The sequence below is a fragment of the Sceloporus occidentalis genome, unplaced genomic scaffold (assembly GCF_023333645.1).
Source record: "Sceloporus occidentalis isolate IW3139 unplaced genomic scaffold, rSceOcc1.0.p SCAF_6, whole genome shotgun sequence".
Taxonomy (NCBI): domain Eukaryota; kingdom Metazoa; phylum Chordata; class Lepidosauria; order Squamata; family Phrynosomatidae; genus Sceloporus; species Sceloporus occidentalis.
Window position 1 is genome coordinate 92,520,517 of NW_028316986.1, and position 280,586 is coordinate 92,801,102.

The 280,586-nt window shown below is 40.3% G+C and overlaps 2 protein-coding genes across 7 annotated transcripts; one reads left to right on the forward strand and one right to left on the reverse strand.

The window, feature by feature from the left end:
* Nucleotides 1-22,833: 22,833 nt before the first annotated feature.
* LOC149311109 (venom phosphodiesterase CdcPDE-like) lies at nucleotides 22,834-108,799 on the reverse strand. The gene is made up of 25 exons (XM_089530357.1): nucleotides 108,584-108,799; nucleotides 101,228-101,300; nucleotides 95,864-95,986; nucleotides 93,781-93,906; nucleotides 93,338-93,398; nucleotides 89,288-89,385; nucleotides 87,357-87,436; nucleotides 85,212-85,331; nucleotides 83,832-83,941; nucleotides 81,580-81,645; nucleotides 79,056-79,128; nucleotides 78,259-78,367; nucleotides 78,035-78,163; nucleotides 74,421-74,452; nucleotides 72,497-72,624; nucleotides 62,043-62,109; nucleotides 60,455-60,542; nucleotides 57,256-57,425; nucleotides 57,092-57,143; nucleotides 55,768-55,922; nucleotides 34,087-34,228; nucleotides 32,968-33,045; nucleotides 30,408-30,540; nucleotides 25,653-25,809; nucleotides 22,834-23,625 (listed from the first exon to the last, which is right to left on the reverse strand). Exons 1-25 carry the CDS (start codon nucleotides 108,656-108,658, stop codon nucleotides 23,452-23,454), a joined length of 2,619 nt encoding a protein of 872 aa, XP_089386483.1. The 5' UTR covers nucleotides 108,659-108,799; the 3' UTR covers nucleotides 22,834-23,451.
* An 11,413-nt stretch (nucleotides 108,800-120,212) lies between these two features.
* On the forward strand, nucleotides 120,213-180,341 carry LOC149311110 (mediator of RNA polymerase II transcription subunit 23-like). Of its 6 annotated transcripts, none has more exons than XM_089530363.1 (30): nucleotides 120,213-120,362; nucleotides 133,691-133,722; nucleotides 133,823-133,910; nucleotides 134,611-134,735; nucleotides 134,854-134,965; nucleotides 136,127-136,225; nucleotides 136,985-137,086; nucleotides 138,731-138,800; nucleotides 139,979-140,091; nucleotides 141,524-141,619; nucleotides 142,250-142,267; nucleotides 153,798-153,998; nucleotides 155,354-155,497; nucleotides 155,646-155,791; nucleotides 157,512-157,757; nucleotides 157,895-158,037; nucleotides 160,437-160,611; nucleotides 162,188-162,351; nucleotides 163,701-163,825; nucleotides 165,243-165,448; nucleotides 166,145-166,325; nucleotides 167,737-167,907; nucleotides 169,016-169,232; nucleotides 171,769-172,005; nucleotides 173,762-173,927; nucleotides 174,137-174,209; nucleotides 175,443-175,657; nucleotides 176,243-176,363; nucleotides 178,198-178,329; nucleotides 179,250-180,341. In XM_089530363.1, exons 3-30 carry the CDS (start codon nucleotides 133,824-133,826, stop codon nucleotides 179,418-179,420), a joined length of 4,056 nt encoding a protein of 1,351 aa, XP_089386489.1. In that variant the 5' UTR covers nucleotides 120,213-120,362; nucleotides 133,691-133,722; nucleotide 133,823; the 3' UTR covers nucleotides 179,421-180,341. The 6 variants fall into 6 exon arrangements, with proteins under 6 accessions (XP_089386489.1, XP_089386488.1, XP_089386484.1 ...); XM_089530362.1 differs by lacking the exon at nucleotides 120,213-120,362 and adding an exon at nucleotides 123,543-123,680; XM_089530358.1 differs by lacking the exon at nucleotides 120,213-120,362 and adding an exon at nucleotides 131,985-132,407.
* The last annotated feature ends 100,245 nt before the right edge of the window (nucleotides 180,342-280,586 follow it).

The following is a 280,586-nucleotide window of genomic DNA, read 5'->3' on the forward strand; positions in this document are numbered from 1 at the left end:
CTGGCCCTCGCCTTCTCCAGCCCAGGGCTCCCTGGGGACTGGACACCACAGACACAGACACACAAGCCTTAGTTTAAAAGACACACACACACACACACACACACATATATTACTCATAAATTGTCATTCCCATTGAGTCTAATGGTACCAGTTGTGTGCCATAAACAACTAGCACAATTAAAATTATCCTTTTAAATGGCAATACCACACACACAGCCTAAATGTATTTTGTGTGTGTGTGTGTGTCGTTTCATGTGCTCAAAGTGAAAATCTGGACAAATGTCAGGTACTGAAAGGTTTTTTTAAAAATATTATTATTATTATTATTAGTCAAAAATATTTTATTGAAATTTTAATTTTAAAAAATTAATACAAATTGATAAAAAATAAAACCCCAAGGCCTCTCCTTCCTCCTCCCACTGAGCCTCCCCCCTCTCACCCCATCTCTTCGGATGAAAGACAATAGCAAAAGCAATAGCATGGGCATTTCTAGGCCGCTTATCAGTGAAGTAGCACTCTCTAAGCCAGTGGTTCTCAACCTTCCTAATGCTGCAGTCTTTAAATACAGTTCCTCATGTTGTGGTGACCCCCCCCCCCACACACACACACACCATAAAATGGTGGTGTCTCAGTTCCTAAGACCATCGGAAACATGTGTTTTCCGACTGTCTTAGGCAACCCCTATGAAAGGGTCGTTCGACCCCCAACAGGGTCACGACCCACAGGTTGAGAACCACTGCTCTAAGCAAAGATGAAAGCTTTCATGGCCAGCATCCATAGTTTGTTGTGGGTTTTTTCAGGCTATGAGGCCGTGTTCGAAAAGAGTTTATTCCTGACGTTTTGCTGGCAGCTGGGACTGGCATCTTCAGCTGCTGGTGAGACGTCAAGAATAAACTCTTCTATATAGAACATTATATAGAAGAGAACATTATTACTATTATTATTATTAGTGATTATTTCAATACAGCAAAAATGCTAATAGTTTTATTTGAATGGGATAGCATCATCATCATCATCGTCATCATCATCATCGTCATCATCATCATCATCATCATCATCGCTGTTCTTGTTTGTCCAAAAAGGGCCATCATTGTTTTGAATGAAATTCTCAGTCAAGGTAGCCACAGTTCTCAGTTTGTAGAACCTGAACAGGATAGTTAATGATAGGGGGGCTTGGAGGTTTCTCATTCATGGGGTTACCATAAGTCAAAGTCTGCTTGACTGCAGTTAACAAAAAAAAATTGGTCTCAGCCAAGTGAGAAGGTCTGTTTACAAGGGCGAGGGAGGTTTCCTTTGGCGTGTTTTTCTTTGTGGGGCTGTGGGAAGGGAAAGGGTGGCTAGGGGCTGGGTGGGGGAGAGAGATCCTGCTTGACTCGCTGTTTACACAGCTTTTCTCAGAACTCCCGTCAAGCTCTCCAGGACAAATCGGAACAGGACACATTAAATGATGCCTGCATTAAAAGACATCACCATCCAAATATATTGGTTGTGGGAAGTATTGCTTTTCACAGACACTTAGGCAATCTTTCTGAGACTAAAACATTGGTGATGATGCCACATCATCTTCTTTCTTTGCATTCAGCTGGAATCAGTCTTGAAAGACAGACTTGCATTTCTGCCACAATCTTAACACAGAGTTATTGAACATTTATATATATATATATATATATATATACACACACACACACACACACACACACACACACACACACACACACTACTGAGGAAACAGGCTGTATGGGTAAGATAAGATCAAGCTATTCCCTTCTTAAATATGCATAGTACCCAGATCCCTACCAGCATGTCCAAAGATAGCTTATTTAAAATAGTTCAAGCCCAAAAGAGTTGTTGTTTTAAACAGATAAGGTTCTCATTTCATACTTGCTTTGGGTGTACACATCTAACAGGAAACTATTTAAACTGCCTTCCTCTTTACTTTCTGTTCTTTTACCTCTTTTAATTGACTTTGGCTGCAAGTCTGTATACACTGCTCTGGGAAGAAGTTCATTGAACTGAGGGAAGATTATGTATGGAGCAAACTCACATAAAATTGCACTGTTTCCCATTTACTTATTCAATAATTACAATATAATTATTACAAGGACATTGAGAAACTGGAGCGTGTCCAAAGGAGGGCAACTAAAATGGTGAAAGGTCTGGAAACCTTGCCCTATGAGGAACGACTCAGGGAGCTGGGGATGTTTAGCCTGGAGAAGAGAAGGTTAAGAGGTGATATGATAGCCCTGTTTAAATATGTGAAAGGATGTCATATTGAGGAGGGAGCAAGCTTGTTTTCTGCTGCTCCAGAGAACAGGACCCGGAATAATGGATGCAAGCTCCAGGAAAAGGGATTCCACCTCAACATTAGGAGGAACTTCCTGACAGTAAGGGCTGTTCGACAGTGGAACACACTCCATCGGAGTGTAGTGGAATCTCCTTCCTTGGAGGTCTTTAAACAGAGTCTGGATGGCCATCTGTTGGGGATGCTTTGATTTGGATTTCCTGCATGGCAGGGGGTTGGACTGGATGGCCCTTGAGGTCTCTTCCAACTCTATGATTCTATGATTCTAAGTAAGAAAAACTACTAAAAGTAAAGAGCAGTTCCCTTCTGCCTTCCAGTGTTCATATTTCTTCTATTCTTAAGCATCCCTGCTTACCATGCACAGTATTTTAGAGTCCTCTTCTTTTGACATCTCATATCTGAAGATAGCATATTTTTGAAATAGCTATGACCTTTCAGGAACACTAGGTCAGGTTCCCAGGAAAAAGGGATCTTTTCCTCCCCACCATCACCACCCCAAGCATGTCTACGTTCAGGGAAACAAAAACATCAAATCTAAATTACTCCTTCCTTCCCCTAAGTAATCCATATTTCCTCTTGAAACCTGAGACAAAGGATCTTTGCACATCCAAAGCAATAAACCAATCTCACTTTGTTATCACCTGTTGTATTCCCAGCCAAACATCTCCTCAGGGATATCCTGATCATTGTCTTTGTTAAAGTTTAAATCATCAACCAGTCCAGAATCCCCATTGTCAATTCCTGGGACAAGTTACTTGGCTAAATAGTGTATCACCTAAAGCTAGTTTTGTAATATAAATATGGTTTCGAAACCTAACCTCTGCACACACAGCCCAGCCCGCATACACACATGCACTCTGTGTATGTTTGGGTCACCTTCAGATCTCTCAATCTGAGCCATTCCAGCTCCCTATGGTCTTCTCATTGGACAAGTAATATAACTCCACTTCAGCCCCTAAAAATTCTACTATCCCCTTTCTATATTTCCATTTTGGTTAGTTCTGTATGCTGTGTTGGTGTGAATTGCCACCTTGTATGTGTGTGATTATACTCTGCATTTTTCTAAATAAAATTATTATTGTTGAGATGATGTACTGGATTTTATTGATTGTATTTGTATGTTTTTATTGGGTTGTAACCCCACCTCGATCCGCAGGGAGAGGCGAGGAAATATAAATTATTATTATTATTATTATTATTATTATTAAAACCTTCTTAATTCACCCAAAATCTGGAGTCCTCAACTGAGAGAACTCCAGATTTGGGATGAATCAAGAATGTTTTATTTAGAAAAATTCTGGTATATTTTGGTGCACACAGTCCAAAATCAGCATCTCCCAGCTCTTTCCTTTTTATACAGCTCTTCCCTTACATGGGGGATCCGTTTCAGACCCCTCCCCCCACATACACATAAGGGAAATTCCTTAAATGCTGTAGCCCCATTGAAAACAATGGGGCCTGTGCATGCGGCGTGGCACAGTGCGCATGCCATTGCCTTTTCCAGCTTGCAGCTTTCAGCAAAGCTGAAAGCCGAGTATTACATGCCCGCATATGAGTGCTCTATAAGTTTTGTATGTATTGTGCGTTCAGCTCTGGGAAGAGCCTGCTCAATTAATTGTTCCAATTCTTCTGGTTCTGTTTGAACTAGAAAACTGGAGCAAGAAGACAGACACCTATGTTAGCTACTACTAAATGACTAGATAGAAAGGATCTGGCATACTGTATTCTCTGTGTTTCTAACACAGTATCTGCAACCAGATACAGATATCCCTTTCCCACATGACTAAACTGATGCCAGAACGAAGCTGCCATTCTTTCTTTTCATTGCCTAATAATAGAAGCACAAGTGAACAATGGGATTTAGCCCTAACCCCAATGGTACATAGCTCTGCAAATGTCGCTGCACTGCAATTGTCTTTACCTTTTGCTGTGGCCTAATAGCATCTGGAAAACCACAAGTTGCTATCCTCTCCTTAGACATAAAACAATAGGGACTAATTAAAGAATGCCTCTATCTAATCACATTTAGTGCCATATGAGAATAAAATAATCCTAATTTATTAGCTAATAAGAAACAATTGTTTTGTTATAACATGAACAGAGGTAATGAGGAAAATGGAAGTATTGCTATGGATATATATGCTAGATCCAAAGATCCAAAAAGACTCTAGTTTGGCTGACTGCTTTGTCCCTAATCTGGAATGTTTTAAATCAGAGGTGGACATAATATTATGCACCCCTGCATACCCCACACTGTATTTTGGGGTCATCATATTTGATATCTCATATTTGGAGACAGCATATTTTTGAGAGATTAATGACCTTTCAAAAACACTAAAAAGGTCATAATCCCAGGAAAAGGGAATCACTTCCCTCAGACATGTAGACATCCAGGTACACAAGACCATTAAAACAAATGTGCTTTTTCCTTTCTCCAAATATTCTGTATTTCTTCTCAAAATCTGAGAAAAAGGATCTCCTCACACCTAAAGCAGCAAGCCAATTTTTTCTGCCTTCCTCCTGTTGTGGTCCCAGCCAAATTTCTCCATCCACCCATTCAGGGGATATCCTGATCCAATCACTGCTTTTGTAAAACCATCAACCAGTCTGGAATGCCAATGGCAATTTCCTGATCTTGGGTACGTCACATGTGGTAGGATCACCCTTAGGGTAGTTGTAGGTCAGTTATAACTTGAAGGCATACAACAGCAACAAAGTAGCACCTCAGGAGAGGAGGAAGTGTGCCAAATGGCAAACAAATAGGTGTAAAAAATTTATATGCAGCAGCAACAGCAGCAGCAGACTTTTAGTTTCAGTGATATATAAAAAAAAGAGGTTCTTGCCCCTCCAGGTTCCCTGTGAAACATTGTTCTGAGAATGGCAGAGAACATGGCTGAGCATCTAAATTCCAACAGATTCTTTCTAAGAAGAGACTGCATCTCAAGATGAATAAAAGTAGGTTTTATTCCTCATATAAAACCCTTTTTTGTACAGTCTGTCTTTCATATTGGATTTATTAGAAGCCTTCCTTCTGCTTTTGTTTTCTATTACCTGCAAAGTTTCTGCAGTTTCAGAAGGAGAGAACAGCAGTTTAGGTCAAAAGGAAATCCTAATTTTGGGGGGAGGCGGGAAGGAACTTATTACTCACTTCCTCTTCTCTCTGTGTTTTTTGCATGGTAAACTGTATGGAAAGTTGACATATCATGAACATTTCCCAAGGCAGAAAGACATGAGGTTTATTGGGGTGAATGTTTTATTTACAGTTGACTTTCTACATTTGTGGCTTTGACTTTTGTGAATTTCATTATTCACAGATTTTATTAATATGTTCTGAGAATCTGTAGGTCCTTGAACAAGATTCTGCCAGAGGCTGAACACAAAGTCACACTGGAGGACCTAGACATTCCTAGAGAAAACACTTCTTTAGACATTTGTAGATCCTCCAATGCAGTTCTATGGTCAAGTTCTGCCAGATGTTGTCAATAGAGTTGGACTGGAGGTCCTATAGATTCCTAGAGATGTGTTCTCTCACACAAAAAGGCCCACTGTATTTAACTTTTGTATGTTTTTAAACAATTTTATATTGTTTTAATTGTGACCATTTTCATTGTTTTTAAAGCTATTGGTAGATTTGAACTGATTTTCTTCTGTATGCCGCCTTGGGTCCCACTTCTGGAGTAAGGCTGCATATAATAAATAAATAAATAAATAAATAAATAAATAAATAAATAAATAAATAAATGGGTTTGAGAAAAATAGGTACAAGGGCCAGGGATGGACAGCTATAGAAGACCCAGGAGTAGCTGCCATTATTTTTTTCAGGGTTTGGGGAGGATTGGCAACTGTGGTAAGGAAGGTAAACCTCAGCATTTGTGGCCAGTTTTCAGTGGAGGTTTTTGGGGGGGAATTAGTTTTCAGGCAAAAATTAATGTGAAACAAAAGATCTGCTTGAGCCTGGGGGCTTTGAACAACTTGAGGGGGGGGCTTCATGTACCACACTTTGGTCCCACATGCAGTCCATGGGTCACACTTTGTCAATTTCTGGGCTGGTGAGATATAACACCTAAAAACCAGTTTGAATCTCTTTAATTAATGAAATGTGGTAGAACTATGGAAGAATGGCCTTCTCACAAGCCCATCCTTTCCCCACCTCATCTCATTTCCATTTGCCCAGCTGCCTAACTATTGTATTGCATCTACAGATCCACAAAGTAACACCAGTCTTGCAAGAGAAGAACTGACAGCATATATAACTACTTATGCTCAACGGGTTTTTACATACTGTATTTTTAGTTCAGCCAGACAACGTACTTCATGGGCTACTACAACTACTGCTTTATTTTTTTCCAAGAGGTATGCAAAAGTAGACATACTTTGTGTAACTTGAGTCATGGATTAGGAAAAGGCAACATGAAAAGGATGGCAGCAGAGATAGCCGCAATGAAAAATGTGTTACTATATAGATGGCCGCTGGCCAGAAGTTAGAGACAAGCAAATGTTGGGAGCAGAGGTGAGTAAAGAGTGGCCCTTGGACCACATCCATCTCTCAATGCTGTTTTTGTGGTCCTTTGACCCCATAGGATTTGACTGTCTTGTGGGGGCCAAGAAAGGGAGGAATTGCTTCACTTTCACCCAGAAGCTTCCAGTCATGAAGATTCAGCTTTTTACAGGGGATACCCACACTTTTTCACATTTTTATTAAAAAATCCCTCATTGTATGAACTTTCTGCCCTCTGGTTTTTATTTGATTTGTTAAGGGGCATTTAGTCAGCCCACTGGTATCCCAGGGACAGAAAACAAGTCCTAATTCACTCAAGTTGCCCATCTTTAGAATAGAAAAAGCAGATGAGGCTGGCTGGCAGCTACCCAACAGCTCTCCAGATGGGATAGAGCAGTCAGCAGACCAGTTGGAGGCAGAGTCTTCTACAACTGGCAGAAATGTTGTTCCACCAAACTCAGAAGCACAGGGCCACCCTTTCCAAGATTATTGCTCTTAAGGAATACTCAACATGCTGGTCATATCCTTCCCAACCCAGCCAGTCAGCGATGACTAGACGTACAAGGTGTCCCAACAATACCACGGAAACATTAACATTGCCCTCTGTTTCACAATGCTCTCAGTGTTTTGAAGAGCAAAAAAACCACTGTGACATAAGAAATCCTAGTTCTTCCAGATGTTGTTTTCCCCACTTCTCTAAAGTAAACCAAACACTGAATTTGTGGCATTCCTCCTGGCTCAAATTGTCTTTTAGAAGACCCAGCCACCATCACTTCACTTGTCCCTACCTCAGTAGTAAAGAATACAGAGGTGTTTGTTCAACATCAGTCTATAATTTCAATAGCAAACTTGTTCTCTCGGATCTGATGAACAGCAGGTGAGGTGAATAGGCCTAAATCCCACAAAATGTTTGTACACATCATAAAATTCCCTTCGCTTCTTTTCACTCCTTACAGCCAATGGAACTCTCCCCAAATAAAGTCTGGATGGTTTCCTAGAACTCTGGATCAGGTTTTCAGGATGTTTAGAGCACAGCAGCAGGAATGGAGATCCTCTTCACCCCCTCTTAAATTGGATACTGTTGTTGAACGTGTAGACACCCAGCATTGCATACAGCCCAAAATATACATGTCCATGCTACACATAAAGAGCATGGTAATATATTTAGATCCCACATGTCTATAATATTTTGCAATGCCAGTTGGAAGTGGATTTGATGGCTGCCATATCAGTAGGTTGATGAATCTTGACTGGGTATTAAACTACACTTAGGATGCATCTGCACTGTAGAAATAGTGCAGTTTGATGCCACTTTATGTGCTGTAACTGCATCCTATGGAATCTTCTGATTTGTAATTTGATAATGTCTTTAACCTTCTCTGTCAGAGAATGCTGGTGCCTCACAAAACCACAAATCCCAAGATTCTGTTAGAATCATAGAATCACAGAATCATAAAGTTGAAAGAGACTGCAAGGGCCATCCAGTCCAACCCCCTGCCATGCAGGAAATCCAAATCAAAGCATCCCCAACAGATGGCCATCCACCCTCTGTTTAAAGACCTCCAAGGAGGGAGATTCCACTACACTCCAAGGGAGTGTGTTCCACTGTCAAACAGCCCTTACTGTCAGGAAGTTCTTCGAGCCATGACAGTTAAAGTGGTGTCAAACTGCATTATTCCTACAATGTTGCTGCACCCTTAGAGGGAGCTATTGACAGGGTTCAAACAACTTTGAAGGTAACATTCAGTGCCTTGGACAGCTCCTTTAAATTTCAACATTGAAACACTGCCCACCCGATACGGAAACTACAGCAGTCACTACTGCTGGCAGGACTAATGGTAAGAGATGATGAGAAATAAAACCCAAAACATGTGAAGGGCATAGCATACCCATCTGAATTCCTTCTCTACCATTCATGCAATGCTTTTGTTCATGTAGACCAATTTGACTTGAGTTTTTAAAAATATGTTGACTTTTTAAATTATTTTATTTTTATTTTTATTTATTTTTTTGGCAAAAGCAACTATTTCTATTTTCTTGATCTGGTAGAGGTGGAAAATTATTTAGATGTCTATTACCAGTACATCCTAGGGTGACACATATGGATTTCAGTGAAAGTACATTCAATCTTTGACATCTTTATTTAGAAGTAAATCCTATTGTGGTTAATGAGACTTACTCCCAGGTAAGTGAGTAGCCCATTCCTACTGATGTAAACCAATCAGAGCTAATATTGTAAGGCTCAACACAGTACTGTAACCATTAGATGTATTTAGAGTGATTTTAAAATGTTCATACATTTCTAGAATATTAAATATTATTGAAGAGAATTATTAAATTCCTGGAGAATTTTATCCCATGATGCCAAGTTTAGAAACCTCATATTCATTCAAAGAAATTTCATAAGGAGGATTTCCATATGTATTACTTGGCCTTCGTACCAACAACTGTGGTTTTCCCCTTGGCCAGAAGTGCTCTTTTCTGAAACTAGCTAATTTAATTTTAGCTATGGCCAGTCAAATGGAACAACATCAGTTTTAAAAATACAGTTCAAAAGTTGAAAAGGACTCATGAAATGTCCAGTAGCTCACATTATCGTGAACACCTTGACAATTACATGGCTTTTGTTTTGTTTTGAAACAATATTGTGTTGATATAAACTTCTCCCAGATGTGGGCTTACTTTTGTATTATGCCACTGCTTTTCTACTTTTAGTTTTTTTATTGTTTTGTTTGCAGAGCTACAATGTAGCTAGGGCTGTGTCATTGGTTTGGCTGAATCCCATGTGACATCGTGAACTGGGCCGATTTAAACCTCTTTGTACCAGTTTCAGAGCATGTTACTGGCCCAGTTCCCTTTCAGCTCTGTTCTTTGAATAAATCTGGAAATCTGGACATCAAAACTGAATGAAAAGAAGCCAGACAGTATGCCTGGAATTCTGCACCAGCTATTTAGCATACTTAGTATGCAAAGGGATCTTGTAGCACCTTTAATACTAAATGGGGGGAAAGAAGTTAGTAGCATGAGCTTTCAGAGACTTGTGGCTAATTTCTTAGATGCATGTTTACTATACTTTAAGTGTACAGTATTTGAGAACCAGTGGAGTGTAGTGGTTTGAGCATTGGACTATGACTCTGGAGACTAAGATTTGGCATGGAAACCCACTGGATGACCTTGGGCAAGTTACATCCTCTCAGCAACCTCCTTCTGAACAAATCTTGCCACAAAAAAATAAAAATAAAAAACCCCAAACCCTGTGATAGATTCACCTTAGGATAACCTAAGTTAGAAACAATTTGAAAACATACAACAACGATGGCAACAACAACAACAACAACAACAACAACAACAACAGTACTTAACTAAGTAGAGATCCTGTATGGTGTAGTGGTTTGAACGTTAGACTATGACTCTGGAGACCAGGGTTCAGTTCACCACTCTGCCATGAAACCCACTGACTGGGTGAATCTGAGCAAGTCACAAGCTCTCAGCCTCAGGGGAAGACAAAGGCAAACCCCTTCTGAACAAATCTTGCCAAGAAAAACCCATGACAGGTTTGCCTTAGGGTTACCATAAGTCAGAAATGACTTGCAGGCACACATCATCAACAACAAACTTAACTAAGGGGCTATGCAAATGGGTGGCATGCAGCTGCCCCTTTAGTGGCTGGGTCGGGACAGTGGCAACCTCACCTCATGGTCCCGATGCAGCCTCTGGAGAGCACAAATCCCTTCCCTTTTCCAGCCCCCCAAAGCAAAGCATGAATCCTGCATCCTGGTTGCTGGAGTTTAAAAGCAAGGCCTCTTTCCCCTCTATCTGTCTGATTCCACACTGCAGAATGAACATAGTTTTACACTGTTTTAACAGTCATGGCTTCATTCTATTGAATCCTAGGATTTGTTGTTTATTGTGGCACCACAGCTTTCTGAAAGAGAAGGCTAAGTATCTGACAAAACTACAAATTCCAGAATCCATAGTATTGAGCCATGGCAGTGAAATTAGTGCCAAGCTATATTAATTCTGGAGTGTAGATGAAGCTTATGACTACTCCACAGCAGGTGAGTTCTCCAAACACTGTGTAGCTAACCTACTTCTAGAACTTGTGCTGCTTGTGAGCTGTGCTTACCTTTGCTGCCACGGGTTTGTCAGCTTCACCTTTTGCACATACATCCTCAAACTTCACCCTCCCACACATACACACTCTTGGCTGAGCTGTTTGTACAACATGCACACAATCGTTTCTGGAACCAGTTGAGGAAGTGGAATGGAGGGTCAGGCCCTACTGCCTGATCAGCACAGGAGCTGCACATTTTGCTCTGTATCTCACCTTCTATAAGCAGCTATAAAAAAAAAGAAAGAAAGAAAACATGGAATCTATGCCAACTTATGGTAAAAATGGGCACCAGGTGATATGCTTAGATTCCAGATAAAACCCGGTTTACAACATATTATGGCAACCCTAAACTACCACCACCTGGCTTTCTGAGCAAAACAAAAGCATAATATCTGTATTCAGTAACATTTAGCTGTACCTCATTTAGCTAGCCAGCTAGCCTGCCTGTTTGGCATTTCTCCAAACCTGGGCCTGACAGCAGCTTGCAAAACTAAAACAAATACAGATAAAGACAACTGCAGAAAGCACTCTCTCACACAGAGCATACACATACATGCACACAGAGAGACAATTATCATTTTAAAAAATCAGTTGAATTAAATTATTATTATTATTATTATTATTACACTAATGAATGAAAAAGCAGTTCAGCACAAGTCTGTTGAAAAGTCTTTCGTTAAAACAGTGTGATAGTGACACTGGGCTAATCACCCTCCCTCAACCTTAGAGTAAGGCTGCTGCCACACTGCAGAATTAATACAGTTTGACACTGCTTTAATTGTCAGGGCTCCATCCTATGGAATCTTGGGGTTTGTAGTTTGCTGTGTCACCAGACTGCTGTGACAGAAAAAGCTACAGATCCCAGAATCCCATAGCATTGAGCCATGGCAGTTAAAGTGGTGTCAAGCTGCATTAGTTCTGCAGTGTAGAGTCATGGCAAAACTCTGAATAAATCTTGACAAGAAAACCCTATGATAGGGTCATTATACATTGGAGATGACTTAAAGACACACAAACAAGTTTATTATGTATTTATTTATTTATTTATTTATTTATTTATTTCATTTATATGCTACCTTTCTCCCTGAAGGGATCGAAGGCAGCTCACAGATGTAAAAAGCATTACAATAAAATATAAAACACTTAAAATCACCTAAAATAATATAAAATTACATTAAAAATATAGTGGAAGTTAAAAGACAATACACATGTTCAATATAAAAACCATTGTGGCATGCTTATATTTTAAATGCTTGCTTAAATAAAAATGTCTTGGCCTGCCATTGAAAGTTCAGAAAGCAAAGTGGGAATGTGGTTAATAAACCTCTTCCTGCCATTAGCAGACCACAACCCAGCCACTAGAACAGCTTCATAAATTTGCCAGTCATCTGCAATTTGACTGAGGACTCAGACTTTCATCACTTGACATTGCAGAGGCATATTTCCAGCAAGTATTATGTAGAACATGAACAAAATGAACAAATGTTAGTAGACAGATACTTTGCGCAAATAGCTCCTTTGGGCACCATACCAGTCGATTCCAGATAACTGAAAGGGCAAATGAGTGAAATATAGTTTCTAAGTACTAACCTCCTTTGGGTGGGTGCCAGAGAGTACTGCACTGCACTTCTATCAGCCAAGAGTGTTGACAGAGGGGTGTGTCAGGCCCAAATAGGGACCCAATGCAAGCAGAAGAGCAGAAAGATGTCTGACCGAGGACCAATAAATAGCATTGCTTGTTACCTGCTGGGGTTTGGTTCCAGGACCCCCCATGGATACCAAAATCCATGGATGCTCAAGTCCCATTAAATACAATGGGTGTTCTTTATATGGCAAATAAAATGGTGTCCTTTATATGGCAAAACCAAAATGGTAATAGGAATGCCACAGTTTTTCACATTTCTAACATTCATTGCAATACTTCTTCTTGTTGTGTTCACTTTGATTTATGGTGACCCTTTAAATTTGATCCCAAGAACCCTGCTCAGGTCTTGCGAACTCAGGGCCATGGCTTAATTGAGTCTATCCACCTGTTTAATGCAGTCTTCCTCTTTTCATGCAGCCATTTTATTCTGCATATATTCAAAGTATGTTAGCTTCAGTTCAGTCATTTTAGTGTCCAGTGAAATTTAGTCTTGATTTGTTCACAGACCCATGTATTTGTCTTTTTTGGCAATCTGTGGCAATTTTGCAATTCTCCAGCACCACTTTGCATTTGAGTTTCCTTTTTTCCTGTCCGTTTTCTTCACCATCCAGTTTTTACATCCACACATAGGCCCGGTCCAGATAGTTGCGATAGGACACCCTCGTCATGTGCAAGGGGCGGTGCTTCTAGATGCCTCTCACCCCTCGCAGGTGACAAGGGCATCAAAATAGTGGCGCCCTGTACAGATGGGTGCTGTCATCATTATGTGATGGATGTCTAGCATCCTCACGTCGCGGCGCCATTACGATATCGCGAGTGCGCTATTGGCGCACTGCAACATCATAATCATGCCACAAGAAGAACCCACTTTTTGCACGTTCTTTTCGGTCCGTGGGGAAGTCCCACGGTCTGGAGGCTGTGGTTTCCCCACGGACCAAAGCTAAGCGCCGGGAGACCGTCCTTTTTGGACGGTCTGTCCTGTGCCATAGTAACTTGAAATATTACAGCACAGATTATTCTCAGTTTGATATTCATTGAGATATTTTATATTTGAGGATCCTATCTAGTTCTTTCATTGGCTTATGGTCCTTCCACACTACACAATTATAGAGCTATATTCCACTTTAACTGGTCTGGCAATATGGAATTCTGAGGTTTGGTGAGGCACTAGAACTCTTTGGCTGACAATTTTAAATACACAGTTGTATACTACAGTGCACACTTCCCTTAAACGGGGGATCTTTCCGGACCCACCCACCCCTGTGTAAGGCAAATACAGTGTATGCTGGAGCCCCATTGAAAACAATGGTGCTTGTGCCCATGGTGCGCATGCCATTACCTCTTCCAGTGCGTGGCTTTCAGCATAAACTGAAAGCTGCATATGGCGCACCTGCATATGACATGGGTGCACTGTATAATTGTGTAGTGTGAAAATGTCCTTAGTTTTCTGACATTTTGATTACATTCTCCATTCTGATTGATTAAATCATGGCTCCCTTTTATTTTGAAAACCCAAAGATGAGACATTCCAGAATGAAGCAATGTATCTGATTAGGGTTGTCATAATTTGCTAACACAAAACTGGGACAAAATGTAGAAAAAATGTAGGACATAATGTAGGACAAATGTAAAAGAAAAATATAGGACATACAAGAAAAATGGAGGACATAACCAGCTGAAAGTAAAAAACATTAAAAAAATTTTTAATTAATATAAATCCGTATTTACAGAAAGCATTCTTCCTAGACTGAGGGCACACAACAAGAAACATGGCAGTCTCCTCCTTGGGGCCCAGCCAGTCAGCTCAGGCCCTGTGTGGCTCTGCTGCCGCCAGAGGAGGAGGCCTTGCCATGGTGGTGTCCTCCTTGGGGCCCAGCCGGCCAGCTCAGGCCCCATGCAGCAGAGACAGCGATGGAGGAGAGGCCTTGCCATGGTGTCGGCCTCCCTCCCGGGGCCCAGCATGTGGCACTGTGGGCCCCGCCCTGAACTTCCCTCAAGGCCAGCAAGGCCTAGCATGGCAGCTAAAAGTGTGGCACAGGACTCAGGTGGCAGGAGCCGGGACGAGCTCCTAACGCTTCACAAATGGCTAAAAACCATGAATGTCCCAGGAGAATCCGGGATATGGCAACGCTATATCTGATAATGTACACATCAGTTTTATCAAAAGAGATTGTTCATCTTGCTATTTGTCTCAAAATATTTTATAGAGAAATAAAATAGCCATGCTAGAAGCAGAGGGCATAAAATGTAGGACACTCAACACACTATTCAACTTCACTTAAAGAGAGAGAAAGAGATTATAATTGAGCAGCTGCCAGCCAGCTACAGCAATTGCCATTAATACATTGTAAACAAAGAGATAAGCAGTTCCTGTTTATTCCAGCTATAGTGGTCTCTGAGGACACAGATGTTAATTAATGGAAAATATTATGAAGTCCTGTTTAAAAACCTACACAGTTTTTCTTTCTTTGGGCCACAGAACTGAATGCTCAGAAGCAAACTGTTTACTCCATTGCAAGACAGACAGTGTCCACCTTTTCTTCCAGACAGATGGCTGCTTGCTTGTTAGATTGCTTTTATTCCACATTATTATTGTGCATCACCTGAAAAATTACAGAACATTAATGTATAACTACATTTAACTGTATGGTGTCAAATTTGCATACTGTTGATTAGATTTTTTTAAAAAAAACTCTTCTTCTCTCACTTCAGTATTTTCTTATTCAAAAATGTATTTTGGTTTCACCAGGTTTCTACACTAGGTCTTATGAGGTGTGGATGAGAATGTTATTCAACAGGTATTTGCAGTGTAGAAATACCTGGCAAAAAATACAGAGCAAAACTGAGGCTATAAAATGATGCCTGCTTGTGTGTGTATATGTCTTCAAGTTGCCTCCTGACTAATGGTAACCCCATGAATTTCATAGGGTTTTCTTAGGCAAGAAATACTCAGAGGTGTCTTGACAATTCCTTCCTCTGAAAAACAGCCAGCAGCCCTGGTATTCCTTGGCAGTCTTCCAAGTACTGAGCAGGACTGACCTTAGTTTGTTGCAGTATTTTAAGTGGAGGCACCTTTTAAAATCTTTTAAAACTCATTTCCCCCCTAATCTGGGGCAATAAGGCCACATGACAGATGGTCCCATCAACCCCAGATTTGGGGATCTGTTAACTTTTTGTGACATTTTTACACTCCAAATTTTTCTCTGGAGGTTGATCTGACAGGCAGCACCATTTAAATGTACAAGCCAGTTCGAGGACATGAACATTGAGGTTCTTCTGCAGCACCAGTGCTGGTAGCTTGGAGCCACTTGCTTATTATTATTATTATTATTATTATTATTATTAATGTTATTTATACCCTGCCCTTCAGCCCTAATGGCTCTCAGAGCAGCTTACAATTATTATTTTTAATAAAACGGTTCCCTGCCCTCAGGCTTACAATCTAAAAGACACGACACAAAAGGAGAAGGGAATGGTGGAGGGAAAGGGGATGAGGTCCAGTGGTTCTTCTCTCCCTCTGATGCCTGGACCAAGGCAGATGGACTGGAGGGAGGGCTCTTCTTCTTCAGGCTAGCCCTGGTGGAGCTGGGCCAGCCTATTCACTCCCTCACAGGCTGGACGATGACAGTTGTGGAGGGAGGAGCCTCTATCTTCAGACTAGCCCTGGTGGAGCTGGGCCAAACTATTCCCTCCCTCCTAGGCCGAAGGATGACAGTTATGGAGGGAGGAGCTTCTGTCTTCAGGCTAGCCAGATAAGGTGCCCAGATCAGATGCCGAGTGCCTCATTTGCCTCAGAGCAAGTGACATGCATGCCACTGGAGATGGCAATGCTGAGGGAGCAGGAGGGGGAAACCACATCATTCAGGCTGGGAACTGGCTAAGACATTAAACGGTGACATCTGAAAGAGTAAAATGAGGCAAAAACTCCAGAGCATAAAAAATAGTGGCACCTGCCAGGATCAGAAGTGTGCAGAGGTAGCAGTGGCAGGAGCAGGGGTGGCAGATCCAAAACTCCACAGGAACAGTGGGGTAGTGTAGACAATCTACCCAATGTCCCTGCAGGCTGGCTCCAGGGTGGTTGCAGAGGCAGGAGGGGCAGAAGTCCATTTGGAGTTTTGCCCCTTGTGTAGACAAGTGCTCAATGTCCCAAGGTTGCCCTGTTTTTGCAGAACTGAGGCGGGATACAAACGGGCAGGGGAAGACGTCTTGGAGGTGTATTCTGCTGAATACGGAGCCTCCAGACCGCCCGCCCCGGGGGCGTGGCTCAGGTGATGGGGCTTCCACATGGGGGGCAGTGAAGACGCCTCACCTGGGGCCGTTTCTGACCCGCAGTTTCCAAACCGCCACCTCGGAGGACGCTGCAAAGAGAGAGGCAGCTTCCTCACGGGCGGCCAAAAACGGGGCTTTTTTTTTTTCCTTTACCGGCTGGCGGATGCGCAGCTGCGCAGCTGCAGCGCTAAGCAGCGGCGGCAGAAAGCCTATGGGCACATTTAAAGTGCCCAAGCCCCTTTAAAACTTTTCCCCGCTCTGCCCAAGAACAATGGTGGTCTCCTGCCAGCTGGTGATCAGCTGGTGTTGGCATCCTTGCCCGCTTGCACTTTGCCAGTGTCACCAGCATCATGGATGCCTCCTCTCCTTTGGTCCCCGCGCTCCTGCTGAATCTGCAATGCACAGCCACAGCTGTCGCCGCTGCCACCGCTGTCCCCCTGCCATCCCCCATCACCTCCCTTGTACATATGTAAATATTTACAGTTTTAGGGGTTTTTATTGTTAGGTGAAAATGGCACAGGAATGTGTGTAGGGGCTCACTTTAAAGTCCAAACTTTCCAAGCAGCGCATGCGTACATGTTGCTCTAGGGTTAGGGTTAGGGTTACGAGTCTTAAAATGCGCTGCAGCTGTGCTGCAGCTTCCACACCTGCATGGCAGCTGACGCTGCAATTAAAGCCTGACTGCAAACTGCGCATGTTCCAGGACCCCGACTCATTATGCGACGCAGCAGACACGGAGCTTTTAAATGGGCAACTTAAATTAGCGGCGTAGCAATTCTGGCGTACCAGTGCAGCAGCTTACAGATGGAGCTGCACAGCTGCGCATCAAACGGAAAAGAAGCGGAGAAAAGCAGCACCTTTTTAATGCCGCCTCTTCCCGCTTGGGGCGTGCGGGGGGCGTGTTCATGGCGGCATTCAGGTAAGGCCTGTCTGAAGGCTCTACCTTCATGACGTCATGAATACACCCCTTTTTGCCCATCTGTATCCCGCCCTAGTTAGTTTAGTGGACTGTGACTCCCAGAAACTTCCAGCCAGCATCAGATCCAGCATCAGAAATCCCCAACCAGCATCACTGGAATGAACAAAAAAATGAACGAATGAACGATAGATAGATAGATAGATAGATAGATAGATAGATAGATAGATAGATAGATAGATTATTGCTTAATCCAAAGACCATTGCAAACAAAACATCCAAGCTTTTATGCAATTACGATTACAGAATCAACATTAAAAATATCCAGATAAATAAAATACATACCTAAATGTAAGACATATGTCTTACTTTATAAAATAGATCACATTGTAATAACAAAGAAAGAGAGCTTATTAGCCATTGGTGTTATTACAAAAAGCATTTTATACATTCTTACCCTTAGATGGTCTCCATGAACTTTGCTCTAAACCTGGAAACCTTTGCCGCAAACACTGCTACCCTTTGGATCACATATTGATTTGTTGATTGTAACAAGTAACAAAGTTTCTCTTTCACACCCAGTATTTCATTTTCTTCACAGGAAAGGATTATTGATAATTGTAGTCTTAAAAAGCAGTTTTCTCAAGCTCTGAAACTGTGCAGCCAAGTTGGATTTGAATCCAATTTTCTCCAGTCAATACACAATAACATATTAGCTGTACAAAATTACAGACAGATATTAATCCCTTAATTCTGCTTTAGCTCAGAGGAGGTGAACAATTTATACAAGAATATAAACTCCATCCTGCTAAAGCTCTAGAATCCCTATTACATCACTTCATTTCCAAAAAATAAATTTTAAAAAATGTCCCCAAATATCAGCAAACACCCTATAGCAGGCATGGGCTGGATTTCTGGGCCTGATTTGGCTCCTCTGGACCATTTTAAGCACAGAAGAGTATTTTTAACAAAAGGAAGTGAATGGAAATCCCTACTAGTTCACTTTCTATTTAAAAAAAAAAAAGACCCTTTGTTATTCAAAGAACAAGTGGAGGCACTGGAAGGTCTGCACCAGCTGCTAGCAATACTTCAAATGGGAAAATTAGTTTTGCAAGAAGCTTGCATAGCTTTTGGACTGTGTATACCAATATATACCAGTACTAACTGGGAGGAGTCCAGGTTCTGGGTGAATTAAGGAGGTTTTATTTAAGGGGGAAAATACATTACTAAAGCTAAAAATTATTTAGTTTCACAATAGTTCCTGCCTTACCTGCTATTTTCAACTTCAGTAGAGCACAGTGGTATAATCAGTGCGTATCCATCATTTCCCCTACCTTCTTTCTTTTATGCCCCCTTTCAATTTCCTGTGTAAATTCACTGGAATAGTGGCATACCCCTTTGCTTTTGTTGTCTGTCAGTCATATACCTTAATCAGCCAACATTCATAGTGACTGCAAGGAGATTAAATATGCAGTTTTTGCAGTCTTCCTTCCTTTACATTTATCAGCTGCATTATGCCCCTCCCCCCTTGCTACACACATACATCTATTTAAGGGCTTTTCTCCTGGAATTCCAGACTAATGATGTATTGACATATTGCTCCTCGTGCCACAGCCAGGCCACCATAAGTGGCCTGGGGCAGCACAAAGACGTCACACATGGGCCGTGTCGTTTGGACACGGCGGGTGCATGACATCATAATGGCGGCACCCATGTACACAGGACACTGACATTATCGTGCCGCCAGCAAGTATTAGGGTTAGGGAGCATGTACATGGTGTGTGCTCCCTAACCCTAATACCAGTGCTGGTACGCTGCTTGTTGGTGGTCTGTACTGCACCTATATATCTTTTTGGTGCTGCCTAAGGAGCACAGCAATCACTGTCTAGAACAACATAGTGCCTTTTAGTGGCAGCTGGTGAATTCAATGTCAGTAGGGTAATGGATCCACTCCAGACTTTTCTCTTAACTCTAAAGAGCTATCCAAAGTTGAAGCATCCTATCCCCCATATAATTTCAATGGGTAAAACATGGAGTGGAGTCATTGACATGGGTGGAGCCCATTAGCTGCCATTGATGTCTTCAATTCTTCTTTATAATCAGCAGCATTCAATAGCAGAATATATGTTACTGTGTACATATATAGTCCAAAGATGAAAAGACTACAATTTTTCTAGCCTTCTGTACCCAATAAGCCTCCCTGCAAGACAACATATGGATTTTTAGATATCCCAGTTTCCACAGATTCTTTTGAGAAATGGGAACCTTTTGTGTCCCAATTTAGGTTATCCTTGTAGGAAGTTCTCCTCTTGCTCCCAGCCTAGTTATATACTACCCATGTCACTCTCCAAATCCCAGATACATGCTGAGGGCTACAGGGTAGAGAGAGAGGATTGCTTGTGGTAGTCAGAGAGACCATTCACAAAGTTTCCATCTAGCTCATCTGAAATGCAGACATGTCTAGAGTAATTCAGCATGACTAGACAGACTTGTGGAATTTAGTGGGAAGGGAATTTTGACATGATGGTCAGTGACTGTGAATGTAGGAAAGCCCATGGTTTTCAGAAAGCATATAGGCAACATTACCTGTGTCAGAATAGGACAACTGTGTTCTCTAGATCTTTCAGTATTAACTCTCCCAATTCCTATTTGCCATGCTGGATGGGGCTGCTGGTAGTCAAAGTCCAAAAATGTGGTGTTTCCCATCCCTTATATCTGTCTGTCTAGCTAGCTAGTTCAGGAAAGGGACGTTTTCTAGGGCAAAGTATCAACAGATTTTATAAACTGGGCTCTCTTACTGGACACAGGCACTGTCCTACTCTTGTCCTTCTGAAATACATGGCTTCTTCTGAAGTCCACTTGACATTCCACCAACAATGCTTTTAAAATCCACTGGTAAATGTTGATGGATGGTTTGGAAGAGACTTTGCTCCATGTTTGTTTGCTTTTAGGCCAGATGTTGGCCTGGAATATTTTTGTAGATCACATCACTGAACAGACATAACATTTTTGACCTTTAAAAAAAAGCAGGTGTGTTACTGTGGTTAGGACTGGGACTGGGATAACCATGTATGTGTGGTCTTACTGTAGGAAAGGCAAGACCTAAATGTAACTAATAAATATAATTGTGTTCAAAAAATACCAGAAATACTTACATGGGATTATGACTATTGGGAGGTTCATGTTTGGGCAATGGTCAGGTTGTCAAGGTTAATTAATATAATATTCGAAATGTCATTGGAAGGACTGATTCTATAGCCCACTGCTATTGCATAAGAAAATGCATATTGAATGAGGCATTTTCAGAAGGGAATTACAGTAATCCAAGTGTGTGAAGTTGTCAGTTGTTACCTAATTTTTCCTTTCTGGAAACTCAAATTTTATGAAAGATCCATATTCAATCACACTCCCAGAAAAAGGAGCCTTTTGCCAAACAGAATTCAGCCAAGTAGTTGGACAACTGTAGTCAAGTAAGGCAGTATTGCGTCCAGTTTTTGTGACTAAACAGTCCAGACTGAAACCTTATTAAGAAATTCCCAAATGTTTCCATTTGGGTTGGCAAGGTCAATCCAGCAACAAAATGTCAACTGCTGTTATAAAGAGTAACTTCACATGAACAAACATATATACAAAAAGACTGTCAACTGGAAATTCCCAGGTTTCAGTTTAAGGTTGCAACTCAGCCTGGAAGCAAGAACACAATGAAATTTACTTTTGAGTAGGAAAGCATAAGATTAAATTGTAAATTTAATTGTGAAATTTTTATACTTTGTGATGTTTTTATGATATGTATTTTAGATATGATTGCCTGTATGGAGATTTTTTTTATTGTAATCCCGCTTCAATCCGTTGGGAGAAGGTGGAAAATACAAATAAACTTATTATTATTATTATTATTATTATTATTCACCAAAATTAGTTTTTATGAGGGAGTTTTGTGTGTGTGTGTGTATACCTTGCAGACATTTCCAGTTTATAGTGACTATAAGGTGAACCTATAATGGCGTTTTCTTGCCAGTATTTGTTCAGAGGTGGGTTTGCTTTTGCATTCCTCTAAAGCTGAGAGAGTGTGATTGACCTATGGGTCACCCAGTGGGTTTCCATGGATGAGTAGGATTTGAACTCTGGTCTCCTGAGTTGTAATCCAATGCTGAAACCATTCCACCATGATGACTACAACAATATATATTCCAGTCACACACCAGCTATGCCATTCTTATTGTGAATTAAATTAAATATATTTGTTATTCAATGGCCATGAAGGTATTCAGGAAAATCAAACACTTTGTGATTACACAGGTACATAGTTTATTTATGAAAAGAGATTGCTTGTTTGTGAAATTAGGATATGGTCCAAGCAATGGGTGGCTTTTGCCCAGGGATGGGAACTGTGCAGTCTTCAGATGTTACAATTACTTTAGCAATCCACAAATCAGTGGAGCCAAAAGTGATCCACAAAACAGCAGACACCATAAACCAAAGTATTTTTTTTAAAAAAAACAACCTTAAATTATCTTACATGTGACAGGCAACCTAATTTACTGAATCCCTATTGATCCAGAATGCTTCAGTCACCACACATCCTTTTTAAAAATCAGATAAAGAAGAAATGGGTGGCTTTTGCCCAGGAATGGGAACTGTGCAACCTTCAGATGTTGGAGTACAATTGCTAGCTTTCCTTACTCTTGGCTTTGCTGGCTATGGCTGATTGGATCTGTAGTCTGAGAATATGTGGAGGGCTGCATGAATCCTATGCTTTTAGATTAAACAAAGAACAGGAGATTGGAGTTGAGATCCAATACGCATATTGACAAAATGCAAGTCTAAGTCACCACACTTACACCATTGCTTAGGAAGTGGAGGCTGCTTCTTTCTTTTTTTCCCAACTACTCCTTGGATGTGACAGAGCAGCTGGAGGGGGGCTCATGGGTACATTTCCTTCACAGCCAGTATTCAACTGCAAGGCTTTGCCTGGGCACATTCTAGTTGCCCTTACAAATCCCAGGAAGAGAAGAAGCTTCTTCCCCCAGTTTTCTCCTTACGTGTAACAACAACAACAATGCCAGAAGCTGTAAAAATTATACAAACATTTATTATTGTTTGTAATTCCAGCTGCCTTTATTATACATTATGCTTTTTTAAAAATGTACAACAGTCTTGCAATCTCTGTGTTATTTTGTATATGCTAATAGTTTCATGTGGTCAGAAGTCCTGGTCTTATGAAACATAAAGGGGAAGGAGGGGGAGGGGAAGGTGGGGGATGAGAGGAAACAAACTGGAGGATACATGCAGAAAATGGGACTTGGATGGTGAGGATTGGTGAACAATTTTTTTCCTCTGTACTTCTTTTTCTGTCCTAATAAACTAATGATCAGAAATTGATTTATGAGTCTAATGGATTCTTTGAGCTAACAAGAAGGTACTTATTTTAATTCAGTGTGTTTTCAAGATTACATTTTAATTGTGCAATTGCCTTGCACGTTCATTTCACAGATATCATTATCATCCACATGTAACCCTCCCATATCTGCTGACTACATCTTCCATCTTTTTTCTTTCCACAAAACACTATTAAAGAGGGAATGAAGGAATGGTTTAACAATGCCTTTGGACTGGTCCCACCAGGAGATGTTCATCTGTATGCACCCCAGATATTACTTTTCCTAGTAAATTCCACTTGCATGCACACCCATGCATACACACACATTCAGTAAATAAGAGTTTCAAAGGTGGGCAGAAATGTCTTCAGTTGCAGAATTTCAGGCAGAGGTTGATTTCTCCCTTGGTAAAAATCCAGACCTGTCAGAAGCTCTACATCACGGACCCGCGCTGCATGTGCCTGCATTCTCTCTTCTACCCACAGGTACTCAGGCAGGTTTTCCTGGTAAAACAAATAAACATGAAATTCAATGAAATAGTTTAAGAGTAGGAGTGTAAAGACGTTCAGCATATAGCTGCCTTTCATTTCTTTCCTAGGAAATTACTATAACTCTGTAATGCAGCATCTGAGCACCAGACATTCATTGGTTGTAGACTTTATTCCCAGAGCTTGCTCGCTACTTTACCCTCATGGCAATGGATCTCTCCAAAGTCCTGAATCTCATTTGGGCACAGGTTTCAGCACTTTGGACAGCTTCTTTAAAGTTAAAACTAAATTCTAGAGTAGATTTACCATCACAATGTCATCTAGCTGTGCAATGTGCTAGTTAATTTTTTCTTTCAATGAACAGGGATGGTCAATCCTAGTTTTTCCAAGATCCAGTATATATCAAGAACAATTCAACAGTTTTTCATCCCATACCTTGAAAAAGATGTGATAAGAAAATCAAAGAACACAATTTATATTTATCAGAAGAAGAGTTTTTAAATTGGCTACTTCAGAAGGCTTAAGGCTTTTTTATGTTATTTGCCACCAGACTTCATCTTATAGTAACCCTTTGAATGAGAGACCTCCATGACCTCCTAACCACCAGGTCTTCAAACTCAGGGCTATGACTTCCTTGATTGAATTAATCTTTCTGTAAAGTGGTCTTGCTCATCCTACTGCTGTCCACTTTGCCAAGCATTATATCCATGTATTAAGAATAATGTGTCAGGTGCTTTACAAACCCACAAAAACAGAATCCCAGATACATTTTCAAGGGCTTTCAGTGACCATTCAAGATGCTTTCTCAGGTTTGATGACTGAACACTAAAGCAATAAAAATTATTTTTGCCAGTCCAGCAATCACCATACCCACTCCAAGCAGCATGGCAGATAACATTTCCCCACACATACCCACATATCAGCATCTTATATTGTCCTGCAACCAAACCTAGAGGTGCATGATGTCAAGGAAGTGCTTAAGCTCCTCTTTGTGTTACCTGCCCATCCCCCTGCCATTTCCCCCCAACATCCTCCATAAAGATATGTAAAAGCTATTTAAACATCTATACCACTCTGGGCAGAACATGAGGCCTGGCATGCACCTCAGGTAAGATAAGACCTGTTAACAGGTAACACAAGTAACAAAGAAATGTTGATGTGTGTCTAATCTCACCATCTGTTCTTCCCTCATATTCATGAATGAAATTTAAAACCTGATTATGTGCGCACTGAAAATTATGTTTCTGACTTTCACACATCAACACTAATGCCAGGAGAGAATTTTGAACTGATGTATGCAGTGTAAATTAAATTGGCCTTATTGATAGTACTCAGTCCTTACAGCCATCTAGCAAGGTCAATATTATTAGTTGCAGATGGAGAGAAATGTCTAGGAAACTCTTTGCCAAAGGCTATTTGCTGGGTTCTGGCAAAGGTGAGATTTGAATCAGGGAATTCTGGTTTGTAACTTAGTATCTTGCTCACTATGTTACAACAGCTACCAATTGTTGTTGCTACATGCTTTCAAGTTATTTCTGACTTATGGCAATCCTAAGGTGATCCATAAATTATTTCTGGTTTATGGTGAACCTATCAAAGAGCTTTCTTGGCAAAATTTGTTCAGAGGGTTTTTTCTTTTGCCTCCTTCTGAGACTGAAAAAGTGTGACTTGCCCACAGTCATCCGGTGGGTTTCCATGGCTGGGTGGGGATTTGAACCCTGGTCTCCAGAGTTATAGTCCAGCACTCAAACCACTACACCACACTGGCTCTCAGCTACCAGTTACCGTCTTTTAAAATTAAAACTGAGTAATAGAATTCAATTCTATGGGAGCTTTTTCCCCATCACCATTCAAAATATCTCTCTTTCAAAGCACTTCAGCTAAATATAACAGGCCTTGAATTTAAAAAAAGTCATTAAGTGAAACAACCTATTGTGTGATCTAAATAATAATATTTCTGTGGCCTTTCTCAGTAGTCAGATGCGTAAAACTATATCATACGTAACAGATTGTTTTTCTAACAGAAATGATGCCATACTTACAGCACAGCTTTCAGAGTTGTCAGGACGATGAGGAAGAATAAAAGACAAGACTTTCAATGTGCCTGAGCAATTCAGTGGTGTGTTGGTTTGATTCTCACAGCTTGTCAACACAATAAAGTAATGGGTTGGGATGGGAATCTGCATGTCAGTCATGTGCCTGCAAAAGAATATTGTTGTGGATTTTAAAAAATTAAGTTCACTTAGGTCGGGTCAGCTCAATGAAATTACCAACTTCTACCCCATGGAAAGAATTCAAATTAGTAGATTGGATTCAAAGATTCCACCTAGGATTCTACTACTGGCAGGAGGGGGCAAGAAGACTTGCCTTCTTTCCCTGCTGTTCTCTATACCAACCCAAAAATGGATAGAAGGACAGATGGATGGACAAATGGGAAACAAGAAACGCCCCCATTAGCTTGAACTGAAAAAATATCATCAATATCCATGACAAAAGCATCCTATCCCATAATGCCCAGGGTCATTCCTCATTGAACTGTCCATTGGACAAGGTTATCTTGCCATGACTAAGCTTGTACAGATTTTGACATGTTTATAAAAGCTTGTAAACAACATATTGTGGTTAACAGGATATTAAAGCCCTGTGACTGGAAGGAAGCTCTAGTCTGTCATCTCATTCATCCTCCTACATTGTGGCAGAAATTCTTTCTCTCTGTCCAAACCATCCTTGAAAAATGTGGCATCAAGTCTGGCCAAGAAGACAACAAATCCAGGAATGCCAGTATCACAAACCTTTGAGCTTATTATTTTCATAGGCAAACTGTTCAAAACTCACAATGTTTCTTCCTTTCTTTATTGGATTTGTGTCTGCTACTTCTGTCTGTGATTAATTCACTGCCCACTTCATTTCTTCAGTCATCCCGGACAGTGTCATCAGTTCATTATTCATCATTCAAAACATACAGTAGATTATTTCTGTGAGGTTATAGATTTATTTCATTCATTTATTTTTATGTAGAAGACTGACACTATATAACATGGGGAGGGGGGTTAATATATCTTTAAGGATGATCTCGTTTTAATACACCTGAGGAATATTTAATAGACTGTGTTCCCCGGGTTGGTTAGACATCATCCATGATGCAATTGCTAGTGTTTGTTGTTGTTCAATAATATTACATATAAAACATTACAGGGAGGGAACATACGGCTCTTCAGGAGTCATACAGGAGTATACAAGCTTCTGTCCAAAACATATAGAGTCAAGGTTCTCCATCCTTGCTGTATCAGAACTTTCTGCCTATATTTCTCATGGCTCCTCTGCATGTCTACAAGAGGTACTGGAAGGTATAGTAAATCTTTTCAAGTTCAAGAAATTATTTATTTAATACAGTAACATTTGTATTGCACTTCTCTGCAATGACTTCAAAGCATTGTACAGTTGGCCCTCCATGTCCTTCTAATTCCTTCGCTGACAGTATGAATCTCATCAATCCAAAACACTTGCTTTAAAAACATGATAAGCATTTGCTGTTGTTGTTAACAGCCCTTGAGTTGACGAGTACAGGTTATGCATCAGGACAATCAGATGTTGTGACACTCCAATTTATCTAAGATCCACCAGCTTGAGAGGGAGTCAGTCCTGGAGTCCCCCCCCCCCCCCCGCCGCCACCCCAAGCACCAACAAGGGCCAGCTGTGTGACACCGAGGGAAGCCGAGGCCAGGTCTTAAAAGCCTTGGCTTTCTCCTCCGGACCATCCTCCACCAGCTTGAGAGGGAGTCAGACCTGGAGTTTTGCCCCCCCACCCCCCGGGCCCAGCACCAACAAGGGCCAGCTGCGTGAGGCTGAAGGACGCAGCCTCCCTGGAACTTGTTGAGAAGGAGGCAGAGGTGGAGAGCAGCGCTCTACAAATGCTAACTCCAATTACCATCGCTCCGGCACATCTACAGCTCCATGAAAGTCTACTGAGAAGGAGGCAGATGTGGAGACAGAGTGCGGCATCTGACTGGATTTTAAACTGTTTTAATCGTTTATTTTAAATTGAAAGGAATGTTATTATTTGTTAATGCTGGTGGAAGTATAAGGGACTAGTGTCCCATTACTATTGTATTATTGTTGTCCTGTGTTTTATATTGTATTGTATATTCTTTTTTGATTACCAGGGGAGAGTCAGAAATTGTTATTTAGATTAATATGTTATGTTATACTTTATTTATTATTAAGCTATGTATTTTGGATTTTGTGCTTTGCATTGCTATTCTTTGAATTTTGGATTATGTTTGCTGTATTTTTTTATATTTATTCTGTAATCTTGTATTTTATTTGACCTTTAATTGATTTGTATTGTATTGTAGTTTCCTATTGTTGTATTGCTTTATTGTTGCAACCCGCCCTGATTCTATGTGATTGGGTGGGCTATAAATTAATCCTTATTATTATTGTTGTTGTTGTTGTTATTTTCATGATCTATGCAAAGGCTTTGCTGTAGTGAATAAAGCATATGCAGATTTTCTTCTGAAATTCCCTCGTGCCCTCCATTATCCATCATATGTTTGCAATGTGATCCCTAGTACGTCTTCCTTTTCTGAAACCAGCTTGCACCTCTGGGATTTCACACTCCATATATGACAGGAGTCTTTGCTGCAGAATTTTGAGCAAGATTTTGCTTGCATGAGAAATTAGTGCAACAGTTCTATAATTACAGTAATTACAGTCTTTACCAGACCACCCACCCACCACCCTGCATAAGGCAAATTCCACCTATGATGAAGCCCCGTTCATTTGAATGGGGTGCGTCCCTGCAGCGTGTGGTGTGGGTGCATGCTCCATTCACCTTATTAGGGCTTGCTGTCCGCGTAACCTCAAATCCACATATGGCAAGCCCGCATACAACACGGGCATGCTGTACTGCAAATTTTTGTGTCTCCTTTTTTTGTGGATAGGAATGTATATCAGTTGCTTCCAATCTGGGCCACTGCTTTGTTTTCCCTATTTTTTTGACAGAACTAAATCTTTTGTTAGAACTAAACTTGATCCTGTCTCTGTGGATTGTAGCAGTTCTATTGGTATGTTGTTTCTTCCTGGTGATTTGTTCTTTCCAACTGAGTGTGACTTTCACTTCACTTTCCATAATTGGGGTTCATACGTTTCTTCTTTCCATGTGTCATTCAGCCTTTTGAATTTTTATATAGCTCTTCTGTGTATTGTCTCTATTTTTTAAAAAATTCATCATGACTATGTATTATGCTTCTATTCTGATCGTAGCACATCCCCACCCTTGGTTTAAATTTCTCTTTGAATCCCCAGATCTTGTGGAAGAGGTCTCTTGTTCTACCTTTTTGTTGTTGTCGGCTTCTACTTCTCTTTCGATAGTAACATTCATGGTTCTGATTGTAATGATTTATAAGCATTAGAACCCTATCATTTTACAACCCTTGAATTAACCTCTGTCACTGAAATTGGTCTGATATTAATACTACTTCTGCTCTACTCAATTGCCAACTGCAATTCCAGTGTTAACTGCAACTGCTCTGGATCACTGGTGATTTTGGTGGTGCAAGGAAAAAAAGGAAGCAAATTCTGGTATGTGTGTGCATGTATGTGTGCGTATTTGTGTTAACTCATACCTCTTCTCTTTTTCTGTTCCTATTGCCTTTCCCAACACCTATAAGACTGGAAAATTTCATTTTCCTATTGTGCCCAATGACAGCATAAACCATTGAGAAAGCTTTTCTGCCCAACATCCCAGTTACCAGGAACTGAGGAAGAAGTGGCAGACAGAGGGAAAAAGAAAATTCCTTACTACTGTAGCCATAGCAGTCTGTGTAAAGGAGAAAAAGGAGTGGGGAGACAGACATGCAGCAGCTATATCCACTGCAGCAGCCACAAGGTAATGTGAGAGCAAATTTTATATTAATGGGGATGGATTGATGTTCCAACCCCCAGTTAGTTTCCACATTTGCTCATAACTGTTGATCTGAATCAAGTCTGCCAGTGCCTAAATCAGTGTTTGAATATCCAATCTGGAAAGGGGGGCTAAGCAGAGAGATAAGAGTAAAATAGCTTTAAACAATAAATTAGCATTGGTCCTATAAACTGCCTAGAAGGGGCAGTGGCATCACTAGAATTAGTGTCATCTATTGTAGTAAGTCATGGTGTCACCTCCATGGACCTCCTCCCATACCATAAATGCTACATTTCTGACTTATGGTAACTTTAATGTGGACTTATCATTGAGTTTTCTTAGCAGAAATTGTTCAGAGGGCGTTTCCCCTTGCCTTCCTATGGGGCTGAGAGAGTGTGATTTGCCCAGAGATCACCCAGTGGATTTACATGGGCAAGCAGAGATTCAAACCCTGGTTTCCAGCTCAGACCACTACACCAGACAGGATTGCCTCAAAGGGCTGGTGCAGTAGCATGGGTTTGAGCACCTATTATGATTGAGGGGAGTGTCTGCCTGGCTAGTTAAAACAGTTATAATCTCAAATGAAGTAGATCTCGGCTTCTTCCCAAAAGAAGCTCAAATCACTTTGAAACCACTGCACAAAAAGATGGATATAGTGATTTTGGTGTCACTCCCTCTAATAGTGTCACCTGGTGCTATCCACACTGCCCGAGTGATGCCACTGGGAAGGGGGACTGATGGAGAATCATTTGGAAGTCACTCAGAGTTCACTGGCAGAAATGAAAAGAAACAAAATTAAGATACACATATTTTCTTGGGTCCCTTCTGGGAGAAAGGTGGCATACAAATGAAATAAATAAACAAACAAAATATTTCCCACCACCTTACTTACTGTGTAATAATATCCAATGAATCAAAGTGTCCATCAGAATCATAATCGAAAATAGGCCCACTGATCACATTCAGTCCATTCCTCTCCGTAATGTATTTTTGAAGAAGAGTATTATGGAAATAATCCCATATTCCTGTGGTTAAGAGAAAGGAGCAACACACAATCAGCTACAGGTGACCAGTTCCTGCTTGGTACATTGTCCAGTGATGAAAATATTACTCAGCATCTTTTTACAGAAAGAAAGTTTCTTCTTCTTCTTCTTTAACCCTTGAGCACCTTGAATAATACTTTGCAAATCTCTGATCTCCCCAGTGCAGACTGTAACTGTTCCATTTGTAACTACTGCAGCCAAATCATGACCAGTGACACACAGCCCCAACTCTCTAGTCACTTCATGTGGGAAGAGAAGCCCCTCTCCCCACTGGCCACATCTCTCTTCCCACTCATGGGCAAGGAACTGGCAAGAAGCCTGTTGACCAGAGAGAGGCTAAACTCCTACAGCCAGTTGGGCTCAGTCAGTTTCCTGCTGGCCAAAAGTTTCCAACTTTTTTATATTAAAAAAGAGCTGTTACTAAAGATTTTTTAAGGGTGCTTAGTACTAATCAAGCAGATAAAGGGAAATAATAATAATAATAATAATAATAATAATAATTCATTTATATCCCGCCTCTCCAATTGGATTGAGATCACACACTTTCTCCTACATGGCAGTTTTTTAAAGCATTTTTTTCTACCAATTCTAAAGGGCCCATGCATGTCAGCTAAAACAATGAGTCTCTAAGCAGCCACTCCTGTTCCTCCTCTTTCCTGCAAGTGAAGTTCTCAGTTTGAGAATTCAGCAGGCTTCATATTCTATTGCCAGGATTTTCTTTCTTTTTCTTTTCCTCTCCACTTGCCCCTCATCAGGTTATCTGGAAAGAGACCATTGTTGGGAAGGGCAATTTCCCCCTAAAGATAAGTAAGACAATGAGATCACTTTGGAAAGCAAGAATAGAGGCAGCCCTTTATTGAACAGAAAGTCAAAAGCTATTCCATAGGAAGATAGGGAGAAAGTGGCTTCCACCCTACTGGAAAAACCAGCTCTATGCAGAGTCAGCTCTGTGTTCAACACGTAGCTCTGAGGTGTCCTTAGAGTCAAGGCACTGTGGCACATAGCACAGGCAGTTTTCCTGGTCCCCCATCCAAGCTGACATGACTTGAAGTATTTCTCAGATCAAGCACTTATGAAATTGCCAATACTATATAGAGGTAGTGTCTGAAGAAACAGACAAAGTGTTTGCCCTGTCATATCTGTAATTCTACGTAAGCTCCATATGGGGTGCGGTGGAATGGGTAAGGAAGATGCAAATTTGCGAATCTCATCACAACACTGCCTGAAACCACTTCATGGTGACCCTCTTTATGGTGATGAGTACTTAGAGGTACTTAGATCTTGGATGACAGAGACGCACCACTTCCAGGAAAATACCTGAACCTCTTACCAGCCTGGTAGAAACTGCTAGAGCTTACTATCCACTGGAACAGCCTTTCAGAGTTCAGGGTCCACATCTCAATGACTTGGCAGAGTAGGACTTTGTGGACTTTTTTAACCAAAAGGTACTAGGCTTGATGACATCATCTAGCTCTTGTCCAGGGCCAGTCCTGCCATTAGGCAGAATGATGAAGAGGACAGCAATGACAGCCTCCTGGCTGTTCCTTGAGATCTCTCTAGTTGTTACCCTCTGCTGATGCAAAGAGCTGGGTCTGCTATCCAAATTGTCCTGGGTGTTAAGCTATTGTCTCAGATGTGGTGGAAAACGTTTTCCCATTGCCTGTGTTAATGTAATATTTGGCTGCTAGCTCAGTCAGCTTCTGGGAGTGGAATGGGGAGGCGGACATCATCTTGTCCTTTACTTTAGACAGTAAAATATGATGGCCAGGGAATTATTGGATTAACAGGAAGACCACAGAAAGGCTTATTTGTGTCTTTAACCCTTTAAAGGAGATTTCCTAACCCTGTCTCATGAAGGAATTGCCCCATTTATATTTTTTTTCCAAGTCAGAACAGGCTTCGGGGTGAAGGCAACACTTTCCCCTCATCCAAGACGTGCACCACCAGGGGAACAGGGTGGTCATATGTCTTCCCTTACAAAGACAGGCCAGCCAAGGGTGCCATTAAAGCCCAGATGGAGAACTAACTGTTCCTGCTATGGGTACACAGGTTTAAGGCTGATGGGAGTTGCAGTCCAGAAACATCTGGAGGGCCACATGTTCCCATGTCTTGAATTCTAGAAATGAAACAATGTGGTTTCTTTATCCCTTAGCCATATAGGTCAAAAGATGTGGATGCAACACCCTGATGGCTGGTGTCTGCTGTCTGCTGGCTTTCATATCATCTCCAAAATAGGTTCAGAATTTTGGATACCTCTTTCAGAATTCATACGAAAACTCAGAGTGGATTCACCACCCCAATCACATAGACGTCACTAGCCACCACAATCTCTATGCATGAGAAGAGAAAGCAAGAAATATTTCATTAACAATTCATATCAAAGTGTAGATCAACATGACCAGAACTTACTTCTGAATTCTTTATACATGGGGACAATATTGCTGGTAAGCAAAGCATCATATTGTTCAAAATCTGATGAATTCAAGTCTGTGATGAAAAAGAGATATTTTCAAATAACATTTTAATTTAAGTTGTGCTCCCATTCCAAACATCTTTTTCTCACCCCTGATGTACATTTTGTCCTGAACTCTCAATTTCTTACAGGTGTGGAATCTTGGGAAAGGTAACACATGTTTCAAACCAGAAAAATAGGTGCCACACTGGCATGAAACATGTGATGGCAAATCATGCCTTCTGTTTCCTTGGACCAGCTCCTGCAATTTTAGTCCACTAAAATGAGGTCACAGGAAGCTTCCTGGCTTCATCAAGATGGGAGATGGGAGCTTTGTATCACATGGTTCTGGTTCTGTGGACAAGCCATGATTATGAACAGTTTCTCTATCCTCCAATATGTCCCAGTTATGCCACAATGGCAAAACACTGGGATAAATATCCATTTAGCAAGATGGGCAAGATGGGCCCTAAGCACAACAGGACAGGCTTAGCACATGCTGTAGTAAATATAGTAATACACATTAATATAACAGGAGTCATGCAGAGGAGAATTGGGTCTAACTTCTAACTTTCCTAATGACAACACTAGCCAAATGAATCAAGAGGTAATGCTGAACCCTCCTAAAAATTAAATCAAAGTTTTGGAATATACTTTTTATGAAGTACAACTCTATTCCCCAAACTACATTTATATATATTTAATGATGGTTGGTTAAAGTAAATTGTACAATCTGTAAACTAAATATACCACTACCCAAGTTTTTGACTTGTGTCTTTTGTGTAGCATTTTCATATATCCCTACTCAATATACATCTAAATCTGACAAATAAAACTATTTGAGCATGGCCTCAAGGACCCCATGGTCTGGTGCTATAAAATGCAGCAACTGTTACAGAGCAATGCTGTTCTTTTCAGACAAGAAATACCATTGAAATCCTCTCTTCCCCCTTCCCTTGAATGCTGCCACACTTATCCCAAGTGGGCTGTTCTAGTGCTGTATATATGTTTAAACACTCGACCACATCCAGCTGATTGAAACATTATGCTCTTTCTATATAAAGAGTGCTACGAACTGGGAGGGTAGAGGAAACCGTGGGTGATGTTGTTCAGGTCTGGCTGGTAGTTGGAGCAGTTTTGGCTCTGAGCTGCAGGGATTCGAACATCAAGCCGCAGACAGTCTGGAGCAGTGGGAGGGAGAGAAGATGCATCTCCCGGCTAGAGGAGAAAAGGAGAGAAGAAACAGGGAGAGTAGCATTACGCCCACAGCTGTGGCTAACCTAACATTTTGCAACTTCCTAGTTGAGCTTTCACTGATTCTTTCTTTTCCTATTTTGATAATGAATCATTACGAGATCAAAAATAGAAATGGACATTGCCACCTCCACCCCCATCCCAGCCTGTTTATTCCTTCAGTCTTCAACATTTCTAAAATGCACAGCTAAACCGGGGGGGGGGGGGGGGGGGAATCTCACCCTGAAACAAGGTTACAGTGGCACGATCAAAGCAGCTTCCCTTGAGATCAAACAATACTTGCTCCTTCTGGTTTTCTCAAAATTAAACCATGTCAAAGGGTAACTAACAAGTTAAGATGTGTGACTCATGTCAGGACTTCACATAGATTACTCATTTTTGCAATGTATGTGTTTGTGTTATATGCCTTCAAGTAGTTTCCGATTTTATAGTGATCCTAAGCTGAATCTATCATTGGGTTTTCATAGCAAGACTTGTTCAGAGGGGGGCTTGCCAATGCTGTCCCAATGCTGAGAGACCGTGACTTGCCCAACGTCACCCAGTGGGTTTTATAGCCAAGCTGGGGATTGAACCCTGGTCTTCATAGTCATAGTCCAACACTCAAACCACTATGCCATGCTGGCTCTCTTTTGTAATGCATAGATGCACATTACTTTCTGAAGGAGGCTGATTCTATTAAGAAAGAAATGGAAGTGAATTATAGGGATGAATGACCGTACTGAGCCTCCCCTTTTCCTAGCAGTGTTTAAAAATGGAAGTGTTTCTGGAAATGGGAATAGGCCAGTGGCAGCTAGTATATCAGAAGGCTGGTGAATGCTCTCTGAGTTTCAATCTTAATTTTCAAACAGCTATCCAAGGTCCTGAACCCCATCAGAAGGTATGATTCAGCTACTTGGACAGTTCTTTTAAAGCCTGAACCAATATCCAAAATGGATTCACTATTCCATTGACACAGAAGCTATCAGCTGCCATTGGACTGGAGTAGAGAGTGGTTAAAAATCCAGATCAACCATTGGCATCACTGTGCAAGGAATGGATGCTTTTCAGATACAGCAGGTGCCACAGGCAGCCATGACATGGCACTTTCTTTTCAGCTTCTGACTGCTTTGATTGCTAGTCAACCGCACTCTCTAGACCAGAGGTAGGCAAATGTGGCCTGTGAGACCACTACAAGTGGTCCTTGGCACCCTCCAGATCTTTAAAAAAAAAACAGGTTGATTTTGGGGTGATACTTGCCCCCAAACCACCACAAATCCCCAGAAATCACCTTAAAAGACAAGTTTTATCCCTTAACCATTTGCTCCCCAAACCTCCCCAAAACATATCAAAAGAGAGAGAAAATGGCTGAAAATCACCTCAAATATGTCAAAATGTTGGTCAGAAGAAACATCATATTACCTCTAGTGCACTTAAATGCACTATTACAGACTGCCAGGTGGGCAAAGGAAGGGAAAATGGCCCATATCCTGGTTGCAGTTGCTCAACCCTGCTCTATGTAGTACTTTCAATTCTCCCCCACACACCAGCTCTGCATATAAGGATGGTTCAGTACACCCAGTAGTCCATATTAGCATATACACTACAGTGCTCTCACTGTCAAAGCACCTGTGTCAATATATCCTTTCAGTCTGTGTCCATGCATTCACAGTGTTTGCTAACTGATATCCTCTTTTTACCACTACCAGTTTGCACCAGTCATCATAAATAAGAGCCTTTTTCATCTTCCCTTTTGTTTGGTTTTCATGAAGTTGTTTTATATTTCTTTGGGACAATGATTAACCCTTTCACACTGGTGCATTAAAACAGTCTACACTGTATTATACCAGCATTGTCTGCGCGTGCACACACACGCACACACACACTACCACCAGCATCCGCACAGCTAAGATACAAAAAGAAATCAACAATGCAAGGGCCATACACAGCAATTAATTATTTAATCATGCTTTCTTCAGTTGGCAAGAGAGGTGTTTCCAGGTGGTTAAAAATGTATTTCAGGCAACAAACTAGTTATTTATCTTTTATCACTTATTGTTCTTATTGTCAAGATGACTGCATCTTATGGTAACCCTATACTGTGGTTTTCTTAGTAAGAATTCTTCAAATGAGGTTAATTATTGCCTTCCTCTGAAGCTGAGAGAGTGTGACTTGTCCAAGACCGCCCAGTGAGTTTGTATAACTAAGCTGGAAACTGAACAATTGTCTCCCAGAGCCATGGCCCAACACCATTACACTACACTGACTCTATAATTGTAATGTTTCTGCTCTATTTCAAACCAGGGATCTTTTGAATTTCGGGTGAACATCATAGCCTTCACACTACAGAAACTAACATTTTATCAGTTAGTAATATTTATAAACACCCTAAAGGTTAAGCAGGATCAGCCCAGGTTAGTACTTGGATGAGAGACTACTGACAAATACCAAGAGCTGTAGGTTGTATTTCAGAGGAAGGAACTGGAAAAAACACATTTGTGAATTCTTTGCTTAAGAAAACCCTATGAAATTCAGGGGGTCACCATAAGTTGATTGCAACTTGAAGGTGCATGTGCACACATTTATTGTTCCACGAGAGGAAGGAGATTTAAATGAGTCTTCCTACTACCAGCAACCCTCTGTGGCAATTCCAATGGTGAGGGCAAAGTAGCCAATAAGTTTCATAGCTCACTGCAAACTTGAAATAAGCTCGTCTAAATTCCAGACCAACGGTATAACACTATCCCACTAGCAAGGGATGAAGCCTCCTTGAACTCAGTGACACCTACTTTTGAATAGATATGTGTATACCATGCACAGGAACTGGGCTTCCGCTTGGCAGTGCTGCCAGACACACAGAACTGCTTCTGTTTTGTTTCTCCTCCTCAATCCCAAGCTTTTTTTTTTTAAACTCATATGTCATTAAAACTGGGGATTGGCTTTGCCTTGTCCGCCCTGCACAGCCAACAACTAATGCTAGGAGGCACAGATTGGCAAACTGAGCCAGACCCACAGCAGCTCAGTGTCTCTTATAATGTTTAGTTCAACCTGCAGAGTTGGTTAAGCTCAGAGGAAAACTGTAGTCACTGGCTGCTTTTGACAAGAAGAAGTTGCTTTAAAAGGGAAGCCATAATCAAAGTGTCAAGAGATATAATTTATTTGTGTTTTGTGGGGCCTTAACTACAGCATTTGGAAGGAGTTGCTTTGGTTTTTGGGGTCATCTCTTACCCACTTCCAGGGTTGTTGTTGATGGTAGTAGTATTTTAAAAAGTGATATAAGTAAATAAAATATATGTATATATAAATAGGCCATAAAAAGAAAAGGTCCCACAAACTCATTGAACCTGAAATGAGACAATTACATTTACAAATTCTATTAAAGCATCATGCCTTTCTCATCTTTGCACAACATTGACTACACTATTAGCAGCACCAGTTTCAATACCTCAGGCTCAATTGTTGAATACAGGTCCAGGCTTCATGCATAAATGACCCATCATATGAGTAGTTGCATTTATGAAAAACTATGCTTGCCTCACATGGGAATATGCCAATCAAGTGAAGAGTTGCATTTGCACAGCAGAGAAAATGCTCACTTCAGAACCAATGGCACATGCAGTGCATTTCCAATGCTCACTTCTCAGTTCCAGCTACCAGTTTTGAAGGAATGAGAACCCAGGCATAAGAAAGGGCATACATAACTGGGCCCTTGACAGCTCCAGTCTAGAGCTCTACTTGTGAACAGCAGACTGTGCATGGGAACAATTGGATCATCAATATTGTGGGATTGTCACAGGCACTCCCAATATATTGATGCAAAACCTTTCTGCCTCACATTACGCATGAGCTTACATATGAACAGAGCTCAGAGGGTAGCCTGTGTCTGAAAAGTGGTGTCTTCATATGGGTCACCCATCCTTTTGTGGGGTGACAGAGCATGAGGTTTCCTTATGTTTCAGCCTGATTTCTAGTCCAAACAAAATGTAGCAAATTTAGAAAAGCCAGCAGAATTTAAAACATATGGAAAGAAAGGAACCAATCACCAAGCAACATGCCTGAACTGAGCTTCACTGGGACCTTTCTGCATTTCTTCCTGCTAGTAACAGAGGGACAGGAAACAGCAAAAATCCAACTATGTGCCCTGCTGACTTTCATAACTGAGAATCTAGCACCTGGGTTTGCTCCTCCACTTCACCCCAGTTGTGTCAAGTCTTTTCAGCTGAAATCCTACAGGCAGGGTCTGTCCCATTTCTGATAGTTTGACATTTTTGTGACATTTCTTGCTGTTATCTGACATCAAGTCGACTTTGACTTGTAGCAACACTGTGAATGAGATCCTCGATGAGAGCTTACAAATTCAGAGCCACAGTCTTCCTTTTCTCCTACTCCTTTCCACTTTACCAAACATTATTGTCTTTTCCAATGAGTCATGCTGTCTCAAATGAGATTAAAAAATAAGTTAAATAAATGAACGGAATTAACTGCATACTGTTTGTGCGAAGAAATTCTGTTTTTCTTTCTGGACAGGACAATTTAATAGTGTAGCAGTACCAGCAGGAGAAGGCCAGGGCAAACATACATCTGGAAGGGTGAATATGTAAAGATCCAGCTTCCATGCCCTACTGAACCATAAATGCACTGGATGACCTTGGGCCAACCACTCTCTCTCAGATTAACCTACCTCACAGGGTTATTCTGAAAATAAAATGGGAAGAGGGAGCCATGAATACCACCTTGACCTTATTGGAGCAAAGGAAAGATTTACATAATAAACAAACTACAAAACTTCTTTTGGGAACAATCTGGAGCAGATAAATGATGAATGGGCAAACTGTGAGGTCCATCCCCTCTTGAGACAAACATCTCAACTCTCAATTTCCTTCCCCCAAAGTGGATTTTCATTATAAAGGGGGGGGGGAGTATATAGGTCCACAATTACAGTCAGTTCCTTACCATCCTAAGTTCCAGGATACTATAAAAATTCAGCAGTACAGTGACGTTAACGGTACAGATGTTTACATTGTTTTTCACCAGCAGCAGGATATGTTTCTATAAGTCTTGTGTGTGAAAGAGAGTGAGAGAGTGCAGGAGCATGTGTTGGTCTCTGTGTGGGAGGAATCAGTGGCTTTGTGCAACCAAATCCTTCCTCTCCAGGAGATGAGTGTTTTTCCTTATAAAATTTCCCCCACAGCCAGAGGTGTGATTTAGTTTTCCCTCTAAATCACAGTTGAATGCTTTAGGAAACTGGCTACTGTTGCTATGTTTCTTTCTGACTCATTTTACAGTGCTTGAGGCCATCCTTTTTTTTTTTTTTTAATTTTGAAGACTAATTCAAGTTATTTCTGATTTTACAAAATACAATTTTACAAAATACAAAATACACAGCAGACCACTTGACAATTTATTTATTTTTTCACCCATGCTAGATGTTTGGTGCCATTTTTGCTTAGATGATGAGCCAAACATGCTATGAAACCTGTCTAGGCAGCCACCTGTGGGTCACTCTGCTCAGTTTTCATATGTATAGAAGAATGTAATCCACAAAGTCCCACCCTGCCATTTTATGGTACCATGGAAGTGAACCTAGGCTCTCAAAACTGTTAAGGGTCTGAATGTAGCTCTGACAGCAGACTGTGCATCTCCCAGCTAACTAAATATGGAAAGGCCCGTTACCAAAAGTCTGACACCCTTCCACATTACACAACTGTAACATTGTGATTCCACTTTATCTGCCATGGCTGCATGCCACAGAATCCTGTGATCTACCAGTTGATGTGGAGCTGGAGGAGCTATTTGGCTGAGAATTCTAAATGCTCCCCAACCACAAATCCCAGGATTTCATAGGATGTTGCCATGGTATTTGAAACAGTATCATAGCATTGCAATTGTATAGTGTGAAGATGACTCACTTGGATCTCTAAAAACATCTGCAACTCTGACATGCCTTGCTAGTTGTTCCATGTTATTATTGTATGCCTTCAAGATTTGTTCAGGAGAGGATCTGCCTTAGCTTTCCTCTGCAGCTAAGAGAATGTGACTTGCCCAAGGTCACCAAGTTGGTTTCCATGGCTGAGCAGGGTTTCACACTCTGGTCTCCAGAACCATAATCCAGCACTCAAACCACTACACCACACTGGCTCTCAGGTGTCCCATAGGCTTCCTTTTTAAGTCAATATTAACTGAAAGCAGTATGCAGTCATATGGGAGGGAGAAAAATAGTTACCTTTATAACAGGGGTGAGGAAAGTGTGGCCTATGGGTCACATGCAGCCCCCAGGACCATTTTGTACCCCCGGGCCCATCAACACAGCCCCAAAAATGGAGGGGGAAATATGGGGAAATTCCCCAGAAATCACCATGAAGTGGCTGTTCCCTGTTATTCATCCACAGATCTTTTTTCTTATAAATTAGATGAGGGAATCTCCCTATCCCCCCTTTCATGTTCTGTGGGGGGAATTTGGCCATATTTTAAGTCCTCTGGGGTATCTTGAACCTGGAAGAGGTCTTTTTTTTTTAACTGGAGGTGACTTTCCAGTAATGTCCTGTTTGTAAAAAGTCCTCTCCTGGGCATAAAACAGTCTGGTGGGAATAATGTGGTGAAATTGCCCCTAAACCATCAAGAGGCAGTGGGGTGGGGATGGGGATTTGGAGGTGAAAACATTTTAAAAACCTTTTTTTCCAGGGGTGGGAAGTACAAGGCAAGGGCCAGCTCTGCTATATAAGAACAAGAAGTGACGTACAAATAACAGGGAAAGGCCGCCTTGTGTTGATCCCCCCCCCCCCAATACTAATAGATTGTAAAAATAACCATTAGATAGTTCAGCTTTGATCTATTACGAGCTCATTTGGGCCATCTGAATAGTTTTGACTGCCATATCAGGTGTAAGCCAAAATAAAGCTGCTTCGGGTCACTTCGGAGGTATGCTGTTTAAATGATGCATGTGTCCTAAGAGGCTGGACGCCACGCCAAAGCCATGCTCCAGTTGTAAGGACCGGAGCCCAGCTTCAGCTCAGCTTCTGGCCTCTTAAGATGCATGTGTCATTTAAACAGCATTCCTCTAAAGTGACCCAAAGCAGCTTTATTTTGGTCTGTCTCTTTGGGCCCATAGTCTCCTTTTAAGTATTTTAATCTCACTTCCTAAATAAATAAATAAAAATATAGCAGGAGCCACAAATATTAGCAGGTACCCCTCCATAATAATGAAAACTGATGCTATATCTGTATCAATCTTCTAAACTTAAAAAATGGTGAAGAGAAATAGCAGGCTTTCCAGCATCATACCAGCTGGATCAGCTCAAACATTTCTCTATCTTGCATTATGTTTCCACAATGACCAACAAGATTCCAACAGTAAGATAATAAGGAAAATGTAATCCCAGTCACAGCTTCCTGTTCATCTTTCCCAGGAACTGGTATTGAGAGACAGGAAAGATGTTCTTGTGCTGGGCTAGACTCACATGAGCCTGTATACAACAGGGCTCTTCTTATATTAACAGTTTGCTCAAATGATGCTGCCCGACTTTTTCTGCATCAGTTCAGCTTTTCCATTGAGTGTCTACATTCCCACTGTCATCTCCCTAGATTAAGACAATGGTTGCTTTATGCTGTAGTGCTGCTCTCCTGTCTGCACACTCCCTGACATCAGAAAAGCTTCTCTGAAATGAAATCATTCTCTTTGGGGATGAAAAAAAATACAGACTTCAAGAAATGCTACAGAGATGAGAAGCCACAGAAACTGACATAGCTTCAACCAGCTGGGCCATATGAAAAAATAATCAGAATAATTAAAACAATAAAAATAGTCTATTTTAAAATGACAAAGAAGGCATAACATGTAACAGTTATTCCCTTTATATAGGTTCTATAGAAACACACACTATCCCTGCTTGGGAGAGGGGGGGAGGAGGAGGAGAATCATGCCCCCTCATTCCACATGAGTGCTGTCATATTGTTAATGCAGCAGAAGGGGCCTATCACACCAAGAGTACCAACAGATTAGCAGTGATATTAGGACCCATTGATGGGTTTTACCTGTTGATGGAAAGGTATGCTCCACCAATGACTTAAATGCAAAGCACCAACAGGAGAGACATGAAGTTTCAATAAGTTCTGTCCACCGACATTTTTATACTGAAGTTCTGCTTTACTAGCATTGTATGATACAATCCTATGAGTCTATAATTCTGTGATTCTAGTATTCAGTGATATACACTGTATACCAGCCCTTCCCAGCCCTGACTTGTCCATTGCTTTACACTCTTAAAACAGGGCTTGGTTGTTTTTTTTTTTTTTTTTTTTTTTTTTATAAATTTATTTAGAATAAAACGTTACATATAAAGAATGCAGAAGAAGAAGACAAAAGCACCAAACAAACAAACAACCTAATAAACCAACAAACAGACAACTAACACAGACGCAACAAATTACATTACTTAACATTAGCTTCTAACCATAAACAAACAGACAACATATAAACTATTTACAGAAGATATTTGAATTCTTTATCTCTCTAGTCATACTTCCTTTACAATTGAGTATTCCCATGTCATGAATTATTTAATCGTTTACTCCTGATATTTATGCTTCTATATTTATCAGTTCCTGTGTTGATATAATTTTATCAAATAATATTCATTTATTATTTATCATTTATTATATGTCATCCCTTTCTTCATTAAGACATTTCCATTCTTCTTCTATCTGATTTTTGTCCTTTCCTCTTAATGAGGCAGATATTATGTCCATATTTTTTGCCTCATGTATTTTAATCAACCAATCTTCTATTGATGGGTTAGAAATACTTTTCCAGTACTGGGCATATAAAATTCTTGCGCATGTAATCATGTACAAAATAATTCTATTATTTTTTAAGGGTTTTATATTGTGTGTCATATTCAATAAGAATAGCTTTGCTTCAAATGGTATATTAATTCCTAAGATTTTTTGAATAGTTCCGTGAACTTTTTGCCAGAATTCTTTTGTTATATTACATGTCCACCACATGTGGAAAAAATCTCCTTCAGGTTTTCCACATTTCCAGCATTTAGTATCACCTGTTTTATATATATAATGTATTTTTTGAGGGGTTAGATACCATCTATATAGCATCTTGATGTAATTTTCTTTATAATTTTGACACAGGGTAAATTTATTTGTGTCTTTCCATGATTTTTCCCATTCTTCTGTTGTTATTATTTTCTTAATATCCTGTGCCCATCTTACCATACTACTTTTGATGGTTTCATCCTCAAGATCTCTTTCTTTTAATATTTTGTAGTATTTTGATATATGTTTACCTTTTTGATCCAACATTATTTTGTCGATCTCATTATTTTCCATTGTCAATCCAAGAGTTTTAATGTCTGCTTTAAAACGATTATTTATTTGATTATATAAAAACCAATCTTTGATTTTCCCTTTTTCTTTCAGTTCTTCTATAGTTTTCATGTTATATTTACCTTCTGGTGTTTTATGTATTATGTCTCCATATCTTAACCAAGGAGCTTCTTTATCTTTAGTTCTACTGTAATAAGCTTCTTGTATGGATACCCAAGGAGGAATATTCTTATAGTATTGAGATCTTATTTTATACCAGACTTTGAGCAAAGATTTTCTTATAACATGATGATTAAACAAGCTATTATTCTTGGGTTTCATGTACCACATATATGCGTGTATCCCCAAATTCAAATTATCCTTTTCAATGTTCAACACATTCTTATTCTCCAGTTTGAACCACTCCTCTAGCCACTTAAGACATACCGCATAATAATATAACTTAAAATTTGGCAAGTTACATCCCCCTCGTAGCTTATCTTCCGTCAAAAGTTTCCATTTAACCCTTGCTTTTTTACCTTCCCACAAGAATTTGCTTAGCTCCTTTTGCCATAAAACAAAACAGTTTTCATTAATAATAATTGGGATATTGGAAAACAAATACATAAATCTTGGAAGTATATTCATTTTAATTAAGGCAACTCTGCCTAAAAAGGATAATTTATATTTAGTCCATTTTTCTAAGTCTTTTTTAATCTCTGTCCATGTTTTTGTATAGTTATTTTGAAATAGTTCGGTGTTTCTTTTAGTAAAGTAAATACCCAAATATTTAACTTTGTTTACAATACTAAACCCTGATGTTTCTTTAAGTTCTTTTTCTTCATTCTTTGGAAGATTTTTTGTAAGGATCATAGTTTTTTCTGCGTTGATTTTAAATCCCGCTAAAATTCCATATTCCTTAATTGTCTGAATTAGCAAATTTATGCTTTTGTTTGGGTCATCTAGAAAAAGAATTATATCATCGGCAAATACTTTTAGTTTGTATTCAGTTTCTTTAATTTTAACCCCCCTAATTGATTCTTCTCCTTTTATTTTATTAATCAAAATTTCTAAAATCAAAATAAACAATAAGGGAGACAGAGGGCATCCTTGCCTTGTTCCCCTTTTAACCTTAAAACATTTAGATTTCTCCTCATTAATGAGTAAGTATGCTTTCTGTTCCATATATATCTTTTTTATCCATCTCCTAAACTCTTCTCCCAAATCAATCCTTTTCATAACTTTAAATAAAAATTTCCAATCTACTTGATCAAAAGCTTTCTCTGCGTCAAGCAGGATACATGCCAATTTTTTTTCACTATGGTGTTCATAGTGTTCCAAAATGTTTATAAATGTTCTAATATTATTCTGTCCATAACGTCCAGGTATAAATCCATTTTGGTCTTCTTGTATATATTCTATTAAGACATTTTTTAACCTGTTTGCCAATATAGATGAAAATATTTTATAGTCTACGTTAGTGAGTGAGATAGGTCTGTAATTCCTTATATCAGTGTGATCTTTTCCGCCTTTGGGGATGACTGTTATTAATGCTTCCTTCCAAGTTTCAGGTATGCCATGCTTATTTATTTCGTTGAATGTTTGTTTTAGTGGTTCTAATAGTTCCTCCTTTAATTTTTTATAGTAGATTGCTGATATCCCATCCGGACCCGCAGTTTTTCCCAATTTTTGCTTTTGTATTGCTTCCATAATTTCTTTGTCTGTGATTTCTGTATTCAAGTTTTGTTTTTGAATTTCGTTTATTGTTTTTAAGTTCAGTTTGTTTAAATACTGTTTAATTTTAATGTTTTTATTTTCCAAATCCGACTCATTATCATACAATTCTTCATAGTACTTTGTGAATTTCTCTATAATTTCATTTTGTGTAGTATATCTTTTATCATTGTATTTTATTTCGTTAATAATCTTTTTTCCTCTTATTTTTTTAATTTTTTGTGCCAATAGTTTCCCAGCTTTATTTCCAGATTCAAAATTTCTCTGCTTAATTGTTCTTAATTTAGCTGTAATTTCTTGAATAGACAATGCTTTTAATTTTTCTTGTAATATTTCCACTTCTACTTTTAATTTTTTGTCACCCTTTTCTTTCCATTCTTTTTCTTTTTGCTTTAATTTATTTTTTAAATGTGTCTCTTCCATTTTCTTTTTCTTTTTTTGTTCACTATTTATCTTAATAAAAATTCCTCGAGCTACAGCTTTACTTGCGTCCCATATAGTTTTCATTGGTATTTCATCTGTTATGTTTTCTTTAAAATACCATCTCATTTCTTCTTTTACACGTTTTGTCAGTTGTTCATCATTTAATAGATCTCCATTTAGTCTCCAAATGTAATTCAATTTTTTTTCTTGTAGAGTCAATATGATAGGATTATGGTCTGAAACTGGTTTTCCTAAAATTTCAGATGACTGAATATATGGAAGTAAAGTTTTTGACGCTAAAAATAAATCTATTCTAGCAAAAGAGTTATGCACTTCTGAAAAAAAGGTGAAATCTCTTGATTGACCATATTTATATCTCCACACATCCAAAAGATTTAAATCTTCTATCATTCGAAAAAAGGTCTTAGGTAGCTTGCCTTGATTCTTTTTAATATTTTTACCATCATTGGATTTTCTGTCGATATTCGGATTTATGACTCCATTAAAGTCTCCTAATATTATAATATTTTCATAATCAAACTCTTGAATTTTCTTATGTAATTTATCAAAATATTTCTCTTTGTTTTCATGTGGCGCGTAAATTCCTACAACCAACGTTGTACAATTCCTTAATTTCACTTCCGCTGCAATACATGATCCATTTTCATCATGAAATATTTCTTTGGAATTATATTTTTTACTGATATATAATGCTACTCCTTTTTTCTTCTTATCCAAAGTGGATGTATAACATTCCCCCAGTTTTGGATTTCTTAAATATTTTATTTCTTCCGTTTTGATTTTTGTCTCCTGTATACAAATAATATCACCTTTTAATTTTTCGAGCTGGTGGAAGATGATGCTCCTTTTATATTTAGAGTTTATTCCTTTCACATTCCACGAAATTAGTTTGGTTGTCATTGTTGTGTTGTGATTGTTCCACCCCTTCCACCCCTTTTATTTTGTGAATTTAATTACAGAGTGATATAAAGTATACTATTATTTTTCCAAAAAGATTTAGAATAACAGTTAGTAATCTTAACAATGTAGTTCTTCCTTATGATATCTCTTAATTTCAAGACAACAAGTCTATTTCTGTTCTTTCTAAAGGTGTAAATCTTTCTAGTTCTTTTTCTTCTGGTCCTTGTTTTCCTGTCTCTTTTTCCTTTTCGCTATGTTTCCTCGGTTTCCACTCTCTTGCTGGGTATTCTCTTCCTTGTTTTTTTCCTCCGTTCTCTTTATATTCTCTTTTCAATTTAATTTCTATTTCATTAGCTTTGTCCAATGTGTCAATTCTGTATCTTTTTTGTTGGTAGTAAAAGGACAGTCCTTCAATTCTTTCCCATCTGAAATCTATATCCAAATTTTTCAAGAGCTGTGTTAATGGTTTATATTTCTGTCTATTCAACATTATCTGTGGTGGAATGTCTTTAAATATTTTAATCTCTGTGTCCTCAATCTGTAGTTTTGTTTGATAATTTTGTTGAATAAATCTATCTCTGATTCTCGATCTTGTAAAACAAACCGCTATGTCTCTAGGAATATTTCTGTCTTTGTTTTGGTAAGAGTTTATTCTAAAGATTTTATCGATTTCTAACTCTAATTCTTCTGGTGTTATTTTAATGTATAAAGCCAGAGCGGGTATAAGTCTCTCATATAAATCTTCCTTGTTTCTTTCTGTTAATCCTCTTAGCTTCATACATTTTTCCCTATAACGCAACTCATTATTCCATTCCATGCGTTTTTGTTCTTCCTGTTGTTGATTGAGATCTTTGGAGGATTTTTCCAAGATCGTAGTCCTTTCCTTTATCTGTTCCACTTCTTTCTGAGTGTTGTTAAGATCAGTTGTTAATTTGTCTATCTTTTTCCCAAAGAGATCTAATTCTTTTTTAACATCTTTCCTTATTTCGGATCGTGTATCTTTTATTTCTTCTCTTAGTTCTGCACAAGCATTTCTTATGTCCTCTTTGGTCTCTAGTCTTGCGTCTTTTATCTCTTGCTGTAATTTCCGTATTTCATCCAGAATACGAATATTCGGATCAATAATCTTAATTGTGTCTTCCATAGATCCTCTTCTAGCTGTCGTTAATACCAACTGAGATTGTGTAGATCCTTTGTTTGTTTTTGCCATACTTTCCTTTTTATCTTCCTATTTAACAAGTATATCGCAAGTTATACCTATAGTTATGTTGAACTAAAGAGTCCTTTAAATAGTAACAGTTTTTACCAAATAATACATTAATGGGGGATAATACATTAATCAGCCTTATCTTAATATATTCTTAAACTATACTTCCTTTCTATTTTACCCCCTTTCTTCTCTTGCTTTAAATAGGATAAATTCAAAATAATGTCAATTAAACCCCTTAGAGACAAAAACAAACACAAACAGTAATAGACAGCTTTCTGGAAAATTTCAACCTCTATTACATCTCAATTCTTAATATTTTATATTCAGTAATATAGCAGTCCTCTTACTCTTTCCTTTTCCTTTTCCTTTTCTTTCCTTCTTGTAGATTCTCTTGTTTCCATATGAGTTTTTCAATTATAAGAAGTCTTCTTCCCAGTATGTTCTTATTCTTCCTTAATTTTGTTTAGTTTAAGTGTCTATTTTAAGCTTTAATTCCATTAAACTCTCCTTGTTGATCTCTTGGCTCCTCGTTTATCTCTTGTTAAATATTTCCTTCAAAACTTCTCTCCCCTGTGTGTCCTCTTAGCTCTTTTCCTCCTTGCGTCTTATTTGCTTCTTCTCAGCCTTTTTCTCTCTCTCCCTCAGTCTTCTTTGCTTCCTTTTAGTTCCCCCTTACACTTACTCTTTTCCACCTGTGTCTTCCTTCTCTTCCAACACCCCCTTCAGCTTTTTCTGTTCTCTATCACACGCGCCTTCTTTCCCCTCCTCCTCTGTCTCTCTCCCAGTGCGCGTTCCTGTCTGTTTCTGTCCTTCCTCTGCTCTCCGTCGTCCGTCGCGCGCACCTTCTTTCCCCTCCTCCTCTGTCTCTCTCCCAGTGCGCGTTCCCGTCTGTTTCTGTCCTTCCTCCTTCTCTGCTCTCCGTCGTCCGTCGCGTGCACCCTTTTTCGCCTCCTCTTCTGTCTCTCTCCTAACGCGCGTTCCCGTCTGTTTCTGTCCTTCCTCCTTCTCTGCTCTTCGTCGTCCGTCGCGCGCGCCCTTTTTCACCTCCTCTTTCTCTCTCCCAGCGCGCGTTCCTGTCTGTTTCTGTCCTTCCTCTGCTCTCCGTCGTCCGTCGCGCGCACCTTCTTTCCCCTCCTCCTCTGTCTCTCTCCCAGCGCGCGTTCCCGTCTGTTTCTGTCCTTCCTCCTTCTCTGCTCTCCGTCGTCCGTCGCGCGCACCCTTTTTCGCCTCCTCCTCTATCTCTCTCCTAACGCGCGTTCCCGTCTGTTTCTGTCCTTCCTCCTTCTCTACTCTTCGTCGTCCGTCGTGCGCGCCCTTTTTCACCTCCTCTTTCTCTCTCCCAGCGCGCGTTCCTGTCTGTTTCTGTCCTTCCTCCTCTATTCTTCGTTGTAAGTCGCGCGAGCCCTTTTTCGCCCTCTTTCTCCTCCGTTTCTTAGTCTCTTTCCCAGCGCGCGATCCTGTCTATTTTTATCATCCCCTCCTCTATTCTTCGTCGTCCGTCGCGCGCTCCCTCTTTCACCTCCGTCTCTCTCACCTTTCACTCTCTCTCAGCGCGCTCCCCGTCTGTTCAGTTTTTTTTTTTAAAAAAAAATTTCTCATTTTATCTTCTCTTGTCTTATTTATTTATTTGTCTTCGCCCCTATAGAATCCATTCCTCCTTATGCCAAATTCACTCCTTGTTTTCTTTCTATCTCTCTGCTCTCCCACCTCCAGTTTCTGTCTTTGCAGCTTTGCCTCTTTAAATGGAGGCTTCTGGGAGTTGTAGTTTTAACTTTAGTGTTTTTTTTTTTCCCTCTGTCTGTTTTTGTTTCAATGCTTTTAATTCAGCTTGCTGGCAACACAGGAATGCAGGAGCATTTATATAGGTGGGTAAACTCAAGTAACTGTTTGTTTATATAAGCAGCTTTGTTGTTGCTTTTTTATACACAGCAGACGTCTTCCCCCCCCGTAGAAACGGTTACAACAACAGGTGTCCACAACTCTTCGGTCCTTTGGGGTGGTATACCACCAGGTCTCCCCCTTGGACCCCCCTTCGAGTTGCCAGGCTATTCTTACCTCCCAGTAAGAATATGGACGGGTAGTTTGCAATCCCGTTCCCCCAAGTACTGTTGTTGTGAAGGCTAGGTTAGAGAGCTCTTCTAACCCGTGACCTTCTCCTTCGCCTGCTGTGCCGGAAGAACAGGGCTTGGTTGTTTTAAATGCATTCCCTTCCTACTGATGCATTTTGTAGTTTGGAGTTCAGTGAGGCTTAAAAGCTCACTGGCTGAATATTCTAAATGCCTCTTCTTAATCTACAAACCTCAAAATGCAACAGGAGGCAGAGACCACATTTAAAGTGACCTAGCCCCATTTTAAGAATGTAAAGCGATAAACTCACATGTCTGTATGGGGTGGGCTACAGCTTCCATCAACCCCAGGCAACTTGTTTTCTGTGGTGATAGGAGCTGTAGTTCAAGCCATCCAGACAGCTCCAGATTAGAGAAGGCCATTCCGTATCAATATCATTGCGAATGGTCCCCACTAGTCCCATTTTCCAGGAATTTCTAAAACCATCTAATCCTATGATCTTCAGCAAACAAGTTGCACACATTAAGTGCACACTGTGTGAGTGCATTCTTGTCCTTCCTAAATCTCCTGATGATTAGCGTCAGTAGAGATTTAAAACAGTTTGCCTTCTAGAAAAGCCACTTCTGTTCCCTGAGACCTTCAATCCTTTTTATTTCATTTGCAGCCCAGTCCCTCCAGACCATTACTACTGATTATCAGGGAAGCTGGCAAGTAGATTGGAGCAGAGTTATTTCTCTTCAGTATCTTCATATCTCAGTTTCAACCGTAATGGTAAAGCACTCCCTCTACTGGAACATAACCCAAAAGACAAAGACCACAGCATCATGAAGGTTCATGTAAGTTCATCGTCTAGAATGCTCACATGAAATCTGTTCTTTCCCTTGTCTGTACTTCTACTATAATGAATAAATTTGAGCTTTTCCCTAGCAGTGATATTTTGAAATACTAACTTATGATAACTTTAAAATCCCATCTCAAGCTTCCTGAAAGCTTAAAAAGTACTGGAAGAGAAGGTGACAGAATACCTATTACCCCCTACATTTTGCATCTAAGACCACTCCAGTGCATCCAACACAGTCGGTGTAAGAAGGAAGGCCAGGGGTGTGGGAAGAGCAACCCACATATACTGTATTGAGCTCTACAGAAGAAAGGAAGGATATAAATGTATCTTCAGAACTTAGGAAAGTTCCTTTCTATTGTTATTCTAACTCCTAGAATGCTCCAGTTAATATGGCCACTGGCTTTGTCCAATGAGGGTTCTGGGAAATGAGGACCAAAAAGAACTTTTCCAACCTAAGGGTAAGACAGATATAAATAAAAGTCTACATAAAAATTATTAGTGAACTACAGCCCTTATTCATCAATGATGTGAACTGGTAACAGCCTTGGCTGGTAGGCCAACCCTTACCCATGGATAGATGCAGATAATCTATAATAGTGACTTACCACAAACAACAGACCACATAATAAAAACAGAAATTGGGGACCAGACTCTGCACCCAAACCACTGCCAGGGTTGTCCCTATATTTATCTATGCAGGCAAGAGTTATGGTTATTTACAAGACTCACTCCCTCTCTCCATAAGTGATAAACTGCAGCTCCCACAACTCCCAGTCAGGCACGAGGTTAAGGGACTTCTAGTGCAACACATTTGAAGATATATACAGTCACTTGCCAAGAATAGCAATCTGTTGCCTATTTAGAACACACATTTCAGTCTCTGTCCAAAATAAATACGTGACAAGATAGATGTCACTTTACTTTTAAAAGGAGCATCCAGAAACTAGAGGGAGAGTTTTCCAGAATATTCCACTACTAATCTTAAAGTTCAGAAATATAGCTATGTAAATCTAGAACAGAAGTTCCCAACCTTTGCTCTGTGGAGCCATTAGGGGTCCGCATGCACTTCCCAGGTGCTCTGCGGCTGCTCCAGGAAAATGAAAGAAATAAAAATTTAATGAAATTAAAAAATAAGAACCAAAATTAACACTATTCCTAAATACTATTAACTTGTAAAACACAGGAGATTATTGCACAGGCAAATAAAGTGCCCTTTCTCCTACAGGATAAGGTCTTACAGGTTGCTAATTGGTGTTATCACATGCTAAAACGCTGACTTTGTTGCAGGGTGATTACAATCTATCCCCCAGCCATGCTTAGCCCACAGATTTTTAGAAATGGGGAGCTCCTCAAACGCCTACCTTTTGGCATTCATATGCTTCCCTTTTAAATGCTTTAAGAGATTATGAGAGTGGGGTGATGCTCAGTAGGAGGAGAAAGGAGAGGCCCCAGAATTTTTTTAAATTAAAATTTTGAATTTCAACATTTTATTTAAATATATACATATCGATATATAGGGTGGGAATATTTTCATAACTAAAATAGATAGGCAGGCAGGCAGGCAGGCAGGCAGGCAGGCAGGCAGGCAGGCAGGCATCTCTGTTGCTATTGGAAATGGTCACAGTGCAATCCTCCTATATAAATTTGGCAACCCTCACTGTCTTCCTCGAAGAACTCTTGATAATCTCCCAACAGACTAGGCTTCCCCCAACACAGTTTGAAAACACTTCAGAGAAGCAAAAAGTGACCTTTGCAATGTTCACCCATCAGTAGCCTGTATCTGTAAACACTCGCATATTTTTTTCCTTAGAAAGCTGGAGGCAGCACAGAAACTTCAGCCGAATAAACAGTGTCGAAGATTTGTGTATAAAGAATGGAACTAATGTTAACAGGAGAAAATAATGTGGCCTGGATCTCAAACCAGCACATGAAAGAGAACTATGTCTGCAGCTGGAGTTTCACTTCTGTTCTTTATCATAACAAAAATGTCAAAAAGGCAAACTGTTTCCTGGGTTTAAATTGAGGTTTGTATTGTCAGCAGTAGGAACTGAGGCAGCAAAAATAGCAACAAAGGGTACAGACTGCCTGCCCTACAAACTTTCCCTTTTTGGGAACCAAAAGCACCTTAATGAAATATTAAATTATGACATGATCATGGACACAGCTGCGGAAAGTTATTTTTGGATACAATCCCCAGAATCCCCCAACAGCATAGCCACTGACAATGCTAACTAGGACTGGTTGTGGACTTTAGGGAGTTGTAATCCAATTTTTTCCAAGGTCTGGTCACAGGGCTACTCAGAAAGAGGTTTTAGCCTGGCTGCACTGAGCCCTGACTATTAAACAACATTTCATTCAACAACATACTTGCAGCATTGCTTATCTCCTTAAACGTCTCCATGTCTAAACCCTTTGTTTAGTTTTGTTTTTAATTATTACATATATTGTTGTCTCTTCTGCATAATACAAAATAAAATTACTATTGCTAATGTTGTCATCTTCATTGCTTTTGGGTTCTGCACACAGAAACATCTTCATAGCAGTAAGAGCAATAACGTATGACATATTATCCCGAGATCACTTTAAAATCTCGTTAGAATCAAACCCATGTCAAAGCAGACTTTCAGGACAAGGCACAAACAAAATGCAATTATTATTTTTTATTTTATTTGGGAGGGGATAGGTTTTGTCATGATGGTACAGTGAATGATTTTGATAACAATCTAGGGTGCATTTGCCCTGTAGAAAAAATGCAGTTTGTCATGACCTTAAGTGCTGTAGCTGCATCCTATGGAATTCTGAAATCTGTAGTTTTACAAGGTTTGGGATTTTGTTTGTTTGTTTGTTTGTTTGTTTGTTTGTTTGCTTTCTCTGCCAAAGAGTGCTGGTATCTCTCAAAACTACAAACTCCAGGATTCTGTAGGATGGAGCCATGGCAATTAAAATGACGTAAAACTGCATTATTTCTACACCCCTAGATACAGGTTCTCCACTATGTTTGGATCATGTTCATCACATTCATTCATTCAGTTGTTACATGTCTTCCTTTGAGGAGATACATTGCAGCTCAGGTTAATCACCACTATTGTGTGCCTGCTCCTACCACATAGAAAACTGTATAAATGCCATGAGCAATATGTGAAGCTTCATATATCCATTTTCTGTGCCACAGCATCAAAATATTCTCACTTCTCATGGATCTGGCTGATGTAGTTCAAATCAGCTCATGCACAGAGACTCACTTGATTCCCCTTGGGGCATGAAATGTGCTCTAAACTTAACACTGGCCTGAATTCAAGTGACCAGAAGAAGCAAGACAGAGCAAAACTGAGGTCAGACGTCTGGCTATATAGAAGGAAGCACTTGCTAATGGCAAACACATGAAGAATAGTAGTCCAACACAGAGTTAACTGGGCAAAAATAAAATGTAATGAAAAGACCCAAAAAGGAAAGAGAAGGAAATGGCATTTTTATTTTTAAAGAGCTGTGGAGTTTAAGGGCATTCAAATTCTTTCTCCTCCTCTTCTTCCTGCCCCCCCCCCCCCCCCAGCCAGGGCTTCTTGAAACCACAGTGCAACATTCTGGTTAACTATAAAACTACTGTGGGACTATAAACAACTGATAAATAGGGCAAGCAGAGCTTGCATCTGGCCCTGAGCTTGCATCTCTAAGCAGACAAGAACGCAAATTCTCTAGTTTTGCTGGGCTGGGCTCTGTTTCAGGCAAGAGGGAAGGACTTTGTGCATACTTCCAACTCAGAGAGTAGAGCAGCGGCTTGCTACAACTGCCAAGGATTAACTGATTTGGTGCTGCAACATGCAACAACGCTCCAAAGAATGTCTATATATTTACTTAGGGTGAATCTACACTGTAGAAATAATGTAGTTTGACATCCTTTTAAGTGTCATACCTCCATCCTATGGAATCCTGGAATCTGTACTTTCATAAGCTCTTTGGCCTTCTCTACCAAAGAGCGCTGGTGTCTCACAAAACTACAAACCCCAGGATTCTGTAGGATGGAGCCATGGCAGTTAAAGTGGTGTCAAACTGCATTATTTCTACAATGTAAATGCACCCTAGCTAACATTATCCTTCCCTCCTAGCTGTCATGGTGTCATGGCACGCTCTCTGCTCTGCTCTGTATCCACCTTCTAGCTAGAAGCAAATAGTTGATATTAAAGGTTCCTTATCTCATGTCTCTCAGTAGGTGAGAAAGAATAATCACTCCATTTTACCTTGAACTAAGAGCAACTAGTATGGTTAAAAGATTTCTGTCTTAATTTCCAGTCAGAAACACAGGAACATAAGTCCTCTCTTTCTTGTGCACAATAATCAAAGACATCACCAAGATTGGCCCAGAAACCTCAATACCTGGGATGATCCTGAACTGGCACCCCTACAGGTAAATTCCCATGGCCAAAGCAGAGTATCAGTAGACTACAGAACCTAGGACCTTCTAGATGTGTTGGACCACAACTCCCATAATCCCTAATCAATGGCCATCTTGGGCATTCTGGATATTGAAGTCCAAGGGCTCCCAAATTCTTTAACAGACAATCCAGGATTTATAATTCTAATCACCACACATTGCTTCCAAATTTATGCAGTAGATCTGCACAAATTTTGGCTTGCTACATTGAAGAGAACCCATCAGTCAGTTATCATAGCCAACTATGGGCTTGATAAATCCCTGTTGTTTGGTATCTGATACATAGAGCAAAAAGGGTGAATGAAGTATAAGAGTGTGTTTAAGGTATGTTAAGTGAGAAACAGTGTGTGCATAAGCAATGGGCAGACTGAAATCTGTGGCTCAGAAATAGTGACATCAGATATACAGGCTATTTTTGTAAATGTCCTGCTTCCTCTTATGACTTTTTCAAGGATACACCTTTTCTGAATTTAGAGGCAATATAGAGAATGCAGTAGATACTGGAAAACATCACTTTTGCTTTTAAACAAAAACTCTGTGTAGCTTTTCATTCTAGAACAAAAAAGTAATTTATCCTAGAAACTTACCGATTTGCTAACAGTATATGAACTCCATAGTGGCATCAGGATATTTTGACTGTAGCCATTCACATATTTATGCTGGTAAAGGAGGCAATGGGTACTCTGTTGCTGTAGAACACGGGGTCTACCATAAGGCAAATTATAAGATTCTGAGTCTGTTTCTAGAATATAAATAAAACCATAATTAATGACTTTCACGTTCATATGATCACTTTGGGAAGAAGAGATGCAGTCACTGAACAGTATCTTTAACATTAAAAAATAAATAAATCTATGTACTTATTAAAGATTTTTTTGCTTCTAAACAATACATTAAAAAGAACAGAACAAGATTTTATACTGTAATGGCAAGATCTTCACCCATTTACTATGATGGTTTCTACAGAAACCCTTTGAAAGATTTCCTCAAATATAGGGCCAGCCCTGCAATTTGGCAAAGTGACACAGGTTTCTCAGCCAGGTGATGGAAGTCAGCAGAAGCCTCCATCTATCAGTGGTTCCCAAACTTTGGACTTCCAGATGTTTTGGACTTTAGCTCCCAGAATTCCTGGCTGTTGGCCAAGCTGGCTGGGGCTTCTGGGAGTTGAAGTCCAAACACCTAGAAGTCAAAAGTTTGGGAATCACTGCATCTAGATGTTCTTCCTGAGGTTCACTAGTATTTGCCACTATTTGAGGAAACTGTTATCTATGTCACGGCCTGATTTGACTTCCCCGAAACTAGACTTCTGTCCCAAGTATACCATAAACTCCAACTGCCTAGGTCTGGCAAGGAAAGTCCCAATTAATCCTCTGCTGTCCCACTTTTCCCATTGCTTTTATAATGTTCTAGTTTCTCTACCCCCTTTTCCCACTTTCCTTTTTTGTCTGCAGCTTATTTCATTTGCTTCAACTGAACTGAAAGTGCAAAAGAAGTTTGCACTCAATGAACACAGTGAAGGAAAGAAAGGAGGAAAGAGAGAAGAACCTTGCCCTATAGACTCTGGCAAAAGCAAACTGCCACAGCCTCGCTCAGCTTGTCCAATATTCTTCATTATTAATTTTGGCCAGCATGACCACACTCTGATGTTGCTTTTTCATCAGTAATGTTGGAGATTATGATATACCAGAGGATATATCCATCTCAGTGCTGAAGTGATCAAGCAAGCTTCTGCAGATGCAATGGGTAGGAGTATCATCTTGTACTTTGCTTCAAGTGAAAAAATGTCTTGATCCAGGGCTGCAGTAATTACACAAATATATTCAAATATTCTTCATATTTCCCACAAAATTGCTATTAAGGGTCTATTTTAAAGGGATTCTTATCCCTCTTCTTTTCATTTCCTATACTCACGTGCTTTATCGTCAAGGTTTAGTCTTTGATTCACTGCATCTAAATCTTGTATCTACAAGCAAATAGACAGAAGATAGACAAGAGAATGATCAGGCACAAATAATACAAATTGAAATAAATTGGATTTTTTTTAAAAAAAATATCTCTGAAGGTGCTGGGCTTACAGAGTCACAGCTGCATCCTGAAGCTTGTGAAGATGAAGAGGTGGCAAAAAGACACAAAGATGGAGGTGACAGCTCTTTTTCATGTGATGGATTATAGAAAGGAACTTTTAGAAGGTGGTTCAGGCTTCCATGTGTCCCATTGTTCGGGGCCGGTTTAATCTTAAGCAAATCTATGGGGATGGGAAAATAATTATTTTTCACAGTAAAGATTTATATGTAGTAAGTCCAAAGTTTAACTGGAAAGGCCTTTTCATGCTGATCTGGTAACTCGTTAAAGTATATACCATGCTTTTAGAAATTGATTGGGATGGGCTTTTAATGGTGTAATGTTCTGGTTTATGATTTGTATATGAATTAATGAATGTTTTTAACTTTATAAATAGTTTAATTTATAAATGTATACATTTAAATGTAATTGTTTAAAATAACTTTTATATGTATACTTTATTGAAGTTTTTGTGTACCTTGGGTGTGTCTACACTGCAGAATTAATGCAGTTTGACACCGCTATAATTGCCATTTCAAATGAGTTTATTTTCTTCCTATCAGCTTTTTTCACTGTCCATCTTTCCCAACATAAATAGAAACTGGAAATATGGTGGCATGGATCATCCTAAATTTATAATTGTATAGCCTTATATCCAGTGGTACAGCCTTATACACAAGGATCCTATCTAGTTCTTTCATAGAAGTTCTTCCAAGTCCTTGTCTTCTGATTTCTTGACTGCAGTCTCCATTCTGATTAATGATTAATTAACCATTAATGATTAATGGAAAATCTTAAAATATTTCAATTCGTAATCGTCTACTTTAAAGTTATGTAAATAATTTGTGGACATCGTTTTTCTTTTCTTAATGCTGAACTGTGAAAAACTTTCCCTACCTAGTTTGTCTCCCAAAAGCTAACATGGATACTCTGTTTCATGACTTAGGTAGAAGCATTGTCTCTATACATAGTATTGGCCGCCAGTGGTATAGTATGGTAGTTTCAGTTGTGTGGTAGCCTCCATGGCATAGATTCTACATGTCTCTTGCAATATAAGCTCCATCATGCTGCTGCTAACAAAAATCTAGCTCCAAGATAGTGGTAAAACTGGAACCTACAACAGCATAGGATATCATGCCTTATACATATTGCCTACATACTGTATTTGTTAAGTTTGTGGGCCTTAATACTAGCAATGTCCTGGCACCTTAGAGGTTGAGTGAGCATGGGAAGCCCTTAAAATATGTTTGTTAAATGAACTACAGCATAAATAAAGTAAATTCACTATGCTATAAGGGTGACATGATTGAACTCTTTAAAGACCTCAAAGGCTGTCACAGAGAGGAGATGACAGGCTTGTTCTCTACTACTCCAGAAGGTAGGACCAGATCTTATGGCCTGAAGTTACAGGAGAGTAGATTTCAATTGAACATTAGAAGGGATGTATTGACCGTCAGTGTGGTTTGGCAATGAAACCAACTCCCTAGAGTCATGGTGGCATCGTCCTCTCTAAACATCTTTAAAAAGAGGTTGGACGGCTACCTGCTGGGGATGCCTTATCTGGAGATCATGCACTGAGCAGAGGGTTGGATTCAATGGCCCATGAGGCTCATTCCAACTCTATGATGACTCAGTGGCTACATCTATGGCTACATCTACACTGCAGAATTAATGCAGTTTGTCACTGCTTTAACTGCCATTGCTCAAAATTCTGGGGTTTGTGAAATATTTAGCCTTCTCTGCCAGAGGGTTCTGGTGCCACAACAGAATACAAATCCCAGGATTCCATAAGATGGAACCATGACAGTTAAAGTGGTGTCAAACTGCATTAATTCTGTAGTGTGGCAGCAGTCTAAGTGTATGGAATCCTTACCTTTCACAGAATTGGAAAGTACCAGGAAAGCCATTTAGTCTAACCTTTGTCAGTGCAGGAATCCACTAAAACAGTACTGAGAAATAAACATTTCTCCTCTGTTCCCCTGCTGAACAGCTCCTGCAATCACCAAGTTGTTTCTAATGTTTAGTCAGAATCTGCAGTTTTGTAATTTGAATCCATTTCAGTCATGCCCTTTGGAGCTCATTCCATCTTCTACATGACAATCTTTTGGATAGTTAATTATGATAATTATATCACCTCTCAAGCTTTTCTTTTCCAGGCTTCCTTACTGGGCTTGGTTTCCTGACCTTTTACTATCCAGGTCACCCTCCTCTGGACATGTCCTAGATTGAGGTGGAGCCTGGGACAAATCCTCCATTCAAAATCATATTATCTTTTTCCCAGTTGTTACTCTAAAAGCATATTATAAGGCTGAGACCCACATTACATTGGAAAAGTTTACCCACATTTTTGATAAGGAAGTAGACATCCCTTCAGACTTTGGAACTCAGCACAGCAAGCTATAAACTATGAGAGCTAGAATCAGCATGTCCTGGGATATAAGAGATAAGATTTGCTTATGTACATGGGTATTATTATGCCGTGGTCTGAGGACATATGATGCAGGTATCTTACAACAGCTTATTAGGTCTGGCCTGAACAATCTGGCCTCCGTGGAAATCCCACGGATATTGTTTTGAGTTTCATGATCCAAGAACACAATATAAATGTTCTAAGTAAATGCAATAAATTAATATAATGAATCCACTGTGTTCCAAATGCAGAGTGTCAGTTCAACTGATCAGAACCCCTATTATGTAAGGATGAGGATTAGGATGATTAGGGTGATCTTTATTTACTGTTGTTGTGTGCCTATTATTGTTTCAATAACAGAACAAGAAGGGAGCCATTCTAGCCTCATTAGAGAGGGAGTTTCAGAGTATGGGGCAGCCACTAAGGAGGCCCTATCTCATGTTCCCACCAATCAAGCCTTCTTGACATGAACCAGTTTACCCAGTTAACACTCTTCAAAGGCAGCCACATGTAGAGAATATTACAGTAGTCCAAATGGATGTAATAAGGCCTGTGACACTATGGCAAGATTAGGCATCTCCAATAACAGGCACATTTGGTGTACTAGCTTTGCATGCCAAAGCATTCCACCACAGAAACTTGTCCAGGGCTTAGTCCAGGACTTAGAGACTGGGACAACTGTATTTCATAAGTTTGTATAATATCCTTAACTGAAAATGTCTACACTCTTAGACTTTAGTTTTCCTTGCTCCAAAATTTAGAAATATTAGGTGCAAAACAAACAAGGTGTTCTTTGTACTCACCACACATTAAATTGTAAACCTCAATATTTTCAAAAGGCTGTACTTCAGTCTCTTCTTTAAATCCTGGCCCATGGGCTACAAAGATTGCCTAGATGGTTGTCATAAAATGGTTTCAGAAGGTTACTTGTTTTAAAACAAAGACAGCTAAGAGATATCTTACTACAAGCAATATATGTGGACAGGGAACATTGATTGTTAGTGATTTGAGTCAGTGGGTTTGTTTTTTGGGAGGAATAATAATTTACAAAATTCTGGATATTTAAACCACATGAGATCTAATTATTAAACATCAGTCATCAATTAATTCTTCTGGTTTTTTCCTCTCAAATAGAAGCCTTTTCAGATTTGAAAAAGACTATTTTGAGCTAAAAGTGCTTGGGAATGGAAGTCTGGCAAAAGTGTCCCCCAGGTAGGGTCTCCTCACTAAACATTAGGCAGGGTATTAGGCACTAATCCATTAGTGGTATACACTTCCATCCATTCAATTTGAGGAGTTTCCCTCCCCAACTATTAATGGACATCACCTTTATTTAAAAAAAATCTTTATTTAAATAAGCATCACCTTTTTAAAAAACAAGGTTTTTTTCTAGTTTGCCAAACACACACAAAAATGGGTCTCCCTGGCCATTCTTGAGGTTTGAAGGTAATTCAAGAAGAACAATGGAGATACTACAGAGATCTCAATAAAGTGTATATAGGGTGCCTTCCAGTTCTGTAATTCCTGCATGTACAGTTCTTGCACGTAAAGCTGGCAATACTATTTAAGACCTGGGAGAGCTGATTACAGGTCATATTTCAGTGATCAGTTCCAGTGAGATATAAGATGGCATAGGCCAGGGTAGGAAATGTGCACATTTTGTTGAAATGCAACCCCCAGCATTACTCACCATTGCCAACTAGGACTTCTGGAAGTTGCAGTTCAACAACATCTAGAGGACCACACAAACCCTGACCGTAGTATGGCTTTTGAGATGAGATCACTCATCCTGCTATCTTGTCCTCATTTGATTAAGGGTCATTGGGGTCTGTGAGAATAGTAAGAGCTCAGTCTATTCTGAAGTTGAGAAGGAAAGGTAAAAGGGGGAATTTTTCTCTCCACATGAAAACCTATACCATGTGATTCTCCTACAAGTCTGGTCCAGAGGGGCCATGGCTCTGTTAGGGTGTTAATGCTGTGAACCAAAATCTAATGCTGCACCTGTAAATAGGTTTAAATAAAACTTATATCACAGAAATACCAAAAGTCTCCACTCCAGTAACCTCTTTTGAACCACATATAAGAATCATATGGCTTTATGAGGCTAATGTTGTTGGACTACAGCTCCCAGTATTTTTCACCATTGACTATGCTCATTAAGCCTGGTGAAACTTGCAGGAAACAAAATTTGCAGGCCTGCATGATTCCCACTCATGTTTGAAAGAAACTGAATACTCTCAAACCCCTTAAACATCCAGAAACGGGATGCTCTGTCTGTCTGTCTGCCTCTATCTATCTATCTATCTATCTATCTATCTATCTATCTATCTAATCTATTTATTCACCCCACCCCACCCCCCCAATATATTCATTCCAAGGCTTATCACTTACCTCCATACTTTTGAATTCATTGTCATAGCCATGGTTTCCACCACCACAAAATGTATAACTTTTAGACCTAAAAAAACCCCAAGTATGCCATTATTCATATGTAATCTTCAACAAGCAATGTTAATTTCTCAAAATTGGGACAGAATAAAAAGAGGGACTATTTCTTGCAATCAGTGTCAAGGTCATCTGGCAATTTTGGAGCATTGCTTCAAAGCAAGAAATGCACAAAACATTCCATATACGAGAAACTGCATCAGCCCTCTGGCTGATAAGATTTCATCAGCGTGTAGTTCAGAAATGTGGAACATGTAGCCCTCTGGGTTTTGCCAAACTGCAGGTCCCACCATTCCTTATCATCAGTAAAGGGAGCTGCATTCCAGTAACACGACAGGAGCAAGATATTGTCCACACCCAACATGATGTGAACCAGTCTCTTCAGGCAATCAACATACCTTCCAACATATCACAGATTAAAACCAGGATACATCTTATTAATCAACATCAGAGTGTGCTCAGGATGACAAAAATTATTAATAAGGAAGAACACATAAGCTAGAAAGAGCTGCAGCAGTTTACTTTCACTTGAATCTACTGGAAAGGGTAAGACTTGTCTTCCTCTCCCCAACCTCTGCTGAGTTAATTGGATCTGAGCTACTTTTGCACTTTGAATTTAGTTTGCAACAACTGAAGTTAGCTGAGGACAAAGGAGAAAGGAAGAGAGAGGGAAACGGGTGTTCCCACTTGGCAGATAAAACAGATTATATTGGCGCAATTCTGATTCAGATTATGTTCCGGGAATAATTCGAATTTTTTCCATCGTTTCCATTACGAAAAGAGGCTAATTACCTTGATTCATTTAGACCCTGTTTTCATTCTCATTTATTTTAAATTGCTTTATTTTAAAGCAGATTAATTTGCTCCCCATTCCCATTTGTGTCTGCCAGCTGTCAATCAAGCACCTAGGCTTCAGATGTCACAAGTCTTGGGTTTGTTGGTTTTTTTGTGGGGCAGCCAATGAAAATCGGCTGCATCCAAGACTCTTCTGTTGTGTCTCCCCAGACTAGAAGGAGCCTCTGTTCATCCTAAACCCCTTGCTCCTCTGTGTCTCCCCATATTAACTGCCATAACTCAGTGCTAGGGAATCCTGGGAATGGTAGTTTATTACCAGCACTCTCTGGCAGAGGAGGATAAATGTCTCACAAACACAACAGTTCCCATAATTCCTTAGTACTGAGCCAGGGCAGGTTAAGGAGTCTCAAACTGTATTATTTCTACAGTGGGTTTGGAACTACAGATGAGTTTTTTTTTCCATAAATTAAAAAAGTTGTTACTTTATAATTTATTTGGAAATACACACACACACACACACACAAATATAAAACCTACTGTTTCAGTGGAGAGAGACTCTGCATCCAAAGTCCAGGGTTGGAAATACACACACACACACACACACACACACACACACACACACACAAATATAAAACCTACTGTTTCAGTAGAGAGAGACTCTGCATTCAAAGCTTGGCAAATCGGATCAAGGGGAAAGGCAGTGGGCTTCAGTGGGGAGAGACTCTTTGGGGAAGAGAGAAGAGGAGGCTCGATTCCCCCCCCCCCCCCCCTCAGATCGCTGGGTGTCCAGGCCCTTCTGTGTCTTCCCATAGTCCCTCTGGGAACGAGAGAAGGAGCCTCTAATCATCCCAAATCCCTTTGCCTGCCCCATTGCTCCCTGGGCTGTCTGGGGGGCAGTCAAGCAGGCATGTACTGCAAAGCCTATCTGCTGCTCAGGCAGAGGCGCAAAAAGAAAAAATAATAGTTTAAAATGGTGTTCAATGGCTCTCCTCACACATTGGTCTATGAATGTGGAGCAGAGGGGAGGTTGTAATCCACCGGGGGAAAGTCTATGCGAACGGAAGAAAATGGCGCTGGCGATGCAGAAAGAGAACAAAGAGGGTGACACCCCCAGGCCAGGCCCTTGAGCACTGCTCCTTCCATCTCCAAGTTCCCGAATCAGACACCCTTGTCGTTCCCATTCAGATACCACGAATTGGACCCCAGGAGCAAAAATAATCCACTTTAAAACCTACTGTTTTTTTTAAAGCAGTTTATAGGCATATAATCCTGATTATACAATAAAACCCGAATCAGATTCGAAACTGAATGGAAACGATTCCAGGGCAATGGGGATCAGATTTGGGGTTAAATGAGAATGATGCCCCCTTAATTCGCATCCTAATCCACGTTTTAGGCCAGTGGGAATGCCACCTGGGACATTTAGAAGCAACTGAAAAAGTGAGGCAATTGAGGATTAATCAGGACTGTCCCTACCAAATCAGGACAATTGGAGAGGATGAGTTGGTTAAGTGTGTTATGAAGGAACTGCAAATTGCTAACTTATCTTTATTTAGTACTGTAGTATTTTAACTCCCAGAGAAAGGACTGTATGGAATTTCCTATCACAGGTGCAAAAATAGCTCACTATTAACCAGAATTACTCTACACCTGACTCCAGGGTTTCTTGTTCTGCTTCATGCAGTGAAATGCCTTTGACTAGTCATAGAATCATAGAGTTGGAAGAGACCACAAGGGCCATCCAGTCCAATCCCTTCTGCCATGCAGGAACTCTCAATCAAAGCATCCCTGACAGATGGCCATCCAGCCTCTGCTTAAAGACCTCTAAGGAAGGAGACACCCCTACACTCCGAGGGAGTGTGTTCAACTGTTGAACATCCCTTGCTGTCAGGAAGTTCCTCCTAATGTTGAGGTGGAATCTCTTTTCCTGTAGCTTGCATGTATTGCTCTGGGTTCTAGTCTCTGGAGCAGCAGAAAACAAGCTTGCTCCCTCCTATAATAATAATAATAATAATAATAATAATAATAATTTGTTTTATTTATATACCGCTATTCCAAAGATCATAGCGGTGAACAGCAAGTAAGCTAATTAGCAAGTAAGCTAATTAGCAAGTAAGCTAATTTGCCCCCAACAGTCTGGGTACTCATTTTAGCGAACTCGGAAGGATGCAAGCCTGAGTCGAGCTTGGGCCCTTTTGCTGGTCTTGAACTCGCAACCTTGTGGTTTTGAGTGAATGGCTGCAGTACAGGCATTTAACCACTGCGCCACCAGGGCTCCAGACAGCTCCTCTGTATGGCATCCCTTTAAGTATTTAAACAGGGCTATCATATCACCTCTTAACCTTTTCTTCTCCAGGCTAAACATCCCCAGCTCCCTAAGTCGTTCCTCATAGGGCATGGTTTCCAGACCCTTCACCATTTTAGTGGCCTCCTTTGGACACACGCCAGTTTCTCAATGTCCTTTTTGTATTGTGGTGCCCAGAAATGGACACAGTATTCCAGGTGGGGCCTAACCAGAGCAGAATATAGTGGCACTATTACTTCCCTTGATCTAGACACTATACTTCTATTGATGCAGCCAAAAAGCGCATTGGACTTTTTAGCTGCCGCATCACACTGTTGACTCATGTTCAACTTGTGGCCTACTTGAACTCCCAGATCCCTTTAACAGAAGTTTATCGCACCGGGGTTAAAACATTCCCCGGTGTGTTCTCACGTGCATGCGTGGGGGCGCACATGGAACATGACGGAAACGCGATGGGGCCCAGAACCCCATTTTAGCGCACAGCGGAACTCCACCTTTGCTGCCGGGCATTCCCATCGTGTTCCTGTTGCGTTCCAGGGGCGCCATTTCTGGGGACGCTTTGAAACAGTTCCCAGAAATGACACTCTCTGGAACACAACGGGAACGCGATTGGAACGCCCGGTGGCAAAGGTGGCATTCCGGTGTGCGGTAAAATGCGGTTCTGGGCCCCATTGCATTCCCATCACATTCCGTGCACGCCCCCGCGCATGCACGTTAGAACGCACCGGGGAACGTTTTAACTCCGGTGCAATAAACTTCATACATAGTCTCATTCAGCCAGGTGTCCCCCATCCTATATCTGTGCATTCCATTTTTCCGCCCTAAGTGTAGTACCTTACATTTCTCCTGGTTGAAATTCATTTTGTTAGCTTTGGCCAAGCTTTCTAGTCTATTCAGGTCATTTTGAATTTTGATTCTGTTCTCTGGGGTATTAGCCCTGTCCCTGGAGCTGATTTAGAGGAAGTGTGAGAGGGGGAGAAGAAAAGGAAATCTGCTTGCACTAAAATGGATATTGTCCATCATTCCTGATTATTTGATTTCACTATTGTAAGAAGAAATTAATTTTAAATGGAGGGAGGAGTAGAGAGAATGATGCTAAAGCAACAAAAAAAAATGATTTTTAAAAAAGGAACACCCTATTGCAAAAGGCTTCAATCACGCCATATTTATTTTATATATAAGATATCTAAAATTCCAGGGAGAGAGTGTGCCATCAACATCACCACTCCTCAAAGAAGAGAATTTGGAGCTGTGTCCATCATCCCTCTCTTCTCTAACTGCTGCCTCTCACTCTGCCTGCTGACTGGGAGGAGAACAACCACTTACTTGCAGGAGAAGGCTTCAGGCTTCCCAGGGGAACATGAGCCAGTTATTCTATCAGGTTACCTCCACTGTATGTTATTAATAGGTGTTATTGGTCCTAAACAGTTTAGTTTTAATGTTTTGGTTTTTATAAGAAATCAATTGATATGGGAATATTTTAAGTATTCTCTTTACTTCTTCCCTTTCTTTTAACTGTAGGTGTGCGGTTTTTTTATTTTTAAATGATGTGTTAGCTATCATTTTATTAATATACTTTTTTATACTAATCACAATGGTTTTTACCAGACAGGGTTACAGACATTTAAGCATTTCCCCTACTTCTATAGATTCTTTTCCAAAAAAAAAAAACAAAAAACCAAAATCCATGCACACTTTATCCAGTATCAAATACAAATGCAGTAGAGATTGGACCTTCCTCAGACCTGGTCCTAGTCTGGTCTTTGGACCGTAGACAGATTCTGTTTGAAACCCAGACTGAGGGACATGTAGATCTAGCAGCAGAAATTGCTTTTGCTGAAAATGTCATCTTAACAGGAAAACCAAATAATTCTGGATAACCCAATCAATAAAGAAACAGAGGATTCCACACAACATTTGAGAATTGCACATGGGGTAAAGGATGAGAAATTAACAAGATATGCCAGCAGTATAATTAAGGACCTAGATTCAATTAACTTTCCTCTTAAAGTGTAACGGTTCATTAAGTGTAATTGTGGAATTCCTAGTAAAGATGGAGTCTGTGCATGAAATCAGGGCATCTGCTTCAAAGGCTGACCCACTTCACCCTTCTAGTACAAGAAAGAAATCCAATAAGAAACAGAACCTCCATCAGAAGGAAACAATTGGATTAAAGAAAAGCAAAAATATTAAAAGATTCAGGAAAAGGCAGAGGCTAACACAGAAACATGAGAAGATGAATTTTCAGAAACGGTTTAAACTGATGGGGGAGAACCCAAAGAAACTATTAAAAAATAACAAAATGTAGATAGTGCATTCTGAGTAGCAGAAGCTGCCAACAGATAATTCTGTTGACCTCTCATCAGCTCCTTCAAATAGTAGTGGAGAGAAAAATACCCAGGACCCAATGGGAATGTGTCCTTTAAAAAAAGTCCTAGATGTACAGATAGATCATCAGTTCCTTCTACTAATTCCCAGTCCTCAACTGGTCAAGACAATATTAGAAGCAAGGGCTGGAATCGGATATTGATTAAGCACAAATTGGTTTTTAGTAACTATCCAAAACCATAGGGTTTGTTGACTCAGTTAGATCATACAAGATTTCTCCTTCTAGATGTCTATTCTTTGTCACCCTTTTTAAATATTTGACTTTGAACACTGCTGGTTTTCAAAGCAAAGCACCATGGTATTTATTATTTTGTAGCTGTTTGTATCTTTGTAAATTCTATTTTTTTACTTGTAAGGTGCCTTGGAAATTGTAGAACTGAAAAGTGGCGTTATTTAAAAGAATACAGAAAGTAAGTTAATCTTATGCAGAAGTGGAACCCACTTTCAGACACACTTTCAGACAATTAGTAAGTATGTCAGGGTGCTGCTATTTGAAGTTAGCTATGCACTTTGTTTCATTAGAAGTGAAGAAAACAAAACAGGCTGTCATACTTTGGACATATAATGAGATGGTGTGACTTGCTGCAAAAACAATAATGCTTAGTAAATTTGAAGATAGTAAGAAAAAACTGCATTACAGGTGAATTCAATCAAGGAAGTCACAACCCTGAGTTTGCAAGACCTGAGCTGGACAGTTGATGACTGACATTCTTGAAGGGCTCTTATTCATAAGGACGGAGTATGATGAAGTCAACTGGATGGTGGGTAACAACAACATACTTTGTGTGAAAATAATGCTTGTTCTCCAGAGTCATGACAGCATTTTCTGCACTGTCAAGTGCGTACCAAAGGCCCGTTCTGCACGGGCACAAAGAGCGTCCTGGGGATGTACTAGGGTTAGAGAAAGTGTGTGCCTTAAGCATGCACCTAACCCTAGTACGTCCCCAGGATGTACAAAATGGCAGTGCCCGTTCCACACGGGGGCCGCCATGACTACGTCACGACCGCACCGCCTCCAAACAGGGCGGCGCAGAAGTGACGTAGTAGGGCCGCACGAGGGCGCCTGGGGCACCCTTTCTGCGGCCCCAGAAGGAGCTCCATTTTGGATCTCCTTCCACGATTTGCGTAGCTGGCGCAGCCTCTAGACAGCTGCGTGAGCAGTCCCTTTCTCCACATCCCCACCGCATGAAGCCCCAAGGACACCCCTTTCCAGGCCACAGGGAAGCGGCCTTTTGCCACTTCCCTGCGGCCTGGAAAGTGGCGGATCAGGGCCTCAGAGGCTGCCGCTGTGGCAGCTGAGGCCCCAATCCAGCGGGGGAAGGACCAGTTACAGGCCGCCCCAAATGGGCGGTCTGTAACACGCCAGAGTTGCACATCTTTGCACCCTATTGACTAGAATTAGGTGAAACTTTTTCACCCCTAACATGGACATGCACTGGTGAGTCACAAAACCAATGAAGATTTCCTGGCACATGTGCATAGGAACATATGTTTCTGCCAATCACTATGATAGGAAATACTACTGGGAAAATGGCACAATGTATAGAAACATGACAGGCACACAATGCATACAATTGTTCATAGTCTTCTTGGAACATGTACTTCAAACATGGCATAGGTTAAAACAGGAAGTTCATATACATGTTTTACAACTAATGCCTTGTCCAGATAGGCATTGTTTTAATGCACTGCCTTGCCTTTCAGCAATAGTTCCTAATACTTGGACTAACTGACTGCATTTGCCTGGAAATTTTAGCTTACCGTAGTCACTGCTGCAGTTTTTGGACACATGGATGGAACAGAGATGACTGCCAAGCTAAACATTTTTTGAAAATATTTAATGTTTATGCAACTATCTTGGAAACCAGACTGGAGACTAACACTGCACCCATATTGTGGAATTCCTTAAGGAGATAAATTGAGCCAGTTCCTTCCGTGATGTCCATTCAATAACAGGCCATGACCTTTTCATTCAGGCAGGTCTTTGGCAGTTTAACTGGGCTGCAGTAAATGGAGCTTTTCATCTGGAAGGATGCATGATGTTATGTCCGTGCACACACACACTTACTGGTGTGTTTTAATCACTTCTAAAATTTATATTTATTTAATTGGTTTAATATTTTTTAACTATTCTTGTTTTATTTTATTTTTTCCTTAGGTAATCTGAACTTGATGAGAAAGGAATACCAATTTAATAAATAAAATGATAAATAAATCATAATAATTTCCCTCAGGGTCCAGAAGTTATTGTTTTGAACTACAACTCTCAGGTTTCTCAAATCAACATAGAAGACAAGGTGTCTAAGGAATTCCGGTATGCAAAAGGATGCACCTTTGAGCCTCTTAACTGTATGAAAGAAATTTTAGCATAAGCTTTTGTAGACCTAGAGCCTTATCACATTAAAAGCAAACTTGGCAGGCAAATGGAGAGAGGCATGTTTCTCTGCATGATATTGAAGCACTTTCATTCTCTTCCAGTTGTAAAAGCATGGGAGAGGGTCATGAAAATGTCATAAAAGTGTCCCTTTTGCCAAGCTGAGACATTTTTACCACCCTCTGCCACACTTTTATGACTGGAAGAGAATGAAAATTCTTCAATGTCATGCAGAGGCAGAAAAAGAAATGAGCTTCTCTCTATTGGCCTTCCAGGTTTATTTTTTATGCAATAAGGCTACTTCCTGAGATGCATGGTGTGAACTGGTACATGTGAGGAAGAAGACCAAGGGCCAGAATAAACCGGCTCTAAAAGCCAGCTTCCCAGAGACTTGGTGGCATGGCATTTAGATAATAATAATAATAATAATAATAATAATAATAATAATAATTTGTTTTATTTATATACCGCTATTCCAAAGATCATAGCGGTGAACAGCAAGTAAGCTAATTAGCAAGTAAGCTAATTTGCCCCCAACAGTCTGGGTACTCATTTTAGCGACCTCGGAAGGATGCAAGCCTGAGTCGAGCTTGGGCCCTTTGCTGGTCTTGAACTCGCAACCTTGTGGTTGTGAATGAATGGCTGCAGTACAGGCATTTAACCACATGCCCCCAAGATGTCTTAAAAGTGCTCAGCTGCCCAGATGTTGGTAGCTTCCTGACACTTTAGTGGCACAGCATTTACCACACCGCACGCCAGTGGAACATCATGAAGCCGCCGTGGGGTTGCAGCAGGACAGGAAATGCCAGCCGAAAAAGAAGCAGATCTTTGCCATTACTTTTTCAGCCAGCTTCAAAGCAGATTGGGTCCTGCAACAAGTTTTTGCCATTGTCCAAATCCATCTTTGGAAGGGGCAGCTTCAAGCTGCCCCTTCTGTCTGTCTGTTTCAAGCCCAGCCTGGAGGATGACTCAGAGGATGAGCCAGAACCCCTGGGACCTGAACCTGTAAGTGGGGAGCCTGAGGCTGGCCCTAGCTCTGCTGGAGCAGAGTCTGTGGATCCTCCAGAGGTTCAGCAACCAAGACTGCCTGGGGCCAAGGCTGTGGACATAGAGGAGGATCTGGGAAGTGTGCCTACCTTGAGGGACCATCGAACTGAAAGAGGGGGCTTTTAAAGGTCACTGAGCCTTTATCAGAAACACATTTGTAATCAGACACACCTGAAGGCCTGCTGCCTGCCTATCTAGGCAGCTGGAGCATGTATTACTCTTTGCCAGTGATTATCTGACCTTTCTGTAGGAAAGACTCTGTCTCTGGATCCTGTGGTTTCTTGGAACAAATCCTTGCTTCTTAGACTACTGACTATCTTGATTATCCGGAAAACTTGACCTTGGACTGTCTTATTAACTTGCCTATATGATACCTTGAATCTTGGTCTGTTAGACAACTCTTTTGGTAATCCTTCTGTTGATACTGCTTTGAATCTCCAAAACTGTGTTGCTTGCACTGACTCTACTATATGGGGATTTGTTTGTTTAAGAACTAGCTGGCTTATCAGCCATTTGGCTGCTTTCCTGGACAGTTTTGCTCCCAAATCTAGGAAAGGTTATCCTACAACCTCTTCCACACAGTTAAGTCTCAAAGGTTCTACAACATCTCTTTGCATACTGATATTCCAGACAAAAGAGATGATTGTGCCACCAATTCATCCATAGAATAGAGATGGGATTTAACAGTCAAAGGCAGATTCTATCGCACTGGCCCATAGCCAGGCAGTATGAAATCCCTATACCATCTGGGCTTCTCTGGGCTTCTCACACAATTTTTCAAACATGAGAAAATCCAGATTGCGTATGTCTGTCCCGTGGGTGAATTGTGATGTGATAATCTCCTAAACGATGTCTCTGAATTCTACCCCAGGGGATTCCAGGAATTCCACGAAAATCAAATTTTAGATCAGGGATGAACAACTGTCAAAGGGTAGCAGATGACATTGGCTCCCTGGGCTACACTCCTTGCTCTGCCTTTCCACAGTTTTTAAAAATGGAATGAGGTGGAGTATTTTGAATTCTCAGAGGCCCTGATCATTCCCTTCTAGAATACACTGTTTATACATTGGTTAGCTATACTACAAGAAAAAAGAAGATGAAAAAGAAGAAACAGCAATTTTCCTGTACCTGCAATGTTAGGGGAAAGACACTCTGGTATTCATCACCAGCCAAAGAGAAAGGATAGCTGAAAACTTTGTACCCCACCCATTCCTTCAAGAATGTGCTAAGAAAGCAACTTCTTTGGGAAGTCTCCCCTCCTACCTGCTTTAATGTTAAATGTAAAATATTAATATTAAGACTTTCAGAGCATTGGCAGTAGAGTGGAGTACACAGTGAAATTAATAAATGAATATATCTGATTATTTCTTCTCCTTTAATTGGAACCCCCAAATCTGAGCAAACCCACCCTAACTATCCTATAAAACCAACCCTGGTGGTATGTCCACATACAAGTCTCATACTTCTTGTATCCACCCATAAGTGTCATACCTCACAGCCAACCATTGCCGATCCACCATAAGATGAACTTTGTCAATACGAATGTTGTTGACATAATGCAATCGCTTTGGTAAATTTTGAGTCAAGTAGGGTTTGAAGTGCTGATACGGCTTTCGGCACTGAAAATGACAAAGTGAATGTATGGGATTTGCACATTTGCAGAATGATTTTTAATCCTTCCAACTGAGAAATGCCCCTTGGTCTTATTTTCTATCCTATTTTTACAGGAGAAAGCTAGCTAAGTTTCACAAGCCAAGGTTAAGATACTTAATACATATAAGCTGCAGTCATCCCACTGAAGCTCAAGTGGGTTTATGTGACTGAGGCTGGTGTCAGTTGCCCTGTGGTAGTTCTAATCAAAGCTAAACTCCAGACAGAGAGTACTATAGAAAGGAAGGGCTTTAAACAATATAATAAAGAGCAAATAAGAGTTCCTCCATCCTCAATATGACATCACTCCAAATATTTAAACATGGCTAACATGTCACCTATTAACCTTTTCTTTTCCAAGTTAAACATACCCAGCTGCCTAACCCACTCCTCACAGGGCATGGTTTCCAGACATTTCACTACTTTGTTCATCCTCCTCTGGATACACTCCATAATCCTTTTTGAATTGTGGTGCCCAGAACTGGCCACAATATTTCAGATGAGGTCTGTTCAAAGCAGAATAGAGTGGCAACATTACTTCCCTCAGTCTAGACATTATACTCCTGTTGATGTGGCCTAGAAACACATTGGCTTTTTTAGCTGCCATATCAGACTGTTGACTTTTTGACTCCATATAATTATACAATTTTTCAATATAATTATTTGGATTAATAAGTATTTTAGCCACTGACTACAGTTACCAGAATTTAAATAGAAGAAATTGCAGACACTCTCACAGCCTCAGAGGAGGGAGCTAGCTTGTTTTCTGCTGCTCCAAAGACTAGTACCCGGAGCAATGGATACAAGCTCCAGGAAAAGAGATTCCACCTCAACATTAGGAGGAACTTCCTGACAGTAAGGGCCGTTCGTCAGTGGAACACACTCCCTTGGAGTGGAGTCTCCTTCTTTGGAGGACTTTAAGCAGAGGCTGGATGGCCATCTGTCGGGGATGCTTTGATTGTGATTTCCTGCATGGCAGAGGGTTGGACTGGATGGCCCTTGTGGTCTCTTCCAACTCTATGATTCTAGACACCTGCAGTATTCACTGGATCTACTTGTTCAGGTTTTGGAAAAACTCTAGAGGTAAATTCTTCATTATAGTCTTTTCACTTTATAATCAAGAATGTTCATCTATGCAAGTTGGATTTCTCTAATTTTAATCTACATAATGATAAGCATTATATATGGATAGAAGCCAGTAGAGTGTTGTGCTTTGGTTCAGATCTCTGTTCAGCTATGAAACCCACTGGGTGACCCTGGGCAAGTCACACTCTCACAGCCTCAGAGGGTGGCAATGGCAAGCCTCCTCTGAACGAATCTTGCCAGCAAAACCACATGATAGGTTCACTTGATGGTTGCCATGAGTAGGAAATGACTTGAAAGGCAACAAATTATATATGGATATATATATAACTGTAGCTCAATTTCCTCTGCCTTAACTGAAACTTCCAGAAAGTTTTATCTACTTGGAATGAACTCCACAGGCATTATTCATACATATTCAAAAGCAGGCAACTTTTCCTTCCTTAACTATAAGGCCATGGTGCTAGAACATTCTGACATTTTCTCCTATATCCACTTAAAAGTATGGTCTAAGTATTTGCAAAGGCTATACGGATTATATAGCACATCTCCCAAGGAAAGCAATGTGTGTACTCACTGCAGAAATTACACCATGGAAGTAATCACTAAGCAATGCTATGCTTGCTGCTAACACACTATAATTAAGGGAAAGGGAAGGGATATTTTTTTAAAAGTTACTTACTGTAAGGTTTTTAACAATTCCTTCTGAATCAACTGTTTGGAAAAAAAGAAAAGTAGGTTAGATTCAGGGTTACACCAGGCACCCATTTTACATAGCCATTTATATGCTAAATCTATACCAGCTCCATCAATGAGACTCAGCTCTTTATAGACTCAGCCACTTAAAGACAAGCCAAAACTGACACTGGAAAGGCATTAATTTACATATAGACTCATCCCTCCACATTTGCTGGGGTTAGGGGCACAGGAACCCCCCCTCCATAAATGTGGAAAAATTGCAAATAACAAAAACAGTATGTTTTTACCTGAGAGAGCACCTCTCTAGAAATCTTGATGGTGTTGTGCTTTGAGCGCTGGACTATGACTCTGGAGAACAGGGTTCAAATTTCTGTTCAGCTATGAAACCCACTGGGTGACCCTGGGCAAGTCACACTCTCACAGCCTCAGGGGGTGGCAATGGCAACTCTTTGGTGCAACTCCTACGGTGCAACTCTTTGGTCAACATCTGGCAGACATTGACCAGAGAATTGCACTGGAAGAGCTACAAATGCCTAGTGAGTGTTCTGTCTAGGAATCTCTAGGTCATTCAATGCGACTTTTGGTTAAAGTGCTAGAGGACCTAGAGATTCCTAGAGAAAGCATATTAATACAATCCATGAATAATCAAATCTGCAAAAGTCAAAGCCACAAATGTGGAGGGACAAGTGTATTAAAAAAAAAAAAAAGTCAGGTTTAACCTGGATTAGGGTAGCCATGGGGAGAAAGATGATGATATTATTATTATTATTATTATTATTATTATTATTATTATTATCTTTTTCATGGTTTGGGTTTCAAGGCAGTTTGAACAGTTAAGAAATAAAACTAAAAAATATGCCAATTACAAACATTTAAAATATAATTAAAGAATTCATAAAATTAAAACTTTTTAAAACATAACTATTAAAAATGACAAACAGAATAATAGAATTGGAAGAGGCCACAAGGGCCATCCAGTCCAACCCCTCTGCCATGCAGGAATACACAATCAAAGCATTCCGACAGATGCCTATCCAGCCTTTGTTAAAAAATAAAAATAAAACACTGACAATACATTCATGTGCCATTAACATAAAACATGTGTTGCTGTGTTGATACACACACACACACACACACACACACACATATGAGAAATATATATATTTTCCACAGCTAACTTTGGAGGAATAGGGAAAGAGCAATTCGCTCCCAAGAATCAGTGCAGAAGGAAAAGATTATACTATCTCCTTCTGTGGCATGGCCTTGATCCAAAGTTTCCTGTTGCAGTTTTGGTAATAATGAAAACAGACTTGGATGCATGCACATATTTCTGACATCACATCTACCTTGGTCCTTCCTGGGCTTGTATTTAACATGAATAGTAAAATACTATACAGTCTATGGGCTGGATCCAGGATCTGCTTTACATTATTGGCAAGGTTCTGCTGATGGAAAGTATATCAACCCAATTCAGAAATATCCCTCCTCCCCTACATTATACTACACAATGTTTTGCAGGCTCCTACACCTCTCTCTGCAGCTGTCATGGGGAGGAAGAGGCAAGGACTGTGCCTTGTCAGCACAGTCACATAAGCCAAAAATCAGGATTCAGCCTTGTATCTCAGGGCAAGCACACTTGTAGTTGTACTTCCAACAAAAATGACAAGTACAAAGTGGAATAAGCACCAGTTCAATTCCTATTAAAATGTTTTTTCTGCCTGACACAGCAGGTGCTCACCCCCCTCATCACTGTGGGAAAGGAAACAGCAGCAATGTTCTATGGCTACAAAACAGGCAGTCAGTCTTTGTGTTGCATCTATTGACCACCATCTTCAGCTGGATAAGCAAGACAGACTATGGAATGCTAGCCAACTTACTGCAAAGTCATCATGATCCAGACTTCTAGAACCTAACAGAGTATACCCAGTGGAATCACGAAGGCCAGTGGCAGAGATTGTACAGATGTGTTGGATCAGTGTTCCATGATTCCAATTACCAAAGACCTCTCAAGCCAGACATCTCTGAGGCAGAACAGGAATTCTCAAGCTAAGTATGACTGTGAAACCAATATCGTCTCTTTCTCACAAATACACACATATATGCACCTCTAATTCCATTGTGTAGAAGAAGACTAGATCTAATGGACTCATGTGACAGAAAGTAGATTTCCAGCTGAATATTAGGAGAAAAGTCTTAATTGCTAGAACAGCTCCACAAAGGAATCAATTGTCTAAAGAAGTCGTACCTTGCCCACAACAGAGATCTGTCTGCAGAGGTTTGATAACCATCTGCTGAAGTTGCTCCAGCAATATATTTCCTACATGAAGTAAGAAGATGGACTAAATAGAATCAAAGAACCTTAGAACTGGAAGGGTGCACAAGGGGCATCTAAGTACAGCTGCCTGTCATGCAGGAATAGACAACTACAGCACTCCTAAAAGATGCAAAGTCATCATTCAACCTCTCTTTAAAGACCTCCAAAGGAGAGTTTACCCTTCACACACACCTCTGAGGCAGTCTATTCCACAGTCAAATAGTTCTTACAGTAGATGTTCTTCCTAATGTTTTCATAGAACCACTCTTCTTGTAATTTAAATCCATTCTTTTGTGTTCTAGTCTCTGGAAAAGTAGAAAACTCACTCCATCTTCTATATGACATCCCTTCAGATATTTTAAGGGCTTCTTCTCTTCTCCAGGCTTAAGATACCCAACACAGTAATAAGACTTGGTTTCAAGACCTTCAACCAACTTAGGGGCTAAACAGACTGGCACTAAATGCCGACATCGAGCTGGAGTAGGGGCATGGTGACAGCATACCGGCTGCCCTGACTTGTCCCGATGCTGGCATCATGCCACATGCCTGACTTGCATGGCAGGTGGTGTCACACCATTTCTTTGGCAAGAATGGGTGAAAAGCCTCTGCTGTGGTGGCAAGGGCAGCTTTTTGCTGTTTTAAAAAGGAGCAGAAAATTGCTGGATTGGGGCAGCAGCTGCAGCCCCGAACCAGCACTAAAAGGGAGGGCAGGATGCTGCTCCTTTGGGGCTGTCAGTACAGCCCCTTTGGACACGTTCCAGCTTGTTAATAGCCTTCGTGGTGCCAAGAACTGGACACATGAGGTCTGACCAAAGCAGAATACAAAGCAGTGGCACTACTACTTCTGTTGATCTGGACACTGTGCTTCTAGAACTGCTTTGGTCTACAACTTAGTTGTACAGTGTTCCCATGCCATGCGCGGATGCATTTTACACAGCTTCCAGCTTACACAGAAGCTGCTTGGGGAGGCAAACAATGGCGCGTGTGCGCGCAGTGCACATGCGCCGCTCCACCATATGCACGAGCCCCATTAGTTTTTTATGGGGCTTGAGCATAGGTGGATTTTCCCTTATGCGGGGGGATCTGGAATGGATCCCCCATGTAAGGAGAGGGCCCACTGTACTACATGGTCTACAACAGTACTATTCAAAGTGGCAGTCTGTGGATTGAAGCAGGCCCCTGACACACTGAAGGAAAAGATTGATAATCCCCAAAGCATATAGTTTTATGTGCTCTAGTTTACAAAACTGTCTCCCTCTGTAAGAATCCATGATCTGCCTTACAGGTATAGAAATCCTTTGGAATATTTCTTGCTCGGATTCGAGGTGCTGGTCCTTCATACATATAAAAATTAATTTTATCAAAATAATCTGTCATATATTCCATCTGGTTGCAGAATGTCTTATCCATGCCTAAAGAAAGGAGGAGAGAATATTACATGGGTAAATATTGAACTTGTAAAATCAACAGAAAGTTTTTGAGATACAAAATAACAAAATGTTTATACCATGATCAGCCAGAACTATGAGGTTGACACAATTGTGTAAGTTTCTCTGCTTTAGGCCTTCCATTAACATTCCCAGGGTCCGGTCTGCCAATTGCAAGGCCTTAATTGTCTACACAGAAGAAGAAAAGAGATCATTCACATTTTCCCCCATCAACAGAGCATGGGGTGGGGAATTTTCTGATGCCCAGGGGCTGCACTGGACTCCCCCACCCAACCTACTAGGGTCTGAACCATCACTGCAAAAAATCAATCACAGCCATAGTTCTGCTGCCCTACAGCTACAGTCAAAATTTGATGACAACTTCAGTGGCTCACATGGACAATTTTGTTTGCAAATTCTTCACCTTCATACCCCAGTGCCCTACTTCTGCATTCCTAGTGTGCAAAGCCTGCCATACTCACGGCCCAGTGCTTTTATTATGGCTCCATGTGGGTAAGGGACTGTAAGAAAATCCCACAAGAGACAAGACAGGCCCAGTAAGACTTCATGGCCTGCTTTTGATCTCCTCAACCCGCTCAAATTGCAGACTAGGACTTTCTAAATTGTAGCTATTTTCAGGCATTACTCTGTTATTTTGGGGGAATCCAAAACTTTTTCCAGTAGGCAGACCTTCTGTTACTGGGATATGATCTTTCCTTATCATTTGAATGTCAGTATTCCAACACTAGGAACATTAGACTTAGTCCTTTCCCCTTGTACCAGACAACACAGAGAACAAAATTATAAAATAAATAACACAACATGATATCACTATGTAATTAAATAAAATTAAAACAAAACAAAAAGAAAGGCTTACTCCACCACTAACTGGTCCAAATGAGTGTCCAGCTTTATCAGGTTCCTCAATATACAGTGTATAGAAATCAGGCCTAGGGTTCAAATGGGAAGAGCACTATGAGCACATGAGAAGGGAAATATGCCAGCTGTCATGCAAAGGAAGCTGCAAAAATGTGCATTACTCAATAAAGTTCATTATTTAGCTTCAGTTTTTCAGAAACAGTAGTCACCAGCAGGAGATTAACTTTCTGGAGCAGAGGTCCTCTTATGTCAGTGGAGGCTGTCAGTCTGATCTGGACAAATTCAACATAGGAGATTCTTTGTTTTTCAGAAAGTTATCTTCTCCATGTAAGAAGGTGACAGAGACATAGAAGGAAGGGGTGGTCTTAGGGTTCTCCCTTTCCTTATGCATTTATTCTAGTTGACTTCAGAATACCCAGGCCCTGTCTGCATGGGACAAATAAAACCTCCCAGTGCTTGGAATGGAGTCCAGACAATGCAGGGCCCAATCCCCTGGTCTGGTGCAAACCATCCAGATGACATCCAACCCATTCAGCACCAAACCTAGGGTATACCTCTCCTAAAATGGAGTAAAAACATTACCATTTGCTCTGGATTTTTTGCGGTCCCCTTTTGCCTGAGCCTACTTGGAAGGACAGGATTCCATCCCTTCCTCTGCTCTCCCACTACTGTGTTAACTGAATTCAAACTACTTATGGACTCTTAACTCAGGAGATTACAACATGTAGCTTTTAAACCATGATTTCACTCACAAGGAAGCAGCTTTGGTACTACTGATTGCATGATGCCCCTTTTCATTCCCGGAGGAAACCTGTGAATGATCTGGCAATTGCACAAAGGCCCAGGTGCAAAAAGTCATTCCCAGAGCCCTTGTGTCATTATTAGTCACGTGGTGTCTATGTCCCCTCTTCTTCCCTCCCCTCACTATTCGGTGGTATTTTTTTCCAGTTTTTCTGCACAGTTCGAAAACTCTGCAGCCTCAATTGAACTTCTTTTTTAAAAAAAAAACTTTTAAAAGCTTAAATTGTGACTGCAGAGCTCCAGGATTCCCCAAAAAAGTTTTAACTTTGTTTTAAAACCCTAAAGGCATGATGGGTTGGGTATAAGGGAGGGATATAGTGTTAAAGGAGAGGGCAGGAAGGGAGCATAATGGAGGTGGCAACCCCAGTCATGAAAATGAGAAGAAATGCAGTGATGGCTGTTGTACAAGTGATATGCTATCATTTTAATTTAATAGTGTGACTGCAGTGAGAAAGGGACTAGTGTGATAATCAGTGGTGTCCCCACCCCTGGTGTAACCCAGGACAGGGTGTGGAGCTTCCTGGGGTTAGGGGCAAGGCTTCTAGAGACAGCAGTGGCAAAGAGGTGTGGAGGGACCCTACTGGGTGTCACCCCTCTTCTTGGATGTCACCGGGTGTGGACTGTACCCCCACACCTCCCTAATGATGCCACTGGTGATAATGTCCTTAGTTTGCAGCAGTTGAAGCAAGCTGTGGACAAAGAAGGGAAAGAAACTGGGAAATATTAAAAGTAGCTGAAAACGTGAGATGACATGGGATTATTGAGGAATGCCACTGCCATATCAGGACAGTTGGAGGGTATATGAAATTTGGTGTAGCCCTAGTTCTGCTTTTGTATGTTACATTACTACATGAGGTCTGTTATCATTCTCTTTGTTAATAAACAGAGTTTGTGTTAATAATCTATCTGTATATTGAATGCTGATTTGAAGGGCAGTGTACCTAGGACCTGGAAAATTAGGCGTGTCTTGCCCATTGGAAGGAAATATTTTATACCTAGACTCACTACCCTTGCTTTATAGGTAAATGGGGAAGATACAGCCCTGTCCTGTCTAGCATGAACCACAGTAGGAAAAGTATGCTACAGGGCAGGGGTTCCAGCTGGCTTCCTGTACTTAGCACAATGATATTGTGCCCTCCCCTGGAAAGGTTCAGCAGGTGTCGTATATTTCCCATAAAGTGTAACACCTACCCTGAAGATATCTGAAAACAAAAGAGGACCCAAAAAACAAAAGAACCAATCAAGATGAAAAAATGATTTAAAATGAAAAAAGATAATATATGTTGGCAACAATTTGTTGTTGTTGTTGTTGTTCTGGCCATTCAAGTTATTTCCCACATATGGCAGCCCTAAGGCAAACCTATCACAGGGTTTTCTTGGCAAGATTTTTTTGGGGAGAATGGGTCTCCCTTTGACTTCCTCTGTGGATGAGAGAGTGTGGCTTGCCCCAGTGAGTTTCCATGGCTGAATGGGGATTAAGGCCTGGTCTCCAGAATCTTAGTCCAACACTCAAACCACTGCACCATGCTGGCTCCAGCAAGAAGCAAGTATGATCCTAAAGAAAGGCAGGTGAACATGAGAGATCAGGCTGAGAGACAAAGCAGGAAGAAAAAAAGAAGAGAAAATGGGGGGAAATGCACTTTTCAGTTTTCAGTAGATTGGACTTGATGAGCATCTTAGAAGAACAGAAGCAGAACTCTGAGCTTGATTTCTTAAATTACCTCTCAGATTTGGGGCGGTCAAGCCAATTCAGCAGCTCTGAAACTCTTGCTTCAAATGCAGTTTTTCTATAAGAAAGAAAATTAACAATTAGGCATTTTTAAAAAATTAACACAGTAGAACAATGGTGCAGGTAAAAGAGCTTTGGTTTCCATGAGCAGATTAATAAAATAAATTTGTTTTTATATTAAGCAAGATTATTTTGAATTTTTAATTAATATTTGGTGCCAATTCATCTCACTGTAAAAAAAGTGAGCTAATCATTAAATGTTGTTTGTACACATATGCTGTTCTACTCAATGTAGGTAATCTGGAATTTATTTACAGTGTACGCAAATTAATACTGCAATCATAAACACACTTAACTGTGAAGCCCATTGAATAAAGTGGCATTTACTTCCGCAAAAGCACATATAGCATTGTTTTTCCAAGACCATTATGATGCACTGACCCTGTCATTTCTGTCACTTTATATATTTGTGTGTTATTCTTTTTTTTTCCTTGCAAAAATGCAAGGAAATATTTTTCTTTCCAATAAAAACATTATTAACAAGACAAGAATTGTGTGATATAACATTATTTAATATTAAAGTTATTGTTAGTAGCAATATGCATTGAAAGCTAAGAGCAAAATATTATGTTAACATGAACAGTAACATTTTTAAAAGAGAGAGAAATCACCAATTTAGTGTATGTATATGTGGGTCCTTGCAAACAAGACATTTTTCTTCCTGTTACCCTTGCCAATTTGTAAAGGAGGTCCTCATGGTGGTCATGTTTTACTTGTAACCCCCCCCCCCCAAAGTTTTCTCACTGCTACTTCCACCTTTGTCTTTCCACAGGGGGAAAAACTGTAAAGGAGGGAAGGGTGGTATAGGAAGAGGATGGCTGGGATCCTGTTATTAGTCCTCATTAAAGTAGACCCATTGATTCAAATGCTAACATAGGTTAATCCAACAGATTCAAAGGCTCTAATCTAGCTGGGATTAATGATAGGATTTAAGACCATGTTTTTCAACAGGTAATATTGGGAGATATGCATATAGAATAATTCTATGTTTATGTATTTAGTCTAGCCGTGATAGGAATGAGTGGACAGAACTAAAGCAAATTTTCAAACCAATGAGATTCTGCTTGCCAAACAGTAGTTTGTAAGGGATAGGATTAGAAGAAATAATTTATCCTGCCAATGTAGCTCTGTGATATCAGAAACTGAAATTCATCTGTTATCATCCTACCACAAATGATCTCCCTAATACGAACCCATTAGAAGGTAGATTCTTTAGTCCTGGCACTAGGAAATCAGCAAAGGCCATAGTTCTCGTTAACTACCTTTTAGATCTTGGAAACATTTCTTTTTTTTTTTTTTTAGACTCCACTTCCCAAAATCTTCTAAATAACATGCTCGTGCTATTTTAGGGGTTCTGGATGCTGTATTCCTGAAGGGCAAATCTTTTTGTTTCGTGTTGACACACAATCTAGGACAGGCTGCAACAGTTTACTTTCGCCTGAGCCTACTGGGAAGGACAGAATCATGCTCCCTCTCCCTCCGCCCCACTGAGTTAATTGAGTGCAAACTACCTTTGCACTTTGAACTCACTTGGTAGGACTTGAAGGAAGCTGAAGACAAAGAGAGAAAGTGGAAGGAGGAAAGAAAAGCCTAGGTGTTTTAAAAACAGTTGAACAGTAGAAAAACAGGATTAATTGAGATAGGTCCTGCCAAATCAAGACAGTTGAAAGGTTATGTATTTATTGAGGCTGCTGCCACACTGCAGAATTAATAGTTTGATGCTGCTTTAATGGTCATCACTCCATCCTCTGGAATCCAGGATTTGTAGTTTGTTGTTACACCAGAGGAAGGCTAAATATCTCACAAAACTACAAATCTCACAATTCCATAGAAATTAGCCATTCCAGTTAAAGCTGTGTCAAACTGCATTAATTCTGCAATATATATGCAGCTTTAGTCATGTCTTTTTAGACTGTAAGCCTGAGGGCAGGGAATTTCAAATTAACAGTCTGTAAATTGCTCTGAGAGCCTTTGTGGCTGAAGAGTGGGGTATAAATACTCTAAACAAATAAATTAATTCATGAATGAAGGTCAAGTTCAGCACCATCATTCCAAAAAGGTGATAAAAACTTCTGTATTTCAGAAATATTATTAATAAAAATGATATTCATGTATAGTTATATGTATCCAATTAAAGCACCCACATAAATTCTTTTTCAGACAAAGACTTCATATTCAACTTACCCATTATACATCATATATATATTTGGGAATGTACCATTGATTTTGACATCAGATCCAGGCCAAAAGTAAGTGCCAGCTCTCAAACCTTGATACATCGCTGTATGCCAGATCTGCAAGGATCATAAATAGATTCTGTATTATAAAATACACATTTCAGTAGGACAAGCCCATATGAACATATGAACCTGAGGTCTTCATGGGACACTGCTTGATATAATCAATTTTGAGTGTTGGACTATGACTCTGGAGACCAGGGTTCAAATCCCGGCTCAGACATGTAAACCCACTGGGTGGCTTTGGATAGGTCAAACTCCCTCTGCCTCAGAGGATGGCAATGTCAAATCCCCTCTGAAGGAACTTACCAAGAAAACTTTGGACTATGACTGGAGATAAGGATCTGAATCCCTTCTCAGCCATAGAAAGTCACTGGGTTGCCTTGAGCAAATCGCATTCTCTCAATGTGAGAGAATGCAATGGCAAAAAAAAAAAAAAAAAAAAAAAAAAACAACCCTCTGAACAAGTCTTTTGAAGAAAACCTTGTGATAGCATTACCTTAGGATCGCCACAAGTCAGAAATAACTTGAGGCAAACAACAAAGCTAGAGGCAAAGTTTAGCACATGAACAACAGTTCCATAAATGGCCATCTTCCCACACACACCTTAACTACTAGTACCAGAGATGAGTTAACAGTGGTTGCTAAAATCATTTCTCTGAAGCTGAAGCCTTCATTACTCTGAAGCCACATACCCTCCAAGTACGCCAATTTGGCAGGAAAATTCACAGATGTATCACTTTTTCAGTTGCTCTTGGTATCTCTCTCCTTCTCCCACTTTGCCCTCAGCTTGATTTTTTTGCTACAACTTGGTTCAAAGTGTCAAAGTACTAATTCAATGGTGGGGAGAGGAGTGGAGACAGGCAGAATCTTGCCCTTCCCAGTAGGCTCAGGCAACAGCAAACTGCTGCAGCCTCCTCTTGCTTGTTTGTTGTTTTTCATTAATTTTTGTCATCCTGCCCCCACTCTGATGTTGTTTGACCACATGTGTCCCAGTTTTCATTTGTGAAATCTGTGAGAGTATGTAGCCATTTTACCAAAAACAAGACAAAACTCTGTTTGATGCTCAATGTCACATTTCCAACTTCCTCCACCCCTACCAAAATGTATTCAGTGGCCAAATGTGCTTTATGTGTGCCAAATTAGATGGGATGAAACACAGAATCAGAGTTGGAAGAGACCACAAAGGTCATCCAGTCCAACCCCCTGCCATGCACAAACTCAAAATCAAAGCATCTCTGACAGATGGGGATGGAGGACGCTATATTAATTCACATGTAAATCTTATTTGCATCTAAAGCAAGAAGCATATCTTGAGATCACTTACAGGCTGTCCACTCCACCAGGCAGGATTTGACTTGGCTGTCCCAGAAAGTGAGAAGTTCTGGTTTAAATTTACATCATACATACTGTTGTCAATGATACCATGGGATTCTGCATATAAACCCTGTACAGTGGGAGAAAGGACACACATTGGGTTAAGGTGAAACATTTATGCTAATCTTTAAGTAAATGCATACTCTAAGACCTGTTACATTCAGTGCTATGTTGACATGCATCATTATAAATGTCAACACTGCCCATAATATAGGAAGTTAAATCTAGATTTCTTCTCCATCCATACATCTGATAAGATGGTATAGTAAGGAAATAACTTTTATCATAATAACCATTGAATAACTATCTCATATCTGCCAGTGCCAACCCATTTGTAGTCAATACAGAATACAGAATATTGTGAATATTGTCCACATACAGAAGATTGTGAGCTATTTCTGTAGGTGACTGGGTCCTGGATAGGTAATTAAGAGTCGCTAGTTTTACCACTACCACATTCTCATATACAAAGAAAACTATGTACTATAAATGGTTTGTTGATATGGATTAACAGGGCTGCCTGCAAGTTAGGGTTCACCTTGGGTCACTTCTGTCCCCATTTTTGATTCTACACACAAGGCTATAGGACTAGTCATGGTGAGTGACTCTACATCAGAATTTAGCACCACACCACTGCACCTGTTACAGGAATGCTTTCCCCGACTCATTTCCTCTTTACTATCACTTGACAGTATGCAAAGGGATTTTGTAGCACCTTTGAGACTAAGGGCCCGAACAGACAGGCCAAAATAAAGCTGCTTCACTTTGGAGGTATGCTGTTTAAATGGTACATGCGTCCTAATAGGACGGAAGCTGCACCAAAGCCATGGTCCAATCCTAAAGACTGGAGTGCAGCTTTGGCGCAGCTTCTGGCCTCTAAAGATGTGTATGTCATTTAAACAGCATACCTCCAAAGTGACCCAAAGCAGCTTTATTTTGACCTGTTTGTTCAGGCCCTAAGATAGGCCAAATGAAGCGGCTCCATGGCAGTTAAAGTGGTGTCAAATTGAATTATTTCTACAGTGTAGATGCACCCCCAGAAAGGCCAGGAAGGAGTGTCTGGTCATCTCTTCTAACATCAGGGTATCACTGAAGACCTGAGAGACAGATCCTCACCTTCCTATAAAGGGACACAAGGTCTTTCTGGAATCAGAAGATTGCAACCATAACAACTCAACTATACAGACAAAGATGTTTAAAAGTATTACTAATGACTAATTATCACTTTGTTCTTGTGTGTTTCTTGAACAGTGTTATCCTATCACCTTTCATTTCTATGAATTGTTTTTGTGTTTTAACTTGGGGAAGGGCACCAAGTTGTAAAAGGTGTTTGTTTTCAGCTGAATGACAGACCACAGATGGCATGCCCAGCTACCTGGAATCATACTAGTAGCTGGTATACATATTACCATAAGCAGTAGAATGTTTTCCTTTGTATCAATACATTTCCAGTGTGTGTGAATTATAACACCAGCAGGCCATTTATCTTTTCATGGACCTGTGCAAGTGCTTCAGAAAAAATAAATAAATTTGGTTTTCTTTTTTTAAAAAAAAGTATTACTACTTATTATTTACCCTTAAAAGAAACTTAAAAGGCACTCTGCAGCTTCCTCAGATGACCACAGTTCCTGGCATACTCTTGGGAAAACACATTTCCAATAGCACTTCTTACCAAACAGGATTTTGAAATAAAATAAAATTGCAGTAAGATTGACATTGTCACTCCTTTCTGTCCATCTGGCAATCATCTAAAATACTACTACTGCTGCTGCTGCTGCTGCTGCTGCTACTGGTGGTGATGGTAGTAGTAATAGTAGTAGTAAATAATTGTAGTAGTAAAGGCAAAATATAGATTTAAATTTTTGATTGTGAAGTTTGGATTATGAAATAGCTGGTAGTTTAACTAGTTTTCCTTTGCTGCTATTTCTTGATGCTATTAGATCGGGAGATTTTATATTGTTTCTATTTAATTTGTTCATTTTATGGTACAAAGGTGGGAAATCAGGATGGATGGAAGGCAAGCAGGCAGGCAGGCCATCAAACATTTCAAATAATAGCAACAGCAAAGTTTATAGTAGTAAAAACAACTACTTACTGTAACTATAGTATAGTGATTTGTGAAAGTTTTGGTCGGATAAACAGCTCTCATGTACTTTGAATATGTCCCACATTTTTCTGCAAGAGAATATGCTTAATGGTTATAAAACTACTGCTAGGGAATTGTTTAGTTTTTTTAAAGGAGTACTTTTCAATACTTTCCACAAATCTTGACCCCTGGGAAAGATACAATTTGTCCTTGGAGACTTCCCCACAAGTTACACAAGCAACATCTGAAGTTTGTAAGGACTTACAATTAGAGATGTAAATTCAGCTGGTTTGTCCTTTGGTTTTGTCTTCACTGCAGGAATAAATTAATATTCCTGTCCAGCTTTAATCCAGTCACATATCCTGAAGTGTTTCAAGAGATTATTCTACACAGAAAGATACACTGGGTTTTGCGTAAAAATAGTGGGTTTTCCACACAAAAAAGGCAGTTGTGCAAAAAGGCATGACTTGCAGAAACTCACATGGTAGGGTTGCCATAAAACTCGGGGCAAAATGTAGGACAAATTCTAGACCAAACTGTAGGACAACTGCAGGACAAAACTCAGCCCAAAATGTAGGACATTTAAGGTCCTCAATTTTTCTTAAATGTCCTACATTTTGAGCTGAGTTTTGTCCTGCAGTTGTCCTACAGTTTGGTCTAGATTTTGTTCCACATTTTGTCCTGGGTTTTAGTGGACAATTATGGCAACCGTAACACATGGTTTTGTACAAACTAGTTTTTTCAGTGTGATTTTTCTGTATCTAAATCCAAAATTTTGGAAACTATTGTTAAAATATTTTTGCACAAAACACAATTTTCACAACAAAACATACAATTTGTGCAAAAATCATGCTTTTGTGGAAAAGATACAAATTTGAACAGACAAAAAGTACGTTTATAGAAAGAACACTGTTTCCAGAAACACATATGAACATTTGTGCACTAAAATGTGTTTCTGTAGAGAAAAATTTCCCCAAACATTTCAGGATATACAAATATGTGCTGAAAACTGTGCAAAATTCTTACCTCGGTGTTATTCTATGTGGCCAGATTTTCCATAAATGGGAGCCCCGCTTTTTGCCAAGAAATGAATAATCATAAATATTCAAATCCAGTGGAAGCTGCAGATTGCATTTTGTGCAACATTTGGACATTACAATCTAAAAAAGTTGTACATTAATTTCAACTATCACTGGCTGTGACGGGGAGATAAACTCAAAGGAAATAAGAAACTACCTCTTGCTTGTCTTCACCCTGGAGAAAGAGGAGAGAATGAACAACAACAGGGAACCTTTTGCCCTCCAGATGATTTGGATTTCATCTCCCATAATCTCTTGAATTGGCCATGCTAGATGGACCTGACTGGAGGTGAAATTTAAAAAATGCCCACTGGAGGGCCAAGAGTTTCCTTATCCATTATGGGATATGCACCCTTAGGTGTGCCTTGTCTAGTTTCAAATCTTCACCCACAGGCTCTTTTAAAACTGGAAGGAACAATGCCCTGTGCAATTTAAAGCCTGTGATAGGGGGCAGATTGATCCTAGCGTTTGTTCTTGGCTTTAGCAGATGAGCCACTGTATCAGCAGCCATTCCCAGAGCCAACAATGAGGGTATAATATTCCTGGCTGCTCCCAGAGTATTCTGGCCCATCCAAACTCAGCCTGAATGGGTCTAGTCTGTTCTTTTTCTCCCCTCCTCCTCCATCCTGGCTAAAAATTATTTGCAAGCAATCCCAAGACTCTTGATTAAAAAATTATTATTCATCCTAAAACATTATAGCAGAGGTGGGAGTCATGCAGCTGTTCAGATGTTGCAGGACTGCAAGTCCCAGAATCCCTACTTAGCACAGACAATGGTGAGGAATTCTAAGAGCAGCAGTTTAGCAGCTTCTGAAAGGGTATGTAATTCCCACCCCAATTTAAAGGAATATGATTACTTACTGAGTTTTTCAAGGTTTGGCAGTAAAGCGCTCCATGTTTCCAAATATTCTGCCCTAAAGCCATCCATGGAAAAAAGAATAAGTGGTGACCGATCAAACCTGAAAGTAAACATCACACGAGTCTATATGTTATGAATCAACAAAAGATCTTGCAGAAAATTATCCAAATGAAGAAAACACAGATTATTACATGATAAACAAAACCTAAAAACAGAGTTTTTAACCATGATAGTTAAACTGGTGTCAAATTGTTTTATTTCTGTAGCTTGGACAGTCTGAAAGATGGCTTTAAAAGCATGGAGGGACTTCGAGAGAGAAGAAGGTGACATTGTTTAGCATTAGATAATCTGTGTATGTAACGACAGAATCTGACTATCAGACCATTCTTCAGTAGCCCTGAGCTCACTGAGAACAATAAAGGCAATAAAAGAAGACCAATAAAGGCTGGTTCTGAATTTGAGAAAACATCCCTCCTTGAAAACTGAAACCTGTGTCTATCCAGTACAAAGTTCACTTTAGAAGAAAGAGAATTATGGATTCTTCTGAAGGTGCCTATATCAGCAGGGCTAGAGATATTTTTTTAACCATCTTTTCAAAAAAGTTTTCAAACAATCATAGAGACTTTTATGTCTTTTTGGTTAAACTACTAAAATGTCACTGTAATACAAATTATGGAATAGTCGTTGGTGTTCATTAGTTTATAAAAATCATAACATATCTATGAAAGTAGTATATTCAGGTGATTTAAACATGTGAGAGATGAGCAATCAGTACTTTTGTATCACAAATGGCTATAATACAGAAAGAAATACAATCTCTTGACAAGTTGGACTATGATATATATACTTCTATTTTGTCTTTTCATAATTCATTAACCATTTAGAAACTGTAATTACAAGTTGGGTATCGATGTAAAATGTGACCATTGAATTGTGACCTCTGGTTAAGGGGCAATAATTTGTTTAAATACACACTTGAAACACACAGAGATAACATATGCACATTCAACATTCAAAACATTCAAACTTCATGATATATATATATATATATACACACACACACACACACACACACACACACACACACACTTCAACTCATCTCCCTATTTACTTCTCCTTGGTTCTTTTATAATGAATTTTCCATTGAATTCCATCTAACTTCTCTCACCATCACTAAAGATGACAAAAAAACTCACATGTTGGAATGGTGTTTATTTTTCCATGCATGCACATGTGGATTGTTTGGACTAGAATATAAGAGTGCAATCCTAGTTGGTCAAAATGGCCAAAGGGCTAGACCCACCTGAAGCTACATCATCTGATGCTCAAAAATAGCTCCCCCCCCCAAAAAAAAAATAAGGTTCTTCACATCAAACAGGCTGTATCAGCTGTCTCTTCTTCTATTATAGGCTCAGACCATGCATTACATGCAAACCCTTGTACAAACCCCTGTCAGATCCTTTTAAGGAAAAGTAGTTACAGTGATGAGCAATTTGGAATAGAGAAGTGGCAAGATGGCAGGAAAGCCAGCCTGGCATAATGGTTTGAGTGCTGGAGTATGGCCCTATACAGACAGGAGCTTTGCGCTGGCCTGGGGCCAAAATTGAGGTTAGGTAGAGCTGGGCATCCACATGCACCCAACCCTACTATTGGCACGCAGGGGCCATCTTGCCATGCCCCTGTCCACATGGTGCGTGCAATGATGATATGCATAAGATGCAGTGCCCAAATAGCGCCACATCACACAGACATCATGATTGCACGCGAATGCACCAATGGCACCCTATGCATGGCATAAAAAGAACCCGAACCCACCATTTGTCTGATGCAGCCCCCATCTGGGGCAGAAAGGGGCGGTGTCTCGCCACCCCTTTCTTCCAGTCTCCAAGTCTGTATCCCCCCCCCCCCCTTATGACTCTGGAGACCATGGTTTGATACCTTGGGTAAGTCACATGCTCTCAGCCTCAGAGTAAGGCAATGGCAAACCTCCTCTGAACAGATCTTGCCAAGAAAATCTCATGATAGGTTCACCTTAGGGTCATCATAAATCAGAAATGACTTGAAGGTACATAACAACAATAGGTCAGGCCTGCTTAATCCATTCCTGGTGCATTACTTTCCTGCTGCAGTTCCTCTTCCACACACTTTTCCCTCCACAAGCTTCTTAACCAAGAAACGCCATGAAATGTTGCAGCAGAGATGGAAATACAATAGAAAATCATTGGCTAGAATATCATATACACTCTTAGGAAGAAAATATGGAAATCAATTTTCAGAGTATCTTTCAGACTTCACTAAAACGAAGTAGTGGAGGAACTAACATTTACTCTGGAACATGAAGATGTTATTTAGGATCTTTGGCCAATATTTCCTCACAACCTACCCCATCTCACTAGGTTGTTGCCACAATAAAAGAAAGAGATGGGAACCATGTATTGTTCAGAGGTGGTTCCTGAGCTGAAAATAGTAAGACTATAAATGTTTTCAATAAAGAAATATATTGGATGAGGAAATCACGCATGTCCAGATTTGATTAATTGAGTAGAATTATTGAGTATTTGAGCAACTGAGTAAATATGTGGGCAAATGAATCAATGACATTTTCAGGAAACTGGAAGTAATACCACATGACTTCCGCTTATGCTTAAGTCTGACTTTTAACCTTCTTGCAGATAGGTTAATGAGGCTGGAGCCACCTAAATACTCTGAAGGCACCAGATCCCATCTGATCTTGGAAGATAAGCAGGGTCAGGACTGGTTGGTACTTGGATGCAGGACCACCAATGAATCCCAGGTGCTGTAGGCTATATTTCAGAGGAAGGCAATGGCAAACCACCTCTGAATATTCCTTGATTCAGAAAACCCTTTGGAATTCATGAAATCTCTGTGAGTCCACAGGTGACTTGAAGGCACATATATTACATTAAGGAGTCATGGAGGTGAGCAGGACCAGACTTACACTGTTTTGGGGTGGCTGGGGGGCATTTTAAATTATTTCTGGGTTAAAAGCATCCAGAATTAGGTTTGGCAAGCTATGGGGTCTTTTAGAGTGCTTGAGGGGCTACAAAAAGGAGAATGCAACTTATGGGATGCATTTTATTCATCCTGCTCTAGATTAATGAAAAGCTGATTGGTTCTTTCATAAAGAGAATGAAGAGATTACATGACTTCCTAGTTTGTAGAGGAAGCACCCATAACAACAACAAGCAGATAAAACAACAGCGCTAGTTCAAGGCACTTGCTTTTACCCAACCATGTGGAAATGCAAATTATCCAAAGACTAGTACAGGTATTTTTGGCATCTAAGGTTAAAAAAACGCCACATACTTGGCAGTGAAAACCTAATAAAAAGAATGTGAATAATTAACAATGTGGTGCCCTTTCAAGACCACCCCCAAGCTTGTTGCCTGAGGTAGCTGCTTCACTCTGTCTCATGATAGAGCTGGCTATTGAAAACAGATTATCATGATGGTAGAGCAAGGGCAATTCTGTGCTGAGAAAAAAGAAACTCACACATAGTTAAGAAAAAGTTGTAAACTCTCATCACTGTAATGGTTTATTGACTTGGAGCTTTATCGCACTGCGTTCCTTCCGTTCCTTCCGTTCCGTTCTGAGCACGGAACGGAAGGAGTAGGGACGAGTGTGGAACGAGTGGGGGACGGATTTTACCACACGCACCCGTCCCTCATTCATTCCATTCCCCCTCTCTTCCGTTCTTAATCCGTTCCAGAGGGGGAAATTTTTGAGAACTGTTCTGAACAGTTCTCAAAAAGCGTCCCCTCTGGAACGGAAGGGGCAGGGAAGAGAGGGGGAATGGAACGAGTGAGGGACGGGTGTGTGCGGTAAAATCCGTCCCCCACTCATTTCCGTTTCCTGCCGGGCCGGGCCGAGAACCCGGTGCGATAAAGTTCTTGAACTGGACCACATATGGCCCTCTATACAGTTATAGTGTGACTTGGATTGCTGTTTCTTGTTTGTTGTGTAATAAAACAATAAAGATCACATCCTTCTTTTATAACTTGTATGTTAAGCTAACAAGATCAAAATCTTACCCTGGTGGGCACTGAGCAGCATTTAAAGAAGTGCATGCCTCATTTTGCCAGGGTATTTCTCCTGAAAGACACATAAAAATTACATTGTAAATGCAGACATTTAAATTAGGTGGAGAACATCCAGGGATATAGGAGGCTCCCATTGCAGTCAGTTTACCACTACTATGTAGAATGATAAGATTAGTGAAGCAGGTAATTAGGAACATGATAGATATTTAGGAAAAAAATAGATTTAAAAAAATGCATTTAAAGCCCTAAATAGCCTGTGATATGTAAGGCTATTTTGCAATAATTTGTTAAAGGTCTCACATGTACTGCACTTATTTATTAATATTTCCTCAGCCTAGCTTTAAGGTAACCTTTACTTAATTCAGCCAATATGCTTTCCTGGAAGTATATTTAGTAATAAACAAAAAAATCCTTTGAACCCTTATTCCCCTCACCTTTACAAACACTTTTGTAGTCCGTGCAACAATCTGTTTTATCCAAGCAGTCATCAGAACAGGAGCAGAAACTTCTGGACATCCGTGTCTCGCCACAGCGTGCTTTAGTGCAAGACCAACTCTGAGCTAAAAACAGGGGGGGAGGAAGCATGGAGGGATTGATTAGGCATGACTGAAGGTATTCAGTATTTTTCTGATGGGAAATTAGCTTTTATGAGAATAGAATCCACAGTGGGAAAATAGAAATACCTAGAGAAGCATTTTCCTACATGCAAGCCGAAACCGTGTGTTTCATATATGTTGAATGCACACATGTCCTTAAACGTTTTTGGTACAAAGGTCTTACAGGTAGTAATCATGGAAATGTGATGAAATTTCTCTTCTTAATAATAGAGGCTTGTGGCATTTAAGGACTAGTAAGTTTTATGTGGCACAGTCTTTTCTCGACTCTAGTCAGAATGCATCTCAGATGTATTCCTGCTGTATCTATGCTGCTTTTTCTTAAATAGACTAATAGAGGGGTTGATCGCACAGCTTTATAATGCACTTACCACTCCCAAATTGAAGCCTAATTTGGGCTGTGTCCTGGTCCTATTGCATGGCTTTTGTCTCCCAAAGTACAGCCCAGCTGCAGCCCGTATCCCTTAACACACTTAAGTGGCCATTTTTCCAAGTTAAGAGCTTTCTGGCTTTGAATAATGGCTGCCAAAGCGCATTAAGGGAAACGGACTGCAGCCGAACTGTACTCAGATGGAAGACTGGGAGACAAAAGCCATGAGATAGAACCAGGATGCATCCCAAATTAGGCTTCAATTCAGGAGCGATAAGTCACGTTATAAAAGCTGTGCGATAAACTCCATAATCTACACTCTTTAATAATGTTACAAAATCTTAAATTGAGGCCTCAATGACCTATGATATATCCCCCCTCCAAAATGATATATCGTTGGAAACAGGGATTTAAATGTTACTGTATTATTCTGCAATCTGTATTATTCCTTACAGACACGGATGAAAATTATCTTCTCAGGGCAGCAAAACCCTGGGAGCCATAACAATTTCTAGTTTCACCCATAACCTTTGTAAATATACATCATGTAATTTACATTTGTCATGGTGTTATATGTTATGTAGTATAGACAGATCTGTGAAGCATTAAAGTGGAGTCATACAGTGGCTCTGTTTGAATTATCATATCTCAGTTTTAAGTCAAATACGAATGAAGCATGGTTCTTGCCCATAAATGTAACTGCTTTTCTCCTTCCTTCTTGGTATATAATACAGAAGTCACTGATTAACCAGGATCCCCTTTCCTCTTTCATCCAAATTAGGAAATAATCATTATTTAAAAGCATCCATCTTGTTGTGAAATTATGAAGCATAATCTCCCAGTTTGAAGTTAAGAAGCACAATCTCCCAGCATGCATCTGCACAAGCAAAATAAAACAGTCTCGCATAGTTTTCACAGAAAGCTGTCCAAATGACATACAAGATGACTGGGGCCTTTTCATTGCTTTGGGGCTTTAATCCAGAGGGGAAAAGTGGGATTTATCCTGGCTTTGAGTGGAAAATCTGGATAACCATGTGCGTGTGCTGATTGCACTCCACAATGACATCAGTGTGGGGTGGGGTACATACATTCACATGGATAGGAGGGGGGAACCTGGAGTGGCTACAGCAATGTGACTGTACATACTGTGATTTATCAGACCAAGGTGAGTTCAAAAGGGAAAACTGTGTAGCGAGTGCTCCTGAATGTGCTTCAATGTGGTGATTATGGGGACAAGCATGTGATTGCTGTGGATCAGCATACTCCAAAGGCAAGTTGATTTTTCCTATTGGTGTAGACAGGACTTAAGTCTTAGGGAAGCCACTGGTCCAAGTCTGGTTTGTTTTTAGTGAATGGTTGCTTGGATTACTTGATGGAACTAACAATTTAAACCAACAGGACTACTAAACCAACAGATTTAGGCCAACGGTACTAAAACAGGGCTTCCTCTTGGGATGGCTTGGCATGCTTTCTCTTTTGAGAACTGTAGTTCAGTCTAGAATGAAATCATCTGAGTAAAACAGTCACACCTACTTGGCATAACACAGGTCTCCTCATAATCCCAGCAGCAGTCTTGACGTTCTTTACACGTGTCATCACAGCTACAGCCAGCAGTTGATTTACTTAATGTCTCATTGCATCTGTATCTACAGCTCACTGGAAGTAAAACCAAAGATAATTAACTATGAAACAAACATGTACAAATACTTCCATATTAGGAATGTGCACATTAGTATAGGTCTCAAATATGTATACAATACTTTATTCTGTTTTAAGAGAATGGATAGCTCCTGTACCACAGGTGTGGAAACTCCCACTCTCTAGATATTGCTGGGATGCATCTCCTATGGGCCCTCAACATTGGCTCCAAGGGCTAGGGAAGTTAGATGCTATGTACAACAATTGGAGATTCACAGAGTTTCATGCTGCAAAACCAAACTGGCTTCCACTCCCTCCAACACATAAATACACTCCTGGTTTATTTTTCCTTTTCAGCTGACACTAAGTATTGCTTAACTACTGAGCAAGCTCAGGCATTGAGAGAGAGCTCTTGTAAATTCCTCATTTGCTTTGGAGACAATTTTATTGTCCAAAAGGTGGAAGAGGCAACAAGGGGATCAGCTATTTTGGATCTGATCTTAACCAGCAGGGATGACCTAGTTAATGGAATGCAAGTAGTGGGATCCTTAGGTGGGAGTGATCATGTACTCCTGGAGTTTGTTATACAATGGAAAGGAGAAGCCAGGCATAGTCAGACATGCATTCTAGACTTTAGGAAAGCTGATTTATACTGGGGATGATCCCATGGTCAGCAATACTAAAAAAGAAGGGAGTTCAAGATGGATGGGAGTTTCTTAAAAGGGAGATGGTGAAGGAACAATTTCAAACAGTTCCAGTGAGGAAGAAAAATGGGATGTCTCAAGAAACCAGGATGGATGACTAAGGAAGTTTCAACTGAACTAACTTTTAAACAGAGCATGTATAAGAAATGGAAAAATGGGGAAATCACCAAAGAGGAATTCAAACAAATAGCAAGCACATGTAGGGGTAAAGTCAGAAATGCTAAAGCACAGAATGAACTCAGATTTGCTAGAGAGGTTAAGAACAATAAAAAGGACTTTTTTGGATATATCCACAGCAAAAGGAAAAAGAAGGAAACGGTAGGACCACTGCATGCAGAAGATGGCAAAATGCTAACAGAAGACAGAGAAAAGGCAGAATTACTCAACACCTTCTTTGCCTCAGTCTTCTCAGAAAAGGAAAAGGGGGCTCAACCTGAGGAAAATGGAGCAGAGGACAGAATAGGGGAATTTCAGCACATAATAAGTAAAGAGATAGTACAGGAATATCTTGTTAATCTAAATGAATTTAAGTCTCCAGGACCAGATGAACTACATCCGAAACTACATCCAAGGGTAATAAAAGAACTGGCAAATATAATATCGGAACCATTGACAATAATCTTTAAGAACTCCTGGAGAACAGGAGAAGTCCCAGCAGACTGGAGGAGGGCAAACGTTGCCCCCATCTTCAAAAAGGGGGGGGGGGAGGATCCAAACAATAATCGTCCATTTAGTCTGACATCAATACCAGGAAAGATTCTGGAGCAGATCATTAAACAGAGAGTCTGTGAACATTTAGAAGGCAATTCCATAACCACAAAGAGTCAACATGGGTTTCAGAGAAACAAATCATGCCAAACAAATCTAATCTCTTTCTTTGATAAAATTACCAGCTTGGTAGATGAAGGGAATGCTGTGGATTTCAGTAAGGCCTTTGACAGGGTTACCCATGGCATTCTTGCAAACAAGCTTGTAAAATGTGGGCTAGACAAGGTAACTGTTACATGGATTTGTAATTGGTAGACTGGCCAATTCAAAAAAGATGTGGAGAAACTGGAGCGTGTCTAAAGGAGGACAACTAAAATGGTGAAGGGTCTGGAAACCATGCCCTATGAGGAACACCTTAGGGAGCTGGCTATGTTTAGCCTGGAGAAGAGAAGGTTAAGAGGTGATATGGTAGCCCTGTTTAAATATTTGAAGGGATGTCATATTGAGGAGGGAGCAAGCTTGTTTTCTGCTGCTCCAGAGACTAGAACGTGGAACAATGGATGCAAACTGCAGGAAAAGAGATTCCACCTCAACATTAGGAAATATCTCCTGACAGTAAGGGCTGTTTGACAGTGGAACAAACTCCCTCGGAGTGGAGTGGGGTCTCCCTCCTTGGAGGTCTTCAGACAGAGGCTGGATGGCCATCTGTCGGGGATGCTTTGATTTAGATTTTCTGCATGGCAGGGGGTTGGACTGGATGGCCCTTGTGGTCTCTTCCAACTCTATGATTCTATGAGAGAGTTGCCTCCTCAGCAATTTCTTGTCTGTTTTAAATTTTAATCTCTGGAAACCTCTCTTGTTTCTTGATGGCTTCTATTTTAGTTCTACTCCTGCTGGTATTTTCTACCTGATTTTCTATTCAACGGAACAATGCAATTTTTAATCCCAAAACATACCTCTGAGAATGTTAAAAGGTCATTTAAGATCAGTCAAGACTGAAAATTCAGAGGTGCTATTTTTGTACCAGAGGAGACTCAGTCACCCAAGGGTAATGAAATGTTCTTAGTCATAATATCTGGCAATGTGAGAATACTGGCATTTCAAGGCTTATTTCGTTTCATTTCACCTACACATTTACTTTGGCAGAAAGTATTATGAACAGAATATTCTATGATTGTTTTGTGTAGGCTTCCATTTATTAGTAGTACTTTACTGTGAGATTTTCAATCACTGTTGGGTGGAAATGTGAAATGCATGAAGGGGTTTTTTTATGTGTTGCATTGCCTTATCTCCTTGCCTCTGGCAACATGAGTTTTCTGAACAGGGTCAGGATATTCTTGCTGAGATTTAGATTTCAGATCATTCTGAACTATGGACAATCTAATACGCTTTCTTGCTAGTATAATACATCACATATTTTAACCCAGGCAGAATAATGAACAAGTGCAGGATCATATTCTTCCCTTAATCATGTATAATATAGTAAAACATCTTCACAATAAGTTATAAAATATGGCTTGCTATTGTTATAATGGGCTTTCAAGTAAAATCTGAGTTATGGTGACCCTATCACAGGGTTTTCTTGGCAAGACTTCTTCATAGGAGATTAACTATTGCCTTCCTCTAAAACTGAGAGTGTCTGACTTGCCCAAGGGTAACCCAGTGGGTTTCCATACCTGAGAAATCTGGTCTCCTGGATTCCTAGTCCAGCATTCAGACCACTACACCACACTACCTCCCATAAAATATGTTTAGCAGTAGCATGGCATAGTGGCTTGAGTGTTGAATTATGACTTTGGAGACCAGGGTTTTATTTCCAGCTTGGCCATAAAGCCCACTGGTCACATGCTCTCAGCCTCAGGGGTAGGCAATGACAATCCTCTAAACAACTGTTGCCAAGAAACCCCATGATAAGTTTGCTTTAGGGTCATAATAAGCCAGAAACTACTTGAAGGTATACAACAACGACAACAAGAAGCAAATACTGAGGGGGTCCTGGGATTACTAGTCCAAATAAGGACTTTCCTAAACTCTAGCCCCAACCTCTTTTCCGTTGTACCAACAAAAGGTCAAGGAAAAGTTAAGTAGGTCTGCATTCAGTTTCAATAAACTCTTCACAAAACTAACAATTGGTGAAGGATGCAGCAGGGTCACTGATCACCAGGGTCTGGTACATACCGGCCCTTTGTAACATCCTCGTCACATGCTAGGATTGCCACGGGGAGCTCCGCCCATACACCCCTCAACCCTAGCACGTGACAAGGCCGTAAAATGACAGCGCCCTGTATACATGTGGTGCACTGGTTACGCCGCCACCACAACTTGAAAAGAACCTGCTTTTCGTGGGTTCTTTTTCTGCCGGCGGGAAGCTTCACAGTTTGGTGGCTGTGGCTTCCCTCTGGTGGAAAAACATGCATCGGGAGGCCTCCCTTTTTGGGTGGTCTATACTGCTCCCAGGTTACCTAATCAGGTGTATATTACTGTAGTGTTGCAGAAACTGCAACTGCTTTACATTAGTCACCAATCATCTTCAGGATCTTGTTATTAACATATACAGTCAGTCCTTGGTATCTGGTGGGGTTTGATTCCAGGGCCCCTTATGGATGCCAAAATCAAAACGTGGATGCCATTAAATACAATGCCATAGTATAATTATGTCCCTTATATAAAATGGCAAAATCAAGGTTTGCTTTTTTTGGAATTTATATATTAAAATATTTTCAAGCATTAGATGGTTGAATCTGTGGATACAGAGGGCCAACTATAAAATCCTACCCAACTCTGGACAACTTGCCATGCTGGTTGGGGGATTCTGGAAGTTGTACTCCAAACAAAGTAATTATTTCAAGCTCTGGCTTCCACCAGGTTACCTGAGAGACTATGTTCTGCCTTACAAACCTATAAGAACAGGAGATTCATCTGGGGAGATCTCATTAAGGGTACTTTGTCCAAGTGATCCTTTAGCATTGTCCTAAAATAAAGATGTGTAAAGGGACCTTGCAGCACCTTTGAAGCTATCTGAAAGATAGAAGTTGGTAGCATGAGCTTTCATAGACTTGAGCCTAATTCCTCAGATGCATGTGAAGAAAGGTGGTTGTGGTTTTTTTCCTATAGTCCCTGTACTTTGGACACTCCATATTAATATTCAGGACACAGAATCTCTCATTTGGTTTAGGCACCTCCAGAAAATGTACTTCCTTACTTAAGCCCTTTTCTTAGTTCTCCCCCCCCCCCCCTCTGGATTTATACTTCTTGGAAATTATTTGCTCTTTTATTAGTTCAAGTGTAGTATCAATCTGTTGTTACATACCATTTTATGATATTGTTTTATGATATTGTTTTCTGAAAAGTAGACAAGAAATGTTACACAATAAATAAATATAAATTGGTTCCTAATTCAGTTCATGTAAGGTGAGCCATGCCTCTTATGTAATAGATAATTCTGTAATAATTCTGTTATTTGAGGGCATGCTAATCTGAAGGGTTATCCAGGCCACATCTAGTTTCAAAGATAAATACTTATAAGAATGGAAGCTGTGATCTTGAATTTCCTTATCTAGCACCTGGATGGCAGGCACAAAAATTAGGTGACCGCATTTATTCTCTACTATGGAGAGCCGTAATGTGTTTCTATTTACTCTTTAGTAATATTCTTTTCTATATTTGCATCTGTACATATAAATTAGCCTGTGCCAAATCCTTATCTTTTTAGGCTTTATGTTTTCTCTTATTTGGTGAAATGTAAGTGGCACCTGTAATCTGAAATGTGATGACCCATGCCCATATTTTCCCCGTATTCAACAGTTTTGACCTGTTTTGTATGATACTGAAGCTATTGTAAAGGTACCTTGCACAGTTTTCTTCAGTCCAAGTCCCAAACCTAGTCCAAGAGCCACAATCACAAGACAAGCCAAAAGAACCTGTAGCACAAAAAAAAAAGGGAGTAAAAATGGCATATTCCACATATGCAAGATGTGGTCTTCACCCAAAAATGGAAGCAATGTATCTTCTAAAGTGAGGAAATCCTATAATAGCAGAAGAAAGAACATCAGTTAAATTTCCAGTCCAGTACTCACTCACTTGGGAGTAATTCACATTAAAGTAATTAGGGCATACTTCAGAAAAGTTACATTCAGGATTGCACTGTTGATACATCAGTGCTGTGTTTTAAATGAAAATCTGCTACAAAAATGTTTCCCTTATGGACATTTATTTTATTGTTTAGAACTCTGATTGGTAAAGAAGAATGAAGGAAATAAGACAGGCTTTCCTAACCCAACACCTTCCAGATGTGTTATCCTACAGCTCTCATTACTCCCAGCCACTATAGCCAGTACATGTAATAATCCAGTACATCTAGAGGAGAAGGCCAGGCTAAGATATCTGAGTAATTAATATATGTTCTGTTTGGTAAACTAACTGTTGGCAAAATGTCATTAGAAGCACCATAACTAAAGTAGCCACTTGTTGTGGTGGGCTTCTAAGTCAACTTTAAGTTATGGTGACCCTATCATAGGGTTGTTTTTTTTTTAATCAAGATGTATTCTGAGGAGATTTCCCATTAACTTCCTCTTAGGTTTAGTGCAACTTGCCCATGCATACTCGGTGGGTTTTGTGACTGAATGGGCATTTGAACCCTGACCTCCCAGAGACTTAGTCCAGCACTCAAACCGCTATACCACAATGACTCCTTAAGCACTGATAATTTATTGTGCATTGCTAATTTATTAGCAGAAAATTATTAGAATTGATCACTATAAAAAATACAAATACAGTCAGCCCACCGTATCCACAAATTCTGCATCTGTAGATTCAACCAATCATGGTTCAAAAATATTCATCCATTAAAAAAACCCCAAAAATCTTGATTTTATCATTTTGTATAAGGGATACCATTTTACTATCCCATTGTATATAATGGAACTTAAGCATTCATCTGGATGTCCTGGAACCAAATCCCACAGATATTGAAAACTCATTAAACAATATATTTTCCCATAGCGAATAATCTGACCAGTTCACATCTAAAGCTACTTAGTATACTATCTAGCTGTAGACTTAAGTCCCCTGCTCCCCTTTTTGTACATTTCTTTCTCATTGAGCCAAGTTTAGACTGGACAGCCCTGCAAATAGAGGACTGTTATCTGACAGTCATTCAATCCAAAGGCTGTCCACAGAAATGTAGACCACATGGTCACACCCTAATTAATATACCCAGGGAATCTGTCCACAAAAACAGTTTTATCACAGGGTAACAAACTTATAAACCGTTCCTCTGATCATCTCTTAAGTGGTTATTTTTCATGTAAATACTCGTCATCTTATCCACTGAGTTCAGTAAACCTCACTCCTAGGTGACAGAATTGCAGCCTCTCTGTAGTACATTTAAATGTCTTTTAAGGGAAGGTGGGTTGTTCTGACAGTAAATACTCTGCGCCTTCTTCTTATTCTGCAGTATCAAGCTCAGAATCTTGGGAAACGTGGGATTTCTCAATTATCATTTTTGCTGTATCCAGATTGTAGTATTTCTGCCCATATCTTCCCTTCTGCAGGAACAATATGTTATTTAGGGGAAAGAATGGAAACTGGCAAAGGAGTGTCTCAGTACATCATCCTTAGCTAGAGTTTGTAGGAACAAATACCATATGTGTGATACAAATAACCACTTGAGGAGGTTTCCTATATACAAACTGCACATTTATTTTCACTCCAAAACTGTTTACAGGAACATTCCTCATGTGCAAGTCCTTTATGTATCATGGTGGAAGCATAGATAAAGGCTATGTGTCCAAAAATATTCAGAAAGTGATAGCACATTTACAAGTAAACTAAACAGGTAACAATGGTTTGGACATATTGGGCATCACAAGTGGGGAAATGTGCAACCAGTTTATAGAAGTGACATTGTGTCACTAAAGGACAATAGTGGTATACGTAACTAGCTAGAGTTCCCTGGTGTACTCCCTTCTTTGTATTTTCTGCTCTGTTGATTCCTCATCCATAGAAGCTGAGGCTCAAACTAGACATTAAGGAGAATGTGTAGTCTCAAGAATTGATACATTTTTCCTCCAGAGCTCCTTCCTACAAAGAGCTATAGTTCAATAGTAAGACTTAAACATTAAGCCTATGTTTAATAGATACTATGAGAAACAGATGTCTTTTACCACTTGAAGAAGTATCTCTCCTAAAATCATACTAAATATATCAACTAGCTTGACTTTGATACTTTTGATTTCACTTCTTGCCACACACCTCTACTTTTCTTATGTTGCCAATGGTAGCAGGTAGCAGATCCATTTTTCTTGCTCACAGATAATGCAGATCACTTTAATAAGACTGTCCTTCTCCTCACTGAATACAGTGATAAATGCTGATGATTACAAACACCAGTTTTCATACAGGCGAACACTGAGAAACTATGGTTTTCCACTATGTGAGGGAGCTGTAGAGAGTTTTGGACCTGTGCATTTGCTATTCTCTACTTTTTCATGGCTGCAAGAAGGCTAGAACTGTCTGCTTCTTTCTTCTTCTTTTTTAAAGAAAGACTAGGGTACTATTTAATCTGGGAGAATTGGTGTAAACACTATTTAATGAGAAGTTGGGCTGAGAAAATATAAATACATACAAATAGAAGTGCATACAAATTGTGAATAAGTGACAAATGAAAACAATCCAGTACTGAACTTTGCATTCAGATCTAACAGGGCTTAACAATCAGCAGCTGTCTGAATTCAAACTGTGGTTTGTTTACAAGTAATATGGATGGTCCCAGTGTCCTTGTGAAGCAAAGGTGGGGGGAATCACATATTTGTCTGTGATGACTATGCCAGGCAGATTCAGAAACAATGCCTTTTCTTAAAAGAATAGAATTTTTGTTCACCAAATTCCACCTTCATGCAAAACAAGGAAACTCTATATCATATAAATATTTATCTTGGCTATATTTTTTATATTAAAGCACAGAGGGAACTTTTGACTCCTACATCCAAAAGGCAAATAAGGCGTTTTACACTCACTAGATAACTATATAATTTTTAAAAGCATTTGTTTTGCAACTTTCCTTCTCCTATGATGATGATGATGATTGTGTTTTTTTTTTCTCTTTATCAGAAACAGGATCTGTCTCTGTGGTTCTCATTCCCTATCCTAATACCTCAGCCTTACCTGATGCAGCATCACCTCCAGTACAAGTGCCGTATTTGCCCTTGCTGCCAAAAAGACCAGGAAGAAATACTTAGCAGAGATAGCTATTCCTTGTAACAGGGATAATTTTAGTTAAAAGGGTTTAGCTGTGAATTTTAATGTATTACTGTTATATATGTTATATATAACCACTTACGTTGAATTTTTGCTATTTGGTAAAATTTATTGTATAATGGCTTTATGGAAATTTTATGTGTATTCTTTTATGGATATTTTATGTGTATTGTTTTATTGTTTTGGCGTTTTGCAATGGCCATTGGCCAAAAGTAATAAAGAATGATGATGATAATGCCTACATGTGGCTATTGTCTCCTCTTCTCCTCTTGCAGATCATTAGGGTGTAACAAAATTGCCTAAATATTTGTATTCTACTTACAGAGTTTGCTGTTGGGCTTGAAGGGAGAGTTCCGTGAAGTAAAATTCTACTCTCTTGAAATTAGGTATCATTTCTTCATTCCATTTGTTACAGTAATGTAAACTCAAGAATAGGTGTGGTTCAAATATAACAAAGAAACCATGTATTTCTGTTACAACAGGGAAATAGTTTGGGGGCTACACTACAGGAGGAGAAGTACAAAATATTTTCACTTTAAAACAAGCCATTTGGCAAGGACACATCTTATTTCAAAGTCAAATGATGCTTCTGGGAACATGATTTTAGATTCAAAACAAGATCCATGCTCTTGTGCACCTTGTTTTAGAACAAAAATACATTGTGAGCTTGGAGATAATTTATTAAAAATGCAGATATCTGTACTTCATTAGCATTTTCAACTCCAGAGAAAACATCAATTATCCATACTTCATTAACATTATCAATAATACATTTACTCTCCACAGAAAAATTCAGTTATCTATACTTCATTAACATTTTCAACAATAAATTTACATTTCAGAGGCATAATTGTGTTAGTCTGGAATATCAGTATGCAAAGGGATTTTGCAGCACACTGCATATTTAGCATATCTCCCTTCTGGTTTCCAGGCTGTAGCCACCACATTCCAAAACTCCTTCCACCATTCCAGTGGGCATCCACTCACTTTGGTCTTTGTCCCTCAATGACCATAAATTAAACCGAAGTTGTCATCTCATCACCATACCCACAAGTTTTGCAAGTCCATGGGTATTCATAATCTATAAAGAGGAAGTAGACCAAGCCTACAAAATCTCATGCTACAACTCCTTTTGCACAGTTAGTCTCAAAGGTTCTGTAAGATCCTTTGCAATAAATTATTTGAATCCTTAAATGTCCACAACAGTAGGCAATAATGGGCTGGGTGATTTGATTCAGTATAAATTTGCTTCATATGTGCCACAGGAACATTTTCAACCAGTTGGCTAGTGTCATCAGTACCACTGTACTGATTCCCTTCCTGCCTTTTTCCTACAAATGAATAAACTGTAAAACTAACCATGCCATTCCTCTGGAGAGAATTATCTGTTCAGACTTGTATTTAAGATAAATTATTATTTCTCAAAAGCACTTATATAAAGGGTGTTATAATGAGTTATAAGGAAACTGTAAGGATCACGCTTAGAATGTACCACATTAAGAGTCTGCTCAGGATGATGTAAAGGATGATGCCCATGTACAGAGGCTGACCAGACCGGTAGTTGAAGCTTGCTTACTTTAATTTTGTTGGTCTCTACTGCATCTGAGAGCAGAAGGCTATTTTATAGGATACAGGACATGTCATGCAATGTAGTGATGTAAAGGAATCAGGATTCACAGGTCAAAGACCCAGGACATTTTGAATAGCAGGGTTTATAACATCAAATCTCACTGCTCTTGGACACCCCTTTTCTCTCAGGGTTTAGCTACAATCTCCACATCAGCTGAAGAGGAAGTAGGTTTCCCCCCCAACAGTGGCTTGATTATCAATCCATAGTATTTGGGGGTGGTTTGGTTCTCGGCAGGCAAGACTCACTGGAGATTATCACACTCAGATGGGATAGGGATGGGATTGCTTTTCCATCCTTATCCCATCTGTGGGGGGGGGGAGGGATTGCACAAAAGCCTTTCATATCGTACCCGCTGATCCTGTCTTTATTCTGTCATCAAAGTGGCATTACATTAACGTGAAGTCCCGTTAATGCAAAATGCCAGGGCAATGCCACTTCAATGATGGGACAATGACAGGAGCAGTGCAACATCATTTGAAAGGCTTTTGCGCAATCACTGTCACTCGTGCTTTCCAGGTGGGAAAATGTCTGGATAAGCACGACATTGTATGAAAGTCCTTTTTGCAATCACACAGGAAGGATGGGACAGGGATGGGACAATGACGTCCCATCCCCCGTATGATAATCTCCGTTGGCTTCACAAAAGACCTGTTCCTGCTACAAATAAAAACTGATAGACATTCATTCTTTTTATATACTGTAAATCAAAATAGCTGTGTGTGTTCTAGGACTGTCCCAAACTAGTGGTGGTGCTGTTGAAATTGTCATGAGGGGGGGCCTGAATTTCAAGCTCTGCTACTAAACTGAACCAATGTGCCCCACTGCACATATAGCTCTGTCCATCAGGGTTTGAGTACCATTCCTGTCTCACAAGCTCTAACACATAAGCCAGCTGCTTCTTATTGCCTAATGCTACAGCTGAACCTACTACATTATGCTATATTCATCTCAAATATATATCTCTGACATACATATCTCTCAAATATATATCTGACATACATATCTCTCAAATATATATCCCTGATATTTCTGAACATCACTATGAATCTTGACCCTCTTCCCAAAGCTTTTTGTCATCACTTTTCCTCCTCACTACTGCTAGCTGAATGATGCTTTTATGGAAGATCCTCTCACAAAGCAGTATTTCGGAAATGGTGCCAATGGTGCTAATGGCTTCCCTATTAACACAATTTTAATATCAGCACATTATAATATGAAGATGGCTGTGGGTCAGGACATGCTAGAGTGGTTTGGCATTACACGAGTTAGCCTCAAACATAAACATTTCCTTCTGTCATCATTTGCTTTGCTTAATTTGTTAAATCCAGGTTGGTTTACCATGGTTTGTACATATATTGCAGATCAAGATAACATACAAGCTTTAAAATGTGGTTTGCAATCCTGACTGGGAGGGCAAATCCAAACCATTGTTTGCCATTTGGGATCTGATAAACCATGGTTAGTCACAAAGTTAAAGCACCAGCATGGTTTGAGCATTGGGCTACAACTCTGGGGACCGGGGTTCAATTCCCAACTTGAGCATAAAAACCCACTGGGTGATGGTACGTAAATCACATTTTCTCAGCCTCGGAGGACAGCAATGGCAAACCCCCTCTGAAGAAACTTGCCAAGAAAATTCCTGTGATATGTTCGCCTTAATGTTGCCATAAGTCAAAAATGACTTGGAGGTGCACAACAACAAAAACAGGAAACAAAATGCCATAACAGGGGCTCAGGAGAAGAAACAAGATTATTCCTGTAATACTAAACTGTGCACTATTTGTGAATAGATTCCTATCCTAGATGCAGCCCAAGTAACACTGGGAGCCTTTAGAAAACACTAACCCATTTATTGACAAACCTCTCAGCCATTAGGATACAGCGGACTCTGAATGAAATAAATAGCACCCTTGAGCACTATTTCTAGCAGAAAGGCATGCATGCATAAATAAATAAATAAATAAATAAATAAATAAATAACTCACAGCAGCCATATGCTTTTTGTTTCTAAGATCCAAAAAAGGGTATACACTGCATTGCCTACATATTAATTCACACTGAGGTTGGGAGATGAGGGGTTAATATCTGCAACTTTCTGCAACTTTGAAAGTTCCAGTATCAGTTATTTAATAGACTATAAGCAGAAAACATTAATAATAGCTGTTGTACAGTTAAAGCTGCTGTTTATTTATGCTCTCATACCTTCAAAACTTGCCAGGAAACTTCCAAATGGTTCGTGGAAAATACCATGTCGAGGGGATACATGCAACAAAGTTAGCATTTCAAGTTAAAAAGTAAGCAAGGGATAATACTTACAGCACATAGTATCTTATATTTCTTAAGGGTACTCCTTTTGACAATCTCTTCTGTTTGTAAACCCATACGCTCCATCTGGCTGTTTCGCTTCAAGTTTGTTTCACTAACAGAAAGGATTCAGCTTTTCTAGTTACACTTTACTCTCTTCTTCTTGGCCTCTGCCCTTTCGGCTCTGCTTCAGCCCAATGGAGCGATTATCTTTCTGAGTCTCAGCATATATATGAGAGCATAGTCCTTGATGACTGGATATGAGGAAATGATAAAACACTTCTGTCAACAAGTTCAAAGGGTGGGAAGCCGTTTTTTAGCATGCTTTCCAAAGCATTCTGCAAGGGTTCTTTAAAGGAAATTCAAGGGAAAAATCAGAAAACCAGAATGTTCTTTGGTGGCAAGCCACGCACACACATATGCCAGTGATGAATAATGCTAAAAATATGTTGTGAAATCCAAGTAAGCAAATGAAGTATGTTCATTATTTTCAAAGCAATATTCTAAAACAAACAATCCTTACTCCCCCTTCATTCTAAATGTTAAACTATGTTTAATATAATTCTTCTGATTCAGGGGGAACAGGTAAATTGTACTGGAGACAACAAGAGGTCTGCCAAAGTAGGTAGAGCTCATTTTATACAAAAAGAAGAACATGAAGTATTAATAATAGCATCAATGTAGAAACAAAATACAGTTGGCTCTCCATATGCATGGATTCTTTGTCCACAGATTCAACCATCCACACCTTGAAAATATTTTTTAAAAATATAAATTTCAAAAAGCAAACCTGGATGTTACCATTTTATATAAGGGGCAGCATTTTACTAGACCATTGTATCTAATGGGATTTAACTACATTTTTTTAAAAAAATGGAGAAACAACTACCAAAGTCTTAGGAGAGGCCATGTTCCTACAAGATGATCATATCCTGTAAATGTGTTTAGAAGTATTCCACAGCTGGTGTGCCATCACCCAGAAGGTCTTCTTTCTGGAAATACTGTGTTACAGTACTCTGTGCTGAACCTCAAGCAAGAGTGCCCTAGTGGAGGGAACAGCAGGCAGTGGGTGTCCCAAGTTATGAGGGTGTTGTTAGAGAATTAAGCATAGTATTAAACAATTGAACAATTTCAAACAGTTACAATAATTTAAAATCATGCATACATTTGGATAAAATCACTAAGTTACAAAGAATTTAATAAAAAGCCATGTTTTTGCTTGTCACAGGGATGAAACCACGATTGGCACCAAGTGGGCCTCAAAAGGAAGGGCATTTTCAACGATGCCAAAATGACAAAGAAGGCCTTCTCCAACAGCTTCCTTTAAAACACATATTATATGGCTTCTGTAAGATGTTCCTATCAGGAATTTAGCCTTTGTGTTTCACACTAGTTGAAGTTTCTCAGCCATCTTCAGAACAGCTCCATTGCAACAGCCTGACTGGGAGGTTTTCAGTGCATTAACTAATTTGTCCAGGAAAGGCCATAGCTGGTGGACCATGCAAAGATGACCCCAGGCACCCTCAGATAAAATCCACTTCAGCCTTCAGTGATAGGGACAGATCTAGGAGTGCTCACAAGCTGTGCACCTGCTTTTTCAGGAAGAGTGCACCTGTATTTGACGTGGACTGATTACTCAATCCCTAGACTGAGGAAACAATTCAAATAACTTTTGTCTGAGAAAGTCAGATTCAGCGTATTAGCCTGCAGTCAGCCCATTAAAGCATCTGAGGGGTACTATTCCTCCACAGCCCCAAATGACTCCAGCAATAAAGAGAAGTTTTGCTGAGCACCATCAGCATTAGGACAGGGTCCAGTTCCAAATTCCTAATAGCCTAATAGCAGTTTTATATAGATATTAAAGGGCATGGTGGGTCTTTTTCTCATACTGCCCCTGTAAATAGCAGTGGGACCACTCTAACACAGTAGTCAGAAATCTGTTCATGTCTTGGGTAAGTATAACATCCAAACAGAAGCAATCAGACGTTTTTGCCTAATGCACATCCACATTCACATCAAGGTCAGGGAAACCGAGCTTCTCATGTAGTGTCATTCTTGGTTGATGGATGTCAATCTGTCTCTGCTGAAATACTCCTTTATTGAAATACTCCTTTAGTTACACACTCACTTGTGCACTCAATTGCACAACACTGTCATTCAAAAATTATAATAATTATTATATTTATATCCTGTCTTTCCCCCCAATTGGGACTAAAGACCGTTTACCATTTAAAACGAGAACAATACAGCTAAAAACATACAGAAAGTGAACATTAAAATGGAATTTTAAAATGGAAAACTATTCACAATGTTAAAACAATTTAATATACACTTCAGTTTTTAACAAGATAAAAAAGACTGTCTTAAAAGTCCATTCTCTAACAACCTTTTGGAATTTTTAAAAGAAGTAAGAGGTAATTTATTTTAATGTGTCTTAAGGGAGTTATATCCCAATTCTGGTCTTGAACATGCCAGACATCATTTGGACTGCTTGCACCAGAACTGGGGTTTTGGGCCCTGTGTCCTGATGCCAGGAGAAAGGGGAAAGCTTTTAGCCTGTGCTGACAAGGCCTAGGTCTGTTTTGGTACCAAATCCTGTTCTGAAAGCAGACTGAAATAAGTCCAGATAATGTTTACTCCACAAATGTCTTTAGTTGCCCAGCCACCATATACTCAACCATCTTGCATATTTAGTATTGTGAAACAAATGGTGAATATGAATACTATATTGAACTTCATATAGTCCTAGTGCTTCTTTCTTTACCTGCAGTTTGGAGAGGATGGCAGGAGAGGTAGAGAATGAATGCATCACAGAATGGGGTGTGTGTTTAGAGTCCATAACTGTATTCCTTCTTTCTTTTCTCTGGTGATCAGGGTTGGATTCCCCACTGGGCCATGGAAACCCACTAGGTGACCTTGGGTGAGGCACACATTCTCAACCCAGAAAACCCCATGATAGGTTCACCTTCGGGTTGGACTAAGTCTCAAATGACTTGATAATACAAAGCAACAACAAAGTAATGTAGTTACCTGAACTAGTTATGTTTTTATGTAACCAGACTGGAATGAAGTCATATTTTAAAAGCAGAGCAGTGAGTAAAAGTGAAGTTATTTTACTGGGGCAATGTATAATGATTTTTACTTATTTTCAAATGTTATATTTTGGGGACATTTTAGAGGCATCTTAAGAGGCATACTTCAAGTTTTAGGTCATTCTCTTGTTAATTCTAAAATTGTTTTTCCTTTCCAAAAGGCAACAGGAAGTAATAGAACAGCAATGACTAGCACACAGTAATACAATAATTTTATTTATTTGTTTGTTTATTTATTTACCATCCTGTCTTTCTTCTGACATGGTATCCCAGCTGGTTTACAACAAGGCTAAACAAGATTGACCTAACAATCTGATGACAAAAGCAATTAAACAAGCTATCATATTAAAGCACGCTTAGTATTAGAAACTATAAAATCCAGGGGGGTGGGGGGGTGGAGATGATTCATTCACAGTGTTGCCATGAGTTGGGTTTGACTCAAGTTGGGGTAGTTAACAACAAAATCATTTAAAAGCATAATGATAAAAATACAGCATCTGATCCCAGAAAAAGACTTGTGCACAACCTATTAATAATCAAATAAATCCCTGTTTAAATAGAAGGATTTTAACCTATGAGTAAAAGAAGGGAAGAGAGGAGGCCAGCTTAAACTCCTGTAGAATGGAATTCTACAACCTGGGAGCAACTATCAAGAAGGCCTCCTAGTAAAAAATTATCAAGGACGGCAACAAAAAACAGGAAGAAGCAGCTTCTTAAAAGTCCTGCCTATATACTGTTATCTGAAGAAGCCTTACTTCTGGACAACAGTACTGTAGAGGACTACACTGTCTGTTCTCCCTCAAACAGCCTCTCCCAGCCGACCCTATGCGTGTGCCTTCACGTCATCTGTCATCTTACAGTGAACGACGTAATGAATTTCCTAGGGTTTTCTTAGGCAAGGATTACTCAGAGGTGGTTTGCAAATTCCTTCCTCTGAAATATAGCCTAGAGCACCTCATAGGCACTGGCAATCTCCCATTATCCAGGGCTGACCCTGCTTCATTTCAAAGATGAGTTAGAAACTGGTGCCTTTAGGCTATTTAGACCACCTCCCATCCTTTACCACATGAAAAAATTGCTTTTGAATTAATATAGCATGGAAGAAAGGCTGTAGCTAAATTGAAAAGCATACTTTTCATACAAAAGGCCCATGATTCAAAGCCTGGTACCCCCAGACAGACCTGCAGAAAACCCCTAGTGAGTTTCTGTCACTCAGTGGAAACATTACTGAGCAGATAGAACAATTGCTAGGTTCACTGTAAAGCAGATATGTCAAATAAACCACAAATTTACAATATATATTTCATACCAACCTGTTCAGAAGCAGGCTGTATTTTCCATCCAGATGCCAAAAATGCTGGGAATGTTGTTGTACTCTCTTCACCTATGTTCACCTTCAGGAGTAAGAGGGTATTTGTAAAAAAAATTTAAAATGCTATTTACTTTTCCCACACCTTTTCTGACTTGTGCAACACTAGTTTAGGGTAACTTGCTTTTTCTCTTGGCATTTGTGCATCACAGTTTACCAGGGAATTTAAAATTCTCCCTTCTGCCCATGATTTCTTATGTATCTTGTAAGGTTTCTTTTTTATTCTTGTGTGCCTTCAAGTCTTTTCAATTTATGGTGACCCTAAGGCGAAACTATCATGGGATTTTCTGAGGCTGAGAGTGTGTGACTTCTCCATGCTATCTTAATTCAAGGTCACCAGGGGTTATTCAGACGGTGAAAGTAGTTCAGGTAGAATCTGGGTTGATTCTTTGTTGTTGACATGCATTTTGAATGCATTTGATTAAGTTTGGGGGAGCTGCCAAAAAAACCACTTAACCCAGGATAATCGGGTATTTTCCCGAGTTTTTCTAAAAGATTAACATCATCATGTGAATAACTGATACCAATAGACCTGGGACAACCAGCATAAAACTCTGTATGCCTTGAATGTGCTTTGAATACGTTTGCATCATTGACTCCATCTTTATTTGAGTGCTGACACATGTGAGCAACCAAACTTGCAGAGATGCAGGTTACCCTGATCTCCAGAGTTATAGTCCAACACTCAAACCACTACTGGTTCTTGATTTCTTAGTTGCCACCAAAACTCAGAATATTTATTTCACTGCTCCTTTGTCAAAGCCCTTGATAATTTGGTGAGATACATAGAAATTTATTAAATCACACATAAAACAACAAGATGACATAAAACAACAAGTGCATTCACTGAAGCTAGCAGTTACAATTTACTTATATTTATACCTGCATGTTTCAACAACTTTCCTCAGATTTAACACTAATTCCTGCCAGCCTATTCTATTCTCCACTCCTAACCCTCCTCCCACAACCACCACCTTCAATCCAGATCTTCAATCCCAAGTCATTTCTCACCTTCTTGTTTCAGAGACCACATTTTCTGCCTCCAGCCAGTCAGCATCCAGCATATCCCACTTTGTTCACTCCCCCTCTTACTCTCCTATCTTATTTATTCCAAAACACACATTTAATAAAGAGTTAACAATATGTAACCAAACAAACGTTGAAAAATGTCAAACATCAGATTCTTAAAAGGGGAAAGCCTAAACAAATAGATATCTGCTTGGATGTGCTTCTCTTGTGTTAAGTATGGTTTTATATAAATTTTGGGTGCCATGCGATCTGAATCTATGACCCCTGACTGACCCCATCACTAGCCACCATTACCCTAAGAGCAAGCTGACCACGTAGCCAGGAAGCTTGCTAGGCCTGGTCACAGAAAAAAGGTAGATTCTAAACCTTTCAGCAAGCAGTTTAGGAGTTGCCATACTAGTTTCGCAAGCTGCCCAAAGCAGGAAGACAATAGCAGTAGCTTCCTCCTTTTGAGAGCCAGTGATTGACTTAATGGCTCGGTCATCAAGATATTTGTCCCCTCCTGAAAAGTGCCAGACCTCAATTTGTGTATCATTGTGTAAGTTTCAGCTTCGACAAGCCTTTGTTCCCCAAGTTGCCATAGCCTGAGGTTATGTTTAGGGGTATAAAAGGACCCCACTTCCAACCCTCCAGTGGGCTTGTTGAGCTTTGAGTTCCAAACCTGAAACCTTGCTTGTAGAACATCTCACTCCAAGCTTGAGTTCCTGGAGCCTTGTGCTCTGCTGAAATCACTTGAGCGAAGCCAAGCTCACTGTCATTCGGGCCTCTAGTTAGCTTTGCCCAGCAGAACTCTGCTCCTAGCCACCACGGTCGCCGCTTCCCTTTTCGTTCCCACCATCCACCATCCCTCGCATCCATCGCTTTGGAGAAGACTCTTAAGGTAAATATCCCAACGGTGCCTCTATCCTTTCTCCTTTACTCCTGAACTCACCCCTCCCTCGCTTTAACATTGAATGTGTGTGTGTGTGTGAGATCCCCTTTGTTGTGTGGCTTTAATAAATGTTTTATATTTTAATTGCATCTCATTGGCATCCGAGTCGCTGTTTCTTGGGGTTGGACTAGATGACCTCTGGTATACACATGCCAAAACTTGGAGTTAACCTGAAGGCACATAACAACTAACACCAATAAACCAAAGGTACACATATAGCATTTTTTATTATATTATAGTATCATGTAAACAAGATCCCTGACAAGCATGAAATCATAGGGAGTGCTGCAGTTGTCTGCATAGCCACAAAACAGTAGGTAGCTAACGAGATCCAGTTCATTTTTAACATTAAGTGAGCAAAATTTAACCTCAATGCACAAATACTAATTCCTCCATATGGGTATATGGCTGGAACTAACAGCGATTCTGTTGATGCCCTGACTAATATCTGGGATACTGATCTCTCCAGGGCTATTCACAGTATCGCTCCCAAGCATCCTCTCAGGCCTGCTTCCAAAAAACAGCCCTGGTATACGGAAGACCTCAGGGAAAGGAAGGGGGTTCTGTGACGTCTAGAGCACAACTGGCGAAGACATCAGGACTTAGCTGACAAGGCACTCCTGGACTCTCTTTGGAAGGCCTACGGAGTGGCAATAAGTGCAGCAAAGAATTCGTTCTATGCTGCACGTATTGCATCCGCGGAGTCGCATCCGGCAGAGCTGTTCAGGGTAGTGAGGGAGCTGACACAACTGCCCCCCTCCCTGAACCCTATTTTAGAACCATCTAAAGCCTGCTGTGACAAATTTAACAACTTCTTCGTGGATAAAATCTCTTGGATAAGGGCTGATCTCGACGCCAGTATTTCTTCAGAATCTATTACAGAGGTGTCCAGAGCTTCCGTGGCCCGTTATACTAGATCACTTTGAGTTTGTCAGTACCGAGGAAGTGGACAAGATCCTTCGAAACGTTAGGAAGACGACATGCTCTCCGATCCCTGTCCCTCATGGCTGGCGGCTCAGGGGGGGATGCGGTGCTAACTATGTTGCACCGCATAATTAATACATCTCTAAGAGAGGGACAATTTCCATCAAAATTAAAATTAGCTGTGGTCAAACCCCTGCTAAAAAAGCCCTCTCTAGACCCCCTGACTCATAACAACTACCGGCCTATATCGCTGCTGCCATTTTTGGGTAAGGTGATCGAGAGAGTGGTGGCCTTCCAGCTTCAATCGATCTTGGATGAAACGGATTTTCTGGACCCATTTCAAACCGGCTTCCGGGTGGGCTATGGAGTTGAGACTGCCATGGTCACCCTAGTCGATGATCTCCGTCAGGGCATGGACAGGGGAAGCGTGTCCTTGTTGGTGCTTTTGGACATCTCAGCAGCGTTCAATACCATTGACCATGGTATCCTTCTGGAACACCTGAGGGAGTTAGGTATCGGGGGCACTGCGCTCCAGTGGTTCCGTTCCTACCTCTCAGGTAGATTCCAGATGGTGCAGCTGGGGGACTGTCGTTCCGATAAGAGGGCCCTTACATCTGGTGTCCCTCAGGGAGCGATTTTGTCCCCCATGCTATTTAACATTTACATGAAACCACTGGGAGAGATCATCCGGAGACACGGGGCACGGTGTTATCAGTACGCTGATGACACCCAAATATGTTTCTCTGTGTCTCCGACTGATGCAGTGACTAGGGATGGCATCTCTCCTCTAAATGCCTGCTTGGAGTCAGTAATGGGCTGGATGAGGGAAAACAAACTCAGTGTGAATCCAGGGAAAACGGAAATACTGGTGATAGGTTCCCCGGATCTGGGTGGTGAGATTTGCCATCCTGTCCTGAACGGGGTCACGCTCCCCTTGAAGGACTCAGTCCGCAGATGTCATGGCCAGCCAAGATGAGCTCTCGGAGGATGAGGAGGAGGATGAGCCTCCTCCAGAGCAATAATAATAATGTTTATTTATATACCGCTTTTCCAAATTAGATCAAAGCGGTGTACAACAGCAAGTACAATACAAAATCAAAATAAAACATAACAGGCCTCTCTCCCCCTCAAGATGGTGATCGGAAGGAGGGCTCTTAGTCTTTCAGGCCAGGCCTCTCTCCCCCTCAAGATGGTGGCTGAAGCAAGGGCTGATTGAGGCTACGCCAGGTGTTAGTTCTACTCTGCCAGGTCCCAGCTGTGCTTCCCCAGCCCCAGAGCAGGAGGTCCAACCAGGTCCTAGTGCTGAGGAGAGGCCTCCTATGGTGCCACAGCCTAGTGGTGACTCTGGAGACGAGGCTTGCCTGCAGGTGCCTTCTTATCAAGAGAGACGGGCCGAGAGTGCTTGCAGGCGCAGATCCAGAAGGATTGCAGAAAGACAATTAGCAAACCAGCCTCAGGTGGCTCGAGGGAGAGTTTCCCTGATTTAAGTGGGAGAGAGGCTTTCCCTCCCCGCCTGGGCCCTGCCGTGATCGGAGGCCAGGATCGGGGCATCGCCTCGTTCCTGGCCCCCGCAGGGACCAGGAAGGAGGTGAGCAGGCTGCAGGGAGGCGGGGAGGTTGGCGCGGCTGCGCCCAAGAGGCGCCGCCTCCCTGCAGCCTCCTCCGCCCCAGGCCTCGCTGCCCTCCTTTTCCTCCGCGCGGCCATGCGTGGTGGGAGGAGGAGGAGGAGGGCAGCGAGGCCCCAGGGTTGCCTAGCAACCCCACTGCAACCGGGCTTTTCCCGGTTTTTGGCGGCACCCGTGCCGTGACCAAGCAGGTGCCGCCAAAACCGGGGAAAACCCGGTTGCAACCGGGTTATGGCAACCCTACTTGTGCAGGCCGAGGGCAGAAAAGAGCCTTGCCGGCAAGCTATCTCTCTTCCTTCCCCTTCCCCTATTTTTTCTTCTCTTCTTCTTCTTCTTTTTCCTCCTCCTCCTCCTCCTCCTCCTCCTCCTCTTTGTTTTCTTCCCCTCCTTCTCTTCTTTCTCTTCCCCCTCCTCTTCTTCTTTTTCTTCCCCTTTTTTCTTTTCTTCCCCTCTTCCTCCTCCTCCTCTTCTTTTTATATTGTTCCCTATTCTTGTTTCTCCTTTTCTTCTTTCTCCTTCCCTTTCCTTTTTCTCCTCCTCCCCCCTTTCTCCTCAGCTGCTGCTGCTGCTGCTGCTGCTGTTGTGGTTGTTGTCGTGTGCCCAACTCTTTTCTGATTAATGGCAATCCTGCCCGCTAGCCCCTCTTTCTCTAACGCTCTTATTTAACCTCTTCTATCTAAACCTCTATCTAGTTACCCCCACTAAGCCCCCGTCCTCTTCTTCTCAAGGATCCAGGGCTTCTGGGGGCTTTGCCCCCATGCAAAAAGAAAAAGAAAAAGAGTGACCCACAAATCCCCCTTATAGTAAGTTGAGATATACTGTACCTGAGGGAAAAGAGGGGGTGAGGGTTGGGGGGTTTGCAGGGGGCAAGGAGAAGGAGGAAGGGGGGGGGGAATTGCTAAGAAGGCTTGGAACATGTAGTTTGCCGGCTCAAGGGGCTGCCTGTCTACCTCGGCTCAAATGCTAAGGATGCCTGGACTTGTGCTGTTGTGTATGTTTTGGAATTTTTTGGGGGGTGGCCAGAAAGGGAAGTACATTTCTGCCATCTGTCGAGGAATAATGCCAAAATGTCCTCCATTTTTAGCATGTCTAAGAAACATGAGTTTATAGCAATACTTTTTTAAATCATTAATTTTTTTGCATGTCCTCCATTTTAAAAATATGTCCTACATTTGGGGCTAAATTTTGTCCTACATTGTCCTACATTTTCCGCCCATTTGTCCCAGTTTGGAGGTTGACAGTTATGGCAACCCTAGCTGGAAGTTACTACTAAGGGTCATATAGACCAACCCTCTTCGGCCGTGCAGGAATACATAGGATCCTAGAGGTGGAAGTTACTACTCAGGGCCATATAGGCCGACCGTCTTCGGCCATACAGGAATACATAAGATCCGAGAGCTGGAAGTTACTACTAAGGGTCAAATAGGCCTACCCTCTTCAGCCGTGCAGGAATACAAAGGATCCTAGAGCTGGAAGTTACTACTAAGGGTCATATAGACCAACCCTCTTCGGCTGTGCAGGAATACATAGGAGGATCCTAGAACTGGAAATTACTACTAAGGGGCATATAAACCAACCCTCTTTGGCCTTTCAGGAATACAGATAATTCCAGAAAGTGGGAAGGGAAAGGATTAACTGGGATAATTGGGATAATTTGCAATGGAAAGAAGCTGAGGACACAGGGCAAAAAAGAAAGAGAAACTGGTACATTATTAAAAGCAGGTGAGAAATTGGGAAGTCAGAAGGTTTGAAGGAATAACACAGCAAAGTGCATGAACACAGAAATTACTATTTAACACAACCATTTTTATTATACAATAACAATAGTAGGACTGCCTTTCGCCAGCCTTTTTGGACTCTCTGCCGCTGGTTTTGCCTCCTTGGCCTGCTGCTGCTGGACTCATCAACAGGGAGCTGGTTCTTCATCATTCTCCCATTCTCTGCTGCAGAAGGAAGGACGGAAGGAAGGAAGGAAGGAAGGAAGGAAGGAAGGAAGAGGAAAAGGAGATTTCCCCGAGTCTGGAGCTGCCTCCTGGGCAGAGAGGAGGGTGGCAACAGCAGCAGGGCCATGCCAGTCTCAGGCAGCATCAGAGACCCATCCTCATCCTCTGCCTCTGGCTCCAGGAGTCTAGTCCTGGATTATTGGGAGCCCTCCTCTTTCATGGGAAGGGAGGGAGGGAGAGGGGAAGGGAAGAAGGGGGAAAAGGGAAAGGAGGAGGGGAAGAAGGGAAGGGAGGAGGGGAAAGGGAAGGAGGGAAAGGAACGAGGGAAAGGAGAGAAGGAAGGGGGAAGGGGGGAAGGGGAAGAAAGGAGGGAAGGGGAAAGAGGGAAGGGAGGAGGAAAAGGAAGGAGGGAAAGGAGAAGAAGAGAGGAAGGAGGGAAAGGAGAAGAAGGGAGGAAGGAGGGGGAGGAAGGAAGGAAGGAAGGGAGGGAGGGAGGGAGGGAGGAAGGAAAGAAAAAGGGAGGAAGGAAGGAAGGAAGGAAGGAAGGGAGGGAGGGAGGGAGGGAGGGAGGAGAGAAGGAAGCAGGTAGAAAGGAAGGACGGAAAGGAAGGAGAGAAAGAAGGAAAGAGGGAAGGAAGGGAGTAAAGAAGGAGGAAAGGAAGGAGGGAGGGAGGGAGGAAGGAAGGAAGGAAGGAAGGAAGGAAGGAAGGAAGGAAGGAAGGAGGGGATAATTCCGAGCAGCCAATGTAAAGCCCAGAATTGTATGAGAAGTACGGCAAAGAGGGGGATGAAAAGCCAGACATTTGCTGGGTGCTTTTCCAGCCAAATCCACAGGTTCCCCGATGGGTCAGCCAGACACATCTGCAGGCTCCTCAATGGGTAAGTCACCCACATCCGCAGGCTCCTCAATGGGTTAGTCACCCTCATCCACAGGCTCCTCAATGGGTTAGTCACCCCCATCCAGGAACACCCAAATTCATATCCACTACAAGAGCAGAAGGACCCATGGTGGTTCTGTAGGCAAAAACATTCTCCGTCCATAGTGGGGTCTTCTTCACCTCTCAGGCGGAAGACCAAAAAGGCCAGAATCAGGAGAGCAAACAGACTGGATCCAGCCATGTTGAGTTCTCAAAGCCCAACTGACCAAGTGAATGCATTCTGGAACCTTTGCAGCCATGTAACTGACTTCCCATTGTGAGTTCATATGATCCATTGTGAGTTCTGATGAGCTGTCATGGTTGACTCAGAGATATATAGCCTTGTTAGTCTGTAAAATCAGTGTCTCACAGCACCTTTGAGACTAACTGAAAGAAAGAAGTTGGCAGCAGGAGCTTTCCTAAAGTCCAATTGCATAAGGCCACTATGACAATGTTGATATCTGTTCTGATAGCATAAGACCGTAACATCTGTTTTATTGAATTGATAAAATCTGTTCCAGCATTGTACAGTGGGCCCTTGGTATCCACTGGGTTTGGTTCCAAAATCCACATTCAAGATGCTCAAGTCCAGTTGCAGTGGTCCCTCCTTCTCCACGGATTCTCCAAAACAAACCAACTTATTTTTATGTTGATGTGTTGACTGTATTTCTAGCCTGCTTTTCTGCTGGGTCAGGCTATTGGCTAGGAAAGACTGATCCGAGGCAGAGAAGAAGGGAAACTCTCTTTCTCTGTGGCCACCAGAGTCACAAGATGGGAGACTTAGTGTCCTTGCCATTTATCGGGATTTGCGGAATTAGCAAAAATATCCTTCCTCCAGACTTTAAAGCAGAGCACTCCTTAGCACTGTGTCTACATCGCACAACATCCCATTATTAGATCAGTTTCATACCAGCTAAGCCTCCATCCTATGGACTCCTGGGATTTGTGGTTTTGTATGATATTTTAGCCGCCACAGCAAACTAATGCACTTCCCAGGATTTCTATCAGATGGAGCCATGGCACCTAAACCAGTGTCATGCTGCATGATTTCTACAGTGCAGATGCACCCAAAGTTAAACCCACACTGGAAACGTGGGCTGTATCTACACTGCGGAAATGAATGCAGTTTGACGCTGCTTCAAGCGCCGTGGCTCAGCGCTACAAAAAGCCTGAGATGCGTAGTTTTTGTGAGACGGCTTTGGTGCCACAGCAAACTGGGCATCCCAGGATTTCCATAGGATGGAGCCGTAGCAGTTAAAGCGGTGTCAGACTGCATTGATTCCCACCTTTCTCCCAGATTGGGACCCAAGGGGGCTTTCAACAGATATACACACACACATTAAAACAACACTTTATTTTAGGGATCCTAGAGCTGGAAGTTACTACTAAGGGCCATATAGGCTTACCCTCTTTGGCCGTGCAAGAATACATAGGGTCTTAGAGCTGGAGGTTACTACTAAGGGTCATATAGGCCTACCCTCTTCAGCCGTGCAAGATTACATAGGGTCTTAGAGCTGGAGGTTACTACTTAGGGCCATATAGGCCTACCTTCATTGGCCGTGCAGGAATACATAGCATCCTAGATCTGGAAGTTATTACCAAGGGTCATATAGACCAACCCTCTTCGGCCGTGCAGGAATACAGATAATTCCAAAAAATGGGAAGGGAAAGGATTAACTGGGATAACTGGGATCATTTGCAATGGAAAGAAGCTGAGGACAAAGGGGGGAAAATAGAAACTGGTACATTATTAAAAGCAGCTGAGAAATTGGGAAGTCAGAAGGTTTGAATAAAAATCACAGGAAAGTGCATGAACACAGAAATTACTATTTAATATAACCATTTTTTATTATACAATAACAATAGTAGGACTGTCTTTGGCCAGCCTTTTTGGACTCTCTGCTGCTGGCTTTGCCTCCTTTATTTATTTATTTATTTAGGTATTTATATCCCGCCCTTCAGCCCTAATGGCTCTCAGGGCGACTTACAATACTATTTTTAATCAGACAGTTCCCTGCCCTCAGGCTTACAATCTAAAAGACACGAAACAAAAGGAGAAGGGAATGATGGAGGGAAAGGGGATGAGGTCCAGTGGTCCTTCTCTCCCTCTAGGGCCTGGACCAAGGCAGATGGATTGGAGGGAGGGCTCTTCCTTCTTCCAGGCTAGTCCTGATGGAGCTGGACTTGCCTGGCGAACTCCCTCTCAGGCCAGCGGATGGCAGTTGTGGAGGGCTCTTCTTCTTCTTTTCCTCCTTCTTCCCTCCTCTTCCTCCTCCTCTTCTTCTTCCCCTCTTCCTCCTTCTTCTTCCTCCTCCTCCTCTTCTTCTTCCCCTCTTCCTCCTTCTTCCTCCTCCTCCCCCTCTTCTTCTTCCCCTCTTCCTCCTCCTCCTCCTCCTCTTCTTCTTCCTCTTCTTCTTCCCCCTTCCTCTTGTTCTTCCCCTTTCCCTACTCCTCTTCCCCTCTTCCTCCTCTTTTTCTTCCCCTCCTCCTATTTTTATCTTTTTCTTACTTTTCTTCTTTCTCCTCCTTTTCTTCTTTCTCATTCTCATTCATTTTTCTCCTCCCCCTTCTTCCTCCTCTGTTGTTGTTGTTGTTGTGTACCTTCAGCTCCTTTCCAACTGATGAGGACCCATTGAGATGCCCAAATGTGCTTCGTGTGTGTTTTGGAATGGAGGGGGGTGGCTTGGCCAGAAAGGGAAGTACATTTCTGCCATCTGTCTAGGAGTAATGGCAAAATGTCCTCCATTTTGATCATGCCTAAGAAACATGCATTTATATTAACATTTTTTAAAAAAGCATCAAAATTCTTGTGTGTCCTCTGTGTAAAAAAATATGTCCTACATTTTAAAAAAATTGTCCTACATTTGTCCCGGTTTGGAGGTCCTGACTTATGGCAACCCTATTCAGACTCCAACCCTGTGGACTTTTAACTAGGATGGAGTCCTATTGGTTTATTTCCAACCAAGTATGGCGTAGTGGTCTGAGTGTTGGACTAGGACACTGGGAGGCCAGGGTTCAGATCCCTGCCACAGAAACCCAATAGGCGAGTTGTACTCTCTCGGCCTCAGAGGATGGCATTAGCAAACCCCTCTGAAGAAACATTCCTGGAAAATCCTAGGACAGGGTTGCCTTAAGTCAAAAATGACTTGGAGGCACATAATGACAACAACAACAACACATGGTCCAGGGCCTGAATACCCTAAAGCAGGGGCTCCCAACTTACTAAATATGCTAAAGCAGGGGCTCCCAACTTGAAGGCACACAACAACAATGAAGTACTGTATGTGGTTCAATTTGTGGTTCAGAAGGCCACTTCGTCTTTAAATGTGATGTTGCTTTTTTTAGGAGTGTGAAAGTTAGCCAAACACTTCTTAGGGGTGTGGGGCATAGAAAAGGTAGTCCTAAAAGCACCAGATCCCATCTGGTCTTGGGCGCTTAGCAGGAGCATCCTTGGTTAGTACTTGGATGGGAGACCACCAATGAATAGTCTATGTTTCAGTGGAAAGACCTGGCAAAACCACCTCTTGAGTATTCCTTGTTTAGGAAAACCCTACGAAATTCATGGGGTCGCCATATATAAGCGGAGAGGCATCCAGGGCGAGCAGAGGCCCTCCTTTTCCAGGACATGTCCTCCATTTCAACCTTCCGCCTGTAAAGGTACCAATCAAGAGAAACAAACAAACTAAGTCCATGATCCAAGATGGCTTTTTATTTTGCATGCAAATGAACACAGGGGAATCATTTCTACCAAACTGTGTCCCCGAACAAAGCGTAGAGCAGCCTTTTATACAGAAGACAGTGCTTAAGCTTCGGGCACCCTCCTCCTGAACTTTCAATAACCCAAATTAAAAAAAGTGTGTTCTTAACATTTAATGAGGATGAAACTCTATGTCTTATCACCGAAGACTGATTTATCTCCCTCCCTGTCTGGGTCAGCTTGGCCTTGACTCTGCAGGTGCACTGTCATCGTGCCAAAACTCAGAAAGGGGAAGGTGGGGAGAGAAAGTAAAGAGTAGAAGAAGGGGGGCTGACCCAGCCAAAGGAAGAGCAGCGAGAGAGAGAGAGAGAGGGGTTTATCAAACCCTAACATTCCCCCCTTCGATAGCCCATCATCCACTTTGGGGATTATGGGATATCACTATTCAAGAACAGGAACATATCTCTCTCGCAGCGCCATGATTTGGTCTGCAGCTTTTTATCAGCTATGTTTTCCATCATTCCCCTGACAGAATTAACCAACAGGGGTAGAATATAAGGCAGAATAATACACAAAAGCAAACACACTGCTACCACTGCTATAAGGCCTCTGAACCCTCCAATCCAGCCGAACCATGAACCCAGTCCTTCAGCCCATTTAAATCCTTTCCAGGTTTGTACCGGAACATGGGCTAATTTGACTATTTTACTAGTAATCTCCTCGATCACTTTGCCATTTTCATCAATATTGAGACAACAATTTGTGAGATAGAATTTTCCACAAACTCCTCCTTCTGCTACTAACAAATAGTCAAGAGCCAACCTGTTTTGATATACAGCATTTCTTAACTGGGTTTGGGTTTTGGAAAGGGTGTTCAGGGCTCTGGCGGTTTCATTAGTGATTATTTCCAATACAGCTTGCAAGCGGATTATACAATTAAGCATCTAAATAGGAGTGCGATACCCATAAGCCCCATCTGCAGCCCAACTGGCTGGTCCATAATATTGAATTATTCTTTCAGGAGGCCACTCTTCATCTTTCCAATTTCCAATAAGTGGAGCTCTCCTTTTTCGGCTATATATGGGGTGGCCCAGTGTCTCTCCATCCCTTAAGGGGATAAGGAAAAACGAAGGTCTAATTTCTCCTAGGGTGCATGCACCATCCCACGGTTCTGGTAATTGGGAATATGCATATTTCTCACAAATCCAATACAACCCTTTAGGAGCATCCCAAGCATTACTATTTGGGAGGGAGAGATTGAGCCTTAACTTAAGAGATTCATTCCAAAGTTGGTTAACGGGTATCGTCTCAGCAAAGGTAACAAACAAATTTTTAGCAACTTCAGGGATTTCAAACGGTATTTTCATCTTTTCCCAGAGTTCAGTGAAGAAGGATCATGAAATTGAGTGTACTTCCTCTATGTATTTTACAAGTTTTAAGGTGAACAGACCCAAGGGGTCAGAACCTTTTCCACATTTTTTAAACCAAACTAGTTTCCAAACTTTGAAAGAAATGTCTGAGGATTGTTAATGGTAAAATTAACATAATTACACTGGAATTTCTTACAGTTGGTTTGAACTGGGACTTTGACCAAAGTAGCACTGGGCCACGAGTTTGCCAAGTCTCCCATCCAACACAACTCCAATAGAAACATTGATGGTTGCATCTGGTATTACCAATACCCTTGTCAGGACAGATATATTTATTAGCCTGAACATAAGTCTTTTGCCAATCTAGCCCTCCACTATTGGTGGGCCGTTTGGATAACCCACAAGGTTCAAGGGTTATTGTAACTCTTTAATTATAACTCTGAATCTTTATTTTAGCAAAACTGGCACTTTCTGCTTGGGCTTGATAAGCCTGCAGATACCATTGAACAGGATTTTCCTTGGGGTCATTACAGACTCAGAAAAGTCAGAATTATGTCTGTTATGTTTTAAAAGTACATTGTGTCTTTTTTTTCTTCTGACATGCATATCTACTCTGGTAAATCAGGGTCTCTCTAATTGTGTTTCCAGTCCTGACAATTTTGACACAGAACCTGCAGGGATCTGGTTTTGTCTTACTTTAACAATAAGGGGGAAACACTAACAACATTATAACCATAATCAACAAGAACAAAATCATCAAGGTAGGCAATTTAAACTGAAATTGAAGCATCTCAAAGGGCTGGATTCTCTTCGGGTGGTGACCACCTCCTCTCCGGCATGGGAGGGGTTGCAGCACCCACCAGAATTTCGCTCACTCGATTGTCGGTCTCGAGGAGGCTTCTCCCGTCGCGTCCACTGACGGACATTTCCTCCTCAGGGTCATCTTTAGGTTCCTCTAGGTTGGTAACCGTCCATCCCTCTGTGGCAGCGGTTTGGCTCCATTCCGATGGATCCAAGCAGGATTTCCTTTAAGCTTTAAAACAGTGGGGTGGTTAGTAAAACCATGAACTTTCCATGTTTTTCTAAGGCATCTTCTTTATAACTCTTTATCCAAACTAAATCTTCTGGCTTGTGCCCATGGATAGGAGTAGTTATCCCCAATGGCACTTGTTCTATATACTGGCTGAGTTCTAAAACAGTCTGGTTCAGCTCTCTAAGTTGTCTTTCAAGAGCTATCTCCCCCCTTTGTCCCAAAGTCTCTACAGTCAGGGGAAGAGGTGGTTGTCTCATGTGTAACAGGACAATTGACAACATTCACTTGCTTCTGGTTTCCAGACACATTTTCTTCAAGTACAACTTCGGGCTGTGGCACAGGTCTCTTACTGGAATTTGACTTAGCTCTGATCACACAGCCTCTGGAGGCATCTCCACACAGACTTGAGAGCCAGTCAACATATAAAGTTAGTTCATTCAAATATCTCAGTGTCTCTTCTCCTAAGTGACACTGACTGTACACGTAGATGACAACTTCTGGACCAAGTTGGGATGGCATCCATGCTCGTGAATCTGGGAGAATGTATCATCCTTTTACTTTTCCAATAACCTCAAATGGAAGCTTCTCCTTGTTCTTCCCAGGCATAATCTAGATCCATAAAATCAGGTACATCTATTACCAACACAGGGATGACTGTGATTTTCTTCATAGCTGCTCCCTTTGCAGCCTGGTCTGTTTGGACATTTCTTCTCCAAGCAAGTACTTGTACTTTACTACAAAACTTCAGGTTTCCATACTGCTTTTAATAATTCTCTATCTTCATCTGCATGTGTGATTTCTTTTCCTTCAGCTGCAAGAAATCTTCTTTCTCTGTACAGACTCTCATGCACTTGAAGAGTCAGAAAAACATACTTAGAATCTGTATACATAGCAATTCCTTTTTTCTTTAGTCCATCACAGGGCCATAGCCATAGCAATCAATTCAGTTTTCTTCATGGGATCTCCATGAGAAGTGGTTTGATTCTTATCTTCTGAAACAATGGTGAATCCAGCCTGACGAGTTCCATTGATGACACTATTGCTTTCATCTGTAAAGCTTCCATGCAATGGCACATCCTTCAGGTCAGGTCAACTGGAATACACAGTAGTCATATTTTCTTCACACTCATGTATAGGCCTTCTGGAATGGGAAACAGTGTGGTTGAGTTAGGCATCAGCCCAGTCTTTAATGGTGACATCAGGTTTTTCTTGTATAGCTGGGCTTGGTATTTCTCCAATTTCAACCTTGTCTTCTATTTAGGCCTTTAAATTTCCAACAGGGTCTGAATTGAGTGTGAGGCAGTAACTTCAACAGTTTGTCCATAAATAAGTTTGATAGCTTCTTCCAGCAAAAGAGAGGTAGCCATAATGCTTTTGAGACAGCTTGGCTATCCTTGGCTCATGGGGTCCATATTCTTACTCAAACAGGTAACAGGCTTATTCCAGGAACCAGGACTCCTATGGTTGTTCTTTTTCTCTTTTCTATGAATAGTTGGAAAGTCTGCTGATATCTGGTAAGCCTAGAGCAGGTGGGCTACCAAGGGCTTGCTTCAGTTGTCTTAATGCTTCTTGCTGTCTGCCTGTCCACAAAAGAGGTGCAGACTCTGGCAGTTTTCCTTTTAACATGTCATGCAGTGGCTTGACCAGGGAAGCAAGGTTTCAAATCCATATTCGACAGTACCTTGCCATTCCAAGGAACACTCACAGTTCCTTCTTGTTTCCAGGTTGGTTACAAGTAGCTTGAATTCAGTTCTCTGCCAAGACTCTGGTATCTTTATTCTGTTGGTAAATCTGGGTTTTGGCTTTGCTAGCCTTGTGTCTTCAAAACATTGTTCATCAGTTTTTACATCATTCAGCAGAACACAAAGTCCTAAATCTGGGCTCAGCTGCCATGCTTCCTGAAGCGAGCAGTCAGCATCAGTGGTACACCTTCTGAGGTGGCTTTTGTCTTTTACTTGTGGTTGATCCAAAACAAACTTCTAGGTTCCAAAGTCAACCCTCTGACTTTTCTGTTTTCCACTTCAGTCTTCTTCTTTCACATCTCTCATTGCCATGGCAGGAACATCCTGGGAAGCGGGGTAGAAGGGGAAGCTCTAGCATTGAATTCATAGCTTTCCTTCTTTGTCCGCATCCACGTCCTCGTCCTCATGCATCATCATTCCACATACTTTCATCTGGCCTCTCCAGTTCAATGGGACACGTCGTCCTCCTTCTTTCTCTTGGTTCAGTGCTGCTAGGCCAGCAAACTTGCTTTTTCTTGCATCTGCTTCTCACTTTTCCTCTGTAAACTCTGTCTGCCAAGGCTGGGACATTCTTCAAATCTTCTACAACTTCTTCCAGGTATCTGGAGCCTCATGACCACTACTTGTCTGTTCTTAGAGTCCTTCGGATCCAGGGGGCTATACTGACAATAAGCATTCTGGAGGTGCTCCAAAAATGTTCTGGGGCTTTCATCTTTCTCTTACAAGACATCATGGATCCTTTGCATCATAGGTTTACTTCCTTTCTTCACAGCTTCTAGGAAGGCTTGTTGACATCATGCTTGATTTCAGTGTCCAACATCTGTCTGGGCATCTCAGTTGAGGTTCATTATGGGAGCTGTAGTGATGTCCTCTAGCACATCCTTTATTCCATTTGGTTTACCAAATCTTCTCAGGCATCAAAACTTGCTTTCACATCTCAGGTCTGGTTGCAAAACATTTAAAACTCACTCAGGATCACAACCTCCCAAGCTCAAAAATACTAAAATGACGAGATAGTGTCCTTTTCCCAAAAATCAAAATTCAAAATCCAAACAGTCCCAAACACTCTCAAAAGTTGTTGAATATCAGGCTTTCATAAGCAACCAAAATTCAAAAAGCAAAAAGGTACATCAGGAACTGAAAAACTCTTCAAAGTCTGGAAATGCTTTTCTTTGTTAGTAATCCTTCTCAGACTCTTCTAACTTAGCAAGATGCCTCTCTATGGCTTTATTGCTGTTGTTGCTGCTGCTCCTTTATCAAATGCAGCTAAGAATGAAGTTGATCTCTTCAATCAGGCCCCAAGAGGATAAACTTCTGGGTAAACCTTGTTGCATCTTTCTGGTATTCTGCAGTGGTAACTTCATCTCTTTTTCATTAAGATGGCACTCTTGTTATGCTCTGTATTCAGTTTCTTTGTTACTTTAGGATGGCAAAACTCATTTGACTTTCAACTCAATCTGTGGAAGCTTGTTATTTCCTTCAAACTCACACAAGTTGGGATTCTATTTTTCTTTAACAGGAGTGTTTTTCACACAAACTGGTCTTTCCTTAATGTAATTTTTCTTCTTACATGATACACACAGTCCATTTGGGTGTTTCTAAATTACTCTAACACTCATTTTTCATTTTTCTTTTAAACACTCCAGGCTTTTAATCTTTCTTCTGCCCACACTCCTGGGATTTATCTTCTGTTTGCTCCTTTTTAAATTTTAGCACAGTCCTCAGAGCAAACGGACATAGGCATTTTCAAATTTCATCACAAATTTCTAGTTCTAGGCAAATTCTGTTTCAAGGGCACTGGGCATCCAGGAACATTTAGAAATATGGGCTATTCAGTGGATTACAAAAACTTTAATCTCTTCCAATAGGTTGACAAAAGGGGTCTTGTTTCACAATTAAAACTCCTAGCATTTTATTTCTCAGTCTCTGTTTTTCTTCAGGTTCTCATTCATTGGGCCATAGATCACAAAACTTGAGAACCCTCTTGTTGTTTGCTTTTGTTTTTATCTTCCTCTTGCCTCCAGGCAAGCTTACATCACAGTTGCCAGTTTCTCTCACAACTGGTCTTCATGTCTTCAGCACATGAAGAATCACAGAATTGTAGAGTTGGAAGAGACCACCAAGGTCATCCAGTCCAACCCCTTGCCATACAGGAACTCTCCATCAAACCATCCCTGACAGATGGCCAGCATTACAGGCAGTGGAGAAATAACAGACCATGAAATGTGATGGGGTCACATACCCTCCCCCCATCCTGGCTATACTAGCTTCAACAAGTACAGTAGACAGACAAGGTAGGTGAGGGAATGACAGGGACAGAACTGACTATAGGAATTGGGGGAGTCAGTTCTGGGACACAAAGGGATATCAATCAAAGCTGCTAGCTCCGACTGCCGGACGTTCAAACACTAGGCGTGTTCAAGGCGTGGGTGCCTTACGGTCAGTCAAGAGAAACGTAACAGCCATTCACTCTTCATTCACACACAGCAGGAAACCCCGCTCCCAGTTTTTCCCTCCCAGAACAGAAGAGAAACAGGTGAGGAATAATCAATTCCTCCAAGTCAAGAATAATTAATTCCTCCGGTTCAGGAATAAACCATTCCTCCGGTTTCAGGAATAATTAATTCTTCCGGTGTCAGGAATAATTGGTTCCTCCGGTATCAGGAATAAACCATTCCTCCGGTATCAGGAATAATTAATTCCTCCAGTGAGAGGTGATCACGCTCTCCTTCGGTTGCAATGGAACCGGGCAAAAACCAAGACCAGACAGGAAGGCAAGTAAAAGTCCCCAAATACTTGCCTGAACAGCTGTAGACGCAAGCGCGCTGGATCAAGAAAGCGATCTTGTCTGGACTTCTGGCTTCCTCTATTGCAGGCCCTGCAAACCTCGGAGATCCTCCCCCGCCGCTCAGGCATCACGAAAAGAGGTGACGGTGCGCACTCCCTCACGGCATTAAAGGACATCCGAAGTCGGCAGCCAGCCTCAAGAGAGGGCAGGAGGAAAACCCTCTGCTTGTCTCCTTTTCTCCTGTTTGGCCCTTGTTTCAATTGTTTTCAAGAGTCCCTTCGTGGTCGCCAATGTAAAGGTACCAATCAAGAGAAACAAACAAACTAAGTCCATGATCCAAGATGGCTTTTTATTTTGCATGCAAATGAACACAGGGGAATCATTTCTACCAAACTGTGTCCCCGAACAAAGCGTAGAGCAGCCTTTTATACAGAAGACAGTGCTTAAGCTTCGGGCACCCTCCTCCTGAACTTTCAATAACCCAAATTAAAAAAAGTGTGTTCTTAACATTTAATGAGGATGAAACTCTATGTCTTATCACCGAAGACTGATTTATCTCCCTCCCTGTCTGGGTCAGCTTGGCCTTGACTCTGCAGGTGCACTGTCATCGTGCCAAAACTCAGAAAGGGGAAGGTGGGGAGAGAAAGTAAAGAGTAGAAGAAGGGGGGCTGACCCAGCCAAAGGAAGAGCAGCGAGAGAGAGAGAGAGAGGGGTTTATCAAACCCTAACACGCCCAGGAGGAATCAAAGTAGCCTCCATTTTGAGCATGGCTGAGAAGCACGAATTTACATTTCTGCGTGTGTTTTTAGCTTTTATGGGGCCACGTCCTCCATTTTATTCCTTGAAGGCCCTCCATTTTTGCAGCGCTTTAACTCTTTGTCTGGCTCTTTGCTATGGAATTCTGGGAGTTGGAGTTTGTTGTGGACCCAGAAAGGAGCGCAGCTCCGCTCTGGGCCCCACAACAAACTCCAACTCCCAGAATTCCATAGCAAAGAGCCAGACAAAGAGTTAAAGCGCTGCCAAACCGAGTTATCTCTCCTGTGTGGATGGAGAAGCATAAATGTACATCTCTAGGGGTACTTCTTTTTCCAGATTGTCCTCCATTTTATGAAGGTCCTCCATGTCCTCCCTTCTCAGGGATCGGGCTCCTTTCTTTCCTAACCGGCCGGCCTCCATTTCCAGCCGAGCAGGAGGGAGGAAGGGAAGAGGCTGGGCCTAGTCGGCCTCCGCCTCTTGGGCTCCCTGGAAGTGCTTCCCCGCTTGAAGCAGGCGCCGGATGCGGCGGAGAAAGGGAGGCCCGGGCATCTGATCTGAGGCCTCCTCATCATGGCGATCCCCATGGAGAGCCAGCTGCTCAGCATCTTCGAGGAGGTGGTGGTGAGTGCAGGCCTCCCTCGCCCCGGCCCTGGAAGGAAAGGGCCTGGAGGGCCTAGGGAGGCCAGGGCAAGGGCTGGGCGGCTCGGGGGAGCTAAGGGAAGAAGGGAGGAGAAAAGGGAGGGAGGGAGGAGAAGAGGGGAAGGAGGAAGGAGAAAAGAGAGGAAGGCAGGAAGGAGAGGGAAAGGAGGAAGGAAGGAAGGAAGGAAAAAGGGAAGGGAGGAAGGAAGGAGAAAGAGGGAAGGAAGGAGAAAAGGGAGAAGGAAGGAAAGAGGGAAGGGAGGAAGGAGAACAAAGGAAGGAAGGAAAGAAAGAAAGAAAGAGGGAAGGAAGGTTAGAGAAAAGAGAACAAGGAAGAAAGGACAGGGACTAGGCAAGGAGTGGAAGGGTCAGGGGGGAGCCAAGGAAGAAAGGAGAAAAGCGATGAAAAAGGAAGAAAGGAAAGGAGAAAGGGAACAGGAAGGAAGGAAGGGGGAAAAGGAGGAGGACAGGACCCAGGCAAGGGGTGGGAGGCTTGTCAGCTGTTAGGCCAAGCTTAAGTTTTTTGTTGTTGAGATATAAAATTGAGAGCCGGTCTACTTTGTGGATCACTTTTCTTGACATAGACTTGTGCGACTGCTGGGATGGTTGGGAATCTTTGTGAGGGCGCTGGGGCAGAGAAATCCCTTCCCAAAAAGCTTAAAATCTGGACAGTCTCTTATGGAGAATATAGTCTTCATATAGCCTGGATCCAATCCTTATAAACTGGCTAAATATGTAAAGTCAGTATATAAATATATTTATAAATAAATAAACACTCTTAACAGATGGTTAACAGATCATGCGCCTGATCAATTGGAGTCAAGTCCATGTAAGCTTATGTCATAATAAAATGGTTTAAGATGGATATGATTTTTAATTTTTAACCATTTTGGCAACCACGTTCTGGCTGGAAAACAGTGTATTTATTTCGGAGAATGGAACTGGCAAAATGTCTTCTGAGTAATCCTTGCCTGAGAAAACCCTATGAAATTCATGGGGGCCTCTATAAGTTGACAGGTGACTTAAAGGCATACACACTCTTGTGTTTAAAATTCTTCTTTAAATCTTCTATCATTTATTGATCCTGTGAGTTTTTTTCATCTTCATAATTACGTTCATCTTTATCATTACTATAGATTTATTAGACAACTTTGCTTGTCCATGTGAGGTGGTTGAACACAGGACAGAGGAGATACGGGACAAAAGCCAGTTTGCTCCTGTCAGTACAAATCTCATCATTTTTATTTCTTTACTTTTCCTTGTAGAAAACAGAAGTCATAGAAGAGGCTTTTCCTGGGTGAGTGTAGTACAGCTGTTTTCTTACACAGTTGTAAAAATTAAATTTTGTTAGCTTGTGATAAGATTCTTAACAAGTAACTGTGACTTTATTTCAACAGCATGTTTATGGACACCCCTGAAGATGAGAGAACCAAATTAATCAGTTGTTTGGGAGCCTTTCGACAGTTCTGGAGCAATCTTTCCCAAGTGAGTGTTGCTGATAATACTGTTCAAAGCGTCCAAGAATCGCAGCCCAAAACGCTTTATGGAACCTGACAGTTCTTTTTCCTTCCAATCATTTTCTGCCAGTATCTAGTATGAGTTTCTTGTAGGTGTCTGTAAAAGTCTCTGATATATTACACCTATGAAAGATGTGAGAAAACTTCCAGTACCTACAGCACCAGGCAGGTCCTGATAATCGGCTCATGGTTAAGCTGAGCTAGTCCCTTTTTACAGGGCAGAGATGTGTTTTTGGGGTCTTCTTTTCCTGCCCTCCCATTTCCACCTTGTAACATACTGTTTCTGGATTCTTTTTGCATGTAGGGCTTTAATAACTCTTACAATTAGGAAACAAAATACAGAAGGTAGAAATACAAGTCAGTTTGACAATGACAACAGATGTTAATTACCACACAGCAGTGGCTATGCGATCCTTCTCTTTCCCATCATCATTGTTACTTGTTCAGATCCATAATAGTTGACTGTACTGAACTTGTTCCTTCCCGATAGTTGTTTTGGAAATCTCTTCCTGCCCTCTTCAATTGCGTACTATCTTGTATTAAAAATGGGAGCATATTTAAGGTATTTGACTTGGAGGCTTTATTAGCTTTAATGGTTTGTCAATTTACTTTTATCAATTAATAACATGAAGAAGGTGCTGAATTCCTAATAATCTTTTATTTTACAGGAATCTCATGAACAATGTATCCAGTGGATTGTAAAATTCATACATAGCCAACATAGCCCTAAAAGAATTTCTTTTCTGTATGACTGTCTAGCCATGGCTGTGGAGACTGGGCTTCTGCCACCCAGGTATGTCTCTTTTTCTGACAGCCAGAATAGTATAGCAGGCAACTGATTATAATACATCAGATACTTCAGGATTATCCTTAGGAGATGTATCACTCAGTTTTGTTTCTGATTTCTTTAGGATGGTTTGTGAGTCCCTGCTAAATTCTGACATCCTGGAATGGGAAAGAACACAACTATGGTCTTTAACATTTAAACTTGTCCAGAAAATAATTGGTGGTGTAGACTACAAGGTAATGGTCTTTAAAATCTCACCCTTGCAATATTTTTGTACTGTATCATGTTTGCTAGCAGCATTTTAGGCTACAGTCAGTCTCTGTATATTTTTGGTTGTTCTGTAAAGTGTAAATGACCCTGTAATTTAAAATAGGAAACATTTCTATATCTTGGTTTTATTCCACAATCTTTACAGTGAAGGATTTCATCAGTGCCATTAACTTGTTTAAGGTTACCCAAGGATTTCATGAACTGAAGTGATGTTTTAATATGAAATTTCCAGTTCCCAGCACTACAGCTAGTACAATCAGGGGTGTAGCAGATGGGCAACAAAGAACAGCCTCTGGCTGCTCCAGCCACGATTGGCCTGGGACTGGGGTGACTGCACAGCTCGCTCTCTAAGTGGGTCGTTGCCATGGTCGCAAACCAGCCACCGTCAGGAGCAGATTTTTGCCTATCTTTTTCCCTCTTCTCCTTTGGCTGCCTCAGAGCAGCTTCCGGCTGCTTTGGAGGCATGCGTCATCTGAATCCCACACCCTTAAAGCGGCCAGAAGCTGCTTCTTTTGGCACATCTGTTGAGGGCCTCAGCTCTTCATATCCATAGATTCTGCTTTTGCAGATTCTACTGTCCATGGCGAGAAAATATCCCACCCCCACCTCAAAAAAGAAGCAAACTGTGAGCTGACCCCAAGGCAGCTCACAGATAAAACATTTAAAATCTCAATAAAATTCAGAACAATTAAAACATCTACACCCAGTATGAAATCACATAAAATATACAAAAAATAAAAACAAACTAAAAACTCACCTGCTCCATAAAAACTACCCTGCTTTTCATCACCATATCAATAGAAATAGACATGCCTCCATTCAAACCTATGGCGCTTGAGTATCTGTGAGTTTCTGTTTTCACGGGAGGGTTTGGAATGGATCACCCTTGAAAACGGAAGGCTGAATGTATACTTCTAATAATCATTGGGCAGGGGCAGGGATGGGGGAACAACAGCAGCTAACTCATTTCATGCTTTTTCTTATGTCATATTAATTTTTAAAGTAATGTAAATCAAACTACAGTATTAAAGTTAAAATGTTTACATGTATGCTTTCATCTTGTTACACAAGATGTAAACATGATTTATTTAAAAATTCTCTGCATAATTTTATCTGAATTTTTACAGGGTGTGCGAGATCTTTTGAAGGGTATACTGGAGAAAATCCTAACTATCCCTAACACAGTCAGCTCTGCTGTTGTGCAGCAGCTTTTAGCAGCAAGAGAGGTAAAGCTGTAAAATGATAGAACCTATGATATCAAAATAGATAAGTATTTGCATTTTCTTAACCTAATAATGTTTTTTCTGTATTAAATTTTTGTAAATACTCATTGAATCATTCACTCAATGTGCTCTACTCTTTAAAAAAAAAAATCCAGCACTGCAGCTACTAAAAATAAAATGGGTGGATTAAAGTATTTTTTGTTTGATTCCGTTTGCTGACGATAGCAAATTGTGTCTTGCAGGAGGATGGGCATGGACAGTGTTTTGTTCTCTAGTTCCTTATGCACAAGTCAGAACACTTTTTTGCAATCTAAAAAGTTATTATTTCCACCTAGCCCTTTTTAGCATTCTAGGGTATAAGACCCTTTTATCATTGCTTCAATAAAAACCTAAAATAGAAGGTCTGTTAAACTGAAGCAATATAATCAAATTGCCTAATTTCAGCCATGCTTTCTGTACAGGATATCCCTTCCATCCTTTCTGTCCTTCCTTTATTACGTACTCGGGTGCTTAGTATACATGCTTTAAAACCAAATTGGGTTATTAAAAAGTCTTTGGAGAGGAGACCTCTCCCCTCTATACCCCTCAACCTACTATGTATGCTCAATGACCAAGAAATACTCAATGTGTAACTAGAATAAAAAATGAATATCAAGAATATCTTGGAAGAAGATATAGGAGGCTGGCTGGAGCTCTAAATCTTTACTTGATGGAACATTTCATCTGACTTATTTGTTTTTATTATTTTTGTTTCTTGCTTAGGTTGTTGCCTATATTTTGGAAAGGAATGCGTGCTTATTGCCTGCATATTTTGCGGTCACAGAGATACGAAAGTTGTATCCTGAAGGAAAACTTCCACATTGGGTAAGATTTGAATATGAAACAGTAAAGAGCGGTGTTGTTTTTTAAAAACTGGACTGCAAAATGGAGTCCTCAAGATTATCAGGTCATTAGAAATGAGGAACCTGTAGTGTACATTTCATCTTATAATATCAGTGTGCTTCCTATGAACTTGGGAACCTAAAAGCATTCTCATAATGATAATTGCAGGCTATTCTTGTTACTTTTAACACACCAGTTACACACATACTGTTTTATGAAACTTGCACTGGTCAAAGTAGCTGAATAATTTATGTAACATTCCTTTGGGAGACTACCCAGTTGAATTTGTTACCCAAGGAAAATGCTGTTTTTCATATTTGAGCAAACTTTGACAAATAGTTAAAGTGTCTTTAGCCCCATACAGACAGACCAAAATAAAGCTGCTTCGGGTCACTTTGGAGGTAGGCTATTTAAATGATGCATGCATACTAAGAGTCTGGAAGCTGTGCCAAAGCCAAGATCTAGTCCTAAGGACTGGAGCGCAGCTTTAGCGCAACTTCCAGACTCTTAGTACGCATGCATCATTTAAATAGCATATCTCCAAAATGACCCAAAGCAGCTTTATTTTGGCCTGTCTGTATGGGGCCTTCGTCAACTTCTGAAATGAATGAGAATTGTCTTACTTTGAAGGCATCTATTTGTGTAAGACCATAGCCACTGGTAATTGTGTTAACTTTCCCATCAAGGCCAGTCTCCAGCTGCTAAGCCATTTCCATTAAAGGTGCTGAAAAAGTAGTCACAATGTCTTTGCATATAGTGTTCTCCAAGATACCTTCAAAATGGTTTTGCAAGACTAGGTGTCACATAGTGCTACCAAATTTTATAGTAATTTCTCCAGAAGTTACTTCCAAGTGTTTTCTTGGAAAAACTGCACCTTTTTGATGAACTATGGCTCTTGTACCCTTTGATGCCAAGGCTCTCACTACAGCTACTGATCTTCACTTCAGCAATTCCGTTCAAGCAAACTGAGTCTTAGGAGACATGGACTTGTCCTACCCCCCGCACCCACTGGCCAGCAGACAGGTGTCACTCAGATGGGAGAAAACAGATTCCAGTGCAGAGATTGCTTTTTCATCCCTGCTTTTAGCAAGCAGTTAATTGGTGATCTGGATGCCCCACCACATACCATCTCCAGATTTCATCATGTACAAAAGAGGGTATTTAAATAGACCTTAGACAATGCTGTCAGTGGGTGATGCGCCAGACTCTCACCATACAACAAAAAATTGTGTTTCCCTGTCAGAAACACTTATAGTTCCTGTTTCACTTTCACCATTACGATATCTAAAGCTGTACCCTGTTCTCTGCTTTTGGATGTTGGTTGGTCATTCTTGTATATCTATCTGTTGTTTTGTACACAGTGAATGACAGATATGGTTGGTAATGCGAAAAAGGATTAATTTACATTGCTGCTCTAATTTGCCTGATTCTTTCAATAATAGGGAAGAGAGTTAACAAATGGAATACATTTTGCTGGTGTGATTCTTAATTCAAGATATGTGTAATTCCTGTTCATGATTTTCTCATGTTTGGTGTTTGGATTAATTTCAGCTGTTTAAATTTGAAAGTAATTTGCTTGATGAGTGACTTTTATTCAATTGGATATTTCATTTCAATTTTTTTAAGTTGTTGGGCAACCTAGTATCAGATTTTGTGGATTCCTTCAGGCCTACAGCAAGAATAAATTCCATCTGTGGTAAGTATTTCTATATGCTATATACTACTGTAGTGCAGTGTAGTGCAAGCGAGGTGTAGTGGTTTGAGTATTGGACTAGGGCACGTGGGGGACCAGGATTCAAATCCCTGCTCAGCTGTAGAAACCCACTGGATGACCTTGGGCAAGTCAAATGCTCTCAGCCTCAGAGGAAGGCAAGGGCAAACCCCTTCTGAATAAATTCTGTTAAGAAATCCCCATGAAATCTGCTGTAAAGTCAGAAGTGGCTTGAAGCATACAACAACAAAATGTATTAACTTGGTTAGGAATAGCTGAAGAAATAAACATACATATAACATATCTCAGTCTGGGTGTCTTCCAAATGTTTTTGGATGACAGTTCCCATCAGCCTCAGGAAGCATGGCATATGATCAGAGATAAGGGAAATTGTAGTCTAGGATATTTAGAACATACCAGAAAAGGTTAGCTGTGTCACAGGTTTAAATGCACTAGATGTATTTTTCAATTAGAATTACCACTGACTCATAACTTCTGGTAAACTGCCACTGAGTGGTACCAGGGATCAAGCATAGTGTGCAGATACACCCACCAAATCATAGTGTCATAGCAAAAGATAGTCATGGGTGATTGGCCTTACCCAGGTATAGGCCCACATGTGAAAGTTGACTTCCTTGAGTCAAGAGAGGTACTACCAATGATAATACCAATCACTGTGCTTACTGCCACTGAAACATTTGCTTCTCTGATAGCCTGTCTAGACAACACCAGTTACTTGGATTATACTTAACCTGCTTTGTATAAAATAAGAGGACTTGATCATATTTCTTCCACACTAGCTAGAAAACTGAAATTCGGTGCACTTTTAATTTAAGGCACCTTCATTACTAGAGCCTAAATCCAACTGTTAGTCCCGATTAGGATAAACCCATTAAATCATTAGTATTTCCATAAATTATATAAATTGGTAGAGTTTTCATAAATTACTTACTAAATTCATTGATTCAGTTGGGACCAATAATTGGATTTAGGCCTAGGACATTTTACTATCAAACTATAGTAGTTTACTGATGCCTGTGTGAAGATATGTATGTTTGTGAAAAGATTACAAAAAGTATTCTAGGACTTGTAATCCTTATAGATTTAGGGAGTGATGTACTTTGTGAATCACTTTTTCTCTCTTTGGTGTTTAATACCTGTAGGTCGGTGTAGTCTTCTTCCTGTAGTAAATAACTCTGGTGCTATTTGCAATTCATGGAAGCTGGATCCTACAACACTTCGCTTCCCACTGAAAGGCCTTTTGCCATATGATAAGGTATCTGTGCATGTGACAGATGCTTATTAAATCTGGTCACTTTACTTTATATAAGCATTACTCCTTCCCCATCAGCTGTTTCCAGAAACTTCTTGTGTAGAGTGAGTCTGTTCAAGTCCTTCCTTGACATTGCATTTGTAGCTAGTGAACAAAGCTTGATATAAATGAGAACTCCACCAAAGGCAGACATACTTAGAGTAGCTAATGCTTTAGAAGGAAAAATAGTTTCTCAAGCTGACTTTTACTTGATAGTTAGGTAGAAACAGCACTTGCTTCTGTCTAATGGACTTCTAGCTTTAGAATGTTTAGCTGCTTTTTTCGAAAATAGTAATTTGTCAACAATGATAGCTGTGGATTGTTTAAAAGGGATGCAGTATTTATGCATCTTACATATTACAAAAAGTTCATGGGGTATGTTGTCTGTGATAATCGTACCTTCACCCCCCACCCTACATTTGCTGTGTTTGTCTGTCTTAAGTAGATCCTTTGTGCACTGTCTCCATGGACAAGGTGGGAATGCAACCACTAGAGATGATGCAGCCAGTTTCTCTTTAAAATATTTTGTGGGTAAAAGTGAAAGGATGGTTGTGATCACATGATGTGAAAGCCCAGAGAATCCTGGGTTATCAGTTATGATAAGCAAGCTGCCCAGTCATTCCCACTCAAACAACTGTATAATATGTTTGCATTCCGTGGTCTGAATTAAAGTGTCTTGTATGTTTTAGTAAGCTTAAGCAGGGTTACTGATGTTAGTGTGTTTACTTTAGTTGATACAAAATCTCATATCCCTACCACATTTATGAAGATGGATGCAGTCTCCTCTCAGGTTTGTTTCTGTCTCAGTAAATTAAAGAATGTATTCAGATTTTGTTTTGGCTTATTGGGAGATAAACAGACCAGAATGAAGGCTGCCTACTGTCTACACACCTGCATTAGAACAACAGACCAAGTAAAGCATGGAGCAAAGTTCTCTGCTTTGTTTAGCTGCTCCTGCTGTCAGTTGGGAGCAACATACACTAATAAACTTGTAGTCGGGGATTCTACAATTCCTTGACTTAATCATGTTGTGTGACTTCGGCCATTGTGAATACACTTCAGGGTATGGAGATGATAGTGATGAATTTAGGAATATGTGAGATAACAATATCCTGTGTAAATGTCCATGCCTACAGATGTAAAATGTATCAGTAGGCAAAAATTCAGGGTTGAGAGACAGTTTCTAGACTGTAAGGAGAATGTTAGTCCAAGGTAAATTTTACTTTTATGTCTCAAAACATCAAATCACTAATACCACCTTTTGCCAATCTGAGGAAAGCAAAGGGGGAAAGAAAGCAAGTGTTAATGTTTATCAAGGTTAAAGCTTTCCTTTGAGAGTGACTCTGTTGTGTGTCAATAGGTTGGTATTTGTTTTCTGTTTTGTTTTGTTTTCAAGGATCTGTTTGAGCCCCAGACTGCTTTGTTGCGGTATGTGCTGGAACAACCCTATTCCAGAGATATGGTCTGCAATATGCTAGGTCTAAACAAGCAGGTACTGTATGATGCTGTAATGCTTTTCGCTTTGCATAGAACCTGCACTTTTCTTTTCTCTTTTTCTTTGCTATAGCTAACTAAGCAAAACAGTTGAGGTGCAGATCATGATTACTCCCTCCGTCCTTCAATAGTACCACCTTAGGTGAATTGGGCATGATTATTCTATTATTTACATATTGCTCAAGGTTTCTAAATTTAAAGATAGAGGGTTTTTTAAAAATAATAATAATATTTTTGGCATTGCTTTTTTCTCCTATAAGGCCAGCCTCAAATATACTCTCAACAGATTTTAACCTGCAGCAGACAAACTTTTACTTGTAGTAGAAACACCTTTTTTTCTCCTGTTTTCTTTTTTTTGGTTGTGGCACTGGTGGTAGCTGTACTGCTTAGATGGTCTCTACAACTTGTCTGTTGAATGCCTTGGCATGTTTTCATTACCTTCAGTGGTAATTAATGGTTTAATGTTACATGACTTTTTTTTTTTTTTTTTGCCTTACCATGTGGGAGGGCCTGGTCTGAGTTGGGGTAACTTGAGGCTGGCCTCATAGTCACTGTTTTGTCTTTTCTTTTTTTCTTCCTTTATTTTTGTTCTGTCCTGTCTTGTCCTGCCCATCCTCCAATGCTCTAGACCTTGAACATTGCTCAGGTATGTTCACAACCTTACTGTTGTATTGTGACTAACGATACGCTGGCTGCTTTGTAGCCACTGATTCCAGTTCGAGAATACACATCTGGCCAGGGCTTGAAATTGGTGGGATAGTCACATGCTAATATAAGGTCAATGTTCTATCAAAATCTGAGTTTTAAGAATTCAGTGTAGTTTAAAAAGGACATCAATAACCAGTTCACTAGTTGGCTTAAGTTATTTACCAAACATGCCATAGTTGTTTTTGTTCAAAATATAAAATGCCCTTGCCTTTAAAAAAGGTTTCTTTAAACATCTGAAAGAAAATTCCTTCTGTCAAATCTTAGTATGCTTAAAATGTATATGTAAAAAATCAACTTGACTAGGGAAGGTAATTCTCAGCCTTCATAAGAAGTTTCCCTTTTAAGTATCTGAAAATTGGCTGAAAGAAATATAGGTAAAAAGGAAAAAAGGAAAAATCAAATTGAAACCAATTTATAACTTATGCTCTATCTACATTTGCCTGCTTATATATTTAAATATTGGCCTCTGCTCTTTTTTGAATTAAAGTGATATTGACTCAAAGTGCAATAGCGTTGGTGTTTGCAATACTATAGTGAAGGTTGTGTCAGTGTTTTCATTTTATAAAAACTCTTTATTTCAGGGATTGTACTTGACCATAATGTTTGCTTGATGCTGAAAACGTGGTCATTGTATTTTAAAAGAAATCCCACAGCCTTTACCTTACACACATTCTGTTTGCAAAGAAATAATAAAATAGCACACTGTTTTTATGATACATACTTTAAATATTCTGGCCATAATGCAGAGCCTTAAATGCAGAACCGTTTATGGCTGGTAGAGCAGTATGAACAAAAGGGGCTGTTTCCCAGATAAAATCCTGCTCATGTGTACAATATTTTTTCACCAAACCACATCCTGATTCAGGGAGTTCCTGATGTAGTCCCCTTGTATACATATCAAAGTTACTCGCTGGTGTTTTCCTTTTCACTTCAAAGAAACAAGACAGATATGCACATCATATTCCTTGTGTCTATGTGGTTTCTCCCTTGCACTGAGTAAAGAAGCTAATTAAAGTTGTAGTTCCATGTGCCCATTAGAGCACATGCAAAATGTTTCATTGTGGTAAATATGTTCTCTGAGTCATAAAAAGATAAAATGAACAAACCAGTTAGAAAGGAGAGAAGGTAGTGTTGGACTAGTAGCTGATTTGGACTTTATTGCTGTATGTATATTGATGTTTGCTTTGCTAAAATAAATAGTGATGAGCAGGCATCTATCTCAATTCAGGTGGAAATTCACCAGTATGAGCCCAGGAGCTTTGGACCATTATATCCTGTGTAAATCCTACAGTATTTATTCATAAATGCATAGAGCCACCTTATACTTTTATGGGGTTTAGTGTTGCACCAAGTGGTGTACATATAGCCAATAAGTGTCATACATAATGGATGAATTCAGCTTTAGACTTGGAAGCCATGGTGAACATACTGTAGTGGCATCTTCCTTGACTATTAAATAGGAACCTTCTTGACTTTTCTGAAGTCAAGAAAAGACAAACAATGCAAAATACATTAAACATAAAAGTCCCAGGCTTTCCTCACATGTTTGGGGGAAAGCCTCATTGTGGGATTATCAGAATATTGCTATTCTGTAGTTTCTCAGCACATGTACACAGGGATTACTGTAGGTCCTTAAGGGGAATGGGTGTTCAGTATGTACTTGCTGCATCTTTATGCTGTATATCGTGCTATCTCTGTGTGCACTTTATCCGTATACACCATTTTAGGCCCAGGTGGGAGAGCTCTTTTTTTTTTTCAAAAATAGACACAATCTTTGGCTTAAACCAGTTGAGAGCAAAAATTTCCCTAGAGGATGCAAGGAGATGATTTTGTGCAAAGCAAAGTAACAGAAAATAAACAGGGTTGTTCAGTGAGTGATGTGTGGTCCTGAGGTCATAGGCCTCTTGCTCCCCTCTCTGTTTTTCAGATAAAGTGAATTCAGTGTCAGAAATGTCATATTCAACTCATTTCTGATCTTCTAAATTTAAAATATTCTATTGTTCTCTCAGATGACTCATTCCACTGCCTTAAACCTCCCAGTATATCCTTATCCATGAAGTATATCCTTATCCATGAAGTAACAGTAAATGTGTTTGTGAGCAAAACTGAAAAATCTTCAAAGCTTTTTAATGTTAGAGATGTAATTTTAGTAATATCATTTGCTCTACTAAAACATTCCTAATCAAAGACTCAAAATTTGTGGGAGATTCTGATTTCCATCACAGCTCTATTTGTGGTTATCTTTTCAACCCACAGCAAACTTTTATGGCCAAGTCACAAAGCTTTGGAATTCATGGTTTTTAATGGAAATGCTGACATACTATGAATCGTAGGTGTGCTGCCATAATAACAACAGTCTGTAAAATTTTTGTTCATGTGTCAGTAAAAAAGCATGAAAGGGTTGTGTGTGACATTGCTTGGTGGGAATTCAAGGTTGCCTATGCAAATTATATTGAATGATCTGTTCTTAAACTGTAGGCCAATTTAATTGCAGATTATTCTGTGATGGATTATGTATATATCCTGATACTTTCAACACTTTAGACCTTAGCTTTGCACTGCAACATCAGGTTTGTCAAAAATGAGTTACTGTGACTCATGGATGATTAAATGGAAGCAAGCTTATTTTTAAAAACTGCCATGTTTGTTCATACTATCCCATGTGACAATGTGTATCTGACTTGGACCTATTTGAACTAGAGCCTGTGTGTATGTAGAGCCCAATATGTATATGCAGTATCCAGGTGATCTGCTTACACTGATATTACTATAAGCAGATTACATGAATATGGTTGGGTGAATGAAAAATGAGTTTGTTTGCATAGGAAAGCAGTGAAGCATGCTGTCAGGATCCCCTTCCCTAATTGCCTCCACCCTCCTTCCCCCTTTTCTCCTCCTATTCTCTTTGCTTTCTTTTTGTACCTGGAAAACTCATTTATAGTTCCCCTTTAGGAAACTTCTCTCAGGATTACTTCCCTGTACTTCTCTCAGGATTACTTCCCTGTACTACATTGGTTGTCTCCACGCCTCCCATCTGATTAGAATAATGGTTCATTTACAGCTTCTTCATTCTCCATATAGAATATTGGCTTCTTAAGCAATACACCTTCTAACATAAGGGTACTTCCCTGTGCATGTAGTCCCAGTGACTATTTTTCCAGCTCAAAGCTACCTTACATTTTATGCTGTAGTTTTATCTAAAGCACATCTAAAAGTGTAAGACATTCATCTAAAATCTGCAGGCGTATCTCTTCTAACCTCTCAAAAACTACATTTGTCAGTCACATAAATAGTGTTCACAACAGCTCACTGTTGACCATCCTGTCTTTCCATATTGTCAGCTTTGATGTACTGCCCTATATTTGGAGAGCTCAGGACATGATACACACACTAAAATAATTTAAATAATTATGAAATAATTCAAGAGGATAAAATGGTGGGAGTTATGTACCCCTCCAGATGTTTTTGAACTTCAGTTCCAACTTGTACATCAATTGAGTCTCCAAGCTATGGCATCTCACAACTGGCTGAATGATAGTCAGAGAGCAGATTTTTGATTGCTGCAGTGAATAAAAGCCTACAGTCAGTAACACCATGTCATTGTAGATCAGACCTGGATTCTGTGGGATGCCACAAGCTAAAGGCATATGTAGAAGCAGGCATTTCCTTAAGTATGAAGGCCTCAGAATGTTTAGGGATTTAAAGGTCATCACCAGCACCTTAAACTTGGACACAAAATGTATTGGGGAGCCAGTGCAGTTTTTTAAAAAAACAACAGTATAATGTGGTTTTTTTCCACATGATATGCTGGATAGCTTTCACACTCTGTACTAGCTGTAGCATCCTCAAGGGCAGTTCCAAATAGAATGTTTTGTAGTAAATTTATAAACAGAAGCAGTTTTTATTAACGAAAGCATCCCTTTGACTACTCTTCCTCTTGCTACTGGCTTTTGAAAGCTGGGTTAAACCCCAAGTTTTTTAATAAGTTGATAAATTAAAATTACATTATTTTGCCTGTGCTTCCCAAAGGAGCCAATCCTGACTGGTGCATCACATATTTGCCTTGCACAAAATCTAAAAGAGCAGTTTTTTCCAGCCCATCTCCAGTCCACTGTAACTCAGCAGCTAGGTTTCATTCAGAGGGTAGATAATCAACTACAGATTCTATTTCCTGTAGTTGAGGTCAGCAAGCTAAAAAAAAGAACATCCATGGGTTTTGTTTTACTGTATATGAGTAATTCTTGAAGTTATTAAGGCATACCAAGATCAAAAACTGATGGAGGAGAAGGGAATGTCTCTGCATTTCCCTCCAATGGGATATGAGCTGGAAGCTTGGCAGCTACAGGTTGGGTTTCCTGGAAGCTGGAAATTTAATGAAATAGCCCAGATTATCCCCATACCCCCAAATAGGACCAAAAAAATTATATAGAAGTGCAGTAAGCAGAATAATTGGCTCCAACCATTCTGGGATGACAGACACACAGAAAATGTTGGGAAAAGTGTCACAGATTCCAAAATGGCTGCTCTTATATGTGTGCAATTGACAGTAAGAAAACTGATGGGATTAAGAGCAAGTAACCTGAAAGTTGGGCATGACTATAATCTGTGCCTTTCTCATTTATATTCATCCTTCAGCACTCTTTCTCAGACTACATTCCCAGCACACAAGATTCTGCCTCCCAGAATCACTCCCTCAACCACTTTCTCTTTCGTCCCTTTTCTCCTTTCCTCCTTACACTCTTAATTTCCTTCCCATCAGGCTTCCCCCGCGTCACTCTTTATTCCATGTAGCCCTTCACCCTATTACCCATCCTTTTCCAGTTCCTTTTCCATTCTCACTTCCCACCGTGTTGGATTACCCCAGAATATCTGCTCATTCTTCTTCCCTCCTCCTAATATGTTGAATTGTATCTCCCAATCTCACTGCTGTCCCAAAGCCATGCCTTCCCAGCAGTGGTAATGGGATATGTCATTTTATTTCCTGGATAGCTGGGAGTATTTTAAACTGAAGTAGTAACCTCTAGCCATCTTCTATACATGCTTCATAAGACTACCGGCAGCAAACAGAGATAGTAGATTGCTAGAAGCATCATCAGCCAGCTTGGGGAAAAATTAACTTCAAAAATATTTTGAATTTATTTGTGAGGACAGGGAAAGTTAGCTCAGGTACCATAACCACCACCCCCTCTCCAGTACAGGGACCAGTTTTGTCCTGTGGTATGCTTTTGCAAAATTGTAAACTACAAGTTCAAACTATTAGTGTCTTCAAAATGCTATTAACAGAGGATAGTTAACTGTGTAATTCAACTCCAACTGCCTACACTGTTCGTTTACAATATTTTAGGTAAAGTAATGTAAAGCGCATCACATGTTTTGTACTATGAAGTTTCAGGCAGATAGGTAGGTCTAAGTAATGTAAAGTGCATCACATGTTTTATACTATGAAGTCTCAAGCAGATAGGTACGTCTGGAAACATCCATGCAAGAAAAATGTCTGAGCGAGTCCACTCCCCATGGGGCCACCATATATTTACTAATGCAGTTCTTCCATGACATATAGGCAAGCCAGTAAACATTGCCTCTTAGTAGTAGGAAATGGCCCTGAGAGAGACATGTCTGTGTATTTATTTTTCTTGGTTTTATCAAGCTTGTATTTTTTTAAAAAGTAATAGAGAAAGAATTGGCAGAAGAAACAAGGAAACCAGATTCTTCCCTTCATTTCTCACCTGCTTTCTCCTTTCTTTTGTAAATATTGTGTTTTCCACAGAATTTAACTGAGCAAAGTATTTTAGTTACACTTGTGAGATGAAATTATATTTTACTGTGATTTGTATGTAAGGCTGCCTTTTCTTGTGAGGCATCTGAGGAAAAAAAGTCAATGAAACGTAGCTTTCATTTATATAAGAAATATTAAAGAGAAGGTGCCCCTTTGAGGAATGCAGGAGCCAATAAATGATTGATCCGTTGCCTTATGGCTGCTGCATAAGCAAGTCACCCTGATAAACTGCTGATAAGAGCTTTGTGCTCTTACGTATGTGAACACTGGTTCCTCCCAGGCCATGGGGATGTACTGGGATATTTATAGCACTATAGGAACACTCTTCAAAGAAAGCCCCTTCCCAGTTCACTTCAGGAAGGCAAAGATCATAGACTCAGAAAGGAACAGAGTCAGAGAGCTGGAAAAGACTCTTGGCACCATCCCGTCCAAACCCTAGTCAGTACAAGCTCTGTGATGCAGCTAGGGTAGAAGTCCTGTGGTCTTTCAGGTATTGTTTGACTGCAATTCACAGCACTCCTCAGCATTGGCTGTGTTGGGTCCTCTGGCCCATTACTAATAGGTCTCCTTGGTATACAGAGGATCAGGGAGCTGAAACAGGAAGGATGACAATTGGAATGCAGATGGAGGAACACTCAACTTATATCCAACGAAACATAACATACAGAACATTTTTGTTCCTATAAGGTGCAGTATGTACAGCAAAGGAAACCTTTCTCTCTGCACATATAGTGTCTGAATTCACATCCAGCCAAACTGTCCAGGCTGGTGAGAGGTCTAATTCGGGCACCCTTCCCCTTGAATCCTAGAGCCTTCAGTAGTTCACTGTAATGCTTGCAACAATCACAGATAAAAATCTCTTGGATAAGAGCCAATTTAGATGCTATCATTATAGCAGAAGTTGACAGTGAAGTGTCCAGCGACTCTGTGAGTAGAATTACATTGGACCGGTTTCAGTAGGTAAATAATGCTGATGTGGACAAGCTGCTAAGGCAAGTAAGGAAGGCTGTTTGTCCTCGTGATCCTTGTCCTCTTTGGTGGTTGGTTGTCCAGGGAGGAAATTAAAACTCAATTACAATATATTATTAATGCATCTCTCAGGGAGGGAAGTTTACATCTTGTTTAAAACAGCAATGTTGAATGCACTTTTTTTTTAAAAAAAAAAAGCCATCCCTGGACTTTAACAACTACAGACAGTATCAAGTCTTCCTTTTCTGGGCAAGGTGATTGACAGGGCAGTTGCCTTTCCCTCCCAAGGCAGTCTAAGATGATACACACTTCCTAGATTCATTCCACACTGACCAGAACAGGATACAGAGTTGAAATCACTATCATTGCCTTAGTGGCTTATCTTTGCCTGAGCATTGGCAAGAAGAGTATGTCTCCGCTTTGGACTTTTCAGTGACATTCGATGCCATCGACCATGGTATCCTTTAAGATACCATGGAATGCCTGAGGGGCTTGGCTGGTCCTATATATAGGTCAGGTTCCAGATGGTGGTGCTTGGAAATGGTGCCATTCTATCCCCAGTGCTGTTTAATATCTACATGAAACCACTAGAAGACATAATCCAGAGGCACAGGGCAGGGTGCTATTAGTAAGCTGCTGACCCATATATATATATATATATATATATATATATATATTCTTCTATGCCTTACACTTTATTATAGCATCAGCTAAGGATAATGTGTCTCCTCTGAATGAATGCCTGGAGGAGGTAATAAGTTGTATGAGGAAAAGCAAATTGAAACTTAATCCAGACAAGATGGAGATGCTTACTGTCAAAGGTCCTAACCAAGGAGGTGTGCCAGTCCTCACCACAAAAGACTGTGGCTGCAGCTTGGTGGTGCTCCTGGATTCATCCCTTCAAATGGCAGCCCAGATAGATGTGAAGAGGAGTGCTTATTATCATCTTTGGTTGTTACACTTGTTGCACCCCTTCCTAGAACTGGAAGACCTAAAGATGATAGATCATGTGCTGGTAACTTCGAGACCAGATATCTGTGATATGTTATACATTGGGCTATCTCTGTACCAAGTTCAGAAACTTCAGTTAGTTCAGCATATGGCAACCAGATTGGTTACTGGTACATCTAGGCATAACCATATTACACCAGTATTAAAATCATTCCACTATCTGCCAGTTAGTTTCAGGGCAAAGTAAAACATGTTGGTTATTAGCTTTAAAGTCCAACATGATTTGAGTCTGGGTTATCTATAGGATCGCCTACTCCCATATAATCTTTCCCTTACACTGAGGTCATCCGGGAGATGTTTACTTCAGTCAGCCATTGTTACCTAGAGGACCTTTGTTTGGCCAAATACAGACAGCATTTCAAGTAGCCAATATATTCTGGCAGGTCTTTCCATAGGCTGAGGCCACCTGATCAGTAGATGGAATCAAGACCTTACTAGGGCTCCATTCTGTGGAATCCTGGGATTTGTAGTTTGTTGTGGCACCTGAGCTCTCTGACAGAAGGCTAAATATCTCACAAAACTACAAATCCCTGAATTTCATAGCATTGAGCCATGGAAGTTAAAGCGGTGTCAAACTGCATTAATTCTGCAGATGCTACCACAAAGTGTTCCTAATTGCTCTAATTGTTTATATCCATTTCCCTCTTAGAACATATCTAGGGAATATGTTGGGGGAGGCTGTGGTGGAAGGTGCAAGAGAAGGATGTAGTCTATATACCCTATCCATGGGTTTCATTTCTGGTCAAGTTAAATGTAGTAGAAGTCTAGAACCTATATTTTTGTTTCTAAACTATTAAAAGATTTAATGTACATACGGGTTTTCTTTCATAGAAATCCTGGCTTTGTAATACATATTAATATAGTTGTATTCTCTTAAATAACTTGATTCAAAACTGACAAAGGCTTGCATTTCTGGGCCCTTTGAGATCTGCCCTCTTCCCTATTAAATTAGAGTGAATTTCAAGCCCTGTACACAGTAGTTTTGCATGCTGATTCATTAAATAGTTTGTAGTCTTGTCTGTTGCATTCTGCTCTGCTTCATAAATAGTTGCATTTGGAAAAAAACTAAGTATTCTCAACTGGTGGTGTTAATATTGCCCTTGTAAATCTGTAATGTGGTTGACTGTGATAATGGCATTGTGTTTTTTTGAAAGAGGGTCAAAAGCAACTAATGCTTTCCTTTTAATTAGAAGTCTTCTGTTTTATAAGCATGCTTCAAGAAAGCACAACTAGTTTTGTAGCTTTTGGCAGTTTTGAGCTGGCAAAGAGCATGTGAAAGAAAGAGTGCTGTTCTCAGAGTTTGTCCAAAGTTTTGCCATTGTTGCATCAAATTGTTGATTTGAAAGCATAATCCCTTTTTCATGGCAAAAACCAATCCACGTAGGATACGGTTAGAAGCTCTTCTCAGTCTTTTTGTTTTTTAAATTTGAAAGGAGCTTTTTAAGCTCCCTGTGAATTAACGAAACTATTTGTTAAGAGTAGCAATAAAGTACATTTTGCAAGACATTTCTGGGGTTCATGACATTGCTTTCTTAAACAAAAAAGAAGATAAATACCACACAGATCCCCCCTTTTTTGCCTCTAGAAAGGGACATAGCATATTCATGATTAGATTCTGAGCCGCTCTGTACCCTTTCTGTATTGTCTTTTTAAAAAATAATACCTTTTCTTTGTATTAAGGCTGTGTTATGTTACAGGTACGCCACAGGGAAAAAAAAGTCTGAAAACTCTTTATATAGTATAAAACAGATACACAGAAAAGACATGCACATCCATAGAATGTCCATAGCAGTGCTAGGATGTACATGAATCGGTATGGTGTTCTGCTACTTGCTCCAAAACACTTTGCTTTGCATATCCAGAATGTTCCAAAGTCTGAGCGTAGAAGAATTACACCCATTTCACCGTTTCAATGGGTGAAGCTGGAAAGCAAGGAGAACTAGCACTTTCCTAAAGAGATAAATTCAGAGTCAGCTGCAACACTTAGATGACTAACACTAACATAAATGTTTCTGTTTTATATTAAAAGTTAATTTGCAAGCAGGAAGGAACGGTAATGAAACTGCACTTGCCCATTTCCCTTTCTCCTCTTGAATAGCTTCCCCTCTGCTTTTGATTATCCACTTATGCCTTAATTTCATTCAAGCCTTGAGCTCAAATCAATTTTAGCTATGATTAGTTTAAAGTAGTCAGCTTCAGAATTGCTGATTTGAAACTAGCCAGAATTAATCATAGTTTGATGGCCTGGATGAAATTCCAAATTAAGCCAAATCAGAAGCTTCTAAACTCTGCATCCCAGCTTTATTGGGAAGAAGAGAGGAAAGCACAGAGGCTTGGAGTGCCTTATAAGTTGTTCTTGCTTGTTCACATTGTATTGACCTCTGGTTTAGCATGACATGCATAAAGCCAATCTTTCCATGTGTAAAATGGCCATGGCTTGTCAACATGATTTGAACTCCAAGCCCATGTCCCTCCTGCACCACTTGATTAGATATTTTATTAATTCTAGTTTTTAGCAGATCCTAGTTTGTCATTAGATCAGCATCAACAAATGATGGGTTTTTCTTGACATCCCAACTAGAGTTGGATGCCAACTTCATGTCACGGATAACTAACTTTTAAGTGAGGCTCATGAGGGAGGACAGGAGGAATCATCTCAGGACATCCTGTATTCCAAATGATATATTGGCATGTGTGAACTGATCCAATTCTCACTATCCAATAACCTAAACCATTAAATCACTAGAAAGCAATTGAAGTCCTTTGTATAGGAAGGTCAGTCACTGGGTTTGTTAGTCTTATTGCAGCAGAAGTTGGGTTGGAAATATACTCTTAAAATACCAGCCTTACTGAGTAGTTTTGGAAGTGTGTTACATCAGCCTGGGGAGAAAGCAAACATTAACCTCATGTCTCTTTGATCCAAAACACACTGCAGAAATAAGCTTGTTTGAGACTGCTTTCTCTGCCCTGGCTCAGTGCTAGGGAATCCTGGGAATTGTAGTTTATTCTGACACCAGAGCTCTCTGATAGGGCTAAATATCTCACAAAACTACAGTTCTCAGAATTCTCTAGCATTGAGCCAGGGCAGTTAAAACGGTCTCATACTGGATTATTTCTGCAGTGTGTTTTGGACCTTTGTCTTCAGTTCAGCTGCACTCCTCATATGGGGAGAAAACAAGGAACTCTCCTGTTCAGACTTGTTTCTTCACATGAGGAGAGCTGTGCAAATTGGGACAGAGGCAGGCGGGTTGAGCACCCAACCTGGAAACCTTTATAGGTAACATCCTAAATGGTTCCCAACCTTTGGTTCTCCATTTGTTTTGGATTTCAGCTCCCAGAAGCCCCAGCTAAGTTGGTCAACAGTCAGGAATTATGGGAGCTGCAGTCCAGATAATTTGGATGACCACAGGTTGGGAACACTGGGTTTTTTTCAAATACCTGTAAGCTCCATGAAACAATTTCCCACCAGATAATTGGGGGGGGGGCGGGGGGAATAACACATTAACCATCATGTTTAAAAACAAACAAACGAGAAATACTGTGACCTGTAACATCATACAGTTTTAATACTTCAGCTTATCTTGTAAACCTTTATGTTCAGATCTCATTTCATGCTTCTCCAACATACGTTGAAGTAACTGTGTTGAAATGAGCAGATTGAAAATTGTGGATGCCAGTCTTTGGAATACCGTATCTGATTTCTGCTTTGCAGCATAAACAGCGATGCCCAGTGTTGGAGGACCAGTTGGTGGATCTTGTGGTATATGCCATGGAGCGCTCAGAGACAGAGGAGAAATTTGATGACGGGGGAACCAGCCAGTTGCTGTGGCAGCATCTCTCAAGTCAGCTTATCTTCTTTGTACTTTTTCAGTTTGCCAGCTTCCCTCACATGGTCCTGTCTCTCCATCAAAAGGTAGATTGTCTGCCATCAACAAATAGATGGCAGTTTTTCAGACCTTCAGCACATGCTTCCCCCCTTCTCTATTTCCACACCCCAGGTCTAATACTGCTGATCTCTTTGTCAGGCAGGTGCATAATTATCTTTGCCTCCTTACTGCTTACAGGATAATTTGTTGATCATTGCAAACATGTGTTGATCATTTTAGTAGAATGTGAGAAAGAAGTTTAATATTGTGTGCATACAGCAAGGAGGATGCTAATAGTTGAAACCTGTGCTAGTGAAAATCTGGTGTGTTGCTCTGTTTAAAGAGGCCATCCAGGTTTTAGCTTGGGCAACCAAACAGTTAGGTGACTCTTTTGTATTATAACACTTTTCAGAGAGCTACCTTGCTTTGACAGCCACAATTTGATAATAGCCTTTGTTTTCATTTATAACTGATATTTTGAAGTCATTGCTTAAATCCAGCATTTAAGGAAAGCAGATACCTTCCAAATTTCTGATGCTTTACTGTAGGAGTGGGCAAATGTTGGGGGACAGACTTTGTCTCTATGCCTCCCCCAATGGACTAGGTAGATTTTAATGTAGTTTTATTTTCATTCTTTTTGGTTTTGATTTTACTTTATTTTTAGCTGATTTTTCCATTCTATTTTATTTTGGGAGGTCATGGGTAACAAAATAAACCTAGCTGCTTTTTTTGTGATACTTTCTTGCAGTAGTTTTCTCAGGTTCTTTGGAGGGGGGGATGAGGACCTGGAAAAAATATTAGATGGGGGTAGTGGTCCTGGATGGAGACAGCATGGTGTAGTTGTTTGAGTGTTAGACTACAGCTGTGCCGACCAGGGTTTGAATCTCCATTTGGCTATGGAAACTCACTGGGTGATCTTGGGCAAGTCATATTCTCTCAGCTTTAGAGGAAAACAAAGGCAAACCTGCTCTAAATTTATCTTGCAAAAAAAAAAAACATGGTAGGGTTGCCTTAGGGTAGTCATAAGTTGGAAACAAACTGAAGAAGGTGTACAATAATAACAAGTGGTCCAGGGGACCTGGAACAGGCACAAGAAACGAGTTTAGGGCTTCCTACAAACTGCTGGATACACTTTGCTGTCCCCTGATGTAGTGTTTGTATTTTTAGTGAATCCAGAATATTAACAATTTCTTTCAGTCTTTGAGACTTGTATATCTGTTTTACATTCAGTATGTGAGAATTTCTAACACATTGCAGTTAATGAGATCATAGTGTCTTGTGGAAAATCCATTTCTCAGATATGAACGTATGTTAGTTTGAGGAAACTAGGACCATGTATTCTATTATTCCTCCCCTCCCTGCTTTAGTATGTGGATTTCTAGTTAATGCATCTTTTTTACAGTTGGCAGGAAGAGGCTTAATCAAAGGCAGAGACCATCTGATGTGGGTGTTACTACAGTTCATCTCTGGAAGCATTCAGAAAAATGCATTGGCTGATTTCCTCCCTGTTATGAAGCTTTTTGACCTCCTCTACCCTGAGAAAGAAGTGAGTCTTTTGCATGAAACATGTATATTTACTATTAGGTACAACATACGTTTCACCTAAGGCTCTTCAGATGGTAACATAACAACTTAGTAGCTTTGTTGCATGTCAGAAAAACCAAATGTTAACTTCATTTTTCTTGTTTCCTTAGTGTATCCCTGTGCCGGATATCAACAAACCTCAGTCAACTCATGCATTTGCAATGACCTGTATTTGGATACATCTGAACAGAAAGGCTCACAGTGACAATTCTAAGCTCCAGATTCCAATTCCACATTCTCTCAAACTTCACCATGAGTAATTCCTATTTGTAATACTCCCACTTTTAGTTAAGATAGTATAGGCAAGCTACTTCTTATTCAATCCGGTACAATTTATTTTGTAAGCTATCTATAAGAATAGAATAGGGGGGAAATTATCTAGAAGAAATAAATCCAAATATTATTATTTTAGTTTGTTAAATAAAATAATGTATTTTATTACTATAATATTTGTTATAAATTAATAAAAACCTATTTTATTTTTTATTTTATTAGATTAATTAATCCCCTTAACAAACCCCTGATTAAAACCATTAACAACAACAAAAAAGAAAGAAAAAGGTCACTCTAGAGGATGAAATCAGAGAATGAAATTAAAATTAAAATTGAAGAGCAACAAAACATAGCACAGAATTAAAATCTTAAAGGAACGGAACTTTTTTACTGCCTGCCTCTAACAAAATGAGGAAGGGCCCAGTGTGTGTACTGCCTCTCTTATCTGTCTGGCTGTCAGTTTGCTTAATTAACTAATTAATTAATAAATATTCTGCCTTTCTCCTGGAAAGAGGCCCAAGGTAGCTCACAGTCAAAATAATTTTTAAAATAGTTACAGTAAAAAATTTAAAACAATATCATCTTGCTAAAACCATATAAAATTACATAACACATTCAAAAGTTAAAAACATATACAGAACACACACCCTATATAAAATTGTCTCTGACAACGATTATATCTTAAAAGCCTGCTTGAATAAAGATATGGTTTTTCAGTATGTCCACAGTTGGGGTACTGTTACTGCAGAAGCAGAAATCTAGTCAGATGTCAACAATTTAACTTTTCAGTCTAGTCAGACATCAACAATTATCCTAAATTATGGACACTTTCATATGAAAGAACATGATCATTTAGATAACCTGAACAAACTGTTAAGGGATTTGTAAGTCAAAACAAAACCAGCACTTTGAATTATGCCTAGAAACAGATAGAAAGTCAGTGCATATATTGCAGCTGACAGTTAGCAAATAATACCCCATACCGTCCAGTTCCACAGTCCACTTTACCTTTAACATCTTTACTCTGACGGTTGCATTACAGTCTGTCCCTACTTGTTAACCTCCATCCTCACAGGCAAGTCTTTTTGTTTGTTCTGTTAACTTGTTCACATACATCCTTATTTTAAAGCAGCAACAACATTCTTTACACTTGACTATATAACATGAGGTCCCTTGCAAAGGAGCTTACCATTTAAGTCTCAAGAGACAAGGTAAAGGATATACAGTGGTAACAAACCACAAAAGAGAGAGGCAGCTCATGTTTATCTCTTATTTCATTCATGCTGAAATCTGTACTACTTTTTCATAAAATGAAACCTAAAGCAATTTATAGTAAAAGAAATAAAACTCAGAAGATGGAGTTCACCTTAACATAAAATAAAGAAAAACAGTGTTGTAAAAAATAACTACTGAACAGAAGCATAAGCAGAAAAATGGTAACGCTCAAAAGGAAAGCAGTGAGGCAAAAGACTATAGGCTGACCCATTAGGCCAAGACCCAATACGATAGAGCAGTCTTTATTAGTCATTGGAGTATGCAGAGGCACAGATTTCTTCTGAGGAAGGTAGTTTTGCTTTTTAAAAAACATTCATATGATCATAACATGATTTTAAAATCAGATGCAAACGTGGTACCCAGGAACATCAGTTGCATCTGAAGTAATCACTTTTCTCATTTTTATTTAACTTTCTTTGGTTGTGCAGATTCCTACAACAGAGTCTAAGGAACAAAAGTTTGCAGATGAATGACTACAAGATAGCTCTGTTGTGCAATGCTTATTCAACCAATTCAGAGTGTTTCACCTTACCCATGGGTGTTCTAGTGGAGACTATTTATGGAAATGGCAATATGAGGATATCTCTCCCAGGAACCAATTGCATGGCTTCAGGATCCATCACACCACTACCAATGAACCTCTTGGATTCACTTACAGTTCATGCCAAAATGAGGTATTGCATGGTTCAATAACAACCATTGACAGAAGTGCCTCTGTGTGTCAGTTTAGAAGATCTGTATTGTCAGAGGACGAACTTCATGTACGTGGTTTGAAAATAACACAATTCTCTCCTCTCCCTTTTCCTCCCAGTCTTATCCACAGCATCGCTACCAGAGTAATCAAACTGGCCCATGCAAAATCTAGCCAGGCCTTGGCTCCAGCCCTTGTGGAAACATACAGTCGCTTGCTGGTTTACATGGAAATAGAGTCCTTGGGCATCAAAGGTTTTATAAGTAAGAGACCTTGTATATCTTAACATATATATTAAGATTCAACTGTGAGTTATAGTTGAAATTTAAGCCCAGCTGGTAGATTAATATGCAGAAACAATTCAACCTCAGAGTATGTCCTGTACATAATACCAAAACCAATAACAAAACCTCTTGTTGTGTTTATATGTGGGAGAACACATAATACATATTTATATATGAACACTTGTACCTACTGCTGCTCTGTTATTACAACTTGCTTTGTATCTGTGCAATTCATTTATTAACATTCCCTACCTGCATCCTGGCTGATAATTTCAGTTACTTTTAACACTTGGCAATGGTGTCACAGAAAAAATGAGCCCTTAAATCCAAAATCAATAGGAAAGAGTGTTAATCATTTGTTATTGTGTGCCTTCAAGTTGTTTCCAACTTACAATGATCCCAAGCTGTTCTGGCAATATTTGACTAGAAGAGGTTTGTGATTGCCTTCCTTTGAGCCTGAGAGTGTGAGTTGCCCATTGTCACCCAGTGGTTTTCCATGACAGAGCAGGGATTTTAATCCTGGTCTACCAGAGTCCTAGTCCAAGACTCAAACCAATACACTACTCTGGCTCTTAATATTATGCATAGTAGGGTACGTACTTGGTATTAGACCTTTCCTAAATGTGCAAAGAACTTCATATAATCATCTCAGCCATACACCATAGGTGTATCGAAGGAGAAAAAGAATGTTAACCCTGTATTCCTGATGGAGGTCAGGCTGATAAGTGAGTACTGTACTTGGCACAACCCACTTAGTTTGAGTATAAGCTGCCATTTGGATTAGAGATCAGCCAGAACAGCTCACTGAAGACAACAAAGGTATAATAACTATAATAACAGAAGGAATAAAGCAGCCATGCTGGATCAGAATAAATTTATGCTCATGTTTTTCCAAGAAAAGTACCTAAAGCACCAAGTTCCTCACTCTGTTTCCCATATGGCCAGGTATTTATGGGAAGCCCACAGTCAAGACATGAAGCACAACATAAATTATTTCCCATAACATCTGTCATTAAGAAGTACAGTCGGCCCTTCTTATACACAGATTTTTTTATACACTGATTCAAGCATCCACGGTTTGAAAATGTTCTAAAAAAGTATAAATTTCAAATATCAAACCTTGATTTTCCATTTTTTATAAGGGACACCATTTTGCTATGTCATTATATTTAATGGGACTTGAGTATCCACGGATTTTGTTATCCATGGGGGATCTTGTAACCAAACCCCAGCAGATAACAAGGGTCCACTGTAGGTTCTCTTTGTTGCTAGAGGTTATGATGACTAATAATATTTTTATCTCATTTTTCCTGTAAGGAAGGTAAAGGACTTACCCCAAAATACCCTACCACTTAATGAATTAATGAATGGCTCAAGCTCATTCTGGTTATTTCATGGTTGATTTGGGATTTGATTTGGTCTCCCTGGTTAAAATGAGTACTTTGATTATGACACTGTATGTCTGTGGGCCGGAACAGACAGCCCTTAAAAGATGCCTCCAGGGCGTCATCGGAGTGTGGCGTTTACATGCTGCATGCTCTGATGATGCCCTAAAGCCGCCTGGAAACCAGGCAGCCACCCAAACATGTACAGCTTCAAGACACTCCAGCAGCGTGGCATTTAGACGCCACATGCCAGGGAGTCTTGAAGCTGTCATGGAGCTATGGCGCAGCTACTAAAGGCAGCTTTTCCACAGCCCAAAAAGGGGTGGATCTTTGCCATTTCTTTTTGGGCTGGACTCAAGGCGGATTGATGCCGCGACGTGGTTGCCATAGCCCCAATCTGTCTTCATAAGGGGCAGCTTCAAGCCACCCCTTCTTCCTCGTCTGTTTTATTGCTAAATGATTTGTTTTGTTTTGTTTTGTTTTTAAAGAATCTTTTGCCTTAAGCTGCTGCATAAAATAGCTGTAGTGTTATAGTACTGCGAGTTGCACAGAATTCTCCTTGACTGAATACCTTGACTGAATATATTCACTGGATGGCTCTCTTTGGGGTGAAACACTGCCCCTTTGCATCGCTGTCTAGGCGGATTCAGAGCACGATGTTTTGACCTCAGGGCCTCAGAAGGGTTGCTAAAGGTGGCTTTTCTGCAGCCAAAAACGGAAAGGTTAATAACGGCTCCTTTTTTGGCTGGTGGCATGGCGGATTGGGGCCACAGCTTGTGGCTGTCACAGCCCCAATTTGTCTTCAAGTGGGGCAGCTTCACGCTGCCCATCTGGGTCGTCTATTTCGACCCTTTCTCTTCTAGTCCTGTTCTACTAAGATTTTGCTATTAGGGGTAATAGAAAATATCCTTCTATCTTGCCTGGTTCTATAAAGGTTTGTTAAAAAATTAACATTCACTATAAAACAGTTGACATTACTGCTTTTATTCTCAGGTCAACTGCTACCTACAGTTTTTAAATCTCATGCTTGGGGAATCTTGCATACTCTGTTGGAAATGTTCAGTTATCGCATGCACCACATCCAGCCTCATTACAGAGTCCAGTTACTAAGTAATCTTCATTCCTTAGCTGCTGTTCCACAAACGAATCAGAACCAGCTCCATCTGTGGTAAGTTTTGTTCATTACAAATAACTGTATAGGGCCCACAAAATATGAATGCTGTTCAGTGTTACTAATTGCAAAAAAGAGGCTAGTTGTGTTGTAATTTTGCAACTTGTGCTGTAGCTTGAAAGTTTGGCCTAACCTGGTGTGTGAATGCATGGGGAGGCCAAGGAAAAAATGTGGATTGGGCCCAACTTGCACTCATGTATACTGTGATTTATCAGACCAGGATGTGTTCAAAAGGCAGAACTGTGTGGACTGTTCTCCCAACCTCCATCCCTAGGCTTGGCTTTTCCCCCTTCCTCCTGGAAGGGAGAAAAAAAAAACAGGATAGGAGGAGGAATTGAATGAGGAGAGTGCATGCACCCTTCCAAACTGCTCCAGTCCCGGGATTTTTCCCCTCCTACCAGGAGGGGGGAAAGCTCAGGATAGGAGGAGGAAGGTATGTGCATCCTTCCAAACTGCTCCGGTCCTGGGCTTGGCTTTCCCCCCTTCCTGTCAGGAGTGCACACGCACCCTTCTGGGCCATGCGTTGGGGGGAATGATTAACTCCATGGATATGGAGGGCCAACTGTAAAACCATGAATCTTATTGTTAGCCCTGACCAGAACAGAACCAGCAAAGCAAATGGATTTTACCTATGTGTTGACTCATCATTCAGCAGTTGATTCAGTGGGTCTACTATAGTTTGGACTAGCAAACAGTGAGTTCAACTAGTATTTTTCTTCAGCTTTGTACAGGAGAAGTGATATTTTCCCAATTCCCATGAAAATACATCTTTCTTAATTTGAATTTTGAACAGAGGTTTTGTTTCAGATCAGCTATTATAAATTCTTTTTCATTGCTTTTAAATGCTACTGAAATATCCTTCTCAACCTTATTGCTCCAGGTTTATAGCCTTTGGTAATTTATTCCAGTTTTATTTATAACAATTTGTAATTTATTCCAGTTAATCTATAGCCTTTGGTAAGTGCATGTTCTGATAGAGCTTAACAAATGGGTACAGCATGAAAGTAAAAAAAAAAAATGTTATTTGCATTAAAACGTAATAAATTATGTAAATGAGAGATAGGGCTAATGTCAAAAACTATACAATGTCAAAATATAAACATAATGTAAAAAATATAACAAACACATTATTGCAAAGCCTTGTTCCTTGAAATTGCCTGATTTCTTTATAACTTTATAACTTTGTTAGTTTCAGCTGTTTGTAATATGTGAAACTGCCCTGTCCTCTCTCTCTCTATATATATATATATATACACACACACACACACACACACACACATATATATATATATATATAGAGAGAGAGAGAGAGAGGATAGTCCTCATTTGACATCCATTTCAGTTGGTGGTGAACTTCTAATGTGAATCCATGAAAATGTGTCTGGTCATTTAGGAGTGTATTCATGTAAACCACAATGGAAAACTAGAATCCTGTGTAAATCAGTCTTTTCATTGTGAAACCTGTTCAGTAATGATACTTAAGGCAACACGTTTTTGACTTCAGTTTCTTGAAGTTATCCTAAGAGATATTATTTTTTTTTACTAAAACAAGACTATTGCATTCTCTTTAAAGTGTTGAAAGCACAGCTCTTCGGTTAATTACTGCCTTGGGCAGCTCTGAAGTTCAACCACAATTCACACGCTTCCTTAATGAGCCCAAAACAGTCCTTTCAGCAGAATCAGAGGAACTCAACAGAGCACTTATTTTGACACTAGCAAGAGCAACACATGTCACAGGTAATGGCCACTCCCTCACATTTCATAAATATTAAGCAGGCATAGATTTGAATATGTGAAGGGGGAATCAAATTCTCAGTATTAATAGTGTGTAATAATAATAATAATAATAATAATAATAATAATAATAATAATAGAAGATAACGTTAAAGGTTTCCCCTTGACATGAATATCTAGTTGTAACTGACCGTAGGGGGCACTGCTGATCTCCGCTACTAAGCCGAAGAACCAGCATTGTCCGAAGACAACTCTGGTGGTCATGTGGCCAGCATGACTGCAGAGAACAGTGTTGTTAATAATAATAATAAGTCTCAAATATTCAGAAATGTATGTGCCTCCTCTGCATTGTTTAATATGATTAAAATTTTGTGTTCTTTATGTTATTTATTGATAGATATACCAATATATATAGTTTTACATACTAAACCATGGCCTAGTGTCACAAGAATGAGCTGTAATTATCTCATGTTGCTCTATACATGCTTAGAGGCTTTCAACTTTGTTTTAGACTAATTATAGCTTGTTGTATCTGAATCCTGACAAGTGATGGCTAATTTTAGCTATGGTCCATGGAAACCAGGCTAACTGCATACCATATTTTAGTAAGATAGCTTGTTTTTCTTGTTACTTTCATGGAAACATTTGAACCAACTCTTGACAAATATATTTTTTATTATCAAATCTTGTTGATTTAACCTACCCAAATCAGGATATAAAATACAAAATGAACTGTAAAAGTATCAGAACAAAATATGCTAGAGACTTTTTTGTAGGTGATATAGTCCATGAGGGGAATCACCTATAACTGATGCAAGGTTGTGTCAGTGAAGTTCTGACATTATGCATTACCGAGAGGTGTATAGTCCTGACTAAAATAACCAGTAGAACATCAATAGCTCTATTTTGCATAGATTCAGTAAGTAGTATTAACTTTCCTCAGAGAATTCCTGCCAAATCTAGCAAGAAATATGCCTAGAGAAAATGTAAGTGAAAATTAGTGGAGTCCTTACATTGTTAATAACAGAAAAAGAATAAGTTCTATAAGTAGATGTCAGTAAGTTCTGAAGATCACACTTCAGCAGATTTCTTTTAGCTTAATTAGTTAGTTAATTAATTAATTAGTTGCATGTAGAGAGGAACTGCTGGACCTCATCCCCTTCCCCACCACCACTCCCTTCTCCTTTTGTGTGGTGTCTTTTTAGATTGTAAACCTGAGGGCAGGGAACCATCTAATTAAAAAGACTGTATGTACAGCGCTGTGTAAATTTACAGCACTTTATAAATAAAGGTTAATAAATAATAATAATAATAATAATAATAATAATAATAATGTAACTGTCTGTATTTAGATTTTTTTACAGGATCAGATTCGATACAGGGGACTTGGTGCAAGGATATACTACAAACTATAATGAACTTTACTCCCCATAATTGGGCTTCACACACCTTGGACTGTTTTCCAGCTCCTCTGCAGGTAAAATTTTTCAAAGGTTTCATGTTTCAAAAGTGTTTAGAAATATCAGCAAGTTAAAGAGGATTAGAAGAATCTTGCCTTATCAGTGGAGATGGACTGATCAGTCTGTTTCCTAATTGTTTATAGTCTGTGGTCAGTTTAATATTTATAAATGTGTTCCTTCCCAATTCAGCATTAATCTGTGATGTAGAAAAAAAATTGCATGAAAATTAATATTTAAATTGGTATTTTTCAATGTATTGTCTTACAAAATATACAGAACAATCAGTTTATCTTAAAATACAAATTTTTTATATACATTTTGGTACTCCAAGTTGAGGACTGGGAAATCAGTAACCAGTCCATGTTAGTCTGGTCCATTCAGTTTAATATGTGAGCCGACCAAAATATTACGGGCAACTACTTGGAGAAAAAAGATACACTGTATTATTTATTTGGTTTTTTAAATCACTACTGGAGGATAACTGTCTGGGCTTTAGCAGGGAAACACTGCCAGCATTATAGATCTTTACAGAAATCATTTGTGTAGGGAAATGGAAACAGTTCTACGAATAAGGTAGGGTAGTACATTTGTAGGCCAGCTAAAATGTCATAAAAGTCTTCAGACTGAATGTTAAGTAAAAATAGCGGTGGGAGGTGTGTAGAGCTCTCAAAAGCCACTGGACTGAGAGGCTTGGAATAGCACGTACGAGGTATAAGAATTAATTGGATTTATGCCTACTATAACAAAGCCATTTTGGGATGCTGATGAGACAATAGCTATTTCCCCATATTTTGAAAACAAAAGTACATCCATTACTTTGATCTTCTCCAACCCAGTCTGGAATATTACTGACATTACTGAAGCAGAGAGGTAAAATAAGGAGAAATATGGTAGTCTTTAAGTGGCATTCTTAGGCGCGTTACACACCGCCATAAGGGACGTCCGTAACAAATGGCGACAGAGTCCGTAACAAATGGCGGCGGCCGCCATTTTGACATAGCGGACGCTCTGCATCCGCACGTCGCAGCCCGGAAGTGACGACGCGAGTGCGCGCTTTGGGACTTGCAGTGTCTCTTCCGGGTTGCTGGAAGGAGCACGATTTTCGCGTTCCTTCTTTGCAGCACAGAGGAGTCGCGTGGTTTGGCTGCTGCAACCGGCAGCGGCCCGAGACCGCCCCTTTTGGGCGGTCTGTAATGGGCCCTAGTTATTTAAAAAGCATCAGAAGAAGCCAGTTTTGTTAATGTTACCTAGGTACCACACTCTGTTTCATATTCACATGATATAAAATAATCATCCATAGATTTTTAATATTCTGCTTTTCCATGGCTGAATTATAAAATCAGGGCAGACCCCAGAAGTTAATTTATTTCAGGGGGGGAACCCTAGATACCCTCCCTTCCTCCAACCAACTGATAACTATGTTACTGATTTCAGGCATTCTTTAAACAAAATAATGTACCTCAAGAGAGCCGCTTTAACCTGAAGAAGAATGTAGAAGAGGAGTACCGAAAGTGGAAATCTATGACAATCGAGAATGACATCATCACCCACTTTTCCATGCAGGGCTCTCCTCCCCTCTTCCTTTGCCTCCTTTGGAAGATGCTTCTAGAAACTGATCACATTAACCAAATTGGTTATAGGTAAATCTTTAAAATTCAGTAGTATTCTATGGCACATTTTGTAGACAAATTTGTTGGTATATTTCTGGCACGATGGATTAGCACAGAACATCCCCCATAGAAATGCCAGTTTGTACCAGTTTTGCTTTTGATACAGTTTGCCAGATACAAGAGTTTTCTATAGATTTACAATGTTTACTAGTTACCAAACTACATCATCAGTGCTCTCACAGCAAACCAGTACAAAGTTCAGTGCTACAGACTTAGGGGTGAAATAGACAGGCAGAGAGAAGCGGCTTCAGGCCACTGTGGAAGTGTACCAATTAGACGACACAAACCTCCAAAGCGGCTGGAAGCTGCACCAAAGCTGCGCTCTGGTCCTTTGGACTAGAGCAAAAAGGAGCTTGGATAATCTGACTCCTGATGGCCCTTGTGTGCACAGCCCACTCTTTCCAGCATGTCTGCTCTGGCCATTAGTTAGCAGCTCAGGATAAAATCCATTTATAATTGAGGAGTCTAGAATCACTGCTGTATTTATTTTGAATTTTTTCAGTTCTGTTTTGCTTCATGCAGTTCAAGTATCAAAGTTCTGCACATAGTGAAACTCTGTATATCACTTCTTTGATATTGGCAGCCACAGGTAGAATGTCTGCATTTAGCTCTATGCATTATTAAAGTAATTTTGTACCTGATGCAATTACATTTGTGTCTTCTTAGAGTGCTAGAAAGAATTGGGGCCAGAGCTCTGGTTGCTCATGTTAGGACGTTTGCAGATTTCTTGGTCTATGAATTTTCCACATCAGCTGGAGGCCAACAGCTTAACAAGTGTATTGAAATTCTCAATGATATGGTGTGGAAATACAACATTGTGACATTGGATCGTCTCATACTGTGTTTGGTAAGAATGCATTAATGATGATTCCAGTAAGATAATTCCAATAATAACAGGCCAGTTTTAATCAGGGTATTTTGTGATAACTTCTGCAAATGCTGGTGTTGCATGGTTGGATTCAACCTGACTCATATACTCTGACTCACAAAATACCTGATTCAACTTTGATTAATTTGTGGGCCATCTAGTTGAACCTCAGTCAGAATCCAGATCTCAGACTGTAAATCTAAATCTTCGGGCATCCCATTGACTACCATTGGAAATCAGCAAAAAGTTATATCAGTATTGAATGAAATTTGTAGGACATTTAAATGCTGAAGAAAGGATTGTGTCTGCCAGACAGATGGATGCAGATGTTGTTGTGCATCATGCCACTGAATGTTAATTTCTTTATAAAGGGAACCTTTGGCAATTTTAAAATATTTTTGGAAGAACTGGATAAAATTATCAGGAATGATCTGAGGGGAACATGTCTGCAATAGTATTGAAATGGTGTGGAAGTAGAGTGTTCACATCTGGCAATTTCCCCTTACATGGGGTTTGTGAAATGTATATGAAAATGAAAATAATGCCACAGAAGTGTCCCTGGGCAAGAAACCTGTAACATTTCAAAACTATAAGTAGAGGTGCGATGATGAATAGAAAATTGTCTGTCCTTCTGAATCCAAATTGGTAACAGAAATGTTCAGATTTGTATTGGAGGAACCTCATTTTGATTCAAACAACCTGAGTCCTTTTGAATCAACTTGATTCATTTCTTGATTCAAGATGCTATCTGAATCTAAAGTGTAGCCTTATCCTTGCAAAATTCTTGAATCCAAAACACTGTTGTCATTTCTATCCAATGTTGCAGCACTGATAAAAAAAATGAGTAATCTTTCCAGATTGTTATGAGTCATTTGATAGGCATTGATGAAGATTCACTAATGAAACAGAGTGCTTATATTTTTACTTGACTGAACATTCTCATAGTAGCTTTGTCCAATTTGTTGTCATGTAACATGATTCTATGATTCTACCTGTAAGTATTTCTTGCCCAAGCAAACTATGAAATATATGGGGTCATCATACGTCCACAAGCTATTTGAAGACACACACACATACACCTGGTTGGACTGGGGAAATTTTCAGCTGCAAGAAGGTTTGACTTCATTTTTTTTTCTTAAGTGAGTCCCAAATTCATTTTTACAACAGCCAAAATGTTTATTTTTGCTACTGTAACACATACTCTAAGCCTCAGGGGAAGGCAATGGCAAACCTTCCATGAACAAATCTTTCCAAGAAAACTCCATGATAGGGTCACTTTAGAGTCACTGTAAATAAAAAACAACTTGGAGGCACACAACAACAACAACAGCAACAACAACAACAAACTTGTCCTACATATTTTTCAAATATTTTTATTTATTTATTTCAGGCAATGCGCAGCCATGAAGGAAATGAAGCCCAGGTGTGCTACTTCATCATCCAGTTGCTTTTACTTAAGCCAAATGATTTCAGAAACAGAGTGAGTGATTTTGTGAAAGAGAACTCTCCAGAGCATTGGCTACAGAATGACTGGCATACAAAACACATGAGCTATCACAAGGTATTTTTGGCTAATAGTTTTTAATTTAGCCCATGGGATTTTTTTAACTTAAGTATTTAAAGTGGGAATAAGGCAGTACACATTATTCCTAGTCTAGATACTTCTTTGATTGGTGGTCTAAATTGTTCAAGAAGAATAGTATTACTTAGGTTAATGTAATATCATTGAGAAAGATAGTATTATTTCAGTGTTAAAACCAAAGAGGGAGTATGGTTTGAAACTGGCAGTGTACAGAAAGAAGCACACAATGTACAGAAAGAAGCACACATGAGTCAGAATCCTCTTGATGGCTTATGCTGGCATAATACTGGGCTTCACGAAAGTATGCTTTTAAAAACATTGCAGACGGAGGTATCTTGTACTTCCTTGAAAAATACCTTTGCTCAAAGTGTGGACTGACACACTTTTGAACATATCTCCTTTCCCCTAACCATTTGCTGGTTGCAGGAGTGCACCCAAGAGTTGTCCTGACTACACTCCCCCAGCCAGTTAGGGGCAGGGGGAGAAGGGCTGTGCCTGTAAGCCCTCAGCTGCCCTTCCACATCTGGAAGAGAAGAAATAGGCACCCCACCACTGGCATAGGTACATTAGTGGCATTTGTTCTCCATTAATACAACACTCTGTGCTAAGGAATATGAGGTGTGTGTGTGGGAGGGGGGGGGGTTGAGGGTATATGTTTAACATGTGGAACAAGTCCAGATTTGGAAACTTTGTATAGGGGCGGTAAATGTGGCTGAGGTGAATGTCTGGATTGGACTCACTCTTTTATATAGGTGCATAACTTCCAGCATGTCAAAAAATACTACTCTTCCCAGTGGGAAAAGCTCACTTACCCATCCTCTTGATACTGGCAAGTCTTCTAACACTGGTGTTAGAAAATTTATAAAATCACAATATGAAAGCCAGCATTTATATTTAAGATAGTTTTCTGTTTGCAAAGGTGAAAATGCAGAAGTTACAATGAAATGTTAACATAAAGTACAGTCACTTTTTGCATGCGCTACTGTGGAATTTGCATTCAGAGTATTTGAGCTAAGAATAAAATATGAGCTTTGAAACTTTACTAAAGTAAGGTAGATTAATTACTTTATTAAAACTTTATTTCCAGAAATATCCTGAAAAATTATATTTTGAAGGTTTGGCAGAGCAAGTCAATCCTCCTGTTCAAATCCAACCGCAGTATTTACCAATATACTTTGGGAATGTGTGCCTCCGTTTCCTTCCAGTGTTTGACATTGTGATTCACAGATTTCTGGAACTCCTTCCAGTATCCAAATCACTGGAGACTCTGCTGGATCATCTAGGAGGCTTATACAAATTCCATGGTGAGTTCCTCACTAACCTTTTTCTGTTCACTGCAAAATCACTAATTTGACAGACTGGAATGATGATAAAAGCTATCTCCATATAACAGAAGTGGATTGCTAAATATTTGGATATTGGATATACTCAATGCTCAACTAGTAGAACAAGCAAAGAATCTCAATTTTGACCAAAATATTATGATCCCGTGGTTTCCATTTATCTCCTTGCGAAAGCTCTTCAGATTTGTGATACAAAATTAATCAAGCATAGTGACTTACTGGTAACTAATTAGTTTTGTAACTAATACACATGTGCAGAGAGAGAGAAAGAGACCCTCAGTCTTACACATACCTGATAAATACTTCAGAACTGATGTAGTCATGAAATAGAAGCTTTTTTTTATATGCGTAGGCTGTTTCACTCTCTCTCTCTCTCCAACAAACATATCCATGATTGACTAGAAGTTCTAACTAGTGAAAAACTTTTTTTCTTATAACTGTTTTGTAATAAAATAACATTTTATGTAAAACATTCTAGTCAGACTAAATGAAGGGCTAGAGCTTTGGCCCAGTTAGGCTGATTTTCCAGACTTCAGTCATCCAATCTGGTAATAATTGCTCAGGATTGTGTCAGACCTGCTGCTGAATAAGCTGCTGCAAAGGCAATGGTAAACCTCCTCTGAACCAATCTTGCCAAGAAAACCACATGATAGGATCACCACAAGTCAGACATGGCTTGAAAGCACACAGCAATAACAACAGAGAGAAACTAGAAGGTGCAGACCTCCTCCCAGCATCTCCGCATTGCTGATGCATAGTCCTTTCTATTTGTATTTACTGTCAGAAAAACTCTTACATATTCTTATGGGTGCCCAGAGCTGTTTCTATAGGTACTGGAAAAGGGAAGCCCTTGTTTGCACTGAAGCACTGCGCATGCAACAGGCCTCATCAAGCTGCAGAATGGAGCTGGTCAGGATGAATATCTTTTAGTAATAATTGAAAAGAGATGTAATAATGGCATGTGCCCATTCTGGGGTGTCTTGATTGCAGAATTTTAAAAAAAGCTGGAAAGATTAGTGGCTCAACAGTTAAGTCAAACCTGTGTAGTTACCATGCATGGCAGAATACTAATAACATACACATGCATCTCCTTCAGCTTTTGAGAAGAAAGATTATAAAAGAAGTATCAATCGCCCATTGGTTGAAACTAAAACACAATTAGGTCATTTAACAGCTTGAGTTTGAGACTGGTACAAATTGGACTGTGGTGGCAGTAATTTTTCTGAATAATGACATAAAATTAATTCTTTGTCACTTTGACTTTTGAGGATTTCACTTTTTTTCTCCTTTTTTTTTTTTTTTTTTTTTTTTTTTTTTTTTTGGAGAGCGAATTTTAGCTAAGAAGCTAAAGATGCCTGGAAAATAAACAAAGGCGGTTGGATTTTAAGATTGTCAGAGCCAGTCTTATGGTGCATTTGTAGCTATCTAGATCACCATAGCATTTAATGCTTCCTGGTGCTCAAATCAGCCTTGAAAGTATTCCTAGCACTGTTTAGAAACACCTCATTACAGAGATTTAGAGAAGCCAGAGGATAACTGTTATTTCCCAATTGTCCTAAAAACCTGTGTTGTCCTAAAACATTTGGCTGAAATCCTATACACAGTTTCCAAGAAGTAAACCCTACTGCACTGAATAGTGCTACCTATTTACTATTAATGTCAAGTTTTTTTCTTCTAGAAGGAGATGACATGCCAAGGTTTTGATATTATAACTTTTTTTTTAGTTCCAAAAAACAGAGCATTATTCTTTGAGATTTTGGGATTAGGAAAAACATTTCATTTGAAAATGCCACTCCTATTTTCTTTCGAAAAAGGAAATGTATTAAGCAGAAATGTTTTAGCCAGAACTGCTCTTACCCTAAAGAGCATTTTTTGCTGGCAAAGCGTGATAGAAAAAACTGAGGAAGGGAAACAAAACTCAGCAGATAAAATGATTGAAGATTGTATGCCTCCTGCCACTGTAGAGGGAACCCATGTGCTTGTGCAATGCTCATAGTGAATACTAACACCTCATTGTTGTTGTTTAATAAATACAACTTGTTTGAACTTTACCACTTGTGTCATGACACACCCTCCTCCACTGACTGAAGCTTGTCAGTCTAACCCATTTGTGTGATTTGCAGAGACCACGAAGAAAAAGGACAGGTTGCTTACCTGTGTCAGTAATTCTTTGAGTGGGCATCTGCAAATTCACACAAATCCCACCCATCCTCCCCTCAGTGTCCTGCTCATTGGCTAGCTTCTGCTGTCGCTTTTGCACAACATATTCAGAACTGAGGAAGAGCAGGACCGATAGGGGTAATATATAGGGTGGGCGGAGCTATCGCCATAAAGTTCCAAAAAGTTGCAAACTAACTTCTGCCCAAAGATTCTAGAGGTTTCAAAGCATTGCTGCACAGGTGCAGATTAACCCATTTGTGTGAATTCGTAGATGACCACTCAAAGAAATACTGTTACAGATAAGCAACCTGTCCATATCCATTTATCTTTTGAGCAGATCGTCCTGTAACCTATTTGTACAATACTCTTCACTACTATGAGGAGCACCTCCGAGAACGCACAAATCTCAAACGGAAGCTTGTTCATGCCATCATTGGCTCGCTTAAAGATAATCGGCCACAGGGGTGGTGTTTGAGTGAAACTTACCTCAAATGTGCAATGAATGCACGAGAAGACAACCCATGGATCCCTGATGATATTTATTACTGCAAACTGATTGCAAGATTGGTTGATAATATCCTTTTTAAAAAAAAACTTGTATGGATTTAACTTATCAAAATTAATCAAGATAACTATGCGATTACAGTTAGCAACCGATTATGTAGTGTTGTAACTTCTCCTGTACTCTAGTCATAGTTTTACAGTACTGAACAGCAGCCAATTACTATTGCAAAACAAACAAACTGCATAATTACAACTTGTGAATGTCTGAAAATATGCAGCTGACAGCCCAACCTGGGCATGTCTACACAGAAGTCAATCCCACTAAGTAAGGCTTCCCATTAAGTAGACATACAGTTGCACGAGAACATCAGATCTTTCTTAACAGGCCATCTTTCATTTTTGATTTAAAGAAGCATACTCAGAATTTATGAAAGCCAGCGTGGTGCAGTGGTTTGAGCATCGGATTATGGCTCTGGAAACCAGGAATCAAATTCCCACTCAGCCAAGAAAACTCACTGGTTGACCTTGGGCAAGTCCCTCTTTAAAATAACCCTCTGAAAACCTTTCTCTGTATAAATCTTGCCCCCCCCCAAAAAAAAAAAAAAACCTGACCATGCTAAAATAACTTGAAAGCACAAGGCAACATAACTCAGAATTTATAATATGCCGCACCATTTGTTGGGGATTACATGCAGTGTTCTTACATTGTACTGCTAAAATTCAAAGCAAGCATTTCTACAAACCAAGATGAAACCCTTGGCAAGGGCAGTGAATCAAAAGCCCCCTGCCACAAGCCTATTTTCTCCTTGTTGCTGACATCCTACTCAGAATCCGCTGTATTGGTATTAGCTACCTTATTACCCTTGGACTCTGCCTCTGCCTACATACGTCAGAGCCTAGATTTGTCTCCTCGAAAGTTTTTTATGCCACAACCAATGGCAGCCACCTTTCCCTGGTCTTAACAGCAAAAACATATTTATTTATTTATTTCATTTAAAGTCAGAATGGCTTGTACTGAGTCAAAGTAGCCAGCAACGCATACTAGGGACTAGCCTCAAGAAGGAACTGACATCACAGTGTAGAGTCTAGCCTGAGAGTGATGCTTTATAGGGCAAGGAGTCTCAGAAACTGCCTACTGTGTTTGCAGCAGTGGCAAAAACTTTAAAGGACACTGTGTGTGTGTGTGTGTGTGTGTGTGTGTGTGTGTGTGTGTGCGCACACAAAACAGTATTTGTTTCTGCAGCAAAATAGCTTCTCACACTGAGCGCTACTCTCTGACAAAAGACACATATTCTTATTCAGAGGAGGTGTTCACTAAGAAGGAAATGGCAGCATATTAGGGTTGGAGGAGTGAGAAGAAGCTGGATGTAGCTGGGCTGATCTGGATTGGACAAGGAAATACCATGGGTCAGTCCTGAGATATTCTTCTTGTGATATTTACATCTTGTTGTAGTGTGGAAGTGGTCAACTTCCTCATGCCTACTTCCACCTGCCTGGGGACCAAGTGTCCCCATGACATCCCCTCCCCAGTTTTTTTAAACCCTAAAGGCCCACGTGCCCTTTAAGGCATATAGGAAGGAATATTGCTATAGTTTCAATCCCTCCCCCATCTGTTTAAGCCTGGGGTGGGCTTTTTAAGCGCCATAGTGGACTTGGGTGGGGGGGACCCATCAGGTTCAAAGGGATCTTTTTATGTTAAAAAAAAATAAGGGATATAAGGTCCACCCTGGGACTCACATATGATTGATGACCTACATTTTACCCCCTCCTGTTGTAATGGCTGCTCCGTCCTTTAAATGACAGTTTATTACCTTAACTGTGTTCACCAATGGCCGGTAAATCACCTAGTCCATTCCCAAACTGTGACTGGAGATTCAATGAATTTCCTAACCCTGCTGCCCATGCACTCCATGTTACCTGCGTTGAACTAATGGCCTTAGCTGTTTCTGGAAAGGACGTGGGCAACGCCCTGCTGAATGTTGTGCTGAAGAGGTAGGTGAAGTCTTCCTTGGAGAAAACCTCTACATTTATACAGTTAACGGAGCTGTGTTGTTATTTTTTTAATGGTCCAAATAAAAGAGCTGGCAATATTTCACATAAAGATTCCCATATTTAATATATGTATTTCTGAAGTGTTTTTGTCTTTCTGTGCCTGGTACAAGTGTTCTATTTCTTTTTCTCTTCAATCTCTTTTCTGATAGTCAGCCTTTAGTGCCCAGAGACAATATCACAGCATGGATGAATGCAATTGGACTGATCATCACTGCCTTGCCGGTAAGTCATCTCATGTTTTGAATTCTGTTTAAGTGAAGAGGAAGGAAGCATATAATTATTTCACCGAAATATCAACTTCTTGACAAAAAATACTGTTATTAAAATTAGATCAAAATTGCTTCTTAATTATTGCATTCGTCTCATTTTTGACTGAATGAAATGTTTGAGATTTGAAGAATCAAGAACTGCTTCTAGATAACTAGAAATTCAGCTTACTGTTTTTTGAGCAGAATCTGGACATGATCCTGCAGGTACCATACATTGACAAGATCCCCTGTTATCCTCATTGCAGAAGTAGGTATCCAGTACCTTCTCGCTCATATATCTAAAGTGTTGTTATGTGCCTTCAAGTCATTTCCAATTTATAGCAACCCAAAGGTGATCTCTCATAGGATTTTATTTACACGGTTTTGTTGTTGTTTTTTCATGAGGGGGTTTGCCTTTGCCTTCCTCTAAAGCTGAGAGAGTGTAACTTACCCAGGGTCACACAATGGGATTCCATGACCAATCTGATTTGAACCCTGATCTAAACATGATATCATAGAAAGCTAATGACTAGTGGAAAATTTAATGGTACAGTACTGTTGTTTAACAATTCAAATAATAGTCAAGATCTTGCATTTTCAGATATAACTTTGACTGCATGGCTACATGGTCATAGCTACATCTGCCACCCCAAAAAATTAACCTCTTAAGATGGGCAGTCCCCCCACTGAAGGATTTCTAAGGTGCTGCAGATTGGGCAGCTGATGATGACTGTAGTGCGAACCAGTCTCATAGTGCATTGAGAAAGGCAACTTGAGAGCCAGTCCCTCAGGGTCCTGCAGCAACTATATCTCTCCACATGGCCCATGACCAGGAGAGCTGCAGTTATCATTCCACATCACCCTGATCTGCAGCGCCTCAGAAAACCTTCTGTTGGGCTGCTGCCTGGCTTAAGAGGAAGGTTTCGGGTGGTCCTGTTTGATCATTAATGTCTGTAAACATAAATCCCAAAAGCTGAGGGCCCATAAGTGTAGCTTTTACATCTTGTAAATGTTAACAAGATGTCAGCCCATATATTTGAAAGTGGTTATTTAAAATTATAATCATTAAGGATAAGAAATAATTTTGAACAAATTATTGGCCCTAAATGTTGTGAAGATTTTAAGATATGTCTTGTGCTTAATGCTTCTCTTTATGTAGCTGCAAGCATCCTAATTTGTGGGGTGGGGTATGGCTTTATTTTCCAAGGAGCCCTATTGGATTGTCCTCCATGAACGGATTGTGAGTGTCATCAACAGTCCTAGCTTGACTTCTGAGACTGAATGGGTTGGTTACCCATTCCAGCTGTTTGACTTCACAGCTTGCCATCAGTCTTACTCAGAGATGTGCTGTAGCTACACATTGGCATTGGCACATGCTGTCTGGCATCATTCAAGCATTGGGCAGCTTTCTCTCATTCCAAAGTAGGTGTCTTGTGTACACTTTGTAATCTGTAAATACTATTTTCAGCTAAAGAATATATTCTGTTTGTGTGTAAAATAGTCTAAATACTACAGGTTGGGTCTCCCTGACATGCTTAGGACCAGCAGCATTTGGATTTCAGATTTTTCCAGATTTTGCAACATTTGCAAGTACATAATAACTCAAAGAGGGGCCCCAAGTCTAAACATGAAATTCATTTAAGTTTCATGTACACTTGATACACATATCCAGAAAGTAATTTTATACATAATATTTTTAAGAATATTATACATGAAACAAAGTTTGTGAACACTGAACCATCGGAAAGCAAAGGTGTCACTGGCTCACCCACCCATTTGGATAATTTTGGAGTATTTTGGATTTCAGAATTCCAATAAGGGATACTTAACCTGTATAGCCCACATGGATATGCTGGGTTAAATACATGTTTAATTGTATGCATCGTGTCACCATCAATAACACTTGTCTATTGCCACAATTTGGCACCACCCAGTTTGTAAAATAATGCATATTTTATCAGCTTTATTTATATTAGATGCCTTACTAAACTTTCCGTAATACTACAGGTTTCTTACTGAGGTTTTGATCCCAATAGTGAAGACTGAATTCCAGCTACTCTATGTGTATCACCTTGTTGGTCCATTCCTACAACGCTTCCAGCAAGAGAGGACAAGGTGCATGCTTGAGGTAGGTTATTACAGGAGTGGTTATTATTGTGCATGTAAACGGATAAGACTGCAGACCTTTAAATTGTGCAGAGTGCTTCCTTTCTGAAGAGAAGTTCTGATCTTGACATCCTACCTTTTCTTGAAGAATTGGTCCAGTGAAAAAGTATTTTATGTTGTTCTTTCCCTTCTATTTATTTTTCAGTGTATTCTTTTTTCAGGTCTTCAAATGCAAGAATATTGCTGTGATTTTCCATTGTATCCCTTCCATGAAGATAAGGCACAGGAGTCTATATATCACATAGTTCAGTTACTTCATAATATTTAACATGGGATTTTTTTCTTTCTTATCACCTATTGCTGCATTGACAAAACTCCTCTGAAAAAATCTGCCCTCCCCCCCCCCCAAAAAACCCGTGATAGGCTCACTTTAGGGTTTACATGAGTCAGAGAGGACTTGAAGGTGCTTTTTTAATATTTGAAGCAAATTTATCACTGGAAGAAGTCTTCCTATTTCTCCCAGGGCTTCAATTTGGCACAGCCCCATATAAACAAACTCTATTTTTGTCAACTCACTGCAGAAAAAAAGCACATTCAATTCCACTATTCACCAACTTGTCTCCTTGAGCACAATAAAAGAGTTTAAAAATAAACTCTTCAGAGCACTTTGGGTGTCATAAAATTAATTATACTTGTGCCGGTAAGCAGCTAAACTTAGCTTAACACCAAGCTCTGTCTTTGAAGGCAGAAAAGAGCACCTGTGTGTTTTAGCTCAGCCTCTTATAGCTAGCCAGGCAAATAGAAGAAAAATAAATTACTTAAAACTTATTCTCTGCTATAGTTCTGCCCTCTCTGAAGAATGAAAATTGCTTAATACCTAAAAATTCTCCTGGAAGAAAGGCTTATTGTCACCAGATTGCATTTTCAAATTCTGGAGACCTCTTTTGTGAGTGAATATTGTAAGTGATATGCTATTACACAGTCTTAAAAGAATCTCCAAATTGTTAGAATAGCTGTGAGTAGTCAGCCAGATGCTTACTAAACTCTGTAATGGGATGGGAGACATCCTCATGATTCTTTGAGAATGTCAGTGTATCAGGTACATTCTAGCATACATTTTTTAGCCATTTATATACCTTATTATCTCTCTTCTTTAATGCTCTCTGTATTTGCTTACTATGTCAATATGGCCTGATATGTGAGATTGAGATGACTGTATTTTAGGATGACATAGTATAATCTGGTCTTTGTACACAGGTGTCTCACAACACTATGTACTCAGAACAGTACAAGATACTTTCCATAATAAAATTCTCATGTACATATTTTTCTGAAAGCCCATTGTCTAAACCATCTTTGAAATATAATAGCGGTAGTGTATGTAAAGTACAGGCTACATGTGGTTTCCCAAGCTCCCCAGTGTGGCCTCATAGCAAAAGTGGGGAAGGACATAAAAATGGCCATTTTAGCAACAAAAATAAAATGACTTCTGTAGTCATCTCGAGGGAGTAATTGGCCATTAAAAGGCTGGACCTCTTCTAGGCCCAAAAAGGCCTTTAAATAAAAAACAGAAAGGACTTTACAATCTTTTGCAGTTTTGAAAGATGGGAGAGTACAGCTTTAGAGCATCCAGAGGAAGGCCAAAATGGCCTCTCGATTTTCCAGGTTGTCCATCTGATTGCAATACGGCGCGCAAGTCCAGATGTTTTATGACAATTACTTGCTTTGGATTTCCTGTGTGTTTTTTACCACCTTGGAAGATTAATATTTGAAACATATTACATATTTCCATGTAACTGAAGCAACTAGAATGACATAACTTTTTGCTTGTGTTTCTGTTAATTTTGTGGCAATAGATTGGAGTAGCATTTTATGAAATGCTTTTGGAAGTGGACCAGTGCAATACACATCTCAACTATATGGATCCTGTATGCGATTTTCTCTACCATGTGAAATATATGTTTACTGGAGACAGTGTGAAAGATCAAGTGAGTGAATAATAAATTGCACTTGAACTAAATTGTATAAGCATAGCTAAAGCCAGCATGGTGTACTGGTTTGAGTGTTGCCAGGAAAACTCTAATAGGGTCAGGATCACCATAAGTCAGAAAAGACTTGAAGGTACACAGCAAGTAACAACAAAGGGGCATAGCTATTTATTTTCTCCATTTTAAATGATTAAGTCGGTTAACAAAAATGGCACTGTATGAAACCAATTTTTCTGTAAACAGTGTCAGGTTACTGAAAGGTTTTCATAACTTCTAGTTTTTTTATAGGTTTTAATCAGAGGAGCTCAAGGTTAGACAAAAGTATAACAGACCAACAATTCTGCAGAATAACAGGTTTTGATGTTGGTGTGTGAAATCCCCCCCCCCTTTTAATGTAAATATGTAAATTTTGGTTTTGTGGTTTTATACCCACTAATTCTAGGAACTGAGCATTTGAACTGGGATTGGCACTAATGATCATAGAACTCAGGCCACTGCCCACAGATGCACTGCTGCCACCTTTTTTATACAAACATTTGAATGGTTTCAGAACACAGAAAATGGGGGAAATCTGGTGAGAGTTTGCTGGATGTTTGAACACTAATAAAGCAGCATCTAGGTTAGGAAACAGCTGTTTGCTCTCTGACCATTTTTCCAGTTTTTAAACTGTTTTATTGGACAGTTCTCTTTGCCTTTCTGTACTTTCTGTGAAATGCAGAAAAGCGAGATTAAAATATTTTATCAAATAGTATTAATAGTGCTGGTCTTCATTCTCTTTATAGAATTATAGTGCTGTATCTTTGGTTTGATATGTTATATATATCCCTCTCTGAACTTTCAAACATGTTTATAGGATAAAAAAAATGAACTATGTATGTTTCAATTGCAATCTTTCAATTTTCTCTTGATTTTGATCAAAGGTTGAGAAAATTATCTGCAATCTGAGGCCTGCTTTGAAGCTTCGTCTGCGATTCATACATATTAGCAAAATGGACTCTGCTTCGGTTCCTCAGCAACCTATAAGCACTGTATCTCCAGTATCACAACCTACTCAGGTTCCAGTAAACGTTCCTTTGCCAGTGTCCCAATAAAATGGGGTACTGTATCTCATCTCTGCCAAGGACATCTTGTGTTGACCAAGATAAACTGCACTCATTGTGAATTCCTTTGCAAAAAATGGAGTACAGAATCATTTCCATGACTTCTTCCTTATAATGGACCTGTAAGACTAAATAGGTGTGCTGCCTTTTCCTGATTAAAGGAACTCTTAAAACAGCTTGGTAGTTACGGATGTATAAATAACCAGTTGTTTTAAACAGCAACAGAACAATCAGTGTCTCATTTTTCTAGACAAAGGTAACTCCTGTTTTTTATAACACATATCCTTACTTTTACACTGGAAATCTTTAACATTTTGGTTTTTCCCCAACTTTTTCTTTGGTAAATGACAACAGTCAAAGAGAATGGGTGTGATCAATTTATTTAAGACAGAATATATAAAGCCATTTAAATTTCATTGACTTAAACCAGGTAGCCTTACTAATGGGACATTCTGGAAAATGTAGTTGAAGTACTGGTGAAAAGGAGAAATGTGACTTCTGATTCCTTAATGATCACGGAGCCACAATTTGCCTGTGCTTTCTGATTAGTACTTTACTTCACCAACAGTACTGCTGAAACCAGAGACACAATAATGGTAATAAAAATGCCATCAGCCAAACCAGGGATAGTAAACAGGTACTTGTTTCACCCAACTTCTAAAATGTAATTATGTTTAAAGTCTACGTATTTATTTGACATGTGTGAGATTTTTATTGTCTGCTTGGGTTTTGAATGTTTAGAATAACTACACATTCTTTTGGATTTGTATTATACTATTTTTGTTCATGTTTTATTTTTGTCTGTGGTTGGAGGTATGGTTTGAAAATTAATGAAAATCTTAGGATTTGTAAAATATTGCTCATATTTGGTAGCATTTAAAAGTGATTAATAAAAATAGCTTTTATAACTGCATAACTGTCTTTATTCACATTATTTGATGTTGGTATTCTTCATTTTATACCTTAAGTGTCAGCAGTGTTGTTGCACTAGTTGCTCCCATGTCTTTAATTCGAAAAGTGCAGGATGTTGTGCTCTCCGCAGATTCTCTCTTTCCCATGGATCATAAGGTGAAATTTCTTCTTTTGGAACAATAATATTCAATTAATTTTCATAGAGAAGAAATTGGTTCCAAACGTACACTATATTATGTATTTATGTAGTTTTAGAATTTGTATCAGATAGCTGAACTCTGTAGTAAAATGAAGGATTTTAAAAAGCCTAAACTACAGTATCTACCCATCGAAGTTGTAATCGTCAAATTTAATATAAGAATTCTGCCTCTTGAATCCCATCATCCAAATTTAGAGCAACCAGAATGTTGAGCCTCTCCAGTTGAAGCTCCAAAACAGGACAGGAATATTTGCATTACTGAACTGACAGTGGTGTTCATGTCTTCTAGTGTCTAACCGAAGGTTGGGTTAACCTCCATTATATCCACTTGTGAGAGAAACCCTGTAAAAGCAAAGACTAACTTCATTTTGCCTCTAAGGTAATATTGAACAGTGTTCAGAATGGATGATATTGGGGTGAAACAGCTGGACAGGAAAAAGCTTCTTGAAGCTGCTTTTTCCAAACCCACGTTGAAACCCCACCAACCGCACTGTCTGCACCCAGGACAGTTGCAGAGCACATGTCATGGCTGCCTAGCGCAACTTCAAGCCATGCCACTGGGTACTTTTTTTTTACTGCTGCTGCCTACCATCCCTGTGCAGCATTGCAGGAGCAAACTGCTGGTAACTCCCATCCCATTGGATGGCTGTCCCTTTGTACCTGCACACATTCGTATGTGCAGTGCTTCACTGGGCCAGGGCATCTGAGCAAAGGAGTATCCATGCAGATGCTGGTAAGGTAAAATCATGCCCTCCCTTCACACACACACCCTTTCACCCCATGACCCCTTTGTGACTGTCTGGTTTGTGTATGTTTAACTTACCTCCATGAGAAGTGTCACGGTTTCGCTTTTAAACACTGCTACCCCCAATGCTTGGGCAAGGCAGCTCCATCTCTTTTAAATGCACTTCTGAGATGTGGTGTTTATACACACAATTATGGTTAGGATTAGGATAGAGCACTCCTTTAGAGCCACTCTGGTGTTGTGGCATTTAGACAAGCGGTTGAAGGTGTGCCTTTTCTGGAAAGAAGAGGAAAAATCCAGCTCTTTTTTAGTCCAGCTTTTCTCCCCATAGCACAGCTTGGGAGCCATTTCCAGCTGGCTTCAAGCCTTGTGTCATCTAAATGCGCCGCCTCAAAGCTGGTCGGAAACCTGCTTGTTTTGACTGTCTGTTTTGCCTCATTGTCTCCTTAGAAAGTCTGAGACCACAAACAATACACCCATTTATTTTTAATATATCTTTATTGATTTTACACTGACAAAACACAAATTAGCCCTATTTCCCCCTTCCCATCACAAAAGATAAATACAAACCGTACATATGACTTCCCCCATTCTACAGCCACAGGTGTTAATCCATTATATTCTTTTTTTATTGTTACTGTTAATTTGCTCTATACCCCTACTAAATACATACGTGAAAGCAAACCATCCATATTTAATAACTGCAGACACTATCCCATCTTCCCTCTTTTTTACAGAGGAGTTTATCAGACAAGGGAAACTGGAAGTATAATCCAATGGCAATCCGAACGCAATCATGGGGTTTAATGTTATTGCGTGATAGACTACCATACGCAATTTTGGGCAATGACAAGTCCGTCCGAACGCAATCATGGGGTTTCACGTTATTGCATGAGAGGTGATCACACGCAATTTCAGGCAATGGCATGCTATTTTTTGGCAATGGGAAGTCAGTTCAATGCAATTTGAATTCACATAAATTCGCTGAACTAGCGAATTCATGTGAATGCGTTTTGGCCCCACTTTCTTTTCATTCGCAATTAAGAAAAATTCCTCCTGTGTGATAAACTCCAGAGAAATGTATGAATAGCTCCCAATCTTTACAAGACTCAATTTCTCAACTACAAATCCTAGGATTATGTAGAACAGGGCCAAGGCTAGACTCAAATATGTATTGACTTGCCAGGCATGGGGCTGCAGTGCCAACTTTTCAAAGGGATCTAAGATGTCACTCCAAGGAATAAAAGGCAATCATGTTACTGAGAGTGGCTACAAACTGCTCTGAGCAAAGGCTCTTTCAAAAGGGAAATTTACTTTTATTTAGTGAAGAAGAAAATAGATACATGTAACAAAATCTTGCAGCAATGTTGTAAGCAAATGTTAATTATTCTCAAATGGCATGGTCAAAAGCAAACTGTTACAGGGGTTAGTACTGTATGAATTTTAGAATCACATTGGGATTTTGGTACAAAATTTAAAGAAACATCTTACAAGCAGGAAATCTCTCAGTTCTCCAGGCTTCTTAGCCTTAGTGCTGCATAAACAATCAAACACTGCATGCCCTTGTTGCAGCCTCACTTGCTGGCAGAAGACGGTTAGATATATCAACGTATGTGCCACAATGTGCCATGAATGGCAGCTGAACAGATCCTTTGCCCAATCCATCTGATAATAAGGTGAACTGAGGTGTCGGGGGGGGGGGATATTTACATAGATTTACAGTAAAACTACATAATTTTAATGGGTGGTCTGTAGCCAAGGTTATCCAGACTATTTGAAGAGGAAAACAGCTTGGGAGTAACCAACAACCTATGTCTCTCCCTTGTGCTAATATAATAGAACTGTCTCCCCTTCCCATATTTCCATCCTGTCCATTACTGCTATAATGGCTGCTCTTTGAGTTGCTCCCCCCCACCGCTGCCCCAATGCCTTCCTTGTAGCACATTTTGGTTTGCTGGCAGGCAGATTATTTTTTTAAATATTTTGGCCTATGTGTGTATGTACAATACCTGGATTAGAATTTCACAGGACAATTGGGCAGCTGACAGAGGATGCTGGATGATGCAGCACATGGAAAGGTTGCACCATGGTGACTGACACGGAGTGTCTTCATCACACTACTTGGAAGTGTGCCCAGGATCACTCAACAGGCATGATGCAAGAGGCTGAGGCAAGTGGACAATTGCAGATACCTGTGTGAGATCATGCAATGGACAATTTGTATAAATATGGGCATGACCTGTGGACAGTGTAAGTTGCTGTTAGGGGATGGTTGGTTGGAGAGTCATTGCCATGCAAACAGTGTTGTAAATACTCTGTAGTAGAGCTCTGTAAATAGAACTTGGAGACTGAGTAATTCTTTAGCACCTTGGGCAGTTATACTGTAGGTGCTGAGAGCACTGCAGAGCCCATCAGAGAAGGACAACGAGTAGTGCACAGCTCTGACAAACAAACAATGCATCCCTCCCCAAGGGGACTGGCCCTCTCTCCATCCTCAAAACGGTTCTCCCCCACAGGGGTGAGCCCCCCCCCTTTGTGTCACCCTTCAATGGTGACCCTACCTGCAGTGGGCACACTACACCAGGCACCCAGTTTTTATCCCCTTGCAGAGTGAACAGGTGGTCCTATCTGGCTTTTAGCCAGTAATTGGCTGAGTATCGAGGGGTCTGGCTCTGCAGGGAACTCTGTGGAGCAGGCAGCAGTCCATCAGGAGAGGTTAACAGCAGAGAGAAAGAAAAAGAAAAAGTAAGTCCCAGCAGGCATCAAGGCTTTATCTCCTTCCCAAGGGGGCAAGTGATTCTATCTATCTAGTAACTGGCTGAGTACCTGTCTGGAGCAGGCAGCAGTCCACCATGTTAACAGCTAACTTTCCCTAAATGTGTATCATATCATCTTTTAAAGCCATGCTCTAGAGAAGAAGAAATCCTTTCCAAATCTAAATGCCCTTCCCAGGCAACTTATTGCTGCAAAGCAATTTACAAATATTTCAAGATATAAAACAAAAATGAAATGAAACAAACCAACTCTGAACACCAATTTAGCCGGAGGAGTACATACATTCCGAAAGGCAATGGAAAGAACTTTAGGATTTGGTGAGGATTTATTGCCCACACTCTAGTCTAATGTGTCACAATACTACACTGGCTCTACCCTTTCAATTTCAATAAAATGAATTCAACCTATTCCACTATGGATACAACAGGTACACATGGAGAAGTCCCATAAGGCATTTTTAAAAGGGGGCTCTGTTTTTATCCTCAGTTTGCAGCATATGTGCATTGGTCCAGTCAGGATTCTGTTTTTCTCCACCACCAAAACAAAAGAAATGAAAGGGAACTTATTCTTTCTTTTCCTATTGTCTTGTAGGCAAGAGCAGGGGTGAGTGTCAGGGAGTAAGAGGGAGAGAAAGTAGTGCAATGTTAAAGGGCGTCTCCAGTAGCCATCTCCCCCAGGGCCCCTTTCATGGTCACCAAACATTTGGACTCGGAAGGAAAGTCTGAGGATGTATCTACACAGTAGAAGTAACACTTTGATGCCATTTTTACTGCTATCGCTTCATTCTACAGAATCCTGGGATTTGCAATTGTACAAAGCATCAGCATACTTTGACAGAAAAAGCTAAAGACCTTGTAAAATTACAAATACTGGGATTCCATAGGATGGAGCTACTGCATTTAAAGTGGTGTAAATCTGTGTTATTTCTACGGTGAACTCGCCACGGGTCAGTGTAAGAGGGGCGCCCCAAAGAAGAGATACAAGGACTCCCTGAAACAACATCTCAGGCTTGGCCAAATTGATCACCAACAATGGTCCGCCCTGGACTCGCATCGGGAGGCATGGAGACGCGCTATCCACGATGCTGCAGCCTTTTTCGAAAGCTCACGGCGAACGAGTCTCGAAGAGAAACGACAACGCAGAAAGAACCGCAACCCGGAAACATCACCCAAGGAGACTTTAAGCTGTGCTTTCTGCAACCGGACCTGTTTATCCCAGATTGGCCTTTTTAGTCACCAACACACTTGTACAAAGCGCGGGATGAGTCCTTCCTGAATCTTCGTTCGCGAAGCAAAGCCAGAGAGATGTAATAATAATAATAATAATAATAATTATAATTATAATTATAATTATTATTATAATATAATAAAACTTTATTTATATACCGCTTTTCCAGCAAGATCAAATTTAAGACTGAACTCAAATAAAGGAGGGAGAGAACAAGAATCCCTTCAACATGGCTAGGTTCCCTGTAAACAAATCCCTCTGATCACCAATAGTAAATGAGATTCTTCCACTCCCTGTCACTTCTGCAGGAACACCAGCCAACACCTTGTTGGCTTTCGCAATTGACCAGGGATTCTTCATTTTGTTAAATGGTTTATCATTTGGAAAGTCATCAGACTGCAAATTTCCACAATCTTTAACATCACATCTTAGAAGTTGGGGGCAGAGAGAAAGTGGTATGGAAACCTAAAGTATAACAGTCTTCTTGCATGTTATAAATGTAAGTGTACATATAGAAATACTTGAAGGAAACCATGTACATGGTTGGATTAGTTCAATCAGCTCTGGATTACAGCACTAGAGTGGTCATGACAGATGACATGGACTGTATCTCCACTGCAGAAATAATGCAGTTTGACACCACTTTAATTGCCATGGCTCCATTCTATAGGATTGTGGAATTTGTAGTTTATTATGGCACAAGAGCTCTCTGACTGAGAAGGCTAAATACCTCACAAAGCTACAAATTCCGGAATTCCATTGCATGGCCATTAAAGCAGTATCAAACATCATTAATTCTGCAATGCAGATGCAGCCATAGAATTCCATATAGATGACTGAACTGCATCACAAAAGAGGGAGAGGGTATAATTTGGTGGGAATCTTACTGACTAGCAGTTGTAATTTTTTCAGGATTACACAATGATGGCAAGGAAAGGCAGATCAAAATCTGGTAGCTCTGGGCAGACTATTCCTCAAGTGCCCTCCTTCCTTCACAGCCTCTCCATCCATGGCATTTTTCCTCCTGCCACCACTTCTTATACCAGCCTATGTACACCAGTGAAATGCAACAACAAGATTCCAGCCTTCACACCTGGAACAGAAAAACCAAATGGACAGTTTTTCATCCATTTTGAACTTGCTAGAAATATCTTTTGCACATTAGTAGTTTCTAAAGTTTATTTGTTCTATTTATTGATTCAGTTTATGGAGTTAGACTCCATGTTTTTGAAAAACAGGTATAGAGCAGCTATTGATATTACAGTGGGTCCTTGTTATCCACTGGGATTTGGTTCCAGGATCCCCCATGGATAACAAAATCTGTGAATGCTCAAGTCCCATTAAATATAATGGCACAGCAAAATGATGACTCTCATATATAAAGGTAAAGCAAGGTTTGTATTTGGAATTTATACTTGTAAAATGGATGCTTGAATCCATGGATAAAAAAATCCATGGATAAGAAGGCTGACTGTACTGCTATTAAAACGACCAGTGTGTTTTTGTTTCTATAACATTTTTCATCAAAATATCTTTCGGTATAAAATTTAAGTCTCTGTCTTTTAGCTCCATGTTGATATGCTGTCTCATTCTCATCTGTTATGCTGCCTGGTGAGAGGAGAATTTTATTTTATAGCCTCGGTTAATCTCATGACTAGTGTGGAGAACACCATGGAGAAAGCTATGGTTTGTCAGAGAGATTTGTAATGAAGGAATTCATAATGAATCTCTTTTTCCCCTCCTATATACAACTCAGTAGACACAGCCTAAGTATTTCTAAATATGTTTTCATTATCCCACATCAATCCCTACTTCATTGTGACAGTATAAACCCATGCAGCATTTACTGAACTGCCTCAGTCTTTGCAGTTTTAATCAGTTTCTGTCACACAGTGGCCAGGATTCATATAAAGGAATTTCATAAATTATAGAGAGAGGAAGGGATGCTCGGATACAGTGCAACAAGCCAAAACAGGACCCCAGGAGTAATGTCACAACTCCTTGCTGGACCATAGTTTGTTGATGGCAATGGGCTGAATGCATCCTTCAGTGCTTCACACACCAGCAGTGAATATTCCTTCACTTGATACAGCCAGACCTTTAAGGTAGGTTTTGGGGGCATTTGCATTCATGGCAATGGTACTGCAATAGTAAATGTGAATACGAAACAGTTATGAGTTTATAAGTCTAGCTTACAATTCATAACTGCCTAACAGGTTACCAGACAAAAAGTTTGGTATAAAATTTGATTAAAGTATCGCTCTATTATGCTTTGTTCAGGCCTCATCCAGAATACTGTGTCCAGTTCTGGGCACCACAGTTCAAAAAAGATGTTGACAAGCTGGAGCATATCCAAAGGAGGGTAACTAAAATTGTGAAGAATCTGGAAACCATGCCCTATGAAGAGAGATTTAGAGAGCTGGGTATGGAGCTTATCACTTGGGCAAATAAACCGGCTTACCTCTTCTGGCTTCAATTCTTGATCCAGGATGCCCCTGGATGTTATCATACCTAAATCGCCACTGATCTAGCCAGGATGCCACTGTCTGGATGCACCCCGAGTTGAAGCCTTGCTCAGCCAGCACTTTTTCAAAGCCAAGGAGTTTCCAACTTCAAAAATTGGCCAACTGAATGAGGCTTCGACCTGGGATGCACCTGGACGGCAGCATCGTGGTTAGATTAGTGGTGATTTAGGTATGATAACATCCAGGGGCATCCCAGATCCAGAATTGAAGCCGGGAGACGTAAACTGGTTTATTTGCCCAAGCAATAAGCTCCTATGTTTAGCCTGGAGAAGAGAAGGTTAGGAGGTGATATGATAGACCTGTTTAAATATTTGAAAGGATGTCATATTGAGGATGGAGCAAACTTGTTTTCTGCTGCTCCTGAGAACAGGACACAGAGCAATGGATTCAAACTACAGTAAAACAGATTCCACCTAAACATTAGGAAGAACTTCCTCATGGTAAGAGCTGTTTGACAGTGTAACATGCTACCTCAGAGAATGTGGAGTTTCCTTCTTTGGAGGTTGTATTAAACAGAGGCTGGATGGCCATCTGTCAGGGTGCTTTGATTCTGTATTCCTGCATGGCAGGGGGTTGGACTGGATGATCTTTGTGATAGCTTCCAACTCCATGATTCTATAATTCTTTTAGCATTTCTCCAAACTTTGGCCATATTTTTGAATCGTTTGTAGATCAAAATATAACATAATGAATCATGTGAAACCTTGTGCTCTATTAAGCAAGCAAGCCAACTGCTCTGGTCACTTCTGGACCTTCTTCTACCTCTTCTTGTGACTAGTTTCGTCAAAAAAGTTAAAACGAACTATTACGTCTGTAGAAAATACATATGCAATTCACTATATTTACAGTATTCAGAGACCAGGGCTTTTGAACCCAAAACAACATGTCCACACAAAAGAAGAAGGAATTAGTGGACCTGAGGATCCAACAAGTTTTGTGATATACACAGATATATGTATATATTCAGTAACTGGGATCTCTGTGTGTGGAAATCTAACAATGATGTCAGAAAGCATTTGTAAGCACTGGCAGATTGCACTTCTCCACACATTTTAATAGGTTCTGAGCAAAGTATATACTTTATATGGCCACATAAATCAAAGCTCTCTGGTGTAATTACACCATGTCTACTTGCTAAATTACAGATTTTGAGGAGTATATTGGCAACTGCATGCTGTGAATCTATTAACAATAATGGAAATTGCAAATGTAAGTTAAGATATTCTCAGGTCATTTTAAAAAACAGCTTTGATCTAGAAGCGGGGAAATGATGTTTCTCTGCATATGCCTGTAGGATATATGAATCCTAAAGAGGGAGTAGGAGCCAATTCTCACTCCCATGCCCTCCCAGTGGGCCATACCAACATGCCTGACATGACCAGAAGTGAAATTTCAGCTGGTTTTCAGCCTTCCTCGTCCCCTGCTTTGGTAAATATTTGCAAAGTAAGAGAGCATTGTATTTTGCAGTGGTTTTGAGCCACTTTGATGGGATTTGGGGAGAATCACCCAGAATTATTTAAAAGGGGGGATTTGAAAGCTGGGAGGGGGGTGCGTCATGAGCTGCACTTTAGATAGCAAAGATACCACTTTGCCTTCCTTAATTTAATAGTTCGACACAGTGAAGATATTTTGGCTTCCTCTCCCTTAGTATAACATTTTAGCTTGGCCTACAAAATTAGAATAAGACTGGACAGTCTTCAAAGGAAAGTAATTCATCCAAATACTGATGCACATAGTTTTAAAAACTTTTAAATCTATTTTTAGCCCATTATGATGTTTAATATACTTTAGCTTGTTTAAATTATTTTATTGTTTTAACTGTTTGATTTATTTAAATGTCATTTGCAGGCTGCCCTGAAATCTTTTTGAAATAAGAGATGGTATAAATATTTTAATTAATAAATAAAAATAAATAGAATTGATAACATAAAGCCTTTTTATTTAGGAAGGTGTTTGGTTTTTAATGTTTTGGCAGACAGCTTTTAATAGGGTGTGTTGTTTCTATCCTATTATGTTTTATTTGTGTTGTTTTAAAAGCGTTGTTAACCTGAAATTTTAACTTAAATTTTAAAGACAGAAATTTAATTACTAGTGACAGAAGCTCACCTCATCATGCAGCACTCACGCCTCGAACTGCCAACCTTCTGAACTTCTGAACATCAGAATTGGTGTCTTAACCACCAAGCTGCTGCATCCTACTTAATTATATAATTAAATTATATAAATTAAATAAATGAATAAATAAAGTATGGCTAACAATAATAATAATAATAATAATAATAATAATAATAATAATAAATTTTTATTTATATACCGCCCTGTGGCGAACCAATCCGGGCGGTTTACAACATTAAAATAACATACAGCATAAAAACAATATATTTCCCTCCCCCCTTAAAAAGTTATTAAACAACATATCTAATTTAAAACCACAATAACTAGTTAAAATAACAATAAATTAAACAAAATAATACCAACCATCATGTGTAGACACACCAGATCTTGAGCCTGATATACATTCAAAATTACTGAAGAATTGGTTTCTAGGCCAGATTTTGGGAAGCAAAGGTTAAGTGATAGAGTTAGAATGCTTTAAATCTGTGACATATATATCAGTTTGACTGAATTTCAGATTAAGCTTAATAGAACACATATCAGTTTTTAATTCTGATCTTGCCTTGGCAAGATATGGATTACAGGTTGAAATTGAAACCTCATTAGCCCTGCTTATCTGCAAAAGGTAATTCAGATTGTAATTTTGGGTGAATTGCAATCAGCATGCAGACATGTTGATTTCCAACCATAATATGGTCAAAACTTGTTGGTTTCAGAACTGGAGTCTTGTAAACCTGTACCTTAGATTCCACTGATTTAATACTCATCTTGCAAAATACAATTTAGTCAAATAATCTCAAGATATTACTACATGTGGCTTTTAAAGCACAGTTAGAGTCAGAAAAAAGTATCTTTGTCATTACTTATCAGATGATGCCATCTCCAACACATATCTGCTGTGGTTAAGGCATCTCTTTTCATTGATGGGGAAACCCAAGGTTTCGACTCTCTAGCCTCTGTCATATGCTACAGGTCACGATTACAAATGTTACTGTCCCTGTGAAGGATCAGATGTCAGTCATCTTCACTCCAGTTGTCATAGTAGTGATGAAAAAATCTCTTTCCTATTAAACTATATAAATCAATTTGATTAATCAGTTTTCAGCTTACATGCCCATTCTACAAAGCAGGGCTACTCAAAGCATGGGTCCCTGGACCAGTGCCAACATTGTTTCCTGGTTCCAAGTGTGTTTCCAGGACAGAAGGGGCAAACACAATTGTAGCCAGCAGCAACAATTATGGTATTGGTCCCTGGCACTGAAGTAAGGCACAGCTTACTATTATTACAGGTTGTTTGGGTAGTTCACATAGGTATATACTGACATTATCTGATTTTTTAAAAGATCAATTACTCTGCACTTCAGTGAGCTACAAAACATTGTATATCAAATGATTTGGCATAAGGCCTTCCTATTTTTAATCTTTGATGGCTCATTCACATATGCATGCTTATACAATATATGGCAGTCATCATGTTACAAATGTGTGTACTGGCCAGCAGCACATATGTGTAAACCATTCCCTTTGCTTGTTAGTAAACACTTCATTTGTTTGGTAGTAGAACATTATATGCCTTAAAAACAATGCTATCATATATCGTGGAAGATCCCATTATATGTGATAGCAACAACAACCTTATTTTGTTTCTCTCATTGGTTCTTCTCTCCCCTACAGAAAAGTCAAAGTCATTGCTAAAGTGTGAAATCAGAGAAACAGAATAAAGTTTGTAATCAGTATAAACAAAACATTCACCCTCAAAGCATTTATCTCCAAACTAGACCCTGAATGACAAGCTGAGATCAGCTTTTGTCACAACAGAACAGCTGCTCTTCTAACAGGTGACATCTGTGTGTTCTACAAACAACAGATAAATCAGTATTTAACATCTTACTCTCGTGTGATAACAGACTCAAGGGCTGCACATGTAGAAAGCCAAAGTGAAAAATGGAAAATGGAATTAGGATTTTCAACATTACTGCATGTGTTACAGTAGTAACCTCTGAAAGTAAAAAAAAAAAAAAAAAAAGGAAAGGAAAGGAAAGGGCTTTGTATTTCTGGGCTATGAAGTCAAGACCCCTGTACTTGGAGGGAAACTGGGTTTCCATTGTGTAAACATCATATTCAGATGATTAGGCTTGTAGTTAGCAAAAAAAAAAAAAGATTACAGAGTGCAGTCCTAAACATATTCCATTTAAATAAATGGAAATTTATTTTTGCCTTACTTCTGACTAATCAAACCTACGACCCGAGGACCTCGCTGTCATTGTCCATGCTTGTCAAGGCCTCAGCAGACGAACCTCTGCTTTAAAGGGTGAGGCCAGTTCTGTGCACGCTGTGCTCCACCAGAAAAATCCATTGCACAGGCTTGAAGGATACATCAACTTCCAAAAAAGTCCTGTAGCAATAGGCGAGGGATGAAATGGCAGGTATAAAGATGCACTGGAAGCCGCAGACCCAACCCTGCATGCAGGCGGTTCAGGACTTTGGTCACTTGAGAGTGACCCAGGGGATGACAGTCTTGTTTGGCAGCATCCTGAATGACCAAGCAGCCTTTTTTATGGAGAGCACTGCTTCCTGCATATGGAGAGAGGCCTAGAAAAGGTGGCCTAAAGAAAGCTCATCCCCATCTAGAAAGCTCACCCCCATCTGGCTAGCCGCGGGCAATGGGCATCTTCTGATGCGGTCAACAAAGACAAAGAAACAAAGGCACACACCAGCCTCCAAAGGTGCAAATAGACTAACGCTTGCATGCTGGAACATCAGAACCATGCAAGATTCTGCAGATAGTGGACGTCCTGAGCGTTGTTCTGCTCCAATAGCCCATGAACTGTCACGACTTAACATCGACATCACTGCACTGAGGAAGGCAGCGTTAAAGAACACGGTGCTGGCTACACACTCTACTGGTCGGGCAAACCCAAAACTGAAAAACATCTTTCAGGTGTAGGCTTTATGATCAAAAACTCCTTTGCCTCCAAACTCGAAACCTTGCCAACAGGACATTCTGATCGCATTATCTCCTTACGCCTCCCACATGTTGTTCTCTTCAGTATATATGCCCCAACTATGCAAGCCGACCCTGTGGAGAAAGACAAATTCTACTCAGACCTATGCCACCTTATACAAAAAGGCCCTGCGGAAGACAAAATCATTATCCTTGTTGACTTCAATACCAGAGTAGGAAAGAACTTCGAAGCCTGGAAAGGTATTTTATGCAAGCATGGTGTTGGAAACTGTAATGATAACGGACGCCTCCTGCTAGAGTTTTGTGCAGAACAGCAGTTGATTATTACAAACTCTATCTTTCAGCAGAAGGATAGCTTGAAGACAATCTGGATGCATCCCTGATCCAAACACTGCCACCTTATTGACTATATCCTAGTGCGCCAGAGAAATATTTGCGATGTCCATCATACCCAAGTGATGCCCAGTGCAGAATGTCAAACAGATCATCGCCTCGTAAGATGTAAACAAAATCTTCATTTTAAGTTTAAACATAAGAGGGGTGGCATCCTAAAGAGGAGACTCCAAGTCAACCGTCTTCCACAAGCTGCCAGGAGAGACAACTTCCAGGCAAATTTGCAAACAAAACTTGAAGACCATCCTGTAGACTCTTCTCCTACAGCGCTTTGGCAACATATCAAAAACAGCATCCTGCAATCTGCGGAAGAATCCTTAGAATTCTCCCTCAAGAAAAACCAAGACTGGTTTGATGAAAACAACCAAGAGATCCAGGAGCTGTTGGCGAAGAAGAGAACTGCTCACCAGGCACACCTCGCCCAGCCATCTTGCCATGTAAAAAAAGCAGCCTTTTGCCTCGCATGTAGTCAACTCCAACAAAAACTCTGAGACATTCAGAACAAGTGGTGGATCAACTTAGCAGAAAAGACACAACGTTGTGCAGATCTGGGTGAATCCAGAAGATTTTACGAAGCTCTTAAAGCAGTGTTTGGACCTACATATCAGGTTCAAAGCTCCCTATACAGTACAGATGGTCAAACACTAATTACAGATAAAGCTTCCATTCTGAACCGATGGGCTGAACATTTCCAAAGCCTCTTTAATGCCAACTGAGTAGTCCAAGACTCAGCTATTCAACATATGACACAACAACCAATGAAATGTGAATTGGACATAGCTCCCACTTTGGAAGAAACCCTTAAGGCCATACAGCAGATGAAAAAAGGTAAGGCAGACGGGATTGATGGAATTCCACCTGAAGCTTGGAAACATGGAGGTCATGTACTCCATGCTAAACTCCATGAGCTCCTTGTGAGTTGCTGAGGAAAAGGTGAACTGCCATCAGATCTCTGAGATGCAGTCATCATCACCCTGTATAAGAAAAAAAGAGCAAAACCCGATTGCTCAAACTATCGAGGTATAACACTGCTCTCTATCGCTGGAAAAAACCTTGCAATGATACTCCTGAACAGATTAGTTCCTGCTATTGTAGAAGAACTTTTCCCTGAAAGCCAATGTGGCTTTACAGCTAATAGGAGCACTACAGATATGGTATTTGCCCTTAGACAACTGCAAGAGAAATGTAGAGAGCAGAACAACGGACTCTATGTAACCTTTGTCGACCTCACCAAAGCCTTCAACACTGTGAGTAGAAAAGGTCTGTGGCAGATCCTGGAATGACTAGAATGCCCCCCCACCCCAAATTCCTCAAAATGATTACCCTGCTACATGAAGGCCAGAAAAGTCAAGTCAGATATGGCAATGCTCTCTCAGAGCCCTTTCTAATAACTAATGGTGTGAAACAAGGTTGTGTTCTCGCTCCAACTCTATTTACAATCTTCTTCAGCCTGATGCTCCAAAGGGCTATGGCAGATCTCGAAGAAGAAGACGGCATTTATATACGCTACCGTACTGATGATAGCCTGTTTAGCCGAAGCCGCCTGAGGACTCACACTAAGACTCTAAACTATCTAGTCCAGGGGTAGGCAACCTGCGGCCCGCGGGCCGGATGCGGCCCGGCGAGGCCTTGGGACCGGCCCCAGCCCGGTCCTGCCACCGATTGCCGCCGGGGCCTTTGGCCTCTCGCGCGCAGGGGCAATTGTCTATAGAAGCCTCAGAAACATGCATTTATATTAACATTTTTTAAAAAATCAGCAATTTTTTTTGTGTGTCCTCCACTTTTTTAAAAAAGGTGTCCACCATTTGAACATGTTGTCCTACATTTGTCCCGGTTTGTTTATTTATTTAATTTTTTTAAAAAAAAATAATTAATTAATTATTTTTTGGCTTCGGCCCCCCAGTTGTCTGAGGGACAGCAACCCGGCCCCCGGGTCAAAAAGGTTGCCTACCCCTGATCTAGTCCATGAGCTGCTTTTTGCTGATGATGCTGCCCTTGTTGCCCATATGGAAGCAGCTCTGCAGTGCCTAACATCCTGCTTTGCTATAGCTGCAGAGCTCTTTGGGATGGAAGTCAGTCTGAAGAAAACGGAAGTTCTCTACCAGCCTGTGCCACAGGAAGAACACTACCATCCCCAATTCACTGTAGGCACTGGACTGTGCTTAAGTCCGTCCAGCAGTTCACCTACCTGGGAAGCATCATCTCCTCAGATGCCAAGATTGATAAAGAGACCGATCACAGACTAGCAAAGGCATATAGTGCATTCATTCAGAAGGCTTCACAAAAGAGTCTGGAGTAACAAACACCTGAGGCGAAGCACAAAAATCAGTGTATATAGAGCCATTGTGCTGTCTATTCTCCTTTATGGGTCTGAAACAGGGGCCACCTATCGCCAACATCTACGATTCCTCGAACGCTTTCATCAGTGCTGTTTACTCACAATTCTAAATATACACTGGACTGACTATGTGACAAATGTTGCTGTCCTTGAGCAAGCAGGGATCACTAGCATTGAGGCCATGCTATTGAGGACGCAGCTGCGCTGGGCAGGATGGAGGACCATCGCCTCCCAGCGTAATAGGGGCGCTCCAAAGAAGAGATACAAGGACTCCCTAAAACAACATGTCAGGCTCGGCCAAATCGATCACCAACAATGGTCTGTCCTGGCCTCGCATCGGAAGGCGTGGAGATGCACTATCCACGATGCTGCAGCCTTCTTTGAAAGCTCACGCCAAACGAGTCTCGAAGAGAAACGACAACGCAGAAAGAACCACAACCCAGAAACATCACCCAAGGAGACTTTCTGCTGTACTTTCTGCAACCGAACTTGTTTATCTCAGATTGGCCTTTTTAGTCATCAACACGCTTGTAGATAGCACGGGATGAGTCCTTCCTGAATCTTCGTTCATGAAGAAAAGCCAGAGGGAGAGAGACTTCTAATTAGCAGACGTTAGTATCAAGGTATGAGCTCTGGAGAAAAGAAAATAGTGATCATTAATTTGTTCAACTTCCTTATCTATTGACATGTCTCACATATGATAACTACAATTGTCAAACCAAAATGGACGTTAGGGAAGCAGGTCCCAAGATAATTTACCCCTGAAATATAACATATCTTTGGGGTGATTTTGAAAAATTCTGTTTTGCAAAAGGGTGGCTATTGTTTGCATGAACACAGATGTCAGGGCATGTGGGAATGCATCCCTATTGCCATAGGAAACAATGCAGCATTAGCACCCAGAGTGTGAGCATGGTCCTTTGCTCTCATTGACATGGCCATATATGCCTCTATCAGTTTTTCATTTTCTTGACAAATGTTGATATTTTTGTGCTTGATGCTATTTTCATCTATTCCCACCTTCCTAAAATAAAACTGGTCCAGATGTGCTAGATTTGGGGGCACAACAGAAAAAAGGATTCTGACAGCTATGGTTTCTCGTTTTGGACACAGGAACATAGAGTGATGACATCATCATTACACAGTCCTCCAAAAGAAATACGCTTGAGCAACAGCGAGACTATATGGGAACGTTCTCAAAAAAATGGTGAGCACTGTGCGGTAAAATGCATTCCTGTTATGTTATCATCATGTTATAAATTAATAAATGCGGTAATATCTGTTCCCATAACGTTTCCTCTCGTAACGTTTTGGGGACAGAATGAGAACGTTTCAGGCTCTGATGCGATAAAATTCTATGCATTGAATACAGTTCAACTGAAGTTCCTGTCCAATTCAGTTTGTCTGCTCTAAGGTATGATTTAAATATAAGTCTAGACTCAGCCCATTATGTTTAATGCCAAAACTGATACGGCCATAGATATTTCAAAGACTCCCAGAGTACAAATTAAGGTAAAAGGATGTAATTTTCCAACACATTATGGCATAATGTAGCATAATGATTAGGGTGCCATGCTTTCATAAAAAAGAATGTGGCTAAAATGTAGGTGATGTTTATGCAAGTGGCAATGTTTCATTTGCAAGCATTTAAAATGATTTACTAAAGACTGTTACAAATCCAGCTGGAGACAGACTGTTTTTAAGAAGAGTTGAAATGGTTAGGACAATGGGGTTCCCCTATGCTATATTCTCATTTCTATGGTTCAGGGGTATTCGTGTTTTCTTGTTGTTCTTAATTGTACAAGTTTTGTGAAGCCCCCTTTGAGCTCTGACTTTGTAAAGTTATTTTTAAAAAGCATTTCAATAAGCTACCCATTTCAGTGTTTGCAAAGTAATCTATTGCCACTACTCATGATGACACTTGGAAATTAACTTCTTGTATTACTTGTTGTGCTCCTCATTATTCATCCATTATTTTCTGTCATTCTTTTGAGCTGGAAGAGGTGTTAGGACTGATGAAAGAATGGCATAAAACCTTACAGGATACATCTACACTGTAGAAATCATGCAGTTTGAGCCTGCTTTAACTGCCATCACTTGATCCTACAGAATAGTAAGGTTTTGTAAGGCACCAGCACTCTTTGACAGAGAAGGCCATGTAAAACTACAAATCCCAGTATTCCAAAGGATGTACCTACAGTACCTAAAAGTGGTGCCAAACTTCATTATTATAAATTATTATTATTATCATAAATTCCCGTCCTTCATGTCTCTAAAAAGCCCACAATAGCATCTAGAAATTGTTACTTAATGCACCAATAAGTTCTTATTCCTGCTATTACTTCTGAAAGTTTGTTCTTCCCCCTTGTTTCCTCAAAAGCAACTAGTTAGAAGTAACTAGATCACTAGTAGCGCATTACATCCAAGCTTTAATGCAACATAAAGAGAGTGTAACCAGCACAAATAGGCATCAATGCCTGCTTCAACCCTCTTTAAAAAGGAACAATCTTATTTGTACCATTGTGGTCAATGAGGCTTATCTCCAGTAAATTTGGCTGTAGGTTTACAGCTGACTGAATCCAACAAGCCACAAGGGGGCACAAGAATAGTGAAACCAGCCATATTACATCCACAATGGTATGTTGGGAACAACACAGCAGACATTTAATTTCTCCTCACATTTCTTTTTTAAATATTCCTCAGAAATGAAAGGAACAAGATATTTTATGGACTTTGTTGTAGCAAGTTTCTAACACGTGTTTTAAACTTTAACAAAATCTATTGCTCTGAATGTAAAAGCTGTGAGCCCTAAAAACTTTGGGTTAAATGCTTGGCATGATGATGTCTGAGACACACGTTTATTTATTTATTTAGGCATTTTTATCCTGCCCTTCAGCCCTAATGGCTCTCAGGGCGGCTTACAATTGTTGTTTTTAATCAGACAGTTCCCTGCCCTCAGGCTTACAATCTAAAAGACATGAAACAAAAGGAAAAGGGAATGGTGAAGGGAAAGGGGATGAGGTCCAGTGGTTCTTCTCTCCCTCTGAGGCCTGTCAGATGGATTGGAGGGAGGGCTCTTCCTTCTTCCAGGCTAGTCCTGATGTTGAGAAAGTATCACATAACTGAGGAGCCTATTCTTGTGGTCTCATTTAATATTTTTGGACATTCAATGCAATCGCCACTCTCCACATTTTGGACATGTAGCTGTAAGTACACAAACAAACTCCACAGTAGAATCCAGTGACTGTTACAATGACTTCAGGAAATGAGAGAAGCATCTCCTGCTATTAAGGTCTCAAGAGGAAAGTTCTCTGCTTATTTAGAATCTTATTACTGTTGATCACCTAGATTAACTACTCTGAAAATGTCCAAGGAAAACAAAGCAGGACTGCAGCTATTCATATCACTGTGATTATACCTTTTGCTCCTAAATTGCATGATAGTCTATAGAATGTTAGGTACAGCATATATCTATTGTAATTTCTAATTTGCTTTTCTATGCCCAGTTCCTCTCTCCATCATATTGGCGTTCTTCATTTTCTTGTTCTCTCCTTTCTTCCCTCCATAACAGCATGTGTGAAAGAACTGGGAACTCTTGATACAGTGGACCCTTGGTACCCCCTGCGGTTTGGTTCAAGGATCCCCTGTGGATACTAAAATCTGCGGGTGTTCAGGCCCCATTATAGACAATGATGTAGTAAAATGGTGCCCCTTATATAAAATGGGAACATAAAGGTTTACTTTTTTAGAATTTTATTTTTATTAGTCTGTCATGGGAAATCAGGGATTTGAGACTTTGGGCCTCTACAGACGGGCAGCTGAATGCCGCCTCTTTGAACCCTGGATGGAGGCCTCTGGAGAAAGCAAAAAGAAGCCCTGAAAAGCCCTGGAATGCCCAGCGTGCGTCATCATGGCACTCGCCGTGTGGATGGGCACATGCCATAATGGTTGGGTGGCACGGTAAGGGCTTCTAGCGTGCAGAAGCTCAGCCCTTACCACACATATAGGCCGGCATAAAGTGCCAGTCTGTACCACCCTTTTGTATCCTAGTCCAAGAATCAAACCACTACACTATGAAGATTTTCACACCAGCGGTAAGTGCTGGTAAAATGCTGCTAAAACATTTAGGACGTGTGTATTCACAGCAATTTCGTTCATAGGAAATTGCTGCTCCCTGAATGATTCAGGGATGCTGGAGACGAGCCAACCATTACCTGATGTTTAGGAAGTGCATCAGGTTTTCAGACACACACACTTCCTGAACATTTTGGTAGCGTTTTACCAGTGCTCAAGCACTGGTCTGACAGTCTTCTATGTTGGTTTTAGGGACTAAGCAGTTCAATCTTAGATGCCCAACAGAAGTTCCAGTGGGACTGAGCTAGCCAAACGTACCTTAAAAGGGAGCCCTATGACATGCCATAGACTTGCACTGGGAAGTGTGAATTAATTTACTGTTTGTATCATTGAAGATTTTCACACCAGCTCAAAAGCGCTGGTAAAACATTACTGGATCATTGAGAAAGTGCACGTGTGTGAAAGGCTGGCGCACTTCCTCATCGTCAGGGAATCGTTGGCTCCCTCTAGCGTCACTGAATCATTCCAGGAGAGGAAATTTCCTCTGAACGCCGTTCAGAGGAAATTCCCTCTCCCTGAACAATTCAGTGATGCTAGAGGAAGCAGTGTGGCAGCAGCCTATAGTGTCACATGGAGCTTCCTTCTTAGGGACATTTGGCTGGCTCAGTCCCTCTTGAACTTCTAACGGACAGCCAAAACTGAACTGTTCAGTCCTGAAAACCAGTGTGGCATTTCTGCTTAATTCAATTGTGTGTTTCTGTTGTTTTGTTTCTAAATAAAGTGTTGTTGTTTTTAAAGTATGTGGGTTGTAAAGCAAACTGAGAGGTGATAAATATTTGAAATAAATAAAACAAAACAAACTCACTTGAGTACATTAGTCTGTAGAAATCCCAGGAATACAGCAAGGCCAGTTAGTTTTCTAGCTCTAAGGCACAGCCTCAGGTATGTTTTTTGTACTTTGCTCGCTGTGATGTCGTTCTACCTGATGAAGCCTCTGTTCAGCACAAGACAAATAAATTCAAACAAATCAGAATTATTGGCACCTGCTGAGCTTCCTGATAGAAAATTATTCAAGCATTTAAATGCTGAGCATGTAACATAAACAAACAAAACACATACTTAAGCAGTCAGGTTAGAGTTGGGGTGTGAATTATGCAGTCCTCCAGAATTTGTTGGCCTGAAGCTCCCATCATCTCTCAGCAGTGGTCTATTAATAACAACCAAACAACGATATGTTTATTGGCCCAACCCAAATGCATAATTACATGTTGCAAGCTTTCGAAGTCACACTGGCTTCTTCATCAAGCAAACAGGAGATAGAAATTGAAGATGTTAGTCATAGGCCTGAATATTCTGTTTCTGGTCAATGCAGGCCTATGACTAACATCTTCAATTGTTTTCTTCTATTTGCCTGATGAAGAAGCCAGTGTGCCATCAATCCTGGAAGCCAGGTGGAGAGCATCTGGATAAAAATTAAAGGGCAGGGAAACAACAAGGATGTTATTGTGGGAGTCTACTACAGACCCCCAAGTCAGACTGAGGAATTGGATGATGTCTTTCTAGAACAGATAACCACACAGTCAGAAAGGAGAGATGTAGCAGTGATGGGGGACTTCAACTATCCTGATATTTGCTGGAATTCAAACTCAGCAAAATCCTCAAGGTCTAGCAAATTCCTCACTTGCCTTGGAGATAATTTCATGGTCCAAAAGGTGGAAGCGGCAACAAGGGGATCAGCTATTTTGGATCTGATCCTAACCAACAGGGATGACCTAGTTAATGGAGTGCAAATGGTGGGATCCTTAGGTGGAAGTGACCATGTTCTCCTGGAGTTTGTTATACAATGGAAAGGAGAAGCCAGGCATAGTCAGACACACATTCTAGACTTTAGGAAAGCCAATTTTAGTAAACTTAAAGAAATACTGGGTGTGATCCCATGGTCAGGAATACTAAAAGAGAAGGGAGTTCAAGATGGATGGGAGTTTCTTAAAAGGGAGATACTGAAAGCACAATTTCAAACAGTTACAATGAGGAAGAAAAATGGAAGATGTCTCAAGAAACCAGGATGGATGACTAAAGAACTTTCAACTGAGCTAAGTTTTAAATGGGACATGTAAAAGGAATTCAAACAAAGAGCGAGCCTGTGTAGGGGTAAAGTCAGAAAAGCCAAAGCACAGAATGAACTCAGGCTTGCTAGAGAGATTAGAACAAAAAGGGCTTTTTTGGATATGTCCACAGCAAAAGGAAGAAGAAGGAAACGGTAGGGCCACTGCATGCAGAAGATGGCAAAATGCTAACAGAGGACAGAGAAAAGGCAGAATTACTCAACACCGTCTTTGCCTCTGTGTTCTCAGAAAAGGAAAAGGGTGCTCATCTGAGGATAATGGAGCAGAGGACAGAAAAGAGGGATTTCAGCACAGAATAAGTAAAGAGATAGTACAGGAATACCTGTTTAACCTAAACAAATATAAGTCTCTAGGACCAGATGAACTACATCCAAGGGTATTAAAAGAACTGGCAAATGTAATATCGGAGCCATTGGCAATAATCTTTGAGAACTCCTGGAGCACAGGGGAAATCCCAGTAGACTGGAGGAGGGCAAACGTTGTCCCCATCTTAAAAAGGGGGGGGGGGAGGATCCCAACAATTATCGCCCAGTTAGTCTGACATCTATACCAGGAAAGATTCTAGAGCAGATCATTAAAAAGAGAGTCTGTGAACATCTAGAAAGCAATTCTATAATCACAAAAAGTCAACACGGGTTTCAGAGAAAGAAGTCATGCCAGACAAATCTTATCTCTTTCTTTGATAAAATTACCAGCTTGGTAGATGAAGGGAATGCTGTGGATATAGTATATCTTGATTTCAGTAAGGCCTTTGACAAAGTTCCCCATGATATTCTTGCAAACAAGCTTATAAAATGTGGGCTAGACAAGGTAACTGTTACATGGATTTGTAACTGGTTGACCGGCCGAACCCAAAGGGTGCTCAACAATGGCTCCTTTTCATCCTGGAGAGAAGTGACCAGTGGGGTCCCACAGGGCTCTGTCCTAGGGCCAGTGCTATTCAACATCTTTATCAATGACTTGGAGGACAAAATTGGGGGCATACTCATCAAATTTGCAGATGACACCAAATTAGGAGGAATAGCTAACACACCAGAGGACAGGATCAAGATTCCAAATTACTTGAATAGACTAGAAAACTGGGCCAAAGCTAACAAAATGAAATTCAACACGGAGAAATGTAAGGTACTGCACTTAGGGCGGAAAAACGAAAAGCACAGATATAGGATGGGGGACACCTGGCTGAATGAAACTACGTGTGAAAGGGATCTAGAAGTCCAAGTAGACCATAAGTTGAACATGAGTCAGCAGTGCAATGCGGCAGCTAACAAGGCCAATGCAATTTTACGCTGCATCAATAGAAGTATAATGTCTAGATCAAGGGAAGTAATAGTGCCACTCTATTCTGCTCTGGTCAGGCCCCATCTGGAATACTGTGTCCAGTTCTGGGCACCACAATTCAAAAAGGACATTGAGAAACTGCAGAGTGTCCAAAGGAGGGTGACTAAAATGGTGAAGGGTCTGGAAACCATGAAGCCCTATGGGGAATGCCTTAGGGAGCTGGGGATGTTTAGCCTGGAGAAGAGAAGGTTAAGAGGTGATATGATAGCCCTGTTTAAATATTTGAAGGGATGTCATATTGAGGAGGGAGCAAGCTTGTTTTCTGCTACTCCAGAGACTAGGACCCGGAGCAATGGATGCAAGCTGCAGGAAAAGAGATTCCACCTCAACATTAGGAGGAACTTCCTGACAGTAAGGGCTGTTCAACAGTGGAACATACTCCCTCGGAGTGTAGTGGAGTCTCCTTCTTTGGAGGTCTTCAAGCAGAGGCTGGATGGTCATCTGTCGGGGATGCTTTGATTGTGATTTCCTGCATGGCAGGGGGTTGGACTGGATGGCCCTTGTGGTCTCTTCCAACTCTACAATTCTATGATTCTATGTGACTTCAAAAGTTTGCAACATGTAATTGTGCATTTTGGTTGTCCCAATAAAGGTATCATTGTTTGGATGTTATTGAATTTACTATATAGCCAACACAGCTACCCCTAGACGTTCAGTGGGCTACTAGTTAGCACATCTAGGAGATGCAGTCCAACAACATTCAGAGGGCCACATGATTTCCATCCTTGGGTTGCTGAGTATCAACATCTGCTTTTCATATTATGTTTTTTTAAAGATGCTGATCAATTCAAGTCTCTGAAAATGTTTGCACACTTAATGTGAAAATGACAACAACACACAGGGCCATGTTTTACATAACAGACTCACAAATTGCAGGTCTGTTTTGTGCAGCGGGCCTGCTTTGCCATTCAGAGTTCTGCTCTTGAAGTCAGTTGCTATGCCAGTGCCTCCATTTTAGTGTTTCATTTATATACATATAGGCCAGTGAATCTCACGAGTGCACCCAAGGGAGGACTTTAATATAGATCTGAAATGTAGATGCTGAAGAGGAGTCTTTAAGGGCCATCATGCTGTGTTGGAAAGTGAATGAATTTAAATTACAGAGGGAGTGAGAGAGGGCTGTCCCTTGTTCCCATTTTTATTTACCGAAGCTGTTGAACAGCAATTAACACATCCAGACAGTACAAGAAGTCAAGGGTTGAGCTGATCATAACAGATTATTGTATACAGAGGATGCAGAAAGCACAGTCAGTTATATGACCTTTTTAACATATACACACTGTAATAAAATAATTGATGAATTTGGGGGAATTTCTGGGTACCTAATAGAGCAGGAGAAAGAGGGAGACCCCACACATACACACACACAAAAACCCCAGAAAAATACTGATAAAAAGGGACTACAGCTTTTCAACACACCATTGCTACTGAAATGACTCACTCCGACACACACACAAAGGTTTAGCTGATCTTTATTTCTCTTCTGCTTCCAAGCCAGATATCTGTCATGTTTTGTTAATTTTTGAAGTTCACCTATTTTTTTTTAAAAAAAGTATCTACATTTATCTGCTTATTCATCCCCTTGTTTTTTTTTTAATGGGGCTTTATAGAATAGCTCAGAATCTGCTCTGCTTGTGGGGAAAGCTTTGTTAACATCATACTGTGCAAGTGAATCAAAGCACTGCACAGCTGGCTACAATTTACTTAAAACAAAAAACAGTCACAAGATTTCATTTCAGAAAACTGTTGACAAATGTGGAGTTGATCCTATGAATTGATTTTCTTACATGCTGTCTCTGTATGCCAAAGGCTTTAAAGCAGGAAAAGATAGGTCCCAGGTTTGGGGGGCCAATCTGACCTTAGAATGGTGCACCTGATATGGGGGAAATCTTAAACATTTTGTGATTGTTTCCAGTTTTGAAGAATCAGGGCATAAAATAGGTTCCTGTGCCCCAGGAAATGGACCCAAACAACCAGTCACCCTACTTGGAAGCTTCCCAGGATGCAATTGGTGCAATATTGGATCCCAGTGGAATGTGTGAGCAAGCTTTCTGAGGGCTACAAAAATGATCTTAATGGCTACGGACAATATCACACTACGATGTTGTGATGCACTTTAGCTGCTATGGCTGCCTTCTATGGAATCCTGGGATTTGAAGTTGGCTTTGGACAATGGTTTCCAAAGCTGTGAGTTATTAACCCAATATCATCTTACCACATCTGTTGTTTCATGTTACCCACTTTCCAGGGACAGTCTATACAGAGCCTGCTGAAGAAAATAACATATGGGAAATTTAAGCAGGAATCAAAGGGCAAGCATGGGCTTCATGGATTTTAATAACTTCCAAAGTAAGAACATTTACTTACAATCTCCAAGGCTGCTTCTTGCCAACTTGCTCCTACAATCAGAAATGTCATGCTTTCACTGGAAGGGCTAAAATAAACCTTGTCCTCTTTGCTCAACCTCCCTCCACACATTCTTGGCATGTATCTTCCAAGCAAACCATTAATCTCAGCTTCCAGGCTGACAGGTAGCTGCGACTTGCATTCTCTCTTGACTTCAGTTACCCATTAATCATCATTCATTCTCAGCAACCAGGCCAAAACATAGGGCTGCAATAAAGAGCTTCCAACAATATATTTCTCATTTTGTGATTCAGATGTGGCTGCAGACTGTCCAGTCATCTATGGTATGTCATATGTAAACACGTGTCTTCTTGCTACTTTAATTGCCATACAAGAATACCAGCAACCTCATCAAGGCAGTTTCCTACTAGAGCGGTTAAGAGCATAACTGAGAAATCTCTGGTAGTAAGAAGCAGTTCACACATATGCTCTCTCTCACACACAAAAGGCCTTTTGCAGTTAAATCAAAGTCGAAAAGCAAAACAAGCCACAGTACAATAGGAAAGGATTCTGGTGTAAGTGTGTGTCTGTCACACCTATCGATTAGAGACTTTCTGAAAGTCATATATCTGGCACTATTAACTGCCACTTATGAAAAAGGGTGAAGCGGTACAGGAATTTGCCTGCTTTTAAGGCATATAATCTAAAGGTGGTGATTTTCTTTGTATGGTAGAAAATTGCTCTTTCTTGAACTTCTGAAAAATTAGGCTGAGAAAACATTGTGTAGCACATGCTTTGCCCACCTACTCCTGCTGAAATCTTGTAAACACACAGCTCTTTCGCAACAATGTCTGTTTTCACAATCACCTTGTAGAAACCATGCTAAACTGTGGAACATGTCCATACACATAGAACCATGTGCAGGTGCTGTGCTAAAACAATTCTTCATTCCAAGGCCATTCCACAACTTTAGGCCTAAATGGTTGGCTTGAGAACTTTACTCACATTTCTGAAAGTGCCCAGATTCAAATACTGTGTACTGTTAAAAAGCCAAATAAATGTGTCCCAGAGCAATTCAAGCCTGAACCCCAGACACTAAGAAAACTAAACTGAATCTGAAATACCTTGGATATAGCATGAGAAGACATGACTCACTAGAAAAGACAATAATGCTTGTTAAGGCAGAGCCAGCATGGCATAGTGGTTTGAGTGTTTCACTATGACTCTGGAGACCAGGGTTTGAATCCCTGCTCAGCCATGGAATCTTCTTGGGCAAGTCATCCTCAGAAAACCCTGTGATAGTGTTGCCTTAGGATTGCCATGAGTTAGAAATGACTTAAAGGCAAACAACAACAACAAAGGCAGAAGTCACTAGGAAAAGAGAAAGATCACATTCCAGATGGATAAACTCAATCAAGGAAGCCACAGCCACAAGTCTGCAAGACCTGAGCAGAGCTGTTGATGACAGGGTGACTTGAAAGTCTCTTATAAGGTTGGCATCACTCAAAGTTGACTTGATGGCAGTTAACAAAAAAAGTGTAAGAAAACAGTAAACTCTTTTGTAAGGTTACACTGCCTGGTTTCCTGATCTTATATCTTTACTCAGCTTTGCAGTTTCTTCTCCTTTTAGAGATATCACACACACATACACACACTACTGGCAGCTATTTTGGTCACTGTCACTTACCATTCCTTATCCTAAACCTTTTTGCCATTGTTACAGCTGGGACTTCATACTACTGCTCAATAAAATCTGCAGCATTGTTAAGTTAGGCACTCTACAGACTGATAATCAAATAAGAGAGATTACTGACTTCTCATACTTAACAATAATGTTATCATTGCCCAGATTTCCTCCTTTTTGCAGTCTGCATTTTCAGACACAGCATGAAATCAGATAAGCTTCTTTAAAACATGAAAGTCTGCCAACCGGATTTCCAGATGCACCATTCCAGTATCATTTTCTCCCACTGGAATGAGCTTTACCGTACCTAATTAAGCACAAAAGGATGGTTGAAAAATGCTTTGCATGGTGCCTAACTGTACATTAACTAAAATTTAGAGTTCACCCAATATCACTTTGTTTAACCACCAGCAGAAATAAATCTTGGGCTTTCTGAAAAAGATACAGTGTATGTGTGTACTACTCATACTGTTCCATGAAAGCCAGAAATGCTCCCAAACCACAATCCTAAAGAAACTGCTCTCAAGAATATTATATCTGCCTACATAATGCAAAAGATGAGCAATCCCTCCATGTGCTCCAGTCAGATGCAGCTGTGATTTAAATATTTTTGCATAAAACATCTCTGTGCTCTCTGGAGTGCATCTGATTCTCTCTATGATTTCCTTGTCATCTCATTCCAACTCCAGAGTCGTCTTTTCCATGACAGCAGAGGGAATGAATAATACATTTAGAACTGACCCAGAAAGAAATGACTTTTTATTCTCCCAAGCTTCTGGTTCTGCTAAGCTTACACTCATCAAGTTGGGAAGCCTTGAATCTAACTGTTCCATTTCCAAAGCCCCTTGGATAATGCAGGCAATATTTGCAAAGTGGCAAGCAAATTTGTAAACAGATGGTTGTACTCTCGTTCCCTCTTCTAGTGTCATCCACATCCTGGTAATAAAGCCATTTTTGCTTGGTCCCGGTTATCTGAGGGACTGAATTTCTCTATATGAGAACACCTAGGTTTTCAGATCTTTCTCCTACCAATCATACTCAAGGCAGCCTGCAACAAGATTTTAAAAATGAATTAAATAATAAATTTTATTTTTTAAAATAAACAATTTAAAAAGGGAAGTACAACACCTATTTCAGAGAAATAAGGCACAAAAATCAAATCAAATTTTAAAAACTCTGACTCTGGATTGTTTCTTCCTCTTCAAGAAATGAACCAGAGTTTTTGGGCCATTTCTTTACATTCAAGCCCATCACTTTCAAAGCAGACATGTTTTTAAAGCAGCTTTATCATGCAAACAAAAAATCTAGATGTCTGCTGTAGCCCTAGAAGAGTTCATAAACTCCTCAAGCTTTTTGTGGGGCTGCATAACCAAATCAATCTCATGGGAGCCATGTATGTGCTACCAGTGGAAAGACTCCTTGGGGGAAATCAGCAGTGCTAAATCACAGGGGGAGAGTCATATGGATGTGGGGAAGCCTGTACTTGGTCTATGTATCTAAATGTACCCACATTTCTTTGTGCTGCCTGTGTCACAGGTTACAGAAGGAGACGGCTGCCTGGCTAGTCCATTCTACAGGAAGAGCCAATCCATTTTAGAACAAGATGAATGCTAGTAGCATCAATTATCTCCAACTGGGGAAAAAATCTGTGTCAAAGAAATCATAATGTTGAGATTCACTGCCTAGTCAAAATGACGCTCATTAACATGCTTATCAATCATCTTGAAAAGCACAAATATGTCATAATAGACACACAGAAACAGCCATTCCATATTGATTGACATTTTCCTTTGTCACAGGATTTTAAATAGCTGTGCATTTAGAAACACTCTGCGTAAACATATACTTGTGGTCTAAATGCTTATCCATGAATGTTGCAACCTGCCATGTTTTTTAAAGGCCTGGATGGAGGGCACTTTTTAAATGACAGAACAAGAATACAGCAACCCTACACCCCAAAATGGTTTTGCCCTTGACATAGAAGGCAGGAAATCATATTATGATGTTGCATTACAAGAAAGGATCCTAAATCTGGAAGGCATGTTTTTTGCTATTATTTATAGTGCTTTTGGTTACAATTCATCAAGGCGGCTGCATGGTAGGATTTTACCACATTTATAGTTTTTATAAATAATTTTATAATTTTTCAGAGCCATCATCTCTGACAGTTTCACTTTCTGGTTATGGGTTGGGGGGGCAGAAGGTGAAATAAGGATGCAGGGGCTCAGTACATCCCTCAAGAGCTTCTTAGTTTGCTTCTTAGAAGAAGAGTTTGCTTCTTAGAAGATGTGTGTCCTGATTGATAGGACAGAAATATGCATTACATTTCCATATGCTAGATTATACTGTATCTACATAAGGAAAATTTCAAAATAATTACTAGGATCCTTTTAAAAAGCTAGCCAATCAATTTCTCTTCCTACCTCCACCCCAACTGAAATCATTTCAATTAATTTAAACCCTACCACTTTTCAGACAAAACCAATTCTTATTCGGTTACTGTTGATTTGCAATGATTTTTTAAATTGAAAAATATGATAGCAATAGGTGGCTGTTTTCCCCCAAACACATAGGGCTTTTGATTGAAACCCAAACATTAACTCAAAATCAAGCCACAGGCAAATTTCAATTAGTTTCCCAATATCTGCACAAGTCCATCACCAAAATGCAAACAATTTCTCTTCAACTAATTAACCCCAGCCATCAGTCTTAATTAATTCCATAAATTAAAATAAAATTAAAATGAAGTGGTGCTCAAGTCCTTTATGGGGTGTGTCAGAATGCTGAGATGATATTGCGAAGTCCAGAGGGTAAAGGAGATAAAAAAGAATGGTGACAAGGATTATTAGGAAAGTGAGTAGAGGGGGAAGGAGGTGGACAGCAAAAACGATTAGATTTTCGGTGGGAAGGATCAGAGAATCAGGCAGGACACAGCAAGGGCTAGGAAACATAGAAGAGACACAGAAAGCCTTTTTACCTTTCTCCATTCTGTGGTTTCTTGTGTTGTTTCTGTATGTCAGGACTCACGACCTTTTACCCAAACATATACATACAAACACAAACTAAAGAAGAAATATACTGAGTAAAGAAGTGAGTTCCACAGCAAATACTTTTTCTGTATATGCCACAATAAAGACAAAGGTCAAGATGTGCCAGAATACCCATGATCCACTGCAGGGCCTTCTTTGTGGCTGCCCATATGCTCTGGATCTCTGTTTGTAAGGAAGCTAGAATGGTGCCATCCTTGCTATCGATCCATAAGCAAGCAAAGTCCAACACACAAACCACAATGCCATGTTGGTTCTCTACCAATTTCTTTCTTCCACTTAGGGCCAGTACAGACAGCCATAAAGGGTCAGCTTGACACTGCTCCTTTGAGCACCAGATTGGGGCCGTGGCAAGCTCACAGTATGGCCCCAATCCAGCATTTTTCAGTCTAAAAAGAAGCAGCAAAATGCTGCTCCTTCTTGGGGTGGGAAAAAAAAAGTCATCTTTTCCGATGCTGCAACGGCTCTTTTTTGCTCCTGCAGCTTGTGGTGTCTGAATGCCACACTGCTGGAACATCACAATGCTGCTCACCATCTGGGTGAGCGGGCGGTGTAACACCAGCTTGGGGGCATCATCGGGGCATGTGTCATCTAAATGCTACACACCCACACCACCCCCAAGCCAGTGCTTACCACTGGTCTGTTTTTCCCCTTAGTCTCAAAGGTGCTACAAGATCCCTTTGCATAGTGGTTTTCCAGACTAATACGGCTATATCTTTGAATTCTACTCTTTTTTGTAGTATGTTTGGAAATGCATGACATTTCAGGGTACCCACCCCCAACATTACCCAGCAACCTGCATGAAGTGTCCCAGGAAGTAATCCTGCTGTCCTCAGACCAAAGCATGTTCCTTAGCCATGGATTAATGAAAATGCTTCAACCATATTTTGCTAGTAATTACCACTATGTTATGTTCTTTCAAATGCCAATTGTGTGTTGTTGTTTTAAAAAAAATCTGTTAGTAACATCTGTTAAGTCCTCCTACACAAGCATTTGTACTGGGGTAAAATATTGCCCCTGGCATCTCTTATGTGATTCAGGTAAAAAAAATTAGGATAATGCATTAATGACCTCAGCAAAATGCTGGCATTTAGAAAAGTCTTTGTCGTCACTGCCTGAAACACATTTTTCATTAAAATATATTTTTCAGTTGGGTCAACTGTCCAATCTTTTCTTTTTAAAAGTTGTTATTTTAGATTTAACTTTTGTTTGTGCAAGACAGAATGTGGGAAGCGACTGAAAGGGAGAAAAGGGGAAGCAGAAGGTTGTATATGTCTGTCCTCTTTGAATCCTTTCAAGCGGAGTAAACATTAAATAATCCTTGAATGCCACCTTATTTCTCTTCATGAATGCCCTTTAGTAGCAGAGGTTACTGAAATGCTGAAGATGGCAGAAAAAATTGAGCCAGCCAGCCAGGCAGAAAACAGAAATGGCAGATGATCGCATGCTCTCCCTTCCCTCTATTTACATTTATTTTAGTGCTCAGTGATAAATTATCATCTTGTATCTTGGTATTCTTCAAATGATGAAAAATTTATGGCTTATGTTTCTGCAATGATTTTGATGTCAGGCATAATGTAGCAAAACACCAAGAAAGCACAGATCAAAGCCGAATTTCACTACATGCCACTATGAAATTGGAACTCTTCATCTGTTACAGTTCACTGATACAGCAGTCCCTTAAAAAATAACAGTCGCAATAGCAGCTTCATTTATATACTGCTTTATACCACACTAAGCAGCTTTATCACACTAGGGGAGATCCCGTGGGAAAACGAGAGTTAAATGCGATTTAAAGTATATTCGAATTTAAACCAAACTAGTAAATTTGGTTAGTTTATCACACTAGGGACTCCCAAGTGAAATAATGCGAAGTTAATCCAAATGCAAAGCAGAGAAAACCGGCAGCTTTTTTTACTTTCGGTTTGTTGTGAAAGTAAAAAGCTGCTGGTTTTCTCCACTTTGCATTCAAATTAACTTTGGGTTATTTCACGTTAACTGTGACATCATGTGATAAAATTTGGGCATTTCTGGGTTTTCTTTGGTTTAAATCTAGTTTAACTCCCAATTTCCTGCCAAATCTTGCTAGTGTGATAAACTTATAAGAGAAACACAGTTACACCTCACTTTTCCTTATAATTCAAGACATAAGGTATACTTTACATTAAGTGCTGATTGTACTCCTAGATTTAAAATAAAGCTGGATCTCTTCTCAGGCTAATGAGGTCACCTGTCAGGCCAAGCTGCATCATGTACATTTCTTGATGCACCATTAGGCTCAATTATATTCCAATAGCTATAATGTCCGGTATTAATTACCTGAAATATGGCTGGCTATAATAATGTAATGGATGATCTGTCATCTATACCACTTGGAAAAGACTTTTAATTTGTGATTACATTGTTTCTCCAGGATGGCCATTAAATAAAATGGCAGGAAGGCATACAGCAAACACAATTATTAATCAAATGCTCGCATAGTTCTTTATTTTATTTTTACAGGGTGCAGTTCTGAGATGAGCAATGCAATGAGGCAACAAATTTGTCTACCACCAGATATTTCCAGATCATGTGATTGGTCATATACTTGTCTAACACACAACACAAGAATTCATTTTGTGATTCCTCTCTTCAGTTAAATAAACTGTCCTTATGTTTTTTGTGGGGTTTTGGGCTATGTGGCCATGTTCTAGAAGAGTTTATTCCTGGCATTTCACCAGCATCTGTGGCTGGCATCTTCAGAGAGAAGATGCCAGCCACAGATGCTGGTGAAATGCCAGGAATAAACTCTTCTAGAACATGGCCACATAGCCCAAAAAAACCCACAAAAACTATGGATGCTGGCCATGAAAGCATTTGACTTCATATCCTTAAGTTTACTTTTGAGATCCAAATGATGTTTCTCTCAATCTGATAATCCCCATGTCATTATTATTATCCACATCGAATGTAACATCCTATGTCACAACACAGTAAACTCTTCTTCTTAAAAGGCAAGCTGATGATACATTAACAAGAGGAAACACCAAAAGACAGTGAAGCACCAGAAGACAGAGAAGGAAGGAAGGAGCCCTCTGCTATACATGTATGTTCTTGTAAAACCCGGTTAATTAAATTTGACAGCAAGACCACCAAAGGGGAAAACTCAGAGGGATAACATTGGGTTAAATAGAGAAAGGTTGTTGCAGAGGGAAGCTCTTCTCCTACATGTTGTTATAAGCTGTGGGATCTCAATGGGCTGAAAACCCCTCAAGGGATCATAGTGAAAAGGTCACTGGAAGCAAACTCAGGATTCTGAAGCATTCAAAGCAAATGAGACTAGAAACAAAAGAGCAGATATCCTAATTCCATTATTATTATGATAGGTTATACCAACAAGAAAGAATACATTTGGAATGCAGTATGCAAGGGTTCAGGTCCTTGGATGAATTGAAGAATGTGTCAGAGCTGGATAACAGACACTTAGGAGATTCCTACATGTGTCTTTTAAACTGAAATTATACTGGAAAAAAGTAGCTTTGGCAATAGTTATCACACAATAAAGCCTCCGTCCTATATTGTTGTATTCCCCAACCACATTCAGGGCACCCCTTTTCACTGAAAAGGAAAGCCCATCAATGAGCCGTCAATAGTGCAAGTACCCAGGTGCAAAACATTGCTCCTGGGGCAGTTGCAAGATAGTAGCCAGTAACATGATGTCACTGCCCCCTCTTCTCCCCCTGCCCCTCTCCCCCTCGCTATTCCCAAGCAACCCAGTTACCACCTCCTTCCCATTTCTTTTCTTAATTTTTTTTACTGGTTGTAAAAAGGAGTGATCTGGAACTGTATGAATTAAAAGAAGAAAAAGAAATAAAAAATTAAAATAAAAAATACCAAAAGAGTAGACCATTAGGCAGGGAGGCAGGTTAAAGGGGACTCAGCCAGGGAGCACAATAGCAGCAGCAGCCCCAGTTGTGCAATTCTGAAGATGTGCAATACTGGGACTCTGAATCTAGTATCTTTCCATATTTTTCCCCAAAATGATTACTATGAGAATGGTGCTTGTGCAGTAAAGCCCTTAAAATGACCTGAGGAATGCTACTTCTTCAGAATGAAAGCCTCACCGTGTTGTGCCTTTTTGCTGAGGAAAACAGAGTACAAATAATGGGTGGCTTGGCATTAGGCATAAAATTAATATTCATAATTATTCATTCCATGGTTTTAAAAAATGAGTTTCCCAACAACTGGGAAACACTGTCAGAAAGAATAATAGGCCAGTGAGAATTTTGTACAATTTTCTCCTGGTATTTAAACATCCTGCATTGTTGTGGGAAATTATTCTGCAGATAAAAAAAAGATGGGAGTTTTTGTATGTAAAATCACTGTTTTCAGGACAGAAAATTGGCTTTTTTTCACAGAACACTGTTTCTAACTGTGTACATGAAGAATCCCTACTTGGGAGGTTTAAAATATAACAAGTGAATGCAGATTATATGGCTGCAACATTTACTCAATTCGCTATTTATATTTCTTGATTAGCAGGTGCTGGCTCTCCCATGAGGAAGGGTGAATTTCTTGTTACAAGTGGATATGTGCCTTAGAAGCATAGGAAATCTTCTTGCCCCCCACAACTACAATACCCCACTATTAGGAAGGAGCACCCCAGAGCAAGTCAATGCCCTCATTGGGAAGTGGTGAAAACAAGGCAGAGTGGTCTGTATCCTCCCAACTCAGATGGTGGGACATCTCACTGCAGAACAATGCTAAACTGCATATATACCAGGGTTAGAGTGAATGAAGTGGACACAATACCTTATATACATTCCGTCAAGTAGGTAGGACAATAACAATCAAAACTCAAATTAGCTGCCGTATCTACAATATTTTTGGGGAACAACACCAGGGCCCCACCAGACAGAAACTGCACTGGTGATGCCATCCCCATGCTGACCAACAAAAGGAAGTTATGAACGTCAATTGATGGGGACTACAAATTCAGGATTTCTCATACATACACCCCATACATGATAATACCACAGCACTCCAAATCCATCAGCCCCAAGAGTTCAGCTAGGAATGATTGTACTTCTTCATGTTCCAGGGTAGAGATCTACAATATTTTAATCCTCTCATGCTTTTCACAAAGAAAAGGAAAGAGATGCTACAGAGCATAGTAGCCACCTATTTCTTTGGGCAGAATGTCTACCCAAACTAAACACACAGCACTCTTGGGATGAGAAGTCAAGGCTTACTCGAATAAACTTTCCCTCAGGCAGCCATGGGCAGGGATTGGAATATCAAAGAAGGAACCACAGAAAGCCAAGCAGAAATCTCCAGTGGCTCATGAACAGAGAAGAAGTGGGAACTCCTGGGAGCTGAATCCATATCACAAAAGCCCAGAGAGTCACACCTTAACCACTCACAGCAAGAGCAACAAGAAGATACAATGTGGGGTGTCTGTCTCATCATAGGTCCCCTACCCCAAGCCTCCAGGGTCAGTCATAGATTTCAGGAACACAGGGAAGATCTCAAGTATAGGACTGCACCTTTACTAACTAACTGTGAATGTAGACCTAATTAAGCCATATTAAAAAAATACTGACTTGGGACATTACTACACACAGCTTTTAAACTGCAATTACATCAGGAAAGAAGTGGCTTTGGCAAAACGTATCACATGATGATGCCTCCAACCTGTAGCTGCTGCACCCCCCCCCCACCATGTTCAGGGCATCCCTTTTCATTGATGGGGGGAGGCAAGCACGCAAGTCACCAGGTGCGAAACATTCCCTCTTGGATGGGGAGTTCCAGTCAGGTGGTGTCAGTAAGTCTTCTTTACCCTTGCCCCCCTTCCCCTAGCTATTTTGGTAACGTCCTTTAACATGGGAGTAGGGAAATTGAGCCACTGTATATAATCCTGTATCAGTTGGCACTCACATGGCCCCTCCGAATGATGGCTGCTTTGTTCAGACTGAATCTCTGCAGCAAGGAGAAGGCTGTAACCCTGCCATATTAGAGTTCTAGCTCTCATGGAAACCTACAGCTATGTTTGCAAAGTTTTCTTTGCTACAGCTGTTTGTGCTGAATGCATGGTTGCCAGGGGAAAGAACTTTGAGATGTGGGTGCTGGGGGAAGGGGCAGGCTATATAGCATAGTCCTATCCACACTTACCTATGCAATTATTTTGGATAACACCTGAATACTGCTTAAAACTCAGAAAATCCATCAATTAGGTTACGGCTCCAAGGGTGATTTCAGAAGATACTTTTGTGCAAACATCAATTTGCTGCGTTGGCTGATTTTTCAAGGCATTTTCATACGATATCATCTTCAACTTGCTTACTGTCTGAAATTTAGTTGGTTTTGCCCAGGAGCATCCCTTATTAGGAAAAAAATGTTTTGCCCATTTTGAAGTCTAGGCACAAAGAAAACACTGCATCTTTGATGCATTTTTGGAGTAGAGCTGCAGTGTGCTTTGCTTTATATGTGATTTTGAAAAAAATCTTACTACAACATTTTGGTTTCTAATGGTGAATGAACAACACCAGACCCCATAGTTGTTTTAAAATGGGAAAGGGTAGCTTATGAACAACAGATCTCAGACCAAGGCACGTTTTTATTTAGGCAGGCTTTTGAATTTTAATTGTGGAGTTGCAGTGTGTTGTGTGTGTATACATGTATATATACACATATATTTGAAACACAGTGTCAATAAATATATCAAACATTTATTAAAACTGTGTTTTAAACTGTATTTTAAATAACTTGCATCTTTTAGTGTTTCATCTGTTTTAATCATGTTTTAATAATGTTGATGTTTAATTCCTTTTAAGTTTTGTAAATTAATGTTTTAGTTGGACCTTTTCAAAATTAAAATAAGCCACCTTGGATCACAGAAATGTGGTTTGGCCAGGCCATTTAATTAAGTAGTTCTCTAAAAAGATGAGACAAACGTATAGCAAATGGGTACAATTCTGTTGATTTGAAATGGGAAGGAAATAGAGGTGCATTGATTGAATTTAATCCAACCAACATATCTTTACAGCATTCTAAAAAGTGTAGCCAAGTGGCTAAAAATAAAGGTAAGAGGACCAACTGGAATTTGTTAATCTACTGTAATCTGAACACTGAATGGGTCTCTCAACATTTTTCTCTTTGGGATAAGGACAGTGTATTGAGGAAAAACAGTGAAGGAACAGCAGTACAACTTAACAACATAGTTTTGGACTTCTGTCTGGAATAGCGAGCCTTCTGTGTTTCTGCAATGCTATAATAATCTTAAAAACAGTGATAAGTCTTCCCATTTGACTGGCAATAGAGCCACAACTCACTGCAATTGGCTTTTAGTCTTATCAGTTTCAGACAGTTGCTATGCAAGATAGTGTAGGTATCAATGGACAAGGAAACAGAAATTTGCCCTCTAGTAATATTGTAATCACACATAGACCAATCCACATCTTGAACCAGTGACCTAGAACTGAATGGCTATGTGTTCCATTAGTAATCCCCTGGGCCATTAAGCTTTCCGGCATGATTCTGTTTAAAAGAGGCAGCAAAAGGTTTTCCAATGAGAACTCCAAAAAAGGTTGCATCATCAAACATTTAGGAAAGGCATTAATTATTTATCTCCATATATTTTCTACTTATCAGTATCAGTAGATTCACTTTTTAATTTAAAAATTGCTAATATTTATGTTTTCTGGTTTGTAATATACAAGCAAAGCCTAAGCCCAATTAAGATGGAGAGATATACTTTAGTTTAATAGTTCATAGTTAATACTTTGAAGGCACTAGATTCTGTCTGCACTTAGAAACTAAGCAGGGTCAGCCCTTGTTGGTACTTGGATGGCTGAGCAGTATTGAATACCAGGCTCTGTAGGCTATTTTTCAGAAGGAGGAATTGGCAAAACCACCACTTAGTATTCCTTGACTAAGAAAACCCTATGAAATTCATGGGGTCACTATAGGTGGACAGGTGACTTGAAAACACATACACATACCCACAGCCCTGATTGTCTGTTGTAGCAAAAACAACAGCAAGTCTTGTATCATCTGCTTTTCATATCTACAAAATCTTACACCGTACAAAATGTGCTAGTCTTTAAAGTGCTACAAGACCTGCATGTTTTCCAGTTTATAATTTAAAGTGGGGACAGTTACAAAGATGCTATCTTGAGAATCTGTCTTAAAATATTGGATTGTACACAGCAAGAGCAAAAGAGATGTTATCTGAAAAAATAATCAAAACAGCCAAAGGCTATAGACCAAAAATAATAAGGGCTTCAGCTCTTCTGAAATTTAGTAACAGCAAAAGCTAAGCTGCCTAAAAAACTTTTTGGCATACTCCAGTCTGCATACAGACTGGAACCTGCATACATCCCTAGGCCACTCTTTGGAAACTGTAGATTTGTGGGCTGCCTTTCCTCTTCCTTGCAATGCCCAGTAGATCAGACAATGGTGGGGATTGGGAGACTTATCAGTTTCAGGCTCACTGTGGAAGATGCTGAAGAAAAATCTCAGAGCGTATCCATATTACACAATAATTATCTGCCTTGGTTCCATCCTGTGGAATCTTGGGATTTTCAGTCGGGGGGGGGGGTTATTTAGAATTCTTAGTCATAAAGATCTAGTGCCTCACTAAACTACAAATTCCAGGAGTCATGACAATTAAAGTGAAATCATAGTGATATATATATCAAGTGAAAGGGCCCTGAATGTTATTGAATTTCTACTGAAAATGCTATCTCTCCAAACTAGGATGGTCATAGTTATCAACACTCATCTTCATGACTACAAGTCCTGAATCAATTTAAAATGTGGAATTTCCAACCGTAGTTGGGACTGAAATGCATTTATTTATTTGTTTGTTTGATTGATTACATTCCACTTTTCTTCCATAAATGGGACTCATGGCAACTTACAATAAAATTGTATATCCCAAATTAAAACATTGGGAAACACTGGCCATCGAGAAACACATGTCTGCACTGAATGTTCTTCAGAGGGCAAACAAAGACCTTTCAGATTGGATTAGACAAATTCATGGAGGGTAAGTCTTTCAATGTCTACTAGTCTACATACCTTTTCCAGGCTCAGAAACCACTTATCTCTGAGTACTCATCAATAAGGAACTTATTCTGTGTCTGGTCTTCCTTTACATTGGCCACAATGCAAGACAGGACAATGAAGTAGATAGACCTTTGGACTGATATGGCAAGGCTTTTCTTACATTCATCAACTCCATCCTGGAAAGATGATGTCCTGTCTGCAGAGATGGACATACTTTACCCATTTCATGAAAAGCTTCCAAAAGTATCTGTATGCTTTCTAAAGAGGATAAAAATGTTCACCTAAAATAAAACATTTTTTTGGCTCTACCTTAGAGTTTTCAATTTGTCTAAAATTAATTGCCTGAACATAAGCCTCTTTAAAAAGAGCCATTGAGGATTTTGCACACATACATCCCTCTCAAAATTCTTTTTAAATAGCTGTCTATTTCTGTACCAAGAGCAACAATATCTCCGTCAGCTGAAAGGAACTAATTCAATTTTTCTAGACAGAACCCTGAGATGCTTCAGTAGCTTCTGTTATGAATAAGAAAAGGTGTGAAAAGGGGTGATGGAAGTGACTAAAGATTTAAAGAGAACTGAATCTGACAGCTTTTTAAAACAGTGTTTCTAATCACTGGAGGACAGGGAAAATGTGTCTAGAGAATTCTTCCTTGCAGATGTTTAGAGCCAAAGTTAAGACGATTATTGACTCTTTTATCTCTCAGGAGAAAAAAGGTAAATATGTATGTGATGCAAAATATGTATGAATAATATGCATGGGAACCAAAAAATAAAGGATGTATGATGCTTCTAGGAGCATGAGATGAGGATTCTCAGAGGAAACAGATGGCCAGATCTTTAATTCAGACGTTATCACATATCACTGCAGTGAAATCAAAACAACTTGTTTCATGGGGCACAAGGCTAGAACTAAAATGGCATCTCCTTGTTGGTTTTCTCTTTCTCCAATTTCGCAGTCACTTATATCACTTCATCACAAGGAGCGCCCATTCTACTTCATCAGCTGATCTGGTGAGAGCCGACATTAAAATATGGAATAAGTGCTATTACAGGGGAGAACTCACCATAAGACAATCTCTTTTCAACAATGGTCTGATATTGTGTTCTGCTACCTTTACTTTCAGCCTATGAATAAGTTGGTTACAAAGACAAGCAAAGCAAAGGAATTATTATTTTCATATTCTTTCTGTATATAGTTGGAAATTATATATAAAGTTTTTCTCTGAAGATGGCAGCCACAGATGCTGGCGAAACATCAGGAAGAAACTTTTCTGGAACATGGCCACATAGCCCGAAAAACCCACAAAAAACTATGGATGCCAGCCATGAAAGCCTTCGACTTTACATTATATATAAAAGTCAATGTGGAACTTTCTAGCCAAAATTGTTATAGGGCAATGATGAAGGAGGACAGTTGTATTATGCCAGGCCACCTGTATTGCTTGTGCTCTGTCTGAGGCAAGGTGAGCAAAGGAATAAAAGACAGATATGAAACACCAGGTTTTTGCTACATTTTCCTCCTCCCCTCTCTTCTCAGAGAAGAATGGAAGACAAATACATCTCAGAGAATATACTTGGGAACAAACTGTTCATCAGAAATATAGATAACTTCAAGTACACGTTGGTACCCCAAGCAGCATCTGTGGCTGTGAAGTTTCACAGAGAGTACAATACCTCTTAGTAAAGAAATACCAGGTTTCATGGGCCTAGGACTATACCTGAGTGTGTTACTCAGTAGTAGCTCTACTTATCATGCTGATCACAGGTAATTCATGTGGGACTATCCATCAAGTGGGCCCTTAGTATCCAGTGGGGCTTGGTTCCAGGCCCCCCCCCCCTCCATGGATGTTCAAATCTATTATATACTATGGGGTTGTAAAATGTCATCCCTTTTATAAAATGGCAAAATCAAGGGTGTTTTTTTGGAGGGGGCTGAAATATTTTCAAGCCATGGATGTTTGAATCCATGGATGTAGAATCCATGGATAGGGAGGGCTTACTGTATGGTTTATGAATGAGCTGTGTGCCCTCAAACTCATTCAGCTGATAGTACCCATATATCATCAGTAATAATAATGAATACCTGAAGGGTGAAATTATGTGCTGTACTGGTTGCAAGTGGGTACATTAACCCAAATATTCTTCAGTTAAGATATGCTGACGTCCTAAACTATATTAGGTTTAAGAGGCCCCACAGCACTATTTTAAAAAATAGCAATTTTTATTCATATAAAGTAACACATTTTTTAACAGTTGGGGGTTTTGCTCATGTTTTTGTTGGTATTCAGGGGCCTCTCACAGTCCAAGGTTCTAAATTGTACTTTTCACACAGTTTCCAAACAACACAAAGTGTTGCAAAATGTAGTTTGCTTGACTGAGACAGAAAAATATTTGCATAATGTTTAGTATAGCTCCACAATTTGTCCATCATGGAATTGTCATTCCTGTTCTCAAACTTCACTGTAGCTTCAGTATTTCACTACTGCTGAATAATCTTGTTTTATATGTCTTTCTCAATGCTCATAAACTGAATTTGTATTTAAGGACTCTTCAGATACCATGTGAAAATTAAACGTTAAAAACTGCACAAGCTTAAGAGCTAAAGTGGGTTGGAACCAGGCAGAAACCTAGCTAGTGAACATATACTTCTAGCCACAAGTACCCTTTACATGAACTGAAACCACTGACTGAGTCAGTGACACTGTGACACTGAAGGATTTTTGTTTTACATTGGTTAGTAAATTCAGTATATAACCAGCTGGTAAGCAGAAACAAATATATATATGTAACTATGCTGTACTAGGAACTACTGCTGTACAACTTGAACAGAAATTAACTGGAACATTTTAGACATTCAAGACATTCCCAATATATTTATTATAAATTTTTTCACTTAGAGGAGATGCAAAGGAAAACACAAGTTTGCACAGAAGATTCTGATCTTGAATCCTCCATTTCACTGATTCCAGCCTCTAAGAGTGGCACTGTCAAGATGGCACCCGGCAACTTGGCATAGACACTATAAAATATATTTTTGTTTCTGCTCCAAGGTGAACTCCATTTTGTGAAACTACTTTTTATTCATAATACATATGCCTGGTTCCATTTTGAAAGAATCTCTCCCTCCATTCACAATCTTTTGAGACTGAACAGATCAAGGGGAAAAGCATAAATTAAGATCCACGCAAGAGAAGAATGAGGCAGACAGGGACGGGGGGGTGGAGAACGGGCTCACAAGTATTTCGTCTTGGTGGCTATTAGGAGGAACAGTTAGGCCCACTTCTCAAATTTGCTTTTGTGTCCTGACATAGCAGAGTGATACTGAGTGACCACTGTATTATTTATTTAAAGCCTTTTAGCCTTGTGAAAAAATTGAAATAAACCAAGCCAGAACAAAACAAAAGCTCCATAGAGTGATTAACAAAGAAGTTTGTATGATATGCCTCACCCACACAGCCTTACAATGTAAATGACAGAAGAAACAAGAGTAAGAAGACGACAAAAGGAAACTCCACTGTCAGTTCCTAGTTGCAAAAATCTCTCTTTCTCTCTCTCTGTCCCAGAGAAACAGCTGCTTTTCTGGTGAAGTAAGGAGAGTGAGCCGATCTCCCATTTGCCACAATCTTCCTGTAAGGCTGGAAGGTGAGAGAGTGCCGGCCTTCACAAATATTCAGTCTCTCTTCCGGTGGCATGGAGGAGTGAAGAAGCACCATCCAGGAGAGACTCCGGATGGTGTGTTGCTAGTTGCGAGGAAGGAGCAGTCGGGGTAAGGTATCGGCTGCTATAAGTATCCTCCCAAAGTAGGGGGGAGGCAGAGGGGCTCGGCAAATCTTCCCAGGCACCGCTAGTTAACACTCAAGAGATTTAAAACCACCTGTGAGAAAAGCCGGGAAGAGGCTTGAGCATCCACAGCAGTCGCGAGCCGTGGCTCGGCGACAGAGGCTCCACTGCTATCCTTTCTTTTTTCCATCTGAAGATAAATAGTATCATTTCAAAGTACCTACTCACCGAACTTTCTTTCTGGGAAGAGGATCCATCCCAGGTGATATTGGTTTGGGGTTGCAGTGTTCTGAGTGGAGAAGAGCAGAGAGAAGAAAGATGGCGGAGAGTCGAAGTGAGTGAGCGGAGAAAGAGAGTCCATTTTCCCCCCTCCCTCTCTCTCTTTAGGAAAGTGCGGAGTTGGTGAGGAAGAAAGAGGAGAGCTGTGTGGTGAAATTAAAGGAATTCTCACCTTTTCTCCCTTAACGATTTAATATTAGCTACTTTGTCTTTTCCTATTTTTACCTTTTGGGAGTTGTTTATTATTAGAAGACTAACGAACAGGATAACCTGGGATTTTTTATGTGACTGTGGAGGAAAGAACGAGCATCTCGTGGGACTCCTTAAGTGAACGTTTTTAGAAGCGACGACCCCACAAATCTTCTTTGCTTTGGATTTTGCTTGAGATATCGTTTAAACCTGCTAATCTTTTGGAACTGGCACCTTGGTTGGGACTGTAAAATCGTGTTCGGAGGACCCTTTGAAAATCGGAGTCTATATTGAGAACCAGCGACCACGCCAAATCCACACCAGCGTCTAGCCCTTGGGATTGAGAGTTGACTTGGTTTGGAAAGCCTGACAACATAGGACTCTTTAAGTTTGAATTTATTCACTCTATTTCCCTTCGGGGTTTATGTTTTATGTTTTTTGACTTTAAGGAAGATCTGGACTAGACACTGAACTATAACTTTATAGTTGTTTAATTTTAAGGGAAGAACAAAAACATGGTCACAAACGCGGAACTAAGGAAGGTGGAAAAGGGAACGACTACATCCGGAAACAGTGGGGAAGAGAAGCGAAAGAAAGGAGAAGGTCTAGCGGAACTGGTGCCTCAGGAAGTTATCTAACAGAATATTAAAAGCATAAATTTTCGGTAAAGTATATTCTACAATTGGAAGAGGGCTTAGGGGAAATAATTAAGGCAAACAGCAGAGAGGAGATAGAGAAGCGAAACATTAAACGAAAATAAAGATACTAGTTTGTTAGCCTGTCTAACCTGATACTCCCTCTCTTTGTAATATTAGCCTTAAAGGAAATTCAAACATGTGGTTTTGAGAGACTGTAAAATTTAAATGGTTTAACTCTGGAAATTGAATGGAATTGTTTGGTTAACTAGAGGAATCTGGGGAATTAGTTTTTACAATCTTGTTCCTTTAAACACTTGATTATAAAAGGAAAAAAGAAAGAAAGAAAACAAAATCAAAAACAAAAACAAAAAAACAAAACATTTGATTCAAAACATTTGGGCGGTCTTAGCGAACTAAAGTACTACGTTACACCTGAATTTAAATCTACGGATTTAAGGGTAAATTAAAAATAATAATACTAATAACAAAAAGAATAAGAATAACAATTGCAGTATAAAGGGCAAAAGGGATAAAATAAAACATTAATAGCGGAGATATAATTGAATTACCTAAGCGGTGTAATAAATTAGGAAAAGAGAACCCAATACAATTTATAATTATAAACTTGGTACTTAACCTCCACCTCTCAGGCAGAGTGCGATTTTCTGACAACACATTTATTTTGTAATTTTTATCAAATGTTGTGCTAACTTTTCCTTTATATTCCAACTAATAAAGATGGTAGCTGGAGCAAGGAAAGCAACTGCTCAGGCGGCAGCAGCAGCAGCAACTCAAAGAAGATCCTCGACAGAGCTACCCAATAAAACACCGAACAAGATGCAAGAAAATAATGGACAGATCCTAGAGGAAATGAGAAGGCTGCACGCTGATACTAGTCAGAAGATACAGAAATCTAAAGAAGATTTGGAGCGCGAATTAAAAATGGAAATAGGAGAGGTGAGGGTAAGGCTAGATAAGATAAATGAAGACCAGAATGCAATCAAAGGCAAAGTGGGGGAATTGGAAAAGAAAACAGAAGAATTAGAAACCCAAACAGGAAGAATGATTAAGGATCAACTGGAAGATCAGGAACAAATTTTAAAGATACAAATCAAACAAAGAGAGAACTGCCTGAAATTGCGGGGACTACCAGAGAAGATGAATGAAAACCTATACACTGAATTGGCACTAGTATTGGCAAAATTTATAGACGAACCGGAGACCTCTTTTCCATGGGAATTGGATCGGATATACAGACTGAATTCCAAAGTGGCAAAGATGAGGAGCCTTCCGAGAGACGTGGTGGTATACTTCGTACGTAAGCAGACCAGGGATTTAATACTCCAACAAAGCTATAGATCTAAGTTAATTATAGATGATAAAGAAATTCAAATTCTGAATGATATCCCTGGGAAAATCTTGAGGCGGCGGAGAGAATACCACTTCCTGACCGAAAAACTCAAAAACCATGATATCCAATTTAAATGGGAAGAAATAGAAGGTGTGCAAGTGTTCTGGAACCAAAAAAAAATGAGGTTGAATACGGTGGAGAAGGCAAGAAGATTTGTGGCTGAATAACAGAGAGATTTAGATAAGGAAAAGAGAGAGAGGGGGAAGGGTGGCAAAGAGAAAGAGAGGAGAGAGGAGGAGGAAGAATACTAAAAAATAATTATTGTTTCCTTTTAGAATAGTCGAAACACTGACCTCTCCCCTTTGACTTAATATCTTTAATTAGTGTTTGTACTCACATTTCAAAATTTTATAACCTGACCAGTTGATTAAAAATTTGGGTGTAGTTCTATTATATCTGAATCCATTTTATTACTTTCAATAAAGCTTCTTTACATACAGAGCTACTAGCCTGCCTTGCTTGTTGTCGTATTAACTAAGAAAATGAAATTACTGTCGTGGAACGTAAAAGGGTTGAATTCGCCTCAAAAAAGAAAAAGAGTATTTTTATATTTGGAAAAAAATTATGCAGATATAATTTGTCTACAGGAGTCACGCATAAAAAACAGAGATGTAATATTAGTAAAGAATTAAAAAATTGGAAAAGAATATACATCCACATTTGATAAAAGTAAAAGAGGGGTAATAATTTATGTGAAAAATCATATTGAACCAAAAGAGATATTTAAGGATTCAGAAGGTTTTTATGTAGCAATAGAAATAATCTGGAAAGGTACTAAAATTTTATTAATTGGTATGTATGGTCCACAAGAAAACAAAAGTAAATTTTACAAAAGAATTCATAAAAAAGTAAGGGAATATGACTATGAAAATATAATACTTATGGGAGACTTCAATGATGTAATGGAACCTAAGCTAGATAGAGCTTCAAACAAAGGGATTAAAGAAACCCAAGGGATATTACCGAAAACCCTCTTTGACTTTACAGCCAGTTGGAATTTAACAGAAGTATGAAGATACTTACATAATACGGAATCAGGCTTTACCTTCTTCTCCGAAAGGCACAACTCACTATCAAGGATTGATATGTTTTTTATACCCAAAGTGATGACTAAGGATAGTAACAAAATGGAAATCCTTTACAGAGAAATTTCTGACCATAACCCAATACTATTAAGTTTAAAAGAACCAAACAAAAAAAATAATTGGTACTTAAATGAAGATCTACTTAGGGATGAAAAAACTATCAATGAGGCAAAACAGATGATAAAACGTTTTTTAAAAGAAAATCTAGACAAAGAGACTAAATTACCAATGGTATGGGATGCAGGAAAAGCAGTTTTTAGAGGGGTTTTCACCCAACAAAATATTAGGCTTCAGAGAAAAAAGAAAGAGAAAACAACTTTACTAAATAACCAACTGAAAAGAAAGGAAGAACAGGAAAAGTATCCCCATGATAAAATAATACAAAAAGAGATAAAAATGTTGCAAAAACAATTAGAAATAGAGGCATTACATGAATTAGAGAAAAAACTAAAATTGGCTAAACAAAAACAATTCGATCAGGCTAATAAAACAAGTAAATGGTTAGCATTTAAACTGAGGAAAGAAAAAGAGAAGAAAGTGATAAATAAAATAATTAAAGATGGAGTAACTTTAACAAATCAGGATGACATTCAAAAGACATTCTTGGAATTTTATCAGGGTCTGTACGAAAGAAAACCAACTAAGGAAGAGGATATTGAAAAATTTGTTAATTCTTGTAAGATAAATATACTATCAGAAAGTCAACGACAGATTTTAAATCAACCAATATCAAAATTAGAAATCGAAGAAGCAATTGGCCATAGTAAACTGGGGAAATCTCCAGGGAACGATGGCTTGACAAACCTTTTTTATAAAACATTAAAAGTTGAATTAGGGGAAATTCTTCAATTAGTAATGAACGAAGCTCTAACAGGTAACATCCCCAATTCCTGGAAGGAAGCAGAAATTATCCTGATCCCAAAAGAAGATAAGGATTTATGTGACCCAAAAAACTATAGACCCATTTCTTTATTAAATAATGACTACAAAATTTTTACAAATATACTAGCAAACCGACTTAAAAAATGCCTAAAAGATTTAATTGACGAAGATCAAAGAGGATTCCTTCCTAATAGACACATAAGAGACAACACAAAAATGGTATTGGATGTATTAGAATATTATGATCGTCACAATGATAAAAAGATGGCTGTTTTTTTTGGATTTGGAAAAAGCTTTCAACTCAGTTAATTGGCTTTTGTTATTAAAATTGTTAGAGAAAATACAAGTAGGGAATAATTATTTGAATTGGATAAAGAAAATTTACAGTAACCAAAAAGCACAAATTAGGATAAATAGTGAAAAAACAAAGTTTATTGAAATTCAAAGAGGTACCAGACAAGGGTGTCCACTTTCCCCCTTATTATTTTTGCTGGTGATAGAAACTCTTATAAAAGAAATCAAAGAGAACAATCAAATTAAAGGAATTAAACTGAAAAAAACATGTCCTAAAAATTAGGGCATTTGCAGACGACATTGTTTTGTTTGTGGAAGATCCAATTGAGAATGGCGTTAAAATTATAGAAATTCTGGAAACATTCGGTGTAGCTTCGGGGTGCAATATTAATAAAGAAAAATCAGCAATAATGACCAAAAATATGAGCAAATAGAAGAGAGGCAATTAGAAGGGGAGACAGGAATCAAAGTGGTGAAAAAAGTTAAATATCTGGGACTACAAATTACTAAAAAATCTATTGATTTATTTGAATACAACTACAAAAAAGCATGGTCAAAAATTAAGAACGACTTAATGAAATGGAATAAACTACAAATTTCATTATTGGGTAGGATCTCCACAATCAAAATGATAGTGTTACCCAAAATTTTGTACCTGTTCCAAACACTACCAATAAAAAAAACGGATAAAGTATTTAAAGAATGGGGAAAAGATCTTTCACAGTTCATTTGGAGAGGAAGGAAGCCAAGGATCAAATTCAAGACAATGCAAGATGCAAAAGAAAGGGGTGGGTTAAATTTGCCAAATCTAAAAATATACTATGAAGCTTGCTGTTTACTATGGGTTAAAGAATGGGTTGATTTAAAAGAAGATAGATTACTAGAACTGGAAGGAGATGGATTGGCGTTTGGCTGGCATGCGTACTTGGTGTACGAGAAAGGTAATCAAAACAAAATATTTAATAACCACTGTATAAGAAAATCATTGATTGGAGTTTGGAACAGATATAAAAGAAGAATAATGCCTAGGGTAAGCAGCTGGGTCTCACCACAGGAAGCATTTTATAGGATGGAAATGGTTAAAGAGGACAATTGGTACAGATATAACAACATTCTGAAAAAGCAAGGGGGAAAACTAACTGTAAAAACAAGAGAAGAATTAGCAGGGGAACAGGGTAATATGAATTGGTTTACATACAGACAACTAGTGGAAAGATTTAGAGAAGATTGTAAGAAATATGAATTTAATTTAAATCAAGAGAAATCAGAATTAGAGAAAATTCTATTAGAAGCGAAAGATAAACAAATTGGGAAAATATACAGAGTATTGTTAAAATACGAAATGGAAGATGAAGTTGTGAAGGAACCAATGATAAAATGGGCAAGAATCCTTGGTCATAATATACAGATGGAGCAATGGGAAAAGCTGTGGAGAAGTATACACAAATTTACAGTCTCTCAAAACTTAAGGGAGAACTTCTATAAGATGTTTTTTCAATGGTACCTTACCCTGGTTAAGTTAGCAAAAATGTTTAAGAATAAAAACCACTTATGTTGGAAATGTAAGAAAGAGATAGGAACATTCTACCATTGTTGGTGGACCTGTAAATTTGCAAAGAAGTACTGGAAATAAATAAATGATCAAATTAATATAATCATGAAGAAAAAAATAGAGTTGAAACCTGAATGTTACTTACTAGGGATTTTTGATGAAAATGTTAAAGGTAAAGAAGAAAAACTAATGTATTATATGACCACACTAGCGAGAGTGTGTTATGCTCCAGAATGGAAGAGCGAAAAATGTCCAGCAGTCAAGGATTGGATGATGAAACTGTATGAGGGTTTGGAAATGGACTTACTAACACAAGCTATGAAAGATAAATCTAAGGAGCAAGCAAAGGAAGACTGGTCAGGTGTTATTGAATTTATGAAACAAAAATGGGGTAAAATCGCAATGGTGTATCTTTGAATAGCATTTATAACTAGATTTGCATAAATACATGTATTTAGTTAATCTAATAAGGAAGGGATGTTGATCCACAAAAAGAAGATAAAATATTAGAAAGTCAAGTTTGAACAAAATTGTTGAAGGGTGAGAGGAAGGAAGTCAGGAGTGAGTGATAGAAACGATGTCTGTTAAGAGTGTGGAATAAAGAACTAAGAAGAGTCAGATAGGAAGAGGTAAGCTTGGAGCCTAAGAGAGTTAAGTAGGTGTAGAAGGTTAGAGTAAGTAGATAGAAGGAGCAGAGTTAGATAGTGAGTGGTAATAGAGTAGGCAATGGAAGGAAGAAAGAGGGAAGTAGAAGTAAGAAGATAAAAAGTAAGAATAAGGAGAAGGATCATACACTTACTATAGTGGAAGAGAGATTTAGGTGAAGCTAGGGTAGATAGAAGGTAAGGGCTCTTCGTAAGGATATGTTAGGATGTTTGGTATGAAGAAGTATGTATGGGTTTTTTTCCTTTTTTGTTTTTTTGTTTGTTTGTTTGTTTATTTGTTTGGTGTAAACTTGTCTTGTATATATGTATATTCTTTTATTCAATAAAATTAAAAAAAAAACAAATATTCAGTCTGGTTGTTGTTGTTGTTGCTGTTGTTGTTGTTAGCTCTCAAGTCATTTCTGATTTATGGAGACCCTAGGGTTTTCTTGTCAAATTTTGTCCTTGCCCTCCTCCGAGGCTGAGAGAGTAGGTCTTGCCCAAGGTCACCTAGTGGGTAACCATGGCTAAGAAGTGGTTCAAACCCTTGTCTCCCAGGGTCCTAGTCCAACAATCAAAGCATTACGCCACCCTGGCTCTGTCAGTCCAATTACCTCATGCAATAAGAGTCAAGAAAGTGAGAAACATAAGAATTCATATTTTCCCAGATGTTGATTTGCATTTTATGCACCATATTATAGATTTGTAACTTCATCTAACATGGCTGCATAGGTCTATGCAAAGGTTAGCCATTAATGTGCACAGACACCTACCTTTTTTTGGTGAAGAAAACATTTCCTTCAAACAACACATTAATAAGTCCTAATGAGAAAAGAAAGCTATTATCATTAAGATGTAACTGGCTTCATCATATTCAACAGGCTCATCTAAAGTGTTCTGCCGTCCAAAACTGTGCCAAAATGAGTAATTATCAATTTCATCTGAAATGATTTTCTCCATTTATGTTTGAAAACCTTAATTTAAAAAACCCTTTTAGTATCCATTTCTCCTCTGTGTTTCCTGGCACACACATCAGTAATTTATGGTAAAGAGATTATCTGGCCTTAAAACTCTAGAATCTCTAAATGTATCTAATTGACTTTACTGATGGTAATAGTATTCTCATAATTATTTAAGCCTCAGCCCTGTTAATAGTCCCAACTAGAGTCTGTTGTTGTTCTATGCCTTCTTCAAGGAATTTCTGACTTATAGTGATCTAAGACAAATCTATAATGAGATTTTCTTAGCATAATTTGCACAGAGGGGGTTTCTCCTTGCCTTCTTCTCAGACACATAGACTGGCCCAAGGTCACCCAGTGGGTTACTATGGCTGAGAGGTAATTCAAACCCTGGTCTCCAAAGGTGTAGTACAGTGCTCAATCCATTACACCACACTGGCTAGATCAACTACAGGAGACCCAGTGAATCTATATTTGATCAACATTTACGTAAATCATGTTAAGCCAATGGGCCTATTCTAACTGGGATTACTAATAGGATTCAAGGAGTCAGCCATTAGTCTGTTTTAGCATACAAATACATAAAGGTTTCCAGCACCACCTTTGAGACTAATCAGGAAGATGAAATTTTCAACATAATCTGATGATGTGGCTTGTGTCCACAAAAGCTTGTGGTAGAAATGTGTTCCAGTTATTTGCAGAGTTGGTACTGGATTCCTCTACGTTTTTTCCCCAATAGGATTCAAGAAACAATAAATAATTTCAAAGAGGGAGGGAAAAAAGCATAGTGGCCTAAGAAGAAGTTTTGCCCCTCTTTCATAACAATACAACTTGTTAAGGCATCCCACAGATTTACACAGGATTCAGGGCCAGGCTTTTTGACACAATACATACTAAATTAATGGGAACCAACCCCAAAAGATGTGGGTAAAGCCTCTCACTTAAACACCTTTAAAAAGAAAAGGCCCTGCTCAGGTGAATGGGAGCTCCCACATGAGCCCCCCAGGATATTGCAGAGGCCTACATTCTCAGAGGATAGCCATGGCAAGCCCCCTCTAAAGACACTTGCCAAGAAAACCCTGTGATACGGTTGCCTTAGGGTTGCCATATGCTGGAAATGACTTGAAGGCACACAACAACCACAAACGCCCTTGTTGAAAGAGCTCCACTGGATGCTGATCCGTTTCCAGGCAGTGGGCGGCATCATGGCACTCCTTTGGTTGTGTGTCCAGATGATGCAGTGTGAAAAGGAGCTCCAGAAAGTGCCACTATGGCAGCAAAGGCGCTTTTCCCTCTGCACAAAAAGGAGCTGCATTTTGCCATTCCTTTTAGTGTCAGGGAAAGGCCAGATCAGAGACACGGCATGTAGCTGCCGCGGCCCAAATCCAGCTTTGAAAGGGGTGGCAGGAGGCCGCTCCAAAGGGGTGGTCTGTTTTGCCCCTGTGTCTCTCTGTATGCATCAGCATGAACTGTAAGATTCTCAGTGGAAGGCTTTCTCTCAGTTCCATCACACATTTCACTCTCTTGGTAAGAGCTTTCTCAGTGGCTTTTCCCAGGCTGTGCAACTCCCTTCCACAGAAGATCTGATGATCCCTCTCCCTGCTCTCTTTCCAGTGAAAGGTTAAGACCTTGTTTAGGCAAGCATTTGGTTTATTTTCAAATTTTATATTATGAGCTAGTGTTGATAGTGGTGTGGTATGTTTTTATCATGTTTGTTTTTATCAGTGTTTTAAATGTATTTAAAACTGTCTTTCACTATCTGTTTTTAACAGTACTGGGCCAATTTTCTGGTGGAGGCAACAAGATTATGGCTTAAATTTTGTAATAACGATCCCGAAGTTTTATTGTAAACGTATGTTGTTGTATGCCTAATAAAGGTTAAATAAATGAATGAATTAACAGTACTGATGTTATTGTTTTTTTCTCAACTTTTAAAATGTATGCTTTTAGCCAACTTTTATTTAAAATTTTGTAAGCCATCATGGGTCCCTTGGTGGGAGAAAAGTGGGGGGATTGAATAAACAAACATATCACATATCAGCCACCACCATCAACAGCAGGAGGAAACAATCTCACTACCATGAAAGAATGGCAAATTAATAAATTAAATATTACAAAAATTTAAAATGCAATTACTGTATTATCAAAGGAAGGCAATATGCATGACCTTATTACACAAATGCAAACATGCCTATATGTTGCCCTATCACATCCATCTTTCCACTCCACTATTTTAAAAACTATGGAGATACTTTAGAAGATACAGGACTGCAAACACAATACTCTCAACAGAAAATACAAAAACATGTACCAAGCTTGAGGTGTAGAGAATCAGGGGTAGGGCACAGTGAGGAGGAGGGGAAATTACTTCTTCTATTCATTATCACTCAGTCTTCCTTAAATATGAAGACTTACAAACACTACCTAGAAGTACTCTCCATGTGTTCAGTGTAGAGTACTCCTTAGTAAGTGTGGATAGGGTAGCTTATGGGCAGCCTTTATTATTCTTCGAAAGGCTCAGTGGCAATCATGGTCTTAATATTTTGTGTGCATGTGCTTGATCATTTAGTAAATAGACACCTTGGATCCCATCTTGAGAGAAAGGCAGAGTACAAATTCAATAGAATAGAATAGAATACATTTCTGATTGATAATTCCTAAGCAGACTCACCTACATATGAAGCTTGGTTATTTAATTTGCCTGATCATTTTTGAGGGGGGCTCAGCCCCCCAACCTAGTTTTGGGAAGGGCTCAAGCCCCACCACCTCCCTGTAATGGGATCTATGTCTGTGGGAGCTGGAAGTAATGTGCAATGTGACTGGCTCCTTTTGGGTGGCTTACAATGGCCCCATGATCTCCACATTCTCACAGCACCCTTATTGGGGGGGGGGGGGGTCCATAAGAACTTCAATAGCAGGGATAGATGGATCTGTCAGCTTCACTTTCTCCTGTGTGTACATCTGTGCTCACTTATTTGCATGTCATCCCTGCTGCAATCAGACAGTTTGACCATGGCTGCATAAAACTGGTTCTAAGTGTCAGACAAAGAGGCAGAGATGCAGAATGGTTTCTAAGGCACCTGACAATAGGCTAATGGCCAGAAAGTGAGCAAATATTCTAGGTCGTAGTGATATAATACATTAAGGCCCCTACTGGCACATGTTTTTCCACCCAGCAAAAAGTAGCAGCTGGGAAAAAATAAAGCTATCAAGACAAAGTGAAGCTTGTGGGATTTAGTAGACCGAGAACAAATTTGGTGTAACTGAAGCATGCCATAAAAAGGCAAAAACAAATTTATGGCATCACCCAGATAGGCAGACTTGTAAAAGTTCCCCTATTGCTATGGTAGTAAAACTTTAGCATAATATGCACATTCATTATACTTGCTGACAGTGCCTGATGTAAGTGCAAAGAAAGCAGCCAGTGATGTGTATATATGACAGGAGGTCTCTGAAGGCATGAGAGAGCATGTTGTTTTTCTTCTGCATTGACTCATACACGTTCTATGTGACTAAGTGAAGCAAAAGGCTACAGGGCTTCTCTCCCCTCCTGAGTATTTTGAATATTTCAAGGTTATGAGGGGTGAGTACAAACCAGTAGTGAGAAATGGCTTCATGTAGCTCTGAATTTGACAGAAGGACAGCCTGGCCCTTGCCTTTATTATCCACAAATAATTATTCCTATATGGACATAAGAATGTAGTAGTAGTAGTGGTAGTAGTAGTGTGCCTTCAAGTTGATTCCGAATTATGGAGAACCTATCACGGGCTTTTTTTGGCAAGTTTCTTTAGAGGCAGTTTGCTATTGCCAACCTCTGAGGCTGAGAGAGTGTAACTTGCCCCAAATCACCCAGCCTCAGAGGTTGGCAATAGCAAACCACTTCTAAAGAAACTTGCCAAGAAAAGCCCATGGTCGAGTCAGGATTCAAACCCTGGTCCCCCAGTGTCCTAGTCCAACACTCAGATCACTACACGACACTACCCTTCTGCTAGATTGGACTAAATCTGATATTCTGTATACAGTGCACCTACTTCATACACGAACAAACCATACATGGGTTTCAGTTTACTCTAAAGCCACACCCCTCAAGACGCAATGGCGCATGCACTGCGCCACGCTGCATGCACAAGTCCCATTGTTTTCAATGGGGCTCAAGCATATGCAATATTTCCCTTACGCAGGGGAGGGGGGTGGTCTGGAATGGATCCCCACATAAGGCGAGGGCCGACTGTAAAGTCCAAAATTTCTAGTTTCCCTTAGTGGCCAGATGATTGTTTCAGAAAGTCCATAGACTTCCATGAAGCTGATGGCCATCTCTCTATAGCAGTATTGGGTAAATTGTGGTCCATGGGCTGCATCAAGCCATTCATGGCCATATTGAAGTCTCTTAGCCCACATAAAAAAAAAAAAAAACCTCAAAGTAATGGACTTCCATTGGTTTCCTGTTTTTTGAAAAATATTTATCTTGGGTATTAAATGGAAATGGGAGTGCTGCAAAAACAGCAACTGTGTCACTCTCCAATACATGGAGGTTCTAGAGGTGGGTGTAAACCTCTAAAACCCCACTGAGGCCAATGTGGCTCCTTGACCCTTGGCAACTGTCCACCCATGCTCTACAATTTGCCCTTATTACCAGGGACTCAGAGGTTGATTGCTCCTGTGTATGGTTACACAGCAGTAGAGCTAATTACATAGCCAAAAGGGAATGTGACGGAGTAGAAGTAATGATGCCTTCTGACTAGAGGCCATGAATCTGCTCTGTACTTGAGTCCAGAGCTGAAAGGAGCTGTCCAAGAGCTGAACCTATTTTCAGAACAGGCATTAGGACTTTGGATAGCAGAGATGGAAATAGGTCTCAGCATCCTGGATAGCATACTTGAGTTCAGTCAAAAATCCAAAATGGATCTACCACCTCACTGACATGGAAGCCACCAGTCACCCCTGCATCTGATAGAAAAGTGTTTGTAGTGTCATATGCTTAGGGTAGTGGTGGCAGGGGTTTAAAAATAGGTCTGACATGGCATAGGATCCTTTTGTTAGTTAGGCTTGAATCAGAGAGTGACTGGCCCAACAGCACCTAGTGAATGTGATCGCTGAATAGGGAAGTGAACCCAGTCTCCCCAGCCATACAGGGCCATACTTGCAGCTCCCTATGGATCAGTACAATAACTTGATTTTTTACTCTTGAGGTGTATGGCTATGAGGGTAGTCACAGTGAATGTCCCCATTTCAGAATTTATTTTGAGGTGATGTGAAAATTTCAGTTGGTCCTTTTTCTTTAAAGAAAATTGCCCAAATTTTATTATTTCTTCTTAGGTGGGATGGAAAGAACTTGAAATGTTAAAAATTTGAATGTTCAAAACAACAGAATGGGCAGTTTAAACCCCCCCAAAATAAGGAATGAGTAGCTGTTAAAGTCTAGTTTTGTATTCTTAAGTTTTCAATCATAGTGCTAAAGCAGGGTATCCACCTCTTTATTTTTACAGACTCTCTCTTCCCCACCCCAAGTTTTATTAAAAATTAAAACAGAATATAGGAAGAAACAGAATGCTAGATCATTGAGGTAAGTGCAATACACAAAATATTCAATTGGTTAGTAGATATGTTTTCATTTCTGTAAGCAAGGGATGCAAACAATCAGTTCATCATGATGACACTTTGTAATTGCCAGGAATAATTTTCATCCCAATCTTCAACAGCAGCATTGCAACCAGATACAATGCAGTCTAATTTTATATAGGAATGACAGTATCTCTTGAAAATTTCGTTGAGTTTGGTTTTTATAAGAACTTAACATATTTCTCAATTTTCCGTGTAAATTCAATGGATAGAACTTGAACCTTTTAAAAATAAAATAAACTATTTTCAGTAGTCTATTTACACTTCCAGCTGACAGTCATGTGGCTGAAGATGTACTGCAAATTTCAAAGATATTTAACCTTTCTCTAGACTGATTTTTTTTAAAATGCCTCCACTGTCAGTGGGCTATTTCAAACTACTGGAAAGAAATGAGAGCTGTCAAAAGAGAAAGCTTCACTTATTACCTCTTGGTGTGTCTTTGTGTCACTTTTGGATCCAAAATAATTTAAATTCCTATAAAAAACTTGAAGCATCACAGGCAACGTAGTCATCATTCAGCTCTGAAAAAACAATAGGGAACTTGGCCAATCAATTTCTGGATCTCTTCAGTACATATGCACTGACCTCCAGTCTTCTTTCTTAAAGGGAGAGTGTTTTGAAAATCTCAAAGAAACTCTAAGGATGTCTGTTCCCATACACCACTCCCATGCCCCAGGCAGTGAGGAGGAGGAGTGGTTAGGGAACATAGTACAAACCACAAGTTTATAACCAGAGAGCTTGACATTTTTGTTGTTGTGACGTACCTTGGATTTTAAAGGGAAAAAATACTAAGTTGGAATTAAATATTGGTTTGGGGAATTGCCATAGAATGATCCATACCAACAAAAATATCATCCATTAAAAACATAAAAAATCAAGAACTACAACAACAAATACAACAGCCAACAACAACATTTACTCCCTGTGTTTATCCCCAGTGTCTTAATCTTGGATATCTTATGGCCCCAATGAGATGCCAACATACTGTGTGTGTGTGTGTGTGAGAGAGAGAGAGAGTATATATATATATATATATATATATATATATATATATATATTTGTGTCTACGTGCCTTCCAGTCGCCTGTTGACTTAGGGAGTTGACTTAGGGAGACCCCATTAGTTCATACGGTTTTCTTAAGCAAGGAATACTCAGCCTGCATCCACACTACAGAAATAATCTGGTTTGCCAAATGCTGTGGCTCAATTCTATGGAATTCTGGGAAGTGTAGTCTGTTGTGGCACTTTGCAGAATTCCATAGCATTGAGCTGTGGCAGTTAAGGTGATGTCAAACCAGATTATTTCTGCAATGCAGATGCAGCCTCAGAGATGGTTTTCCTCTGAAATATAGCACATTGCAGGAAGAAAACATGTCCCATGTCCTTGTCTGTGGGTGCAAATACAAGAGTATCCCACAATTGTCCAACATCCCAACTAGGAACACGTGAAGAGCTGTCAGCTATCTCTTTCCAAACATGTAGCCAACATAAATGTGGCACATTTTGTTACAATCTATTTTTATTTGTTAATAAAAACTGTATGTTTTATTCATTCATTCAAATATTTAAATCCTACTTTATATCCAAGGATCTTGGAGAGGCATAATGAAATCAGTTTAAACAGTTTAAAACAACAAGGCCATTGACTGAAACTCTTCTGAGGATTATGTTGTAAAATACCTGCCTGGTACAGTATTTTTACTTCTGAGTGAATTCTGCACTGAAATATGACTCTGGGGGACTAAGGAGTTTTCTCCACCAGGATGAGGGTTAAATTAACTAATGAGTTTTAAAATACAGATTACCCCCAGATAATTGGAAGTGACTGCCACAAACACATAATTTTGTTTCTTGAATAACAGTAATGAAGCAGGGTCAGTTTCAGCTTGAAATGTCTTCTTTATTTAAAGAAAGAAATGAAGCAAGCACATGCTTCCCTTCATCCCTTCGATACAAGTTGCATTTGCTGAAATTCCCTTCTCTTTACTGCTATTAAGAAGAGGCACAATATCTTTGTCTACTTATGCGTGCGATGAGCTTAGGCAAACATTTTACCCACCATAAAGTCAATGTTAGGAGGGGAGAAGTGTCAATTTTGTGAGCTACTGGCTCTCACAGGGAGAAATCAGGAAGCAGCCGAATGTTAATCAGAGGACTGGACAAAAGCCTGGATGCAGAATAAACCAGTTCCTTAATGCTAATGTCAGTGGCAGACTGTGTAAAAAATGGGAACCGCTATTGACCAAACTCTTCTATTTATATGAACTCCTGCTGCCTTTAAAAACGAGAGCCTTCACAAAAGTGTGAGGGTCCAGACCCCGGTTACCAGAATTCAGCAGTGAAATAAGCTACATTAGAACTCAGTTTGAGTCCACTGCTGTAGCATCTGATTAGGATGTCATGTTTACTAGCTGCTAAAATGCTATTTTGATTTCAGAGACTGCATATCTTCTGACTGTTCCAGTTTGTCAGGAACTTGCCCTGGTTAATCCTCTGTTATCTCACTTTCTCAGCTGCTTTTAGAATATCCACCCTTCTCTCTCTGCCTTCCATCTCCCCCCCCCCCCCCCCCTTTGTCCTTGGCTTACTTCAATTGCTGCAAACTGAGTTCAAGAGTCCAAAAGTAGTTTGCACTCAACTCAGCAGGAGTGAGGGGTAAGGTCTTGCCCTTCCTAAACTCAATACATTAATTCCAGGTTTTCTCTGATTTAAACAGTATCAATAACAATAGCATTTACATGTCTATACTGCTTAATAATGAACTCAGCATTCTCTAAGTGGTTTACAATCTGCAAGCCAATTGCCCCCAACAAGCTAATTTTACCAACCTATAGAAGGATGTAAGGCTGAGCCAACCTGGTGCCCTTTGGGATCAAACTCACAACGTTGTGGCTGCAGTATCAGCATTTACCCGCTGCACCACCAGGGCTCCAGGAAAATGCAGGGCCAATGGAATCAAAATACAATAGTAATTGTGTGTGCTTCCTTATTAATAACTACAGTCAGCCCTCACATTTGTGGCTTTGACTTTTGCAGATTTGATTATTCATGGATTTGATTAATATATTCTCTCTAGGAATCTCTAGGTCCTCCAGCATGACTCTATGGTCAAAGAGATCCACCAGATATTATACTGGACAAACTACAGCAGTGATGGCAAACCTATGCCACGCATGCCAGAGGTGGCACTGAGAGCCCTCTCTGTGGGCACACATGCTGTCGCCCTAGCACAGAGTTTGCCAGAGTTTCTTACTAGAAAGCCAGAGAGACATGGCACTTTGCAATAAATAAGTGGGTTCTGGGTTGCAGTTTGGGCACTCGATCTGTAAAAGGTTCACCATCACTGACCTAGAGATTCCTAGAGACAATACTTCTCTAAGCATTTGTAGATCCTCCAGAGCAATTCGATGGTCAACCTGTGCAGATGTTGACGACAGAGTTGCACTGGAGGAGCTAGAGAGTCCTAGAAAGGTGTTCTCTCAGATTTAAAAAAAAGTTGTTTTTTAATATGCAGTGCTTCCACTTTCATTGGAGTCCTGTGCACCTAACACCAGCAAATGTGAAGGGCCCACTTGGTGGTCTTGGGCAAGTCACATTCTCTCAGCCTCAGAAGAAGGTGATGACAAACCCCTCTGAACAAACCTTGCCAAGAAAACTCTGTGATAAATTTGACATAGGGTTACCATATGTCAGAAATTATTTGAAGACACGCAATAGCAGGAACAGGCCAACTGTGTAAGTGGCCACAAGCTATGTACAGTATATGCTTGACTATAAATTGACCCCATGTATAAGTTAAGGGCAAGTTTTTGGGCCAAAATTATAGCTTTTGCTATGACCCGTGGATAAGTCAAGGGTAAAATTTAGGGGCATATAGCAAAGGACCTAAAGGATGAAGCAAAGCAAAACAATGTAATAGAACTTACAAAATTCCAGTAAACATAACTCTTTGTGCTTACTCTTAAGGCTGAGTGGATGAGAGGATAGAGAGGGGCGGTGATTCCAGGACAGATTAAACTCTTGCTTTTTACCAGGGGATGGTTCATTCTGATAAATAATGAATTATATTTAAGAGTTAAGATATAGCCTATGGTTAAGGGTTTTCAAGCCAATTTTTGACCTAAATTTCTAGACTTATACATGAGTATATATATCCTAGCAATAGCAAGTGACATGGCATCATTTCTGGTTCTGAAGGCTGAAACATGACTGATTTCTGTAGAGGCTTTTGTTTTGTGTAGTTTTGGAGGAAAGTGCAGAGCCGGTGGAATCAAAATGCCTCATTTGTAGGACTATGCATTTAATGTTTGTTGGCTGGTCAAATAAAGGAATGGGGTCTGAGGCTTCAGGGCCACAAAAATGAGTCTCAGTACAGCTCCCCATTTTCCCCGTTGCTGTTCTGGGGAACAGCCATGTTAGTCTCTTGCAGCAAAACCAATTGAGCTTTGTGGCACCTTAAAGGCTAACAACTGGGAATAAATGTTTGTGGACTACAGCATATTGCATGCACCCTAGTATGAAGCTGACTTAATGTATGCAGAGTTGGGACATCCTGTGGCTCTCCTGACCATTGGCCATGTTGGCTGGGAGAAATGGGAGTGGAATCCAGCAAAATTGTGAGGCCTGTTCAGGGTGGCAGAACGAGGGCCAAAAAGGGGCATTGCCCCTTCCAAATAGCAATTCTGCCCCCCCCAATGAAATTTTCCTTCAGGCCCCAAATTTCTTGCATTTCAGTAACTCAAAACTTCATCTGAGCATTTAAAAATACAATTTGAGCATCCAAAGTAAAGGGGGAGAGATTTACAAGGGAATCTGAACCCAGCAAATATAAAGAGTTCTAGGTGAGGACTATTTTCAAGATCTCATTTTCTGCAATGCCAGAAACTTGAGGATCAAAGGAAAGTCTGGGAACAAAATTGGAGGTATGTCCTCATTTTGCCCTCCTCACATATATATATACCCTCTCCTTTTTGTTTTGCCTGTATGGGAAAACTATGGTACACAAAAAGATATGAGAGTCAAATCAAACAAAGGATAAATAAGAACTTATGTGTAGGCACTCTAGTTTGACTTTCAGAAGGTAAGGTCTCAGTGTGAGAAAATCCAAAGCTTGAAAGCTGAGTTTCCTGATCCAGGTAGTGACCTAAAGAAACAGTGTCTGCCCAGGGAGCACAGGGAAATGGGCTTCATGGAAGAAGTCCAAAAGCCAATCTATAATAGTGGTTCCTTCAGTCTTTGAAATGACAATCCACCCCTCCAGTAGTATCCTCCATGCTATTTGTGTTCTTGCAGCCTGAATTTTCTCAAACTACTTTTATTGTATTCTTTTCATGTCTTGCAGCTTCTGTGTGGCATAACCTTTCGGTGTGGTGCTGTTATTTATCCTGGAGGGCTTCAGTTTAGAGAACCAATTGATGAACCTTTTCCCCTCACCTTCATGTTCTCCGTGGCTCCCTGGGAAGGAAATAGGCATTCTTTCTTCATCACTCATCATCAGTTTGGGTGGGTGGTCAGCCATTATTGTTTTTTTAAGAACACTACCTGCTTGTACACATCTACAAAGCTCTGTAGCTTCCAATAACACCTTTTCTCCTATTGTTCCTGTGCAGTTGTACAAGTGCATACTGAAAAGTATTTTCTGAAAATAAGAAATAGTTGACCATGCAGCCTTTACAGGCTCAGAGGGGGGAGAAAGCAGCAGCTTTTCTTTTTCTTTTTCTTTTTGAGGAGCAACCGTCAACCATTCCCCAGCCATCCTGCCTCCCTCCAAAGAGTTTCCCCACCTCTTCCTTAATCTTCCTGGCATAGATTGTCCTCCCCTGTACTTCCTTGATGGAAAACAAAGTTTGAAATGCTTTTTCATGGCTTCCGAATTAATCCCATCCTTCTTTCAGTCTTTCCCTAAAAATAAACAAAAATCTGTTCTGCACAGCACTCTATCATGTTGACTTCAGTGGTATTTACTCCTACATAAGTCAGTACAGAGGGCAATAACATTAAGACATTCACACAGGGGAGTGGCACATTGGCTTTGTGGTGGTTTGTACAGACTTGGCAGAAGCTTTCAGTAGAAGGGGAGACTTTATGTGGTCATTGTGTGAAGTGGGTTTGGCATCAGCCGCCAGGAAGACAAGTTTTAGAGTCCCCATTAGCATCACAACCAAACATAAACAGCTGTCCAGTGGCACAGGAAAGGTTTGTGTTTTAGTAACTTTTGTTAGATATTTTTTTGCTTTCACTTGACAGTTTGAGGCTGGGAAAAGATGTGAAGAGTGTAAATGGAGTGGAGGAGTGAACTTTCCCTTTTAGCAACATGCTTGTATAGCTTGCATAGTTATTGTGGGGTGGAGGGTGTGTCTTTACTTCTAAACTTGAGAGTACATCTTTTGTCAGCCTCACAGGCCAGGGATGGGGGGTGCATTCCAGCCCAAGGACCCTGTTTAGCCAACCACAGAGAATTTGAGTAACAGCCATGGGGTAATATGAATAGGTTTTGTCGTACCATTGGCTGTGAAGGGATGCTGGAACCCATCAGTGAATGGACAGGAATGCTTCACTGCTGCTTTACCATCTCCTGCATCCTTTTCCATCAATAAAGCATATTTTATAGCAGTAATGTGTCTTAGGGAGTCTTGAATTATAGTAAGTGTCAGCTTAGAATAGAACATTGTGTAATAAACAAACACACATATACCATCTTTTTCTCTGAGTGAAGTAACAGGGACCTTCAGTGGTGTACATGAATTAAACATTACGTTAAAAGAAGGGAGAAAAGCCCTGAGGCAGCAGGTTTCATGTCACAACCATCTTTCTCTCCCTTCTGATGAAATGCAATCACTACAGAGCAGCACATGACTCAAAGGCACACTCTCATACGATACAACTCGACTCACCTGGCTTTTTACACTCATCCTATTTCTCCCACAATCACACCCTACAGATTGGTATGGGGCACTTGGATGCTGTCATTAGCACAACAGTAGTGTGCTGTACTTGTTAGTGTATGTCCACTGACCAATGGCTGCTTTGGGGAGGGGAGAAAGGACACAAAAAGAGGCTCCAGGGTTGATCCTAGCCTAGAAATACAATCTTAATGAAAAGCATCATCTGGATTTCAGCATGGAGTACAGCATCTGTTCCAGATAATAAACAACAAAAGGTAAAAAAACCCAAAAACAAAGGGGGAATAAAAACCTAACCAATACAAAATGACAAAAGAAATGAAGTTAGTGGTTATAAAATATTGCTCAATCTATGAAAATTAGTATCAAAAATATTAAAATAAATGTATATATGTTGTTTAAAAATCTCAGATCAACCAAAGAATACAAACAAATAAGGTGAGCAGTCCAAATAATATGCAATAAAAAAGAACCAAGGTCCTGTAGGGAGACCTCTCATCTCTAGAAATGCACCAGTATTCTTGAAGGCCAAAGGTGAATCAGTCTCAAATGATACAAGGGTCTTTAACAACATATATACATTCATATAAATATTTTAAATATTAATTTTCATAGGTTAAGCAATATTTTATAACTTAGTTTCTTTTTTTCCAGATGTTCCCTGGTACATATATTTAGGAGAAAGGAGAGGAACTTTCAAGGATCAGGAAGCCACTTTTCATCTGGTTGCACAGAAGGCTGAATCAGCCTCAGCAGTGATGGTGGGGACTCTAAAGCCAGAGCACTTGGACAGCTACCTTTAGGGGGACTATGGCTTTTTAAAATGCTTACCTGGAACAGCATATGTTGTTTGCCTTCAAGTCAACTCCAGCTTTTGACAACCCATAATAACCCATAATTTATTTGGCAAAATTTATTTGGACCAGTTTTTCCATTGCTATCCTCTGAGGCTAAGAGAATGTGACTTACCTGGGGTCACCCAATCAGATACTATTGCTGAGCAGGGATTCAAACTCTCTGCTCCTGGAACCCTACTCTAACACTCAAACCGCTACACTATGCTGTTTTCAGAAGCACATAGCTTTCCTATTTTTGTTTGGGAATGTTGGTTGCCTCCAAAATTGTCTTCAGATTTTGCATAATCTGCATTGAAGTGTTGAAGAGACTAATTTGAGGTAAGAGATCCTATTAAGTCATTCTCGTGATAAAAGTGACCTAAATTATTGACAGCCCTCTTTTTTCTTGTAACTTTTTGACTTCTCAATAATTTTCACAAAAGAATGACTCAGCTGTGCAGCTTTCAGTTCAATTCAATTTTTTCCTTTACTGTTAAGCCTTGTCAGTTCTTATTCTTACATACTTTCATATTAATGCAATACATACTGTTACCTTTTAATGCATTCTTAAAATAAAATGTAAAAAAACAGGTGGAGATTTTGCCTCTCTATACTGCTAAATCAGCTATAAAAGCATCAGAATTAGGGAGATTATTGGACATCTCTTTTCACCCAACCCGGGCACAGGCTTAAATGGCTGAAAATAGATCTTATTGTACCTTTCTGTGCCCAATTCAGTTGGCATACTTTTCCAATTCTTCAAAAAGTACTGCAGGAGTCCAGATCAGGTACGTGATGCAGCCAAGTTGGGCACAGAGGTATGTGATTTGATCCATTTAAGCCCATGCCCAGGCCATGCCTGGTCAGGTGAAAAGAGATGTGCGATAATCTCCTACGTGGGAGTACTTAGAGAACAGCTGAAGTAAATCTTTATGTTTAAAATTTGTATTTTTAAAAAAACTGAAAATAACCTAGTATTGTGTCCAAAATTATTTTTATCACACACACACCCCTCTACACCCCTACTTACCTACCTCTGTATTTGCTTCTTGGTTCTAATGCACAAAAGTGCCAGAATTTCTAGGGTGAAATCTAATGGCCTGTCATCACTTGAATATATGAAGACCATTCTTTCTTCACACCATCTCACTCAGACACCATTATTTAAATATTCTGTCAACCCCTCCCCCCCCACACACACACACAACCCCACCTCACATTTTGCATTCTGAATGATAAAAAGATTGTATATATCACATTTTTGCACACATTTTTGGAGCTGCTTTTAGCTGGCCAGTTCAAGGCGTTACAGTAATACAGACTTTTGGTCCACAAAGCTATCTTTGCTTTTTACCACACTTCTTTCTTTTAAAAAAAACTAAAAAAGGTCCCTCCAAAGGCTGCTGGGTGAACTCCTGCAACAAAAGTGTATTTCATTTGTAAAGTAATGCCTCAAAACATTGCTGCGCCTTGAGCTCTGGCAGGCTTCCTGAACAATTGCATACAATAGCTATACCTGTTTCAGAAAAATTCACTGACTTGGCAAGCCTGCTTGGGCAAAAAGCAAGAGGACAAAAGGAAATCATGTGGCTTTTCAGTTATCCAGTAACAGTACTCCAGGGCAAGCCAAGCTCTGTTAGGTTCACCTCTGTGCACTTCAGCAAGGCAGAATGAAATTGGTTCACAGTGCTGCATTTGTTTTCTCAGACCACCTGATGGAAACTAGCAAAAATATATTTTTAATGAATTAGCTTTCAGCAGGTCTTGTGCCAAGGGAAGTTGTTCTTGTCATGTTTATGGATCAACTTCAGGGGGTGAACAAAGAATCCTATGGTACTTTAAATACTAATAAATGTATTGTGGCATGGGCTCTTATGGCCTAGAACACACTTCATCAAATGCATACTGCAGAGGACTGCTGTGTATTTATAGAGTTCATTCTCAGAAAAGTGCACAAACTATTACAGTCCTCAGTGGAGGACTCCAAAATGCAGCGTGGGGCATGCAGAGGTGCATAACATCCTACAGTGCTATGGTGATGGCCAAAAGAGTGTCAAGCACTTTCACTTCAAATCAAGTTATGATGAGAACATTCACCTTCTTTTGAGACCAAATTGTGCTCCAAGCCTCTCAGAAGTGTAATGCACCTTTAAAACAAAAGCATATGTTTCATTTGTGTGTGTGTGTGTGCATATGCATGCAGGCTTTATCCTAAATGGAAAGTGGTTATTTAAAATGGCCTTTCAGGCAACCTAGCAGGGGTGGCAATCCAATCTATACACCTGGAAGTGGCACACACCTGGAGACTTCTCCCTCTCTTTTAAAGAGTACAGTATTATCTTTGGCTGCCTTGTTAGCACAGTCTGCATACCCCACACTGTATTTTAGGGTCCCTGATTTCATATATCCTACTGTAAACAGCATGTTCTTGAGAGACTGATGAGCTTTCAGAAACACTAGATCAGAAGGTTCCCAGAAGAAAAAAAGTGTGTCCAAGGCATGTAGACATCCCTTTCCTTACACCAGGTCATCTGTATTTACTCTTGCAACTTGAGACAAAGGATCTCCTTGCACCGAAAGCAGTAAGCTCATCTCTCTGCCTACCCCCTGTTGCGTTCCCAGCCAAACTTCCCTTTCCATCCATCCTGGGGATATCCTGATCCAATTGCTGGTTTTGTCTCTCTCTCTCTGGCTTTACTTCGCGGACGAAGATTCAGCAAGGACTCATTCCGCGCTTGCTACAAGCACGTTGATAACTAAAAAGGCCAATCTGAGATAAACAAGTCCGGTTGCAGAAAGCACAGCAGAAAGTCTTCTTGGGTGATGTTTCCAGGTTGTGGTTCTTTCTGCATTGTCATTTCTCTTCGAGACATGTTGGACTTGAGCTTTCAAAAAAAGGCTGCAGCATCATGGATAGTGCGTCTCCATGCCTCCCAATGCGAGGCCAGGGTGGACCATTGTTGGTGATCAAGTTGGCCGAGCCTGAGATGTTGTTTCAGGGAGTCCTTGTATCTCTTCTTTGTAGTGCTCGTCTTACACTGACCCGTGACGAGTTCACCGTAGAATTTTTGGGAGTCGATGGTCCTTCATCCTAGAAACGTGTCCTGCCCAGCACAGCTACGTCCTCAATAGCATGGCCTCAATGCTGGTGATCCCTGCTTGCTCAAGGACAGCAACATTTATCACATAGTCGGTCCAGTGTATATTTAGAATTGTGCGTAAACAGCGCTGATGAAAGCGTTCAAAGAGTCGTAGGTGTTTTTGTCAAATTAAAATTAAAGCCATCAACCGGTCCAGAATCCCACTGTCAATTTCCGGGAAAGGTCGTCCAGCCTTTGTTACCTGACAAGGTAGCTCACTGCTTGGGATAGATACAGAGCTCACGGTATGCATACAGCTGTCTTAAGCTGCCCTCCATGTATGCAATTGTGCCACCCTCAGACCTCCCAGTCTGAGCTACTCCAGCTTTCCCTGGTCTACTCAACTGACAGGTAATGATCACTCCCCCTGCAAACCCCTCAAACTCTGCTATCCCATTTTCATATTTCCATTTTGGTTAGCTCTGGATGCTGTGTCTGTTTGAACTGTTGTTGTGTCTGTGATTGGATTCTGCATTTTCCTAACTAAAATTCTTTTTTAATTCACCCCCAGACCTGGAGTTCTCCTTGGTTATTACTGGTATAAACAAGTGCAAACAATCCTAAAGTTTACTCAGCCTCATGCAAAGCCAATTTTACCAACATTTAAAGTAATGCTGATAGTTGGTGGAGACCCCCAGTCCCCTCGACACCTTTTTTGGGGGTAACAGTTTGGGGGGGGGGGCTTCTCCTGATAAGACTTGAATAGATGAAGCTTTTCTCAGTTTTTCCCAGCCATATGAGGAAACTTTCATCTGTTTGTGGTGTGGGAGGGCTGTTTAGGCTTTGGCCCACCAGGAAGAACCAAAGGGCACAAGAACACTCTTATAAAACAATACATGGCAAACCTCATTCGGTACAAGCCTCGACTGTTTAACTAATGATTAAGGAGGAGGGAAAACAGGGGATAAGAAAATTTAGTCATCAACTGCAGTATTCAAACAATGGAAATATTTAACCTCACTGTACCTGTTTTAAAAAATTGCTCTGGTACTGAAGCAACCTTTTCATTTCTGTTTTTAAAGGGTGTGAACACAAGCAAACCATTAAAAATGTAAAATTGCCTTGCAGGAGAAATGTTACCTAATTAGCCTGGTTGGTCAGGTGGAATATCCAAGTGCACAAGAAGGAGGAGGATTAAATTTTATAATGGTGTAGAAGAGCAAGAGTTCAGCACAGGGCAGCTGATTAAAAGGAGACACAAAAGGCTGCACTTGCTGTAGTTACCTATGCAGCCTGATCTCCTCCATGTTTGCTTTGGAGCAAGATTCGCTTGAAGCCAGTGTGGCTTAATGGTTTGACTATTGGACTATGACTCTAGGGACCAGGGTTTGAATCCCTAAATGGCCATGGAAACCCACTAGGTGACCTTGGGCAGGTCACTACTTTCAGCCTCAGAAAAACCTGTGATAGGGTCACCATAAGTCAGAAATGACTTGAAGGCCCACAACAACAACAACAACAACATGCACTTAGTTCAATGGGCATTTTTTCTTAAGATGGCCACAAGACTGAAATTGAAGAGAAGTAGGAGAAATAGAGCTTTGCCTCCCACTTCTGCCATTCCGTTTCCTAACTGTGGGTGGAGGATAGAAAAAATATTTGTAAGTATTTGCTGCCAGGTCAATAAATATGTTTCCCATTAATTGAGAAACCCCACCAGGAAGAATAATAGAGCAGGAAGAAATTTGCACATGTTTCTCCTAATATTCTACCATTCCAAAGTGTCATGGAGGAGTTATACACATGATGATTTTCCCCCGAGAGATGTCCTATTTGCAAAGCAGAGGTTGGGTTTCTTGCTTAGAAAACTCTCATATGTTTCTCAGCACTGAATAATTCCTATGCAACATTTCGAGATGTTTCAATACAGGGAGAACACTGAATATTTGTTTTCTCCTGAAGCCATAAGAAAACTATTGTAATTATTCATCTTTGCACATAAGGATTAAATAGCCAAGGATTTATATCCCTAGCATGGATGGGACATAGTCAGTGGGGCCAATCATGCATGTTAGAGGTTCCTCAATCTTGCTATTGCCCTTTCATTTTAGATGGCAACACTGCATGTGTACTTTTACTTACCTCAAAACGTGGTAGGTTAATCCTGAAGCATGTGAGAGACCATCTTCTTGCTCTGCTGAAGGGTGTCCCAGACTTCTGCTCTGAAGTTGTGATATGATAATACCACTAGATGCAACATATAATAGAGAAAGGACTACTGCGATCTTGGACTTACATATATCAGTAGTAAGAGGGAGGGATCAGGTCTGAATCAGGTGTGTTGCATTAGCTCTAGCCTCTAGTTTAATTAAGTACCAGTTCCACCCAACAGTGATTTTATTTTATTTTATTTTGTATGCCTTTCCTATTTCCTAGTTTTAGCATTCTTGGAATGAATTCTGCTCTAGTCATCATTTGCTTTCCAGTATGCTGTTTTCAGAATCTACCCTATTTGAGAAAACAGCCTCCTGATAACAAAAAGACATAGTCTTCTAATTTTGTGACAACCAAAATCTTGGCAATCCAAGGACCCATCAGTTTCAATAAAGGTCTGCCAAGCTTTCTTGAAGGCAGATGCAAGCATGTCCTTGCATTCTAAGTGTCTCTCCCACTCTACTGCTCAAACTAAGAGCTCCCAGCTACTAAGCATTTGGCATAGTGGAACATTCATTAACATTTTAATGAGAACTGTTGATCTTGCAAGGGAAAGTCAAAACTTATGGTCCAGTCTCCTTGAGGATGAAAGAGGCACAAACAGCCAATGAATCAACTTGTCTGGGGGTGGTTGAAGTGCCCCCATTTTGAAATATGACTTTAATAGGTCCGTCACACTTTCTGGGGAGCATGGACCATTTTCACCCTGTCTTTTCCAAACTGTTTTAGGCCTGGATGTGTGGAGCCCTGGTGGCATAGTGGTTAAATACTGGTACTGCAGCCACAACATTGTAAGTTTGATCCTAGAGAATCATAGGCCTGGGACAGACTGCCCCAAAAGGGCGGGCTGGCAGTGGCCCATTTCCCTCCAGAGGAACACTGCAGCAGCCAAACTGCCTGGCGTCCCTCTGCCCCAAAAGGAACCCAGAAAAAAAGGGTGCTTTTTGGGACACTGGGCACAAATCACGAGTGTGCCAATGGCACACTCATGTCGTAAGTGATGCACAGCAACATCTATATGCTGTGCACCGCTTATGTCAAGATGACGGTGCCCGTGTGGATGGGATGCCGCCATTAGGACACCCCGTGCCATGCTAGGGTTAGGGACTGTGCGGTTGGTGCACAGTCCCTAACCCTAGAATAGGTGGTGTCAACGCTGCTTCGGGACCATCTGTCCCAGGCTACAGTATCATAGAAGGGCTCCAAGGTCCACTCAGCCTTCCATTCTTTTGTAGGTTGGTAAAATGAGTACCAACCTTTTTTTGGTGGGGGGCAATTGGCTTACATTTGCAAACCACTTAGGGAGTGCTAGTTTACTGATAAGTGATATAGAAATGTACTTGCTATTGCATTCAAAACCAGAAGTGATTTCTACCACTTCCAGCCAAGCAACATCAGAATGTGGTCAAGATGGCAAAAGCTATTAATGAGGAAGAACAAACAAGTTTGGAGAGAATGCAGTAGTTTGCTTTTGCTTGAGCCTACTGAAAAGAGCAAAAGTCCACCCTCATCTCTTGTCTCCCCCCTGTTGAGTTAACTGAGTGTAAACCTTTTGCACTTTGAATTCAGTTTGCAGCAACTGAAACAAGCTAAGGTCAAAGGGGGATATTGGGAGGAGGAGGAGAGAGAAAGTGGGACATTTTAAAAGCAGCTGAAAAACATAGAATTAACTGGGACAGTTAATTATAAGCTATGAAAGTATGGAGAATTTGCTTCCCATATCCTTTAGAGGGTTGAAGTCAAAACAAATGAAATGGGGGTTTGGGAGGGGGCACAGGTGTGGTCTTCCAAGAATTTTTTTTTTTTGGGGGGGGGGGGGGGCAGGTTCAGCCATCAGACCTTTTAGAAGTTATCCAGTCCCAATCAAGTCCCAATCAAGATGGCAGGGATGTAATTCTATGCTAATTCTTTCTCAAAGGAAGCAATCAGTAATTTTAGCAATTTACTTCCCACTACAAGGAAAGTCTTCAAAACCCACAATTTTTTGAAGACTATTTCACTTCAGGACTTGTTCTGTGCAAAATTCACCAATTAAATTTTTGCACAGAAAACAGAATTTCTGTACAGAATTTCTGCTCAGAAAATGTTGTTTTCTCCACAAAAAAATGCTGTTATTAGGGAATTATTCTGCACAAAGATCACACATGTTTTTTTTAAGCTGGTACCATCATCTTCTGCATAGAAAGCAATACATTGTACAGAAAGATGCTTTGTCCACAGAATAAGCAGTTTCCTGTACAAAAAGTGAAAATTTTGCAAAGTAGACCCAAACTTCTATGATTCCTTTCAACCCAGGTTTACTAGCACTCAAGACACACATTTTTCATCACACTTTTTCTGAATATTTTTAAATATTCTTTTTGTCTCTAATGGATTGCCATTTCTTACTGAAGTGTGCATTTTGTCATTAGTATTTTGGCCTATCTGTTTGGGTCTGAAGTTTCACTATGCTGCCTTTTTAGGATAACACTGGTGAAGCAGAGGAAATGTTGGCAAAATGCTAGCTTTTTACTGCTGTTGCTATATACACACATACACACACCCTTGTAATAGAAGTGTAGGGGAGTGCTGTCCTTTCTAATCTTTCCCCCCATGGGCAAACATGGCAATAAAGTGAATGAAAGGGGTCTTTCCAGGCAGTTGCCTCAGTGAGTTAGTGTGGTGGAAGTGATGATCATGAGAACTGTAAGATGCCATTCCTCAGCAAAGCTAGCAAGTTCTTGTTATTGGGCTGAGGAGCACAGTGAAGAGCAATTGTTACATCTATTTTTTGAAATGAAAGGAGAAGTTTATTTTTCTGTGATGAGAAATGTCCTTGCTCTGCAGGGCAATTTCCCTTGGAAAAAAAAGAATGCAGCAGTCTGCTATTACCACTTGTTCTGATCAGTCATCCAACTCAAGACGTCATAACAGAGGGAGGAAGGGAGGGAAAAAATAACAGAGTACGCTCACACATTTGGCATTGAGGGCTGAGTGTGTTCATGCAGGTTCTAAAGCTGTAAGAAGACAACAATGGGGAGCAGTTGCAGACTGGAATAACAAGGAAATACTATTATTTCATAACTAGTTGAAAGTAATTCAGTTGATTTTACTGGATCTTGTTTGCAGGCAAGTATACAGTATATGCTTAGCACGGCAGACTAAATATTGTAGAATTATCACATAATTTCTAGGATAAATTATTCTTATATCTGCATCTGATGATGTGGGCTGTAGTCCACGGAAGTTTATACCAAATAACACTTGTTAATCTCCAAAGTGCCACACTTCTGTTATTTAGAATCATTATAGAGTAGGTAATTAACATGAATTTTGGCCTGGTTACACATCCTTGTCTCTTAAGTGTACCCCTTCTAAATCAAGATTTCTGAATGTTTGATTATGAGTTTCTCTCATTTTCAGGGGAAGACTGAATTCTATTATTTGCTGCTGGTTTATTATTATTCTATCTCCAGGCAACAGACTGTTTTCCCTAGAAATTGAACATGGAGCAATTATCTGCACATTTCTATCTCATTCTAGTGGATTGTAGCAAATGAGGTGCTTCTGTGAACATAACAAGAGCCCCCTGGGTTCAGACCAAGGTCTATCCCATCTAACATTGACTTTCCACAGTGACCAGTGAGGTGCCTAAGGGAAGCCCACAAGCACTCCTCAAGGGCAATAGACCTCTTCTGTCTCGCAATTGATATTCAGAGGCATAGTGTCTCTGATCTTGGAGCTAGCACATGGGCCTCATGGGCCAGTAGCCATAGTTAGTGTTACCCGATAGTGATTCCTCTTATCCCATTTTAAAGCTAAGTTGGTGGCAATTACCACAGTTTGTGGTAGCAAACTTCATAGTTTGCACATTATCTAAATAGGCACATCCCTTTGCATTTCCTGAGCTTTCACTGTAGGGGCTCTAGTTTTATCAGAGAGGCTGAAATGAGTCTACTTTTCTCACCTCAGGCACACCAATCCTTCCCCTCCCTTTATTTACCTTTTAAAAAACTAGCCATTGTAACTTTTCCTCAAAACTTCTGGTTTGCTCTAGAAGATCACTGAACGTTTTTACAGTCCTCTTCTGATCTCCCTCCCATTTTCTGCAATATTTGTAATGCAGCAACCAGAATTATACACAGTATTTCAAACAGTTTTACAAAGGGGCATTATGGTACTGACTGTTTCCTTCCTCATTGCTTTTCTAATGATCTGTAGCATGGAATTTCCCCTTTTCCCAGCTATTGTGTACTAAGTCAATACTTTAATTGATCTATCCACTATGACCCCAAGATCTCTCTTCTTCTGGCCATTTGCCAGTAGTTATCCACATCAGTGAACACATAAAGTTAGAAATGCATGTCCACTATTCCATATTTACTTATGCTGAACTTCATTTACCATTTTTATTGCCAAGTCAAACAAAAATCTACCAAACAATGGTGGTGTACAGACTGCCCCTTTAGGGCAGCCTGTACCCACCCCTTTCCCTGACGGATTGGGGCCTCAGCTGCCACAGCGGCAGCCCAGAGGCCCCAGTTCACCACTTTTCCAGGCCGCGGGAAAGTGGGAAAAGGCTGCTTCACCGTGGCCTGGAAAGCGGCAAAAGACCACTTCCCCGCAACCTGGAAAGTGTGAAGCCCCAAGGACACCCAGCAGCGGCGGGGAACAAGAGAAAGGGGCCACTCGGCCCCTTTCTCCTTTGTGTTGCTGGCGCAGCCATGTAAAGGCTGCGCTAGTGACACAAACCCAGAAAGGAGTTCCAAAATAGAGCTCCTTCCGGTGCCGCGGAAAGGGCACCACAGGCGCCCTTCAGCGACACCAGGACGTCACGTCTGCACCACTCCGTTTGGAGGTGGTGCGGCCGTGACGTCGTAATGGCGGTGCCCATTTTGTACGTACTCTGTATGTACTAGGGTTGCAGGCTTCTAAAAGAGACGCCCCCAGGCAACCCTAGTATGTACAGAGTACATACTTGGGTGCCCATCTCTACAGAGCCAGTGATACTTTTATTGGCCAACCAAAAAGCACAATATACTTGTTGCAAACTTTCGAAGAATTTCAAATAAAGGGCAGGAAATAAATAAATAAATAAATAGGTTTCCTTGTCCTGACTGCAAAGGTTTCTCCTTTTATCTACTTGGAAATGTGTAGAAGCTACTTCCAAAATGGGGTGCGCAACTTCAAGGCCTTTAGATACTGTTGGACAGCAATTCCAGGGCCCTTTCTTGCTATACAATTATAATACTTTGATTCCACTCTAACTTCCATTGCTGCATTCTGTTGCATTCCTGGGGTTTGTAGTTTAGTGAAGCAGCATTGCTGTCTGGCCACCCATAAAGAATGAAGTGTTGGAATTAGTCCTGAGCTATACCCAGAATTCAAAAGCTGAATGCACAAACCAGCATTGCCCAGTACTTGTATCAAGTGGAAAACATCACGAGACACATTCCCATTGTGTCCGTAGGAAGTCATCAGATGGCCAACTCTTGCAGTATGTCTATAGAGATTTGACACTAAATATATGGTCTGAATTTAAAACAGTATTAAAGACCTATCTCTTACCAGAGGCTTACACAGAATCAGTTTTAAACTATTAAACTTGTTTTCTGCTGCTCCAGAGAACAGGACCCAGAACAATGGATGCAAGGTCCAGGATAAGAGATTCCACCTCAACATTAGGAGGAACTTTTTTTTTCCTTTTTAATTTTTATTGTTGTTTTTTCACAAACATGTATAGCAAAACAACACTCAAAAGTAATGAAGAGAAACACACACACACACACATACACACACTCCCCTATATAACAGATAACTGTGCCACCCAAATCTCAGTTGGTCTCCTTCTAAACATAACAATTTTTCATCTTCTAACTTAATCCATTCTGTGATCCAAACTAAACAACAATCGGACATTAGGAGGAACTTCCTGACAGTAAGGGCTGTTCAAGATTAGAAGACATTCCTTCGGAGTGTGGTGGAGTCTCCCTCTTTGGAGGTCTTTAAGCAGAAGCTGGATGGCCATCTGTCAGGGATGCTTTGATTGAGAGTTCCTGCATGGCAGGGGGTTGGACTGGATGGCCCTTGTGGTCTCTTCCAACTCTACGATTCTATGATTCTACAATTCTATCAATATTAAATTGTTATATTTTTAATTTTATATTAGGTGATTTTAATGTGTCCTATATTTATGTATTTTATGTGTTTAAATGGTTTTATGAGTTTTATTCTGTTTTGTACCCCACCTTGAACCTTGGTGAGAAAGAATTTATTATTATTGAGCAGGAAACAGGCTTGTTGTGGCCCACAGCCCAATTTCTCTTTCAAAATGATTACATTGGCAGCTATTGGGAGCTAAAGGAACACAAAGTGGGGAAGGACAGGTATGGATTTTGGCACTTTTCCCACTCATACCCAGCTCATACCCAGATCCTACAAGGGTGAGGAAACCAAGGCCTTGAACGGTCTGGACCCCAATTTTGTTGCAAATGTTTTTGTCTTTCTCAGTAGTAACATTACTTGTCAGTTGCTTGTAGAATTGGTAAATTATATACAAAATTTGAAATCCTGTTAAAGTTTTTACCCATTCCAGCTGGAACCTAAACCTGCTGTTTAGAGGATCAGGAAAGGTGGATTGCTTAGGAGTTACTCCCTCAGCCATCAAGTGAAGTGGCCTGAATGTAGGCGCACAGGAAGAAAGTCCTCCTAGCTCAGCTAAGCCAGGCTCCAGGCACAGGGAACCCTCCTCCATTTCCCTCACACAGCAAAAGGTTCCTATGCTCTCACTTTACCCCACTTTGCTTTCCACCAGGAATGCTGTGGATCTATTCACTTGGAGTCCCCTGCACCCAGTACTTGGTCTCTGGTGTCTCTTCCAAGCCCATAGGAAACCAGAGAGGGGAGCAGAAGAAAGACACTTTTCTCCACATCCCTTCTCTTAATGTACAACTGGGAGGCCCTCTTGCACTTGGCCCAAAGTTGCCACCACCTCCTGGTCTGGAGATGCTTATCTGGCCACCTCACCAGCCCATGGTCACCTATTGACAGGTCTCACTTGTGTACATAGGCTACTGACAAACAACTGGAGAAACAGCTCAATAATATATATACTATAGTTCTCTTACATTATGTCGTTTGTAGAACTTTTGCTTCAAACCATTGCATTAATTATTAACAGCTGCCATTTTTGCATCATTAGAAAGCTCTGGGAGAATATGTTCAAACACCCAGATGTTTTGAATCCAACATGTTTATAATGGAATGCCTCACAAGAAAAGGACATTTTCCTCACTGTCATCTGCTAGAGCTTATTTTATCCATAGTTTTCTCCTGTTTCACAGTGTTTCAGGCAGAGGTAGACCAAAATTTTGAACATATCATCAAACAACAACATAGGGGCCATTTGTGCCTATCTGCTGTTTGCAGAACTTCTTTCCTAAAATTACTGGTTCAAAGGTTTCAGGAAAAAGACAGTGCACACCTAGGACATTTTTCATAGAAAATTTCTGGTCTTTCTCTTCCATAAGCTAGATTTACAAGTAAAGGGAAATAAGCTATTCATGATGAACTACATTCTGCATTGCCCATAAGGCAATTACTCATCTTCAGCTTTAAATACAAATTATTTCAAGGTCATACAGATAACAAGCTGAAGAAAGAAAGAGCGGGTTACCAGGGAATAACTGAGCTCAGTTTCGGTCAGGTGAGCACCATCCCCCTTTGGCTGCTCACCAAAAACCCTTATCTGTGTTGTGAATTTGTGTTGTGTGCAGATTGTGTTATATACTGGAGCAAAACAAATCAAAACGCACAGACACATTTCAATTTGTGTTGCTCCAATTTTCAACATTACTCCCAAAATAAAGAAATGAAAGTCTCACTCACAATGCCTTGTTGTCCCAGCATGCCTGTGCAATTGAGCAAAATGGAAGTGGGAGGGGGGAGGCAAAAAATGAGGTGCATGTGCTGAGCCAGCAAGGGTATTTGGAGTTTTAGTGCAGAGTTTTGAGTACTAAGAAAAAGTGAAAGGATTGTTGTTGTTTACTTTCTTAGGTTGTTAGAATGGGAGAGGAAGAAAGCAACTGCAGTCTTAGTATTGCTAAAAGAGGGCATTGCTGGAAGTTTCCTTTGCCTGCTTCAAAGGAGGCACATGAGGAGGAGAAAGAAACTTGAATCTTGACATCATTAGAGGGAAGGGGTTTCCTTTGCCTATCTAGAAGGAGAAGCATGAACAGAAGAAAGAAAATTGAATCTTGTCACTGTTTGGAGAAAGGGGTTTCCTTTGTCTTATCAGAAGAGAGTGAAAGGAGAAAGAAGAAACTGGAATCTTTGAGTTTTGGGGTGGCTCGGAGAGGTTTCCTCTGCTTCATTAGGTGGAGGATGAATAACTAGAGTTTGCTTTTTGGTATGGGAAGCACACCAGGAGAAGTGCTGCCTCCCTCCTATTGTGCTCTCTGCACCTTTTGCTGAAGACAGAACAAGAGATGTGCTGCATCTACCTCCTGATGTGCTTTCTCCAGCTGGGAAGACTTCTGGAGAAGGCACAGTAAAACAATGCAGTTCTCACCAGCTGCTCTCTATCTGTGGGCTCCTCTGAGAAGGAATGGTTGTATAATGGCAAGCCAGCTTCCCCTTCACCCAGCCAACAACCTTTGGATCAGCAGTTGCTGCCACTTCTGGTCCTTCTGGAGAGCATCTGTGTATTTCTCTAGCCTGGAAAAGGTAAGCTTTGATGTTTTGTGCTATAACACCTCTTTAAATTTGGTGGTGGGTTGAGTAAAGTTGCTAACTTTGTGATTACTTCCGCTTCATGAGAACACATCTCCCAATCTCCATTTATTTCCTATGGAACTGGCTCCCTACCTTCCTTAATTTATATCAGTCTCAGTTTATATTATGAATCCAGGAATAAAATGGATTCTGATGTAAATCAAACCATTCCTGGACTGGGGCTTTTAAAGGCTAAAACAGATACAGGTAAATGTATACATTATACCAATGTTAAAATATAATTAAACTACCAGTAGCATTAAAACCAATTAAAAGCATGAAACAACAACAAATATACACAATGCGGACTATAAATAAAGTCCTTTCTGTTGTGTGCCTTGCAGCAGCCTCAAAGTAAACCTATCACAGTGGGGGTTTTTTTGTTTTTTGCAAGATTTCTTCAGAGGGGTTTGCTTTTGCCTTCCTGTGAGGCTGAAAGAGAGTGACTTGTCCAAAATCACCCAGTGGATTTCCATGGCTGAGAGGAGATTCAAATCTGGTCTCCAGAGACCTAGTCGTAGTGCAGCACTCAAACCACTACACCACACTGGTTCTCAAAGGCCCTTTATCCCTGCATAATCAGTCATTAAAAGCCTGCAGAAACAAAACAAAACAAAACAAAAAGCCTTCATCTGCTTATGGAAGGATGACAAGGAGGGTGGCAGTCTAGCCTCTCTATGAAGGGCATTCCAGAGTCTGGGAGCAGACACTGAGAAGACTCTCCCCTGTGTTTCCACCAGATGTACCTATGAGGGTGCTGTGACATGGAGAAGATTCTCTCCAGAAGATTTCAAAACATGGCCAGTTTCATATGTAGAGTTATAGGCCTAATTCTCACTTACCTGTTAAACCGGGTTTCATACCGAATCTATGGAGTTTATCAGAACGGACCTGGTGCGTTACAAAAGGAGGTGGAATGGGAACAGAAGGTGACCTAGAATGCAGTTTACCACACAGGAGAATGCCGCCGCCAGAAGTTACCGGCATGTTCCAGATGCATCCCCCAGGAGGCGATTTTCAGGAACTGTTTAGAGGCATTCCTGAAAATCGCCTCCTGGGGGACGCATCCGGAACGGGATGAGAATTTCTGGCAGCAGTGGCAGCGGCCGAATTCTCCTGTTCTGTAAACTGTGTTCTCCGGGACCAGATGAACTCCATCCAAGGGTATTAAAAGAACTGGCAAAAGTAATATCGGAGCCATTGGCAATCATATTTGAAAACTCCTGGAGAACAGGAGAGATCCCAGCAGACTGGCGAAGGGCAAACGTTGTCCCCATCTTCAAAAAGGGGAAAAAAGAGGATCCCAACAATTATCGTCCAGTTAGTCTGACATCAGTTCTAGGAAAGATTCTAGAGCAGATAATTAAACAGAGAGTCTGTGAACATCTAGAAGGCAATGCCATAATCACAAAAAGTCAACATGGGTTTCAGAGAAACAAGTCATGCCAGACAAATCTAATCTCTTTCTTTGATAAAATTACCAGCTTGGTAGATGAAGGGAATGCTGTGGATATAGTATATCTTGATTTCAGTAAGGCCTTTGACAAGGTTTCCCATGACATTCTTGCAAACAAGCTTGTAAAATGTGGGCTAGACAAAGGAACTGTTAAATGGATCTGTAATTGGTTGACTGGCCGAACCCAAAGGGTGCTCAACAATGGCTCCTTTTCATCCTGGAGAGAAGTGACCAGTGGGGTCCCACAGGGCTCTGTCCTGGGCCCAGTGCTATTCAACATCTTTATCAATGACCTGGATGACAGAATTGGGAGCATACTTATCAAATTTGCAGATGACACCAAATTAGGGGGAATAGCTAATACCCCAGAGGACAGGATCAAGATTCAAAATGACCTGAATAGACTAGAAAGCTGGGCCAAAGCTAACAAAATGAAATTCAACACGGTGAAATGTAAGGTATTGCACTTAGGGCGGAAAAATAAAATGCACAGATATAGGATGGGTGACACCTGGCTGAATGAAACTACGTGTGAAAGGGATCTAGGAGTCCAAGTAGACCACAAGTTGAACATGAGTGAACAGTGTGATGCAGCAGCTAAAAAGGCCAATGCAATTTTAGGCTGCATCAATAGAAGTATAGTGTCTAGATCAAGAGAAGTAATAGTGCCACTGTATTCTGCTTTGGTCAGGCCCCACCTAGAATATTGTGTCCAGTTCTGGGCACCACAATTCAGAAAGGACATTGAGAAACTGGAGCGTGTCCAAAGGAGGGCGACAAAAATGGTGAAGGGTCTGGAAACCATGCCCTATGAGGAACGACTTAGGGAGCTGGGGATGTTTAGCCTGGAGAAAAGAAGGTTAAGAGGTGATATGATAGCCCTGTTTAAATATTTGAAAGGATGTCATATTGAGGAGGGAGCAAGCTTGTTTTCTGCTGCTCCAGAGAACAGGACCCGGAACAATGGATGCAAGCTACAGGAAAAGAGATTCCACCTGAACATTAGGAGGAACTTCCTGACAGTAAGGGCTGTTCGACAGTGGAATGCACTTCCTCGGAAGGTGATAGAGTCTCCTTCCTTGGAGGTCTTTAAACAGAGGCTGGATGGCCATCTGTCAGGGATGCTTTGATTTGGATTTCCTGCATGGCAGGGGGTTGGACTGGATGGCCCTAGTGGTCTCTTCCAACTCTACGATTCTATGATTCTATGATTCTATGATTCTATGATCCTTTCCCATCCCGCCCCCTTTTGTAATGCGCCAGGTCCATCCCAGGGGCCTGTGCGATAAAGTAGTATGATTAGGTTCGGCCCTGAACGTGGTTCCCACTATCTTTGCACTGGAACAAAGCCAATGCCGGAGAGGCCAGGTCACACAGCGGAGAAGGCCAGGGGGATGGAGGAGGCAGGCTGGGCCAGGAGGATGGAGGAGGTAGGTCAGGAAGGCCGGGGATGGAGGAAGGCATGGCCGAGGTGGAGAGGCGGGGGAAAAGAAGCTGCCAGTCAGAACAAGGGCAGTGGTTCCCACTTGGACTGAATTGATTTATTTCTAAATAAATAGATTCAGCCCAAAACACACCCCATTTTACCAGCATCTTTTTGATACGGGCGAAATGGGTAAAAACCATGGGCCCTCTTTGCAAATCACTTCAGCGATTCGAATTAAGTGGGAACCATGGTGGTTTAAACTGAACCATATGGAATCACGATCTGGTTCAAATCATAGTGGAAATGAGGTCATAGTATGTCAGATAGCTTGGACTTAAGCTGTTGTCACCCATTGATGGGGGGGGATGCTTGAAACTTTCTCCTCCTGTGCACTGATCCAGTTGCATGTAATATTAGCATACTAGTGCTGCCTTCCCTGGAGATAAGTGAACTGGCACAATAGCAGTACAGTACATGAAATTAGTTGGGCACACAAGGGAGATGAGCTCAGTCATTGCTCACTGGATCACTAGCACAGACAAGGACTCTTCTGCAGTAGGCATGGCGTGATGATGAGTATGTCCAAACCAGGCCAGAGATGTTTCTGTAAACAGCATATGATCTCAGCCATGTTCCTAGGGAAATTAAGAGTGGGTTCTACAGATACCAGAGGATGTTTTGCAGATGGCATACACTTTCTCTGTTAGCTCTCAGTACGACCAGGTTACAACAGCAATTTACATTAGTAATACTGTAGTAATGTTGAGCAATAGTATTACTGGCTTCTTCAGTTTGACACTCTATCTGTGCTTCTTGTTCTGCAGGACCTTCCTTTTTGCGAAGCTTCTCATTACTTTTGATTATCTTTTCATTTTTTTTTCTTGTAAGTCTCATTTTCCTCTATCTATTAAATTGCTAGAGAGAGTATGCAAGCAAATTAGATCTGACCCATATATCATAATGAAGTAGGGGCTTTAATTACCATGATTCCAAACTACTCGAGACATGGGAGCAACTTGGCGATTATTCCATTCATATGGCTGATTAGTAGACTCATAATACTTGTACTTATTCTCTAAAAATGGGGCATTTCATAGTGTAGAGGTAACAAAATCTTCCATCCATGAGCTCTTTGTCTGATCAGTAGCTTTATGTCCAGGCAATTATTTAATGTTCTTTAACCCTGATTCACACTTTTAGCTGAGATGTTCTATAATTGGCCATGCCATGCTGCCATGCATCAGGCAGCATACACATGAAAAGAAATACAGGTTTGTATACACCTACTAAGTTTTTACAATGTTTTATTTGTTTACTCTGTGTGTGTGTGCGCGCGCGCGTGCATGCATGCACATATGTGTGCTTGTGCCTTCAAGTTGCCTGTCAACTTATGGCAACCTCATAAACTGCATAGGATTTTCTAAGGCAAGGAATATTTCAATATGTTTTTTGCATTTCCTCCCTCTGAAATATAGCCTACAGCACCTTGTATTAATTGGCAGTCTCCCATCCAAGTATTAACCAGGGCTGACCCAACTTTGCTTCCAAGATCAGAAAGGATTTGATGCCTTTAGGGTATTATACTCAGCAGTGGCATCACTAAGGGGTGCAGGGGGGTGCAGACTGCACCAGGTGACACCACTTCTCCTCAAACAACTTACTTCTTTGCAGAAATGGGCTGTGACATTAGCAAGTACAATAGCAATAGCAAATACATTTCTCTACCACTTATCAGTGTGTTTAAGCACTCCTTAAGTGGTTTACAAAGTGTAAGTTAATTGCCCCCAACAATCTGGGTACTCATTTTAGCGACCTTGGAAGGATGCAAGCCTGAATCAAGCTTGAGCCCTTCGCTGGTATTGAACTCGCAACCTTATGGTTTGTGAGTGAGTGGCTGCAGTACAGGCATTTAACCACTGCATCACCAGGACATTCACCTGCTTCTCTTCAAAATGCTTTAAATGATGGTGGGAGTGAGGTGAAGCTCAGTGGGAGGAGAAAGTAGAGGCCCCAGAATTTTTTAAAATTAACATTTCAAATTTCAAAAAATATTTTTTTTAAAAATTGATTTTTTTAAAAAAAAATATTCTTTTAAAATTTTCTTTAAAAACACCAGATTTTAACCAAATCTTCACTATGTATATTATGTAAATACATTTAGGATGTGCATATGATATTGCGATTTGAAGGTATAATGTTAATTTTGCACGTTGTTTATGTCCATGATGTGACAGAGAGACTGACAAGACTGGTCAAGCCTACTGACAAATACCCCTTCCTTTTGGTCCACGTGGGAACCAATGATACTGCAAGACACAGCCTTCAGGACATCAAAAGGGATTACGAGGCACTTGGTAGGAAGCTGAAAGGAATGGATGTACAGGTTGTCATCTCGTCTCTTCTGCCAGTTGAAGGGCATGGTCCAGGAAGGGAGAGGAAAATAGCAGATGTGAACAACTGGCTCCGCAGATGGTGCCTCTGAGAAGGATTTGGATTCTTTGATCATGGGCTGCGGTTCCATGAGGAGGGACTTCTTGCAACAGATGGGTTGCATCTCACGCCAGTTGGAAGAAATGTTTTTGCCAACAGTCTCAAGAACTTGATCAGGAGAGCTTTAAACTGAGTTCCATGGGGAAGGGAGACAATATTAAGGAAGGCGAAAGGGATGGTGAAAATAGTCAAACTGACATAGAGGAAACAAGAAAAAAAGTGCAAGGACCCAACAGTGAGAGGCAAAAAACTTGCACAGGCAGCAAGTAAAAGGGACCCATGGTCTGCGATGTCTCTACACTAATGCACAGAGCATGAGAAATAAGCAAGATGAACTCGAACTCCTAGTACAACAAAGCAAATATGATATAATAGGCATCACTGAAACCTGGTGGGATGAGTCTCATGATTGGAATGTGGAAATATAGGGGTATAACCTTATTAAGAGAAATAGGCCAAACAGGAAAGGAGGAGGAATAGCACTATATGTCAGAGATATTTACACCAGTGAAGAGATCCTGGACATCAATCGTGGAAGCCAGGTGGAGAGCATCTGGATAAGAATCAAAGGGGAGGGAAACAACAAGGGTGTTACGGTGGGAGTCTACTACAGACCCCCAAGTCAGACTGAGGAATTGGATGATATCTTTCTAGAACAGATGACCACACAGTCAGAAAAGAGAGATGTAGAGTGATGGGTGACTTCAACTATCCTGATATTTGCTGGAAGTCAAACTCAGCAAAATCCTCAAGGTCTAGCAAATTCCTCACTTGCCTGGAAGACAATTTCATGGTCCAAAAGGTGGAAGAGGCAACAAGGGGGTCAGCTATTTTAGATCTGATCCTAACCAACAAGGATGACTTGGTTAATGGGGTGCAAGTGGTGGGATCCTTAGGTGGAAGTGACCATGTTCTCCTGGAGTTTGGAATACAGTGGAAAGGAGAAGCCAGGCAGAGTCAGACACGCATCCTAGACTTTAGGAGAGCGGATTTCAGTAAACTTAGAGAAGTATTGAGGGCGATTCCATGGTCAGAAATACTAAAAGATAAAGGAGTTCAGGACGGATGGGACTTTCTCAAAAGGGAGATACTGAAGGCACAATTTCAAACAGTTCCAGTGAAAAAGAAAAATGGGAGGTGTCTCAAGAAACCAGGATGGATGACTAAGGAACTTTCAACCGAGCTAAGTTTGAAACGGAACATGTATAAGAAATAGAAAAAGGGGGAAATCACGAAAAAGGAATTCAAAGAAATAGCAGGCATGTGTAGGGGTAAAGTCAGAAAAGCTAAAGCGCAGAATGAACTCAGGCTTGCTAGAGAGGTTAAGAACAATAAAAAGGGCTTTTTTGGATATGTCCGCAGCAAGAGGAAGAAGAAGGAAACGGTAGCGCCACTGCGTGGAGAAGATGGCAAAATGCTAACAGGAGATAGAGAAAAGGCAGAATTACTCAACACCTTCTTTGCCTCAGTCTTCTCAGAAAAGGCAAAGGGTGCTCAACCTGAGGATAATGGAGCAGAGGACAGAATAGGGGAATTTCAGCACAGAATAAGTAAAGAGATAGTAGAGGAACACCTTGTTAATCTAAATGAATTTAAGTCTCCAAGACCAGATGAACTCCATCCAAGGGTATTAAAAGAACTGGCAAATGTAATATCGGAGCCATTGGCAATAATCTTTGAAAACTCCTGGAAAACAGGAGAGATCCCAGCAGACTGGCGGATAGCAAACGTTATCCCCATCTTCAAAAAGGGGAAAAAAGAGGATCCCAACAATTATTGTCCAGTTAGTCTGACATCAATCCCAGGAAAGATTCTAGAGCAGATAATTAAACAGAGTCTGTGAACATCTAGATGGCAATTCCATAATCACAAAAACTCAACATGGGTTTCAGAGAAACAAGTCATGCCAGACAAATCTAATCTCTTTCTTTGATAGAATTACCAGCTTGGTAGATGAAGGGAATGCTGTGGATATAGTATATCTTGATTTCAGTAAGGCCTTTGACAAGGTTTCCCATAACATTCTTGCAAACAAGCTTGTAAAATGTTGACTGGACAAGGTAACTGTTACGTGGATTTGTAACTCGTTGACCGGCCGAACCCAAAGGGTGCTCAACAATGGCGCCTTTTCATCCTGGAGAGAAGTGACCAGTGGGGTCCCACAGGGCTCTGTCCTGGGCCCAGTGCTATTCAACATCTTTATCAATAACCTGGATGACAGAATTGGGAGCATACTTATCAAATTTGCAGATGACGCCAAATTAGGGGGAATAGCTAATACCCCAGAGGACAGGATCAAGATCCAAAATGACCTGAATAGACTAGAAAGCTGGGCCAAAGCTAACAAAATGAAATTCAACACGGAGAAATGTAAGGTATTGCACTTAGGGCGGAAAAATAAAATGCACAGATATAGGATGGGTGACACCTGGCTGAATGAAACTATGTGTGAAAGGGATCTAGGAGTCCAAGTAGACCACAAGTTGAACATGAGTGAACAGTGTGATGCGGCAGCTAAAAAGGCCAATGCAATTTTAGGCTGCATCAATAGAAGTATAGTGTCTAGATCAAGAGAAGTAATAGTGCCACTGTATTCTGCTTTGGTCAGGCCCCACCTAGAATATTGTGTCCAGTTCTGGGCGCCACAATTCAGAAAGGACATTGAGAAACTGGAGCATGTCCAAAGGAGGGCGACAAAAATGGTGAAGGGTCTGGAAACCATGCCCTATGAGGAACGACTTAGGGAGCTGGGGATGTTTAGCCTGGAGAAAAGAAGGTTAAGAGGTGATATGATAGCCCTGTTTAAATATTTGAAGGGATGTCATGTTGAAGAGGGAGCAAGCTTGTTTTCTGCTGCTCCAGAGAACAGGACCCGGAACAATGGATGCAAGCTACAGGAAAAGAGATTCCACCTCAACATTAGGAAGAACTTCCTGACAGTAAGGGCTGTTCGACAGTGGAATGCACTCCCTCAGAGGGTGATAGAGTCTCCTTCCTTGGAGGTCTTTAAACAGAGGCTGGATGGCCATCTGTTGGGGATGCTTTGATTTGGATTTCCTGCATGGCAGGGGGTTGGACTGGATGGCCCTAGTGGTCTCTTCCAACTCTACGATTCTATGATTCTATGATTCTAACTATTAGCATTACATTCAGTGACATGTGGGGGTTAGGATTTATGGGTAACATTAGTGCAAAAAGTATTAAAAGGATTCTATATGGTGTGAAATGGGAAGAGGTCAATGGGAGGGATGACAGCATGAGTTACCTCACCAGGTGACAACAACCCTAGTATGATACCCAGATATTTATATGCCAGTTCTGATCAATACCCAGATTAATTACAAAGTAGCTCATAATTTGACTTGCAGCAACTACTAGATCAGTGATTCTCAACGCTGGTAGTGCCTCTCTCCTGAGGGTGATGGAAAGATCCAGGGGGGCAATGAGGGAAAAGAGGGAGGCAGGGAGCCCTTCAGTCGAAGTATCAGCACCAAGAAAGACAAGGGGAACCAGAGGCCTTTAGGACAATGGTGGGGATGAGGAGTTAGAGCATGTGGCAGCGGGACAGAAGTGGCAGCCAAAAGGAGCTTTTATATTCATGCCCCTGCTTAAGCTTTGTGAGGTTTGCTAGGGCTTAGCAGGCATTGCAGCTGTGCTGCTGCTTCTGCTTTCTTTCCTCAGATAGGCCAAGAGAAGAAGTGTGTGTGGTGACTAACTTGAAACAGTGTGAGGAAGGCATGTCTCTGGGGAAGGAGAGGGAGGAGTATCTGGGGTCAGTTCTTTGAAAGAGTCCTTCTCCTCTTTCTGACTGAGAAAAGTGGGAAGCTGGCTGCGCACCTCTCTGCCCCAGAGAAGAAGGATGGAGTGTCCTTCCTCACCAGGGAGAAATTTCCCTCTTTACAGCCAGTCATCGTGGGAGCTGCAGCCGAGTAGCTGATCAAGCAGTGGCCAAGAAGCCTTTCATCTTGCAAAGGCTGGTCCTAGTGAGAGGGCTCTCGGTCACTGCTCAACTGGCTGCTTGATTGCTACTCCCTTTGCATCTAGTCATCCTGGGGGCAGCAACTGAGCAGCTGGCCAGCTGGCTTTCATTTTGCTGGTATGAGCAAGAAGGAGGCCTGGGCTGTTGCCACTGCTGTATTAACATATGAGAGGCTGAGGTGGAGGAGGTGGCAGTGGCAATCTGAGCATGGCTGATGTTGATGCCACTGGCTAGCTGGCTGCTGCGTAACAGTAGACCTAATAGCAAGAAAAAGGCACTGGGGAGCACTAGTAGTAGGTATATACAAGCCTGTATTTCTTTTCATGTGTATGCTGCCTGATGCATGTTGTTCTCCAAGAGGAAAGGGGCCAGTAGTCTGAATAAGTTTGGGGACCACTGTGCTAGATAATCATGTTTAGCTCTAAAGCCCCGCTTGCTGATTTCTGCAAATTAAACTTCTAGTAAAGGCACAGAAGGCCACACTGTTCTCCTGACTGGCTGGTAACCCCGACTGATGAATCATCAGGTCCTCCCAGGCTCTTTGTTTCACATTTGAATTGAACCTAAATGATGTACTTCTTTCAATATGTTTAATGAAAGCTGCTGGCCAAGTAGGGTTCAGTGCTTAATGAAATGAGCATTACACCTGGAAAGGATTCCAGGTCTGAAGGCGGCACATGGTGCTGCACAACTAATTTAACGCCACTTAGGCACAGCAGATAATGACAGAAGGTGTTCTGTATTGAGCCAGCTTGCCATGCATGGCACAAAATACTTTCATGTCAGGAAAAATGAGAAGTCACGTGCATCCAGGCTGAAAAGCCCATAGCCTGAAATTACATTGGGGGGAATTTCTTATTGCAAAGCTAAACAGAACGTTTGTGCCCACAGAGAGTGACTGGGCCCACTTATTATTTTGATACAGCATGTCATGTGCAAAATGCACAGTAAGTAAATAAATTTTAAAATCACATGCAGAAGATTGACTCTGCAGGCATCAAATGTTGAATAAGGGATATGATGAATCTACAACAATGTATTCAGTGAGCTGTAGTGTGACTGAATAAATGAGTGGAGGATGATACAGCTCTGCACTGTATATTCTATGCAGGTATATGGAACAGGCAAAAACAGTGGAGATGGGGAGGAACTGTACATTAATTATCATCTCTCTTCCTCCCATGTAAACAGCTATATCTGGGCAAGGAAAACACCCTCAGTGTTTGGAGGTTCCCTGAGTCTTGAATTCTCAAACTTTGTTCTTTCTGCTTTGGGCATTAACTCCCTGACAGTATGGCCAATGGTAAAGTATTGTGGCAGGTATTATTATTCTGGATACAGTTGAGCAGTGAGGAATAAAATGTGCAGTGGGAAATAGGTCAGCCAGCATGATGTAGTGGTTTGAGCATTGGACTACAACTCTGGAAATCAGAGTTCAAATTCCTGCTCAACCATTGAAACATACTGGGTGATTTGAAACAAGTCACATTCTTTTCTCAGCCTCAGAGGTAGACAAAGGCAACCCCCTCGCAACAATTCTTGCCTAGAAAATTCCCATCATAGACTCACCTTAGGGCAACCATAAGTCAGAAATGACTTGAAAGCACACAACAACAACAACTACAACAACAAATCAAGGAAATAGGTGTTTGTTCAGTTGGCAATGTTTTAATCTGCAACTAGTTTCTTAAACAAGTGGAATAGGGGGGGGGGAATAAAGAAAATGAAAAGGTGACTTGTGGCCTGATACAGACAGCCAAAATAAAGCGGCTTCGAGTCACTTTGGAGGTATGGTGTTTCAGTGATACATGTGTCCTAAGAGTCCAGAAGCCGCACCAAAGCCACGCTCCAGTCCTAAGGACTGGAGTGCAGCTTTGGTACAGCTTCCAGACTCTTAGGATGCATGCATCATTGAAACACCAGACCTCCAAAGTGACTTGAAGCAGCTTTATTTTGGCTGTCTGTATAGGGCCTTGTGTTACCCTTTATTCTTACGTTAATAATATATTGCTGGGACCAGCTACCTGACTCTTCCATCTGTGGTCAAGGACATGATGTCTTGTAGTTTGGGACCAAACTGTGATGCTGCAGACATTGTCATTGGTATCCAGCATTCCTATTGCAGCATGGCTGAAGAGTTCATTGGTATAAAGTCTTGTTTTTCATTATCAGATTTAATAACAATGTTTAGCATTACAATTTTTTCCATAAATTCCTGTTTGGTCCATAGTGCTGTTACACTTTGGGAACAGTACCAATGTATCTTCAGTCAATGTTTTGGTAAGGCCCTCTCATATTAACCCTCTTATACAGTTATAATCAGAGGAGTCAGGGACGTAGCCAGAATTTTAGGAAGGGGAGGGGTCCAGACTAAGTGCCACCATTATAATGGGGCTTGGGCATTGCGGCGCAGCAGCGCGCACCATTCATTGTATCTAATGGATGGGGATCCGGACCCCATGGACCACCCCCCCCGGCTACGTCCCTGGAGGAGTGAGTTTTGTTTTTGTTTCGTAGCTCTTCAGTTAAATAGGTAGTCTTTTACTCAACCATTCTAATGGAAGACTATATTTTCCTTTCCTCCTCCTATTTTCCTTTCTTTCCCCCCTTTTTGATTGCCTCTTAATTTCATTATTCATCCTAATTTTCCTTTCCATGTTTTGTATCCCCCCCCCCCCCCCCAATATTTACAGTTCAATTTTATTTAGAAAGCATTCACAGGACCGGGGATCTTGTCGAAGCATTCAGGTCTAATTGAAGGATACAGCTCCAGTCCCCAATTCAAAAGCATACATTATTTTGCATTGCTGTTCAACATATAGTCATGCTGTCATCCCATATCCTGGAAGTAGAGGAAATCGGGGATTTTCTGGCTGTAGAACATATGGGGCAACCACCAGAATCACCCCTTAAACACATTACACTCAGAAAAGCTCCATTGCTTTCCACCTGTTTTGGGGAAGTAGCTGCAGCATGGCTGTGGAAAATGAGACATGAGACAGGGTGCCAAGTGGATCAGGAAGCAGGATCTTCCTGACAGTAGACAGCTGTTTTTTTTTTTAATTAATTACATTTATCTTTTAAAGTGTAGGTTTAAACCATTTTAATATTGTGAATAGGTAATTCCATTTGAATGTTGAATTTTAGATGAATGTTAAATCCATTTGAATGTTCATGTTTTATATGATTTTAGCTACCGATATATTCGTTTTTTTTAATTGTTTTTAAACATATGTTTATTAAACACATAAATCTGAATACAGAAAATAAAAGACCAAAACACACACAAAAAAGAATCCCCCAATGTAAAATACAAAATACAAAAACAAAATAATCACTACATATGGATTCTTTCCAACTGAAAGCTTTTAACTCAAAACTATAATATGCTTCCTAAACACCACATCCAAATTACGCTTCTACGATGAACATACTACAGTTATCTTTATAGTGTCTTATAAAACCCCAAACTGATAAATACCCCCATTGTAATCTCAAAAAATGATAAACATGTCCCAATCTTTCTTAAAGGTAATGATGGTCACTAGGGACTGTGGAGATTATTACACGGGGACGGGGTAAGGACAGAATTGCTCCCCCATCCTTATCCCATCTTTGACTGTGATCCCATGAAAGGCTTTCAGATTTCAGCACTTTGTCCCATCATTGAAGCAGCATTGCATTAACACAAACTCCCGTTACTGAAAAATGGCAATGCCGCTTCAATGACAGGACAATGACGGGATCTCTGCAACATCATTTGAAAGTGTTTTGTGCAATCGTGGTCAGTCTTGCTTTCTGAATGGGATAATGTCTGGATAAACGCAATGTCGTATGAAAATCCTTTCACAATTGCACCATGAGAATAGGACAAGGACAGGACAGGATAAGGAAAATGCAACATGGGACATACAGTAATAGAAATAAAATATGTATGTGAAAGTCACAATGACTAAGCAAGAGCAATTAAGAAGCTACACAGGTGAAAAAGCTAATGTAATTTAGAAGTCTTGAAAGTCAAGGACAGAATTATAGAATGTACAATTGGAAACACCTGAGATTCATTAAGTGTACAAGGTAAAATGATGAAATACTTGGGTTGGTCTTAAGTGTGGGTTGAACTATGTGAACCAATCAAAATGAATGTACACACCCACTGGGTGGAAACTGACTAGTGGGTGGTGATTAACAATGGCTATAATAATTGCAATGTTTGCCAATGTTTTTTGTTGGGCAGTTGGAGAAGTTTGGAGATATTGTGGAGTATTGGAGATTGTGATTTTGTAGGGCATATAGTATTTGTACATAGTAGAATAAAGTAGATCTTTTATATAAGACTACTGAGTTATCTGGTGTCTTGAGTGAAGATACAAGAGCCAGCAGAATCCTGGAGAAGTTTGGAGACATCTGAGGAAGAAGAGTGAGAAGGCTTGGAGAGTTTGTCAGGGTCTTCAGCCTATTCTCTGAAACTCTGCTGCTTTGAAGAAAAGCATTAACCACTGACCAAAGCTGGTCAGCTCTGCTGCATAACAAGGTGGTGAGTTAGAGCCAGAGGTGAAGAGCTACAACTCCCATCATCCCTGACAGTCTGATAATGTCCAAAGAGCAATAAAAGACAGATAATAAAATGTCAACACCATTAGCAAGAGAAAAGTAACTTCCCTTAAGGCCTGTGCTCTAACATTGTCGCCATTTTTCACCTGTATGATTTTTAACATCTTTGCCTAATGAAGAAGCCAGTGAAGCTTCAAAAGTTTGCATAATGTATGTTTGGAGTTGGGTCAATAAAGATATCACTGCCTGTGGATTTGGAGTTTTGTATTTTGCTGCATGGCCAACATGACTACCCCTGAATATATATTATTGTAGTAATTTAATTATATTTTAATATACTATTTTTGTATGTTTTTAATTGCATTGGTTTTTTTAATGTTGCAAGCCGCCCTGAGTCCCAGTCTTGGGAGAAGGGCAGGATATAATAATAATAATAATAATAATAATAATAATAATAATAATAATAATTTTCTTTAAAATCAGGTTATCCCACCAAAAAAGATACATCATATTTTACTCAAAAATAGAACCAGAAGCAGATTTCAAGGGAATGGTGTATTTTTGAGATCTTCCTACGGAGGAAAGTTTGCCCACCCTTCATTGAGGGTTTGATTTGATCTCTCTGCTTCCTTTCCTAGCAGTGGAACACTGGAACTGGAGAACTCACTCTGTGTAATGCTCATTTACTTGTCTGTACAATTTATCAAAGCTTGAAAATGTTTCTGAATAGTAATAATTGGAAGTTTCAAACACTGGTACCCATGACAACCACAGCACTTTGCCTTTTGTGGCATTATATATTGCTACATACATTGCTAAGATTCTTGCTTTGCTTCAGTAATTTCCAAACTGGGTGCCACCAGGGCACATTACAGAACTTTACAATACTCTGTTAGAGCACTGTTGGAAGAAGGAGGCACAGAAAACAAATAAATATGTTAAAATATGGAAAGCAATAGTGATTCCAAAATTCTTGCTTGCCTGCCCATTTTTAGGGTGTAGCAGTGACTCCTTCCAGTCAATCTATGCTAGTTGGAATGATTTTGCAGTGTGCATCTGTTGTGGGAATGAATTAATAGGTCCAGTTATCCAGGCCAAGATACAACTGAATTTCCCACCTTCAGAAGAGACTGCCAGTGGTCTCTGTATGAGGCATTGCTCTGGACGTGCCTCCTTCTAAAGAGGAAAACAGTCCAGATTGGAATCAAATGCGGGTGATTGTGGGTGAGGGAGACATTCTTTAATTCAGTGATATTGCCCAGGCTTTGCCTACAAAAAGCTCCAGATTCAATCAAAGTAGGCCAAACCCATCCCCTTCTCTGAAACCCTGAGAGGCCACTGAATGTACAGGAGGGATGGGGAACTTTTTGGCTCTCCAGATACTTTGCACTTCAGCTCCAGGAATCCATGGCTAATGATAAGGGATCATGGGAGTTCCAGTGCCCTCCTGCAGTGACAATGCCAACTTGGGGTGCATCTACACTGTAGAAATAATGCAGTTTGATACCACTTTAAGTGCTGTAGCTCCATGCTATGGAATCCTGTCGTTTTAGGTGCTGATGCCTCACAAAACTGCATATCCCAGGATTGTTTAGGATGGACTCATGGCATTGAAAGCGGTGTCAAACTGCATTGTTTCAGCAGTGTAGATGCAGGTCCTGTATGCACAGGCCAAATACAGTGGGACCTCACCACCCACAGGCTTGCCATCTGGGGATCTGAGCATCCACAGATGGCAAGCGCTATTGTTCCTGTGTTTGTTTCCACATTGTGCTGCCATTAGGGACAATGGAACTTGCGGTACTACATTTTTTTGTATCTGTGTGTGTGTGGGGGGGGGGGGAACAGGGGAGATATCCAGAACAGATCCTCTACAGATATGAAGGTCTGACTGTAAAAAGTCCTCACCCCTGCTCTTGGTGGGGAATCTGGACGAGTGCAAACAGTCCAGATTATGTCCAGTCAGTTCAGTACCAAACCAAGAGTATACCTCTCTTATAATGGATTCAAATCACATTTGCAATGCCACATGGCTGTTAAAACATGTCCCACAGTGCAACCCATCAGAGGTCCTAACAAGGTGCCCAGCCATGTAATTGATGCTGGGCACCCCATTCTGACCTCAGAATGAGTGACTCGCCATAGTGGCAGCCGTGAGACACATGTGTAAACAGCTGTCTGGCTTCAGAATAGACCCCAGTAACTGGGGAATTTGGGATAAATCTGAGTCCAGAATACTCCAGGCTGCTCCAGGAGTTTTGGGGCCTGTGCAGACATCACTGCACCCCAGATGGTGCTTACTTGGACTGCTGCTACACTGCAGAAATTAAGCAGTTTTACATTGCTTTAACTTCCATGATTCAGTGCTATGGAATTCTGAGATCTCTAGTTTGGTTGGGGCATAAGAGTTCTGACAGGGAATGCTAAATATATCACAAAACTACAAACCACAGAATTCCATATCATTGAGCCATGGCAATTGAAGTGGTGTCAAACTACTTTATTTCTGCAACGTGGCAGCAGCCTTAGTATCAGGATGTGTGCTTCTTAGAATGGGCAATTCTTCTTTTATATTAAAAATATCATGCAATATCTCTTGTAACTTCCCACTTCCAAAAACAAACAACCCTCGCCCCAACTTGTGCAAGGAGTAAAAAGTTGGGTATGTTTAATTCAGAAAAGAGAAATGAGATGTGTCATTATAGCTGTCTTTAAATATCCGAAAGGATGTCATGTGAAAAATTGGAGCAAGTTTGTTTTCTGCTGCACCAGAGACTAGAACACTAGGCAATGGATTCAAATTACAAGAAAAGAGATTCCACGTACACATTAGGAAGAATGTATTTACTATAAAATTTGTTTGATAGTGGAATAAACTGCCTTGGAGGTGGTAGCTTCTCCTTCTTTGGAGGCCTTTAACCAGAGGTTGGATGGGCACCTTTCAGGAGTGCAGTGGTGACTGCAGAGGAAAATGGATGGTTTGTGGAGGAGTGTGTAGTATGACCTGTGGGAAGGTGATTCTGAAGCTCCACACAACTGTCCACTCCTGCCTTTTGGCGAGGCAAAATCTGTTTTGGTTGCCATTTTAAGAAGGCATACAGAAGACAGAGATATGTGGGTTTGCTGTATGGTTGAGTCCAGACCATGCGGGAGTGGATTTGTGGGGGAATTGGCCCAATCCCCCATGCAGTTGCCCACAGATTTCACAGGATTTTATGGGAAGAGCAGGGGTCAGATTGCTTTCCATTTGGAATTCTCATGTCATTTCCCCAGTTTCCGTACCTCCTTTTTTGTTCTTTCCACAAAAATCCATAAAGGACAAAAGATGAAATAATTATGCAAGTTCTTGGTAGCATTTTGTTGTTGTGTGCCTTTGAGTTATTTCCAGTTTAGGGCAATCCTGAGATGATCCTGTTATGGGATTTTCTTGGCAAGCTTTGTTTAGAGAGGGTTTGCCATTGCTTTCCTATGAGACTGAGAGAGTATGTGGAGAGCTCTTGTAGCATCTTTGAGACTAAATGAAAGAAAGAAATTGGCAGCATGAGCTTCGGTAGACTTCAGACTACTTCCTCGGATGCTTTACGAGACTGAGAGAGTAAGACTTGCTGAAGGTCAACCAGTGGACCTCCATGGATGAGAGGGATTTGAACCCTGGAATCCCACAGTTCTGGTTTACTGCTCAAACAACTACACCACGCTAGCTCTTCTGGTAGTACTAGATACCTGGAATATCTGGAAACAGTTTCATTTTTGTCCACTTAAAATGCTTATTGGCAATACCAAATAACAATGTCAAGTAATAGAATTAAAGACTTGGTCGTGTTAATCTATACCACTATGAAAGGGATCTTGTAACACCTTTGAGACTAACTGAGGGAAAGAGGTTGGTAGCACAAGTTTTCATAGACATAAGCCTACTTCTCTGATGAAGATCCCTTTGCATAATGTCAAGTCATGTTTGTTTGACCTTTGTTACTTAGCTTGTTTGAGCCACATTTATGTCCACCCTTATTTATAGTTGAACCTGGTCAACAGCAAGGTGCTCTTTCCTCCTTCATCTCGACAAGTGAAAATGTTGTGGGTTTTACTTCATCACTGTTCATAAAACAGACAATTCTCCATAGCAACAGTCCAGTTGCCACATGCCGGTACCATCCCACACATAAGTGTTTACTGGAAATACACTTTCAGAAAATTGACTCTGGGCAGCCACGAGCCAGAGAGCACCAGCAAGGACACTTCTGTGATCTCCATTTGCTTCTCAGCTCACATAGTGTCCCTGGGCTGATTTTGAAGCACTGTGAAAAGGATAAACAGAAGACTGTCAGGGGCTGCCCCTGTGTCAGGGACTCAGATGAGGCACCACGTGGTCTAAAGCTGGCATCTAGCCCAGTAAACCATGGAGAAGGGCCATCATTTTGTGGCAGAGATCAGATAAGTTGCATGTAGAAGGTCTCAAGTGAAATCCCTAGAATTTTAAATGACAGGGGAAAGGATCAGGTTGCAGATGATGGAAAAGATTTCTTGTGACTGAGACCACAGAAAACATCTGCCAGAACAAAGTGAGTCAGATTTGCTGTTGTCAGCAACCCTTTCTACTTCCTTATCACAGACAGCAGACTTCAGAGGCCAGGATTACACTACACTGAATTCTCATCTGAACAAATAATAATTGCCAGGCACGAGTGCATTTCCAAGACAGTAAGGGTAGTTAGCAAAGGCCAAGGCTTACTTAGTTATGCCAACCTCTTCCATATACATGTGCACAAGATTTGAGTGAGAATATAGGACGAGTATGTCCCACATTCGTTTTCTGCCAGGAAACTGAGCTCAGTGGAAAGCATTGTCTGCACGTAGAAATCTAGAGAGTCAGGGAAAAGGGCCTTAATTTAACCTTCACAGTGATATAGTTGCTTTATATATGCAGTGATGTTTTATCTGGAAAGTATGTGAGTGCAATCACCATCTGCAGCCCAAGATAGTACAGCAAGGAAATGACTGGTCCTTTGGATAAATTTTACACTATTGAACCAGCTCATACATGGAGTCAGATGCATATGAATTCAAAGATAATAATGCTAATTCAAATATAGCAATAGGATGCCTCAAAAACAGGAGACTGAAGTATGTGAATTTGGATCCATGTTTCCATGTGGTTTTTCAGTTTTGTGTTCATCCTCTCTGGGTACAAGCAATTTTTGTTAACAGCTTTTCAGTTTTGAAGTTACAAACCTATCAACATGTCTTACAAAAATGCCAGAAACGTCAATAATGGAGTGTAACGGTTGCTATAAAAAAATGAAAACCCCTATCAATTGAAGAGATGCCAGAATACTGTTAGGGGAGAGATGATGCAATACTACAATGGCAATGTTTTAATTTATTATTCTTGTAATACTCTCTGCTCATTGTAGATACTCTTCTACCCCCTGCTTTTTCCTCACAGGGTTCTAATTATTGTTTGGATATGAATGAACAATTTAGCCTCTCCAGGACTTGTTTCTGTTCAGTACAAATGTTCTCATTAAGATGGCATTTACTATGAGAAGAATATAAATGAGAAGATTTGTGCAAACTAAGATATATATATATATATATATATATATAGAGAGAGAGAGAGAGAGAGAGAGAGAGAGAGAGATCAAAGGAACAGTGAAGGTAAACACACTAGCTTAATGGGTTTTTGTAACAAGTCCAGTCAGAAAATGGGAGCACTGGTGTATTTAATGAAATATCTGTGTTTATATTGCCTCTTAGAAATAAAAAGAACATTTTTATTATAAAGGGAAAGGCATTTTTAAAAATCAGATCAAAAGGTAGCATCCAAACTTGCAAATGTTCATTAGGCTGTAATACAACTGCTTACCCAACCTGAATGAACTTTGTAATTCCAATAGCTATAGCTGGACAAGGATCTATTCCCCCACCTCAGGGTCCCAAACTGACTAAAATCTGCTGTGGTTTTGTCACAGGAACAGAGGAAGCCCTGTCATATCTTGTATCAAACTGTTGGCCACTTAATTTAGTGTTTTCAACTTTAACTGACAACAATGGCTCTCAAGGATTTCAGGCCATATTCTTTCTTAGCTGTACTGGCAATCTCTGGTATTCTCTGGTATTCATTTTGATCTCCTATCAAAATGACTAATTAAGCCTAACCCTGTTCAGCTTCCCAAATCAGATGAGACTGGCTGTATTCATGGTAGAATAGTGATTCTCCATTCAACTCCACCTGCCATATTTGTTGTTGGCTTGAGGACACTGATGAGCAGTGATATTTCTTCTATGAATCTGTGTAGATCAGAACAGTTCATGATTGAAAATACTGACCAGATTCTATGACGAAACATAGAATATGGTCATCCAACTGGGTCCTCCCCTATATTATATACCAGTAAAAGCAATGAAGACCTAGATAGATAGATAGATAGATAGATAGATAGATAGATAGATAGAGAGAGAGAGAGAGAGAGAGAGTTTGGAGCAAGGCTGCAGCAATACAACACCATGGGTTGGAAGCATGATATATTTTCTGTAGATGATTCAGTGAGATTTCCTATGGAAGGTGTCTCCATTTGAATTTTCAGAAATATTTTCCAACCCTTCCTACACCAAAGGTCACCACATTCATCAAGGTTCACTGAGCTTTTGTGAAGCATTTTCAGGAGTGTCTGTCATGGTGGGAAATCCACTTCAGCATACCCAAGTGCATGTACCTAGCTCTGGATCAACACAAAGTCCATCTCCATCTGAGTAGATTTGCAGATAAGATTTTCCTATAGTCTCCTGTGGCCTTAGCACATAATTGTGCTTTGGGTCTTATGGTTGGCCCAATGAATACTATTTAGGGGCATGATAATTGTCAGTGTGCAGCATTAGTAATCCTCAACAATGGGAAGGGTTTACCAGCCTTATATGAGAAGATAACACCAGTAAGCATTTGCATTGTATGCAGAGTGCAACCTACATAGCTGTCAGGGAGAATGCTGCTGTGTGAACACTGTCCCATTGTGACCCAGCAGTGACAGAGAAGCTCAGGTTGTCTGGGAGAAAAATGTACTTGGGGCTGGTGATAGCAATGAGAAAGCTAATATTTGTTCTGGTATGCTTTGAGTTTTCAAGGCCTTATAGTTTGAAATAAAAATCTTCAAAATATGGGAATGAATTTACCCTTGGTTTTGTTTGTAATGCACTCATGGCATTTATACAATAACAGCAAGCTTTTCTTTGGCAACCAATCTCTTTGTCTTGGCACCCTATCTTGAGATTAGGCCAACTGAGAGTAGCAATGTTGCCAGTTCCTACATATTTTTATTTATTTATTTATCTTGATTCAAACTTTCATTCCCTTTAAAATCCTGGCTGTTGAAATCAGGTGAATGTCAACCTCATAATAAAGGCATTTTTCCAGGCAGAGCTACAAAACAAGGAGATGAAAGTAGAGAGAGACCCCAAACTTCAAATGGTGGGCTTTCATCAGTTCCCAGTGAAGTCTATAGTAGTGCTGTTCAGAGTATCAATAATTTTTTCCCAGTGTGCCATATGCTGGGAATATGAGTCTTAATGGCACCAGAAATGCTATATACTGTTGTCACTGTTGTGTGCCTTCATCATTTCCAACTTATGGTGACCTTCTCACAGGGTTTTCTGGGGCTGAGATTGTGTGACCCATCCGAGGTCACCCAGTGGGTTTCTAATGGCCAAGCAGTGAATCACAAGGCCATCAAGATGATGATGCTCTGCAAGACCCAGCAGTCTAACTAGCACAGCTAATGTTGAAGTATGCTGGGAGCTTCAATACAACAAGAGCCACATGATCCCCATCTCTGTTTTAGATCACAGTAGATTCTTGATTATTATCACTGAAATGAATTCCAAGGTCTGTTGGTTCTGGTAAGTATAGATTTACTGAAACCTAGCTAGTGCAATTTGAAATTGGTAGTGCCCCTAATGACTAAAGCAACAGTCAGGAAGGCTCAGCCTTAACTGATTGCCCAAATATGGGTGAAATGTTAAAGGAAACAATCAGAAATCTTAAGAGATCTAGCTCTTCCTTCTTTCACTTGGCTGTAGAAGTGCACGGTGTTTCTTTTTTAATCGACCCATAGTACTCTTTAAGACACGCAGCTCATCCAGAATTATAATTTCACATATCTTCCTTGTTAGTTATGTTCACCAGGATAAAATAACAATCTATTTTCATAAGTGAATAATGAATAGATCTTTTTGTGTTTCGTGCAGCTTACTTAATTTATAAGAACAAAACCTGTGTTCAT

Bases quoted from the DNA above. Each gene is read 5' to 3' on its own strand.
- LOC149311109 (XM_089530357.1), bottom strand. From the start codon at position 108,658: ATGGAGCGTATGGGTTTACAAACAGAAGAGATTGTCAAAAGGAGTACC. The intron at 95,987-101,227 runs GTACCTTTACAA...TTTTACTTCCAG, and splicing joins ACTGAAGAAAACTGTGCAAG to TGAGCTGTAGATACAGATGC. The intron at 74,453-78,034 runs GTAAGGCAGATC...TTTTCCAAACAG, and splicing joins TCCAAAGGATTTCTATACCT to TTGATTCAGAAGGAATTGTT.
- LOC149311110 (XM_089530358.1), top strand. From the start codon at position 132,357: ATGGCGATCCCCATGGAGAGCCAGCTGCTCAGCATCTTCGAGGAGGTG. The intron at 153,999-155,353 runs GTAGATTGTCTG...TCTTTTTTACAG, and splicing joins TCCTGTCTCTCCATCAAAAG to TTGGCAGGAAGAGGCTTAAT. The intron at 165,449-166,144 runs GTAAATCTTTAA...GTGTCTTCTTAG, and splicing joins ATTAACCAAATTGGTTATAG to AGTGCTAGAAAGAATTGGGG.